This window comes from Sminthopsis crassicaudata, chromosome 3, assembly GCF_048593235.1.
Source record: "Sminthopsis crassicaudata isolate SCR6 chromosome 3, ASM4859323v1, whole genome shotgun sequence".
Lineage (NCBI taxonomy): Eukaryota > Metazoa > Chordata > Mammalia > Dasyuromorphia > Dasyuridae > Sminthopsis > Sminthopsis crassicaudata.
In genome coordinates, this window is record NC_133619.1 from 249,594,830 (window position 1) to 249,883,187 (window position 288,358).

The window sequence follows — 288,358 nt, forward strand, 5'->3', positions numbered from 1 at the left end:
ACTAGCTTTGTGATTCTCTTTGTTTATTTTTTAAATAATATTTTATTTTTTCCCAATTGTATGTAAAAAACAATTTTTAACATTTAAAAAAAATTGAATTCCAAACTCTCTCCTTTTCTCTCTTCCTCCTACTTCCTAAGATAGTAAGCAATTTGACATACATTATACAAACACAATCATGCAACACATTTCCATATTAGTCATATTGTAAAAGAAGATAAATATCAAAAGAAAATAAAACGGAAAAATAAGTATGCTTCAATCTGTATTCAGATTCTATCAGTTCTTTCTCTGGAGTTACACTTCCTTCCTTCCTTCCTTCCTTCCTTCCTTCCTTCCTTCCTTCCTTCCTTCCTTCCTTCCTTTGTTCCTTCCTTCCTTCCTTCCTTTCTTCCTTCGTTCCTTCCTTCGTTCCTTCCTTCTTTCCTCCATCCTTCCTTCTTCTTTCCTTCCTTTGTTCATTCCTTCCTTTTTTCTTTCTTTCTGTGCCCAAGTATTTTATTTTTTCCAAATACAGGTAAAAATAGCTTTAAACATTAATTTTTGTAAGACTTTGTGTTCTACATTTTTCCTCCCTCCTTCTCTTACCTCCCTTCTCCCCAAAACAGCAAGCAATCTGACACGTTATACATGTACAATCCTTTTAAACATATTTCCATTTTTGCCATATCATGGAAGAAAAAGGGGAAAAAACATGAGAAAGAAAAGGCAAACAAAACAAACAAGGTGAAAATACTATGCTTGAGTCACATTATTCTCCATAATTATCTCTCTGGATGCAGATGGCATTTTCCAGTAGACAGCATTTTTCATTATGAGTACTTTGTAATTGTCTTGGATCACTGTATTGCTGAGAATTAGCTATGTGACTGGACAAGTTTCCTTTAACATTTGGGAAGGCCATAGATTTGAAAATGGAAGGAGTTATGTAGGTTAATAATAGGATCCTAGAAGTTATCTCAGAGGGCATCTCATTCAACTCTCTCATTTTCTATGTGACAAAGCTGAGACCCAGAGAATTTAATTGGTTTGTCCGAGGATTTTTGTCCAAGTCCGTATGCTTTGCATACTTCTTCATTAGATAAATATTCGATTGCCTTCTGGTGGATGGGCTTCTGATACCACAAGTGAGATGAAGGCTTTTGATACCCAAGTAAAAGCTCAGTGGAGAGAGTTATGAATATTTGTATTTATATAGTCTTTTTCATCTTTGACATCAAGATGTCTTTACAGAAATGCTTTGAGTTTATGGGAGTTGGCAATTAAACAATCAAAAAAGTTGGCTACCAAGAAAGGAACGCTGTTGTCAGCATCATTTTCTTATATCTAGGAACTTGATGTCTCTGTTCCTCAACCATGCCCTTACTAGGCAAATATGGATGATAAATGGCCTAAGGGAGCTCCAGAGAAAATATAAACAGAGAGGGGAAGCAGCAGAAGTTGTGGAATATTAAACTGGACTTTGGACACTGGGTGTTGGCTGATTTCCTGCATGGATTAGGGCAAATAATTTAATTTCTCTCTGATTCCATTTCTCTGTAAAATAGTCAAGTCAGCAACCATTTAATAAGTGTATGTGCCTAATACTGTGTTAACTACACATTAAGGATACCAAAAAAAAAAAAAAAAAAAAAAAAAAAAAAGGCTGAAATAGTCTGTATCCCAAAGGCTCTCACAATAAAATGGGGAAACAGCATGTAAACAACTGTGCTGAGCTGGATAAATAGATCTAAAAATTATCCACATAGAAATAATAATTGAATACATGGGAGCCGATGAGATCATTAAATGAAGTAGTATCACTATACTTAAGGGAGAGTCTTGAGGACCCAGCAAAGGACACTAAAAAGAAGCAATCAGACAGTTAGGAGGAGAACCAGAAGAAAATAAGATAATGAAAACCTAGATAAAGGGGTGTATTAAGGGGAAGAGAGCCGCTGACAATGTCAAAGGCCGAAGAGGTCAAAAAGGATGAAAAAGACCATTATATTTGTCAATTGAGAGATTATTAGTAAGTTTCAAGAGGATAATTTTAGTTGAATGATGAGGTTAGAAATCAGAGTTAAGATCAGAGAGAAAGGGAAGAAGAGGAATCAGTTGTTGACAATCTTCTCAAAAATTTATTCATAAAAGGGAGAAGAGGTATAGGAGGGTCAAGGAAGGAAGGATGGGTGAATCAAGGGAGAGTTTTTTGAGGATAGGGGAAACAATAACATATTTGTAGGTGGCAGAGAAAAACCAGTAGAGAGGGAGAGATAGGAATGATAGAAACAGTAATCTACTGAGGATGTTGAAATGATATGGCATCATTTAAGCATGTAGAGAGGTTTACTTTGGCAAGGAGAATGAATCCCTCTTTAAATGAGATAAGAGTAAAGGAGGAGCAGTTGCAGAAGATATTTTAGTGATATGAAGTGAGGAGGAAGGAAGAACAGGGAGCTCTGTAAATGGCCTCAGCTAATTAAGGATGGTTAATTAAATGATTCTCAACTGATAAACGTGAGGGCATGCACATTAATAGGTGCTCAAATCAATGACATCACAAATACTTTAGTTTTTCGAATATTTTCTCACAACAATCCCCATGAAATAGATGCTATTATTATCCCTATTTTATAGATGAAGAAAATAGGAAAGAAGAAAATCCCTTATCCAGGATCACAAAGTGTCTGAGATAAGATTCGAATTCAGGTCCTCCTGGTCCCAGGTCTGGCCCTCTATCCACTGTAATATTTAGCTATCTTTTATCACTAGTTGAGATCCAAAAAGGTGGTAGGTAAGTAGGTCAAAGAAGAACTTTTTGGGTACCTTGCTAGTAAATTCCTGTATTCAACAAGAGAAATGAACTGATGTGAGCATGTAATTTAAAAAAAAAATCATTTGATTATTCTGTTAAAGTATGACTTAGATGTGAACTGATTTTTTAAAATATGGAGACTTTATGCATCTAATAATTACAGGTCTTCCTGACCATTGTACATATAAACACTTGACATATTTTTCTTTCCATTTGGAATCCAAAGTAGAAATGGTAACAAATACCTTTTGGAACTACTATTCTTGAATCCCCCAAAATTCTGCAGTTGCTCAATGGCATTATATGACATGAATGAGATTATGAAAAATGATTATGTATAAGTTTTTTCATGCAAAATCACACCAGAGTTCAATGCATTTAATGCTGATCAAGTATCATTAATTAATCAATTCAATAAGAATTACACAGTTTTGAGCACTGGGCAGATGGCCTCTTAGAAATTCATCCATATCATCTGTTCAATTTAACCTGTTTCAGTTCCTGTTATCAAGCTAGGAAAACCGTTTCTGAGGTCTTATATTGGTTAATAACTGGGAGGGAATATTTCCTTCTATCCCTACATTTATTTCCCAGGTAGTAAGTGAAAGAGATGGAAATGGAACCAAATTTGCCTTATCCCCTCTATGCCTGAGAGAGGCAAATATCCTTGTTCCAACCTCTTTTGCATATAAAAGGAAGAAGGGAGATGATGTAAACAGACACTTTAAAAAAAAATCTGTTGGTCCTGTCCTCCTAATCATGTAATTTCTAAAATTGGTTGATTAATAATTCTTACATCAGCACCCCAGGAGAATTCTGCTCCATACTCAATGTGTTCTATACACTGATGAGAGCATCTGTTGGATGATCATTCTTCACCACTTCCCTGATGACATATAACGTCTTCTAGAGCAATATTTGCCCATTTGGATATTGCTTCTAAAAGGCCCGATTTTTCATGTCTTTTTAGAGGAAAAAAAGGCATGCTTTAAAGTTTTTTCTGTCATTAGAAATACTTTTAATTGCCAGATGAATAAGGCCTCCATGTAGAATAATAGCTACAATTATATTGTACTTAAAATTTTGTGAAGTGTTTCCCATTTGGTCATAGACTTCGAACTAGTAATGAATGTTATATAGTCTAAACCTCATTTAATAGTTGAAAAAACTGATGCCCAGAGGAATTAAATGACTTGTTTAAAGTCAACAGATTATGATGTGATAGCAAAACTAGGTCCTTGATTACCTGCCATCTAGGGGAAAGAGTAAGGGGAAGGAAGGGAAAATTTGGAACACAAAGTTTTGCAAGGGTCATTGTTGAAAAATTACCCATGCATATGTTTTGTAAATAAAAAGCTTTAATAAAATAAAATGCAACTATTAAAAACAACAACAACAACAACTATGTCCTTGAACATCAAATCTAAGACTTTTTCCCATTGTCTCATGCTTTTGATTCTTTCAATAATCCTGCCTTTACTTCATCATCTTGACTCTGCCTCTTCTTACAATCATCCTAGAACATGGATGCAATTATTATCTAAATTTTTATAGATGTGGAAACTGAGGTTCAGGAGGTTTACCCAGCGCTACACAATTAGCAAGTGCTATTTGGAGATATAGGTTTTTCTTATTTCAGGTCCAGTACTTTACATGCTGGAACTGTTTCCATATATGTTTTATATGTGTTGACTTACAAATGTGTTGGACAGCTAGATGGCTCAGAATTTAGTTCCTGGAATCATTCAGGAAAACCTGAATTCAAATCTGAGTTCAGATATTTAGAAACGGTGTGTCACTTAATCCTGTTTGCCTCAGTTTCCTCACCCATAAAATGAATTGGGAAAGGAAATGGCAAGCCGATCTATTATCTTTGCCAAGAAAACCCCAAACAGGATCAAGAAGAATCGGACAGAACCCAACATTGTTATCATACAGGAGATTAAAAAAAAACGAAAGTGGTTATTGCAAGAATTAATTTTTACGGTTTTTCTTTCCATTCTCCCCTAACTACTTTCTTGTGAGTGACTAGTGAGAAGTGATTTTTCTTATGAAAAGCTCCATGGAGACTGAGTGAATAAGACAGAGTAGAGAATGTAGCTTTTTCCTGTTCTTCTCCAAGGAAAAAGTTTTCCTGGTGTCAGATTAATATTATTTATATTCTTTGATTTGGCACAGACCTAAACATTACTGAGCTGTGGAATTTCCCTGAGTAGCAAGAGAAATTATTAGTATAAACTCATATGCATGTATGTATATATCCATGTCAGCACCCAAGCGCTTCTTTTTCTATTGCTATTCATCTGAATGCTAATAAAATATATGTCGTGGGGAATTCCAACAGGCATCTCTTTTGCCTGAAAATATTGGCAGTGACTTGAGGTGCAAATGGCTCATGATAGAAATGCCTCATTTAATTCATGTTAGATTTCTTCCAGTTTCCATTTCAGAAAATGAATGCATCGATGCTTCAATTCTGGACATGAAACAGGTGCCATGTGCATTTCAAATTGGCATTTACACTATTCTTTTTTTCCAAGAAGCTCAAAATAAAATGTATTTTTTTGGTTACAAAAAAAAAAAAAAAAAAAAAGATGAGGGAGAATGTGAATGAATACAGTTGGAGTTTGACAAGCTTTAATAAAAAAAGAAGAAAAAGAACCTCTGATCTAGAAGGTGATATACTTTATCCCATTTCTCTTGTCTAATCCCTCCTTGATAACAGAAGGCTGGTTATCCAAATTGATTGTGTACTTCTTCAGTGCCATAGTTTTAATTCTTCAGAGTGTAGCCCATGACTTGCAGAATTGACAGAAGAATGTTTGTTGATGCTAAAGTGACAGGGCTTTGGGAATCATTAAAAGTCCTACACAATTTCCCAAATAGAATATAATCCACTCTACTCCATTTATTTAGTTATGGACTTATTGAGGTTATAAAGTGCAGTGTAGGCTCTTCCCATACCAAGCTGCCACAATGATGGGGTTTACCACCAAATGCTAAGGTATGTATGGGTTGACACCCCAAATATATTGTTATGAGCCAGTGTCACAAGTTGTCTCAAATTATTTGGAAGCTTCCAAATCTGGCCTACCACTTATTTATTTATTTTTTTGCAAGGCAATTGGGGTTATATGACTTGCTTAGGGTCACACAGCTAGTGTTAAATGTTTGAGGCCAGATTTCTGACTCCAACCATATACCTGACCTAACTTTTTTTTTTTTTTTTTTTTTTTTTTTTTTTTTTTTTACAGCTTGTGAGCTAATGATATGAATAAAAAGTCTGTGGGACAGAGTTTCTGGATAGTTAATAATCAATTTATTAATTAGGCTAACTAATAAATTGAGATCAGTGGTCTCTTTGGTAGTCAAAAATACCCAATAGAGATACTGAATACCTTAGATGTTTTTAGAAAAGCAAATGTCCCAAAAGGGAGAAATCAACCCTGCTTGATGAACAGTTAATATTAAAAAGGAGGTAACATAAAAGTCTTCAATTCCTCCTACTGAGAATTTGACTTGATCTGGAGATTCTCCAGCTATTTGGGCAAAAGAATCCATTTCCACCCAGACTACTTTTTTGGGCAATCTAAACAAAGGGATCCAACTCCAAGCAGACTGCATAAATTAAACAAAAAGTGGAATTCACCTAGATTAGATTCTTTACTTTACTCTGAAATAAACTCTCCCAGTTGGATGGGGTCCTATTCAAGAGAGAGGAGAATGTTCCTGGAGTTTTAGTCCAGTCTCAACAGTCATGTTCTTCAGAGACTAGTCTTTAAATGAGAAAGTAAAAAGAAAAAAAGAACAACAACAACAACAATATGGACCCTGATGTTTATAATTGATTATTAATAGAAAAATAATTTTTTCTCACTAAGATTGGTCTTTTTATTATTAAATAATTTCTTTTTTATTTTAAAATGACAGCAACAAACATCTTTGTCAAGTGTACAGCTCTTAAGTATATTTTTTATACTTAAATTAATATTAATTATCAAAGAGAACTTAAACCAAAGATGTAAATATCTCTTTCAAGGAATCTTGTAATAATATTGCCATATAAAAGGGAAAGCCTTTTTGGAGGGAGCCTTTGAGGTAAGATTTTGCTTTAATGAATCAAGTACAACAATAAGCAGAGTAGTGGTCTATATTTTTATTACCTTTCAGGATTTATGTGAGTGGTCTACTGCAGAATTCTGTTCACAAAAATTTGTTCCCTTTTTATTCTTTCATCAAGTATTGCTCCATAAGGGTGCAACGTCAGGACTTTTCAAACTATGGCCTGAGGGCCAGATGCAGTCTGCTGAGGATGTTTATGCGCCTGCGGGGTTATGGCAAATGGGCTAAGGGGCTGAGACAGAGTATGAGTTTTTGTTTTTACTATAGTCCGGCCCTCCCACAGTCTGAGGGACAGTGAAATGGCCCCGTCCGGCCCTCCCACAGTCTGAGGGAGAGTGAACTGGCCCCCTTTTTAAAAAGTTTGAGGACCACTGGACTGTAGCTTATTGAAAACTAGGCACATGGTTCTGTCCATCCTCTGTGACATTCTCTAAAAATTATTACATTTTTTTCCTGAAATACAACTACTACCCATGATCGCCCCCACTCCCCCCTTCAAAAAAGTTTGCCATAAAACTTTTTAGATTTAGAGTCCTGGAGCAGGTAGGTGGTGGAATAGATAGAATGTTGTTTTGGGGGACCTGAGTTTAAATCCTTCCTCAAACACTTACTAGCTGTGTAACTCTGGTCAAATAAATTAACCAGCCTCAGATTCCTCATCTGTCAAAAAAAAATTAGAGATAATAATAGCACGAAGATCAAATGAGCTAACATTAGATAAGTCACTTTCTAACATATATATTGGTACTAAAGAAATTCTGGGTATTTAAGTGGGCTTTGGCAGAGAAAGTCTGAAGCACTGATAGAATCCTAATATTCCTAGTGGCAAGTTAGGAAGGGCAGTGATAGGATTCCTCCCAGCTTTCAGTCACCCCTTTTGTTCTTAAGTAGCCTTTTGTTCAAGGGGATTTTTGATACCAATCTCACCACAGATCAGAGGTTTCTTGAAACTCAACCTTGTATCCAATCAGAAAGCAAGTTATGATGTCAAACCCACAGAGGCTATATTTTCCCCATAAAAGATCTGCTCATACTCTAGATCCTTGCTAACTTCTCTATAAATTTAGCCCACTATTGGCGTACTTCCACCTTATGGCGTCTACCCTTTAATGGCTCTTCCTCCTAGTTAATTGTTGAGTTACACTTGGGAACTTGTCTTTCTCCTTGTTGATTGCTAAAACCCCTTTCCTTGATAGCTTCTCTGGAATTTAGCTTGTTTTAGCAGCGAAATGAAATCTTTGCCTCTTGGTTTGGAGGTCTAGGACTACAAATTCTTTTGGAATGACTTGAGACACTGGCCCATAAACTCAAAACACTTTCCGGGTTTCAGCCATACCTAATCATTTCAGTAGCTAACCCCATCATTTTGGTGACCTGTACAGGAAGAGTCTCACTGCACATCATAACCTCAACAGTAGCGCTTGTTCAAAAACTTTTTTTGCTGAAATGGGAGCATGACCCAAAGAGTTTGGACATCACTGAGCAAGAAAAAATTTAGAAAAGTGATTTTTCTGTCAGAACTGATTGAGCAAGTCATATTTTAATTCCTCTTTTATTCTGCATGCCTGCACCTATAAGGCATCCCTGGGAAATATAGGAAGAGTAACTAGATATCAAACAGATAATTTTAAAAATCAGAATTATCACATTTAAGATACATATATATGATTTTTATTTAGACATTAACAAATTAGTTCACTTTAATTTTTGTTTTTAAACTACAAAATATCTCATTCATAGCACAAGAGTGCTAAGTGCTAATTTGGGGTGCTTTATATACTACCAACTGTTATCAATTAAGATACTGTGTTAGGTAAAAAGGATTAAGAGAGAAAACAAACTCAAGTCATTTTTTGCTGAGCTGTTTGGGGCTGTCATGTCACCTTCAGTGTTTATCCCAGTGGTTAATCAGAATATAAATGTTACGTACCTCAGGATCTTTTTTTATATTTAATTTGGGTACTAACAGCCCTTTAATTTTCCCAGTAGAAGCCTTCATTCTAATTTTCTTTCTGTCTCTCTCTGTTTCTTTCTGTTTCTCTCTCTCTCTCTCTCTCTCTCTCTCTCTCTCTCTCTCTCTCTCTCTCTCTCTCTCTCTCTCTCTCTCTCTCTCTCTCTCTCTTACCCTCACCCTCTCCCTTTTTCTCTGTTGTATATTTATCTGTCTGGTTTTCTCTCTATTTTTAGAGGTCCATTATAGTTGTAGAGAAAGACTATTATACTTTCTATCTATCTGATCACAGGAAAATAAATCTTTCAAAGCCTTGGTTTTTCTCATCTGTAAAATGGAATAATATTTATCCCCTGGAGTTGGTGTACATTAAATGAGAAAAATATACAGTGATTTATAAATCTTAAAGGACATAAGTGTCAGCTATTTTTCCCCTCTTTAAAATTTTTTTCATTCTTTTTAAATTATACAAAATGAGAAAAGAAAAAATATTTCTATGTACGTAGCAAAACATAAAAGGTTCAATATTAAACAATAAATTATCATTTCAAACTACTTTTTATTGAAAACATATAATAAATACTATACATTATTTTTCTATGCTTCCTTCTAAGTTTTCTGTTCTCTATTGTGCACTTTTTAAAAAAATTTTTCCCTCCCTCCTTTTTCCTTGAGAAGGCTACAATTAAACTTATGTGTATATACACACATATACATATGCACACATGTACATATATGTAAGACCATTGATATATATTTCTATCAGTTATTTCACTGAAAAACTATTCATAGCCTTTAACTATTAGTTGGGGAATGATTTATATTAGCGAAAAATGGATGGGCATTTATTTAGATTTCACAGCAATTGAAGAAATGAAACAAATTAGAAAACTAAAACCCACAAAGACATCAAACTATAATCTATGATGGAGGTTAGTTATCTTCCTCCAAAAGAATGTAAGCTCCTAAGGGGCAAAGACTGACTAGGGTGAAGGCCTGAGATTTAAAAAGAATCTTTTATTCTTTTCCCTTAGCTCTCTTCTGTTATCTTCCCTCTTCTAGAATATAAGCTCCTTTGGGGCAGGGACTGGCTATGTAATGAGGGTGAAGATTCATGACATGTAACTTCTGTAGCAATAAAGAATCAGGGGAGGGACTTGAGCTTCAGGATAGGATATAAAATGCTGCCTTTGGAGTTTCCAAGGTGTGTCTACTAACCTAGGCACCCATTCTTGCAAGAATGTAAAATAAATTTTTCCTGTATTCATCAGTGAGTCAGTGGAGTTCTTGATAAGATATTTGGTTTCTTACATATTCTTATAAATTTGACGTTCTTTATATATTTGAGAAATGAAATTTTTGTCTATGAAAATAGAATCCCCCCCCCAATTTTGTTTTCCTTCTGATTTTAGCTACATTGATCTTATTTATACAAGAAATTTTTGATTTAATATAATTGAAATTATCCATTTTCCCCATCATAATGCTCTCTATCTCTTGTTTATACATATATTGTTCTACTATTTATGTTCCATGTTCTTCTAATTTTCTTGTAATATCTTCCTTTATATCTGGGTCATGTATCCATTTTTACCTCATTTTGATACATGGTTTAAGATATTGGTCTATGGACAATTTTTTCTAGCCTATTTTCCATCTTTCCCAACAATTTTTAACCAAACAACAAATTCTGATGCACCAAATTTAAATCTTTACGTTTGTCTAATACAAGGTTACTATAGGCCTTTACTACTATATATTGTATGTCTATGCAGTTCTACTGCTCTTATCTTTCTATTTCTTAGCCAGTGCCAGATAATTTTGATATTTACTACATTATAATATAGTTTAAGATCTGGTATGGCTGAATCTCCTTCCTTTACATTTTTTCCCCTCTCTGCCCCCCCCCACCTTAGTTTCTTTGAAACCTTCATCTTCTATTCTTCTAAATGCATTTTGTTATTATTTTTCTGACTCAGTAAAAAAAAAATAGTAGTTTAATTGGCATGACATTGGATAAATAGATCAGTTAGGCAAAACTATCATTTTTATTATGTTGGCTTTGGCTAAACAACAAACATTTCTCCAATTATTTAAATTTGACTTTATTTGTATAAAGAGTTTTATAATTAGGTTCATGTAATTCCTGGGCTTATTTTGGGAGCTATACTATTAGGTATGTTATGCTATCTATAATTATTTTAAATGTCTAATAACAATGTTGAATAATATTGGTGACACATAGTGTAATTTTTTTGATCTAATCTTTTAATTAAATATACTTTAGCTTTAACTTTATCCAAGATTATGATTGCTATCCCAGGGTTGTTTTTTGTTTTACGTCACCTAAAATAATAAATTCTACTCCAATCATTTACTTTGACTCTGTGTGTCTCTCTCATTTTTATTGTGCATCTTAAAACTTTTAAATACCTCTCTGTATCCAGTTTTATTTTTTTAGAATCACTCCATCATATTCAGTTCCAAGTCTTTTTTTCCCCCAAACTACTTAAGCAATAATAACAGACAAAAGAGTATTGATATTATTTTCACAATAAAAAGTAAACAATTGGGACTTTCAGGGGCAGAGTCAAAATTGTGAAGTAAAGCCAGAATTCCTTGAGCTCTCCTAGTTTCCCCCAAACACATGTAACCAAGCCTCTGAAAAGAATATGTAATGATAGAGCCTGTGAAGAGAATTTTCTAGTTCAAGATTTTGCCTTCAGGAAAAATCAATCTCACTGGGCTGGTGTGCACAGCCCAGCTCAGACAGTGTCTGGGAAAACCAGTGGGAGGCTCTTAATCATGGCAGATCAACCACCAACACACTTGGGCCAAATTCACTAGAACAGTAGTAGACCAGACCAGTGGGGCAACCTCTAGTACCAATGCAGAAGACAAAATGGCAGCCTAGGAAACCAGGCAAAAACAGGTAGGAGTAGGGCAGACTATTCCCAGCACTATTAGCAAGACATCAAACACATGGACTCCCTCTGTTCAAAGCTGCCTAAGAAGCTTATGACTGTGTCCTTTCTGACCTAGGAGCAAAGTTTGACTTTAAAAATCATAAAAGAGGAAAAAAGAAAGGAAGAAAGAAAATGAGCAAGAAACAGAAAAATAGCCTTAACTAAAGAGAGCTACTATGGTGACAGGGAAAATCAAAATTCTAACACAAAAGAGGATAAAATGCCCATAGCAATGAGGGAAAAGAAAGGGAGAACCCCGTTTGTCAGCGCATAGATAGTAAAATAATCCCATAAGGCGCAGTGTCTCCTGTAAATGAATTTACAGGCCCGAAAACCTAGATTGATAAATAAAAGGTTTATTGTAGAAATTTGGAAGTAAAGTTCAGTTAGAAAGATGCCAGGGCCAAAGGTGGCTGCTGGGCGGGCAGGAGCCCTTACATGGTTGGTAGGATACCATGTGTTGGGTTGGTGGGCTTTTCAGTTAGCTCAGATCAGGTGAGGGCTAGGCGAAGCTGAGCTGATAGTGGGCCTGGGCCTGGATATTCAAAGGGTGCCTTTGACCAGGATTTGTGAATCAAGGTCAGCCATGGGTTGGGCAAATAGAAAGGAATCTTAAAGGGACCTCAACCCCCATCAATATGTAATACCTTAAAGCAGGATATAAATTGGTCTAAAGGCCAAAAAGCCTTGGGGGAAGAACTTATAAAGTATTTTATTTTTTCTGAGGCAATTGGGGTTAAGTGACTTGCCCAAGGTCACACAGCTAGGAAGTGTTAAGTGTCTGAGACCAGATCTGAACTTAGGTCCTCCTGACTTCAGAGCTGGTGCTCTAACCACTGTACCACCTAGCTGCCCCACTCATAAAGTGTTTTAGCAGTAAAATAAGAGAGACAAAAGAAAAATTTAGAAAAGAAACGAAAAGTATTTAAAAGAGAGTCAATTGAATGAAGAAAAAAGTTCCTTAAAAATATAGTTGGTCAAATGTCAATAATAATAATAATAATAATAATTCACTAAATAAATCAATTTCTTAAAAAAGTACAATTGGCTAAGTGCAAAAAAAAATCCACTAAAGAAAACAGCACCTTTAAAAATAGAATTAACCAAATGGCAAAAGTGATATAAAAGCTAACTGAAGAAAATCACATATTAAAAATTAGAACTGGGCAAATGGAAGCTAATGACTTTGAGACATTAAGAATCAAATTTAAAAAGAATGAAAAAAAAAATAAGAAAATGTGAAATACATTGGAAAAACAACTGACCTACTAGCTATGTGATCCTGGGCAGTCACTAAACCTTAGTAGCCTCAGCCAAAAAAAAAAAAAAAAAAGAAAAAGAAAAGATAAGAAAAAAGAAAAGAAAAGAAAAACAACCTACCTGGAAAATAGATGCAAGAGACAATTTAAAAATTATAAAATTATTGGACTATGTTATAGCCACAATTAACAAAAGAAAAGAGCCTGGACAGTATTCTTCAAGAATTCATCAGAAAAAAAAAAAAAAAAAAAAAAGAACCTTGATATACTAGGACCAGAGGGCAAAATAGTCATTGAAAGAATTCATCAATCACTTCCTGAAAGAGATCCAACAAGGAAAACTCCTAGAAATATTGTTGCAAAGTTTCAGAACTATAAGACCAAGACAAAAATATTGCAAATTGCTAGAAAAAAAAAAAAAACAGTCTTAGTATCAAGGAGCTACAGTCAGGATTACCCAGGATTTTACAGTTTCTGCAATAAAAAAAATCTGAGGATCTGGAATACCATTTTCCAGGAGGACCTTGGATTAGAACCAAGAATCAACAATCCAGTGAGAGCAAGCATCTTCTATTAAGAAAGAAGATGGCTTTTCAATGAAGCAGAGGACTATCAATTATATCTGCTGAAAAGAGCAGGACTAAACAGAAAATGTATCTACAAACACAAGGTAAACAGGAAAGAAAAAACAATATTATTTAATGGTTAAACTGTTTACCTCCCTACATGGGAAAACGCTACTTACAACTCTTGAGAAGGCTATCTTTTACTAGGGCAGTTAGAAGGACCAAACATAAACAGAGGATGTGTGTTAAATGAAAAGATATTAAGGGGTGGAAAAAAGATTGTACTGGGAGAAGAGAAAAAGAGAAGTAAAATGGGGTAAATTAAATCACATGAAGAGGCACAAAAGACTTATTATAGGAGAGGGAAAGAAGGGAGGGGGGAAAGAGGAGGAAGATGAGCATTGCTGAAGCCAAAGTCATCAGTTTTGGCTCAAAGAGGGAATAACATTCACTCATTTGGGTATATAAATTTATTTTCCCCATAGGGAATTAGGAGGAAAAAGGGGAAAGAAAAGAGAGAGTCTGGAAAGAAGGAAAGGTAGAAACAGTAGGAGAAATGGTAAGAGAATGAAGGAGAGGTGGTAGAAGGGAGGGCAGGTTTAGGTCAGAAACAAAATACTGGTGAGGAAGATAGGGTAGAAAGAGGGGGGGGGAAGTATATAGAGGAGAAAATAAGATGGAGGAAAATACACAGTGGTAAGCATTACTGAATGTGAAAGGGATGAACTCTCCCATAAAAAGGAAGCAGATAGAAAATTGGATTAAAAACCAGAATCTTACAATATTTTGCTTACAAAAAACATTTTTGAAACAGAGATACACACAGAGTAAGTGTAAAAGACTGGAGCAGAATATATTATGTTTTAGCTAATGCAAAAAGAGCAATTCTGATCTCAGACAAGCAAAAAGCAAAAAAAGATCTAATTAAAAAAGATAAGAAAAACTATTTCTTGTTAAAAGATACCATAGACAATGAAACAATATCAATACTAAATATATATGCACTAAATGGTACAGCATCCAAATTCTTAGAAAAGATGTCAGTTACAGCAAGAAATAGAGAGCAAAACTATACTAGTGGGGGACCTCAACCTCTCCCTCTCAGAATTAGATAAATCTAACCACAAAATAAATAAGAAAAGTGAGGGAGCTTAATAGAATTTTAGAAAACTTAGATATGATAGACCTTTGGAGAAAATTAAATGGGGATAGAAAAGCATATACTTTTTCTCAGTGGTACATGGCACCTACACAAAAACTGTATTAGGGCATAAAAATCTCACAATCAAATGCAGAAAGGCAGAAATAGTAACTGCACCTTTTCAGATCATGATGCCCCTCTGCTATTACACTCACCAGGCATGTGCTACCTCCTTCTCCCCAGAAGCCACAACCTAAGATCTAGTCTGATCAGTATAGCTGAGCCTAGTGTCTTTCAAAATGGGAGAGCCTTTCCCTAAGCAGCAGTCCCAGACCCATACTGATGAGAGTTAGGGAAGGGGAACCCCCTTTTTGGGTCGGTGCAAAGATAGTCACATGACAGTGCAGAGTTCCCTATAAATGAATTTATAGGCCCGAAAACCTAGATTGATAAAAAGGATTTATTGTAGGGATTTGGAAGTAAAGTTTAGTCAATAAAGTTGAGGGTAGAGATAAAAGGGCACCGGATTAGGTCCGGTGGGCAGAAACTCTTGGCATGACCAACATAAGGATGCCATGCTTAGGACTTCTGCAAAGCATGGATTCCAAAGTAGCCCCTTTTATAATGGGGGTTCTTGGTGATCTTGAAGGTGGGTGGAGTCCCAGGCTCCTGGTGGGTTTTTCAGCCAGGGTCAGCATTGAATAGAATTCAATGGGTTTAAACTGTGGGGGATGGGAAAGCCCAGTGACCAGGATTTGTAAATCAAAGATCAGCCATGGGGGTTGGGGAATCAGAAAGGGATCTTAAAGGGACCTCAACCCCCATCAATACTATTAATAAGGTGAAAGTTCCAGAAGCTGAGGCTACTTTTTAATGCAGCTGCCGCCAAGGCTTGTTCTTTGTTAATTCCCCAAAGTCAGCCTAGAGATATATTTTTTTTAATTTTTAAAAATTAATTTTATAATTATAACTTTTTTTTGACAGTACATATGCATGGGTAATTTTTTACAACATTATCCCTTGCACTCCCTTCTGTTCCAAAATTTCCCCTCTTTCCCTCCCCTAGATGGCAAGCATTCCCATACATGTTAAAAATGTTATAGTATATCCTAGATACAACATATGTGTGCAGAACCGAATTTCTTGTTGCACAGGAAGAATTGGATTCAGAAGGTAAAAATAACCTGGGAAGAAAAACAAAAATGCAAACAGTTTACACTCATTTCCTTCTCTGGGTGTAGCTGATTCTGTCCATCATTGATCAATTGGAATTGGATTAGCTCTTCTCTATGTTGAAGATATCGATTTCCATCAGAATACATCCACATACAGTATTGTTGTTGATCTCCTGGTTCTGCTCATTTCACTCAGCATCAGTTGATGCAAGTCTCTCCAAGCCTCTCTGTATTCATCCTGTTGGTCATTTCTTACAGAACAATAACATTATTTACTCAGTCATTCTCCAATTGATGGGCATCCATTCATTTTCCAGTTTTTAGCCACTACAAAAAGGGCTGCCACAAACATTTTGGTACATACAGGTCCCTTTCCCTTCTTTAGTATCTCTCTTTTTTTTTGTTGTTTGTTTGTTTGTTTGTTTGTTTGTTTGTTTGTTTTTTCTGAGGCTGGGGTTAAGTGACTTGCCCAGAGTCCCACAGCTAGGAAGTGTTAAGTGTCTGAGACCAGATTTGAACTCGGGTCCTCCTGAATTCAAGGCTGGTATTCTATCCACTGCGCCACCTAGGTGCCCCCCTTTAATATCTCTTTGGGATATAAGCCCAGTAGTAGCACTCCGGGGTCAAAGGGTATGAACAGTTTAATGACTTTTTGGGCATAATTCCAGATTGCTCTCCAGAATAGTTGGATTCTTTCGCAACTCCACCAACAATGCATCAGTGTCCCAGTTTCCTCACATCCCCTCCAACATTCATCATTATTTTTTCCTGTCGTCTTAGCCAATCTGACAGGTATGTAGTGGAATCTCAGAATTGTCTTAATTTGCATTTCTCTGATCAACAGTGATTTGGAACACTTTTTCATATAAATGGAAATAGTTTCAATTTCATCATCTGAAAATTGTTCATATCCTTTGACCATTTGTCAATTGGAGAATGGCTTGATTTCTTATAAATTAAAGTCAATTCTCTGTATATTTTGGAAATGAGGCCTTTATCAGAACCTTTAACTGTAAAAATGTTTTCCCAGTTTGTTACTTTTACTTCCTTTCTAATCTTGTTTGCATTAGTTGTGTTTGTACAAAAGCTTTTTAATTTGATGTAATCAAAATGTTCTATTTTGTGATCAATAATGATCTCTAGATCTTCTTTGGTCACTAATTCCTTCCTCCTCCACAAGTCTGAGAGGTAGACTATCCTCTGTCCCTCTAATTTATTTATGATCTCGTTCTTTATCATGGACCCATTTTAATCTTATCTTGGTATGTGGTGTTAAGTGTGGGTCCATGCCTAATTTCTGCCATACTAATTTTGGCTGGAGGTATTTGTACTTCGCTCAGAAAACCTCTCTCCAGGAGGTCATTGTCTTAGGAGGACAATTTTTGTCTATTTCTGATGCTCTCTATTCACTTTGATGTGATATTTGTCTTTTTTTGTGTGTGGAAGAAATGTGGAGTTTTCTGATCTATTCATTATTTTCCTGTTGTCCTTTTTTTTTAATTTAAAAATATATTAAAATTTTAATTAAATGATTAAATCTTTTTAATTAAAAAAATAAACATTTTTTGAGTTCTGGTTTATTTGCCAAATATCACATACAAAAATATAATTTATGGGACAAGCAAGAAGGAATACCTTTTGAAGCTCATGACAACCAAACAGGCAGCATCCTGCTTGAGAAGGATTTATTAGAACATGCCGTGGGCATCTCCAAGGATTTTGATGTGGGCTTTTTGAGAAAATATGAGGGGCTACATTCAAATGTTTCCTCTATCTGTATGACCACCTGTGTGATTTAGAGCATATTAGAATCTCTTTATGCTTCACTGTCTCCAAATATAAAATGAAGGATTTGGACTAGATGGTCTCTGAGGTCCTTTGTCGTTCTGAATCTCTGATCTTATGATTCTGGGAAGCATATCTATCCTATGATCGTTAGACAAACACATAAGAACATTCAGTCTCCATAGTTCTGTCTCTGGATGTGGATGGCACTTTCCATCACAAGTCTATTGGAATTGCCTTGAATCCCTACATTTTTGAAAAGAGCCAAAGGCATCACAATTGATAATCACATCTTGTTGCTGTGTACGATATTCTCCTGGTTTTGCTCACTTCCCTCAGCATCAGTTCCTATCAGTTTGCTCATCATTTCTTTTTTTTTTTTTTTTTTTAATTTTTTATTATATATATATTTTTTATAATATTATCCCTTGTATTCATTTTTCCAAATTACCCCCCCTCCCTCTATTCCCTCCCCCCGATGACAGGCAATCCCATACATTTTACATGTGTTACAATATAGTCTAGGTACAATACATGTGTGTGAATATCATTTTCTTGTTGCACAATAAACATTAGAATCCGAAGGTACATGCAACCTGGGCAGACAGATATTAGTGCTAACAATTTACATTCACTTCCCAGTGTTTCTTCTCTGGGTGTAGCTACCTCTGTCCATCATTGATCAACTGGAAGTGAGTTGGATCTTCTTTATGTTGAAGATTTCCACTTCCATCAGAATACATCCTCATACAGTATTGTTGTTGAAGTGTACAGTGATCTTCTGGTTCTGCTCATTTCACTCAGCATCAGTTGATTTAAGTCTCTCCAGGCCTCTCTGTATTCCTCCTGCTGGTCATTTCTTACAGAGCAATAATATTCCATAACCTTCATATACCACAATTTACCCAACCATTCTCCAACAGGACATCCATTCATCTTCCAGTTTCTAGCTACAACAAAAAGAGCTGCCACAAACATTTTGGCACATATATGCTCATCATTTCTTATAGAACAATATATAATTTATTCAGCCATTCCCAAATGATGAACATCCTACTCAATTTCCAGCTAATTGGGATAAATTACTAAACGGAGTTAATGGAATCAATTGAACAAATGCAGTTAGTAAATGGAGTTCTTTATGATTGGAGTGAGTTTGGGAAAGAAGAGTTTCAGAATCAAAACTTTTGAATTGTGGTTGTCAAGATATTAGGAGATATCCTGTTTTCCAAAGCTAAGGTCCAGTAAGCAGGCTGTGTCCTGAGGTTGGCAATCCTTTGCACTCACTTCCTGGATGATCTCAGACACAACAAAATACCAGCATCATGTGGTCATTTCTCTATGCATTCTACCCCATGAATGGAATTCTCTTTCACAATAAAAACCAAAACCCAAAACAGTTAAGCAAAAGTAACTGTTCTAGTGACTGTGGCAGACAACATTCTACTGTCAAAGAACCTTTTTGTTAGAATAAGAAAAATGATTTAGTATCTGTGCTCTGGGACCATCACTGGTTTTTGCAGTTATTCAAAGTATAGTTTCTTTTTGTTAAGTAACCTTTACACTGACAATGTTTTAGTAATTTTTATATTGTTTTCTGATTCTCCTTATTTCATTCTATAACAATTCATAGAAATCTCATTTCTCTGGTTCCTCATATTTGTCATTTTAAATTGATGGATACCTACTTTGTTCTTAATTCTTTGCTACTATAAAAATTATGCTTGAATATTTTAGTATATACTGGATCTTTCTTTTTGTCATTTATCTCTTGTAGTATTTGTGTAGCAGTGAAATGTCTAAATAAACATTTTTGTAATATTTTGCATAATTCCAAATCATTTTCCAAGATGGTTTCACTAATTCATAATTCTACTAGCAGTGTGCTTATCTTCCCCACAACCCTTCCAACATTAACTTTCTAATTTTTTTCAGTAATTTTTGCTAATCATCAGACTTCTAAGTGAAACTTCAAAGTTGTTTTGTTTTTCATTTTTCTTTTTATTAATGATCTGGAGCATGCTTTTGATAAGTAGTAAATGATGAGTAAATTGTGGTCTAAACAAAGATAGGTCACTTCCTTTCTCTCTCTCCTTCCTTCCCCAAAGTAACCAATGGCGGGTTCGGCAGCAAAGGAATTTGCTACTTAATGCTGTATGGAAACATAGTCTTTATTGATTAGAATGGAAACACCGGAGAGCCGGTGGGCAAAATGGCTGCATGGTACAAGGCCATTTGCAAAGAGAAGATTCCCGTACTCTCTTTTATGCAGTGATGTAGGGAGGTTCCTGAGAGTGATGTAAATTAAGATAAGGATTCTCTTGTTATCTTTTGGCACAGAAGTCTCTTCTCAAAAAGGAATTTCCTGATGCCATTTGGTCTATCTGAGCAGATTAGAATGGGGGCTGTAAAACCCTGGCCACCTCAGATAGCCCAAACTAGTTTGACCAGATCTTGTATCAAAGGTCCAAGTCCCAAAGGAAGTTGGAGATCAAACAAAGAATACCAAAGGGGCTTCCGCCCTCAATACTTTCATATGGTTTGTGATTCTTTATTTGAAAACTATATATATTGGAGCATAACTCTTGATCTTTTAGATTTATAATGGTCACGTATATATTTTGGATAACAGACATTTACAAATGACATTTTATACAAATGTTTTGTGGTTGCTCTCCTTATCCTATTTATATTGGGTTTGTTTGTGTAAATATTTTTTAAATATATAAACAAAATAATTGTTTTGTCTTAATCGCCTCTATTTCTGGTTTGATTAAGAATTCTCTCTCTAACTAAAGCTGTGAAAGGTACTTTCTTCTCTTCCCCTATGATTGTTTTATGACTTGACTTTTTATATTTTTATATATATTATATATTTTATTTATTATTATTTATTATAATATTATATATTATATATATATGACTCTATATATTTTTATATAGGTTACATATTCATTCAGTGTCATTAGGGTGTAATAGTCTAAACCTAGTTTCTGCCAAAGGGCTTTTCAGTTTCCCTAGAAATTGTTTTTTTCAAATAGAAAGTCTTTCTCCACTAATAAAAACTATCACCATTTTAAACATATTTTAATTCATGTTTATCTAGGCTGTTCTACTGATCTAGTTTCGTATTTTTAGCCTGTGCCACATAGCTTTGAATTCTACTCTATATTATAGTTTGATATGTGCCAAAGCTATGCTCCTTTCAATTCTACTTTTTTCCATTATCTTCCTTCTCGTTCTAGATTTTCCTCTTGGTTTGCTCTTTAAAGAGAAGACAAACACCTCCAATCTCTTCATTTTCCAATATATCTTTTGCACAACTGTCATAGAAATAAATCTTCTTGATCTGGCCATGACATGCCCTTGCTCAAAAACATGCATACAATTTCATTAGTGTTTCATGAGAGCCCTTTCACAATTTGATTTTAATCCACTTTTCCAATTTTATTTCCTTATTATTCTCTTTCATGCATTCTATGCTCCAGTCGACCTGCATTTTCACTCTCCATATCTGTGCTATATCTCTTTTGTCAGATTTGAACACTGCCTCTTCCATGATCTTCCAAGATGAATGTGATGTCTCTCAAACTATCTTATAACATCGAATTATTATATTTATCTTTGCATCCTATCTACATATTATAAACTTCTATTATATTGTAAGGTCCTTGAGGCCTGAAGCTATATGTGTGGTTTTTTTTTTTTCATGACCCAAATCTAGCACAGTGCTTTGATGTTAACAGGTATTTAATTAATGTTTGTTGAACAGAATCAAATATAACCTCACTATGAGTCCTAGCTGCCCATAAATCTTTCACTTGAAGTAGAAACAACTGGTCTTCTCCTCTGAACAGAAATGTAATTTGGTTTTGAAAAAGGGTTATTGTTCTGCACAAGTTGAATTGGAATAAAAATATGGGTAAAAACAGTTAAATAGGCTTCTTCAGAAGAATATAAATGTCATGGCATGGATGGAGATGTTGAACAGTCATCAAGATTTGATTATCCAAAAATACATAAATAAAACAAATTAAGGATGTACGTTGAAATGGTGCATTGAGAAATCAATAACGAAGGAACAATAAATGAGTCTGATTTCTAAGGATGAAGAGGATGGGCAGAGAGCTCGAAGGATCATAGATTTGGAGCCAGAAGATACCCTAGAGATCATCTATTCTAACATCCTTATTTTTCCATTGAGGAAATTGAGATCCTGAGAATTAATGAAGTATTCATTTAGTGTGTGTTATGTGTAAAGGATTGTGCTAAACAGTAGTTATACAATAGAAGAGAAAAATATTCCTTGCTTTTAAGGAGCTCACCTTTTTTTTTTTTTTTAAAATGCAAACAATTATAAGGTTTACTGCATGTTAAGACATTTAATTATTCTATTTGATCACAGCCAATTTTCTTTTAAAATTGTTTTAAACTCAATTTTATTTGCATTTATCAATTCTCTAACTTTCCCTTTCCCTTCTCCACTCATTGAAAAGGCAAGAAAAACAAAACCCATTGTAAATGTAAATATCTAGTTATTCAAAACACATTTTCATATTAACCATTTTCAAATAAAAACAAAAAGGAGACAAAGAAAGAAAAGAAAAGAAACTTCCATATACATTCTGAGTTAATCACTCAAAGATGAATAGCATGTCCCATCATGGTTCCTTTGGAATTATGGTTGGTCATTGTGTTGATCAAAGTTGATTCTAAATCTTTCAGAGTTGATTGTCCTTACAATATAGTTATTACTGCCCAAATTTTTTCTTTTGATTCTTCCCATTTAATTCCATATCAATTCATATAAGTCTTCCTTGGTTTCTCCAAAGCCAACCCCTTCATCTCCTGGCCCAAAGTATAACCTGAAGTATGATATAAAATCTTCAAAAGATCCTAAGGAATTGTATTCAAAGATAACCAGAGCTGACGATTTCTTTTTTCCAGCCTTACCATTCAATTCTTTCTTTGTTTGCTTTCCCCTCCTTTCCTCCTAGGCAAATTTACACTCTCCACTCTGTGATTTATTTTTTTCTTTCTCAATAGAAACATTGTACTGGGAACATCCTATTCTCAGAACTGGAAATGCTTCCAAGTTTCAGGCCAGCATTTGAGTTCTCCCTCTATACTGATATTTTTAGTAATGAGGGTATTCATTACAGTAGTAGGAAAGCTAAGACTGAGGATATTTGGTATTGTGTAAAGTGTACCTTTTATTTTATGAAACAGGGAGTGATGGCATGAGGGGCGGGGGAGGATTAAGACTTTGGCTGGCCAGATGAAAACTCTGTTGCTTATGTAGATTCCATCCTCTACAGTTCCTATGTAGGGTGTCAGCTTCCATTTGCTTTCTTTGAAGAGAAAAAAAGAGTCTGTGAAAGATGATTGCCCTTACCCACCCAAATTGTAATTATTTTAGAATTTAAACCACACAATAAATTTTCCAGATAATCAAGATTCCTCCCCTCCCCCCCCTCCCTCCCCCCCCCCCCCCCCCCGCTGGGGTTAAGTGACTTGCCCAGGGTCACAGAGCTAGGAAGTGTTAAGTGTCTGAGATCATTTTTGAACTCCTGAATTCAAGGCTGGTGCTCTATCCATTGCATCGCCTAGCTGCGCCGATTATCAAGATTTTTTAGGCTTAAAAAAAAAAAAAAAAAAAAAAAAAAGGCCAAGGAACAAAGAGAATATCTTGGAACTTTGATTCTATCCCACACATGCCTGAGAAATATATTCATCTGATTCCTTGCTGTTGATCATATAAGATAGGAATTTGATTATTATGAATCATAGAAAACTCTTTTTCATCACAATTTATTATTTTGTCTGGAGTTAGAAACTGTTTTTTCCTAGCAGACCTAATTCAAGAACTCATCAGAGACTATCTTAATAACTATTGATAAAATGAACATTTTTTAAAGTGAAATTGATTGGCAATATTGCCCTCAAATCAAAGGATTATATTCCCTAAATTTTAGTGATTCAAAACTGAAATTTTTATTGTATTTCTTTCTTATTCCACTCATTGTTTTCTACTTTGTGATTAGCTTTATTTGATATATCTGTTTTCTTCAATTACTATATTCTTTATTTCTTCTCTCTTTCAATCTTCCCTCCACCCCACAACATCAAGAAAGAATGCACTATGAAAGCTGGAAATGATTACCCAATCAACCAAATATTCTCGGCTCCACCTCCTACTGCCATTAAATGCCTATACTTTTCTTTATCCGTGCCTGGGCAATCCTGAAGTATGGATGAATAAAAGAAAACTTACGCCATCATCTTTAGTTACTTCGACATAAGACATTGGGCTCAGATGCAGAAATGGGACTAGATAAAGGAGAGTCTCTTTCTACAGACTCTCCATTCCCTTATGATTTTTTCTCCACTTTAGGACCATGCAGCTCATCCTAAACTCAACCCCAGGAAAGTAGGGACATGAGCCTCTTTATGGGGGTGAGTGAATGAATGAAAAAGCATTTATGTACAAAACACTCTCGATACAAATAGAAAGACAAGATGGTGATGAGTCTTCTTTAATATTACTTCCATTGATTAAAAATCATATTCATTTCTAATGTTGAGTCATTTGATAGTGATGTCAAACTTTGATAAAAAACTTTCTTTTCCAGATTTTCAGGACTGTATTTGACTTTGGTTTCATTACTTTTACTTCTAATTTGTTTTCTCTTTCTTTACTATATTATTTACCTCTTTCCTATTCTACTACTACATTCTAGTCCTTAGTAATACTGTGGGCTGGGAAAGCAAGGACAATATGGTCTATGTTAGAGCAAAGAGCATCATTCATTCTTTCTGGGAGGAATGTGTTCATCCCACAGGTATAGAGCTAGGGACTTGGAATGAGAGAGACTTGAATTTGAATCCTATCTCTCATACTCAGTAGCTGTGTGGTCCTGAGCAAGTCACTACACTTTAGCAAAACTTACAGTACTATATAACTATTAATTATTATCATTGGCACCTTTCTACTGAGGAAATAAGTCAGAACTACACACTTAAACATATTTACACACACTTATTTTGTTTATCCACCTTAAAAAAAAACCATGTTAAATTGCCTATTTTTTATCTTGAAAAGTTCAGTTATGAAACCATAGTTGTCACCTCGGGGAATTTGGGGGAAAGTGACCTTCCCATTTAGAAATTACTTATTAGGTAATTTTGATTATATTAAGTAAGTAAAGTTTTATACCAACAAAACAAATGCAGCCAAGGGTTCTGAATGTGGATCACAACATAGTATTTTCACCTTTTTTGTTGTTGCTTTTTTCTTATTTGATCCTTTTTGATCTGACTTTTTTTGTGCAGCATAATAAACGTGGAAATATTTTTAGAATTGCCCATGTTTAACCTTTTTTGTATTACTTGCTGTCTAGGGAAGAAGATAGGGAGGCAGGGAGAAAAATTTGGAACACTAGGCTTTGTAAGGGCATATGTTGAAAATTATATTTGATGCATTTAGAAAAATTAAAAGCTATTAAATTAAAAAAATATATATATTACATTATTGGAAAAACAAAGAACCCCAAAGCCACATCCCAGGCGCCACCCCCTCCCCCCAGTGGTTAAAGTTGAACAACCTGAATAGGCTTGAAACCTTGACCTGCTGGGTCAAGCCCAGAAATTTCAGGTTTTAATAATCTCAATTGTTTTAGACATGGAAGGGTCAGCTAATTATCCGACTTGGTTAGGATGTAGGTGAGCTGTCAAGAATGTGAGTGATCAGGTTTCATTGAGACTAGCTATGGAAAACCACATTAGCTTGGCCCGGGTGAGTGACCCAGAGGCTGACCTGTAATTCTCACACTCTTTCATCTCAGGCATTGTTACCAAGCCAGTTGGGCAGGGCCTTTACTAGGGCCTTTGTGAGCCCATCATTATGTGTTCTTTGAGTGTTTTAATAACAATCCTTTAAGACTGAAACCTTGCAGAGGGCAATGATAGTGTTGTTTTTCATCCTTGGATTCCCTGTGAATATAGCAGACACTCAGACTGTTGGTTGAATCTTCAGAAATGTGTTCTTATGCATAAGTACTTTTGGGGGGAAAAGTCACCTTGTGACGTTTGTTGTTTCATGGATGGAGTACTTACCATCAAGTATGATTATTTATAGGCTTTTGAGTACACCAGTGAACACAGCTATGAAATATTTCTTGTAAACTTTTTTGGTATATAGTGGTTGCAGAACATGAGGAAACTTCATCTTGTACAAAAGAAGTTCACTAAAAAGAAACCTTTTTTTTCCTCTATTCTCAACAGGTTGAGCTCAGACACCCTCTGGGTTAGGTTCCAGAGGGAGACCCCAGATGACATCCTCCCAAGAATAGACTTCAGTGAGAAGAGTCAATTGTCTTTAACAGGAGGGTTGAGACGTCTGTACCCTGAAGTTTTTTATCTCTGTGTAATTTTCTTAAGGACACAGACTAGATAATATAAAAATTCATGTTTTTACATTGGCTAAACTTTCTCCTTAATTCCTTCTTTTAATGTCTCTTAGAGATTTCTCTTCTGTCATAAGAGAATTTTTAGTATAGCCACCATTTTGCTTAAAATAGCAATTCATGGATTTAACTAGCTGAAGCCTTTTTAGAATTAGCTGAGGTATCAATAATTTAGCTCTGGTTGATAATAGGAAGAATTTCTGGCTCTGCTTTATTACCCTAATTTATTTTAGCTAAGACATGTAACTTAAAACCTTATGCTAAACCAGGTTAGTTCCTGTTCTATCTGCAAATTCCAATTAAAATCCAGTTAAAATAGGATTTGCTGATCCAGTTATTTTATCTGATATTTATATTTATCTAATTTAAATCTTCCCCTCCTACTATTGCTTCTTTGATGTGTAAATCAACCTTCTTCTTTATCTTCTGTAAAATTACAATTTTGTCCTTCCTGCTGATGTAACTAAAGATTTTTCAAAATACAATTTGGGGCCCATTGGTTTTATATGTCATGGAACCATGCTCAGATCATGTAATAATATTAAAATGTTTTTGCATATGAATAAGTATGATTCACAGCAGTATCTGTCAATGAATCTCTATTTTTATATCATAAAGAATTTTTTAAAAAAGAAAAAAATTCAGGAAAACCCATCAACCTATGAAAAAATGACATATGCAATGTGAACCTCAAGTTCTATAAAGGAGTAGAGGTGAGAGGTCTACTCCTATCTCTTCTTTTGGGCCAATTAAAAAATCGATCTTAATTGATATGTTTTATTTTTCCATTGCCTTATAAGCATCCCTACTCCCTCTTGGAGAATCATCCCATATGACAAATAATTTTTTAAAAAGAAAAAATTAGTAAAAGCTGATCAAAATATTGAAAAAGTATGACATTGTTTTTTATGTTCCATACCAGTGAAATTGAACTTCTACCTTTGCAAAGGAAGAGGTCTTCTCAGATCTGGTCTTTGGGAAAAATTTTGTTCTTTATGATTTTTCAACCTTCAGTATTATTACAGATTAAATACATGCAAAGCATTATTCTAAATGCCTGGAAATATTTATACAAGCAAAAAGACAGTCCTTACCCTCAATTTAAATTCTCATGAGGGAAGAAGCATTTAATAGAGAGCTAAAAGGGGATGGTGAAGTTGCCCTCTTTGGGCAAGATCAAAAGCTGTACTTCTGGAGAGTTGGGTATTAAGCCAGGTTAAAGGTGAGCATAGTTGGCATGGGAGCTTTCTCAAATAGTAGTTTTGATCTTTTTGCCATTTATTTATTCTTCTCATTTATATTGTTATGGTTTCTGTATATATTATTTTCCTGGTTTTGGTTCTTCACTTTTCATCATTTCTCTAAGTTTTTCTATACTCATTTGTTACTTCTAATATACTGTAATATTCCATTGAATTCTTGTCATTTTTAAAAATCTATTCCCAACTGATAGGGAATCTGCTTCCTTTCCTTTTCCATAAAATATTTTGGCCTATATAGGGCCAATATTTTTGGTCAATGACTTCCTTGGTAATATGCCCAGCTATGGAATCTCTGGGTCAGCCACTTTATTTGCATAATTCCAAACTGCTTCCAGAATGGTTCCAATATGCACTAAACCATTTTCTTAATTAGATTTCTTTAGCTCCCCTTCACCATTACACAAGATTGTGCTATAATTCAAGCCATCCTTTAAGAGACTAAAAAGTACCTAATTGGTTATATGTGATTTGGTTGTTTTTGGTTACATTAAAAAACCCAAACAAACACAGAACACATATTTATTTAAATATTCAAGAGTATAGGGGAGACATTCAAAGGTATAGGGGAAAGAAGGGGTAAAAATTAAGGCCCAAAGGACCAGTCCAACATCAAGGGAAAAACATGAGGCATGAGAATTCCAAGAAAGGAACTCAAGAAATTAGGCAAAAACAAAAGATAAAACTTGTGTTTACTGCCAGAGCTTTCCTTAATTCCTTCCTTCCTCAAAGTTTCTCCTCTGGGTTGGGATGTAGAGAATGGCAGGGTCTTTGGAACATAGATCCCAAGGGGAAGCCTGGGGTGCGCATGTCAGAGTCTGCAATAATCCATGTGTCTGGTAGGGAAGCATCTTTCCAAGGTGTCAAGAAAGGATATATTCCTAGATGAGAACAGAGGTGCTCCTTCTGGAGCACAAATGGAAGGAGAGGTAGGAGTTCATAAACAAATATGGGTGAAATTCACACAGTAGCTTATTAGAAATGACAAAAAAAATCTAAACAAAGAGGATTTTACTCATTTCGTACTACTGAATTGCAGGATTTCTGATGAACCACAGATTGTTTACCAAGATGGATGTTTATAATGTTTATAAAACTTAGTTTAATCTAACATACATTTATGAAATACCTGAGGTAGCTGGTGGTACGATGAATAGAGCAGCTAAGCCTGGAATCAGGAAGACCTGAGTTCAAATTTAACCTCTTATACTTATATAGCTTATATAGCTGTGTGGGACTGTAAATAAGTCATTTAACCTCTGTCTGCCCCAGTTTCCACAACTGTAAAATAGAAATAATAACAGCACCTACCTCAATGGATTGTTGTGGCTGTTGTTTATCAAATGAGATGAATTTTAAAATTTAAAAAATCACTTAGCACAGTGCTGCTTAAAGATAGGTGCTATCTAAATGCTTTTTCTCCCTCCTCCCTCTTTTATATACAAGGCATCCTGAAAGTTGTCAAAGATACAGACTCAGCTTTCTCTATCTCTAATCTATATTCTACACCTATGGCAATGATTTTTCCAGAAGTGCATGTCTCACCATTACAGTCTCTATTCAACAAACTCCAGTCATTCCCTATGGCTTGTAGAATCAAATGCCAACTCAATCCTGCTTGCCTTTTAAAGCCCTTCACAAACCTGGCCCCAAATGTTCCCTTTCCGGCATCATAAGACATCATTCCACTTTCCCTTGTGAGAGTGGAAGTTAGAAAGATCAGACTTGGAATCTCTTAAATATTTACTAGCTGCGTGATTAGCTGGGCAGCTCACTTGAATTCTTTCAATCTTATCATCCTCATCTAAAAATGGACTGGCTCTCGTCTGGGTGAAGCTTTTTCTTTTCTATTCCAATTACGTCTTTGCTGATTTTCTGCAGTTGTTTGCCCAGTATCCAAGGTGGCTGTGTCCTTCAGAGGAGGGACCCAGTTTCACACTGGGGTGGGGCACATTTACCAGAAATTATTTCCCAACTCAAATCTGGGAGGAGTTAGCACTGGCTGCCTCAATGGATAAGGCTTAATTAAGTTCCTAGTCGCTGAGCCATCAAAGCCACCTGCTACATACCACCTGTTTAAGAAGTGCCTCAAGCAAGTCACTTCTGTGGGCCTCAGATTTCTCATCTGTGCATGGCCCAGGAGGGGCGGTGGCTTCCAGGGACAGTCTAGAGGATCCTTTGGTTTCTAAGATTACTGACTGCTTCTAGGAATATAACAATTCTGTAACTTAAAAACGTGAAACCAACTCAAAAACAAGGACGTTTGAAGGATTCCTTCCTTAAATCAAGGAGGCAAGGGCCTGTCTATCCAGGGAAGTTATTTCAGGTTAGAGAGGAGTTAAAGGCAGTTAAGTAGCACCAAGGGGACAGGGTGCCAGGTCTGGAATCAGGAAGACTCTCTGGGTTCTAGCCTCAGACACTTATTAGCTACATGACTCTGGGCAAGTCATTTAACCATTTGCCTCAGTTTCCTCATCTGTAAAATGAGCTGAAGAAGAAAATGGCAAACCACTGCAGTGTCTCTATCAAGAAAGCCCCAAATGGGTCTTGAAAAGTCAGAGATGACTGAAGAATGACAAAACAATAAAAAGGGCTTTATGTTTCTAGGAAGCCTGAATTCAAGTCTTTTTGTTCTTACAAATCACATGGACTGTGGATAAAAGTACCTTATAAACCATAAAACTATTTAAATTTGAATTATTATAAAAAGTTAATTCCCCATCCCCAACACTACTTACTTGATTATTAAAACACTCAAAAAGAACATTACAGAAAAATCAGTTTTAGAGAAATAGCATCTCTCAAATGGGCACATTAACTCACAAAATACTAAGCTTTTTCTTTGAAAGTATCATATACTGTGACGTAAACCCCACCTTTGTTCAAGATTTAAGCAGAAATACATTTCTGTTCTGTCTGATACATCTGAAGAGTTCAAAAAATAAGTTTCCTTATTCATTTTGCATCAAGACAAAAATGAGGGCACTTAGCAGAGAAAAGGCAGCAAGGTGTAGTGGAAATCCACCCGTTCACCAGGTACAGGACCCAAGAAAGTAGAATTGAATTTCATTACTCAAACATTGGGTGACCAAGTCACTTAACTAACCTTTTTAAGCCTTAGTTTACTGGGCCAATATGTAAAATGGGGGTGATAATAGCCTAGAGGATAGGGATAAGAAGGGGCTATGGTTAAGCTCAAGTGGGATGTATGGGAGCAGAACTTTGCAATCCAGATTATTATAATGAAACAAAAACTGCCATATGCAGTTTACTTATCCTAACCATTGGCAGAGATGGGCTCATCATGTGCCAAGAATGAGGGATGATAGAGGAACTAAGTAGGGTTACTTTAGATATGTTGGAAGAAAGTGAGGAAATCCTTCTGCATGTTAGACAGACACATTCCTGTTTTCCTTCCTGCCCTCCCCCCAAATGTTGATAGAATATTAGTAAGACTCACAGGATGAGTAGTCATGAATGGATTGCAAGCTGCATTGATGGAGAGAGTTCCCAAAGTGATGAGATCACAGATCTTTTGAGTATGAATTCCTAGGTTTAGGTATGAGTAAAGGAAAACAAGAATTAGAAATGACTGAGATTCTTTTTCTGTTGTCATCTTTGACAACAGTAACTGAATTCCATCCGTTAAATCTACACCTTTAACAATAAATTCTCCTTGGTTGAGACTTGACTTTTCAGTGCTCTAAGCATCTCTCCAAGACCACAAAATGTAGAGGAGGTGCCAATCTGTTCAGCTATGGGTTCCCAAAACCAACAAAATCATAGACCCAGCCTCTATTCCTATCTTATCCCTTCTCAGACTTAATCCGATGAAATTTTACCAAGTTAGTACTTTTTAAATTCTTAAGTGAAAAACGATTCTAAAATTTCTAGTATATTCAGAAATAGCTCAAGTATAGAATAAAATTCTTTTACATAGGCATTATTAAGAACTGATTTTACTGTATAGATATAAAATCACAGAACTTCATAAATATTTACTTTTTGGAAATCGATTTGCTCAATCCCTTCCTTTTTTGTGTGTGTGGGGGTGTCTGTTTTTACAAATGAGGGAACTTGGTTATAATGGACTTGATCAAGGTAACAATCTTGTTAATGCTCAAGTTGGAACTGGAATTCAGAACAGGACAAGGTTGTCAAAAGTTTAAAGTTGGAAAAGATTCTAGAGATCATCTCCTCCAACCATCTCTCTTATCCCAGTGCATAATTTCCCCTATTTTTACTATACTTTTGAAAATGCCCCCAGGGAAAGACTTTCCAAACAGGTATGCACTTTTATGAGAATTCTGGTAGAAATTGTTTATGTTACCATATTGACATAAGCTGAGATCTTTATTGTGTAAAGCATTTTTTTTCTTTTGAAAAATTCTAAAAAATTCATGTAGTATTAGAAGTGGAAGGTAGAAATAACTATGAGCCATTAAAGAAAACCTTAAGAAAGTGGTTTCCTGGACCAAGAAAAATAACATCACTTTTGGGGCTCAAGATAGCCCAACATCTCCTCTGCAAATGAGTTAAGAACTAAAAGGTTATCTGAAAAGTGGTATTTTTCAACAGGACTTGAGTTTTTAAATGCTAAGTCTTAAAGAAAGCTAAAGACAAAGCACAAGATCCAGGGGATGAGGCTACTTGTCATGAAACTCTTTTAAGTTATTTAATTTAGTAACTGAGGACTGATCAAACAATAAGCATTTAATTACCTACCATTTTGTCAGGCACTATGCTAAGCACTGGGATACAAAGTCAAAAGTAAAAGTCCCTGCCCTCAAGGAGCTTACAGTCTATCAGAGGAGACAACATGTATATAACTGTATATGTAACACATAAAATAAATACATAGTAAATTTTTTTGGAGAGAGAGCACTAATAGCTGAGGGATTGGAAGCTCAGGAAACACTAAGTTGAGGGTGGTGCTTGATCAGTTTGGAAGTGCATTTCCAGCAGATAACCAGCCAGCACAAATGTGAGGCTGCAGATAACAGATGAATGGCATGTTTAGGGTAGAGCAAGACAGGAAGTCTGGCTGAACTGTAAAGTGCAGAATCTCATTTGGTCCTCAACAATAGCCCCAAGGATAAAGAAATATGAACGCCATCCAGTTAAATGCAAGCCATGGGAGCTGACTAGGTCCTTTTCTAAGTGACAGAGTGCAAGTAGAAGAGTCTGAGATAGAATGATAGGGTACCATGCACAGATAGGGGCATGATAGGAAAGATAAAGCAGGAACAGACTGAGAAGGCCTCAGTCAGGCCGGAAAATCAAGAGAAGCATGTGCTCAACAGCCAGCATTGAGTACGCGAAGAGTACATAGAAAAGAACTACCTACCTCTATATTCAGGATCAAATGCACATAATGGATAGTCATTCTTTATGCACATTAAGATCTCAAATAGCAGTCTACTTACTGTGGTACCTCTATCCTAATCTCTTTCAAATATCTGTATTTTCAGTTGTAACTCAATAGAATGACATTTGATCTTTAATCCTTCTGTATCATCTAAAAATCTCCATTTTAATTGAGGTTATCCACATCTCTCTAGTCTCCACCTAATGCTGGCAAGTACAAGTATGGCTTAAGGTACATGAAATTTATTTCTGAAGGCTCAGCTATGCATCTAACTACTCTTCCAATAACTCATATTAAAGCTATCTGGACATGCAGCATTCCAAATATATTGGAAACATAATAAAACTTCATGGGAGACAGAATGACATAAAGGCTGAGTCAGCCTTAATCACACTGTTAACACATATTAGCTATAGTCATGAAGTCTCTTCTGATGAAGACTATAAAATACAGACCTGTCACTATTATCTATCACAGAAGCAGGGAGAAGGGAAAAGCATTTATTAAGCGCCTATTATGTGCCAGGCACTGTGCTAAGTGCTTTACAGATATATCATTTCTTCAGTTAAGGGGGTTTACAGTAGGAAGAAATTAGAGGGTTAGATAAAAAATAATTATCAGCAATAAACAATTTTTAGAACGACTGACTAGAGTCATGTGCTTATTTCAACAACAGCAGTGGGGGAAAAAATGGAATATTTTGGTGGACAAGACTTCAGGTGGGAGAATGTGTAGTGACCATAATAAAAAGGGAACAGACTCCTGGACTTAAAAGAAAAAAGCAGAACTTTGGCAGTTTGGGACTGAGTGGTTTTAGGAGCTTTAAAAATTACAAAACTCCACTTGCCACCATTTTTGTGTTTGTGGATGTATATTACAGAGTATCCAAAAACATTTCTGGCAAAAAATAAAATTTTTTTTAAAGAAAAAAGGCAACTCAAATATAATGGCATAAATCACATTATAAAATCAACTTAGAGCTAATAAAATGTAGAGTAAGGCATTCCTAAATGGATTTTATCTGAAATAAAACCAAGGGCAGAACAAGATTGAGACAGCTATCATTGAATGAATTCAATGACAGAACAGTTGCATAATTCTACAGCAGAACTTGAAAAGCAACTGAATATGCATATAAGAGAAAATAATATAGTTTAAAATATTAAGGCAATAGTAGTTGGGTTTTAAGAGAAATCTGATGCAGCTGGATGTGTTAACGTTTTATATTCACTGCCCTACGTATTTCTGTATATTTTTTTTCCTTTACTTCATAAAAATAAGCTGACTTTTGGGAAATCACCAAAAGCCTTTTATCAGATATAAATAACTATATTCTTCAAGCATTTTGTCTTTTTTTTTTTTTTTTTAAGTTCAATTTATTTCCCATTAACTAGCAGAGAAAAAAAAAAATGTGAGGCTATGGAATCAGTGGGCTCCAATGAGAATCTGTCTCTCAGGATAGGGCGGGGATCTGTGGTATGATGGGGTAATCTCAGGTGTTCATTAAAAGTGTCAGGCTGAGTTCCAGGGGCAGAGTTGGACTTGTTTAGAGTTGCTTCTTGGAAACTGTCAACAACCTACTCAATCTACAATCATACAAGATGACTGTACTTGGTCTCCAAAAACAAGAAAAGCAACATATTGCTCTAAAAAGATGTTAAAAACCAAGACACTGAACACTAGCATTCAGATTATTTTATTTCTCTTGCTGAGGTCAAATAAAGTCCCAACTAATGATGTTAAGAAATGTTAAAGAACTGACCTAAAATATTTTTTGAGAGGCAGTAGGAAAGGGCATTGAATCTGAAATCAGAGGATCTAGTTTCAAATCTTACCTCTTTCCATATTATGTGACTTGTTTTTATAATTATTAAATGAGAGGGGTTGGAGCCGGAAGGCCTAGTGGCCCTTAAATTGTATAAGCCTATACTATTATTGCAGGGCTGCCCTGGGCACTGCCCTTCATTTTAGTCCAGAGACCAAAGGAGTGAAAGAGGCTCTCTGAGGGTTTCATTTCTTGAGGGGAATCCCATTCACTGCTCTTTGGATGGTAGTGTGCTCTTGCCAATTTTTTTCTTTTTACAATTTGCTGATTCCAAATAACTTATTCCTTTTTAATTTATTTGTTTAAAAAAATTACAAAAGAAAGCTGGAATTGTAAAATCTAATCTTTTGAATAAGGCAGTATTTTCATAGTCTGGAATGGCTGACTTGTTTTCAGTTAAATTCAACTTTACCACATCGTGTGCAGGGTTGGTAAACAGGCAGTTTTTAGACAGCTGATCGGGAACATCCCGGAAGTGAAAAGACCCTTTATAAATGAAGAATACAAAGTGGTGATCCTAGTCAATGCCATGAATATAGCTCTACAAAGGAAAGAATGCTGTTAAAAGCTAGTACTGGAACAGTTCCCTGTGATGTTATTTTTGAAATCAGTAAGTGAATAGTATAAACATATTTAAATGGAGATGACAGAAAACTCAATTGGAAATAAATTCTAATCCTAAAAATAGAGATAATCCAGTCACTTTCTACTATTAATTCAAAAGAGCTCAGATATTTTCTTCAACCTAAAAATGACCTCCAAACCAAAAATATTTAAGATGTTTTCCATGATTCAGTTGTATAAAACTGTATAGAAAATGAGCAGCATGTTCAAATGTATTGAAAATAATAAGCTTTAGAAAACATTCCTAAAATTGAAGTATGCAGAAACAAAAGATGATTTACAAAGATTTATGGCAGATCTTTAGTCATCATCAGAGTCAGAATCATATATTTTTCCTCGGATAGTTTTCTTTTCCAGTTTTGTGAAGTTGGTTCCAAATTTCTTTTGGCTTTGAAATGGTGGCTCCATCAAATTTCCACTAAAAATTAAAGACATATGAAAAGGAATTTTTATTTTACAATAAGAGTTAGATCTGAATTGTTTTAAAAAACTGGTACAATTCCATCTTTAACAAAATTCACAAAGTACAGTGGAATTCCTTCAATAACAAGGAGACACAGGACTAAACATCTTTGTTATAGATTCACATTTTAATAGTTTTAATATTTATGGCTTTATATTGTGTTCTGGGGAGTGAGATTGTTCTATAACAAGCTGTATTGTGAATTTTTTTTAAAGCCATTTTGTTTTGTCCTTTTTATAGTAGATGTCATTGTACTGGTAAACATCTATGTATGAAGCTATGCAATTAAATTTAGTTGCAGAGTAAATATGAAATTATAATTGTAAAAAAAAAACATTAATTTTATCCTTTTTTCCATTAGGAAACTAAATCTATGCAATTAAACTTACTTATAGAGTAAATATGAATTTAAAATTCTAATAAAGAAAACATTAATTTTATCCTTTATTCCATTAGAAAATTGAATGAACAACCATTTTTAACTTTATACAAAATGAGCAGGTAAAATGTACTTTCTGCATTTTGATACCAAATGATCCATAATGGCAAGAAAGAATTCACACTATTCTCTACATAGTTATCTTACTATAATGTACCTTTGGACAGTCTGATTAGGTCATTTCCTTTCCTTAATTTCAATATTATTCTATTTATTTACAATGTATTACTGAATTATCCAAAATCCTCTAAAAATTTTTTTTCTGAGAATTTGAAGAATTTTAGTATTGGCAGCTTTCTTAACAAGTTGAATGTAGCAGCTAGATGGTGCTGTGGATAAAGCACCATCCCTGAAGTCAGGAGGACCTGAGTTCAAATTTGGTTGATGTGACATATTATGGCTTGTATAAGTTCATTTTTCTTTGAAAAAAGGGGTGTCTCAGAGCTGGTTTTGAAATCAGTTTAGAAAGAAGCTAAAATTTAGAATAATTTAGAAATGGCATTAAGCATCAAAGTTCAAAGTTTACTAAAATTTAAATTTATCCATAAACATTACTTTATTATTTTGGCTTAATTTAATCTACCTGCACCATTCCTTAGGCATTTTTTCTGCTTATTTTGTTAAGTGTGGTCTTACAAAATATACTTTTCTTTTTAGAAAGATTTGTATTTTTACAACCTGAGTGAAGCCCTAGTTTCTTCTGCCCAAATAATACTAAAGCATAAAATGCAACCTAAAAACATAAAGCAAAAAATATAAACAAAGGCATAAATGAGCCATTTAAAAAAGTTACCTGTAATTAATAATATCAGAACAACCGAGTCTCCATTCTAAAGTTTCTGTGGTGAAGTCATCTGTATTGCCTAGATCAGTAAAACCTACTACATAATCTTGCGTTTTTCCATCTTTCACCAGAGCTAAGGTAGGAATAACTTTGATACGCAGTCTTTCACACAGGAAAGGTGCTTTTTCCACATTTAGCTTCAGGAATTTGGTCTCCAAATGTTTCTTGGACAATATGGCCAAATGTTTATCTAGTATTTTACATCTGTAAAACCAAATATAAATGAAAATTAAAAAATGAAAAACACCAAATACTTTTGATATAAAGGAGAGTTAGTAGTGGTTGGAGAATGTGGGGACTTTATTGGAGCCCATTTTATTTCCAGTAGAAAATCCAAAAATGGCATTCAAGAAATTCAAAATTCAGATTTTCCTTTAATATTTTTCAATTAATTATCAATATCCAACTCTGGCACATTAATAGGGCCAACCAAAACCAGACTGTATCCCATTAACATTTTTTCTAAATGGAGTTTCATAAGCATTGAAGAAGGAAATAAGAATTGAAGGAGGGAGGAGCAAAGAGAGAAACTTACAGGCACTAATACTCAGATCTATAGAAAAGAGATTCATAAACATTTAGGACCCTATTTAAAAATTTCCAAAGGAAAAAAATGCCAATGAAAATCTTTATGAGATACCAATTAGAATCAAGGAAAATCATATCTCTAATTAAATCAGCAAGATCATTTTAGCTCTATCGACTATCAAATGGATCTGACAGTGTTTCTCTAGTAGGATCTTGAAAGTGTTGATTGAAATGACAAGAACAACAATAAAGCAGCTAACATTTATATAGAGCTTAATATGTTCCAGACATGGTGCTGAGGCTTTACAGTTACTCTCTCATGTGTTCTGACTATTGTGGGTTGAAGGTATACCAAGATAAAAAAAGAAGCACTAAGTTATGTGACCTTGTAATTGCCAAAGTATTATTCTCAATTTAGGAAGTAACTAGAAATTCAGGTGGCTGTCAAGAAACATGTTCTTTAAAAAGAATCCAAATGTTTCAAAGTAGTCAATACACTGTTTTTCCTGAGGGAAATAGTTGTAACCCTTTGGAATAAGATAAAATGCCTATAAGCTAGTTTTGAACATAGTTAAGTACTTTGTGAATCTTTAAGTCCCAATGTTCTTGAGGCTTAGTGACATGGAGTTCATCTGTGGTCTAGAAAAAGCACTTGACGTGTAAGAATTCTGGTGAATGACAAATAATCAGATGAAAACAAAAATAAGCGTTAACCTTAATATTATTTAACTTGAATACAGATAGAGGATGTGTGTGTGCATGCGTGCAGGTATGCAATTAAAAAAAAAAAAACCAAAACCAAAACCAAAACAAAAAAAAAACCATCTCTTAAATGAAGAAACGCTATCCTGCAAGAAAGCCTGCAAACATTTAAAATGTACTAGGATTGGGATGGGGGAGGGAACTACTTAAAAGTTTTCCCTTGGAAAATATTTTGTAGTATTTACTTTATACAATTACACATTAATTTTTTTGGCCTATAGTAAGCACAAATGTTTTTTAATTTACTCATTCAATTAGTTTTCAATTAATCCTGATAAAGTATCAACTGATAATTATGTGTTACTTGAGGAAGCTTTAGTTTACATACTCTTCCTCAGAAAGTATTTGTAAATTAAAAATGGACCTTAGAGAAAAATGGTTCCAAGGATCCAGTCTAAAATACTACAGTAATTTGGGAGCCTATGTTTCATCTTCAACTCTGTGTTTTGTCTTAGCTTGGAGGTTCACAGCAGAGTGACTTTTTGAAGGTGGGAGGAAGATCCAATAAGCAGATAGCCATCAACTTTCCCCTCAAACATTGGTACTCCCCCCCCCCCACCTCCCTTGACAGACCCTTCTAAAAAGCTATCTTGTTCTTGCTTTCTAAAGAGTTCCTTGACTTACATGAACTTGACTTACATCACAAGAACATTCTGCTAAAGAACAGGCAAGTGAAGCTTAACTACTATAAAGACTCTAGGCAAGAAGATAATTATTTTTACCTTTGACAAAAGTTTTAAACTGTATAATATACCTGTAAGGATTACTGTTAGAAGTGACAATTTAAAGAATTTAACTAATTTATACATTTCCCCAATAATATTTATTACAATTTTGGATGAATGTTAATAAGTTCTAAAATTAACCTTTTAAAAATACGATCTGATTCAATTTATATAAGGCAGACAGTCCAAATTTCCCAGGTCCTTTTAAACATTCTATGTACTATATTTTTCTAAGATTATAAAACCCTTCACCAGAAATTAATTCAGTTACCTGAATGTGGAATCTCTGTAGAAATGGCAAACCACTTTTTTACTTTCCTTGACCTCCTGAAAAAACTCTCTTTCACTAGGAATTTCTCTGTATTCACCATGTCCTTTTGAAAGCCATTCCTAGGTTGGAAAGAGTAAATAACATTTGAAATTTGTTTTTCAATAAATGGGGATGTTGAGTCCTAGATAAGCATGTAAAATAATTTTGATATTAATCACTAAAATCATTTGCAGCAAATAAACAATTTCTCCTAAAATGAGTAATCTATACACATCTATACTCCTCAATCACTCCAATTCCTTGCTTTCAAGGCAATCTTCCTACTGAAACTGCTCTCTCAAAGTTGTTAATGATTTCCTAGCTGTTCCATTAGATAAGATTTTTCCTGTCTCAGTCCTTAACCTCCTTGTACTATGCTCCCAGTTTTCATCAAAAAGTGAATACTTTTTGATGTCCAACATCTACCTCATCATCTACATGTGGCTGTATATCAAAGCTTTGACCTTAGCCCTGTCCTGTTCTTCTTACTCCATGATGATGTCCATGGCAATCTCATTTATCCCTGTTTCCAATGGTCACTTTCCTCCACATGATTTTAAATTGTCAACTGCCATACCTGATTACTCTCCTACTCCTCCTACCACCTGGTCCTCCATCTTTCATGAATCTCCACATGAGCCTACTATTCAACATCTCAAACTCAACATGATCAAAACGGAATCATCAGTTTTCTCACCTAAACTCTTTTTTATTGACTCCATCACCCCAAAATTTCAAATTTTGGAGTAATTACTGATTTTTCTTATCACTATAACCACAGAGGAAGCAGATCATAGTGGAAAGTGATGGTTCAAGTCCTATTTTTGATACTTGCTACCTGTATAACTATTGTTAAGTCACTTCTTAGTCTCAACTTCTTCATTTGTAAAATGGACATCCCTGTAGTATCTACCTTTCACTATCTTTTTTGTGTATAACAATTTAGTTTATATGAAGTTGCTTTGTAAATTTTAAAACATTACACGAATGAGTTATTATCATCATCTGTTACATCCTGTTTTTATCTCTACAAATCTTTCACGTTTGTCCTCTTCATTCTACTTTATGTCTACTTTGGTTCACATCTCTTGTTTAAAACGGTTATAATCATCTTACTCAATTTTTCCTTCTTCATATATCTCCCTAAGGCAGAACTCTCCCCATGTTTCTCCCTTGCTCAATAATCTCAAGTTGCTCCACATTATAGATCACAAAATATTACTGTTTCAACATAGTATTTAAAGTTTCTCCAACTTACCTTTCTAGCTTCATTTCATATTCCTCTTCACAAACTCTATCTTCTAGCTAAGTTGGACCACTAATTTATTCCCTGAACTCAGACTGCCACTGTCTGCCCATATGATTGGCAATAGCTTTTTCTCAAAAGTTCAGATTGAGCCTCAGATATTTCCCTGCAGGGCAAGTCATTTAAACTTTTTCTGTCTCAGTTTCCTCAACTGTAAAGTGGAGATAATAATAGCATAAGGTTGATGTGAGGATCAAATGAAATATTTGTAAAGAATGCTTAACACAGTGCCTGGTACATATATAATTACTTCTTCCCTTTTCTTTGAGAATTTTATTGTTCTTCAATGGTTAGTTCATATACTAACCCCCTCCTTGTATTTTTACGTATCCCAACTATCCTGCAGTTAAAATTGTTCTCTATTCTCAAATTCTCACAAAATAACTTGTCTAGATCTTCATTCTATATTTTGTATCACATCTTTTTACAAGTTTTATTAGAATAGCACTCTTTCCTTCTTGGTATACTTTGATAGAATGTAGATACTTTGGAGTCATGGTCTGTGTTCTTATTCTTTTATGATTTACCTTGCTTAGCAGGCACTGAGAAGATATTTGTAAATTATGTTGAAAAATGAAAATTAAATTATGAACTTTTTGTTTTTAATTTTGACAAGATAATTTGTATTTTCTCTATCTTTTGCTATTTGGTGCAATTTATCTTTAATGATATTAATTGCCCATAAAAGTATCTAAGATAATCCTTTGGATTTAATAATGCTCTGAATATTTTAAAATAAGCTTTCTGAAAACTCTAGTATGTGAATTCACAGACTAATGTTTAAGCTAATCAATGACCACTGATATCTCTCTTTCTTTTGAGTTCCTGAACTCAGAAGAATTCTACCCAAAGTTCCACTAAAATATCATAAACAAAAGTTAATTTTAAAAGGCTAAATTTTATTTGTTTAATTAAATTTGTGAAAAGTATGTGGGGAGGAGGGGAACTTGTATATGTCTTGGATGAGTGCTAGGGACTCAGGTATCATTTTACTTGTACAACTTTTTGGGGAGGAGGAGAGGTGGACCAGCTATATAAATCACTTGGAAGAAATCTTAGAGGTTGAATAATTCAAACTCCCACATGTCAAAGGGGTTCCCTCCACATTATTCTTTATGTCACTTAGTTTGCAATCAAATGTTGCTAGTAGAGAGAGTTGCTAGACCCTGGAATTAATAGCCTCTGGATTCAAAACTCATCTCTGATGCTTACGATGTGACTCTTGCCAAGTTAAGTAATCTTTGGCCTCAGTCCACTCCTCCATAAGAGGAAGGAGTTAGACTAGATGGTCTTTGAAGAGCCTTCTAGTTCTAGATTTATGTTCTCTATAATTTCCAGAGATGAGACCCTCAATACTGATTAAGGCATTTCATACCATCTTTGAAGTAAACAGCTGTTAGGCAAAAATTCTTCCTTATCTTGGTTGAAATCTGCCTCTAATTTTTTATCTGTAGGTAGTGGTCCCCTTTGTTCTCAAGAGAGAACAAGTCAAATCTCTTCCATATTCTCTACCCTTCAAATCTATTTTTCACTAGGCTAAATGTTCCTGGTTTCTTCATTCTTTACAACATTTTGTCTAGATCATTTACAAATCTGGTTGTCCTTCTTAAGAATACACTCCAATTTAACAATGCTGCTACCAAAATGTGACATCCAAAACTGATCCCAGTATTACAGATGTGGTCTGAACCACATAAGAGTAAAATGCAACTATTGCTTTCCTCAATCTAGACACAATACTTTTATTAATTCAGACTAAGATTGCATATCTTTTTCTTTGCAACCCCATGATATTGTTGGCTCATATTAAATCAACTAACATTCCTTTTTTTTTTTTTTTTTTTAAATTCTGTGTAGATAGCTTATTGGCTAGGTATTGTTCATTTTGTACTTGTACAATTGGTATTCTGACCAATTTATCTCTACATTTATCTCTATTAATTTCATTTTGTCAGTTTTGTTTCATGGTAAGATTCTACTAAGGTCTTTTTGAATACTGTTATCCAGCATATGTGCTATTCTTTCCCTTCATTTGTGTCATTTGTCAATAAAATCAAATTCTATGTTGGTTCTTATAGACATCCATGTTCCCAAGGTGCTGATAAAAAAATGAATCTTGCAGTTCTTTCTTTTAATCTCACTGAACACCAAGTAATATTTAGGAATATTTTTTCCCCTGTGAAAATAGCCATGACAGATAATAAGCAGTATAAATATTTCTTATCAATTGAAAGATGAGATCTGTGAACATATTTAAGTAATTCTAAGTCCTCTTAAATTTTTATCCTTGGTAAATAAAATCCAATTGTTACCCTTACTATTTTTAAATACTCAAATTGCTTCTTCACTAAGAAAACAGAGGCTATCTAATTGGAATTCCTTCATCTCCCTTTCTATTCATCTCAAAATCTCTTCACAAGATCTTCTAAATTTTTTCCCCTGAGGCACTAGGAAGTGTTAAGTGTCTGAGATCACATATGAACTCAGGTCCTCCTGACTTCAGGACTGGTGCTCTATCCAGTGCCACATAGCTGCCCCCATCATCTTCTAATTTTTAACAATGAAGTGGCCATCCTTTCTAAGGCTAGTTTTTTGAATATATTCCTAAACCTCATTTTCTTATCTTCACCAGCAGACTGAATCCTTTATCATCCTTTCTCTTTAATTTTCAGCTTTTCTCTTTAGCAACTGGTCTTCCTTCAAACTACTCCTTCAAACACATCCAAGTTTCTACCCACCTTTAAAAAAATCTTCACTAGATTCTTTCAAACTATTGACCTATATATCTCTTCTTCCATTCTCAAATTAGCTAGAAAAAGCCATTTTTACAAACATAGCCCCCATCTTACTCCTTTCTTATTGAGTTCTTAACCCTTTGCCATTTATCTTGACCTCATTATTCTATTGAAATGTCTTTAAGTTATCTATCATCTCTAAATGAAGAACATAATTTTTATTTTTATTTTTTTCCCCCAACCTTCTTGAATTCTCCTGCTGCATTTGATACTGCTGACTACTGTCTCCCCTTGGATATTCTCTTCTCTTTGCTTTTATAAGATGTCTTCTGGTTCTTCTACCTATCTGACCACTTCTTCCTTGTATCCTTAGCTGGTGCATCATTCATATTATACTGCCCAACTATAGGTGTTTTTTAAAGGTCTGCCCTGGATTCTTATGGGTTTAATTATTATCTCTATTGTAAAAGACTAACAAATTATCATTAACCCTAGTTTCTTCCCTAAGTTTCAGTCCCATATCACCAGCTTCCTATTAGGCATTTCAAACACAATGTCTCTGGGACATCTCAAACTCAATATATCCAAGACAAAATTTGTCTTTTTATCTCTTTCAAATTTCCCTATTTCTGATGAAGGAACCATTATTTTTTCAGTCCCCTCAGGTTTATAACCTTGGCAATATCACTGACGCTTTCTTTTGTTTTACCTTCTCTTACCCTACATAACCAATAACTTGCTCAGTCTTGATATTTTTACCTTCACAATATCACATCCAATCCCTTCTCTCTATTCAGTCTTTCATCATTTCCTGCCTATCGTATTTTAAGAGGCTTCTAATTATTATTCCTGCTTCAAGTCTTTCATTCTAGTTAAATCTTTTTTAAGCACATATTTGATTATGCCAATAAATGAGCTATAATGGCTTCCTACTGCTTCTAGGAGACAATAAATATAAGCTTTTCTTGTTTAGTTTTTTAGTGGGGAGGAGAGAGAATAAGTTTTATTTGCATAATTCTTATTGGCAAGACATACTAACTAATGAGATTAAAATACCATTTGTTTTTCTGAAAAAAAGAGTAGTTAAAAACCTCTTACAAAAAACTCTTAATAAGAGTTGCTAAGCATGTTCTTTGTAAAAGATTATACTATGTTGACAATTGAAGCTTAACAGTAATCTAGTGATTCATAATTTATCAAAAATTAGTTTTTTAATATCTACTCTGTTTTCAGTGTAAGAGCACGATCTGTTTTTTTAAAAGGCTGAAAAAGGAAAACTACAGAGGATGAAAACTACTTCTCTTTCTAAGAATTAGACATAAATTACAAGGGTACTAAAAGATAGAAACAATTACGAAGTTCCATATGTCCATAGAAGGATTGGGGGGAAAAAAAGAGATTTTTGAAAGGATAACATGGAAGCTTTTAATGTCTTTCTTAACCTTGTCCTAAACTTATTTTTCAGCATCATTATATACTGTCTTCTTCCTTCACCCTACAGCAGACTAATCCTCAATGCTACTAGAAGCAGATCTTAATATAATTGGGAAACGTTTAACAATATAAATAAAAATACAATACAACAATGATAACATTAATTTGTAGATTTCTAAGTAAATATGCAGCAGCAGGAATCCATTTCTATTTGAGTTTGACATCATTACTCTGCAAAATATTATGTATTGGGAATAACTGAAAATCTTTCCTCTATAGCTCTCAAAATACTTTGCAGTCATTTTTTTCACTTGAAAACATTCATGCTAAAAAAATTTCAGTAATTAAAACACCCTCTCCCATTTTATAGTCTGGCAGGCTAAATTATAAAAGGGTTAATGAAAGCATGCATGGAATTTAGGTCTTTTGATTGCTAGTTCATTATCCTGCCAAAGTGTTCTTAATCTGAAGCCTTCATCTAAAAAAAAAAAAAAACAATCTGTATTCAGATTATTACCGATTAGGTAAAAAACACTTGCTTTATACAAATTTTAAACAATGGCAAGGATACATTAATTTATTAACCCCTAAAATGAGGCCCAACAGCAACTACTGCAGTAGTATAAGGGACCATACTGTTAAGTAATTGAGAAACCAGTGCAGCTAGGTTACTTGTTTCTGCTGCTGTGCTTTCTTTAGTGCTTCAAGTCTCTTTTCTTTGAGGCGCTCCAATTCATCCTCATCCATCTGATCCAGTTTTTGAATCTCAGCATCCAGTTGCTGTTCCACAATATTGGTTGTTTGAAGCAATTGATTCTCCAGGACTTTTGCAAACATATCAACAGATGTATGAGCTTCCATTTTTTGAATGTACTGTTCACTCCTTATAACTAGGGAAATAAAAATGCACAATTAAAATATTGCTAACATGATACCATGTTCCTTAGATTGTCCATAATGTAAGCAAGGAACATTATTTGAACAGCATGCAATTAACTGACATAATGATTTTGATTATTTGTTTACTTTCCTAAACCATGAATATGCACTCATGGAAAGTAAAATGATTAGAAAAAAATGAGTTGGCTTTGATTCATCTTCTTTTTCTGTAATAAACTAAGACTATTTACTGTCTACTTTTCATTATCTAAGATATAATAATGCTAATCTAAGGAGGCATGATTTCATCAACATGTACACAACTGCCACCAAAATAAATCACAATCCCTCTACAATTTGGTAGAAGGCTTTCAACTTAATAAAAATTGTCTTAGTTGAAAAATTCATTGCTCTTTGGCCAATCTTGTGATAAATTTCTGAAATTAGGCTAGTTCAGGTACAATAGACATATATGTTGTTGAGATCTGAAACCTTTCTAGCTTGGGAGAGCCTTCTAGAGACCATAATCTATTTGTTTCACTTCTAAGCCAATGAAAACATATTTTTATGTAATTCACTAAGATCCAATACTCCCTCCCTCAGTAGGGAGGAAGAAAAATTTGGAACACAAGGTTGTGTAAGGATGAATGTTGAAAACTATCTTTGCATATATTTTGAAAATAAAAACTATTATTAAAATTTTTAAAAATCCATAGGGGAAAAAAAGAAAGAAAATGGGCTATAGAACAGTCAAATAAATATTTCCTATGATGATAATCTGCAATATAAGCATTATTGCTGCTGTGTATTTTATAACACAATTCATTACAAAACAGAATTCAGTGTGAGATTCACTTTAGGCACTATACAAAAAGGGATTATTTGCTGAAAAGCAAAAAAGGGTATTTTTAATAATGTGATCTTAATAGTTTCAAAATTTCAGGTTATAATTTTTGGTATTATGTTTGATTTTTCCTCTCCTTCATCCATCATATCCATTCAGATGCTAATGCCTGTCAGAGGCATCTCTCCAAGCTCTCTTCTACTTTTTTTTCTATCCTCTTTGCCACCACAGGTCCTCATTATTTTTCACTTGAATTATTTTATTGTCTCCCTGACTTTATTCCCTTTCTGAATGATCCTGCAAATTGCAAAGTAATCACCTTAAATGCATGGGTCTGACCATGTAATTTTCTTGCTCCAAAACCTCAGGATCATAGCCTAAGGTCCTCACATTTGGAAGAAGAAGGAAACTTAAGAGATGATTTAGTGAATTAGTCTAAAATTTTCATTTTGCGGACAAGAAAATGGAAAACCAAAGACGCTAAATATACAGAGGAAGTTTAGTTATAGAGCCAGGATTCAAATTCAGGTTTTCTGAATCCTAGTTTAGTGTTCTTTACACAATATTGTCCTCACTACTAAGGTTAAAATAAAGACTTTTGTCTTGGGCATTCCTTGCACATTATTCCCCTTAATGCAATCTATATTTTGGCCAAACTGTTAGAATTTCTTTCATCTCATCTTGTTTTCTCTTCCTTTCATCCTTCAAGCTTCTAAGACCCTACTTTCCTCATCCCTATGGAAACATTACTTTCGAAGACCAGATCACGTGTCTTACCTCCTCTAGGAAGCTTTTCCTAAGGCCTCACCCAACCCACCCCTCCCCCTTCTCCAAATCTTTTTTTTTTTTTTTTTTAATTTTTTAAAAAATACGTTTTAATAGTTTTTATTTACCAGATATATGCATGGGTAATTTTACAACAATGACAATTGCCAAACCTTTTGTTCTAATTTTTCCCCTCCTCCCACTCCCTTCTCCAAATCTTAAGTCTTCGTATCCCCCGTGCAAGCACATAGAAAGTGCTCAATACAACAAAACTTCCCTGATCCAGCCAGGAACAGCTGTCTATACATCACTGAAAGAGAAATGCTGCCTTTTCCTCATCATCAGCATACCCTAGTTTAGATAAATATACAAGGGGGATTAGTGATTTGCCCGTTACTCGGTTCTTATTCAGTCCCTAGGACTGATAGCACAAGCACTGGTGTATACCGGTTTAAAACCCAGTCACAATATCTTTGGGGCGGGTTGTTACCCATTTCCTTTCAAGAAAAGAAAACAGTGTATAGTCCCGTTATTTCCCTATTCATCATCCATTATGATGACCTCCAATTCTGTTTTTCTTCCTTCCAGCTTTGCTAATCCCTACGGTCCACTTGTTTTTCCTTTTTTTTTTTTTTTACCTTTGGTGTAAAGGGGGGGCGAAGGACTAGGATCTCCTCAGATAACCTGAGGCTTCTTTACTTCCCTTAAGTGGGGACTAAATTTTGGGGAATGAGCAGATCTAAGTTCTTCACAAACAGCCACGAAGCCTCGGGTTCCTGTCCGAGATCTCGCTTTTATCTCCTCCATTCACAACTCTCCCAGACACCCTACCAAGACTAGAAAAGGGTAGTAGAAGAGACGGTAACTTCCACTCCCCACCTCGCGTTTTGGCTGCAAAGCCATTAAATACGCATGCGTGGCCCTGTCCGCAATTGCGCACTAGAAGGGTCGGCCCCTCCCCCCTCCAGGCCTACCCCCGGCTTGCCTTCCCTTTCCCCACCCCCTTTCCAGTTTCCAGTCTTACTCCTAGAACTCCAAGGCATGCTACAGCCGCCTTACTGGCATTGTTAACTTCGCATTCTCGCCTCAGGGCCCACCTCACCTGAAGTCGCGGGGATTGTTGCGGTCCCCTTCCCCGAGAAATGGGGAAGACTTGGTGGAAGGTCACTGCTACTTCTGAATCGACTGAAGCTAAGGCGGCGGCGGCGGGTGGGCACCAGCCAGTTGCAAACACTAAGCCCTCATTGGCTGTTTTCTACGCTCGACGCGAACTGACTGCCACCAAAGAGGAGAGAAAGTGTACGTCTCCAGCGCATGCGCCCTTCCGCTCATTTGCGTACATTTCCGCCCTCCCTTCCTTTCCCCTCTCCCCATTTCTTTAGTTTCTAGTTTCTGAGAAGATAGGTGGAACTGCCTCGGGTGGGTTTTCCTATAGCTAAAGCAAAAGCCCAAGATTCTTGACTTTCTTCCGGGCCGAAGAATTCCTATATTTTACGTTAATGTGTGAGTACGGCGGAAGAAGCAATGCATCTTGGATATTGTAGTCTTCTGGAGATGGGCATGTTGTCCGTTTACGTGATTAAATCTTTTCCCTGTGGTTTCTCGATGAATTTTCTATAGTAAAGTAGATAACAAAGATGAAATACATTTACTTGAACACATTTTCTGATCTTATTTTTCCAGATGAGAACTAGAACAGCACATGACACAGGATTTTTTTTTAAAGCACGAAACCTTTTCTCTTTTAAAAAGAGAAGATTGAAAACTTATTTTACAAACGGGGACAAACTCTTTTCGTCTTTGCTTTATTTATTGAGTAAGTCCATATGTACCTGGTGCAGAGTGTTTAACTTAGAGCTCCCCCATGTCGAACTTGGACTGATCAGAATTACAGAATTATAGACGTTAAACAGTGGAATGAAGTCCAAATGAATCATAGAAGTTCTTCTTCTGTTCCAAATGATGTAACAACCGTCCAGAAGTTTGCTTTATAGCCGCACTGGCTGGACTGCCTTGGGAGGATAACATGAACTTTATCACAGAATAGTAACACAAAAGATGGATTATGGACTGCCGCAGTAGAAGATACTACTCCAGGCACCCAAGACCCTGCACTTCTAATTCCTAAAGATAGGGGGCGATGTCCTCCTTTAGCGGCACCCGCTGGACTCTGGAGACGCTCTTCCTTAAACGTAGAACTCTATGAGACGCCTTGCGTCCCCACGCCAGGGTGGCGGGGGCAATGCGCCTGCGCCGTGCGAGTTCATACCATATGTGCCCTGTCCCCGTGTTCGGGTCTGTGGTGAGCCGGGTCCGAGGATCGGCGGCGGCGGAGGAAAGACTGAGAGCTGGGCCAGCTAGGAGGTTGTGGGTCAGTAAAGGGCTGAACGAAGGTACTGGAGTCGCGAAAGCCACTGTCACGCGATGGGGAAGAAGCAGAAGAACAAGAATGAGGACAGGTAGCGGTGGCGGCGGCTCAGTGGGGGCGCGCGGGGTCTGCGCGGACGAGTCTCGCTTTGGGGATAGGAAAGAGGTCACGAGCCCCAGTCCACCCGCCGGCTCGCGGGGGCGGGGGGACGTCCGGGGGAGAGGAAAGAGTCCCCCGGGGTCAACTGGGAAGGAGGCAGGGGGCCGCCAGTGTTAAGCCACCATGTGCTGGGGCGGACCGGCCGGCTGGGCCCGGAGGAGAGGCCCGGATCTTCTCTTTCCCGCTCCGGGATCTGTCTCCACCCCCAGCCCTTCCACTAAACCCAATTTTTTTAGTCCTTGATCTGGAGGACGAGGGGTGAGGTGGAGGGAAGTGGAGACTTGGGAGACCTGACCCTGCGCGAGGGGTCTAGGGGACTCAGTCCCGGTCGTTGAGGAATATGAGGGGGTGGGGAAGAGCTCGAGGCGATTTCTAGGAGTTGGGGGTGGGGTGGAGAGTCTGGGGCCCGCCAGTGGGATGGGCTGGGGTGAAGGAGGTCACTGTAGCCTGGAGAGACTCTTAACAAATTGTTGGGCTGAGTGACCCTGAGCGCCGGGAAAGGCATCTCCTGTTGTACAATGTAGTTCTCTTCTATAGCTTTCTGTAGTTGTAAGAAAAGGACATTAGAGCCTCTACTATACAGTTGCCTTGCTGAATTTGCATCGTGCGATCGAGTTTTTTGGTGTTTCCGTAGGTCATGCTCGCTTGTTAAGAGTTAATCACGCACATGTTCTTTCCGTCTTGCGATTTAGACATATGCAGCTTGCACTTCTTCACGGTCTAATTATCCAGCTTGTCATGGTTTTTAATTTTTCTTCTGGGACCAGCCTTTTTCTTGGTATCATTGCTTATTAGTTGCCCCTTCAAAAAGGAGTTAAGAAAACGAAGTGAAGACTTTTTTGACAACACCTCTTTTAAGAGTTTAGTTTTTCATAGAGAAAGGTTGCTATACTTAGTGTGAGGTTTTAATAATGTTTGTAGGCATATATAGTAGTACCACCTTGAGAGATCCCTGTATTCTCTGTAGGGATGATTTGCTTTCCTTTCTTATAGTGAGTTAACATTTAGTATGTATTCCACAATGCACCATTCCAGATGTTGATTAGGAAAGTGTTGTTTTTGCACCTGCTAATTTTATGAGAAAAGCATTGGAAAAATTTTCCTTGTTATGAAATTCCCTGTGAATCTGAGGCAGCACGTGGGAAACAAGCTAAATAATGAGACTACTAACTTTTACATATTGCTATGTTCAAGATATAAACTTTGCTATCTTTACAAGTTTTGTGACCAGAAATCTGATAGACAGTATTAAAATGGCATAACTAAATAATCAAGTAACTGTATTTGTCCATTATCAGAAATCTATATAAATTTTGGGCGTCTCTCCCTTAGGGTTTTGAATTCAGGGTCTAGAAATATATATATGCATAATATATATGTATATTAATTGATTAGACCATTTATAGTGTTATCAGAGTGATGGTAGTTCTGGGTTTTGATTTCCAACTCTTACCTTTAAGAGATATTTAGTTTAGACAATAGATTCCATTCTTAAGTCATGAATTACAAAAAAAAAAAAAAAGAACAATGTGCAAAATTCTACTAATTTGAAGGGTCAGTTAATAAAAAGAACTTTTAATAATATACAATGACAAGGTTTGGGATGTATGCAGTTCTACAATGAGGGGCAGTATTTCCCGATCACAAGTATCCCTTGTGCTACCTATCTATTAGTTTACAATATAGAGGTCTGAGTCTTTCAAGTTCTGTAGTTTCCAGTCGGAAGCATCATTCACGAAGGGATTAGAATATACTTTAAGATATATTAACAGTAAAAGAAACATTAGTAGTTAAGAAAAATGTCCTATTATAAAACTAGAATAAACTATAGAACATTGCTACTCTGATTTGTTTTTTTCTTTTGATTTTAAATGTGTTAAATTTTAGTATTATGCTTTATCTTTTATTTCCTTTTAAGAGAACTAACAGATAGTACTATGATTGAAAGATATTGCAAATTTTAGCAACTACTGAGCCTATTTCCATTGCTCTTTGTATTTACATACAGCTAGGATCTTTAAATGCTTCATATATGAATAGAATGGAAACTTTTTGAGAGAGCATTTGGAAGATCTTGGCCTTGCCTAAAATGAATTCACTTCTCTGCCTGCAATATGTTTCCCTTTCCCACCCACCCCCTTCATATTTTTGAAATCCACTTTGCAGATTCCCACTTCAATAATTTCTTTTAAAATATTTGAATCTTATCTGAAGTTTCTGGTAGGAGAGAATACTGTACTTCATTTGATTAGATAAAATAGGTTACCAGGGAGGTCACTGTAGATGAAGAAATGAGATTATCTAATCTCCCCCTGACTTCTTCCTTTCTCTGTTATTTAAAATTTTATTCAAAAGCCAGTCCTGAAAGGTTAAATGACTTGCCTAGCACTGTAAATAATCAACTTGCTGTTTCAAGCCCCTAGCGGAAATTGTTTTCATGTTTTAGCAGTGCCACAAATTTCTTTAGTTGATCTAGGACCCATTGATGTTGAACCTACTTAAGTATAAGGATTCTGTTTTCTTAATGATGAGCCTTACATATCAAAGTTCAGTCTTTGCTAGGTAAGTTGAGTCTGAACAGGCCATACAAGGAAACCAATCTGTTTATTTTTCTGGAATTGTTACATGTTAAGAGTGATCCCATTGCTTTTACCTTATATATGCCTTCTATTTTCTACTTTTTACATTTTGCTGGCAGAAACAAGAAAACTGACTTCTCATTTTTATGTTCCAGCTGTGCCTTCTTCCACTCTAAATTTCATTTTACTATAATAACAAAGTAAGAGTTTATTGCTTTGTTAATTATTAGTGGTTGGTTTTCTTAAGGTTAAGTATTTTTTTTTTGCTTTAGGGCATATTATTTTAAAATTGTACATCAGAGGTACTATAAAAATGAGCAAGGCAGTTACTTTCACATGGAAACTAATTTATGCACAAGTAACAGAAATGTCTCATTTAGAAGATACTTTACTTGGAAAGGTGGTACAAACACAACCTTACCTTTTGGGTTTCCCTGAATACTTCCTGATTGGTTTTGTCTGACTGTTGACAATTTAGGTGATGGCTAAGTGGAGAGAATGTAAGAAGCTCTAGTTTATTGTGTTGGATCAGTCATTTTTGTATAATCTATAGAGTTGAGGGTATATTTATATCTTTAGCCTCTGTGGAGGTAGTTTGACTCTTAAAGGTGCTCAAGCAATGTTCTGTTTGCTATTCTCTATTTTATCCTTGTGAATACAAAGGAAAATTTCTCAATGCCAAGTACTGTGCTATGCACTGAGGATACAAAGAGAAAAACAACAACAAAAATGCCTATCTTTATAGGATTTGTAGCTTATTTGTGGGGAAACAATATGCACACAAATAAATATACAAAGTAAATAAAAAGGCAAAATGGTTTATGGAGGGGAATTCACAACTGGGAGGAATAGAAAGGGCCTCATATTGGATGTGCCTGTTAAGTTTAGTTAATAAGGTGACACTCTTAAGATACCCAGGAAAGGAGACATTGCATTCTTGGAATAGTGGATAGTCTCTGCAAAAAATGGAGACTGTATAAAAACAGCATATGTAGGTTAGTTTGACTGGGAAAATTAGGGTTTTTGAAGGAGAGTAATGTGTAATAAGCCTGAAAAAGTAAGTAAGTTGTCAGATTTTTGAAAGAATTAAGTACTAAAAAGAGTATTTTATCCTCAAGAAATATGGAGTTGTTGAAGCTTTTTGAATAGAGTAGCAAAAGTGAAAACCAAAAACAATATGAATCCAATGAATATACCTAGTTATTTAGGATAATTAATGGAAATTTTTGATTTAGGTCCAGTTTTTTGATGTTACCTACTTCAAATTAGATCATTTATAAGAAGTAAGAGAAAGTTCTCTTGGAGTGGTCGTCTTTCTTTTTGAAAGCTATTGGCAAGAGCAACAGGACTGAAGATTTCAGTACTTCAAAAAGTATGGTGGGATGGTGAATTTTGTGTTGACTTCCATAGAGTATGAAATATTTCTGTCACGACCAAATAACTTAATAAAAATGTTCATAATACAGATTTGATTTCCTCTCAGAGAAGAATCTAGAAGGACCTGAGGAATGCCTGTTCACTCTGGCATAGTTTCAGCAAATGGCACATTCCTTTTTAATAGTGTTTTTCCTTTTCAAAAAGTGAAAGAAGGGCTTTGTTTATAAAAACAAAGAAAAAAGGACCTGAAGAGGCAGAAGGGGAATCCTGACTTTTATCAGTAGTTGGAGGATCATGGATGAATTATTTGGTCACAGGAAGAATGGAGGAAAACTGGTTCTCAGACCTGAGTCAAGTAACAGGGGTTGAGGCTCTTTAAAAAATTAGGCATCCAGATCATCTGAGAAGGAAAGCAACTGTTTGCAATTGGGAGAAAAGCCATCTAGTAAGGATCACAGGAAGAAGAGAGAAAAGTTGATGATTGATGACCTAATAGTTAAAGTACTGAGTCCAACAGTTGTGGACAACAATAGGGAAGGTTTGCTTTTTTCCTGGTGCATGTATCCTAGACATGACCCAGATGTTCTGTGACATACTAAATTTGATGAATACTATCCATTTCTGATGATTCTAGTGGGCACCAATGATAACTGCCAAAATCAATTCAGATTATGGTTATTACTTAAGCAATCTAGCATTGCTTAGAATTTTGAAACCCTGGACAAGAAACAGACTATGGAATACTGTAGGAGCACAGGTGGCATTTTTGGTACTGTTGTCAAATGAAGTCAAGGGCCTCAAGAGAATCAGATGTGGGAAGTGAACAGATGTTTAATGGTGTCTAAGAATAGGATTTGGTTTTCTAGACTGGCTTTAAATGTAGGAAAGCTGGGCTCTTGGCCAGAGATGACCTAGTAAATATTTATTTGCTTGAAGTCTTAAAAATCTAATTCAATTAAGTTGAAAAGGGAGAGTGAAATTATTGTCCCATTTCTTGACCAACTTTGATTCCAAAAACGTGTACAGAAGTTGGTAGTAAGTGCAAGTTAATAGAGATTAAATAAAAAAAACCATGATGTTGCCTTATAAGCTTTGTAGAATGAACTGGTTCTGATGAATGTTAAGACAGCAGAAAGGGTTAGTTGTTTTGTTTTTGAACTGTTGGGAGATAAGAGAATAGGTTTGGAATTTCTGCTGAAATAGGTGGTACTTTTTTATGAATGATAGAAAGCAGAACTATTTAACTTTTATTTTCTTTCAATTTTCTCTGCCAGGAAAGATATTCCCTGAAGTTAAAAGAATAGTAAAATTTGACTATTAAGGAGTTAAAACTCATAATAAATAGAGGATCTAGGGAAAGTGTAAGTTGATATAGTCAACTTGAAAGAAATGGTGGTTGAGCTAATAAGTCATCTTTGAAAGCTGTTGAAGAATGGGAGTGTTTATACAGGATCAGAGAAGGGTAAATGTTCTAACTTTAAAAAATGAGGGTAGAGTATGCAGACTGGGTAAGCAAGCTTGACTTTGATAGTAAAATACTGGAAAATATTGTTAAAGGCATTATTAGTAAACATCCATAAAAGGAAATATTGGATAATAAAGATGGAATGGCTTTATCCAAAACTGGTCCTTCCAGAATAATCTAATTTCCTTTTTTGAAAGTTATTAAACTGGTTGGTGGGTCAAAGGAAAGCATATACATGATCTATATTTCTATAAAGCATTTGACAAAGTGAGTCATCTTAGTAAACCTATAGATGAAATGAAGAGAGGTGGGCTAGATGGTAGTACAGTTTAAATGTTTTTGGAACTGGTTGAGTTGCCTAATTTAGATAATAGTCATTTAATAGGTTGGTGTCATTTGGATGATCTTTAGTTCTACAAGCATCTCATTTCTGATCTCTGACATATCAATGACTGGGCTAATGGCACTATTGGAATTTTTAGTAAATTTACAAGCAACAGAGCTTGTATGTTTATAGATGATTATAGGAAAAGATCTCAAGAATTTAGTCAATAAATTGGAATTAAAGTTAAATGAAAAGTTTTACAAGTTATAAATCAATTTCACAAGTACTTAGTACAAGATATGGGGGTGGCACAGTAATTGTTCTATGAAACTATTTTGGCATTGGTTTTTCTAAGTACTTCAGTCTTGTTTTCAGTGGTGGTTTTGTTAGTCTTTTATTCTCAATGAAATTATTATAAGGTGACTGGATTTAAGTGACTAAGCTGTGCAAAGTCATTAGCCCCACTTTCTTCTTGAATCATTAGGTCCAGTGGCAGGACTTAGATCTGGATGGCTTGATGATGACCTTGGATGCAATGGGAGAGACCTTAGCCTTTTTAAACTAAGGTCTTTCCTAGGTTTCTGACTGAGACAACACTCATTCAGTAGTTAAAGGCTAGTTCTAATTGTTTATTCTCCTCTTTTATATTTGTATTCCCAGAATTTATAGTGACAAAATAAACACCTAGTTATTGCTTTTATCATTCATTCACATGCTCATGTTGCTCTTGAAAAGGTTCTGGGAGGTGATGCCAAGTATATTGGATTTACGTAAAGGAGGCTGGATAAAGTCACCATCACTTTCTCCACAAGAGCCATCTGAGTCTAGGGGCAATATACAGATCTGGACATCCTGGAGATGCAGATCGTGGCCTTTAAGCTAAGCGTTTTAATAGATCTCAGTTTGACTTAAGGCAACTGCCCATTATGTGATTAAGGCTAAATAAGTATTGAGGCAAAGAATGGCTTCTTTTCTAATCAAATCCAATTTCTTGACACTTTCTAGCCATGTGATCTTAGACAAAAACTAGATAAGAATTGAGGTTAAAAAGATGGCCTATTGCCTTCACAAAAGAATCAGTGAGGGAAAGGAAGATCCTTTGAGTTTCTAGCCTGTGTTGAAAAAGTGCTATTTACACTCACTAAGTCTATCAAAACCTAAACTATGAATTAATGAGGCTTGGACTATCGATCATTATTGGTCAATCAAGTGAGGCTGGTGACCTAGCACAAGCCCTCCTTCACTGAAATCCTTCACTTACATGTCATGGCATCCCCTCCCTAATGTCATGGTCTTCTTTGAGAATGAAGGACAAACAATTTAAAGGTTTAGACATTAACTTCATTTAAATTTCAACTAGCTTTATCAAAGTCTGGTTTTTCTGAGCTGTATTTCTAGAAATCAAATGAAAACTTGATACAAAAGAGCTAATTGTTCCAGTTTTTCCAAAAAAACAAAGATGTAATAAACAAGTAGAGCAGAAAAAAATTGACTCCCCAAGCCCCAAAATACCTTTTGAACTATAAGCAATCAAAATTTATATTCCTTTGGACAGCGAACCCTTTTTCCCTCCTCCTCCCCATGAATGATCTTATCTAGGAGTGAGAGAAAAATTCACTCTTAATTGATCTGCTCAAAGTGAGAGCAAGATGTCTTAACGTTGATAAATCTTTATGATGTTAAAAGTTAACTTTTTCAGACTGGCATTTTTCAACCCAAGTTGTCTACTATCCCCCTTTAAAAATATGATTAGCAATATCCATGGGGTTGTGTAATAACAATATACAAGCTTGGCCCCAGAGAAGAATTGAGAAAAAGCACTTCCTTCCCCACCTTTGCAGAATGGGAGATTATGGGTATGAAATTTTGTATATAATTAGTTTCATTTGTTTCTCTTTCCCTCCTTCCTCTTGCTCAGAGGAACATTTAATATATGGAGGGATTATTTAGTTGATTGGAAGAGGGAAATGATAATGTAAAAACAAAAAGTAAGAAAAATATTTTTCTAGGCTTTTAAATTTTATTTTAGGTTATACGTATACATTTTAAAAATATATTTCCATAAGAGTCAGATTGGGAGAGAAAAATCAGAACAAAAGGGAAAAATCATGAGAACTTTTTAGCTTTTTATCAAAAATAACATTTTAAAAAGCTGTTATGTTCAGAGCACTCTAGAAGCAGCTATTAAGTAATATGAGTTATAATCCAACTTCTTCAAAGCTTTAAAATTTAGTTGAATTTGATAGAAATTGTTGTGAGAAATAACTCAGTTGAATTTGGGAGGATTGAAATCTTTAATTTCACAATTGCAGATGTGTGTGCCCTATAGAATAGGAACACCATAGAATAGGAATTTAGAATCAATACTTGTCCCTTTTTTATGCCAGAACCTCCCTTGATGCCTCATTGGCTGAGTACCAGAGTTGACAACCTATCAGGAGTGCCTAATCCTCACATGTGAGTTTGAGTCTCCACCCCTGATTACATCATTACTTCTTCCTTCTGTGAAAATAGTTCAGTCCTTCCCCTGATTGCTTATTGGCTGAGTACTGTCCTATCTGAAAAGTCTAATTTCTCCACTGGAATCTTAAGTCTCCTCCTTTGATCACATCATTACTTATTCTCCCCTTCCCACAACTAATAAGTGGTCTTGACCCTGATTACATTATCCTTTTTTTTTTTTTTAAATAAGTAGGAATTTCCCTCCCTCATTACATTTTCCTTTTATTTTTATTTCCTTGTTCCTCCTCCTAGCTTCCTATTTCTTAGCTTTTCAGTTTTCTAATTTCACTTTTTTGGTGTGTATTTTTCTAATTCAATTTTCATAGCTCTGTGGAAACTAATCCTCCATCCAATTCTCACAATTATGTTTCTGAGACAGAAAGAGTACATTGGATGGATATGTTTAGGGTAAGAACACAAAATGTGAACACAGTTAGCATGCACTTATTTTTAGTTCATAATCATGTCAGCATTCTGTGTGTTGAAAGAAAATTGAAAACCAAACTAAAAACATTTCTATATTGAAAATTACGTATTAAAGTTAGAGTATTTTTAAAGTGCATATATTTGAAAGGTCTAATAAGCTATGCTACTGAAGGATTTGATTTGATTTGTTTTAGCAACAATAAAGTTTTAATTTCATACTGTCATAATTGCTAATGTGTGTGGGTATGTATATGTGTACTTTTTTACATATTAAATTAATTTCATGTCTTTCTGTGGCCCAGACACTGTACAAGGTAAAGAGAATACCTAGTCAAAAACAGTCCCTGCCTTCAAGGAGTTTTCATTTTATTGTAGGTTAACAACTTGTGTTAAGTAAAACAATGTTTGTAAAATGCAAATTTTTTTCCCCCTTGGTGGCTGGGGAGAAAGCATAAAACACCAAGATAATTAGGAGGAAAACCTTTACTAGAAACCAAACAACAGGTTTTGAGAGATGGATGTGAGAGGAAAGTGAAAGTGAATTCTAGGCACAGGCAGGAGGAATAGAAATGAAATGTTGTGCATGGGAACAATTTAATTTAAACATAGAATTCATGAGTGAAGGGGATGTGAAAAGTTCAGAAAAGCATCTGTGGATGTTAGGATTACAAGGTGAGAACTCAGGTTGTCTGGACAGTTCTCTGGCTCAGAATTCACACCTTTAGTTCCAGCCTTTAGGGGGAGTTTACACCTTTAAAGGGAGTTCTGAAAAGGCGTTTATACAACCTTTATAAGGAGCAAGTTCATTGGTTGAAGTAATTTTCTCACAAGCTCCATTGAGTTCTCACTACAATCTCTGATAGGATAAAAAGAGGAGGGCAGGAGGGCAAGGGGTTGGTCTACTCTGGGACAGAGTTGGGATGGCACTCTGGAGGAAGAAGAGTCTAGTCTGGGATTGAGTTGAGACGGCAGTCCCCAAGGACAACTTAGAGACGACCAGACCTTCACAATTCCGGACCTTTACATTTTGGTGCCCAACGACATAATATAATGTAATATGCAAAATATCTTATCAAGAACTTCATTGAATCACTCAATGAATGTAGGAAAGATTTCTTTTACATTCTCGCAAGAATGGGTGCCTATGTTAGTAGACACTTCTCAAGCTGCAAAGGTAGTTATGAGGTTTGGCGCAGGGCAGAGAGTTGTGGAAAACCCTTCTGGTCGGTGCAGGTCCAACATGAAATAATTCACAAACCCGAAAAGTTAGACTGGCAAAAAAGTTTATTGGCACTGAGAAGTCAGGTTTTGTTAGGAGGCTGACTTCCTCAGTGGCAAAATCCCATCAGGCATAAACCAGGGATGTGTTAACACTGAGAAGTGGGGATCTCTTCTCAGTGGGCAGTGTCCTGGCAGGCAATTATGCCAAGGAGGAGAGGGGTTCCTTGACAAGACATGGTCCTGCTTTGAGCCTCTGCCAGGTCTTGACAGAGAAGCAGGTGAGAAATAAAGAGGGATTAACGCTGAAAAGAGAATGTCTTCTCAGCGGGCAGAGGGTCCTCATAGGCAGCTATGGTTTGGTCCTGGTTTTTAGGTCCTCTGGAAAGAAATGAGTGAGCAGAAATCTATTTTATCTTTGCTAGGGACTGGGGGCAGTTTGAGTTGAAATCAGAAGATCTTCCAATTGAATGTGAGTGTCCCTGGACAACTCACAACTCTATAGAGGGTGTAACAGAATGAAACTATTTACCTTCCTTCCCTAGGGCCGCTCTTTTTCTGGGGAGAGTTCAGGAGTTCAAGGAGAATTTCTCAAGCATTCTCCCCAAAGTCAGAAGACAGCTTCAGGGTTCTCCTCATCAGTTGTAGTATTTTATCTCCTGTCCTGAAACAAAAGCCCCTCCTCTCAATTATCCATTAATTGGGTGTTACAGAAATTATAGAATGTGAATCTTTATTTCTCATTATGTAGCCAGTCCCTGTCTTTGATATTTGTCCTTGTGAGTTTCTGTTTTCTAATTTAAGTTTTATTGCTCCAATTTAATTTTTCTTAACTTTGGAAACAAAATTCTCATCTATTCCTCTATTGAAGAACATGGATTTTTATCTGGTATATAAAGGAAGCCAAAAGACAAAAAATGAGGAAGAAAATTCCAGACCTGGTAGAGAGTGATATTTAATAGCAAGGAAACTACTGTTGAAATGATAATATAAAATACATTTGGGAGAACATATAAGATAAAAGAGTAATGGTTAAATTTTGAGCATAAAGAAATTGAAATATCTGTCACAGGGTTACAAAGATGTGCCAGTATGTAAACTAGTTCATAGGCTTAACTAAATATGACTAGATGAGTCATAATCATAAGGTGATTGAGAAATGTGGTTGGGGGAAACGACTTTTAAAGTCTGGGGTCTAAAAAGTCAGGGTATGACTGACTAGGCCCTAAAAGCCTCTGACAATACACTAATTAAAGACAACTTTAGCGTTTCAGACTTGATTGGATGAACTAACAATGGACTCTAATGACATAGTCTGGGGAAACTGGTCTGATTATGATTGAAAATTGGAATCCGATGGTCCCGTTTTAGTAATTCCCGATTTAGATTTCACATCACTATTAATAGATCTAAGGGTATGTGGAAGGGATAAGTGATCAAGGAATGAAGAACCTTAGTCTGGGATTTGCAGAAATTTCTACAATTCTGATCTCTTAATTGGGACTATGGTCTTATGCCTCCTATTCAATAGGTAGCAGTGTAAGAATCATTTTTTTTCATACCACACTAAGGTAAAGACTTTTTTCCAGGGTTGGGTCTTAGGAAGAAATCTTCTCTAACCAGCATACTTCCTTTCTGTAGCTAAAAGCTATTTGCATAAATCCAGTTATATACAAAACAAGAATTTTAAAATTCCCAAATACCCAGATTCCTTTGCAATTCTGACTGAAGAAACAGAAGACAAGAACACACACAACACACACACACACACACACACACACACTTTTTTATAAATCAATCCACTTCTGATTCACTGCCCTCATTTTGGAGTGGAGTAGTGTGAGTAACAACTCCTTTAGCCAAGAAGTTCAGTGAAAAACTCCTTTGAATTTACCGGGGGTGGGGAAGGTGGGGGGGGTGGAGGGGGAGGAAGACTGACAATTTCTCAGAGTGGGGCATCTGCCCAAACAAAATAACAGTATTTCCTAAAGGGCCATCTTCTGGGGGCATTAGATAAATTTTTATAGCCAGCTACCTTTCATTGTTCCTTTTCCAAGGTTCACAATATCTTGTCCTTTTTGATGGAGGACTCACTTGATCTTACCAAAGGAAAATGGGAAAATCCTTACAGACTGGAACCGCTTAGAGTTTTCCAATACCAAAGGGAAATTGGACACTTTTACAGACTTTAATCACTTAAATTCTTCCAATCCCAATCAGAGTCAACCAAGCAGTTTACCAATTCTTGGCAAAGGGAAAGGCCTCCAATCTCTTTTGAGCTCTCCCCCTTTCACTCCCTCCCCTCTCTCCTCACCCTCCCCCCCCCCCCAGTTGCTTGCCCTACCTGGGTTGTGTGCTATTTACCTGACTAATTTCAAACATTTCTCGCTGACATCTCCTGGATCAAATTGATCTCCTATCTTCATTTTTCCTTTTTTTTTTTTCCCCCAAGTGTCTTTCCGGGAATTAATCCAATGGGATGGAAGTTCCCAAGTTGAGTCCAAGGACCACAGAGAATTCTCAGAAGGGGGCCTGCCCAAGGGTTTGGTATGAAAGAGACCCCTCACAAACCGGAATATCCCAAAACTGTTGAGGTTGGGAAGGGACCCCAAAAGGTTTGGGGTCACAGATCTGTGTTGTGAGGTGTTTCAAAAGAATTTGTAGACTTGAACCTATATCCAAGTCAAGGGGCAAAGTTTATTGTAATTGTAATGCCAATTTAACTGGGGCCAAGTTCCAAAAAGATTTAGCAAAGAATCAGGAGCAAGAAGACAAATTTATCTAGTTCATATCATTGATATCTTGAGATAGAATTGAAGAGTCACCTCAGGAATTTGGTTATCACTAACCAGCAAACCTAGCCAGAAGATTTAAGAATCATTAACAGACAAGATTGTTAGAACAATAGCATCCTAAGGTTAGAGAGTCTCAGGGTCACTAATATATCTTTCCTTAAATTTTTTTTCCCCCTGAGGCTGGGGTTAAGTGACTTGCCCAGGGTCACACAGCTAGGAAGTGTTGTGTCTGAGACCAAATTTGAACTGGGTCCTCCTGAATTCAAGGCTGGTTCTCTATCCACTACGTCACCTAGCTGCCCCTCTTTCCTTAAATTTAAGGGAAAAATTATTAGTATTTTCCTAGGCCAAAAGATTTAGTCATTAACAGAACAATAGGATTCTTGGATCAGAGGGGCCTCAGTATCACAAATTCCAAAGCTAGGAGATGTGGACAGATTGTTTGAACAAAAGCCCCTAAGGTCAGGGAACCTTCAAATTATTGCTGTCTCTCTTAGAAGCTGTGTGTGTGTAAGTATAAGACATCAGAATGAGTCTCCAAACTTGTGTAGGACATCTACACTTATCCAAATTAAATATCAGAGACTCTTCAAGGTAAAAAGTTAAAAAAAAAAAAAAGATTTATTACAATCTCCTGAGAGAGTCCAGGCTTACACTTAAACATATGAAATTTATCCCAGAGATAAGATTACTAGTAAATAACTAAAACTCTTTACCCACCAAGGACCTAAATGCTGATTAAGAAGTGGGGAGCAACAGGAGGGGAAATGTTCATCCAAGACCCAACACTTTCAGCTTTTTATAACTCAACTTGTTCTTGCCGTCTCAAGTCACAATTAGGACTTAGGTTGAAGGCCACATCTTTATGAGAGGTCTTTACTCTGTTTATCCCATTCGTTAACCAAATCTTCATCTGTCACCTATATTTGTTCATTAATATTAATCACAAAACAGTTCTGGGATGCAGGGTTCCCTGGTTATTTCGGAATTGTTGGTTTTGTGCAGCTGAGCAGTTAGTCCTCTGTCAAAGTAGATTAGAATGCCATCAGTATGTTGGGTTCAATGTACCATGTATCTTGACACTATGACTTTGGAGCTACCACAGGTGGGCACAACTAGTCTACAGGAAAATTTGGAGTAGAGGTACTTCTAAATTTGTGTATCAAGTTTCTTTTGAGCTATTTCCATTCTACTTTGTTAATAGAATATAGCACCTTTGATGCAGGCATGCTATGGCTGTGCTGTCTTGCTAGGTTCTCTTCTATCTCACAATGGGTTCCAGCTCTTCAGAAAGACCTTCAGTGTCCTTGTAATGCCTCTCCTTGACCTTCCTGTAAAAGGAGATTTCCATGCCTGAGGTCTCTATAGGGTAGTCTGTTAGGTACTCAAACCACATGACTACCCATGAAAGTTGTTAGCATTCGAGTACAAAACTAAAGTCATTTTGCCCTGGATATATGAATTCGCTATGGATTATTCAGTGCATTTCACATAAACATCTTAGGTTTTACTTTGCCTCTTTTAATCAGCAAAATTGTCAAAGTCTAAAAGGACATCCTTAAGCTTAAATTATTTGCACTGTTTTTTCAGCATTTAGTTTTTTTTCAGAATATTTTCCTATTTTGTTTCACATTCTTCATTTTGAATTGTTTGAAAATTGAGACTTGTTGAACACAGCATAATTATGATGATAAAAATGAGAAAATATAATGAATGTGCAAAACCAAAAAAAGTATTCATTTGATTCCGGTGACAATGAGACCATCACTTAAGTTTTCTCTACAGGTGACAATCTAAAAAGTGATGAGAATAAAGTTCTCATTGGAATTTGGGTACCAGACAAAAGAGATGAGAATCACAATATCTAAAAGTCCAGGGGATTGTAACAGCTAAATATTAAAATACTCTGATCTGATTTTATTACATCAAAAAAAGTCCAATTTGATTTTTATGGGTTTTTTTTCTTTAATTTAATGAGTCAGTGCTTAGTAGATTGCAAAAAAAAGTTACATGTTTACAGTAAGGCTGTGTGCTAAGTGGTCCTTTACATTAGATGAATTAAAGTTCATTGGTCTTATTTTACCTGATAAATCTGCCCATAAAAAGTATTTAGAAGTTCCCAGGAGTTCCATAAAAATATACCATATAATTGATGCCTACATATAATGTATCTTTGATTTTATTTGAAAACTGAAAGGAAGCAAAATTTATTTCAGCTCAAGTTTTGCTACCAATTCTCACTGTGGATCTTTTATTGGAAATTGTTACAAGGCCTTTATTTGTGATATATTTGATCAGTAAGTAATTACTGTCTTGAAAGGCATGCCATTCTTTGCCCTTTTTATGTTTTTTTTTTGGGGGGGGGTAATATGGAAATTTTTTTACATGACTTCATGTATATTTAATATTGCTTGCCTTCTCAATGAGTTGAGGATGGTGTAGGAGAATTTGAAAATTGAAATTTTAAAAAAAAGACACGTTAAAAGAAAGGGGAAAGGCATGCTATATCATTTATCCGTTTGAGAACACCTGTATTTATTAGACCTTTGGTTGATGCAATGCATTTAGTATTTTAGCTTTTCTGTATTTGTGCAGTTTTAATGTACTAGTATATTGCCCCCCCCCCCCTTTTTTAAACATACTGTGTTAAAACATAACAGTGGAGAAAAATATTTCCATTTATTTTGTTTTTCTAGGGTTCTTTCATATCTAATTTTTCTCTAATTGTATTTAGCTTCATCATTTTGTTACTTTTTGGTTAGATTTATCTAGGTACAGTAAATTGAGTTTCTTTATACAGTTTTATTAGCTGTTTGTTTCTTCCTTTAAGAATTTAGATGCAATGTAAATTTGGCACATAGCTTTTTAGTACTAAAAATATTTCAGTGTTTATAATGCCTTTTCTTTAAGCTAAGGTCTTTAACCTTAAAAAGGCCAGTCTCCCACTGAATCCAGGGCTACCTTCTGTTCCGATTTATATCTTGTCACTGTGCTGGTGACTTATTCACTTAAATCTAATTCAGTTACATGTCATGGCATTATTTCCTTGATGTCATGGTCCTCTGAGAAAGGACAACCACAAGTAGCAATTATATGGTGCTTTTTAGCAAAATATAGCTTTCCTTGTTTTTTCTTCTTAAATTAGATACAATCTTACTTTTGATTTGCCCAAAATTATGATTACTTCTCTTCCCTTTTAAGCTGAAGGTAAATTCATTCTTCTCTAGTCTTTTATGAGTCTTTTGTTTCAGGGGCATTTCTTATAAACGTAATTGTTGGGTTTGAGTTTTTAATTTCTTCTCTTCACTTCCATTTTACAAATGAGTTCATCTCTCTTCTGTTATAATTTATTGTTCATGTTTACTAATTGTTTATTTCCTTCTGTCCTATTTCTTTTAATACTTTTTGGGGGAGGGGTCGTGTTTCCAAACCTCTGAGAGTTTTGGATGGTATTGTTTTGTTTTGCATGTTGACTAATCTCTCTCAATCCACTTTCCCTCTTATTGCCAATTTTTCCCTTAACCCTCTCCCCTTCAGTTTGTTTGTCAGATGAATATATGTTTTTACTCAGGTGAGTGTGTGTGTATATATATATATATATATATATATATATATATTCTTTCCTTCTTTAACTAGTCTGGATGAAAGTGAAACTAGTCTGGTTTCAACTCCTTCCCCCATTCTCTTTTCCTCATATAGACTTCTACTTTGATATTTTACTTTTTCTAATTCTCTTTGCTTTTCTCTTACTATATTCCTCTTCCCCATCTGTTCTATTCTTTAAAACATAATAGAAACATTCCTGTCTTCTTTGTTATTAGACCCCCTTCTTGACTCCTGATGATAGTTAAAAGCATAGATGTATCATCTCCCCATAGTTAATAAAATTACCTTATCTTATGGTTTCATACATTTTATTTTTTAATGATGTGATGCCTATGTTTTAAAGTTTTCATCAGATTTCATGTTCAAGTCTGATCTATAAGTTTAAGAATGCTTAAAGTCATATAATTTATGATTATTTTTTTCCTTGTGGTTGCTATTCAGTTTTGTTGGATAATTTATCCTGGGTTGGAATCTTAGGTTTTTTCCCTTCTGTAATATCGTTTCAAGTTCTATATTTTTTGTAGTGTGACTGCTAGCTCTTTTGTGATCCCAACTGTAACTCCTCATTTGACTTTTTTTCTTTTCTGGCTTCTCTTAGTTATTTTTTTGACTTAGGTTTTGTTTGTTATATTCTATTTTGTTCACTGGTTTTAAGAGATTGTGCAATTTTCTTTTATTAATTCTTGAAATATGTCTAAGCTACTTTTGGTAATAGCTTTCAGGTAGTCCAGGGCTTTAATTATCTCTGTTTTCTAAGTCACTTATTTACTTAGCGAAAGCTTCCATTTTCTTATTTTTTCCAGACCTTATGTTTTAATATTTCTTGGTGACAGAGCCATTAACTTTTATTTGACTGATCCTAATTTTTTTGGATAAAGTTTTATACTGTTTCCAAGGCACTAATTATTTTTTCACATTTTCTTCCTTTAGCTCTCATTTCTTTTTTTCATTGCTTTCTCTACCACTTTTATTTTTTTATGCCATTGTTTTTATTTTTGAAAGTGTTTTTCATGAAATGCTACAAATTAATAAAAATTTACAAAATAATCAGTTTTAATTTCCAATATGATATCAATAGCACCCACATAAACCAAAGATTTCAGGGTCTTTAATAAGGAATTTTGAGAATTACTGATCTAGATTTTTTAGAATTAGTTGAGAACAATGCTGGTTCCTGAAATACTATGCTTTTTTTAGCTTTTCTGGAATTAGATTGGCTCTTTTGATCTAGAGAAAAGGCAGTGGAAAGGAACAGGTACTTGATCCTGGTTCTGGTCCAATTCTACCCTCCTGAGCACTGTCTAGAACATTCTCCATTAATGGACATAAAAATTTTGATTTGAAGTAACATTCCCCCCCCCTTTTTTTTTTAATCTTTTTATTCTCAAAACATGCATAGATAAATTTAAACATTGACCTTGCAAAACCTTGTGTTACAAATTTTTTTCCCCTCCAACCTCCCCCCCCTTAAATAATCACATATGTTAAATATGTGCAATTCTTCTATCATTTGGGTTTTTTTGTTTTTGTTTTTTTTGATAGGGTTTTTTTTTTTATTATTATTATAGCTTTTTATTGAACATATGTATGGGTAATTTTTAAACGTTGATACTTGGAATCACTTCTGTTCCAACTTACCCTTCCTTCCCTCCAACCCCTCCCCTAGGTGGCAGGCAGTCTCATACATGTTTAACACGTTAAAGTATATCTTAAATACAATATATGTGTACATATTAATGCAGTTCTCTTGTTGCACAAAAAAAATTGGATTTAGAAAGGTAAAAATAACCAGGGAAGAAAAACAAAAATGCAAGCAGTCCACATTCATTTCCCAGTGATTTTTTTTTTTTAAGTAAATTTTTATTGACAGAACATATGCCTGGGTAATTTTTTACATTGTCCCTTGCACTCATTTCTGTTCTGAACCCTCCACCCCCTCCCCTAGATGGCAAGCAGTCTTTTATACATGTTAAATAGTATATCCTAGATGCAACATATATGTGCAGAACCGAACAGTTCTCTTGTTGCACAGGGAGAATTGGATTCAGAAGGTAAAAATAACCTGGGAAGAAAAACAAAAATGCAAACAGTTTATGCTCATTTCCCAGTGATTTGAAACACCCTTTCATATATTTTTTGGTTTTTAAAATAATTTTTTAGTTCCTTTAAAAAAACAAACAAATAGCTCTTGTAGAAATTCTAGTAGGATTTTTGTTCAGGCATCATTTTTCTTTGAAGCTTTGCTTGCAGATGTTTTTACTTCCCTATCACCATTAGGGTTCTTTATGTTGGGTTTCTTGATTTTGTTTGCTTACCAACCTGCTTCTTGCTCATTTCTGGAGGTAATAGCTGGACAGTGGTCTTTGTATCCTGCTGCTTTCACAGATTAGTCTTCAAGTACTTACAAGCTTTCATAGCCTCTCAAAATGATAGTATCCAGGGCTGTCTGCTTATTCTGCTCTGTTGGTCTGAGCTCTTTTAAGTGACCTAGCTTTGGAACTTTGGGGTTGTTTCTGGCTAGTTAAATAGTAGACTACTGTTGGACTCATTTGTTTATTAGCCCACTGGTAGGCTTTTGCAGGTTTCGAATGAGTGAAGAGAAGGCTCCTTTTGGTTCTTTGCTTGTTTTCCTAGGCTATAGACTAGAAACAAGTACCTGCTGTAGTTCTGGGATGAGAGCCACACTCCTGCTTTTTGTATCTAAATTTGTTTCATGTTTATCATATGGCTTAAGGCTTACTAGTGCCAGTTCCTTTCTGCCACCCTAACTATGTATTACCCCTTTAGTTCTTCTGGAACACAGAGTTGCCAGGTGATGAGACTCTTTAGTTAAGGAAAGATCCCCTAGATAGAATCTTCCTGCCCTGGTGCCCAATCTCAGCTTTCACTTTTTAGATGCTGAAATATGCATACAGTAGGCTTCTGCTCAGACCCCACCCTCAGTTTCAACCAACCTGTCTGCAAATTATTCTTGGGTGAAAGAATAACTCACTTTGACTCTTTGGTTTTCCTATTAAAAATTTGGTCTGGTGTTTTTTAGGACGCATTTCCTGTTCTACCTTTTCTACTCTGCCTCTGAAATAGTATTTCTTAATGTGAGTTGGAGTATATTTGTTTGACATGTATCACCCCCAGTACCCAGGCTGTGTACTAGTAAGGCTTTAATTGATGCTGGAGAAAGAGCGGGTTTTCCCTGTCCTTAGCCACTTGCTTGCTGGTGCAGTTACAATTAAGTCTGGGTCTTTGCTCCTCCTCTTTAATCAAGCCTTGGGCTTGATATATAGGTTTGTAAATCATCTGCATAGATGTGATTGTATTGTGAAGGCTGATGAGATTGCTAGGAGATAATATGTAGGAAGAGAAAGGGCTCCAGACTGAGCATTTAGGGAATACTCAAGGTTAGTGACATGATCCAAATGATGATTCAACAAAAGGAACCTGAAAAGTGATTAGACAAATAGGGAGAAAACTAAGAGAGGAATGTTAGAAAACCTGAGAGAAGAGAGAGAAAAGTCATGAGAAGAGAGAAATATCACGAGGGAAAAAAAATCCCAAAGTTGATGATGCAAAGATTAGGCAATTAAGGAAAAGATCATTAGTATCTTTGGTAAAAGCAGTTTCAGTTGAATTAGGTAAGAAGCCAGATTATAGAAGATAAATTAGAAGAGGGAAAATGAAAGCATTGGGTTATTGACATCCTTTTCAAGGAATTTAGCTAGAGATAGGGAAGAAATGCATAGAGTATTAGCTAGCAGGGCTTATAAGATTAAAGATTCCCCCTCCCTTCCCCAATTGGGGAAATCTCATGGGATTGCTTGTAAGCATTATGGAAGAAGCCAGTAGTAGATAGGGAAAAATAACATTTGTTCCAGGATAGAAATCTTGAGAAAAAAAGTTACAAATGCAATCTGTTTATTGAGCAAGTTTAGCAATTGCCCCTAAATGGGATCAGTGACTTATCTAAAAAAAAAACCCTGATAGGGATGATTAGAATCCTTTATAGTGATTAGCAAGATTATAGAGCAAACTATTGAATAACTTTGGCATGGCTTCATATTGGCTCCACATTTCATTGAGGTGGTTGGCTAAGTTTTACTTCCTTTCCATTGATAAAGGAGACCAGTTCTCAGGTTATGGGATTAGTTTGCAGTTAATGGATATAAAATTGAAAATTGATTTTTTTTAAAAGCTAAGTTTATTTTTTAAGTAATAGTACCTTTTTGTTTTTCAAAATGCAGGCAAAGATAATTTTCAACATCCACCATTGCAAAACCTTGTGTTCCAAATTTTTCTTCTTACTCCCCTCCCCCAGACAGCAAATGATCCAATATAAGTTACTCATGTGCAATTCTTAGTATTTCTACATATATTATGATTCACAAGATATCAGATCAAAAGTGTCAAAAGATAAGGGGAAAAAAACCCAAGTAAACAAATAACTTTGCCAATACAAAAAGAACTGCTACAAACATTTTTGCACATGCGGGTTCTAAAAACTAGATTTAAAAACACCTCTCTTTCACTATTCCTTACCCTTGCTACTTCACTTACCAGCTGCATTTTGAAGGAGTTTTGGAGGAAAAAAGTGAGGCTGACTTTGTTCAGCGCACTTATTTAAATCCAGTTCACATGCATATCTATGGTATCAGCCTGATATCTTTGTTTCTTATGATACAGACCTTCATGTCTGTATGTACACTTTTTGAGCTTATCTTGTCCAACAGTTTGAGATATTGGTCTGCCAGACTGCTTTTCAGTTTTCCCAGCAGTTTTGTTCACATAGATCTTGACGCAGTACTGAGATCTGAAGAATTTATGAAACACTAGGTTACTGTGCTCATTTGCTTCTATAGTACCAATTTGTTTTTACTATTGCAGTTTCATAGTATAATTTAAAATCTGGTATTATTGATCCCCTAATTTTTTGAGCTAAGCTGATCTAACTTAGTGTTAAATTTAATTTGTTTCCATGCCTTGGCTTATTCATGCTAGGCTTTATGCCTGTTATTCCTGATATAGTCTTTATAATAGAGAATATAGTGTCAAAATTTCACCCTATTCAAATCATGGTGGCTACTGTGTTTTATTCTTTAGACTATTTTTCTCTCTTCTTTTTCAGAATTCATTATTTGCCTCATCTTTCTCTTCTCACCAACTCCAGCCCTTTCTTATCCCTAACTTTAATTCATGTTGACATTCTATCAAATCTCTAACACTGAATACCTAAATTTCCTTAAAATCCCATGAATGTATACCTTCATTTTAGCTTGAAAGAGGAGTGGTCATATCTTGAATCTCCCTATTACCCATATCTTAATCTTCTGACTTTCTGTCCTGTTTCACCCTTCTACACTTGTCTTAAGCTCATCTCATCTCTAGTTACCCCTGTTTTCACTTCATTTCCTTCCCTTTCAAATCTTGATCCTGAAATTAGCCAAAAATTCCTGTTTTTATCCCCTTTTCCCTACTTCTCTATATACCACAGAATTCTTCTCTGCTTTGTTCTATTATTGATAATTCTTAGTCAGATCTCAGCCTTCCATCATTTTTCCCAGTAGCTACCTCTGTTATGTGATGGTGAATGGAGCTGGTGTGAATAAAGTAATTCAGATGACTGCACGGTATAAATTTTTTATTCATTTTTAACATTTTAACATCACATCAAGGCAGGCATTTGAGTAAAAATGGGATAAAAATCTCTTATATTCCAAATCTTCTCTTTTTCACTCAACTCTCACATATCTTTTTTTTGGCCATCTATCCCAATTCCTCAAACAAGCTAAAGGACTTTGTTTCTTAATTTACTGAGAAAAGTCAGCACGTTCAATATGAACTCCCAAGTTCTTTGATATCTTCTCCTACCCTTCTCCTGTTCTCCCTTATCTCTGGCAATGAGGTAACTTTTCTTAGCACTATTGTATATTTACTCTTAATCCCATTCCTTTTTATTTTTTCAAAACATTTCTCTAATTATGAACTTCCATATGTGTGTTCTTTCTTTAAACATGCTTTCAGATTTTTAAAAAAGCTTTTTATTTTTCAAAACATATGATAATTCACATATAGATAATTCTGCAACATTAGCCTTTGCAAAACCTTGTGTTCCACTCCCTTCCCTCTTCTCTTTCTTTCAGATTGTTTAAAAAGCCTTCGCTAAATTCTAATATTCCTCATAACTGTTGTCATGTACTTTGTCAGCCAAATTTCTTAAGCTATTTGTTCTTGTTGCTTTTGTTTCTTCTCCTTTGTTTCATTCCCCAGCCCTTTGCCCTCTGATTTCTGACCTCAGTAATCAACAGAACTGTTCTCTAGTTACCAACTTAATATTTTTTACTTTTTGAAATTACATTTTTATTGATATCTTTTGTTTCTCCATTGCCCACCGTTCTTATGTTCCCTACCATATCTCTATATTTTTGAACCTGACTATACTTACAGCTTTTGCAAAATTGGAGAACCTCCCAGAGGTTCCATTTTGTAGACTTAACATTTGAGAACCCAGGATGCTTTGCACTTGATTAGTCAGAATAGAACTTAACTACTGTAAGGAAATAGGCCTCTCTAATTTTTTTGAAAGGGGAATAGTTTTGCAGTTACTGCCTTCATTGTCTAGTTCATCTCTCCTTTTTCTTCTCTCCATTTATTTTTTTACTATTTCTTGATATGCTGTTTGTGTGGATTATTTTATCTTGACTGTTTTCAGTTCTGACTAACTTTTTATTAAATTAAAATTTTTCTCAGGTGGTAGGAAATGTTTTATTAATATTTATCTCTCTCTCTCTCTCTTTTTTTTTTTTGTTGAAGTGCCAAGGATGATATTGATCTTGAAGCCTTGGCTGCAGAAATAGAGGGAGCTGGTGCTGCCAAGGAACAAGAACCTCAGAAATCAAAGGGTAAAAAGAAAAAGGATAAGAAGAAACAAGATTTTGAGTAAGCATGTTATTTTATTATTTTAAAAATTAAAGCTTTTTATGTTCAAAATACATGCAAAGATAGTTTTCAACATTCATCTTTGCAAAAACCTTGTGTTCAAAATTTTTTTCTCTCTCCCTTCCCTCACCCTTTCCCCTAGAGAGCAAGTAATCCAATATATGTTAAACATGTACAATTCTTCTAAACATATTTCCACAATTATCATGCTGCACAAGAAAAATCAGATCAAAAAGGAAAAAATGAGAAAGAAAACAAAAAGCAAGCAAACAACAACAAAAAAGGTGAAAATACTATGTTGTGATCCGCATTCAGTCCCCAAAGCCCTCTGAGTGCAGATGACTCTCTCCATCACAAGACCATTGGAACTGGTCTGAATCTCCTCAGTGTTGAAAAGAACCACGTCCGTCAGAATTGATCATCATATAATCTTGTTGCCATGTACAATGTTCACTAGGTTTTTACTCACTTCATTTAGTATCAGTTCATATAAGTCTCTTCAGGACTTTCTGAAATCATCATGATCGTTTCCTATAGAACAATAATATTCCATAACAGTCATATGCCATAACTTGTTCAGCCATTCCCCAAATGGTGAGTATTCACACAGTTTCCAGTTCCTTGCCTCTCCAAAAAAGGATTGTTACAAACATTTTTGCACATGTGGGTCCTTTTCCCTTTTTTATGATCTCTTTGGATTACAGGCCCAGTGGAGACACTGCTGGATCAAAGGGTATAAGCATATTATTTTTAAAGAAAAAAGTAATTTCTGCTTTATTTATATTTGATTCACTTACTAATCTGTCTTAAAATTTCTTTTGGTTTCTAGTGAGGATGACATCCTGAAAGAGCTTGAAGAGTTGTCTTTAGAAGCACAGGGAGTCAAAATTGACCGAGAAACTACTACAGTAAAGGTGAAAAACTTGTCTCTTCTTGCTTAGTGAATTACTTTCATTCTTCTAAATAGCTACAAGCCACTAAATGTGGAATTGTTATTTCACAATAAATTTTACTAATTTGTGTCTAGTTTTACTAGGAGACAAAAACTACTTTAAGCTAATTTATATAAATTTCAAATGATTATTAAAATTATTGAATATTCCCTTATATTCAATAGTCTCAGATTCAGTGATTAGACTAAATAAATTTTTGCTCCAAGTTACATGTTCCCCTTCAGGTTCTTCAAATTGGGCTTTCTTTATATAATCATTTATTTATTAGATATGTTGAGTCAATGCCTTTTCATTTATTTTGAAGAAATTTGTGTTGCTTTTCATATAGTAGGAATTTATATTACCTGTCAATTGAAAGGGATACCGGGGTCTTTTACCTTAATAAGCCAATTTTACTTTGGGATATAGCTGACATATTTCTATTGTTTATCAGTTTTTTTTCCCCTAGGAAGAGAAGTTCAATCTTTCTTCTACCGTACTGCCCTTTAAGCAGTCATAATGTTTCCTAACATTACCAAGAAGTTCCTTCCCTTGATCTCTTATGGTATATCTTGCAATGTCCTACCCTTCCTTAGTTGTTTTGCATTTTGTGAAACATCTTTCCAAAAAATATCCTCAGAAATGAACAGGATACTGCTAGATTAAGCAGGTTTTCTTTGTTTATTTGTTTTGCTTTTTTGATTGGGGCAATTGGGGTTAAGTGACTTGCCCAGGATCACCCAGCTAGGAAGTGTTAAGTGTCTGAGGCCAGATTTGATCTCAGGTCTTCCTGATTTCAGGGCTGGTGCTAGGAGTTTTTAACTTTATTGATGTTATATATCTTTTTGAAATGCTAGTGAAACTTTTACACACTTTCTTAGTATTAAAATTCTAAATAAGTTGAATTGGGCTTACTTTGTTTCTCTGCAGTTGACCCACTTACAAAATTTATTGTTTTGGAGGAGTATTTTTGTTTATTAGTATTTTGGAGGCCAAAGAACTCCAACAACTTAATAATATTAAATATTAAATAATAGATTTAAAAATTGGATGCCAAGAAAAGAAATTACACTGGCTTGTTATCAAAATACAAATTTTCTTAAATCCAAACTCACAGACAATAAGAGCTTGATGTAGATAAGAAGATGCACATTTTGCATCTTGTTCAGTGAAGCTAAAACCTTGCTAAAATCTCTTTTTCTTATTAGGTTATCTCAAATTACTTTGTACTCCACTGAAATCTCAAGATCTTTTCCTACATGAACTAATAAAATCTTCCCAAGACTCAAATTGGTTCTTAGTACTTAAAATAGCACTTATATTTCACTGTTCTTACATTTTGAGATCCTAATTCCAACCAGTGGTATGTTAAAGTTTAAGAAAAAAAATTATAAGGCTGAATTTGATTTTCCTAAATAAAAAAAAAATACAAGATATTTTTCTTGAATACAAACCTTTTAAAAAGGCAACCTATTGAGGAAGTTCCTAGACATATCCATACTTAAAGAATATGTCTAGACAATTCATGAGAAGATGAAAATAAATAAGATACTAAGATAAATTTTAAGGCTTTATTAGTCAAATATAAAAAATAATATGATCACTCTTGCATTGATAAATTAACATAGGGATGGAATAGGCTTGTTCTTTTTTTTTTTTTTTAAATAAGATTTTTTTATTTAGAATTTTTTTTTCACAGTATATATGCATGAGTAATTTTTTTTTAAATAATATTATCCCTTTTATTCATTTTTCCAAATTATCCCCCCCCCCTCCATTCCCTCCCCCCGATGACAGGCAATCCCATACATTTCACATGTGTTACAATAAAACCTAGATACAATATATGTGTGTAAATACCATTTTCTTGTTGCACGTTAAGTATTAGATTCCGAAGGTATAAGTAACCTGGGTAGATAGACAGTAGTGCTAACAGTTTACATTCACTTCCCAGTGTTCCTTCTCTGGGTGTAGTTGTTTCTGTCCATCACTGATCAACTGGAAGTGAGTCGGATCTTCTTTATGTTGAAGATATCCACTTCCATCAGAATACATCTTCATACAGTATCGTTGTTGAAGTATACAACGATCTTCTGGTTCTGTTCATTTCATTCAGCATCAGTTGATGTAAGTCTCTCCAATAGGCTTGTTCTTTTAAAGGAGTAGGAATGGAGAGGCATTGTTCAGAAACCAATTTTGGCTTGATATGAAGAAAAGCTTCCCTTTTCTAAAGTTAGGATTGGCATGAATTCTCTAGTAATGGTGGTCATCATCGCAGAAGCTGGATGATCTATTTTTTGTCAACATTAGAGGGTATTTGTGCCCAGTTATGTGTTATATTATGTGACTGTCATGTAATGTGGAGTCAGATATGAATCATCTGTAAATTGATATTTATCACTTCCCTTGTCTGAATTACTGATTAAAGTGTTGAATAGCACTAAAACTTAGTAACTACTGCTTCCCCCATCTCATTTATTAAGTCATTACGTGTTCTAACTGCAGTATTCCAGCTGTTTTTTTCATCTTCTCCAGAAACAATTTTAAGTGTTTGATTAAAATCCTAGAGAACTGTATCTACATAATTCCCCTCTTCTACCAATCCAATAAATCCAAATTCCTTAAAAAGGAAAAAAATTTGATTTGGGTTTTGCATGACTTGCTCTTTATAAAGTCATTTTTGATCTCCTTGATGATTCCATTCCTTTAATAATATATTCTAGAAATATTCATGTCACAACATTAACTTATATTTTATAGGATTCATATACTTCTCTTTTTTTGAAAATGGACTATTTGCCCGTTAGTCTTTTATTTTTATTTATTTATGTTTATTTGTTACTAATCTTTTCCCTAATTATAAGTAAAGACAATTTTAAATTCATTTTAAATAATATTTTATTTTTTCCTCCAAATACATGACAACAAAATTTTAAACAGTTTTTTAAAAGTTTTATATTAATCATATTGTGATTATATATTAATCATGTTGTGAAAGACACAGACCAAAAAGAAAAATGAAAGTGAACAATAGTATGCTTCAATTTTCATTCAGATACCATCGGATTTTTCGCTGGATATAGATAGGATTTTTTTTATCTTGAGTCCTTTGAAATTGTCTTAGATTGTCTTGCTAAGAATAGCTAGCTGTGGTATAATGTTCTTCCTGGTTCCATTTAGTTTTTGCATGAGTTTGGGTCTTTCCAGATTTTTCTGAAACCATCCTGCTTATCATTTCTTAAAAGTTCAATAGTATTCAGTTACAATCCATGAGACAATTTGTTCAGCTATTCTTCAATAGTTGAGATCCCCATAATTTCCAATTACAAGTTTCTACTACAAAAAATGCTGCTATTAATATTTTTGCACAGATGCAGTTATCCCTTCCACAAGGGGGGAGGTGCAGCCTTGGAGATCTTAAAAATCCGTGTAAAATTTTTTGACCCTCCACTTGTAACTGAGATGATGATTTTCTTTTTATGAGGTGTTTAGAATATCTTATAATAAAATTTGGGTTTATACTTTATATTATACGTTTTATGTATTTCTGAGTTTCTAGAACTTTTTTGTTGTACTTTCCTTTGCACATCTGCAGCTTTCCCAAAATTCCCATTTAATTTCTTATACTGACTTATAAAACTGCGTAGAGAAAGTGGCAATGTGAAGGATAATTATAGTTTTAGTTGTATTTATTCATTTGTTTATCTCTTTGGAATATAGACCTTGTATTGGTATTATTGGTTATGCATATTTAGCCTTTGGGGCATAGTTCCAACTTGCTGCCCAAGATGATTGGATTACTTTACCAGTTTACCAATTATGTAATCTTGTTTCAATTTTCCCATGTCCCTCCAAAATTTGTCATTTTTTCTTTTCTGTCATATTTGCCAAACTAATAATTGTTTGGAGGCACCTTAGAGTTGTTTTAATTTGCATTTCTCTAATTAAAGCATTTAGAGCATTTTTTTTCCATATGTTTATTGAGACTTTGATTTATTTGATTAATTTGACAATTGCCTGCTTATATCCTTTGGCAATTATCAATGGATGAATAAATTGTATTGTAAATTTGGTTCAATTCTCTATTTATTTGAGAAATATTGCCTTTTTCTCTCTAAAAAATTTTCTCAACTTAATACTAATCTTGTATTGTGCAAAAACTTTTTAATATAATCAAAGCCATCCACTTTATATCTTATAATGCTCTGTCTCTTTGATAATATATTTTTCTTTTCATAAATAAACTTACTTGTCCTAATAATTTATAGTTATCACCCTTTATGTTCAAGTTATATGCCCACTTTGATCTTATTTGGGTATGCAGTGTAAGATCTTGGTCTGTACCTAATTTCTGCCAAATTGTTTTCACTTTCCCCATATAGTCCCAAAGATTTGGGTCTTTGGGTTTATCAAACAGTAGATTATTATGGTCATTTATTATTGTGCTTTATGTATTCTATTTCCTTCATCTATTACTCATTTTTAATACCAGATTGTTTTGATTACTATTTAAAACATAGTTTGCAAGGGTTCTGGTATGTTTAGGCCTCTTTCTTTCACATATATCTGTCAATATTTTTGATGTTCTTGACTCTTCTTCAGTCTTGATGTCCCATTAATATTTTACAAAATTTTCTAAACAGAATTGTTAATGCTTCAACATTCATCTCTGTTTAACTAGCTAGCTCTTTTATGCCCCAGAATATAGTTTTTCTGGGCAAGGTAATTAGAACTCATTATGACTAATTTGAGTTTTGAGTTTTCTCTTTGTCTTTTCTTGGATTTCATTTCTGTTTATTGCATTTTAGTTCTGTGATACCTAGCCTGAAAATTGTTGGAGCTTTTTTCCCCCCCTAAATTTCTGGATTTTTCAAGTGCAAAAAAAGAGATGAACATTTTGGTAGGAAAAGTAGACTAGAAAAAGAGTTATGTGTAAAACTATTAATTTATTATCTTCACCTTGCCTTTTAAAAAGAAGTAAATTATATTAATTATTTAGCCTTCAAGAGTTTCCTTACTTGTCTGTGACTTGGTGTGGGGTGGTTTTTTTTAACTTTTGTTTTCTTTGTGTTTAAATCTTTTAGTGACCCAATTTCTGGGGTTGGGTTGTTAGGGAGGTAGGGACTAAGGGATAACTGGGGAGGCTCGCATTGTGCAATATTATAACTACTTCCCTCCTCTCTAACAAATGAAAGTAGTTAAGTAAAACACACCTTCACATTTGCTGTGTACAAAAATGTATGTCTCATTCTTGTATTTTGAGTACAAATTTATTTTCTTTGTGGCATCATTAATTGTCTTAAGTTCTCTAATTTTATTAATTTCACTTTGTGTCAGTTAATGCATGTCTTCTTGTGTCAACTTGGCAAATAACTAAGTAAACCAAGCACTCTGCTAAGCACCACAAAGAAAGGGGGAGAGGGGAAACCAGGTGCTGCTTCAGATATCTCACACTTTGAAATTGCTTCTTTTGTCACTTCTCATAGAAGTAATTCTCTTTTTTTATGGAAAACACAGAAGTAAAATGATCTTTGTGTATACATTATCTTCCCTCCAATAGTTTATTTTTTCCAATTAAAGGTAGTTTTCAACATTCACTTTTATAAAATTGACTTGGAAATTTTTATCTTCCCCCCATCCCCATCAAGACAGGATATACAGTCATATTAAATTTATTTCCACATTGGTCATATTGTGATAGAAGAATTAGAAGGGGAAAACCATAAGGAAACAAAAGGAAAATATATATTTATTTCTCTAGAATTGGATAATATTTTCTATCATGAGTCTGTTGGAATTGTCTTAGACGAAGTTACAATTACTAGTCTGCCCTAGGCCCAACAGAGTACCTTTGACAACACTGACCTTTGCAGTGTCAACTTTACCTGGCTCACCTCCTCTGAAGCCTTCAAAGGTCTCTGGCCACAATCTCTTGAATCTATAGTTTAATAACCAGTAGCACGCTCAAGAACAGCCACGTGTAATCTTAAAAGCCTTTATTATATCTACTCAAATAATGCCCTGACTTGTCAGCTCCCTAGTGAATACCTGGTCTGAAGACCCACGTATTCTCTACCAAACTCCTTACCTCTTGGCTATCCATCAGTTTGGCTTGGCTTGGTTTGGCTTGGCTACCCCAGGTTAGGGAGTCAGGTTAAAGAGAGCGGCTGCCACACAGCCAACCAGGGAGAGAGCTGTCACCCATTATGAAGCTATCTCAATATGGGCAGGATCCCACCTACAGGGCAGCCCTATATCCACAGAGAATACTTCCTGGCCTCAATCTCCTGTTGCGCTGTGCCCGCCTATTTAAAGGGCCCTTACAATTCCCTTCTCTTGTTTTGTGGCAACCGCATCCTTACAGAGTAGAGTTCAGTTTATCAAAGTTGATCATTGCACAGCATTGCTATTATATATACCCACTTTTAAGTCTTTTCCCTTGGAACAAGAGTTCTTTTTTTGTGTGTTTGTATGTCCCTTTTTTAAATGTATAAAATACATAGCATCACAATAGAAACAAATTATGTTAAAATACATTTAAAAAGTATTTTTATAAATCGAGTTTATGAACTCCAGGTTAAGAATCCTTACTCTATATATTTTAGAAATGAAACCTTTATCAGAAACATTGGATGTAAAAATTATTTCCCAGCTTGCTATTTCCCTTTTAATTTTGACACTTTTTGTTTGTGCAAAAATCTTTTAATGTAATCATATTATCCAATTTGCATTTCATAATGTTATCTAGTTAGTCTAAATTGACTATATCTTGGTCTATGCCTAATTATTACAATATTATTTTCCTGTTTTCCCTGCAATTTTTGATAAATAGTAAATTCTTATCTCAGTAGATTTACTATAGTCATTGACTATTGTGTCTTCTGAACTTAACCTAGCCTACTAATCTAGTCTCTTTCTTTACAAATACCAACTAGTTTTGATGACTGAATCTTTATAATCCTAATTTAGGCCTTACCTTTGCTTTTTTTTCCCCCTCCATTAATTCCCTTGATAATCTTGATCTTTTGCTTTTTTTCCCCAGATGAATTTTATTTCTAGCTCTATGAAATATATTTTTTGGACAGTACATTGATAAGGCACTGAATAAGTAGATTAATTTAGGTAAAACTGTCATTAATTAGCTCAGTCCTCTCAAGAGAGCAATTGATATTTTTCCATTTGTTTAAATCTGGCTTTAATTGTGTTAAAAGTGTTTTGTAATTGTGTTCATAAAGTTCCTGGGTTGGTCTTAGCAGGAAGATTCCATATTTCATATTGTCTACAGTTATTTTAAATTGAATTTCTCTTTCTCTCTTGCTGCCAGTCTTTGTTGGTAAATATATATATATATATATAAATATTGTTGATTTATGTGGAATTATTTTATATCCTACAACTTTGCTAAAGTTTGTAATTGTTTTAAGTAGTTTTTAGTTGACTCTAGGATTCCCTAAATAACACCATCAATCACATTAATGATAATTCTTCTTTCTCCTTGCCTACTTCTAATTCCATTGTGTTTTATAGGTTTGTTTTTTTTTTTTTTATAATAAAGACCTCATTTCTAAAGTATAAAGAGAAGAGAGTCAAATTTATGTTAAATTAATGTTGACCCACATGGAAAAGGACCATACATGCTCAAAATATAGTACTTTGGGGGGGGGGGGCAAGGAATTGGAAATTAAGTGCATACCTATTAATTTGGGAATGGCTGAAGAATGAGGGTATTTGAACATAATGGAATATTTTTCTATAAGAAATCATGTTATCAAGAAATGGTGATATAAAAAATGTTGAGCAGACTGATTTCAGAAAGGCCTGGAAAGACTTAGATAAATTGCTGCTGCATGAACTGAGTAGAACCAGAATGTATACAGTAACTGCAAGATTATTTGACAACCAACTATGATAGACTTGGTTCTTCTCAGCAATCCATTGATCCAAGACAATTGTAATAGATTTAGGATGGAAAATGCCATCTCCATCCATAGAGACTGAATGTGGATTGAATTATACCTATTTTACTTTTTTTTTCCTTTTTGTGACTTTTCCATTTTGATTTCTTTCCCAATGTGAATAATATGGAAATATATTTAAAATGATTGTACATGTATAATATGTATCAAATTGCTTGATGTCTGAGGAAGGAAGTAAAGGAAGGAGAAAAAAATTTGGAACTCAAAATTTTACAAAAATAAATGTTGAAAACAATCTTACATGTATTTGAAAATTAAAATACTATTGAATTTTTTTTTTAATGTAAAAATTCAGGAAAGCCTTTTCCTTTTTTTGTAATGTGTTCAGTTTCTAGGGAGGAGAAATCAAAGAAAATCATTAAGCTACATTTTCTGTGCCTTTATATTTCTTATAGAGGAAGTGGTGAATCTGTTGTATGATGAGAACCACCACCAAGCTCTTTGGAGTGTATTGTTTGTGGGGTTGAGAAATTTTTGACCATGTGTCATTTAACTTTCTTTCAAAAAAAGAAATTTGGCATGAATTTTGAGGTGATCACTAATATGTTTAATAATTTTACATTCCTAGGCAGCAGAAAATAATGAAGAAGAATTCAGTACTTCAAAGCAAGAAAGAAAAAAGAAAGGGCAAAAGGGTAAAAAACAAAGTTTGGATGATGATAGTGAAGAAGCAGAGGAGAAAGAATCAAAATCAAAAAAGGCCTCCAAAACAAAACTTGAAACACTTTCTGGAAGTGAAGATGATAATTTTGATAAACTTTCTAAGAAGGGTAAGGGGAAAACTCAGAAGTCAAATAAAAAAGTAGAAGGTTCAGAAGAGGATGAAGAGAGCCTTAAGAAAGGTAAAGCGCGGACCAGGGCAGATTCATCAGGTGGTAGTGGTGATGACTCCGATGACTTCTCTCAATCCAGAAAAGCACAGAAAAAGATTCAGAAAAGTAAATCAGCTCTTCATGTTGAAAGTGGTAATGAAGATGATGACTCTTCTTTCAAAATTAAAACAGTGGCACAAAAGAAGGCAGAAAAAAAAGAACGAGAGCGAAAAAAGCGAGATGAAGAAAAGGCAAAATTAAGAAAATTGAAAGAAAAAGAAGAATCTGAAACTGGTAAAAAAGAGCAAACAAAGCAGAAAGAAACTCAGAAGAAACCAGAGGATGATGCATTAAAATCCAGAGTGGCTCTTGATGTTGGACCAACTCCTGTCTTGGAAGAAAAGGGAGATACTCTCACAATTGCAGAAGGTTGGTGATCTTAGAAGGAAAGAAAAATACAGGTGGCATTTTGTGTGTGTTTGTAAGACTTTGATCTTACCCGTAATTTACATACACAAATAATTCTCTTATTGGATCAGTTATTTGCAAAATAGTCTTAGTTTTTTGTTTTTGTTTTATTTTTCCAGGAAACCTTTATTCTTGGTTTTTACTATTGAGCATTTCATTATGAAATGATGGTTTTTTAAAGTGTCTGATGTTGAATTTATAGATTTTTCTAGTGGTCACTAACATTTATATGGCACTTAAATTTATTAGTGGGACCACAACCAAAAAAAAAATTGTCAAATCCTCTTTTGACAATTGCCATATTTCTCCCTCCTTCCTACTTTTTTCCCCATAATGAACAATCCCCTTATTGACTGTGTCCAAAAATTGAGTCTCATTCTGTATATGTTTCGATTTTATGATCTTTCTTCCAGGACCTCTTCCAGGAAGGTCATTAGTAATCTTCAGTATTGGTCCCTTGGAGTCTTGATTGATTGTTCAATTAATGAGAATTATTATCTTGAGATTGTTCATTTTTATAATTATTTTACTATAAATTATTTTCTGTTCATTTCAATCTATATCAGTTTGTACAGGTCTTCACTCTGAAATTGTCTCTCTCTTTTTTTTTTTTTCCAGCATAGTAATGTTTGATTTTATCCATATGCCAGGAATTTGTTAAGTGTTCTTCTGTTTCCAGTTCTTTATCACTACAAAAATGTAGGATCTTCTCTTCCCTCTTTCCCCATTTAAAAAAAAGAATTTATCATTATTAAAAGTATAATCTTGGAATTGTTTTAATTTGCATTCTCTTAATTTTTGATTTAGAATATTTTTTTATTCTCTTTCTGCTTCCCTCTCCCCCCTCACCTTCTCTATCTCCTTTCATTTTCTCTCTCTTCAAACCTTTTATTTGGCAAATGCTTTAAGTTTTATAAAACACTTTCCCCACTGCAATCTGTGAGGGGTAGAGTATTAGCATTTCTATAAGTGCTTGTTCCTCCTACTCTTCTTGTCATTCTCTCTCCCCTCCTCCCCCTTCACACACAATAACACACTCTTAAATATACTTTGATACGGGATAGTTCTTGGAAATCAGTTTTTAAGTTTTAAAAATCATGGCCATTAAATGTAAATTTTTTTACATTCTTAATGAAATTAAAACCTTGGTGTTATGTGTTCTAAGTTCTCTTTAGAAAGTTCTCTTTATAATAACATTAAAACCACAATATTGAATATCGGTGTAACCAAATTTGACTTAAGCAACACTTAAGCCAATTTCAGTGTATGACATTCACTCATTCCAAGTGATTCTTTGTATACAGGTTCTTTGGTCATTAACTCTTCCTTTTTATATGATTGTTGTTGGTGTGTACTCTGTTCTTGTATTTTTACTGTTTTTACTTTGCAATGTTTAGCAAAGATCTTTTCTAATTTCTTTATATATCAAATACTTCTTAGTCTTGATTTGATTATATACCATAATATTAATGTATCACAATTTAATCATTATGTTTTTGGGATTCCCCCCCCCCTTTTTGTTTGGTATTGAGTATTTACATAATAAACAAACAAAAAAATGAACAGAATTTATTTCCAATAATAGAATTGTTGATTTTGAACATATGATTATTTTTGTTCTTAGGACCAAATAGTTTGTTAAATGTTAAAGGCAAACAGTGAATATGTGTTTTAAATTTACATGTTTAAAAAAACTAATTTTATTTTCACCAATGAACAAGAAACCCTTGTAATTTATGTTTTAAGAGTTTCTACTGGAATTATCTGCTTTTTTTTCTCTTTTCTATTAGCTGATGATAATGAAAGTGACAAGAAGAAGAAAGATAAGAAAAAAAAGAAAGGAGAAAAGGAGGAGAAAGAAAAGAAAAAAGGTCCTAGCAAAGCTACTGTTAAAGCTATGCAAGAAGCCCTTGCTAAGCTTAAAGAAGAGGAAGAAAGACAGAAGAGAGAAGAGGAAGAACGCATCCGACGACTTGAAGAGTTAGAAGCTAAGCGTAAGGAAGAGGTATGTATTCAGGTTATATGTAGTTTCTTTAACTCTTAGTGAAGTAATTAATATTTTGCATAATTTCTCAAAAGCCATTACATTTATACTATCTTCAAAAAAATTGTGATTGAATTTCAATTCTTGGTTGACCAAATGATTTTAAAAATCTTCATGACTGATAGTCAAGATGTATGTCTTAACCCCATATCAGATCCCTACCCCTACCCCTATCTGGGGAAGCTAACATAAAAGTTGTTTATATGAAAGAATATGATTCATACTTGATACTTTTCTCACATTTTCAAATCATTACTCATGAATATTCATGCATGATATTTAAAATATTTTAGTTTAGAATCTTCACGTGTTAAGATGTACCGATCTGGTATACTGAGTAGAAAGTCAGGCTTTTCTTTAGGAAAACCCACATTTTTATTATAATCATTTTCTTCCCAGCCTTCCCTGGCTGCATCCCCCTCCACCCCTTCAACCCCTTCTGCTCCCATTTCCCTCGACACATTATATAATCTTTCTGAGTCTCTCATCACAATTTAGCATGTTGTGAGATTCAAATGAGGTGCTGTATTAAAAGCTATTTTCAGACTTTTAAAACTCTCTATGATATGCTAATCATGGAATTTGTTCTGTGCTGGGGATGCTGTCTAGTAACTTTGCCTCTTGAATTTTTAGTTCCCTCATTTTTAAAATGAGAGGTTTGAGTTAGTGCCAAGTTAAAATTATTTATGGTTTAAGCCCTTATGTTTTGATTGTATTTAAATAAGATTTAGTAATAACTGCTAATTTCTGGTTTCTTAGGACATTTAGAACTTACAAATCTAATCCAACTCCCAAAATTTTTCCAGTGAGAAAACAGGACCTCTTGAAGGGGGACCTGCCTTAACTCTCATAATCTGTGTCAGTCAGGATGCCAGCACCACGATATGGATGTTCCGCAGGGTGTGAATGGCTATTGTCTTAAAACTGATATCCGTGATTTCCTGCAGAGAATGCTTCAGGATCTCCAGCCACTCTTTATCCCCCAGGGGGTCCTCCTGGGTGCCGATCACACAGTATTCTGATCTTAAATCATGCTTTTTAATTTATTTATTTATTTTTAAATGACAAAACTTTTCTTGTACCATTTTTTGACAGGAACGATTAGAGCAGGAAAAGAGGGAAAGAAAAAAGCAAAAAGAAAAAGAAAGAAAAGAACGTTTGAAAAAGGAAGGCAAGCTGTTAACAAAATCCCAGAGAGAAGCCAGAGCGAGAGCTGAGGCTACTCTTAAACTTCTCCAAGCTCAGGGTAAGTAAAAGTACAGATACCCCGTTAAGCTCGTGGATTCTGTGAAGATATTTAGAGGTTTGGGCTTTGAAGAAAATAATTCTCCTGAAAATACTTTTAAAAATTGTAAACACTAAAAATTAGCTATGGTGATGGTATTCTATTGTCTAGCATTTCTTTTCTTGACTATTACCTAGAAAATACTTAGATGTCAAAAGTTATTATGAAGCTGAATTGATGATTGAAACTAAAACAAAGTATTGGATTTCTCCTTGAGTTCCTATTCTTTGTTTAACAAATATTTCATTTAGAACATATCTATAGTGTTTTGTGATATGGAGGAACAGAGTACAGTTGCTATCTGAAGGAGCTTTTAAAGAGATACTTTTGAAAGGTAAAACATATTAAAATGGCATTTATGAAGTATCTGTAGTGATTTATCTGAGATGGCACTTAACTTTCTGGATGGCAGATAACTATCTGGAAAGATAAAATCTTTAGTAAGGGATAAGACACATGGAAACCTGTATTGCACAGAAGTGAACATCAGCACATTATAGAATTATCAAATAGTATTTCATCTTGGAGTGAAGGGTACATTTTACTTAGTTGTTTTTGTTGTTGTTGTTTGTATGTGTGTATTCTCTTTTATTTTTTTAACTTAAATGTTTTTTTTTTTCCCAATTACATGTAAAAATAATTTTCAACATTCATTTTTGTAAGATTTTGAGTCCAAATTTTTCTTCCCTCAAAAATAGGTCAAATTTATACAAAGGTAGTAGAGATGATTCCACTTTCAGGGATTGATTCTCAAGGTCTTTATAGGGATGGTAGATATCACAGTTATTGGGGGAGGAGGGAGTCTTGGACCTTATTACCAAAAAAGATGACCGAATGATTATCAGGAACTACTGACAGATATGTATTTTCATTCATGTTAGTATCAAATTTTTTTTTAACTAGGTAATTGCTTTTTTTGAGGTTATTGAGAGTTACTAGGCTTTCACAATTGATACTTCATAGATCATCTTTTGACCGTTACACTATTGAATGAAAGTCTTGTTGGCTGACTGTTATCCCTTCTCCCCTAAAATTAAAATTAGTAACTTAATTTTGTATGACTTTTTGAAGTTTGCTTTTCTGCTAAGAACTTGATTACTGTGCCATTTGAAGTTTATATTTTTAATAGTGACTTTTTCATTCTTTGGTAAATAATCAGTTTCTCACATAGTTGCTCTTATTGTTTTATCTGTGTGATTAATTGCCTCATCATAAATCATCGTTGAAATTCTTGCTTTTCAAAATTTATCTATTATACAGTAGGCTTTATTGCAGCCTTTAAATCCATATGCTTTGACTTAAGCATTTACATGTGTTAATTATAAACAATAAATTTTGCAGTTTGTTTTCTATATCCTTTTGCAGTTCACTCTCCTTTTTTAGGTGTATTTGGCCTATTTATGTTATGATAGAATTATTTTAATGCTTGTTGTATTATTTAATAGCTCAATCTTAATCCTGCACACACATAAGCTTGAATGTATTTTTCATTTTATTAATTTGTAACCAATTTCAATTATATTTAATATTTGCCAATACCAAAGAAAAGACCAGATATTCTAATTTTACATATATAACTTTTTTCCTTTAATTTTCATTTTTGTTTATTCCTTTTTAAAAATAAGAATCAAGTTTAGAAATTACTCCTATCCTCCTTCAGATGCATGGTTATCTGATTTAAAAAAAATATTCAGTGTTCATTCCCTCAGTTGATCTTTTGCTTTTTTTTTTTCTTTTTAATCATCAAAGGAAAATTTACTTGTGTCATGTTAATATTGAGTTTTCCATTAATTATTTCAATCATGTATTTGTTTAAATTTCAATGGATTGTTCAGTTAGCATTCTAGAGGTTCCACTTAGTTTTTTCTTTTTTCACCATCTTTTCCCAAAACATTCATGTGTTTTTTCTTTGCATTTTAGAATATGTCATTATTCTCTCTTTGATTCTTAGTCTTAGATTATTTAAATTGGTACTTATAAATTTATAACCTGCATCCTCTAAACTTCCAATGGATTATCTCCTTGATTGAAACCTTGTCTATTAACATCTACATTTTTGAGGAAAGTTAAAATTGGGGTTTTTCTTCATCTGAAGCTGTGGATTGTTGATTTGTATTCTACCTCTTCTAGTTAATTTTTTGACAATGAATCAATGATTTCCTGTATTTTTTTTTTTTTTTTTTTTTTTTTTTTTTAGTTTAGTTTTGTTTTTGAGTTTTATATATCATTCTCTCATTGTCTCACTGGGCTCACCTTTTGTTTTTCTAGAGAGCTGAGATCTTTCAGTCTTTAGCAGTCTCTTCTTTTCTGCATTTGTCATTTTCCCGAAACACACTGTTTCTGGGAGTCTATTGTTTCCTTAAAATTTTCCATCATGTCACCTTCTCTGTGCTTGTCTAATTTCAGAATTGTCTTTTATTTCCAAGTTTTCCTTCATATCTCTTCATGTTATTCTAAACTGCTCTGGAAGTTCTTGTCCTTTTCTTGCAGAGACTCATTCAGTTCTTTATTTATTTTGGTTTGTTTTCTTGTGGACTTTTTCTTTTTCTAAAAGTTTCTTTCCTTATTTATTGCATCTTTCCTTTTTATTTTTAGGCATCAAATTTTAAGATAGTGTGGAAGATCTGGTCTTGGTCATAAATATCCAGTTTAGCCAAATTGTCTCAGGCCTCAGTTAAGCTTTGTTTAGGCTTTCTACTTTGTCAGTATTTGGAGTTTGCTTGTAGTGGAAATGGAGCTGGGAGGGTCTGTTATATTTTTCATAGACATTAATCGTTTGCAGTGAAGGCAATGAAAGTTTTATTCTGGGCCAAGAACTTTGTGATGGGGCTTCTGTGTGATAAGTTGATGTTTTTCTTTTTTAAAAAGTATTTTCCCATCTTTCTCTGTTTCAGAACTTACGTTTTTATGTTGCCATAAGATATAATATCTCCTTTGATGTTCTGCACCTTTTCTCTTTTCCTCCTTTCAATGTATTAGGAAATTTTAACATGTAGAATTAAATGCCAAAGGGGTGGAGAATCTGGGGAATAAATCTGTTAAAAAGCTGGTAATTTATTTATACTTTTGTGTTTTTTTTTCCTTTTAGGTGTTGAAGTGCCATCTAAAGATTCTTTGCCAAAGAAGAGACCAATATATGAAGATAAAAAGAGGAAAAAACCACAGCCACAACAAGAAAATAAAGAAGGTCAGCATTCTGACTAAATTTTGCCCTTAAAAAGTGTGGTCCATTCCATTTACTTTCAGATATGAGAAACCCTTGCTCTTTAAGAAAAAAATCAGTAATACTTTGATTCTATACTTGGGTAATTTTCTGTCATTGTCACCAATCACACATCCTCTTTTTTTGAGTCTGCACCCTTGTTTTTAGTAAGATTTAATTAACTGTGGATGTTCCAAAATAATTTGTCTTGTACATCAGTAGACTCTTGAGAGCCCAAAAAGTAAAATTTTCATCCTTTGTCCCTTTTCTAAGAACTTCAGGTTTTCTTTTGAAGAAGAAAAAGTTTGAATGTATTGAATGTTTTGTCACTAGTGTTCTGGCACTATTGATACTCACTTTGAGCAGTATTTTTCCAATTGTAAGTAAAATTGATAGAAAAGTTTTGTACATTAGTGGCTTTTTCAATATATACATATTTGCTAATTCTGGTTTCTGGTTTCAGTAGAAACAGTTGAAGTGAGTATTCCTGTAGAAGTTACAGAGCAAGCCATTCCAGAAAAAGAAGAGTCCCTGCCTCTTGTAGAACCAGGTAAGTAGCTTGAGTGAGAAACAACTAGAGGGAGCTTCCTTTTGAATGAAAAGGATAAACATTTCTTAACACTGATTCTTCCCTGTTGTTGTTGTTTATAGTGGATTTTGTATGATTGATGGCAAAGGTGCCAGTTATTTAGTTTTCTTTTTTATTTGTCTACATATACACCTTTTCACCTTCTAGTTTCACATATCGATAATGCTAGGCATTCAATTCCATTTATTGATTAATTGATTTGGAAGCCCAAATCATGGGATAACAGGAAGACATCATAGAAACGAAATTCTAATTTAAAAACCAAATTAATTAAGGATTTTAAAGCTCTAAGTTTGGAATTTTGACCTTGAAAAAAGACTTTCTTACTTGTAAGTCTTAATATTTTGAATTCAGCCCCCTGAATTCAAATGGGAATGTTATGTTTAAAATAAATAACTTTTTTTTTCCCTTAATAATATTTTATTTTTTAAAATATGGGTAAAGGTAGTTTTTCAATATTCATTTTTGCAAGACATTGTTCCAAAGTTTTTCTTTCTCTCCTTTACTTCCCTCCTTCCCAAGGCAGCAAGCAACCTGATACAAGTTAAACTTGTGTAATTTTCTAAAACATATTACTATTGTCATGTTTTATAAAAAAAAAAAAACTATGAGATAAGAAAAAGCAGATAAAAAGAAAGGTGAAAATGCTTTGCTTCAATCCACATTCAGTCTCCATAGTTTTCTCTCTGAATGTGGATGGCATAAAATGTATAACTTTACATAAAATAATTTGTTGCAAACTTAAATCTGCAAAACATTTACTTCTGATCTGAATAGGGAACAAAATGGATGCACAAACTAAAAAGATTCATAATGAAGAACACAGATCCAAAAGGTGTGCCTTAGTTTAAAAGCACCTAATTTGTCTTCATTAAATTTTGTTGAATAGGGTATTATTAATTGACCCAGTAATGTGTCACTGGGATAAAGTTCTCTGGATATGGAGTCAGAAGTTTTGGTTTTCAAACCCAGTTTTGGCCACTTGTGATTTGGGGCAGATTGGATTCTTCGCTAGGTTTCAGCTTCTTTATCAGCAAAGTGAAGGGCTTTTTGCCTCTAGTTCTAAAATTTTGATTCTAATAATAAACTTTTTTTGTATGAGTCCAGGAAATGAAAAGAAACTTAGTCTACATTAGGTTCTATAATTTCTTTAAATTGAAACTTGATGAATTTGTGCATAATATTTGATGGTCCAGAGTCCAAAATTCTAATAGTTGTTTTTTTGGTTGTTCATTTTGTAGTTTAGTCCTTTGCAAAGCTTCATGAGCTTCATCGGGTTTTCTTGGTAGAAATACTTCCTTCTCCAGTTCATTTTCCAGATGGGGGAAAGTGAGGCAAAGAAGGTTAAGTGACTTACCCGTAACACATCTCACAGGAATCTGAGGCCAGATTTGACTTTGGGCAAATGTCTTCTAACTCAGACCCATCACATTATCCACTGCACCACCTAGCTGCCCAAGTGAGATTTAACGATTGTTTCCTTTTTGATTATGGAATGCATATACAAAATATGGAGTGTCTTATTTGGGACTTTTTTTTTTTTTGACTGAAGCAAATGGGGTTAAGTGACTTGCCCAGTATTAAGTGTCTGAGGACACATTTGAATTCAGGTCCTCCTGACTTCAGAGCTTCTACTCTATCCACTGAGCCACCTAGCTGTCTTAGGGACTGTTTTTGTCCACAGTTGCTTGTATGCCACACTTTATTTTTCTTTTACATATAACAGAATTTTAATTGTTTAAAAAAAAATTTCCATATAATTGTTTTACTAACTTGATTAAATTTTTAATTTACAGAGGAGGAGGAAGAAAGTGAAGATACTGGCTTGGATGATTGGGAAGCAATGGCTAGTGATGAGGAAAGAGAGAAAGGTAGGTTTTTAAAGTGCTGTTTCTAGGCTTTAATAAAGGTAGTGATTTTTTTTTTTTAGTTTTGTATACATGACAGTTTGCACACATTTGCAAATTATGTATGATTAAAGTATCTGACAGTAAATCCTTTATTGAAAATACAATTTACAGTTTTTGGTTTTGTTTTTTTATTGAAACATCATTGCTGTATGTTGGAGCACAAGTTCAAACTGTTGTCTGCTACTGTTTTCTGAAGGTGAATGCACTTTTCCTGCAGCAAAGTGTAATGTCCAGGCTAGCTTTCTGGAGGTCCTCCAGACAGGCCTTTGTCTCAGCAGGATAGTCACCAGAAGAATGGTCAGGAATAGAGTCTAGACTCTTTATTGTCTCCTTCACAGTCTGTTCCCTCTGACTCACCTTGTCCCCAGTTCTCTGAGCCCTTAAATACCCTATTACAATTACATCATTACAGCATATTGAGTATGTGTGAACTAGAGAACTGTCATCTCATTAATCACACTCTGTTAGCACCCTACTTATAAGTATCTTTGCTTCAAGTATACTTTTCTCAGAGTTCCCCAATATCTTCAATCCTCTACAGCAAAGGGAATAACCACTAGTTGTCAGGCCTGTTAAGCCTAAAATTTGTCTGTACTACAGTAGAGTATATAATGCATCCTCTGCCAGCTTGCCAGGACCAGTCATGGATTCTTAGCTATCTCCTCACTTGCTAGGAAAGGACTTTCAGAACTCCAAGTCACTTCCCTGATGGTGGCCTGGGACAAGGATCCTGCTGAGTTGTAACTGGAGTTTCATTGTATCACAGAATTTTATAAAAGGAAACTTATTGTCCATCTGGTACAATTTCTACCAAAATAGAATTTCTCTTTCAGGCCTTTTCTTGAACATCTCCAGTGAGATTATATATGCACTACCTTCCAAGGCAATATATACTTAGATGATTAGTTCTGATTGTTGGGAAGTTTATCTTAAAACCTAAATTTTCTTCTTTACAACTTTGGTTTATTGATCCTAGTTCTGCCCTCTATAATTAAACAGAGCTCAACTAATCTTTCTAATACATAACAATCCATTAAAGAACAAATTTATTGTTTTTTTGGTAGTTGCTATGGTACTGACTAGAGGTCTTACAGATGAGAAATAGATCAGAGATGTGAAAGAATGGGTAACTTAGGAAAACAGAATTGGGCATTTAAATTCAGGAGTTTGCTTTTCTCTTTCCTATATCCTTTAAAGCTGCACTGAGATCTGGAAGGTGTGCCAGCTCTGTAGGTTGTTTCTTTGTCTTAACCGTTTCATCTCATTACTCTAGAATCCCGCATTTTCACATTGATAAGCAAGGATAGGTTTCTTAACTTGTGATTTAGCACTGCATTCTTTCTGTACCATTTAAAATTTAAGTCTAGATATATTATTTATTTCTGAGGCATTTGGGATTAAGTGACATGCCCAGGGTCACACAGCTAGGAAGTGTTATGTGTCTGAGACCAGATTTGAACTTGGGTCCTCCTGACTTCAGGGCTGGTACTCTATCCACTGCACCCTAGCTGCCCCTATTAGTTTATTTTTAGACAATGAAACTACCTTTTAATTAGGGACTGAGCTTTTCTAAATTACTTTTTTTAAGTGGTCAAAATATTTTTTTCACAGAAAGAAACACTGTGCACATTGAAGTAAAAGAAAACCCAGAGGAAGAGGAAGAGGAAGAGGAGGAGGAGGAAGAGGAGGAGGAGGAAGAGAGTGAGGATGATGAAGATGAAGGAGAAAGTGATGGAAGTGATGGTGACGATGAGGAAGAGAAGGTTTCAGATGAAAAAGATACTGGGAAATCATCAATAGAAAAAAAACAAAGTAAAGAACTTAGCTCAGAGTCTGAATATGACTCAGATGATGATCGAACTAAAGAAGAACGTGCCTATGATAAAGCAAAAAGGAGGATTGAGGTAAAATATCTTTCCTATTTACCCCTCCTTACTTTGTGTATCCCTTTTTCTGTTCAGTAAGACTTTGAGGCTTCTCAATTACTGTTAAGCATTTCAAGTCTCTTAGGGGAACGGACTGTGTTTATCCCTCTCCCCTCCCCCCCTCAAATCTGATAATAAGGTTTCCTATTTTTAAAAAATTCTTTTAAAAATTTCATTGCCTTTAATTGATAATACAGAGGCACACTGAAAGCATGGCTCATACCAATGCTTGGTTCTGTAAATATTGTTTATGGGTTTATATTTGCTATATAATATTTAAGAGAAGGTTGGATGGAAAAGGAAAAGGGCTATGGACTTGGCAAAAAGCTATGAACAAAGATACTAAGAGCACTTTAATATTATAGGAAGTCCCTGTATCCAAATTTATCTGAAAGAATACTTTTTTGTTTTACCATCAGGGAGTACAAGTTAAGTCCATTTTCCATTTAGTTACCCTTCATCTATGGGGAATACAGCTATAGTGTCACATACCTTTTCCAAGCACATTATTGTATGGTCTGACTATGATCTTGGTCATTTCATTTCCTTCCTTATCCCACACTGGCATGTGGACATTCAGTTGTTTTAGTTTTGTTTCATTTTAGTAATTTCTAAAGTCTCTAATCTTTAGACATAAGTCTACTTCAATCCCAGAATTGGTTAGAATGGATCATTCTCTTTAGTGCGGATGATATATCTAATAATTTCTGCTGATTAGTCAGTCTTCTCTTTCTTTCACTTTCTTCCTCCTTTTTTCTCTCTTGCTGTGTCTTTTTATTTGTTGTTCTTTGTCCTTTCTTTTTCTTCCTTCCTCTCTTTCCATTAGGGTTTAAGAGAAGATAATAGCTAATGCAGTAGTAGTAATTTGACTTGTTTGACACCTGTTGCTTTCTGACTTCATATTTTTTTTTAGTTCTTTTCAAGGAGTGGACCCTGGAACTTGGTTCTATATGCTATGTAATGAATACTTGCCGATGACTAATAAGTTGATTAGCATAGGGCTTCTTAAATCTTTTCTATTTGTAACCTTCTTTCCCCAGAAGAATTCTTACATGATCTGGGAGATATAGTTATATAAAATAGGGATACAAATTAAATATTTACTGATACTAAATCATAATTTCATGACCCTCACATTTAGTTAATGAAACCCTCCCTCCCCCCCAATAATGTGGTTGGGACCCACAGTTCAAAAAGTTGGGGTATAGTGGACCCTTTAATCACCTCTTTGTTGGGTTCCTGTTAAAAAATTACTATATAGACATGTCTAGAAAATATTAACCACTATAATCTTTGCTGACTCCCCAATAGTCATCAGCATTTTTCAGGTGTTCCCTGAAATTATTAATATTGTCTCACTCTGGAACATCAGGCTGGAAAACAAATTAAAAGCACTTTATAGGAATTCTAAGGAAAGCACATGGTAGGGTTTTTCCATAGAAAAATTATCTAGAAGTCGGAGCTTACTCCTTTTTTATCTCCAAGTTATGGGTTTCTTGGTTATTTTCTTGTCCTTACATTGAGGGTAGGAAGCCTTGGACTTGGTTCCTGATCCATTTTGAAGATCTTAGGGGATATGGAGGAAAACCTTGATCTGACCTTAATTACTGCTAAGCATCTTCCTCATTTTGTCTGCAGTTGTTCTCAGAATGATATATTTTCCCAAGTCATTTATGTTCTCAGGTTTTGCTGTACAGAAAGCCAAAATGGCTGAGGGCTTGTCATTTTAGAGAATAAGAAGAAAATCTTATGTCTCTTTTTACATGAGGATTTGATTAGGAAAAAAAACCCTTAGTAGAAAAAATGGAAGGTGAAGCTGTGGCTTTACAGGAAAAACCGAAGGGGCTCTAAGGCTGCCGGACAGTCCTGAGAAATATCATGGTTGTTACATGGGTGATGAGTGTATTTCAGTTCTCTGATGTTTTAGCTAAAATGTTTCCATACTGAGCAGCTAAGCATTTTCCTTTTCTGGAAAAAAACATTAAAAGTAGCTTAAGCTATCAAGCGTATCTAGAAATGAGGGCTACTAAACTACATACATAAAAGATCCTGATAGGTATATATTGACTTAGAAAACTACTTGTTTAATATTATCTAATGTGTTATTGTATTTTACTTATTTTTTTGTTCCCCATATTGTTTTGGATTACACTTGGAAGTTTTTGCAGACTGAAATGTTTGAGTTTTATGTTTTATACTTTGGCTTAAACTACCCAAAAGGCTCCAAGGGCCAGATCTAAGGTAAATTTTGAGTTGAGATGTGTAGGCTGTACACTTGTCACATAAGATTATCTTGTGTCAAATAAAATTAGGTATTTGACCTTTAACATATTAGATGGAAAGTTTTTTTAATTTTTTTTAAAGAAAAGTGTAGCTTTCACAGCTTTAGATAGAGGAAAGAATAACCAAACAAGTGATAGAGGCAATTTCTATCACTTCCCTCTTCACCCCTTCCTCCCCAATAATTTTGATTATATGATCCAAAGTATTTTGTACTAAAAAAAACAAAAAAATCTATTATTGCTCATATAAGTAGGGAAAATATCAGTTTAAGAAAAAAATCTATGCATTATAAAACTCTGAATAAAAGCTTGTTGTCTGTTCTGTAGAGGGAACTAACAAGTACATAGACAAAGAGCCGTTTACCAATGGATGAACCAAAAATCAGAATGAATAGTTCACATCAGATATTGTTGCAAATCACTAATAATAATTTATGGAATTTCTGACAGATGCAGATCAAAGTCAACTTTGAGATTTCACATTATGCTTTATAAATTGATAACAAACACAAGGATATAAATAGGGCTGAATAAATAGATTGCAAAATCATTGGCAGAGATGCAGAATTAAATCTTGGGGAGCTACTCATGTTACCAAATGAAATGTGTAGAATGAGAAGAGGCCCCAGAAAGAGCCCTGCATTGCACCTAGTTAGGGAGAGTTACCAAAATAAAGGTTTAGGAAAACAGATTGAGGAGTGATTAGACAGAACTAGAAGCAGGAGAGTGTGATATCCTCAAAACTTTAGAGAAATAGATATTAAGAAGTAGTTGAACAAGTGTTGTTGATTCAATACCCTCCAAAGATTGTAGGGAATTAAGAGTGAAAAAAGAGAAAGTAGAGATACTTATCATAGATGGAGCTTTGCACAAAGTACAGAAAAGATGTAGAGCTGCAGGTGTGGAAGGAGTAAGTAAGGTTGGTTTGTTACTTTTCTTTGGAGGAAGGAGACATGAGCATGTTTGTGAGAAGTTTGAGATTAATGAAATGGTGTGAATAACACAGTTAGAAGGGGCCACTACTCTAGGAAACAGAATGGAACAAGATTACTTCTACAGGGAGGGCGTCTTAGTCTTGGTCAAAGAGTATAGCGACCTCTTAGTAGGGACATGGATTCAGGAAAAGAACAGACAGGGATTTAGTGATGAGATGAGAAAGAGAGCTTTCAGTGAATGGCCTCTTCCCCCCACTAAAATACAAGGTTTGAAAGAGCTGCTATAGAGAGTGCATTAGTGTGTTGATAAGGGAGGTACAGTACGTTGGATTTTCTCATAGCAGTGAGAGTATAAGGATAGTTGTCAGACACAAGTCTGTGATGGGTCCTCTTATTGTGGATGCATGATTTCTCCACTTGTTTTGTAATATGTGGTAGGAATGATGTAATCCTGCATATTAATAAGTGGGCCAGGGACTCTGATTCTTTTTAAAAGTGACTGAACTGTGTATATTTCCTGACCAGAGATCACACTGCTGAGTATATGTCCCAAAGTCATCCAAGACAGAAAGGTAGGTCTTGTATACAAGATTCTTCCCCTGACATTCAGGCCATTTTCTTCTTGCATTCATCTCATTTTTATCATCTCTTTTGGGTTCTTAGTTTGACATTTTTAGACTTAAGAGTCCCTTATTTGTTTTAGTCCATTCCTCTCTTGCTTTGTTGGTTGGCCTTGCTAGAAGCCTATTCATAATTGATTAAGGGTCTTTATTGCTCTTGAGAAAAGCTTATTTTCTTCACCTACTCAGACTGAAAGCTTTATCTGTTTTCTAGGGGTAGTGTGGCTTCAGTACAGGAGATCATCACATCTGACTCCTATTTGCAGTCCCTAAAATTATAACATCTATTCCTGTTTCAAAACTAAAGCCCAGTGTTGGACTGCCTAGTGAATTCCTTCTTCCCAGCTTTAGGAATTCTTATTTCTTCCTAGTTTGGAAACCAGTTGTCTTCCTGCCTTAAACTGAATGAGTAGCCATGCCTTTGCTGCTCTAGTTTTCACTTGGGCAATCTTCACTAGAGTCTCTTAGATTCTTCTTTTGGACTGCTTTGATCATAAGGAAACTTGCAGAAATCCACTGCTGAAGGTTTTCTATCAGTAGTTAGTGAAAGGGATTTTCTGTCAAGGAGGCAGAATCTAAAAAAATGTAATTTATGATGCAAAGTGTTACTTGTATTATGTTGGGTGGAGATTTGGATGCTGGTCTCGGCATTGTCACAAAATGTATAATCTTTGGAAAGTTCCTTAATTTCCCCTGGCCAGTTTTCCTCCTTTCCTAATAAAATCCTGGATTCTCGATGTTCTCTTTAGGGTGTTTCTAAATGGCTAAAATTGGATAGTAGTGAAGGTTTTAATTTAGTGCTTTCATGTTTTTGTTTTTTTCCCCACGTCAATTCTTGCCACCTCATTGTAAAAGCAGTCTCTTCTCAGATTTTCATAGTATTTTTTCCTGGACCTCTCTTTTGCATATCTCATTTTCCTTCTTATTTTTGGAGGGTACTATCATTAAAGTAGTATTTTGTAGGATTGATTCAGGACTGATATTAGGCACAGGATATATTGCAGCATTTTAACAAGGAGGCCCAGGGACTCATGAATACAGATTTCTGATTCTTTAAGAAATTAACTGAACTGTGTATATTTTGTGATCAGAAATAACACTACTCAGTGTATATCCCAAAGTGATCCAAGGTTGAAAGGTCCTAATACAAGATTCCTCCCCGGACTTTCAGGCCATTCTGATATTGCATTCATCTCTTTCATTTGTTTTGGGTTCTTAATATGGCATTTGTAGATTTGGAAAGGGTCTGTGGATTTTTTATTTTTTATTTATTTATTTTTTTAGAGTGCATATTTGTTTTTCTCTCAAGATTGTCCTTTGAGGGCAAGCTGTGTATCAAAGTTGGCTTTGTAACCTAGTACTTAACGTGATGTCTTATATAAAATAATGTTTTGTTGAGTTAAATTGAAATATTTACTTTTATTTACTTCTGTTTTAGAAACGGAGACTTGAAAATAGCAAAAATGTAAATGCAGAAAAACTGAGAGCCCCTGTTATCTGTGTACTAGGACATGTAGATACAGGAAAAACTAAAATTTTAGATAAGGTAAGAAAATATTATGCCTTTAAGTGAATGTAAATTGTTAGCACTACTGTCTATCTACCCAGGTTACTTACACCTTCGGAATCTAATACTTAATGTGCAACAAGAAAATGGGATTTGCTCACATATATTGTATCTAGGTTATATTGTAACACATGTAAAATGTATGGGATTGCCTATCATCTGGGGGAGGGAGTAGAGGGAGGAAAGAGATAATTTGGAAAAATGAATACAAGGGATAATGTTATTTTAAAAAAATTACTCATGCATATATACTGTCAAAAATTTTTTAATTAAATAAAAAAAATTAGGAAAAAAAAATATTATGCCTTTAAATCTTTAGTAAATTGAACACTTTGATTTCCAAGCTATTGTTTATGCAGTTAAAAATGTAACAGTGATTCTTAACAGTGATTAAAAAATTGTTTTAAAATGTTCTCATGCTTCTTTATTTTCTTTATCAATCAGTTTTTGAATGTTTATTGGAATTTTACCATTTTCTTTTAGCTACGTCATACTCATGTACAAGATGGGGAAGCTGGTGGTATTACTCAACAAATTGGGGCCACTAATGTTCCCCTTGAAGCTATCAATGAACAGACAAAGATGGTAAAGAATGTAAGTATTGTGGGGATCTGTAGTTTAGGTTATTTTCAGAATGTAGACAATATTTTATGGATTTGACCTGAAATTCTGCAGTTCATTTTTTATGTATCTGTTACTACTTATACTATTTTCTGCATATAAAAAAGAATGTAGGGGTGGCTGGGTGGCTAGGTAGTGCAGTAGGTAAAGCACCAGCCCTGAATTCAGTATGACCTGAGTTCAAATCTTGATCTCAGACACTTAACACTTTTTATTTTTCCCATAATGAAAATACTTAAATTTGGAAAAAAAAATATATTTGAAATGGATTTTCCACATTTTGAAAAACTGGTCACAGCACTGAGTAATGCAGTCTTTTGATTGTGGTAAATATGCTTATTTATCAGAAAAAAACAAAAGTTGTATTGGGTAAATAACACAGACCTAGATATTTTCTTTATCAACTTTGAGGTTGATATGGGAAGGTTGATAAATATGGCTTGGAAACTTGTAGCTATAATTTTAGAATCTTTTTTAAAAAATGAACTACATAAATTTCAAACTGCTTGAATGCTCTTTTGATTTAGCTTTTTAGGCGTAATAGAACTTAGGTTTCACTCTGTCATAAATTCATTCCAGTTACAAAAAAACTGAATCTTTGATATTTTTGAGAAGAGGTTTTTCAGAGTTGAGTATTTTTGTATCACACATATTTGTGTGTATATGTATTACCTCTTTGATTCTGAATTTAAAAAATAAGTTTGCTGGATTTTGCTTAGTTATTTAATCAGCTATTTTCTTTTAGAGTAAATTAAATGGAAAAAAGTCTTTTGGATGTTGATAGTAATGTAGTTAACTTATAAATTAATGGGTGGCTTTTTAGGGATTCTAGCTTCTTGTTGTCTGTGCTGCTTGTATATTTGTTTTGTCTTATTTCTTAATGTTAGTTTGACAGAGAGAACATAAAGATTCCTGGGATGCTTATAATTGACACACCAGGCCACGAATCTTTCAGGTAAAAATAAACTTTTAAAGAATCTCTGTTTTTGATATCAAATGATGTTCCTTTCCGCTATTTTCTCTTTCAACTGTGTTAAATGATTTCCTGCTGTTAATTTGGCTTTTATTAATTTGTGATGTATTATCATATTTGCAGGTTTTTATATACATACAAATTGATGTTGGAAATACTTTTTTTCTACTTTAATTTGTTTATATTACTTGCATGGAAAGTGGACATGATTATGGCTTCAGTAGGGGAACTTCTAATGCTTGGCCTAAGAAACAACAGAATGACCATTTAATCTTTTGTTTATATTCCTTGAAGTCCTATTAGTGAAATTGGTTACTATATGAAAAAAATTTACTCTAGATCTGATTGATTCACATAGGAGTTCACAAGTTCATCTTATTTTTGATCGAATCTTACAGTTTAAGGTTACTGGAATCTGTGTAACACATTTTTCATTTAGTTCTGTTAATATTGATTATGCTGAGAAGGATAAAAGAATCCTAAAGCAGTGGATAAGAGTTGGAAGTTTGGATTTTTGTTTCATCCTTGCTTGACCATTTGACTATTTTAATTTTGGGCAAGTTGGTTAATTTCCCTGAGCCTTAGATTTCTTCTTTATAGAAGGAACCATTTAAATCACATGATAGTTAATAGTTTCCCAGCTTTAGATTTTATGATCCTGCAATCTGAATTAAATTTGAGAGTCTTTGTTTAATCTTATTTTTATACCTTTTCTCCCCTCCCATTCTTTTTTTTTTTTTTTTTTTTTTTTTATAAATAGTAATCTTAGGAACAGAGGGAGCTCACTTTGTGATATTGCCATTTTAGTTGTTGATATTATGCATGGTTTGGAGCCACAGACAATTGAGTCTATCAACCTGCTGAAATCTAAAAAGTGTCCCTTCATTGTAGCACTCAATAAGGTAAGCTGAATATGTGGGGGAGGGTAAGGGTGGGAAATTTAAAAGTGTGCCTGTGTATGTTTAAGGTTGCTTAGAAGTGACTTCATTTCTTTAAAGTTGCTTTGATCTCTGCCAGTTTTATTACTATTGCCAGCCTTTTAAAGACTCTCACTTTAAATAGCTCTCACTATTTCTTAGGTTTAGATGAGGAGAAGGAATTAAAAGAAAATAATTATATCTGAAGATTTCTATGTTTGATGCTTTTAATCTGGCTTGTTTGTTTAATCTGTGGGACTTTTTTGGCTTTTTAAGATGGCTCATTATATTAATGCATTTAATGAGGTTTTACGTTAATATACTTTATCACAAAATAGTGTCATCTATTTATAATATGCTAATCTAGAAGTTTCAGCACTGTTGAATTTTACTCTATGAAATTATAAAATCTAAGTTGGAAATGATTTGCTCTTTTGTTTGCCCAAATTTATGACAGTTATATGGTATAACAAATGGGACACCAAGCCTGGAATTAGGAAGTACTGAGTTCTGATCCAGCCTCAGACCATTAAATAATTCTATGTCCCTGGGCAGGTCACTTATCCCTGTTTATTTCAGTTTCCTCGTGTACAAAATGATCTAGAAAAGGAAAATTCCAGTAAGCCAAGAAATCTAAAGATGGGATCATAGGACAACAATTGTCCAAATGTATATAACCAGTTCCACAAGTATTTAATTTTTGGTTAGCATGATGGAGAAATATAATAACGTACTCTAATAGAAGAACTCATAATCAGTCTAATTGATGAGTTAATATTTAAACACATTAAAATTAAAAATGTATATTGACTGCATATCAGTTTTATGCTAAACACTAAGAATATAGAGGCAATAAGATTGTTCCAGCCCTCAAGGAGTTTACAGTCTAATGAGAGGAGAATAGCACAATTAAAGCTGGAAGGTGGGGATGAAGAGGGAGGAAAGGGTACAGGAACCACCTATAGCTGGGAAAGGAAATGAGGAAGCAGCTGCATTTGTTAGTCTCTTTAAATGGAATCCAAACTCCAATGAGGAAGGATGGAGGAGGATTGGTAGTTACACAGTTTATTTTAGGTAAATCGGGATGGAAAAAAGTGAAGTATGTTATTAAACAGGTGCCAGTGAATAGCATTAGACGACTGTGATACCATCTCATCTTATGCAGTCCTTGGAAGATATGATGGTCATTTTGAATATGCTGCTATGTTGCTACTGATCTTTCTAGAAATAAATTTTTAATTGATGCTATTTTTTAAAAAATCATCAATTCTTCCAGTTTCCCAACACCATAATTATTTCATTGTCCGTTTCCAGTGAGCTATCTTATATAGATATATATCATATATCATAACATATACAATACATTTTTAATGGAATTTTTTTTAAAAAGGAAAAAGAGTTAAGAACAAAGTTAGTGGACTGGAGGCATTCTCTCCTGAGTCTTTGAACCGTGCTTCTTAATCTTACTGTTATAGCATTCAATGTGTGCATGTGCTATTTCTCTTGGCATTTATGTTATTGTAGTCATTTTGTATGTTTGTTTTTTTTTTTTCTTGGCTCTGTACTTCATTTTGCATTAGTCCATGTAGATCTTGACATGTTTTTCTGTGTATCATTTCTTGCAGCATAATCATATTCTGTCTTTAATCCTATTCTTTTACATACGTGTTTAGGTAATTCCTGCTTTCATCAATCTATGCAATCTGGTAGAGGATTTGAAACACCTAATTTTGCATCATTCTTGTATCCTAATTCACAGCACAGTTCTTGCAGTATTTTTAGGATCTTTTTATCCTTACACTGACCAGTGGTGCCAGCCAGACCCTAGTCTAGACAGGATCATCTCCATAAAGAACTGTGGTTGGTGGTCATCACAGCCACCCTCCTGATGACAAGCATCATTGGCCAGGCCTGCTCAGGCAAAAGGCTGGGAGTCTACCCCAGAGCATCAGGTCCACTTTTGTGCTATAAGGAGGTCCAGACTTGGTCATGTTAGATATCAAATCACATCGAATGAGTGGAGCATATTGTATTTCTGAACATAAGCATTTGATGTCTTACAATTAATGAAATTATTCTAGATCGATCGATTGTATGATTGGAAAAAGAGCCCGGACTCAGATGTGGCGGCAACTCTAAAGAAGCAGAAGAAGAACACCAAGGATGAGTTTGAGGAGCGAGCAAAGACCATTATTGTGGAGTTTGCACAGCAGGTAAGTCAGTATAACTGTCCTATATCCAGGAAGTCTGAAAATGTCTTCAGTTTACAGATCTTGTGAGCCTATCACTTCTTCATAAAGGTGGAAGGGGTGTATCCTCATCTAAGTCTTTAAACCATGCTTCTTGATCTTACTATATTATAGCATTCAATGCATGCATGTGCTGTTTCTCTTGACATTTATGTTATTGTAGTCATTCATTGTGTATGTGCCATGAAAGCAGTTTTCTGTTTTTGTTTTATTTTTTCTTCCTCAATATATAAATGAAACAGCATTTTTGTTAATTCCTTTTTCTGATGAATTTTATGAAGGTGCATCTGGTGGCCATCATTTAACCTCTAAGATTTTTATTCTTAGAAACTTGAATTGAGATGAAAGGAGACTTAAGTGTCATATCTACAATTTAGCATTGCTTATTAAGTGAACTTTTTGAGTAAATAGTGATGGGATTACGATTCAATATTTGCAATTATTTGTCAGCTTCTAGATTCTTCCTATGTACTCTGTATGCACTCACTCACACAGAGTCTGGCATTTTCTCATTGATTTTGCTTTTGCCTTTTATTCACCAGGGCCTGAATGCTGCTTTGTTCTATGAGAATAAGGATCCTCGTACTTTTGTTTCCTTGGTACCTACCTCGGCTCATACTGGTGATGGCATGGGAAGTCTGATAGCACTTCTTGTTGAATTAACTCAGACTATGTTGAGCAAGAGACTGGCACAATGTGAAGAACTGAGAGCTCAGGTCATGGAGGTAAATAGCATTTTAGAAATGGATTTGCTTCCCAGAAGCAAATGTCCCTTTAATGAGGATTTTTTTTTAATCTTATGTTTACTTATGTAATATTTAATGTACAGGTTGAATAGTGGCATGTAGCTCATTTACTTAAATTATATTTTTGCGTGTATGTATGCATGTATATGTACTTTTTTTTTCCCCCCACCCAGGTTAAAGCACTTCCTGGCATGGGTACCACAATAGATGTAATATTGATAAATGGACGTCTAAAAGAAGGCGATACAATTATTGTTCCTGGAGTGGAAGGTCCCATTGTTACTCAGATTAGAGGTCTTCTGTTACCTCCTCCCATGAAAGAACTGCGAGTGAAGGTAAGATTGGGTAGTTCCAAAGATAATGACTTTACTCTTAATCTAGAAATGTCACTGTTGAGATTTGCCCTCATGGTTCTTTTACCAGTTAAGATTCTTGTTCTGTTTTTTAAAAAGTGGGAAGAGGTGGGATGTTGTAGTAATAAAATGTTCATGTTCATCTTACATGCTTTTTTTTTTTTTTTTTTTTTTTGTCTCTTCAGAACCAATATGAAAAGCATAAAGAAGTAGAAGCTGCCCAAGGCGTAAAGATTCTTGGAAAAGACTTGGAAAAAACATTAGCTGGTTTACCACTTCTAGTGGCTCATAAAGAGGATGAAGTCCCAGTTCTCAAAGTAAGAATTTCTTTAAAAATATTTTGCAGTGAGTATATCTAATTGTAGCAAAGAGTACTATTTTGTCTTTTTAGGAAAGAATTTAAATATTTCTAGCTACTGATAACCTTGGTCATTCAAAAATCAAATTTTTTTACACAAAATTTTTGTTGTTTTCTCAGGGAATGACTGCATTTAAGAGATTGCATTTTTATTTTATTTTTTTAAATTTTTTAATTTTTTATTTTTTTTTTTACATGGGGGAATAATATTTTGCATAACTGCATTCTCTTTTTGACTCAACTCTGCTATAACCAGATAGGGCAAATATTATCTCTTTTATAGCAAGAACTTACATATGTAGGTGATAGTGATAGGTGTTGAACACCTATCTCCTGACCTTTTAGCATACTATTTTCTGCTGTACAATGAACCTTTAAGAGCTTTATTGGTAATCTCAGATAAGGAATACTCTACCTAGTGAGATAAATTTGCCTTATTCAAGAATACAAGGCAAATTATTTTTATTTGGTTATTATTTTTATATTATTTAATTGGAGAAAATTTTATTAAGCCTTGTTTTCAATGTTTTCTTTTCAAGGATGAGTTGATTCATGAATTAAAGCAAACTCTAAATGCTATCAAATTAGAAGAAAAAGGTGTCTATGTTCAAGCATCCACATTGGGCTCTTTAGAGGCATTACTTGAATTTTTAAAAACTTCCGAAGTACCAGTAAGTAACACTACCCAATTTAATATTAAATTACTTCTTTGTGCATGAGTAATATTTTTATTCTGTCCTAGTCTTTACATCCTAGCAGTTGTGAACCTTGGGTTTTCATAGCTGATCGTAACTTAATTCCCATCCTCAACCTAACCTTTTCTACTTTTAAACTATCCAAACTTTCCAATGGGCTGGAAATGCACACTGGATGTCTGCTCCATAATTAAAAAACTAGATTGCATTTAAAATCTCCTTTTTTGCTGCTACTGCTGCTTGGTAACCTAGCTCCCTTGGAACATGGCTTTCCTGGCTATCCTCTCTAGGACTGGCTGTACTTTCAAGCGCCTCATCCTCACCCCCCAAGTCACTGGTCATGGTACAAATCAGTATATTTGAGAAACAAAGTCTAAATGAGAAATTCTGGAGGAATGCAGGTTTTTAGGACATACCCTCTGCTTCTTCACTCAGTTCAGTGCCATCTCCTGTCCTTATACTGGGAAAATTTGTCGTACACACAGATGGTCCGTTACACACCCTAGACTTCCTGCCTTTGTTCACTTCCTATGACCTACTCTACCCTACAAGGAATAATTAAACCCTTGATGGTGCAGCTGTCCACAAATGTACCATTTCTGTGCTCACAATTTCTGTTCTTTCTATCTCTCCCTGTGCCCAAAACCCATCTGTCCCCTTGTGGTCTCCACACCTTTGTGTCCTCAGTGCTTTCTCAGGTCCTCAACTTTATGTTGGTTTTATTCTCCCCTCACTGTCTTGACTGATGGACCACTTACTCTCAAAACCATGATATCTTTACTTGCCTGTCGTATCAGAGCCAAGCCCTCAGCCTTGCCTCACCTCTGCCATCTGCCTCTCTCATGTCCCACTGAGCCAAGCCCCTGTCCCAGGGCCCTGCCACTGGCTACCCTCCAGAGCTGTGCGACCTCCTCTCTCTGCTCAGGGACTCTTTCCAATCGTGATCATCTCCTCAAACCTCTGGCCTCACAGTGACCTGAAAATGTGGTGCCTCTTCTCCATCTGGCCTCTTCTTCTGGTGTCTTCTGCCACTTTTGTCCTGCCTCCCCCATCTCTCCAGAAAAGCTCACCCCACAGCTGGCCCCTCTGCCTGATGACAGCCAAAATCACCAATAAAGTAGTATATAGAGGAAGGAGAGAAGAGGACCCAGGATTAATAGGTACAGCCTGAGGAGACTTGAGAAGGTTCAGGTGGGGAGGAGAAGCAGGAGAGAGCAGTGTCACAGAGGGCACTGTGCCAAGGGCTGCAGAGGTCAAGAGCAATATGAAATGAGAAAAGGTCCCTGTCTTCTTGTTTCTTCCCTTCTTCCCAGATCCTCTCCCAGCCTCCAAACTCTTCTTTCATCTCTTCCTGATGACGACTCCCTGGTGTCCATGTCCCTTTGTGACCAGTCATAGAGCAAGTTGCCTTCCCCTTAGAATCCTGTCTGCATTCAGTCCTTCTCACTCCTTTTGTAATTTTGAAGTCCGACTACTTCTCTCTGTTCAAGTGAAAGTTAGTTACTAATCTTTAAATTTCCAGGTCTTAAGGACTTTTCTCATTTCATGTTGCTCTTGACCTCTGCAGCCCTTGGCACGGTGCCCTGTGACACTGCTCTCTCCTGTTTTCTCCTCCCCAGCTGAACCTTCTCAAGTCTCCTCAGGTCGTACCTATTAATCCTGGGCCCTCTCCTCTCCTGACATCTCTATGCAGATGATTCTTAGATTGATTTATCCAGCTCATAGCTTCAGCTTTATAGTGCATTTCTTGAACCAGATGTGCTGTTAGCATCTTAAAATTAAACATATTCAAAGTGGAACCCATTGTCTTTTCCCCTAAACCTCTTCTCTTCCTCACTTTTCCTATTACTGTAGAAGGTCCCAGTATCCTTCCTGTTACTTTAAGTGCCCACAGTCCAGCCGTCTTCCCCTGGGTTCCTTCCTGTTCTCATCTCACCATACCCAGGCCAGTCCTATTTTGGCAGCCTCTCACATATACTCCCTGCTGGCATCTGCCTCTATTGCCTCATACCTGGATGACTACAATAGCCTGCTGGTTGGTGTCCTTTCATCAGGTTTCTCTTCACTAAGCTATCACTCAGCCCCAGAAGGTCAGAGGTTCCTTATTACCTGCATGATCAAATATAAACCATTTGTTTGCCTTTTAAAACAACCTCCTTTTTATAACTTTTACCTCCTCTCTGTACTCTGTAATCTATCTTTCTTTGCATTCCACAGTCCAATTCTGGGCATTTTCTCTTCTTCCTCTCTGCTTCCAAACTTTGTTTTCTGTCTCAAGTCTCAGCAAGTATCTGATCTGCAAGAAGCCTTAACTGTTCTTGATTATCTCCTGTTTGTCCCTGTTGGTAACTTTTTTGCATTTTTCCCCTTTATATAGACTCTGAGATTCATGAAAACAGGGACTTTTAGCATAGTGCCTATAAATGTTTGTTGACTAATGTAGTCCAAAAAGTAATGTCCATTGATAGTGCTTATAATAAGAGATGAACTAATTTTTAAAATTCTTTTTCTCTCCCTCCCTTTTTTAATAGTATGCTGGAATTAACATAGGCCCTGTACATAAAAAAGATGTTATGAAGGCTTCAGTGATGTTGGAACATGATCCTCAGTAAGTAATTTCTTTGCTGCTATTAATTTTTCTAAAACATTTCTTTAGTTCAATTTATAAAACAGACTCTTGTTCTTTCTGTGATTTCACTACTTTTTAGGAAAGTTCTTAGCTTTTTTTTTTTATTGAATTGTCTTTATGATTAATTTCTTTTAATTGCAGATATGCAGTAATCTTGGCCTTTGATGTGAGGATTGAACGTGATGCTCAGGAAATGGCTGATAGTTTAGGAGTCCGAATTTTTAGTGCAGAAATTATTTACCATTTGTTTGATGCTTTTACAAAATACAGGCAAGACTATAAGAAACAGAAGCAAGAAGAATTCAAGTAAGTTACTTGGAGACTGGGTAGTAAGTAAAGTTTAATGTTTCAAGCCAGAATACTGTTCAGACAAGTTTTCACATCACCCACAGGATGTATAACATACATTCAGCATCTATGGATATTATTCCTTGTTTTTAGCTTTTTGAAATTTTTGTTTGATATGCATGAAATGCTTACTAGCCATTGAAGGGCAGGTTCTACATTGGGGCAAGATTCCTATCTGGAATGGATTTACTTTAGTTCCAAGTCACAAATAGAGGGATTATAGGTGTTATGAGAAGCATTAATTTTATGTAGCTAAAGGTCTTTAGACAAGCAGGATGTGAAGAGAAAACGATATACTTGGAAAGACCAAAGTGAGTTGTACAATTGGATCTTTGGATATGCAAATTGGTGTCACTATTCTACATGCCCTTAAATAATGGTTTCGTGTGGGGCTGTTACGGCATATCATCAGAGTGCACTATATAGCTCTGGTATGATCTGGGCTGGAACTGGAGTTGGGAGGCAAGGACAGCCTATTTTTTCTGTCTTTAAATTGTTGTATGTGTCTTTATTTGGAGTAAAAGCAAGGTGCCAGCATAAAACCTGTATATTCTTTCTCTTCATAGGCATATTGCAGTATTTCCCTGTAAAATGAAGATACTCCCCCAATTTATTTTCAATTCACGAGATCCAATAGTGATAGGTGTAATTGTTGAAGCAGGTCAAGTGAAACAAGGCACACCCATGTGTGTACCTAGTAAAAACGTAAGTATTGGTCACATTCTTTCAACTTGTTTGTTTTGACTTTTTATGAGAAGTCTCATTAAAGTAAAAAGAAAATCACTTTGGTATTTGTAAATCTTTCGTTTAATAAATGAGAACCAGCAAGCAGTATCCCTAAAATGGATGTCCCTTGAAAATGGATTTGCAGATTTAGATCAGTTTACAAGTTTATTTGCCTATAACGAGGAGCTAGTTTTCAAGCTTTTAAAATCTTACATTGCAAGTTTTCTGTAACAACTAAAAGCAATTTTGTACATATAAATCAACTTCATCCCAAAAATATATTTTAAGATGAGCTGTTAAGTACATTTGCAAAATCTGGAGATTTTCTTTTATATGTTAGCACAGGGCTTATAATCAGGAATCAAGTACAGATGAAAAGGGCCGGGGGAGGAGGGCTTGGCCTTTTTGCCAGAGATTTCTTTTTCTTCCCCCTCACCTTCCACTCCTAATACTGTACTTCAATTCAGTAAAATGAATATAGAATTTCATTTAGTAACTGGGGAGGGGGAGAAATTCCTTTCTTAAATTCCTCACCTATATCAGAAAAGCTTTGGACACAGTATCTTTAAAATCTTTATAGTACTGGTTGATTTCTCTCTTCAAGTTATAAAATAAAGACCTGGTCAATTTTGCCATCTAAAATGATTTTTTTGGGGGGAGGGGGAGTTGTATTGATAAATGACAAATGACTTAGGATCATAGATTAAATGATACATATAAAAGTATGTATACATGCGTGCACACACACATATAATGAAATAGGATAGCCAGGTGATAGTAATGATAAATATGCAATTGTTTTGTGCACCTTGTAGCAATATCTTTTTTTTTTTTTTTTTTAATAGTTTGTTGAGATTGGAATAGTTACAAGTATTGAAATAAACCATAAACAAGTTGATATTGCAAAAAAGGGTCAAGAAGTCTGTGTCAAAATCGAACCTATTCCTGGCGAATCTCCCAAAATGTATGGAAGACATTTTGAAGCTACAGACATTCTTGTCAGCAAGGTAAGTATTTACCCATAGTAATTGACACTTAGTTACATAAAGCAGCAAACTTTTCCATTTGACAAGGCTGAAGTTTAGAGAGATTCTAATTTGCCGTGTTCTAGGGAGTACAAAATTGGATGGCCCGAGATTTGTAGGCGTATTGACTCTGAAAGCCAACATTCATTTCCTTATTGTGCTTCCTTCTGTAACTGAAAATAGGAAAGGTGATTGTTCAAATCTGGTCTCAGACACTTAACACTTTCTAGCTGTGTGACCCTGGGCAAGTCACTTAACCCCAGCCTGGGGGGCGGGGGGAGTGAGAATCAGTAGTAATAGGTGAGCATGCTCTCTCATGCTTTGCAATTCTCATCTGTGGGTTTTCTACACAGTGCACAGTATCTTTTTCTTTGTTTTATGTATCCCACTTAGTGATTTTTTTTTCAATTGGTTTTGAGTATAGAAAGCCCCAAGATAATAAGCAGAATAGGGGTTAGGGGGTTGTCATTTGAAGTTTCAAACTTTTAGCCATTTTTAATAGCTGTGCATTGGTATTGGGAAAAAAACTACATTATAACAATTTCCTTTAATGTTAATGGTACTCACATGAAGTTCAGAAGTACAACCCTTAAAAAAAAAAGGATCATATATGAGTGTGTATTAAGTACACACCTTCAAGCTATGAATACTAATAAAGGATAAACTTTATTGAAATGATGAGTCTTATTTTCTGGGTTTTGTTTTTTTTTTTTTTTTTGGCAATTCTTCCCCCCTCCCCCCCAAGTGATGCCATAATTTAAGAATTAGGTGACAAAAATTCCAGACTTGTTTGATCATTGTAGTTGGGATCTTCTAATGTCCTTAAAATGTCAATCTCTTATTTGTGTATAATTTACTGTCTCAATTAAAATAATTTGTTTTTGACAACTAGGTAAGGAGGAATAGACACTTTTCAAAAATGTGCATTTTGAGTTTTAATTTTTTGTATGCTGGGTGTATTGCAGATCAGTCGACAGTCCATTGATGCACTGAAGGATTGGTTCAGAGATGAAATGCAGAAGAGTGACTGGCAACTTATTGTGGAACTGAAGAAAGTATTTGAAATCATCTAATTTTTCCACTGTGGGCAGGAAAAGTAGTATACTTGCTATTCTGTTGTAATGTCACCAAGAAAACCAAGCAAAAAAAAAAAAAATTGAAACAATGTATTGAACTTCGATGGACTTAAGTTTGGAAGGAAAAATAGGTGGATAAAATGTTTTCCATGAGAAACCAAGAAACTTACACTGGTTTGACAGTGGTCAATTTACATGTCCCCACAGTTCCAATGTGCCTGTTCACCTGTCCCACTACCTTTCCCTTCCCTTCTTTACTGGCTGCTGTTTTAAAGTTTGCCCTATCCCAAATTTGAATTTTTATTACAGAACTAAAGCTCTTTCAATTTTATACTGATTAAATCAGTACTGCAGTATTTGATTAACCAAGCTTCTGCAGACTTTGTGATTCTTGGACTTTTTTGATGTAAGAAATACTTCTTTATTTATGCATATTCTTTCCTCAGTGATTTTCCAGCATTCTGCTTTGTGCCTATAGGAATTTTTTAAAATAGAAAATTAGGTAATATGATATTTCTGTATTTGCTTTGTGTGAAACAATGATGTAAAAGCATAGCTGGCTGCCTTTTATTGCTTGTACAGTCCATGGAAGTCAACATAAACTGTAATCATTACAATACAGAGCCACAAATAAAGGGAATGGACATTGATCATCAAATTCTATTAGGCTTCAATGAAAGCACAGATTATTCTTACTTAAAATTTGGTATTAGTTGTCATCTTCTCAGTGCAATTGTCCTAAGGACAAAGGCGCGTTAGATGACACTGTGATACCTTATAAAAAACTAGCATTCACAAATTTCTTAAAACCTAGCAGCAGTCATTTTTATAGAGATTTTCTTTAACATATTTTCCCTGTGTTGTGCATTTTGTTTTTCAGAAATTAGAGTATATTGTAGACATGTTCCCCCAGCAAGACAGACAATAGGATCAGAGTGAGTTCAGACAGGAACTCTTATTTTTTCAACATGTGATTATCATTGATCCATTTTTGGATCAGCCGGCAAAAGTATCAGAGAAACGGAGTCCAAGTGCATATTGGACATTTGGACCGTGCAGATCTGACAACACTTCTGAACTACTGTTGTTATATTAAACAAGCTGTTTTAAGCTGCTGCCTTGAAAGGTAGAGTTTTTCCTAAATGAGGATTAGAAATGGGAGTAACTGGGCCAGAGCTAGTTTGTTTCTGTAGCATGCACGAGGGAGGGGCCACTGTGAAATCTGCTTTGTAATTTATGTTGAGCCAGGTTGGATGCTATGGGTGAAGGAATAAGATGGGTGATACTGTTTTTCTTATACTGTCAAGTGTGATATATGCTTAGACACAATTATGCCACAAGTAAGCTCTTTGTAGATTAGAATCAGGAACAAAATCCTATAAAGGGGAGGAAAACCCCTGATAGCATTCTTGGCAAATAGGATGTTTTTGAATTGAGTTATATGGATATTTATTTTTGCACATTGACAATCTGCTGCTTTGTAGATTTAATTTAAAAGATTGAGGGGGAGAGTCTAGAGTATATATACTGATTTCACAACATAAAACAAATATTGGCATCTGAGTTGTAAGAAAGTTTTTTAATGAGCTGGGAATTGGAGTGCAGAATATATTTTACTTCTACGGTTATCTAAGTTAGAAAGGAAGTCTAGAGTTTCAATATAAGTTAGTGAGTAATCTTGAAAATTGTAACCATATATATATAGCTCTTTCAGGGAATAGATCCAAGACTCAGAACATCACATAAAAGGCTTTAGGGGAGGGGAAGATTTTTTTTTTTTTTTTTAAATTCCTAAGGCCACTTTTGTATTATGTAATATTAAAAATAAATGAACGGCCCCGAGTTAGAGATTTGGTCTATGGGAGAAATTAAGTTTTTACCACATAAATCTAAAGTGATGCTCACAATAAGCATTCTTTTACTCTATTTGTTAACTCTCTTTTATGGCATCTGCTTCAAGAGTCTTCCAAAGTCAACTAACCTTAAAAAAAAAAAAAAGTTTCTTAGGAGGTATAGGTAAAAAGGGGATCCTATCTAAGCGTAGTAATTTTAAAAGTGTATGATATGCAAGCTTCTGGCCTAAGAGAAAAATAAAAAGGGACAGACATTTAAGGATTCACAAAATAAAAGTCAATACAAAATATACATACAGTTCTTTATTAAACAGCTGTAAACACTTCACTGTAAAAATCCATAAAACTTTATAAACAAACATTTTGTAAATAGAGTCTATGCTACAGTAAAAGAATTAACACAATTATTTACATGCAATACTGACAAATTTGGCACTTTTTGAAAAGAAATGTACAAAACACTTCTGTTTAAAAAGAAATTCAAAATTATAAAAACTCAGAGCATTACTATCATGCACTTTTGCAAATACCTCACAAGCACTTATGGCACAGCTAGCAGAGAGCTCCAGGCTCTCTCTCACCAAGCTCCTTATTACAAATTTAGGTAACTTTTAATGTGCTTCCATAAGTTTGTTGTAAAACCACCTGAACATTGTCAAGAATAAAGTCAAATGCCATATTCCAAACTGATTCCACAGACTGCTGCATTAACCTGAAGTGAAGGGGGTGGGGGCGAGTTGGAAAGAGACAAGAGGGGAAAAAAACAATTAAACCTCAAATTCATTTCTATGCCTAAATACTTTATATACCTGATGGTTTTGGGCCCTTCAGCAGCATTTTTCGCTTTATTTATTTAATATTCTGTCAATTCTCTCTACTACTGTAAAAGCTAGCAGGCAGTTGTCAGAATCTTAACCTTCCTTGTGGCATGGAGTCCTTCTCAAAATAATAATACTGCTTTTAAATGTGTAAATTGGCTAATATGCTTTAAAGCTGATTTCACCAGGAATTACAACTGAGTGATGGGTTTTAAAAAACAATTTAAGGAAATGTACAAGGTAAGGTAAAAAACCTTCAACTGATTATTATTTCTGACATACAAAGTGCCTTGCCCATAACAACAAGACCTTATCTCATCCTCCCTCTCCCTACCCCCACCCAAAATCCTAGATAAGGAACCCCCCCCATATCCTCTTTCAGATGCAATGTGCACATTATTTACCTTTTCATGTACTTTATGACCAGATCCAGTTTTTCTAGATCCTTTTCTTCTATTAGATCAGTACAGTATTTTACAACTTGTAGGATGTCTTCCTCCATTGGATCTGTTGGGGATTTTTAAGAAATCAAAAGATCTTTAAAAGGATTTTTCTAAAATATGCCATTTTTGGCAACCTGTTTAATTAAACAAGTTCAGAATATTCAGAGACCAGGGAAATGAAATTATTATATATTATAAATAAAAGCCAAATAAATAAATGTGTCCTGTTAAGTTCTACCTGATATGGTGGTAATCCATTCTTTGAGCAAAGTCTTCACGTCATTGAATTCAACAGCACCAGCTAGATTAGGAGCTGGTTGTCTAAAGGAGCTTGCCAGTTCTGATGGCAAAGAAGAAGGTTCTGACATAACTGAAGTTGATGAATTTGGCTCAACCTGTTGAAGAATTTAATGTTACCAATTATAAAGCAATCCAAGAAGAAAAATAAGCTGCAGGTTGTTGCAGTACAAATCTTACCTGTAGGTTAGCAAAAGCTGGACCTTCCTGCTTCAAAAAGCCATCTATCAGCTTCTGAGGGCTTCCAGTAGATGTTGCCAGTGTTTTAGCTGGACTACCGAGCAGTTTGTTGTTCAAGGTATTCTGGATCTTTTTCGTGGGACTGACTGTTTTTTTCCTGCTCTTCTTCTTATCTTTTACTACTGTTTGTTTTAGTTGTAATAAAGGATTCTTTGAAACTGAAAAACAAACCAAAAAAAGGCCTTATAATTTCTCAGACCATAAAAATCTCCATTCATTAACTTGTGTGGGCCCTAAGATTCTTTCAGGATATAAAAGTGCCAGCCAAGCTTGGAAAGAATCAAACCAAGAAAACTGTTTACAAAGGAGTAAAGGGTATGCTCTAACCTCCCTAAAGTTTTGATGGTCACTCTCTCTCTCTCTGTGTATATGGAGACTTTCCCAAGTTTTGTCATGTGTCATGTAGTGTCAGGAAATGGAACAAACATTGAAACTGCTCAGAGACTATCTGTACATTAAAAAACATCTTTTCCATATAAATACAAATATATTTACATAGTTTAATATTTACATTTTTATTTTTAATAATTATTTTTCAAATGGGTAGAAATTCTTGGATATAGTAAATTTCAAATGTTTTTATTCTGTCATTCGCAATCTTCCAAAGCTTACCAAATGAGCTGGCTGGTTGCTGATAGGTGGAGTTTTCTAATTGCCTTTGTTTTTGATCATATGCAGCTTTCAGCTCCTCTTGAAGTTCAGCAGGAAGTGCTGCAAACACTTCAGGATCTACCTAATAAAAATAAAATGGTCAAGATTATAACTAAATTCAATGTATAGAAACCTTGATTTCTAGGTATTTTAGCAGAGTAAAATAAACAGCATTCAATAAACAAAGCCCCCAGGACTCCCCCATTTCTTGAAAAAACTGGATGATTGTAACTTGTGCCTTAAGACAGTTTGCTCAAAATACCCCAAAAGAAATTTAAAAATAATGTAATAGTTTCAGGAAATAACAAATCGACTAAAGTAGAGCTCTGAGCACAAAAGAACATGATCTTTAATAATTTCAAAAGGCCTGATGAAAAGAGACTATCTGGAAAGAAAGCTGGAGGAAATCCTCTTCCAAGTATATTTGTGTTCCCTACCCCACCCTACAAAGAATGTTTTTAAGATTCCAAATTAAATAAAACTGAAACAGTGACAGGGACAATTCTCACTAATATAACATTGGAGACTTACTGGTTTTAAGAAGTGAAATGAACACTTCTTTTTAGTTAAAGATAGAACTTTAAAATCTCTAAAGATAAAACATTTAATTTGGTTTGCCTTACCTGTGAAAATGCTGGTAGGGCTATAACATTGATTCCAGTGTCACTATTTGATTCTTGAAGATCTGGTATTTGTAACAAAACTGTTCCAACTGGTTGTGGCAAAATTCCACTGTTACAACCATTTACTGGTTCCTTCTTTTTGTCACCATGTGTGTCTCCTTGTTGAATAGCACATATTTGCTCTACTTGTTGCCTAAGATCAGATGGCAATGCTTCTAAAACAGACTGATCTAGCTATAAAATAATAAAAACAATAATCCTAAGTGAACCTTTGTTCATCTTCCCAATCATTTAAACTAGCATTACAATTTTCCTTGTTCTAGAAGCAGCAAATGAATGAATATTAAGCAATTATATATATACTGCTTTATATAAAGATACCTCTCTTGACACTGTCTTCATTCATTGGGTTAGTGATATGGTCACATGACACTGCTATCACAAAAAATTCTTGAGTTGTGGGGTGGTCTCATACAGAGGACAGAATGTTTTTCCTAATTAATTTACAAATAAGTTTTCAGGTTATTTTTAGTAGCATTTTTGTGTAAATCACTGAGTCAAATCTGAGAAATACCAAATGAATTGTCTATAGCTTTTCACATTTGCACATGTTTAAAAAACAACAAAATTACAGATGGGAAAGAAAAAGTAGTTTATGACAGCAAGTGGCTATTACATAATGCTTACTGGAATAAAGCATCATTCTTCTGCATGATTTTGAAGATAGAGGTTTTTTTTTCCATCATGTGTGTACAATGAAAATGATTATATACAAAAGATAATGGAAACAGAAACCTACCTGAGAAGGTGAAGGTACTTCTATACTTAGGTTAAGTCTAGATTTCACACTGACAGGAGAATGGAGCCCATTCCATTTTATTGAAGGCTCAGTTTTACTAGCAAGTGGAGAAATGCTAGATGCCAGATGTGTGGTACAAGATGGTAGAAAAGTGCAAGTTCGAGAGGCAGATGAAATTTCAAGGTCCATTGCAGCCACAAAAACTAAAATTACAAAAACATTTTATAAATTACAAAAACTTTTGTTGATTAAGGAATAAACACTACATAAATGATCTAGAAATCACTCTGCTAGAAGTATATATATTCCAAATGATGTCAAGGAAAAAAAGGGAAAGGTTCCATATACATAAATAGCAGCCCCTTTCCCACTAAGAATTGGGGGGAACAAATTGTGGCACACAGATTTAAGACAAGCATGGAAAGACTGATACAAAGTAAAGTAAGCAAGCAAAAGTACAAAAACAATGACAATGTAAATGAATGTCAACCAAAACAAAACACCTAAGATCAATGCTATATAAAATTGATTATAACAAAACTTTGTTTCAAAGAAGTATTAGAATATAATTCTATATTAGAATATCCTTACTGTGCCAGGGAATGAAAATGGATATCAATAGGTTTGTTGACTTGTCCAACTAATTGAAAAACTAAAGTAGTTTTTCCCTTTGTTGTAACAGGTTCAGGGAGGGACTACAAATAGGGAAATGTATGTGAATAAAAATGTGATATTTTTAGAAAAAGAAACTTCCCAACAATTTCCATTTCACCCATTTCTATCATTATTACAGAATAATCTTCAAAATGATAATTCTACCTCCAACTTCCAAGTCACAATGCAAATTCTTCATGATAGAGAATTCTCCCTTTTATCATAAAAGTCTATTGATGAAACTAAGCGCACACTTAACAAGCTTATAAGTCAATTGCTTCAAACCTTCAATTAGGACTGATAACTTACTAGTCAGAATACTTACTAGTATTATTAGAATACTTACTAGTATTACTTATTATTATTAGTATTACTAGAATACTTACTAGTCAGAATAATTTAGGTGAATTCCCTTTATAAAGGAATTGCCATCAAGAATCTAAAAACATTTGTCAAGATCCACTCACTTTCTTTATGTTCTTCTTCAGTGGATTTCTTAGCTTTCTGTACTTGAAAAAGATCAATGACAGAATGGGATCCACCTGGCAAACGGCTAGATTGCATGGATGGATGGGTGGAGCATCCTGAAGACGTTTTATTGATAGGAACCAACTGATTCACTTGAATTCCAACCTAGAAGAATAAGTTATAGTATCAAAGCTACAGTACAAAATTTCCAAAAATAGCAGATATCAAAATCATCTTAATTAGTAATATAAATTTCTGATAAACCACAACCACATAATTAAGCAAAACCTTTAGTTGATTCTATTTTTAGAAAAGGAACATAGCACAAGAAAAAAGCTTAAAGCTTCCATGTAATATCTTGGGATTCATAAACATTTAGTCAACTATCTAGCATCTAGTATTTTGTGTTTAAAAAACAACAAAAACCCCCTGATATTCAGAATGATTTACTTGCGTTGAACAATGTTATGTTTACAATAAGAATTTTCAAAAAACATTTTTCAAACATAAAAGCTGAACCTATAGATTGTTCTTGATTACACAGAAAATTTCCTACTTCTAACACTGCAATTAGCTAAACTTCTAAACAAAAGTTACTTGATTTCAATACTAAGAAAAACAATAAAGGAACTTTTTCAATACAAACTTACATCTAGTGAAGGTGTACAAATATGAAGGCAAGTGAAGGTACCTAAGAGAACTGACATACATCTGAAAGTATCACTCCTGGGCATTTAAGTGGCACAGTGAAGAGAGTGCTAGGCCTGCAATCAGGAAGACTCATCTTCATGAGTTCAAATATGGCCTTAGATACTCTGTGACCTGGGCAAGAAACTCATGTTTCCTCATCTGTAAAATGAGCTGGAGAAGAAAACTTAAAGCCATGAAGAATTATATACCTGCCCTATTGCTAAGAAAAATGATATCATCATGGCAAGTTGTTTGGCCCATAAATTACACAGTATATGCTGGTTTGATGGCTTATTTTCCTCAAAAAATTCTTTTTTTCAATGAAAATACAGGATATTAAATGAGTTTCCAAGTAAAAAGAAAGTCAATTGATCATTCCCATATGTTAAATATAAAGCTAAATAAATGCCCCACACCTGTTTTCATATGCTTGATCATAAAGTTGATAAAGCCTTTCACAGAGTACCCTTTTTTCAGGGAAGGCCAAGCTGTGCCAGAAATTTGGAAATGCTTCTTAACTGAGTGAGGAGAGAAAGCTCACAAAACTGAGATCATTTAAAAATATGTTTGGTATGTTCTTTCTAGGATTTAAGATATAGTGGTAGAAGAGATATTTGAGATAGAAAATGATTGGACCAGGTAACCTATTTAAGGAAACTGAAACCCAGGGAAAGTAAAATCAAATTAATAAGTAGCAGAACTGGGCTTTCAACCTGGAGCCTACAAATACAGGAATTTTCCTCACTATGCCCCTTGGCTTTTATTTTGTGAATACTATCAACTTCAAAGGGTAAGATTATATACACTACACACACATACTTCTCTGACTCCAAGTTACTGTTGTTTTTAAGAAGGCTAAATCTGACACCTTTGAGAAGTAAAGGTACTTATTATCTTGAACTGAGCATATTTTTAAAATTAGTATCCTTTAGGATAGGAAAGGATTTTTAACCTCAACAATTTTAAGTGTTTTTACATAATTTTAGCATGAAGAGGGAGGGAAAACCAAAGGATGTATAATATAAATGAACACATGTATTGTCTGTCTTACTGATAACAGATCTAAAAAGAGAAAACAGTGTAGAGAGAGACATCAAGAGCCTTAAAATTTTATTTACTTACCCCTCTCATATCTGATATGTTCAATTTCATTGTATGAAACATATTTAATGTTGCTTTTCCAATTATTTTTGCACTGTCTGTTGGCTGGTCAAGTGTGACAGTCCTATAAAGAACAATTTTTTCACAAGAAAGAAAAATTAAAAGACCATCGTTACATATTTATTTGGTAGCATAAACCACTTTCTTTGTGTTCTATAGTAGTAAAAATCTTAATCTAAGTAATCTACAAAGATAACGAATTACTGAATTTCAATATACAGTTCTCATATATGATGATTTATAATAATATGAGCAATGGGTAAGATTCTGAGAATCATAATGTTATATACACCTTTTTTATATTTGCATATACAAATATATAAAAACTATCTTATAACTTTAGCCTAAAACAAACATAAGATACAGTTCTATTCCTGATTTGGCATCTATAAATGACAAAAAGCCACAAAAAAATTTGGCTTGTGTTGAAAATAGAACTTTTGCAATGTAATAGATTTGATCAGATCCAGACACATATATCATAAACACTCACATTTTATTCAATATTATGAATGGAAATGTATGCAATATGGTAGTTACTTGTCTATTTGAAGCCCACTTTCGAAGATAAGACAGAAAACCAGGAAATTTAGCTCATTATGAACATTTATGGGCACTATTATTAGAGACCAAAAAGAAAACTTCTCAATCCTTATGATTTCTAGTGAAGCTCTTTGCAAGTAGCATGCCATGGCTGCATCAGTGTCCAAAATATTTCTGCCACCTTTCATAGCATGGAATATATTTAAGTTTTCTCTAACCAAGAACATCTACAGTAATTCAGATACATAACTAATAAGTTTCATTAATTCCAAATGTAGTGCTCTTTCCATTGCATTATTCTTGAAAACTCTCCTATAATGATGAGTCTTTTTTGGGGTTGGAGGAGTAACAGTTGTTCTTATGAGGCTATAGGTCAAGGAATAGTTAAAAAAAGAAAAAACAACTCTGTATGAACTACTTGAAATACAGTAATTATACTTTCATATGCAAATTTATAAAGATCCCTTAGAGTTAATGATATAAAAGAAATGTAAAGAGAGGTAGAAAAGAATTGTAAGGAAGTTACGGTTGCAATATTCCACATTAATGTGGGATATATTCATGTACTCTAAATTTTTTCTTCTTTAGACATAACTTAATTCCTTCCTAATATGGGTTGGTCTTAAGTCATCTTACCATCTGGCTATTTTCTTTCATATACTCTGCAACTTGTCAACATCTTTCCTAAAATGTGATAGCCAGAAACAAACATAACAGTCCAGGAATTAGTATATTTGACTGCCAGTCATCACAATCCTGAGAAGGTATACTTGTAGTCTACTTTATAAAGTGCACAGGGCATTTGTAATACTATGCTTCCTTATACTTACAAGGCTGATTTTTTTAAAAACAAAAAGCAAAATTTTATATTTACATTAAATTTCATTTTATTAAACTGGGCCAAGGCCTTAACAATCTAAATTTCATTCTCTAATAAAAAAAATAAATAAAAATAAAGCATCTGGAAGACAAAGACAAATATGAAACAATGCTTCTAGCCCTGTAAGAAACTTACATACTAATGTAGGAGACATGTACATTAAAAATTTTATAAAGCAAAAGTGAGGAAGAAAAGCATTCCAGATCTGGAGAACAGGCAGTGTGGCAGTGTAAAGACACCAGGACAGCAGGGGAAGCATCACATACAAGGTACAACAAGAAGGTGGGTCAGTAAAGCTCTAGTAAAGCACATATAAAGGAAACTACTAAGGCTAAAAATAATCAAGAATGACTCTAAGGTTATGCACCTGGGTTATTGGCAAACTGTGGATGTCCTTAACTGTAATAGGAAGAAGGTACAGCATTAAGGGTGGTAGGGAGACAGGTGAGGATAATGAGTTCTGATTTGGACAGCTTTTGTTTGAGATGACTTCAGCATCATTCATTTGGAAATGGCAGTTACATGCATGGGACTGGAGCTTAAGGGAAAAAGTAAGACCCAGGAATGTAGACCCAGGAGCCATTTGTATTATGCTTCTTAATGAACCAATGAAATCACTAAGAAACAATAGAAAAGAGAAGGAAACCTAGTACAAAAAATTGGGTACATTAACAGTTGGCCTTTGTGAAATCAGTAATGAACTAGTAAAGGAGAGAAAGCAATGTCTTAAAAACTAGAGGAGGGATTATCTAAATCTATAGGGGGCTCAATAACATTAAATACTGCAAAGGGGTGAAGAACAAAGAGAACTAAAACTATTAGAGTTGACAAGAGATTGTTGCTAATTTTGGAAAGTTTGGGTTGAAATCATTCAAGCCAAATTTCTGGATTTTCAGAAAAGTGAGGAAAAGAAATCGAGGAACCATGTGCCTTCATGGGACAACTACTTCACTAACTTCAGTGGTCATTCTCTGCCCCCCACCGTCCTTCCAAGGTTGACAGAATTTCTTTCTTTCTTTTTTTTTTTTTTTTTTAAACTTGACTCCTGGATTTTATTTTTTTTAATTTTTTTTATTTTTTACAGAAAATTGTTATAATACATTTTAAATTTTTTTTATTCATTTTTCCAAATTATCCCCACCCTCCCTTCACTCCCTCCCCCCAATGACAGGTAATCCCATACATTTTACATGTGTTACAATATAACCTAGATACAATATATGTGTGTAAATACCATTTTCTTGTTGCACATTAATTATTAGCTTCCGAAGGTATAAGTAACCTAGGTAGATAGACAGTAGTGCTAACAATTTACATTCACTTCCCAGTGTTCCTTCTCTGGGTGTAGTTATTTCTTTGACAGAATTTCTTTCTTTTTTTTTTTTTTTTTATTCATTTTTCCAAATTATCCCCTCCCTCCCTCCACTCCCTCCCCCTGATGGCAGGTAATCCCATACATTTTACATGTGTTACAATATAACCTAGATACAATATATGTGTGACAGAATTTCTAATAGAGCAATCACCTTTTTTTTAACTAATCAGATTCAGAACCAGACTAGTGATTCTGTATAATTTTTATTAAAGTAAAATAAAGGATTCATTATCCATCATTCTTCAGCCAAGGAAATGAAAGTAGAGTTTTATATATTTGAAGCATCCAATTTCTACTGTAGCCTGCACCTATCTCAAATTTGCAATGTTCTTAAATTCATCATCCATTTTACTCCTCTGACCAAGTGAACAGGTAAAGGATCACCAAAACATTTGTTTCTATTTCTCCCTCTACTATTTCTTGCTGTTCCTTAATCTTCAGCTGGTATTCCTTTTCATTTCATGATTTCCTCACTTGTCGATTAGTCCAATCCTACCTATTTTCTTAATGATACTCCCTGTTATATTTATTTTTTAAATTAAAACCTCTAGTCCTGTTTATTTATATTTAGATATCTATAGTCTTGGCTCTTGTATGATGTCTCCTACAAATTACTAGTCCTTTTGCTGATACTGACAACTATTTTTTCCTTCCTCATTCATGCTGAATTTAAGTTCTGATGTAACAGATTCACAAGAATTTCAGAACTAAGTAAATATGTGCCATTATTGGACTATAACCTATTAAACCACAGTTCACAAATCCAAATGTTATTTATATCTTCTTTAGTTTTTACTTTTCTAGCCCAAGATTTCAAAATCTGACATCTTGGCATATGATCCTAGGATGCTAAAGGAGAAAAAACACCACCACAATATTGATAATGTTTGTGTTAACCAAGACTGGAAAGAAAGCAAATCCACTGATTGGGGGATGGCTAAACAAAGCCATTGTTTGAACATAATGGAATATTACTGTGTTAAAAGAAACAAAGAATATGATGAATGCAGTGAACCAAATAGAGATTTATATGAAATGATGCAGACTGAAGCAGAACCAGGAAACCCTGCTAATTTTGTCTACTAAAAGCTGTATAATTAAAGTGACCAATAATGGCCCTGGTAAAGAGAAAAGGAATTTACTTTTCTTTTATTGGAAAGGCTTATATGTAATGTTGCACATGCTTTTGATCTGTTTAGATCTGTTTAGAAATCCTTCATCTTTGTTAACAAGGGAATTTCACTGAGTAAGGGAGGTGGAGATAAGGTATTGCTGGGGAGTGAATAATATAAAAACAAAACATCCCCTATTTACATTGTTAATCATTATATTTGTTTTATTGAACTGCTTACTATATTGTTCAGAGTTTGCTTTCTTACTTTTGTTTGTTTTCTTCAAATTAATTGTTTTTTAAGGGCTCAGTAATATTTCATTGTAATTATGTAATACAATTTCTTCATTTCATAATTTCCCCTTCCATCCCTAATTCTTTAGTACCATAAAAAGTACTACTATTAGTATTTTGATATATATGAGATCTTTCATTCATTAACTCCTTGGTGTTCAATAGTGTGAATTTTGGGACAAAGAGCTTTAGCCAGTTTCTGATTACAAAACTTCTAATAGCTTCTTATAATGGAAGGACCAATTTTAAACTTCACCAATATTATGGTCTCTGTTTATATTATCTTTCTGTAAGATTTCCAACACTAGATATTCCAATCTTGTTATGCTTGCCCATTTCCTGAATGGGAGGTAAAAATATCACATGTTTTGATCAGCATTTTATTATTAATCATTTGCAACGTTTTTTCTTATGGTAATTTTTATTCATTGCTTTTCATTATTTCATACACTACAGAATGGCTCTTGATTTTATATTTTTGGGTTAGTTTTTAGACCCTTATCAGAAATACATGTACAAAGATTTCCCATCCGTCAATTGACAGTTTCCCTTATTATTCTTATGGCATCAATTTTTGCTCATGCAAGTTTTTAATTCATATAATTAATGATATATTTTGTCCTTTGGGTGTCTACCATCCCTTGTTTGATTAAGGATTTTCACCCTAACCACAATTATACAAAGTACATTGGTTATGTTCTCTTCTGCTATGGTGTCACTTTTTATTTTGGGGGGTTACATAATCACTTTGGGGTTTATAAGTAGTATAGATTATATATCACAATATCATTATATAGAATATATATGATACATACATACACATGCGCCCACTGTATATAATAAATTTGTGATTTCAAACCTAATTTCTGCCAAAGTGCTTTCCAGGGTTCCAAGCAGTCCATTGTAAATACAAATTAGTTTGTATTCTTGAGCTACAGGTTATTTAACTGGACTGTTTCTAGTCATTTGTCCTCATTACAAATCAACTTTTATTAGTCAGTACCAAAAAACTTTGATGGATTGCTGCTTTACAATTTGCAATCTAAAACACTATTTCCTATTTGTTTTTATCTTTTTCATGATTTCCCTTGAGACTGAAGACCTTGTATGCTTTCCAAATGAATTTTATTATGTCTCTTAATAAAGTATACCATAATGATTTAATGGGCATAACTCTAAATCATATTAAATTAGATAGTAAAATATTTATATTGGTATAACTTTAAGCAAGGGCAATCAGTGTTCCTCTGATGATGACGAACTATTATTTCTTCAATGAATATTTTGTGATTTCTATATGGTTGTATAAACACATACATATCAATACTGAAAAAAAAAATATGTATGTGTATTTATCTTTAGTACATAGTTTGACCCCCAGATATTTTATGTATGGTGTATTTATTTTGAATGGTATTTCTCTATTATTCTTCCTCATTTATTATTTATTCTTTTAGATTTATTTAAAATTTTATTATATTTATTTCCATTTTGTTGAAGGTATTAATAGTCTCTATCAGTTTCCTGATGATTCTCTAGGATTTTCTAAAAATTTTTTAAATATAAGGTCATCTATGAATGAGTAAAAATGTTTTCCTTTATAATCATGATTTTTAATTTACTTATTACTGTGACTAGCTATTTTGAGAATTAATAATGGTGGGTAGGAAGGCATCCGTACTTTACTTATGTATTTACCAAAAAAATATCTTTTCCCAGAGTAAATAACATATTTATGCTTTTTAAAAAAAATGAATGGTCCATATAGCTATGCTTTTTAGCATTTTATGGTATATTATGTTTTTTCCAGTTTTTTTCCTTACCTGAATTAATCATTATATAAGTTTAATTGCTTTTAATGTACTTATTATTTCTAATTCTGAAAAATTCTAATTCTGAAAAAAAAATTATTATTTCTATGGTCTTTTTTGTTTTTTATCTTATTTATCTTACTAATTATAATGACTTCCTCTCTTTTTTCTTATTCTGGACTTATTTGTGGTTTATTTAATACACTAAAAACTCTAGTTTGAATCAGGATAAGCAAGCAATATACACATTAGGGTACATAAAATCCAAATTGTCTACATGTCTACCATAAATCCTATGAGTAATCTTTAAGTATTTTTTGAATGAACATCACAAAACCTTTTTCCCCCCTTTTTACGAGGTTTTTACAGCTTTCTTCTTTATAATGTCTACAAAGATGCTCTGAAACAAACTAGAATTTCTATAATCAAATGAGTGTTATATAAAATACTTAGCACCTTGTTCAAACACAAACTCTACTGAAATGACCTAATTCACTCTCCATACACATGCACATCAACAATCATATTGGTAAATGGTAATATAGAACAGTCCCTTGAGATCTGCTGCTTTCTCCTTTACTTCTTTTTTAAAGAGCTTAAATATCTCTTAAGAGTAAATACAGGCTAACCTGTATACTGGAAGAAAAATAGGCAGAACAGATAATGAAGCAGACTGACTTCACTGAAGGGAATGATAAGTGCTAGGCAAATCAAGAACAGTAAAGTGACACATAAGCCAGTAATAACAAATATTTAATAATTTTTTTTTAATTTTGCAGACTTGTAAAAAAGCTTCATGAGCCTCTTTCCACTGTTTACTATCAGTAACATTAATTTCAAACAATTATATGAATATTTCTTTTTGAAGAAACTTACCTGGCAACATTGTCACAAATTCCATGACCACCAAATTTGGCTGTTTCTACAGGAGCTCCAGCCTTTCTGACCATGATTTTCAGAGTTAATCGTTTTCCCTTCATGCCAGCAGCTTCAAGTCTTCGCTGGATCTCTTCTGCAAGACTTAGAAGAAAAGCTTCTGCTTCCTTTGGCTAAGGGGGAAAAAAACCCACAAAATTCCTAGTTATAAGGCCAAATTTTTATTGTCTGACATTAAATTTTTTGATGCTTAAAATATAACACTTAAAATATGAGTGTGTGTATGTGCACCTTCACAACCAGCGAAAGGATATTTTTTCTTTTATTTGCTTTTTGGAGTTGCTCATTTGTGACAACCCACTTTTTTTTTCCCCCTGAGGCAATTGGGATTAAGTGACTTACCTAGGGTCACACAGTCAGTAAGTTTTAAGTATCTGACTCCAGATTTGAACTCAGGTCCTTCTGACTTCAGAGCTGATGCTCTATCCACTGTACCACCTACCTGCCCTGACAACCCACTTTTAACTATCTACAATTATACCTTGACAATTCTCATTGTCATTATGTAAAATGTGAGGTTCCAGATTAACAAATTTACTTGTTACCTATTTTACATTCCCTGGTATTGCTGAAACATCTCTCCTCCTAAAAGGAAGGAATCTCTTCTCCTTTTCCTAGAGGAAAATTTTGGGAAAATATCCTCACAAATTCACCTTTTACTAGGCTTTACAAGAGTCTAAGAGATGAGGCTCTCTCTTCCATCATAACAAGCAGAGTTCTGAGAATGGGGTATGAAGATAAGCTTTTTTAGCTCATCAAACTTCAGATTTACACAGAATTCAAAGAGCATGAGATATTTTCACATTCAAATATACATTCTACAGCTCCATCTGATTTTAAAAATTACTTATGTCACTTTGTTGTCTATTCAGTTTAGTCATATCCAATGCTTTGTGATCCCATTTTCAGTTATCTTGGCAAAGATACGGAGCAATCTGCCATTCTGTTCTCTAGCTCATTTTATAGATGAGGAAACTGAGGCAGCAAAAAGGCCAGGTAACTTGCCTATGGTCACACAGCTATGAACTTATGAAGATGAGCATTCTTGACTCCAGATTTGGCACTTTATCCACTATGCCACCTAATTGCTCTTTTCATGCCATCACTTCCTCAGAAGTGAAGATAAACAGAAAAGGTAAATATGTGAATGGCATATTGTTCAGAATAAGTGATCTTAGAATCACAACCTGTATTTAAGTTCTAGATTTACTACTTAATAGCAGAAAAAATGGGTAATAAGTTAATATTTTTGAGTTTCATGTTGCTTATTTGAAAAGGAAGAAAATACATTTATTCTACTGCCCTCTCAGACTTATGAGGAAAATGGAAATGCCTCTAAATATTAAAGCACTATACATTATAGTTATTTACAGATACACAAGTGATGGGCAAACATTTAGTTTCTAGCCACTACAAAAAGAGCTTCTATAAATAATTTTGTTTTTCCCTCACAGTCCTTTTTCACTAATTTGATAGGGGTGGGGTCATTTTAATTTCTATTTCTCTGATAATTAGTGATTCAGAACATTGCTTCATATGCTTCTTTGGTTATGAAATTTTCTCTGATCCACAGGTCTGAAAGGTAATTCCTTCTGTGCTCCACTAATTTGCTGTATTATCACTCATGTTTAAATCATTCTGAGCTTGTTTTAATATACAATTTTAGCATACAGTGTGAGGTGTTGGTCTATACCTAGGTGATAACTTTATAGTTTTTATATTTTTATAGTTGAGTAGAGAATTCTTGTCACAATATCCATTTTGATAAACCTATGCAGGTTTATCAAATAACAGGAGCAGCTAGGTGGAACAGGGAATACAGTGCCAAGCCTGGAGTTACAAAGATTAATAAAGATTCTTAAGCAAAGTATTGTTTTGGTTCTATGACCTTAATGAGTTCAAATCCAGCCTCAGACACTTCCTAGATGTGTAACCCTAGGCAAGTTAGTTGGTCCTGTCTACCTCCTTTGTCAAACGAGCTGGAGAAGGAGATGACAAACCACTGCGGTGTCTTTGCCGAGAAAACCCCAAATGGGGTCACAGAGATTCGGGCACAATTGAAATGACTGAAAAACAACAACAAAAGGTTACTATCCTCATTTGCTTCTGTATACTACATATCTAATCTGTTCTGCTTGCTGTTCAACTTTTCTATTTCTTAACCAAAACTAAATTCATTTGATAATGACAGCTTTGTAGTACAGAGTTCAAGATCGGATACTGTTTAATATCTTCTCTTCTCATTTTTTTCAACGATTCCTTTGATATTTGTGACCTTTTGTGTCTTCAGATAAATTTTACTAATTTTTTTTTTGCTCTATAAAGTAATCCATCATAGTATCTGTAAAAAGGTGATAATTTTTATATCCCTTTTGTCCTATTTATACTCTTCCTATTACTTTATTACTATAGCTGGAAATTCCACTAAATTATTATGTATGTAATAACAGTGATGTAACAAATCTAAGATAAGACAGACTATTCCCATAACAAATAATGCTAGGTCTTCATTTAGAAAGGTACTACTTATTTTAAAGAAACTTCCTTTTATTCCTATAATTTCTAGTTGTTTTTGTTTTTTTAAACAAGTCTGGGTATGGATTTTGCCTAAAGTTTTTTGCATCTGTTATTTTTGTTGGCTTGTTGTTAATATGGCCAATTATACTTGTATTTTTTTATACGACAGAATAAACACTGCAGTCTTGTCATAGTATATGATCTTTGTGGTAGATTGCTGAAACACCCTTGCTAATTTTCAAATTTTTAAAAATTTACATCAATGTTCATTAGGGAAATTGGTCTATTTTCTTTCTGTTTATTTACATACTTTCCCAGTTTATGTGGCATTGGAAGAAGTTGTTTTTTTAAACATTTGTAAAAATTCACTTTTAATTACATCTGGGCTAGAGTTGTTTTCTTTGGGAATGTTAAATTTCCTTTTCTGAGATTGACTATTCCTCAATTTCATTTCTATTATCAGTTTTATTGGAATAACCTAGAGTAAAATGCTTCTTAACAATTGCATTTGTTTCTTACTTACTGGTTTTAAATTCATCTTTTTCATATTTAATATTGTTAATTTAGCCTGTACCCTTTCTCAAAAATCAAAATATCCAATGCTTATCTATTTTACTGATTAAAAAAAAAAAGACCTAGCCTAGTTTTATTTCTTAATTCAGTGGTTTTACTTTTGTTAATTTCTTTTTTGATTTATAAGATAATTCATTTTGGTGTTTATTTGGGAAGTAATTTTCATTACAACTATGATCAGAAAAGAATGTATTTAACATTCTTCCAAGCGTATCAACATTTTCAGTTTTTGTGAAGGTGTCATTTACAGCTTATATATACTCTTTTTAATTTCCCTTTACTCTCCAGAGATCTATCACATTTAATTTTTCTAAAATTTTACTCAGCTTAACTCTTGTTTATATTTTGGTTTAAAGGGGGTAAACTGTTATCTCCCACTATTAAAGTTTATGATTAAAAAAAAATTCTTTAGAATATTCTTTAAGAATTCATATACTATGTCCTTTGGTGCACAAATATTAGAGAATTGATATTTTATCTATAGTACCATTCAGCAGTTTGTCTTTTCAAATTAGGTCTATTTTTATTTTTTTGCTTTATTTCAAGTCAAGATTGCTATCTCACTTTAAAAAAAAAATTTCAGCTGAAACAATACATTCTCTCTCCAGCTTATTTTAAATCTCTATTTTTGTTTCAAAATTATAATAAATAATATATCGTTATAATCTGGTTTCTAATAGACTCTGATATCATCTTTATTTTGTGGTCAAGTTCATCCCATTCATAGTTATCATTGTTGGTTGTTTTTTTTCCTTCCATCCTATTCACTTTTTTTGCCGTCCCTCTCTTCAAAGTATTTTGCTTCTGACTTCTGCTGTCCTTCATCTGCCTTCTGTTTTATTCACTAACACCCCTCTTTTTCTCCTTTTCCTTTAGCTTCTTTTCTTTCTATTTCCCTAGTGGGTGAGATGAATTTCTCTACCCAAATGCCTGTATATTCTTTCCTTTAATGAATTCAAATGAAGAATAAGGTTCAAGTATTGTCTGCTCCCTCCCACCACCTCCTCTGTTATATAAATTCTTTCTTTTGTACACCCTTTATATGCGATAAGTTTCCTGATTTTTCTTTTTCCTTTCTCTCCTTCCTCATCCAAGTACATTCCTTTCCTCTACATTTCTATTTTCTTTTAAGATTATCCAAACATAACAGAACCACACCTAAATCTCCTTAGCATAATCTTGGATGGAAAAAATGGGATATTCAATGAATTGCCCAGACTTCCAGGATTTTGTTAAAAAAGTCCTGAACTTAATAGAAAATTTGACATATAAGATCCAAGAGAAATATAAAGTAAACATTAAAGACTAAATACAAGGGACTCAAAATGGACAAGTTGTTTTATATGTAGAAATATAAACTATGTCTAAGATTGTCATTAGTAATTGGATAGTCTGAAAGAAAGATTGGGATAGAGCCAAAATATGATGTAATTAAAAAAAAACCAAAACTGTAAAGGAAAAGGTAAGAAGGGTAATTATATTATACAATGAGGTACAAAAAGAACTGAGAGGAAATAGGGGAGGAGAGCTGGTAGTTTTGGAACTCTAATCTCATCAGGAATGAATTAAAGAGGGAAATATATATAAACATAAAAGGGTAGAAAAGTGTTCTAAATTCAAAAAAAGATGAGGCTAAGGGAAGGGGGGAGAGAAGAGGGGGATTTTTAGAGGGAACCTTACTTTGATCCGATGATCAGAGTTAAATTAGAAAGAAACTCATACATTTAGAAGAAAATAAAAGATTTCTAAATTTGCAATAAATAAAAGTGAGGGAATAGAATGAAGGGATGGTTTAGAAGGGTAAATACAGGAATGGAATTAAGAGGGATAGGGTGGGGGGGGAGAAAAGAGGGATTTTGGAAGGGTTAACTAATAGGAGGGCAAGGTAGCAGGTAGAAATACAGTAGAACAATCAGGAGAAATAGAAAATAAGCAATACACATAAACACAAAATAAAGTTCAAAAGTACAATTTTTAGGTAAGAAAAAAAGCAGGGGTAGTAATTATGATCTCAGATGAAGTTAAAGCCATCCTTAATCCGGGTGATGATGAGGTTCTGAGATGTTCCAAGTGTTATTTTGTGGCCATAAGATTGGAAATAATAACCTTGTTTAGATCCTTATAACTTCTTGCCCATATTTATCTTTTTATATTTCTCTTGAATGTCATATTTGCTGTTTAACTTTAATCTTTTCATCAGGAATACTTTTTTTCAATATGAAAGACTTCTATTTCTTTTCCTGTCCTGTAAGATTTTACCAAGGAGGTTATCTTTGGTTTTAAGTCTAATTTCTTTGCCTTCTGGAAAGCTCCTTTGTACTTGACTTCTTTCTGGATGCTTGCAGTATTTTCTCCTTAACCTGGGAGTTCTGGATTTTATTTGTACTATTTCTGGTAGTTTTCATTTTAGAGTTTCTCTCAGAAGACAATTGGTGGATTATTTCAATTTCTGGTTTTAAGATATCTGGTGTTCTTTTAGATTTAATTAAATTTTTAGATTTCTTGATAATATGTTTTTGTTCAGGTGGGCTAGTAATTTTAAAATTTTCTCCCCTACATTTATTTTACAGGCCAGTTGTTTTTCCTATGAATGATTTCAATTTTTTTTTTTCAGTCCTTTGACATTATTTGATTATTTCTTCATTTCTCCTAGTTATCAACCTTCCATTCTACCAATTGTAGTTTTCAAGTTTTTAAAAGTAATATTTTGCATTTCTTTTATAATTATTTTTAAACTTTCATTTAAACCTACCATTTGGTTTTAAGTCATTTTAAAAATCCCTTTTAAGTATTCTAGGAATTTTTGTTGGACTTATGTCCAATGTTTACTTTTCTTAAGTCTTTGTATGTTGTTATTTTATAGTCAATGTCTTCTGTATCTGTGTCTTGAGTTTTATCATCAGAGTAGCTCTTTTTGGACCTATTCATTTTTTTGTTGGTTTGATGACAAACTCAACCTCTTTCTTGACTTTGGAATTTATGTTATTGCTGGGTTCTGTTCACTTCTCGGCAGTAGAAGAATGGATGTATGGAGTTACAGTTCTTTTATGTACTCACTGCTTTCTTAATTCAATCTAGGTACATCCAAGTTTTGAGTGCCCCTAAACTGGTATGATCCAAGAAATGTCTTTTCACCATCCTCCTGGTCTGAGCTCTACAAATTTCTGTCCCAGACTGGGGAGTGTTGGCTTATAGGTGTTTCTGTAGACTGCTGCTGAACTTCGTTAAGTAGGAGACCTTTTCTGATATGGAGCATTTAAATTACTGGCTCCCATTCCCTTTCAGTGTTATAGCTAAAGACTAGAACTGAGTGCCTGCTGCTCTATTCCTGGAATTAGAGCATTTTTATGTTTTTTAAACTTATTTCTTGTCCAGTACAAAGTTGGAGTAGACTCATGCTCAATTACTCCTTCATCCTGGATCCAGGTATTAGGAAAGAGAATTTCCACCTAGAACTCTACACCTAGTATTAGTTCCAAGACACCCTGGAGACTTTCCCCTGCTCCAATGGATGACCTCACCATAGTATTTTGTCTTGCCCCTCATATTCTTTCTCTAGGGGTTAGAATGCTCCCTGCTGTTAGCACTCCCCAGTTATGACTGGTATCCTGGTATCTGCTGACCTTTCTGTCTCCCTAAGCTGTTCTTGGCTGGAAAAATGACTTTTTCTTGGTTTTCCCCATTCAGAATTCAGTCTACTGTTTTCTATATTACTGTGGAAAAAGTTTGCTGACTGAGCTAAGCAAAAATGCTTCTCACTGCACCATCTTTACTCTGTTCCCAAGAGACTCCCTGACCTATCTTTCCCACTTTCCAATCCAACCTCAACATAAGTGCCACAAAATTTTCCAGAAGCATAAATCTAATTACTTCTTACTGCCAATTCAAAATGTTCCACGACTCTTTTTCTTCCAAAATCAAATATTAACTCTTGTTTGGTGTTTAAGACTCTTCACAATTTTACTTTTTTGTAACTTTTAAGTCCTCTTATAGCTTAGTCTGGAGTTTTATGGTCTCAATCTATTATCTTAGTATATCAAAAATTTAGGAAAGTGTCTAACACAGACACTTATTAAATGTGTATTTGTTAATTTAATCCTAAAAAAAGGCTGAAATCCATGATGTGGTATGGAAAAAAAAAAAAAGCTGTCTATGATTCAAGAAACAGCAAAATTCTACTTCTATTTGTATAACTGCAGGCAAGTTATACTTAATTCACACAAGTCTCAATTTCCCTGTCAAATAAAGGAACTTTGCTTAATAACTCTTATTATTCAAAAATCAAGTTCCAGAGAAAGACAAGACGCTCTAAGATTTTCTTGTATGAGTTTATGCAACCCTAGCTCAAAGAAAATTGAGCTAGATTGCTGGCAAAGTAATATAGATGCCTAATCATAGAGAGGATTCCAGTTTACCTAGGAATACAGGATATAAATATAAAAGATGCAATGCAATACTATAAATCAATGGCCTTGTCATACGAATGATTACCTGAGTAAACCTTATTCCATAGTTGATTTCAGCTGACACAGATTTCCTTTCCTTTTCTGTTCGAACTGGTCTATCATCCAAACCCCGGCAGAATCTATAAAGCATCTGCCCTGTCTTTGGACCAAATTCTTTTTGGAGTTTTGACATAGTTATATATTGCAGGTCCCCACAAGTTTTAATTCCCAAAGATGCTAATTTGGATTCCATTGTTCGACCAACTCCTATAGGGAGAAGAAATATAATTTCAATAAGAGTGTAAAAGTAAATTATCCAAAGAAAATCACTGTAAGTACAATTGGAATTTTTAGAATGTCAATGCAATTTTTAGAAATATAAAATCTGACAGAAAAATCTTTGTAAACAAATATTTTAAGATAGAAACTAAAGTACAGAACTATTAAGCAATGTATAGAATTATCTTTTTGATTAAAAAAGATTTTGGTGATCTGGATTCAAATATATATTTTTAAGAACTATATAAATCTGCTGAACGAGTTGATAAATCCTAGTGGGTAGTTAGAAACTTCCCAAATTCATGCTACTAATTACCTCACAAAAGCTATTTTAAAAATTTGCCTTAGCTGAATAGTAATTTCCTTCTCCCCCCCCCAAAAAAAACCATTTAAGTTGAGATCAAACATTACAACAGCTTTAGGAACAGTGATCAAATATACCAAGAACTTATCAGAAAGCCTCCATAGCATTTAAAACACAATGGAAGCTGTTCCTAATGTATCTCAAATGTAACTCATTTCCCATCTCTATACCTTGCGCTAGGTATTTTGTATGCCTCTACTTTATATCTTCTGTTCTTTTAAGACATATCAAATGCACCATTTTCTACATTAAATCTTTCTTAGGCTCCCAATTGCTAGTGTCCTTCCTTTGAAACTACCTTATATTTCTGCATGTCTGCATGTGTGTGTGTGTGTGTGTGTGTGTGTGTGTATGTATGTAAGTAGTTGATGTTTAGTCTTCATTCTTAAAGAGGATCATGACATCGGGGAGTTGATGCCATGACACACAAGTGAACTGCATTTAAGTGAGGGAGGGCTGTACAAGGTCACATGCCTCACTTTCCCCTCCAGAGCCATTTGGGTCCAGTGGACCAGTTACAGATCAGGACAACTGGATTTGGCCTGGCTGTAGTCGGAGACCTCACTTTTTATGCTAATGTCTTCATCAGGTCTCAGTTTGACTGAAGCTATGCCTATTCTAGGTGCACTTATCACTTCATTAGAATATAAGTTTCTTACAAGTAGGGACGGCTTTTTTCTTTGTACTTAAATTGTCCAATTGGCACATAATGATGCTTACAAAGATTTTTAAAGCTCTATGATATACTCACTTACATTGAAGAGTACTGATTCTATTTTGCTCTTCAGTTTATTTCCCATCTCTAGCTCCTGGGATTCTATACAGAACCCTCTTCTCAAAATACACTGCTAATTCATCCCATACCTCTTCTTAACCATGCTAATCCTTTTAGATAGATATATCCTTGAGGAGGGAAGGCCTAAATATGAATCTCACCCTACAATTTATAATTATGGCATAAAATCTATCTTTTCCATTTATGCTTTACATTCAATCCTGATAGTTAACCATATTTTGGTGCACTTATATTCACATATTTGAAGCCAGATATATCTTAAGGCTGGCTTCTTTCTTAGGTAGTGGATATTTCTACTACTATTTCTCTTCCCACTACTCTATAAACATCTAGCCATAGATGGGTGGAGTCTGCCCTCATCCCATATTTTTTACTTTCTTTAGATTTGCAAGACTTTAACAAGTACAATTTCATCAGTTCTTGTTTGTATAACCTATCCCCTAGTTTGGGGGGGGGGGGAAGACCATCATTTTCCTTTACTTTAAGTTGTGGTTAGAAATCCAAATCAGCTGAAAGCAATAAGTTCCTAAGTGAATAGTCTTCTGAGGCACAGACCTTCAAATTATAGTGGGGATGAAAATAAAAATCATCCTCCCTAAAGGTCTTCAATCTTCTACCCAAACATTAATAATTCTTAATAATGTTTTCTAGAGTCCTTAAGATAGGACACAAGTCATTCTAGATCAATTTTTTAAAACAAAAATCAGGGTCACTAAACTGTGAGGTCAGGAAAATACTACAAACACAGTTTATCTAGATTTTAGCAAGACATAAAATATTCCATATTAATTTTATGGAAAAGAAGAGATGTGCATAAAACAATTAAAAAAATTTGTAAGAGGTTGAATGGGCAGTAAACAAAAGAGTAGATATTAATGATTCAATGTCCTCCTATTTTCAAATGACAGCTTAAGATTTTTAGCTCACAGCCCTGATATCACCATTTGATGGAGATTTCAAATGACAATATAAATGATTAATATTCAAAATTACAAATATACCCCCCCAAATCAATTGATGTTCATTATAAAAATTCAAGGTAACCTTTATTAAGGTGTACATATTCAAGACAGCATGAGATGCAATCCACAAAAACCACAATTCTTGCCCTCAAAATTCAATTATTAAAATAGCATTTGCATAGGGAGAAAAAATGCAAAAAAAGTTTGAATGTACCTGGTAGACTAGTAACTAGTTGTCCTCTAATAAAATCATCCACTTCTTCTGGCTTTAAATGATATTGTCCATCTGGTTTGGCTTTCCTTGTTGCCATTCTGGCCAGCAGAATATTGGAACCTATAAAGTCAAAAATCATGAAATCAGCTTCATAAAAATCCACTCACAAAATTTGCTCTTTTCTTTTGCAGATCTCTACAGGCAAAAAAAAAAAAAAAAAAAAAAAAAAAAAATTGACTTAATACCTGATTGTTAAGAACACTAAAAATTATCAGGAATATTGAATACTTCAAATCAAAGTAAATCAGCTACATTAAATGGCAGTATAAAGAGAAATCTTTTAATACCATAAGATTAAAAGAAATCTTATTAAAGTTTAGATTTCATTAGACAAGATCCATTAAATTTTGGTCCTGCATTACATATATGATTTTTTGATTCTCATTATGATCATTACTAATTTATTTAGGTGATGTAAGGGAAAGGGGAAAACTTGGTCTCCCTATCTTGCCATGTACCAACATCCATTTATGAGTTGGATCCCATTGCTCATCAATACCTAAATTTTGATCCTGATCTATTTCCAATCTTTGTCAGTTTATTCCTTTATAACTCAGTGGACTCCCTATTCCTGGGGGTGCTGGACCTATTGCATTCATTTTATCAGCTTCAGTACCAATGCTGCTCAGAAATCCCAATCTCAAGGGATCCACTAGTATCAATTCCCTTAGTAGCAGGGATTATAGACAAGTATGTAACTTGTCTATAATAACCATATTATAGTTATTATAACTTCTACATTAAATCTTTCTTAACTTTTAATTGCTAGTATCCTTCCTTTCAAACTATCCTATATTTCTGCATATCTGTATTTATATGTGCATGTGTGTGTGTGTGGGGGGTGGGTCTAAGTAGTTGATGTTTATTCTTCATTTTCAAAGAGGACCATGACATTGGGGAGTTGATGCCAAGACACACAAGTGAACTGCATTTAAGTGAGGGAGGGCTGTACAAGGTCACCTGCCTCACTTTCTCCTCCAGAGCCTTTTGAGTTCTCTGGCCAGACATAACTAGCCAGTTTAATGCTCACTGCTAAATACTGATAGTTGAATATATTATAGAAGACCTGAGATTCCTCCCTCCGATCATGGATAAGTTATGGACATGTCTCATTTCCTTAAATCTGAACAGTGAGGATATGTGTAGAACATATCTCAGGGATTATAGTAGGATAATGTATATAAATGTCTTGCAAACTGTAAAGTGATATGGAAACATGATATGTAGATATCAATAATCATTATTATTCAAAATTATACCAAGCTGTAAGCAATTCAAGGGGGACAGCAAAACAAATCAGAAAATTCACATGTATCATGTTCTAGTTGGACCTGTTGTTCCAGTAATGTATAATTTATAAAATAACACACACAAAAAAACTCCCACTACCCAAACACAATGAAATTCAGGAATCCTGAGTGCCAGTAGCATATTTCAAAATAGGCTATTTTTTTGTTTAGAGAATCAAAAGAATTTTTAGAAAGATTATTTCTATACAATAATGCTATAATAACTTCCTTCTGTAGAATGGGATAAATCAGAGAGACATATGGATTACAATATAATTCAATTAGGTAGTTTTGAAACCAGATGAATGACCAGACCCAGAGTGGTCATTAATAATTGAGTATCAACCGTCCTTGGCCCTATGTTTTTTTATATGTTGTTTATCAATGACTTAGATAATAATGTTGTGATATAATTTTTGTCAAATTTGCAAACGATAAAAAAGGTACATAGAAAAGCCAAAACACAAGATAAAACTGAGTTTGTATTTTTTAAAAATCTTGACAGGCTAAAGTTTTAATTTACATGGAAAAATCCAACATATTGGCAATAAAAAAAAAAAAAAAATCAGATGACAAGTGGACTAAAGCAACAAGAAGTAAATGCTCCCAAACATGCAATTAAAAATAAATTACATAACATACTTACCCATCCCAACAGAAGCAGCACATTTAGTCTGGTCTTTGATTTCAGTTCGGATGGCATTTGCAAATTCATCAGGAGTAAGTCTGGTCTCTGCAAGGATTTCAGTGATATCTACTAATGCTTCATCACAACTGACAGCTTCAATGTTATGAGTATAGCTAGCAACACAAAGTAAAAGGGAATAATAGGTCATTAGGAACAGCTCACCATTTGTCAGAAAGAATATATTGCAAATAAATTCTTTTTTGGTGTAATTTTACTGATTTCTTTTGCCTTACAAGTTTAAAATATTAAGAAATGTTCTTTCTAAATATTGTTAAAGGAGAACCTATTAAATAGAATCTTTGCATACTGTTATAATTGAAGTTATTTTCAAAGTAGTGTTCTCTTACATTTTGAAAGTTTTCCTTAAATTCCAATTTATTAACAATTAAAAAGATTATGCCAAAGTTTTTGGACATGGAATGTGCATTTGAAGCCATGTGAATGAATTATGAACAACAACCCATGGTTTTTGAGTGAATTAGATATAAAATATATATATATATATATATATAATACAATATTTAATAAGATAATTTTTGCCTGGAATTATTGAAAAAAAAAATTGAAAGGAAAAAAGAGAAAGGAAGATAAATTATTTACTCCTCCTCCTCCCTGGATTACTATAAGACAACTTCCTTTTTTCATAAATTTCTTTACTCACGTTAGTATTCCTCTGAATAATGATGGTTCGCATTTTGAAAAGTCAAATTATACTTTAAAAATCTTTAAAATTTTTCAAACATAAGTACAGTAATAAATTTTCCAAAGAGCTGTGATATAAATCTCAAGTCAGGAAAAAATGATTTACTTTATATCGGGAGATAGTGGTTCAAAGTTAGACAAAGTTCTTCCTTCAAAGATGTTCAGTCTACAATCTAGCAAAATAAGCCATTTCTCTGTTCCTCAAACATATCCTCCATTTCTTGACTCTATTTCTTTGTATTGGTGGATCCCCATGCCTGAAATGCACATCTTCCAGAATTTAGCTTCCTTCAAGATTCAGCTCAAGAAAAACTTTCTACCTGAAATCCCCTCCATCTGCTTGTGCCCTCAATACTTATTCATTTATATTTATTCTATGATTTCTCTCCCATTAAAATATAAGCTCCTTAAGAAAAAAATTTTCATTTTTTTTTTAAATTAATATCCCAAGGACCTAGTATAAAACTTGGCAAATAACAATTACTAACTACTTGCTGAAAGACTGATTTCAGCGACATTTAAAAAGAATTATTAAAGTAAAGACTGGAGATTATTTACTAGGGGTACTGAAAAAAAGATTTTAATATTTATTGGTCTAATATATTAGAATAACCTTTAAGGTTTATTTGAAAATCAAAGTGTGAAAAATTAATTTCAAAATTCACTTAAATTAGTAGAAATTTACTAAACATAAATTCAAACTATTTCAAATTACTGTTGTTCATATATACCTCAAAAATTCTATTATATCTTTACATTATATTTACACTTATATACATTACATGTTATTTGTACTTTTTATTCCTTACCAAATTAAACCACCAGAAGATTCTTAATGGGATGGGATAGAAGTATTGCTGAAATGATTGGCAAATCTTTTTTTATTTTAAGCTAGGTCCTAGTCAGTATTAAAGCTGAAACACAAATATCTAAAATTAAAACTATACTTTATACATTACCTTGCTAATGTTTCATACATTGTTCGAGAAACCTCTTTGTATGCATGAAAATCATATGGAACTGCTTGAAGATTTGGACATAGTTGTTTGGCTTGACCAAAAAACATTCCATTTTTTATACCAACTTGTCTAAAGAAAAAAACAAAAGCACAACAATCTATTATGGTAAGTGTTTCTTTTCTTTTCTTTTTTTGCTGAGGCAATTGGGGTTAAGTGACTTGCCCAGGGTCACTAGGAATTGTTAAGTGTCTGAGATCACATTTGAACTCAGGTCCTCCTGACTTCAAGGCTGATGCTCTATCCACTGTGCCACCTAGCTGCTCCTATTAAGTGTTTCTTAAGTGAAAATAAAAATCCCCAAAATGCTTTACATTTTTTTCTTATATCAGGCATTTAGAATTTTAATATATCTACTGTAGGTAGTTAACAAGTATTTAAAAAAACAAACAACAAACATCTTACAATTCTAAACTATTTATTGAGTGATTTTTTTAAACATTTTTTAAAAATTCTGAACTTAATAAATAAAATGGGTATTTCTAATACACAGCAGAACAGGAAAAAGAGGACTAGATAATTTTTTCTTTACGGTTCATCTTTTTGAAAATGCTTCAATGACTTTGCCATTTAAAAAAATTTGGGGGGGGGTGTCTTATCCTTATTCTTCCCTAACTCCCATTCCCAAGCAGACTGGAAAATAAAAAAGTAAGAAAATTATAATAAATATACATTGACAAACAAATTTCCCACACTGGTAGCATTAAAAAAAAAAAAATTTGTCTTATTCTTTACATCTTTAAAACTATTTATACATACACACACACACACACACACACACACACACACACACACACACACACACACACACACACGTGCGCGCATGCGCTTTGGGGGGTGGTCAGGGAGTTGGGATTAAGTGATTTGCCCAGCTAGTAACTATCTAAGGCTGGATTTGAACTCAGGTCATCCTGAATCTAGGGCTGATGCTCTGTCCACTATCCCAAGTAGCTGACCTATACACAATATTTATATTAACATTGCAAGAAATGACATTTGGCAATTGGTTTGAGATTTAAAAAAAAAAAAAAAAAATTAGAAGGGAAAAGGCTGAATTTAATACCGCTGTCCTTTAGCTGGGTTGCTAACATGCCATACATTGTTGAAATCAAAATTAAAGAGTAGGAATTTATTGTTTTAAGAATCCTCCAAGAAAACATTCATCTCTAAAGACTTAGATTAAGAAACTACCTAAAACAAGGCTTTACAGCAGACATGTACTTAATCACTCACAATTCACAATTGACTAATTCTAGACTCTAGTAAAAATTCCACTGTGATGATATTGTATGTGATAAAAGTATCAAATTTAAATTCTACCTAAATGCTTTTCAGTATTTGGACCACTTACCAAAAAAACACAACAAAACAAAACAAAAAACAACAACCCAATAAATACGAAATTAATTGTACATAATGAGCAAAATCTTCATCATATTAATTTGTAGGGAACAAAAAAAATTATAAATAGGCACATGGTGTTTCAAAGTATTACATAGTTGCATATAAATATGATCAAAAATTAATATATGTGCATATTCAGATATAGTCACTGATCCAGTCAATAAACAGCTAAGTCTACTTCTAAATGTATACTATTTGAAGAAAAAAGATGAATTGACAACCAGAAACCTTCTAGAAACTTCTGATAATTTAGAACTCAAAGAATTCTACCTGTATGTGATTAAAATACAGTTTTATTTATTCAGACCTATCAAAAACATTTAATTTTAAGAGAGAAGATCCAGAAGGCCAAGCACAATGATTTTAGTATAAGTCCCAACAAAGAAGTTGAGGAAAAAACCTTCTTCAAGAAGATTTTAAATATTTAAATTCTGTTAACATTTTTTATAGAATACACTAGACATTCTCTTGCTTTTGCAAAGATTTTTATCAGAAATGTTTATGTAATGTTTATGTAATCAGTTATTTTAAAAATTTCAACCCATTCTTTAATGACATCACATAAAAGAGTAATATTATTGGAACAGAAAAATTATCAGGAATGAAGATTCATAATAAAATAATAAAAAGTATTTGCCACAGGATTCCTTTAATAACAAGCTGTATAGAATATTAAAATAATCAATTTATTGGATTTGTATACATATCTAATTCATATATGTATAGTTATAATCATTTGAATGTAAATTCAACAACATAATGAAGATTACAGGAGCATAAGATGACAAAATCATGTTAAAGAAACCTGAAAGGCCATAAATATGATCACTTAATAAAACAAGGATATCATTTAACCTGAAAAAAACTTTTTATTTGGATGGTGGGATGAAAATCACCAAAAGGGATAGTTACAATCTCTAAATAAATGGAGAGAGTTCCTTCTTTTGAAAAACAAACACAAATAAATTATGGGTGCTGTATCTCACAGGCTCCTCACAAAACCATGAGGTAAACACAACAGGTGTTATTCTTATTGTATAGGCAAGGAAACAGAGGCTCAGATGGGTCAAAATGATCACAAAGCTATTACTCAGACCCAGTACTCAAACCTAGGTAGATAGCTGCTAACTCAAAGCACAACACTCCCAGAATTACATCAAACATTTAAGTAGTTTATATAATCTTTGCAATTAACATATCATCCTATTAGTTATAGTTTTTTAAGAAACATGTATGTACCTGCATTGATAATTATAGACCCTAAATGAAAATAAAGGCATGAAACAAAAATATCAAAGAAAGACTAAAGACTAGAGTGGATAGTGTAAGGATTATTAAAAGAGAAACAGGAGGTGAAACTGAGGGAGAGCATTCCAAGCTCTTCACAGAGCACAGTTAGTGAAAACTCATGCAGTTGGAAAGAGTGTCATGTACAAGAAGAACAGAACCAGTGTTCCAAGAATCTGGAGGTTGTGGAAAAGAATAAAATGTGAAATTAGACCAAAAAGCTAAAAACAGGCCAGGTTTTAAAATACTATAAAAATCAAATGGAAGAATTTATATTTGATCTTTGATGTATGAGGGAGCCAGTACAGTTAATATTGAGCAGTAGACTAAAGTGCATAGACCTAAATTTTAAGAAAATCACTTTGGTTGCTGAGTGGGAGATGGTATGAGGAAAGAAAACAAAACCAAGTAGATCATTTAAAAGGCTATTTAGCTAGATAATGCAAAGGATAGAATGCCAAGAAGTCAGGAATAGTCTCCTTCCTAGGTTCAAATATAACTTCCATACACTTACTGGCTGACCTTGGGTAAGCCACTTAAGCCTATTTGCCTCAGTTTCTCTACCTGTAAAATGAGCTGGAGAAGGACATGACAAACCACTCCAATATCTCTGCTGAAAAATCCCAAAATGAGATCACAATGAGTTGGAAACAACTGAAATGACTGAACATCAAGAAGCTTCAGGCAGACACTGGATTCATTAAAAGCACCACATAATTTTCAAAAGGCAATTCAAGACTTCCTTCTGTTCCTATTCAATTTTATGTCCAGTTCATTTCAGTATCTAATCCAGATACATACATTCAAATCACCTCTGTGAATTTCATAGAATTGCATATCATAGCTTGGATAACAGATATCCTCCATCCACTTGATTTTTCCTCTGTGTACAGTTAGGCCAAACTATTTGAATGATTACAAACTTACTTAGGAGGGTCTGTAGTGTTTCAGGGCTTCATTCAATGAGCATAAAATCATTTATAACAATTTGGCAAATATTCAGCTTAGTGCTAAATGTCTCATTAGATATAAATGAGAGAATATGCAAACAAAACCATCCCTTTCAAGAATGTTGTTTAATTTTTAAACAGTCCTGGTAACCACCTTGATGAAGAGCCTTTAAAGTTTACATTACTACATCAAACGCTTTCAAAATCATGGACATTAATTGCAGTGACATTTTATATTTCCTGATCCTGTAAATTCTGTCACTGTATAGTCATCTGCTATATACAAATTGTTTTGTAAGATATCAGCTTGTTCTTTTTTTCATAAACTCCTTAATATACATATACAATAATTTCAGAGATTCTAGAAATATGTGAATTTTGTAGAGATTATCTTTTATCTGTAATAAAAGATCTATGATTCTGTTCAAGTATCTTCATATCTTCTTTCTGTTACCCTGAAAATCAACACATCAGTGCCCTCACAAATATGATTCTGACATTATCCTCTTCTGTGTACACTTTGTCTAGTTCAGCTGCTCTTTCCATCTCATGTCACTTAGTGCCTTTTTTAACTTCCTCATGAAGCACATGTGTAATTTTAACATTAAGAATTCTAATGTAATGGCTCCAAACTCACTGATTTCTTGAGAAAAAGACTTATTAGAAAAGTCTTAACAATTTTTTTCAATTACTCTATCTTTTTTTCTCAAGTTCTTCAGGATTGCCTTTCCTTTCAAATGCCCTTTGCAAAATTTGGCTTACTTGGACACTGAACAAATTACTCATCTTTAAGACAGTTTTCTCTTCTCAGTAAAAGGAGAGGGCTCTTTCCTTTGTTTCTATGATGTTCTGTAGGCTTGAATTCATCTTCAGTGGTTATGTTTTGTGAGGTCTCATTGTACTTCCATTCTCTTCCACATTATTTTATATGTGAATTTATACTATAAAAATGCTGCTCTTGCCTGTCATTTTTGTCTAACATGAATAGGCTGAGTTCATTTCTAGGATCTTTTGGACTCCTTATGGTGTTAGAGTGCTTTTTGTCAGTTAATTTTGCCTAAATAATATTGATGTTCTATGTCACAGTATGTTATTTTTATATTAGTTCACATTTATTAGTGTCCATGTTTGATTTAAAAAGTTTAGGTTGAAATTAACTATTTCACTTACTTTTCATTTTAATAATTCTAGTTTACTATTTATTTTTAACTGCTGTAAGTACTATATGCAGACAACTGGTTAATCGATGATTCAAAGTGGTAACTGGTTACTTCTAATTAGATTATAGCCAATTTATTTCTTTTTTTGGAGGGGAGAAGGTGATTTTATTAGATGCTTTTCCAGTCCAATGTCTATCATCCATAATCATTAAAAAAGTATACATGGTAAAGATGTTTTGATGTTGTTTAGTTGTTTTCAACTGTCTGTGACTCCATTTAGAGTTTCCTTGACAAAGTGCTTAAAAAGTTTGCAATTTCCTTCTCTACCTCATTTTTCATATGAAGAAATGTAGGTAAATAGGACTAAGTGACTTGCTTAGGGTCACACAGCTAGTAAGTCTGATGGCGGAGTTGAACTCAGGAAGATGTTGTCTTCCTGACTTCATGATGGGCACTCAATCCATGGTGCCACCTATCTCTGCCCAGTAAGGGTAAGACAATTATTAGGATTTTGTACATTCTATAAATTCTTGATCATTTTTCAACATATATTTCAAAGTATCAGGAATGCTCACTTTTATCTACACTGAGTCAGCAATTTTTAAAGTACAAAAGGGAACCCATGGAGTAAGTAGGCAGGCCTGCAAGGTGAAAATTACTTTCATAATAATATTAAAAAATTTTAAGTTCTACTACAGTAAATATTATAGATGCAGATTTAGGAGTAAGGGTCTTTAATAATTTTTAGGAGTGTAAAAGGATAATGAGACTAAAAAATTTTGAGAACCACTCTATTATCAAGAACCTGTAAAATCATCAAGAATTAAAGTATGTTTGTGGGTGTCTTATAAAAGTTTCTTCTACTTCCTTATTATCTGCAGTTAGAGATTGGTAAGCTAAATTATACATTTCCTCATGATATACTTCTTTCAAATATTCAGCATGGCCATTGTAATACAAAGACTAAGGACCTATTACATGATGTTTATTGTTGTCTGTTTTATATAATAAAAATAATTCTGCCAACTGCTTTACTTGACTAAGCAAAGAGAACCTGTGGACTACCTTTCCATTTAGCTTGAAATTCCTTTTGTCTTCTGATTTCAATTATAGTGAGGACTTCAAGATTGACATAATTCAGTTACTTCAGAAGTTTATCTACTTCCTTGTCAATAACACATAACTTGCATTTGTGGTACCACACACTGATTTCATATTTAAATCTAAAATCTATGGGATTTTCATTATGCGCTTCCTTTATCACTGCAGAAGTGGAAGGGTAGCTATTTACAACTGAATACCATTCTATTCTATTCTATTCTTTGCATCTATAGTTGTAGTGAACAAAGAAATTCACCACTAAATTGCCAGTCTACTGGTACCGAAACTCAATTAGGCTGAGTCACAAAAGAGACATATAGTCAGCTGCCAGAACCAGGTGCAAAGCTTTACCATTATGGGCTAACATATTAGAACCTGCCCAAAGCCAGCAAAGCTTTATTGTACATCTAGGACCATTTCATGGTTTCTGAATTGTTTTATAATTATCATCTTATTTAATAGGGTGATACAATTTCTCACTGCAAACTCAGCACTCTCTTCACAAAACAATGATGTAGCTCTGTACTGGCTTTATTATCTTCATCTTATAGATGATGAAAGTGAAGTTCAGGGAAGACATAAGAGCATGCATCTAGGTGATATATTAACCCAAGTTTTCTGATTATAGAGTGAGGTTCTGTGATTTGGCCACAGATACATAGCTAAAAAATGAGGGGTATAATTTGAATTAAGGTCTTCATTATACCATATCTAATTTTTTGTCCACAAGTGGAAAAAAACCCACTTATTTCTAAGATTCTCTGATAATGGCTAATATTTAAATAGCACTTCAAGGCTTCTAAACTGCTTTACAAATATTATCTGATATATCCTTCAAAACAACCCTCTGAGATTATATTCTCTAGTTCCATGCTTCCAACAAGTTTCAAAAGATGAGCTCAGAAAAAGGAGACAAAAGAACATGTTCCCTTTCTAGATGTATCTGTGACAATTTGCTTGAAAACAACTTTTAGAATTGATAGATTAATTGGCACAGCTGAATATTCTGGATTGTTTTTTTTCCCCCCAGTGGGTGAAAGGATGGTAGCTCTCTGACTTCAACAATGTAGAAATCCCCAGCAAAAAATGTTTATTAAGACAAAATAGATCTTTCTCTGAAATGTTCTCATCTTAGAAAGCTGCCCTAGCTATCAAGGAGTGAAGGGAGATAAGGAGTTCTCAAAGCCAGTATTTGTCAAAATGAATATACCACTGAATATATATCATTATCCTCATAAATCCATTTTTTCCATACAATTTACGTCACATTCCACTTCCACATACCTGGCTTCATAACTACAAGATGCAATTTCAGCCTTGGATAAAACAGAGTCAATTCCATTTGCTTGTGCAGAATCCTGATTCTCCAATAGAGATGAATCTGGTACATCAGGAACTCTATCTGCTTTGAAAATAATAGATTGTTATAATCAATATGTAAGAAAAGCTTGATTTTAGTTCAAAATGATGTTTTCCACTTCTTTCACTTAACCCATAAATAACAAATCAAACTGCAACTCCAACGACTGGGAGCTATATCACAATAAATAAGGAAAAATATAGTGCTCCATTATTATTTGCCTATCTTATCCTATAGTTAAATAAAAACAGATCATTATTATGAAATTAAAAGTACTCATTTACTATGCAGACTTTCATAAGCCAATGAGGTTTTTTAGAACATGCTACAAAATAAAATATTCCTTCATTAGTACAATCTCTGGAGATCAACCCATATGGCCAGAGATCAGCAAGTAGAACCAGCTGTACATAGTTCTTTAAAAAAAGGAGTTCTCCTGCAAAGGACATCAAGTTTTAATCCATGGAAACAATAAGCTTCCTACAGTATGTTTCCTAATACTATAGTAAAATAGCAACATAATTAATAAATATTATCCTTTTGATATAGTACTTGCTAAATACTTGATAAAAATTTTCATATTATTTTAATCCCTCTTTTCACCCCTAAGCACACTCCAGCTTAAATATTACAATAAAATATCAATTAAAATAACAATATAACTATATCTGTGGCAGTTAATCATTTGTATTCAATTAACATTTAGGATTAAAGGAAAACTAGACATTCAGAGTATACCCTGGTAGATTTTGGCTAATGGGCCTACAAATTCACCAATTGTCCCTTGATCTAAAAACCAAATATATATATTTTTACACACACACACACACACACACACAGAGTTTACTAAATACCAAGAGCAAAACAAAAGAAAGCATGCACATACACATACACATACACACACACACACACAACTACATAAAAGGAGAAAATCTAAAGCTTCCTGGCTGCTTGCCATTTTACTTCCTTTAAACCTTCAGCTTCACTAGTAATTCAGAAATAGACAGCAGAGAAAACAGCTTCAGTTATAGGTCTCCCAGGATGCTATTAATAGGTTTCAAGAAGTGCCTGCTGTTAAAAACAAAAACAAAAACAAAAAAAAAACAAAAAAACAACACATTGCACATTCTACAAAACACACTCTCCACCATGTCTATGCTACTATAAACAAATATAACATTAGATAGTAAAACAAGACCTAAAGACATTACATCTGCTAACTCCTCATCCTATTTTGAGATCACTACAACTTACAAATGAACTATTTTTGCTGTTTAATTCACAAATTTTGTTACACAAAAAACTAGCCAGCCTAAAAACCTGACAAAACCAAGGCTTAGTGACATTCAACAACTTCTCAGAGTACAATAACTACTCTCCCCACAACTCACTAAACCAATTTCAAGTATTTACTGAATACAAACACATACAAGGACATACATACATACAGAGAATAAACTCTAATCAAACTTTCAGTTTCCAAATCTCAATGGAACCTGGACCTGTTTAAGAAGGAACAAATACTATGAAGTTTGAGCTATGACCTCATATACACTACACTAATATATGCTATATTCTTCCAGTTTTATGCAGCCTATTACAGTGCAAAATGTTCAAAGTTCTGAAGGATCTTAAAACTAAAGAACAGTTTTAATGTTCTATGATTCTAAGCTGAAATTCTATAAGAAATACAGGACTATCAGGTCAGAGCGGGACCACTAAGCCAAAAAAGCATTGCAACATGTGAAATAGAGCCTAACCAGGTGACCAAGCTTCTTTTTAAAAGTGCTCTTACTAATTTATGTACCTAAAATTTGTTTGTTTGTTTTTTTTTAATCATTTGTTATATTTGGAAGCCTTACTAAGTACCCAAAGACACTTGAAATTTCAAATTAGAGAAAAATCATGCCCAAAGTAAAGAATGAGAAGAACAATTTCTTTGGTCCATGCATTCCCACGCCCTGGCCTGAGATGCAGTGCCATCTTGTTTATCTTCACTGGGCTCGCTGACCTTTTCCACATCGCAGCAGAGTGGATCCCTCCATGAGCTGATAGAGTTGCTTCATGTGAAATTCAGGGCAATGCAGGGACACACTGTCCTCACTGGAGGGCAAGGTAGAGAACTGCTCATCAAAACTTGACAAACTAGACGGGCACATGGTGAATGTGGAGGAACGGTTGGAGAAATCAGAGGCCAGGACCCAAGTCTGTGAAAAAGAAATCGCTGAGAATAAATCTGTGACTAATACGATGTTTAAAAACTGTTGCTCTTTAGAATGAAAACTGAAGATGCTGAGGGGGTAGGAAATATCTGCATCTTGAGAATCCTGGGAAAGGTAAAAGGCCCCAATCATGAACTTTAAACTGATTCAGAACATCAAGGCCATCAATGTGAAAGTGGTACTTCGGCATATCATTCAGGAAGCTGCTTCAAAGTGAAGGCATAGATGAAAATTGCTAGCAAAATTGTTAGACAAAGAGTTTCAATGTGACTAATAAGAAGTTGGAAGTTTTTATACAAAGAATCCAAGATGCTATCTTTCCTAATATTGTGACCAACAGGCCAAAAAGTGGAAATAGGATTAAAAAAAAAGTTTGTAGACAGTTGGAGCCATCTAATTCTAATACTGTTTCTCTACACGTACTTTTAAAAAATGATGATATTTTAAAAAAATAAGCTTCAGCCAAAAAGATCAAAAAACTGTGTGGAAAAAGGTATATGAGGCACTGGACAAATGAAGTAAGTGTTTTATGCATGGATTTATTTGTAATGGAACCTTACAATAAGATAATAAGCTATTCATTTTGTGTATAGCAACACATTAAAAAATGAATTTGTTTGGATGGCAATGCCATAAAATAAATAATATCCAGTTATAGTATACATGGAAGCTTATATTCAGGTTCTTAGTATAGGATTGTTTTATTAAATTATATCTTTTAAAAAGTAATGAATAAATACTAAATGACATTCTCTACTCCCTGTTGAGGAACAAGCTATGCTAACTTTCAGATGTTAAGTATAATATAATTTTCTTCTGACATTTGTCTCTTTGGATTCTATGGATTTAAAGGTGAGAAAAGGGAAAGTGAATTTAAAGGTTCTCTAAAGTGTGATAACAAACCTTCAGCTACCTTAATAAAGATAGCCAGAAAACCAACTGCCTTTTCAGAAAACTATGCATAGTTAAGCTGGACAGGGAATAAAGAAAGAAAAAAGAGAACTATCTCTTGGCTTCTCACTGAGAATGGATATACCAATTATAAAGTTCTAGACACAGACATCCTGAAATAAGAAAAGTGCTCTTGAACCAGAAGTGAAGATTACCCACAAGGGTAATCTTATATACAAATAATAGAAGAGATGCTATTTTAATATTCCATTTTCCTTAAACTACATTTAATTCTGTTCACTTTTCCAGATTTCTAAAATTGCTCTCTCCCCTCATACGAAATACCAAAGAGAAACAAAAAAAGCTTCCTTATCTCATACCAAATACCATAGAGAAACTATATACCATTAAAGAAAAACTCCACAATCTTACTACCAAACAATTAAGAAACAATCCAAATAGTTGACTATCACAGCACAACAAACTATTCAAAAGAAATCTAAAAGCATTCCTAGAATTATTTTGCCTGATGTTAACACTCTTACATACAGAGATCCATTTGAAACACTTAGAAAATATAGAAAATACATGCATAAATACATTGCCTAGTATTTTTATGAAACATCCAAAGATAACTACCATCAACAAAAAAGGCTACTACCAGGGTATAAGGGTGCTCAACGTTATCCAACTACTTTCCCATTTGTTTCCTCTTAAGATTAACTGCTTAGTTTTCAAAATGAATTCAAATTTTTACTTCTAAAAAGCAACAAGACCAAAACACTAAGAAAAGAGCATAACCTATTCCCTTTATAGAAATTTAAATTCATAATTAATCTAATTTCTAAACACACTATAAATATCAATCAGAAAGGAACCAAAGCCAAAACAAGAATACAAGAAGTTTTCCACATACCAAGTGAAAAGCCTATACTTACTGCTAAATGCATTCATTTATTAGCTCTTTGATAGAAATTTCATTTAGAAAGAAAAAATAAATAACAAGAATGCCTTTTAAAAATATATGGTACATTAATATCTACAACTAAAAAGTCTCAAAACACTTAATACTGCCACTTGGTTATATTACATTTCCATCCTACAATAAGAAAATATTATACACATTTGCCATAGGAAATAATTTCATAAATGACATAAATGATGGTAACCTGATCCATGATGCTAGTTCTTTTAATTGTATGGGTAAAAAAGATTCATACCTCTGGACAAGTTTAAGCCTAACTAAAAAAATATTAAAATTTCAAATTATTCTTTCATTTCCTTGAAAAATGCTTTTATTAACTTCAAATTATTTTTCTATCTTTTCTGTGATATAAATCAATTAAATTATGTTACAAACTTTAAAAAAAGTCATTTTTGCAAAATTAAATTTTTTCATGCTGAGTATAAAGCAAACTAATTCCATTTTTAAAAATACGTTTCACTTTCCAGAGAAATAAAAATTCATAAATTAATATACTATTATTTCTGACAAATATTTTGTATAGGTTACTCACTTATTTTTTCAGATACTACTTTGTTCTGAAATGTCAGACTTGATTTAAAAAAAAAAAAATCATCTGAATACAAGAGGTAAATTGTCCTTAACTGTGTTCTTACATTTCAACCAAAACATCAAAAAATATAACATAATTCTTCAGCAGCAGCACAGTAACTTCAAAGTGGGCTTATTATCTGTACCTGCTTTGCCTTTCAGTATTTTATTCTGGTAATACTGCCATTCCAGTTGGGGATTAGCTCCAGGGCGTAAGGGTGCCCTTCCTGTACCTCTGTTACTTGTAACAGCTACTGGCTTTCCTGAAGATGAAAAAAATTTAATTATTTATAAATTATGCAAATTTCCCTTTAAAATGTTCAATAGGCTAAAAGGAAAAACCTAAAAGTGTTTCAAAACAGCATATTGAGTTTTATATTTTATATGATTCAAACTGTTCAACAAATATTTGTTAAGTGACTACTCCGTGCTAGATACTGTACTCTGTTGGACAAATACAAGGAATGAAATAACTACTCCTAATAAGCTTGAATTCTACATAAGTAGAAGAAAATAACAAATCACTGACAAAACAACGATCTAACAAGAATGCTTTTAGGAATTAAAATTCCACATGTAACAGAGGAATATGATGAAAGGAATGAATAACATAAAAAAAGATCACATTTGAGATGTGTTTTTATGCTAAAGGGAATGCCACTACATGTACAGGGATCATGTTTTGATCCCCCATTTTACCAATATATCAAAATGATTAAGTTTTACTGAAGTTATAATATTTTTATGCACTATTTTGTCTTTTAAGTGGTAAAAAGAAAGTTAATCACAATATTCTTAAACAACAGCATGGAACATTCACTAACACTTTATATGACAAAGCACACTGAAACCTTCATTTATGGGCCAACTTTAGCTATTTAACATTTCAGACTTCATCGCTATGTTTGGCTCTAACAATACACATTATACAATTCTAATGAAGGGAATGATTTCAGAGAAACCTGAAAAGACCTGTATAATCTGATACAGAATAAAATGAGCAAAACTAAAAAAAAAAAAAAAAATAATAATAATAATTTATATTGCATATTTTAAAAAACTTAAGAACTCCAATCAAGTCAGATGTCAGAAACTGATAATGAAGATTATTATCTAATATGCACACTGAGACACATTTTTTGAATATGGCCAGTATGTACATTCATTTTCCTTAACTATACATGTTTGTTATAAGATTTTTGTATCCTTCAGGAGGGAGGAGACATGAGAGATAGCAGACATAAATTCTTATTAATGTTTCTGAAATATTTAAAAGTTTAAAGTATTAAAAAGTTAGTCAAATCCTGTATAACAAAGGTTGCAAAAGCCTCTTAGCTATGAAGGTTTGACTAATTATAATTATTTATAACTATTATAACAAAATCTGACTATCAGAGTCTAATTACCTATAATTCAAATATAATTTTCCAGGCTTTATTGTATTAATTCAATATAGGATATCTCTTAAATACAGGCTGCACTCCCTTCCTATGAACAAATTATCCATAACATAACAACATAACAAATCCAGAAACAGGTCTTGTTCTTGCTAAGAAATATGACAAGTAAAATTCAAATTTCCATCATTTCCTTTTCTGCCAAAAAGGAAAGATACCCATGGTATGGGAGCAACCTTCTATTCCCTGCACACATTTCTTGAAGGAAAAAAAAAAATATAAAGAAACCAAGTTGGGAACTAAAATACTGGGAGAAAGAAGTCAGAAGAAACATACAATTAAAAATTACCTCACTAGTCAAGTATTTTTAATAATAAGTCAACCAAGAATACTTACCTTTGAGATCTGGTCTATTTCGGATACCCACTGACACAAAGAAGCAATCCATATCAACATGCATTATACAGCTCTGATGTCTGGATGTATTCAATACAGACATATTGCCTATAATTAAAGAAAAAAATATTGATATCTAATTTTATAGTTTCAAAAAACTTACGTACTAAATAAAAGGGTCTAAAAATTCAAAGAGTTGTTAAATAAGACTCACAATGAAAAATTTTCCAGCCTCAAAAATTAAAGCCTTTTTATTTATCAAAAATAAAGAGTCAGCAAAGGCATAGCCCAGAAAAGGAAGAAAAGGCTAGCTTCAAAACCTCTGACACACACTGGCAATGTGACCCTGGGAAAGGCACAAACCCTCTCAGTGTTCTAAGGTAATTCTTTAAGACCATTCGAATCCAGAAAAGGTGCCAACCCGACTTTCATGGAGAGTTTACTCATCCAAGAATTCCTCATGGCTGTGAAATCATGCCAAATTCTGTCTCAGTTTAAACAATAGGTTAGATGTCAAAACTGAGAAAAAAGTTTCTTTTTAGTACAATCTCTAAATATTATTTGTATTTTCTTAATTTATATTATAAAATCTTACTAGTAATTGAGTAAAATTATTGTATCTATCTAGAGAGAAAATATTGAAATTTTACAAAACTTAATTCTTTACATTAGATTACTATTATAAGGGACATTCACAAATAGATGTTTTTTTAAAAAAGACTCAAAAGTTAAAATTTCATAATATATGTCATTCTATGAGGTTCAATAAGTCAACAAATATCTATCAAATATGTCAGTATATGAAATATAAATGTTATTAGATCCTACTCTGACACTTCATCAAGGAATGGAGGCAAACTTGAATTATCTGACAATGTGCAAAGTTGCAGGAGGTAAGAAGACAAGGCAAAATAAATTCTGTCAAGCTAAAAAGTCTTTATATATAAGAACAACCTAGAGCCAGCCAAAGGAAATTTAATGGAAGCTCATCTTCAACAGAATGGCTACTTGATGATGAATTTTTAACCCATAAAACCTATCCATTCAAAGTAAAAAAGTGCCAATTTCCTCTATTTTTTTTTCAATTACAAAACTAAATTATAATATCCCCCTTAATCTTTCAAATTTAAAATGAGTTAAAAAAAACCAAGGCAATGTGAGAATCTATCATAATTCTATTCTGAAGTATTTCCAATATAAAAAAAAAAATGTGGTTTAAGTAGTATAAGGAAGGAAAAGGCAGAGAACAGTGATTAATTAAAAGCAGCTCCATTAACTAAAACCAAATAGTGTCCTATAACAGAAGACAAGATGAATTTTTCCAAAACCCTTTATTTATAAATCTTGTTACCCTTTCTATAATTTATAGTTAATGCATGACTTTTTGTCTATGGTATATAAATACTAAGTAAAAAATAAAATGAAAATAATAAAGAATTTAGCTATTATATTTCTAACTGAAAAAAAGAAGTTAACTCTCAAAAATTCTCCATAGATATAAGTACCTTTTAAAAAGCTGCTATAATATATTGGATTTAACATATTCCTACCATGTTTAACATCTATTGGACTACTTGCCATTTGGGGGAGAGGATAAGGATGGGAAGGAATTGAAATACAAAGTTCTGCAAGGGTTAATGTTGAAGAATTATCCATGCATATGTTTTAAAAAATAAAATGCTTTAATAAAACAAAACAAAAAAGCTGCTGTATATAAAACTAGTTTTCTAAGTTCCTTTAAATAAATTCAGATTCTAATTTTCATGCCTAGCAATTTATATAATTTTTATATGGAATCAATATACCATATTTTATGTAGACCAGAATCAATGTACCATATTTTATGTAGACCAGAACCTAAAACTTGTTCAATAAATTTATATGTAAATGACTTCTCAAAATTCAACAAAATTCAAACTGTTAAAATTACCAGGCAACTCTTACATTTCTATGTTTTAATTTACATTAAATTTTAAAAGGCTATTTTAACAATTGATAAGGCTTTTCATATTCCTAATTATTTCTACCATGAATTACATGACCTGATGATCTTATACATCTTAATCAGATATGATATTGCAGCTTCCATATGAGAACAAATTATCAAATATTATCCTTTAAGAAAAAAAGGTCTTCAACAATTATCTACCTGCATCAGTTATTATAAGGGCAGACCTGCTTGCTTTCATTTTTTTTAATTTTTCCCTTCCTGGAAAGACACCACTACTTTGTCTCTGTAAGGTGTTAACAAACTCAGTCAATTCACACTTCCACATTGATATGTGATGCAGTCTTGAATGAGAATAAAAGTCTGAAATAAAATTGCAGTCTGAAGGTTTGGACAGCGCTGAGGAAGCTGCAGGTACTGAAGAAGTGCTTTTTGTGCTTGAAGGCCCCTGAACAGTGGAGTGGTGAGCACCATTTATTTTAGTATGACTGTGCAAAGGTGACGATGAGAATGAATTACTCATAGTCCTGTGTGGATTCCACAAAATGTCTATGTTTCTGTTGCTTTGATGCAACTGCTGCATAGGGCAGTCTCTAAAATCAATGTTGCCTTTTTCAGTCTTCTCCTCAGACAAAGGGCCTGGAGAAAGCCTGTCTGCAACACTGTTGCCCGAGGGCACCAAGCAATCCTTAGTCTTTAAGGCACCATTAGAGCTGAGAGTATGTCCATTGAGAACAGCGGTATTGTCTCCAGGATGTTGAATTCCATTTTGTTTCTTCCCAGGAAAAATCTGCTCCAGCTCCATAAGCGTAAAATCATCACTTGTATCTTCTTCATTCCAACTGTTCATTCCATTGATTTTGATCTCATTTTCTGTCTCATACTTCTTGATTATCTGATTTCTAAAATGGAAATAGAAAATTACTAAAAAGGATTTCATACTTTTTTCTTATTGATATTAACCACTGCATTTTCTTGTGCATTATCATGTAGTAACTGACCCTGGACAAATCACTCAGTTTCCCTACCTGTAAAATGAGGATTAAAAATGATAGCATGACCAACCTCAAACAGTTTGTATTGAGAAAAACTTTGTAAACTTTAAAGGATAATATAAATATGAAACTTTTTTTTAAACAAATGGATTATTTTGTTCCTTGTGATAAAGTGAAAATAATTTTTTCAAGGAATAAGCAGCATTCAAGGTAAATAAAGAAATTTTATATCATTAACATAGCTTTTAAGGAAATTTATTCTAATGAAATCCAATTGAAGAACAGCTGGGAGATTTTTACAGGGCAAGAGATAAGGAAGAAAAGCATTGATTCTAAACATGAAAAAGGAAATATAATGCCCTCTACACTAAATAGCAAGTAGGCTAGTTCAACTAGAAAGTAGACTGCACAAGAGGAAGGGAATAATAGGAACTCAGTCTGGAAAAACAGGTTTGGTATCAGATTATAAAGACTTTTAAATGCCAAGGAACATATTCTAGCGACAATATGAATGGAAGCCATAGAGCTTCTTGAGTGAGAGAATAAGATTATGATGTACAATGTTTTAGAAATATCTATTTAACAAGCAGGGTAAGAAAGATGGAGAAGATGCAGAAGGTGATCCATTATCAGGCTGTTCTATCAAGAGGAAAGAGGAACCTGAAGGATGATGGTGGTAGTGCTGTGAAGGGAAAAGAGAGAGAAGATAACTATTCTGGAGACAATTCCTAAACCTGAAATGCTCTCCATTCTTTCTTCCCATTGTCTTTAGGCTGACTTGTACTTATTTTCAATATTCAGACCATATGTCATTTTTTTTTCCTGTGGTTTTTCCCAAACTCTCCACTGATCACTCATTTATTTCATAACATTCTACCAGTCTTCTCATGGCTACAACTCTACTCTGTATTATCTCTTATCTTTTTCATTTCCTAAGAAAAAGCAATCTGAAGGAGGAGAGTTGGCTTTGGTAGGAGAGGCCCTGGGCCCAATGTCAACACTGCTGACCACTTGTATGGCCTTGATGGGCTCATTTCTCTTCTCAAAACTTCAATTTACTCATCTGCATATCAAATAAGGAGGTTAGATTAGATGAGATCTACAACTCTAAATCTATAATCCTGGCAAATTACTTAAAGTTTACAAAAAAATAATTATGGGCCTTGGAACAGAGCATGACATACTATATTGCATATTTAACATTAATTTCTCAGCATCTGTAATATGCACTGTAGACAACAGAAACATGCTCTCATTTGTACGCACATTCTCTTTCTCTCTTACACGCACATCTGTAAAGGAAGTGATCTTTTATGTATTTCATTTAATTGATCAATTAAGTACAATACCAAAAGGGTCCAGTGACTGGTCTAAATTCATAAAGCTAGAAATTGGCTAGGAAAATGATTGTCAAAGTAGTTTTTCAAAGTAGTTTTCCTGGAAACAATTTTTTTTTTTTTGGTAAATTGGGAAATGCTGCAAATATATTAAGAATTTATCTACCATACAATTTGGACTTTTTTCTTTTTTTGCCAAGGCAATTAGGATTAAATGACTGGCCCAGGGTTATACAGATAGAAAGTGTTAAAGTGTCTAAGGCCAGATTTAAACTCAGGTCATTCTGACTTCAGGGCTGGTGCTATTTACTACACCAACAAGCTTGCCCCAATTGGACAATTAAAAAACAAAAAACAAACAAAAAAACCAACAACACCTTCCACAATTTCCCAAAATACAGTTAAGATCTACCAGAAAATCAAAGAACAACTTGTAATAACAAAAAATATCACAGAAGATAAAGCAATGTTATTAGAATTGCTTTGTTTAATTAGATTCCTGATCTTTAGGAAAAATATATCCAATCTCCCAAAGAAAGCAATTTAAATTAATACATGTGAAAGAGGTTGATAATAATTAGCCACCTAAATACAAGCTGAAGTATTAAACCAATTAAAAGCAATAACCAATTTACCCAAGATTAGAAATTAGATCAATACCAACAACATGTATATTATTTAAAAATCAAGATTGTATTTTTTTTAAGGTAATGCTACCCAAATTTCTATATAATAGTTAAATTTTATATTTAACTTTTTCAAAACTGATTTAAGAAAAATCTTCATTATTATCTTGTTTTGCTTTCTATGAAAATATAATGTAAATTTTTAAAATCTGGCTATCCCATACTTAATATGAATCTTTCAACATAATTCTTTAAAACTGCTAACTCAAAAATATCCAGATTCTATTTTTCATTTGATTACTTTTGGACAGTTAGCACCATACCTATAGTACATATTAGGAACCAAAACCATACACTACTACTGGTAGACCCCAGCTTTGTGCACTGCTGCCAGCCTAGAAACACTTACACCCTGTTGTTGAGCTCTATCGCTATATTGCTTGGACCTGGCATGGGATCCTCAGGCTTGCATATGGGATTAAAGTTGAGACTTTTCTGAACACTGGACTGCTTGGTATAGAGTTGATATGGAATGTATGACAAGAGTCGGCCAGCTTTAATACTGAAATAAAAAAGAAGCAAAAGTTAAGTCTAATATTTGGCAAATTGATATATTTTATAAAATCTGAAAGGCATTTTATCATTATTTGCTTTTGTTATGACACACTTCTTCCTTTATTTTCTGCGTCTCAGACGTGTACAGTCTTACCATAACACATAACATAATGTGAACCTCAACTTACTTTCCTTTAAACGTATGATGATGTGAAAAGAGAAGTTACAAAGAGGACTAGAAAAAAAATTTGAATAAAAATTATGCCAGTGGTTTAAAGGATTTCAATCTTTATAGCTTCAATACTATGTTTGAAAAGAAGGATAAGTCAATACGAAAGAAAGCATTTTCTATTCCTCAAATACTACACATCATGAAATGTTCCTAGAAAAGGGAATAGGTCCTCAATTTGTTCAAATTGCAGTCTACTCCCAAGTTTTCATTGTCCATCTCTTACACAAGAAAACTAGAAGATAAAAACAGAAAACAAATAACAAATCTTAAGGAATGCACAGACATCAGTCTGTGGCTATTTTTGCCCTTTCGGTACATTTTGTGAAAGATATTTTATTCATTCTATAAATGTATTTATGAAGTATGTCCTTAAATGCAATGCATTGTAATAGATATTCTCAAAATAAAAAACATGTAAAAAAACAACTATTACTCTTTAAAGAGCAAACAATCTAATAGGATAATGCTACTTTAATATTTAAAGTCACAGGGAAAAGTTTAATATGTCACACATGTATATTCTTTAAAACTCCCCACCACATTAAAATGTTCAATAAATATTAAGGATCACTATTAAGCATTTCACTAATATCTCCAAAATGCTGAGTGACTTTCTTAACACAGAAACTGCCTAATTTTTTTTTCTCTACATTTTAGCAATTGAATCCACTCTGAGGAGATACAAGTCAACTCTGAAGTCTGGCAATAAAAGTAATACACTGAAGTTCCAATGTAGAGTTTTATTGGGTTTTTTTAAACCATTGATCCATTTCAAATTTGATGATAACCAAATATTTACAATATCAAGAATCAAAAATAGGACCCATAAGAAATATGTAATTTCAATAACTTTCTAACAAGCTAAACAGATATCCCTGGGGAAAAATTGATTTAAAATTCCAGATTACAACATGGGTGTTAGTTGCAAAACTAATTATTCATATACTACTATCACCCTAAAAATCTAGTTATTCATTTGTTTCCTGTAGTTCTCTTTGCAAACCCTTCAAACATCATCTTTTTTTTTTCCCCACACAACTATGAAGCAGACCTGAAAACTCATACAGTTTCAGATTACCCTTTTATGGTGTACAAGGGACACATGATGAACAAGATTCAAAGGATACAAGAGGCATTCTGAAACATCTTAAAATGGCAGAATTGGGCTAAATTGAAATGAAACATAAAACATTTCTTTAAACCATGTTTATCTTTTACTTAATTATTATATCCCTGAAATAAATAAATTACTGTCTGAAGGTCTCTAGTATACAATGATAAATATCTTATATTATACATATGAGTTTTCAATCTGATTTTTATAAGTCTTCATGAAATGAGACAAGCAATTTAAATTCCCTGTTGTAACACAAAGCAAATGACTTCAGAGATGACAAGTTTAAAAAAAAAAAAGTCTAAAATTATATTAGTTAAAAGAAATTATTATTAACTTGAAGTCAGAATAGTAAAGTACCACTCATACTGATGACAAATTTTAATGCTTTATCTCTGGACAAAAGCACCTGAGAAGTCATGAGAAATCATCTTTATAAATCATATTTTCCAAAAAAAAAATTCATTTAGGGATTACTTTTTTATCCTTTTCAGAGGACTTTAGAAAGGCTACTTTAAGACAATTCAGTACCTTAAAATTAAAATTTATAGAAAAGATAAGGGAACTAATTACAAAGAGATTCTTTACAAAAATAATTTACCAGAGCACAAGTTTTCCTAGAATTAAGACATCTTTTGATTTATAAAAAATTACATAAACACTATTATTCAGAAACATTTAAACTCTTATTGTCATCTATCCTGACAAGATATAACTCCTGTTTTATTTATCTAGCAGATTCTACCAAAACAAAATCTGTATTTTTGCCAATTCCAGGTAACTAAGTAAACAGTGGATAGAATGCTAGGCACAGAAATATTAAGTCCTGGATTCAAATTTGGCCACAAATGCTTATTAACTGTGTGTCCCAGAGCAAGTCACTTAACTTTTACTTTATAACTTTTAACTGTTTCCTTCATCTGTAAAACAGGAATCTGTAAAACACTTACCACCCAAGATTGTTATGAGGATCAAATGAAATGATATTTGCTTGGCAAACTTTAAAGTGCTATATAATTCTACCTTATTGTTATTATTATTTCCAATATTTATCTATCAACTCTTGATGAAACTTTATTCAAACAAATACAACCAAATTTAGGAAAACTTTACAAAAGCAAGACAAAAGTAAAAATCCCATTATGGCAATAATTACCATTCCAAAGCCTATTTCCTAATGTTAAAGAACTAACCTACAATAATAATGTTTTCTTTAGAAAAAATAATAGCATAGCAAAGAATCCTTTCACAAATTTTAACAAAAGAACCTAATTTAATACTAAAAGATTTGAACTATTCACCTATCTTATTCCATAGCAAGCCTCAATTAATTTTTCTGGCACAATATCCTTACCTCCATCCCCCCATAATTCTATTGTCAACTGAATTCTGAAACCAACTATCAAAGTACAAAGAGATTAAAAAGGGAGAAATGTATGTTGTGAATGTATGGAGCCATCTCCCCCTTTTCCTATATGGATTTAAAACAGTTCATAATTTTTTTTAAAAAGAAGCTAGCATTAGATATCTGTTTGATTTCTACCTCCCGAAGGTCATGAATAGCTTTAGAATTGTTGTTGGGAGACAAACTAAAAAGGACCAAAGGTGTAATAGTTGGTCAAATGACAAAAATGAGATACAAGTTAGAATGTCAATGACATAAGCATGTCTGTTTTTTTTTTTTTTTCAAAGACATACACCCCAATGCAATAAAAATCATCTAGGATGAGAAGACAGGAAAACTCCATCACATCACAAATTACAGTTGATGCTGAAGTATATTTTGGTTATATTAAATACCATAAAATCAAAGATACTTGCAACCACAAAGGGCTAAAAGGGCTCAAAATTCCAACTTTCAGGAGAGATCATAAATAAAAGGCGAGCAAAACAATAAAACCTCATCATCAATATGCCAGGTATACTTGTAAAATATCAAAAAGCAAAAGTAGACAGGAAGAAAAGGCACTTTCCTGTTAGCCACAGCATGCTAAAAATTAACTGTCCTATAAAGGATATATCATCTATTTATTATGAAAGAATATTTAATTTACATTTATAAATTAAAATATAGAAAAAGCAGCTTTCATACTTCAACTTTAAGTAATCTATGTACTTTAAAATAAATTCATGTACACTAACTAGTTTTCTTATTAAAACATGCAAGACAACTATGGTCTCATAATTATTTTAACTTTAGTTTAACAAAACTATTCAATTATCAGTGTTTCTAAATCTGTAACTAAGTAATACCTACATTATTGGAGATGATAAGTTGTTCTCCAAGCCACATAGTGAAAGACTCAAATTGCATAAGAGGAGTTTGGCTTACCTTTCCACAATCCATTCAGGTCTAATAACTTTTTCACCTTTTAGTTCTCTTATTTTGGCATTAGTAAGATTTGTGGCAATAATATGTGTTGTTTTGGATCTGGAATAATATACATGGTACTGGCCTCCATGTAACATCATTAACTTCCTCAATTCCTCGGCAGAAGGATCTGTAAAATTAACATAAAAAATTATATATACATTCACATATATAGATAGATAGCTATGTAATGAGTTTCAAGAAAAGCTTTCATTCAGGCTATCCTAAAAAAGGCTAACGCAAAATTGAAGGATAAAGCAGAATGCACAAGCTCAATCCAAACAAAACAAAGTAATTTCTACCATATGGTGCTTGCCATTGTAAAGATCTATTACTAATGATATAACAACTTTTCTTGAAATTTATTCTTAGTGTAGCAAGTTCAAACTGAATAAACCAAATACACTGATATAAATTATGACCGAAAAAATTAGGACCCTAACAAACTTGCCTGTGAAGAATTTCTAACTAATTCAATAGGTCAAGGCTTCAGACAATGAGAAATCCTAATAGCACAAGTTGCTCAAAACTCAGTAGTAGTTCTATAAAAGTAAATAAAACCAAACTCACAAACTAAAGTTTAAACTGTAAACTTACAACAATTACTATGAACCTGATAATACAAGTTGAAAAGATCTTCAGAGATCATCTTATCTTAATCTAACTTTCACTTGACATGTGAAATAAGAGGTTCAATTGAGGCAAAGTGACTTAGCCCAAAGTCAATTACAGGGTTAATTTTAATAAAAGAGCTAAAACCAGAGCCAATTACTATTACATATGATCTTCTAGTTGTGTTTTATACATTCTATGATCTAATTTTTGGTTATACATATATTTCCTATCAAACTATACAAATAAAAAGAAATTAATTTGGTACTTCCATCATCCTTACTGTTACCTCTATAAAATTCCTAAGACAATATTTTTATTTTATCATTTGAGGCAGTGATAGGAACTGAAAGGCTTTGTTAGACTAGGAGACAGAGTTTAAATCTGGGCTCCAATAATTATTAGCTGCATCATGCAACATCTCAGACTGAATTTCCTCATCTGTAAAATCAACATTTTAAATGACTTGTCTCTCAAGTTTATTTTAGAGAAATTACTTTGTAAGCTTTTAAGCACTATACATATATACAATACATGAATATATGAGATTATATCATCTCTTCTACTCAAAATTTCTGTTCCAAACTGTCCAATGAATCACGTTAAAAATCCCTTAGCTTTATATGCAAAAGCCTTCAAAACCTGGCAAAAACCTACTTCTGTCCATTCTTTTAAAAACAAGTATCCCCTCCCGTTTCATAAACCAATCAAGTCCTTGGAAAACTTAGTATTTCACGTGATCTGATAATTTAATGACAGTGGGTTTACTTTCATCCTGCCTTCATGCTTACATTTTATTTAAAGGATACGACAACATGTACATATAACAATTTCCTAATTTCAGATAGCAATTCCTTATTAATCATATGGGTTGTCCTCTTCCTTTACCAGTTCAATGGGAGACTACTGTCTCCCAAGTCCAAGATCAGTTCCAAGATCCCTCTCCTTTACAATGTAACAAAAAAAATAAAATAAAATAAAAATCAGAAACTCAAGTACAAAGAGACCTGAGAATGACTTGAAGTGGTTAGAAGCACAAAACAATTCATTAATATGCTTTTGGCTTAAGAATGGAGACTTCAAAGACTGGGAATAAAGCGAGAATAGTACCTCTCTTTAACAGGACCTCTCCTGCCTTTTGTTCAAGGAAAGAAAAGACACACCATAGTGGCCTTTAGAACTATTCTGTTGTCTGGAAAAAGGTCACAGAGGAGAGTCAACAGAAGAAAGGACAACTGGACTAGAATGCATTATAACAATTATTAAAATCTTTTCCTATCAAGATCCACCAACCTGACAGATTCAATTAACAGTCTCCTGTGCAGGTACAAATGCTTGCAAACAATACATAAATCCCTCTCAAAATAATGCAGAGGCAGAAAGATGCATGTGTTGCCATTAGCACAGAATAATCCCTCCCTAAGCATAGCTTGCTATATGCAATAAGCAACAATAAGAACTATTACAATTAGAACTGTCTAGTATAACTTTAACTTAATAGAGAGAACAGCTCCAAAACTGCTTCTGTGTTTGTTTCCAAAGGAGGGCTCCCATATGTAACTCAACAAATGAACTAAGTTCAATGCTTAATAAAAATATGAATGACTAAGCAAAGCACCCAAAGATGCTGATGTGGCAGCATAGGGATAAAAACCTGAATGGGTATTTCAAATCCAGCACTAATATGGTAAAATCCCTGAAATAGATGAGGGAAAGAAAGTACCAGGCTATACAAGAAGGGATAAATTGGCCCAATTAGAAGTAGAACAGGCCAAAACTTCAATGCCATGTCATAGTAAGATCTGGTCCATGTGTGGCGTCTGTACTTCCAGGTTGGACAAGGTGAGGAAATTCCGTCTCCATATGCCCGTTAAATCTTCCATTAAATGATTAAGGACTAAGTACCTAATGATTCTGGCCTTTTTTCCCTTCAATTTAAAAAAAAACATTTTTATTTAAAGTTATGAGTTGCAAATTCTTTCCTCTCTTCTTCTCTCTCCTCCCCCTTCCCTGAGATGGTAAGCAATTAGATACACACTACACATATGCAATTATGCAGAACATTTTTATATTAGTTATTATGTACAAAAAGAAATGAATAAGAGAAAATTAAATAAGTGAAAAACAGCATGCTTCACTCTGTTCAATCATTAGCAATTCTTTTCTCTGAAGAGGTATAATATGCTTCTTCATTAGTCATATGGGATTATTTTGGATCATTGTATTACTTAGAACAGCCAAGTCATTCAGTTCTTCATCAAACAATATTGCTGTTGCTGTGTACAATGTTCTCTTGGTTCTGCTCACTTCATTCTGCATCGGTTCATTTAAATCTTTCTAGATTTTTCTGAATTCATTGTGCCATTATAGCAAAATAATATTCCATTACAACCATATACATTTAATCATCCCCAATTAATGGATATCACTGATCTTCAATTCTTAACTACCACAAAAAGAGCTGCTACAAATATTTTGTACATATGGGCTGTTTCCCCCCCCCCACATACACACCCTTTTTTTTTTGGGGGGGGGGGTGGAGATATTTTTGGGAAATAGAACTACCTAGAAGTGGTACTGCTGGATCAACCAATCCACCAATAGGGCATTATATCCCAGCTTTCCCACATCCCTTCCAACATCCAACATTTTCCTTTTTTTTAAAATCATATTAGCCATTCTGCTAGGTATAAAGTAGTACTTCAGAGTTGTTTTAATTTGCATTTCTCTGACCAATAATGACTCAGAGAATTTTTTCAAATGACTATAGGTAGCTTTGATTTCTTTGTCTGAAAGTTGTCTGTTCATATGCTTTGACCACTTATGAATTGGGGAATGACTGTATTTTTATAAATTTGTCTTAGTTCTCTACATATCTGAAAAAGGTCGTCTTTATTAGAGATATTTCTTGCAAAAATTCCCTCCCTGTTTTCTGATTTCCTTATAATTTTGGATGCAGTGGTTTTTGTCTGTGCAAAAACTTCTTAATTTTATACGATTAAAATCTGATCTCCCTTTAACTAAGTTCAAAGCATTTAATTTTCATTTACTAATTCATTACACAAAAGCTAATCACCAAAACTTCTTTCTATATCATCTAATTCAACTCCTTTGTTCTAGTAAAGCAAAGTTTCTCATACTGTAGTTCATAGTTCCACATGGGGTCACATAATTGAATGTAGGGGTTGGAAAATTATGATTTATTATCAACAAATGTTTGATTTGTATACCTATTTTATAAAACTGTATGCCCAAGGTCGTTTAAAATTTCATGGGTGAAAAGAAGTCACAAGTGGAAAAAAATTCAGATGCCCTAATCTAGAATATTCCTTGTTTTATGTAACACTAGAAAACTAAAAAATGGTAAGAATGTCTCTATTCTACAAAATGAGGAAATAGACCAAGGTCCCATACATACACAAAAACCAGTGTGAAAGAATCAAAAATATAGAATTGGAAGTATATACAATTCTTTTTTGCAAATGAAAAAATGAGAAATTTCAAATAAAATAGATGATCTTTCACTTATTAAAATGAAAGTATCAGAATGAACAATATAATTTGAAAATAATTAACATTCCTGGATTAAATTAAAATCAGCAAATAATCATATTTGCTTCATTACAAATCTTAATTTTAATCAACTTTTGCCAAACAGGCAAAACAAAAAATTCTCAAGCAGCATATCTCATTTCAAATTTCAAGCAAAACCAGAGAATATGCAGAATTTTGTCTTAAATTAATGCAAACCCCCCAAAATCTGAAATTGTACATTTTTCACTAAATTAAAAAGTTAAGAGATGAAATTCTTTAAAGATGAATTTCAAAACCTTACATTTTACCCAGTGTACCCCAGCTACACTAATATAGGTTAGCTATTAAAAAAAATACACCACCTGTGTAGCCATTGACATAGATAGCAACTCCACTAAAAATCGTAGAAGGTGTTCCATCCTTCTGCAAAGCAGCATCTGATCGGAACTGCTCTTCCAGTTTCTGGACCTTTGCAGCCATGTACCCACCCTAGAATTGGAAAGAAGATATTTCAATAATTAGTTACAAATTTGCTGAATTTTATTTTCTTACTTTCTCTTTAAAAAAAAAAAAATGTAAAAAAAGGAATTTTTTTTTCTTTGTGACCCAAGCATATTAAAAACAATCCAGTTTCAAAAAAAGGAACGCAAACCACATATTAAAAAATGGTATCAATGTAACTTTTCTTTAAAAATAGATTTGCCACTGTAATGCCTGACAAAACAAACCTTCCTATTTAGTAAACTCAAAATATCCGTTTTTCAAAAATTATTTTACTTTACTTTTCAATACATTTACAAAATTCATAAAATATACCAATTATTTTTGAGAGACTACTTTGGAAAAAAAACTATTCTTGTTTGGGGAAGGAGTAAAATAAATATAAATAGTCCATCTCAGTTTGCAAAAATATGTATACGTTATAAATACATTTCACATATAGCCTATGTATGTCTACACATATATGTACATATGTGTGTATAAACACTATTTAAAAAAAAAAAAAAAAAAAACAGCATTTGATTTAGTACCAGACTTTAAACTATTTGGAAATTTAGACTTTCCTTCTACTTCACAAAAAACTGTTGAATTTTTATTATTATATGAAAGACACTATAAAAAAATATTGGAAATACAGAGACAAATGAAAAGCAGTGACTGAGTCCAATTTCAAGGAATCTATAATCTAAGAAATAAGAATGCACATTTCTTCTTCACAAATAATAATACAGGATACCTAAGGGAGAGAACACTAAATGGAAGGATAAAAAAAAAATCTTCATCAAGAAGTTATAACCTAAACTGTACCTGAAAAAAACAAAAACAAAACAAAACAACAAAAAAAAAACACGTCAAAGTCAAACATTCTGAAAGTACAGATAAATTAAATTGCAGGCATGTTAAGAATGTAGTCTGGTAAGGAAATTCAAGAATGAAGGGAAGAAAGATCTAGAAAGAAATTTCACTGTGAAAAGAAATGTTTTTCACCTGCACTAATACATATCAGCTGTACAGAATGTGGTAATAACTGATGAGACATGTGACATAAGCAGTTATGGTTGAGTTCAAATATGGAGACATCTCTTAAGAGTACTCTACTAAAAACAGAGGAAATAATTTTCATTAATGATTATTTGATCTTTAAAAGGTGCAGGAACCAAAAAAGAATTGATATTATCAAAAAATGTGTTCCTTTTGTGAAAATGATAGGAAACCTTGATAGAGAAGTGACCGACCACTTCATCTTAGAATCTGTGAAAAAGGTAAAGCTCATGGAAAATTTTTTCAGGGAAAACTAATAACAATGTAACACACACCCTAAATTTTGGATGAGTAGATTTCAAAGGTTTCAGAAAAAGGATAGGCAGGTTCTCACTGACTAAAATACAAAGATCAGTGAGAAACAATTAATAGGAAAAAAAGACTTAATTTTAGAATAAAAAGGCGTGATTAAATAGGGTCTATAGAGAGTTGATAACTAAAACAATTAAGAAGTTAATAGATCACATTGAAGAGGTCAAGTCACCTGGTCCAAAACATCAGCAATATATTATATAATTGGCAGATGCAGTCATTGAGGTACTATTACTGATTTTTAAAACAACTTAATAATAAGAGTTAATGTTAATGTAGTGTTGCAAAGTATTACAAAACTTTTACAAGAATATAGTGTATGATTTGTGATGAACTTAATTACTGGGGAAAATCTTGTTCATTATGTTCTATATTCAGAACGGCTTTATAAGAATTAATATCACTTCATCATTTCCCAATTTTTTTCTGAAAAAGCATAGCAGCAGCATTTCAAAAAGTAACAAGTCTTTAACTTTAGATCTCTCAAAGAATTCTCCTCTGTTAAGAACAAAATTCTTAGAAACTCAGAACGATTATTGAAATTGTTGAAAAAGTTACAAAATAAATTGTACTTCAACACACCCATTTCCTCCAGCCGTCATTTTCAGTTCGTTTCCTCCATCCACCTCGCCTCATAATGGAGATTCTGCATAAGAAAATAATTAATATTAATTTGGTAATATTCTACACCATTTTTACTGACATTTCATTACTGCTCACAGTCTAAAACAACTAAATTTTGATTCAGGGAAGTTAAACTATAATTAAGATGTTTCAAACCACCCCCAACTTCAAATACTATGGAAATCCCATTTGGAGAATTTTCCTCAAGTAACATAAAAGTTTGCTATCCTATACTTACTAAAAGTTACTGTGGAACTATAAATTATATGCTACCTTACACCTTACAAATTCAATCTCTTCATAACAATTGCAGGAATTGACAGCATAAAGTAATATTCTCATTTTACAAATGAGAATACTAAGGCTTAGAAATTAAAGTCTGTAACAGGCCCACAATTAAACAGTTATCAGATCTTTTAAATCTAAATCCACTACTCTTCCTATGTTTTTTCTTTGCAGTGTTCAACTATGGAGCAATTTACAAGAAACTGTGACTTAATGATATATTAAATAGAAGGAAAAATATTAAACTGGAACACAATAAAACTATGAACACATTTTTTCTGACCCTACTTCCTTTCAAATGTTTTGATTCTGATTTTTGTCACTTAAGACCTGGAGTATTCCCTCAAGATTTTGCCACTGGCCCTCTTCTTTATACTTCCTAAGAGCAAGAATCACTTCTAGGTAAATGACTACAAAAATGTTTACAATCCAGAATTAATTGCTCTCCTGTGCTCCAATCCGAATACTGGACAATGCCACCCCAACTCCTCCCTTATCCAAACTCCCTAGTTCTTGAGGACATCAGCCCTCACACTCTGCTACATCACTCAGCTCTACTACCAGTCATGCTCAACTTTCTTTACTCATCCATATTCCCATTGATGTCAGTTGTCAAGTTTTGAAGATTTTATTTCCACAAAATCTTTCATCTGTTCCTTTACTCAAGTAATAGGCTACCACTCTATTTCAGGCCCTTATCATTTCTTATCTGGATTTAATAATATGCTAGCGGTCTCTTTTCTCTAATCTATCTTCTAAGTACTTTATCCTCATTCATGATTCAAGAAATTTTAACATCTCCTGACTGCAAAATAAAACACAAACTCCTTGGCAACATAATTACTGTTGTTACACAAAACCTGAAGCCTATAGAGCTATTCTGACAAATATAGTCTTAATCAGACAATAAAAAACAAAAGTTTAACAAGTTAATTTTTCAGAAACTAAGGGTAGCAAATCTGCAGAAAAAGACTAAAATATGAAATATAAAAGTGGTAGGTGGTGGTAGGAATAACAAGGATCCTCCTAAAGAACTATTTGCTTAAGGAAGACTAGAAGCAAGGCCAGTGCTCTAGGGCACTACTGTTTCCAGGGCCCTAGGTTTTACTTGTTCATCACTGATATTTGGTCATATGGCCTTACATACATACAGGAAATAGAAGATAAATCAATAACAGAACCTAAGAAATTATAAGACAAAAAGGAAAACCAGGAGAGAACCATATCGCAAAAGAAATAGCAAATATACTATCTACAACAACTGTTCAAACCACTTCTAAAATCCTCAAAGTTATAGTTACAAGCAAACAACCTCCTACTTCACTGGGATGACAAAATATTTTTCAGATGTATTCAGATTTTTCAGTTTCATAATTCCTTTGAACAATACAGAGCACAACCCAATCATGGCGTTCAGTGCTACTCTTGTCCAATCTTTCCATAAATTCATGGAGAGATAGGGAGGGGGAGGAAGAAGTGTACATACAAAATGCCAGATCCTTTCCCATTTTATCTTGATACTGACAAGGGTTATCAATAGAATATTCTCAACCTGTCATTTCCTCAAAAAGCCCTACTCTAAATCCTCTCTCATCATGGTATGAAGATAACCCTAGAGATAATTATGGAAGGCTGTCAGTGGGACTGTAAATCCTTTGCAAATTCAACAATGCTGGAAAGACTTCAGGTATAATGTAAAGAATAAATCTACAACAGATTAATAAGTTTATATTCCAAGGACTGATCTATAAAAGTTAACTACAAAGAGACACATTACTAGTAATCTAGCCTAGTGATAAATTTCTTTGGTTAAGGTAACCAACCCAAAAAATGAAAACTGTAAATGGTTTTTAGTATTTAAGACCCTTTTCTACTTCTATGGTAATGATAACAAAAGGTTTTAAGAAATATTAAAATTTTAAACCACAATAAACTTTAAGATGACTTTTGTCCAATTCTTTCCTGACATCATTTGAAAGGGTAATTCTAGAGTGGTTTGCCATTTCCTTCTCCAGATCATCTGACATATGAGGAAACTGGGGTAAACAGGATTAAGTGATTTGGCTAAGGTCATGGAGCTACTAAGTATCTGAGGCTAGATATGAATTCAAGAAGATGAGTTTTTTTGATTCTAGGCTTGCCACTCTAATCACCATGCCACATAGCTGCTCTTTAATATGACCAGTGGAATTTTAAATATAAGATACTTATTCACAAGTTTGGATATTTGCTGGAGGAAAAGAATTGTATGCTGCAACTATAGTTTAACAGAACCCCTTGGTAAGAAAAAGCCCCGAATTTTATCATACATTCAAAAGCAATAAGAACCATTATTTCATAGGATATTTGGACACTGCATGTTGTACTACTGACCAAAAAAATTAGAACCTTAAAAAATAACTGTAGCTTTTATGCCAAAATTAGAGAAATTTTCATGAGACCCACCAAATTCAACCAATACAAACTCTACTACTTGGAAACTTCAAAACAAAAGTGAGGATGGGGAAAAACGAGAAAGTATAGTTCATAAAGGAGAATTTCTCTAGGAAAAAGTAAATATCATAAAGAATGATACAAACTACTCCATTATCTTTGCTAAGAAAACCCCAATTGGTGACATTAGACTCAAGACTTGAGTGAACAACACAACAAATTCCAAAACTACACAAATTTTGTGAAAAATAAGTAGAGGGAGTTCTACCAAATTTCTGCTGTGATATAAACATGATTTTGATACCTAAATTAAGAAGTCAAAATAGTGAAAAGAAATTATAGACCAGTTTTCCTAATCTTAATGCAAAACTTTTAAATAAATAATATAATAAATAAAAATACCAGCAAAGACATAATAGCAAAATATCACAAAGCTCATATAATATAACCAGACTAGATTTTAATCCAGGATTGAAGAGCCAGTTTAATGCCAAGAAAACTATTACAAAATGCAGTACTAATTCCCCTAAAAAGAAAAAGAAAAAATTAAAAGCAAAGAAATAATAGAATTTTCTTTTAAATAGTTAATATCTATCTAAAACTTCTAAAATGGAATGCCTTTCCAAAAAAATACAGAATGAAAAAAAAGGATATTTATTACTATTACTAATTATTATTGTACTAGAAATTCTAGCAATTGCTAGTCAAGAAAGGAAATTAAAGAAATAAGTGTAGGCAAAAAAGCTATCACTTTTTGCAGATGATACAATAATTTACTTAAAGAACCCTAGAGTCAAATAAAAAACTTATCAAAACAATTAAAAACATTGACAAAGTTGTAAGATATAAATATTGTAATATGTAAAATACCTTCAATTCTATGTAATAATAACAAAATCCAAAAGGAAGAGATAAAAATTCTATTTTAAAAAAACTATGGACTGTGTAAAATACTTGAGAGCCTACATGCCAAGACACATTCAGAACTATATGAATACAATTAAAAAATACTTTTCACACAAATAAAGACATATCTAAACAAATGGGAAAATATTAATTGTTCATGGAGAGGTCAAGTCAAAAATTAAGATGATATATCTAAATTAATTTATATATTCAGTAACATACCAATCAAACCAACAAAGGACAACTTTATAGAGCTAAAAAAATAAATTCATATAAAATAACAAAGGGTCAAGAACATCAAAAGAATCAATGAAAAAATAGGGGGGGAAAAGGCCTAGCAATACCTATTGCTATATTACAAACTATATTACATTAATATTATATTATAATTTTATATTGTTATAATAATTATATATAATTATGCATTATGTTAATACAAACTATATTACAAAGCTACAACCATTAATTTCATAAGAAATAGAAAGGTCAGGGACACAAGACACAATAGTCAATGACTAACGTAATCTAGTGTTTGATAAACCCAAAGACTCCAGCTTTTAGGATAAGAACTCACCATGTGACAAAAATTGCTGGGAAAATTGAAAAATAATATGGCAAAAAGTAGGCAATATCCAATATCCAAAAGTAGTTCAATATCCAACACCCTACACCAAGATAAGATCAAAATGGATTCATTATTTAGACATAAAAGGTGATGCTATAGCAAATTAGGAAAGCAAGGGAGTTTACCCATTAGATCTATGGAGAAGGAATTTATGATCAAAGAAAAACTAGAGAACAATATGAAATGCAAAATGGCTAATTCTGATTACATTTTGCATAAACAAAACCAATGCAACCAAGATTAAAAAAGAAAAAGTAGGAAAAAAAATTTACAACCAGTATTTCTGATAAAAGACCTCATTTCTAAAATATATAGAGAAGCGAGTCAAATTTACAAGAATACAGGTCATTGTCCAATTGATTAATGGTCGAAGGATATGAACAGACAATTTTCAGATGAAGTAATAAAACACATTTCTAGTCATAAAAAAGTGCTTTAAATCACAACTGATTAAAGGAATGCAAATTAATACAATTCTGAGGTACCACTTTACATCTCTCAGATTGGCTAATAAAGATAATGACTGACGTTGAAGGGGATGTGGGAAACTGGAACACAATTTAGAATTGTGTCCAAAGAGTTATAAAACTGCATACCCTTTGATTCAGCAATGTCACTAATGGTTCTGTATCTCAAAAAGATCATAAAAAAGGAAAAGGATCTGCATGTGCAAAAATGTTTGTAGTAACTCTTTTTGTAGTAGCAAGGAATTGGAAATTGAGTACATTCCCATTAATTGGGGAATTGCTGAATAAGTTGTAGCATTTGAATGTAATAGAATATTATTGTTGTATAAGAAATAATCAGCAAAATGATTTCAGAGAGACCTGGAAAGACTTACATGAACTGATGATAAGTGAAGTGAGTAGAACCAAGAGAACGTTGTACACAGCAACAGCAAGATTATGTGATGATCAACAGTGATAGACTTGACTTTTCTCAACAATGTGGTGATTCAAGGCAATTCCAAAAGATTGGGACAGAAAATGCCATTTGTACCCAGAGAGAACTATGGAGAATGAATATGAAGTGCAACACAGTATTTTCTTTTTTTCCCCCTTTCGGTTTGATTTTTCTTACACAACAGGACAAAATATGAGAAAAATGCACATATTTAACCTATATCAGAGTACTTCCTGTCTTGGGGAAGGGGGAGGTAAAGGAGGGCAAAAGAAAAATTTAGAGTTACACAGTGTTTTACAAATGTTGAAAACTATCTTTTCAAGTATTTGGAAAATAAAATACTATTGAAAATTTAAAAAGCAAATAGGATGATCAGAAGAACAGATTAGATGGATATATAGGAGCAAAAGTATAAAATAAACTATTGTTTGATAAACCAAAAGATCCTAGATATTGGGCAAGAACTCACTATTCAACAAAAACTATTGCAAAAACTGGAAAATAGTCTAGTAGAAAACTATCTCATGTTCTATTACCAAGACAAGCTCCAAATGATTTAGTACTTGATTTGGAAGACAATTTAGACATAAAAAGTGACATCATAAGTAAACTTGTAAAGCACAGAAATTATATGTAAAACATTTGTAAAAATCAATACAAAATCTAACAGAAGATAATGATACAGTAAGAAGCTTAAAAGGTAAGGAAGAGGGGAAACTACCTGACAAGGGGACATGGTGAAGTCAGAGAAGTGCCAAAGCAGTATAGTTACGTGGAAAATGTAGAGAATGTCTTAATTAGACATTTTTGATTTCATGGCTCTGACCAAAGGGACAGAGGTTAATGAAGAAGTATGAATGCCAACACTAATTTCATCTTCCAAGATGAAGAGTACTTTTGAATGATGAGCTTCCTGGGCTAAGGTGGGAATCCTTGCATCCAGGTAGAAAATACATATACCAAACAACATAACATTTACAATAAATTTAAATATTAAAGATCTTACCCTAAAAAATTAGAAGTAAATATAATTCTAGTTATATGACAAACAGGAAGATAAGACTTTTTCTCTGGTCCTTAAAAATCCCTAAAATGAAGAATTGGACATTATAAGTAAAGCTATTACTACTGTCTCCAAAGACTAGATTGCCAAGAAGCCTAAGAAAACAACAGTTGTATTAATTAACAGCAGAAAATGTTAATCACTAATTTGCTCATTCAGCACTCTCCCCCTCTCCAACAGTCCTTACAGTCTGGCAGGCACATACCCCTACTCTCAACTACAAAAGCCAAGTGTTCTGGAATTCAATCAAGGATTTCTTCCTCTGAGTCCCTGCTCTTGTTGTTATTCAGCCTTTTTCAATCCTATCTGACTCTTCATGATCTAATTTGAGGTTTTCTTTGCAGAGATAAAGAGTGATTTGCCATTTCCTTCTTCAATTTATTTTTATAGATGAGAAAACTGAGGCACAAAGAGTTAAGTGATTTGCTCAGGGTCACACAGGTAGGAAGTGTTTGAGGTCAGATTTGAAGTCAGGATGATTCATCTTCCTGACTCCAGGTCTGGGGCCACCTAGTTGTCCTGTTTCTACCATTCCTACCCTTGTTGCAAACCTCAATTCTATCAATCCACTTGTAGGAGAAATGGAGACAAAGAAAGGAGGAGAGTAGCAATAGCAGTCAATTGGAAAAAATAAAAACAGAAAGAACATGAGAGTAGAGCTTGAAAATGAGGCTGTATTAGGCCTGAAAGAAAAAGAACTAACATCCAGCTAAAGCCAATCTTTTTCCCTCTAGGAACTCATACCAGTGAAAAGTGAAATTTCCCAATACAGGAGGTAGCTGGTTGTGTCTTATGATCTAGTATTCAGGGAACTTGTCATTTAAGAGAAAGGAAATCAGAAAGTTGTCGAGGACAATCTGACGAAAAAGACAACTAAATTAAAGTACTTCAAGCACAATCAAAAAGTCAACAGGGAAAACCATATAAAACAGCCACAAAGCTCTCTAAGTAAAAACTTTAAAGACAAAGAGACCCCAAGAGACCAAGGGACCACACACAGCATGATATTCTGGAATGGTTTAAAAGAAAAATCTGAATTTTAAAAGTATTTAAAAGAAACAAATGACAGAATGTGTAGTATGCAAAGAAAAAATAATGAATAAAGTAGGAAAATATAAATTCAAAAAAGCAAGTCCCTCCAGAAGCAAAAAGAGAGAACAAATGAATGGCAATACAAAATACTGAGGGAAATATCATCTGGAAGAAGAGAAGAAAAATATTATCTCTATACAAGAAAAACACATCTTTAAAAATAAGTGCCCAAAGACAACTTAAAGATCAAAAGAATCTCAGAGAAAACAAACACCACAATGTAAGAAATAACACAAGAAAACTATCTAGAAATTCTGAAAAAGAAAAAAAAAAAAAATCACCATTTGGAAGAATCAATAGCTGACTGCTAGGGTTGGGAGAGGGGGAAAGCCTATGCAGCCTATGCTGCAAGCTTCAAAACATACGGTAGTTAAATTTAATTATTTAAAAAATAAACAAAAATTATGCAAGTAACCAGGAGAAGATCATCAATATAAATGAAAGAAGGAAAAAAGTCAAACCAGACTATTCTGCATTCACCAGAAGCCATAAAAGAGAAGAAAATAAATCTGAAAAGCAAAGAAGACTCAAGATGCAACTCAAAATGATATGCCTGACAAATCTGAGCTTTAACATCAATGAAATAGATTGTTCAGTAAGAGATACATGAAATGATATTATAAAAATAAGTCACGAGCAGATTATGATTTATAAGCATATCAAACAGCAGGAAAAAAAATTAAATACAACCACCAAGAAAGGCACGAACAACAAAAGAAATTACTCCATCTCTATAAAGATTATTTCAAAGAAATGGGATGAGAAAAATAACAAAATTGACCATAAAGAAAATTATTTTAAAAAGCAAACAATAGGGAGAACTAAGCAGGAAACATTATATAGTAAAAATCAGAAGCCCAACTTTTGGGTGAACCAATGTATTTTGTGGAACTAAACAAGATAATGAAAGGGTGCCCCCCCCCAACAGAAGTATTACGCATCCTAATTGTCAAGAATAAACAATACACAGAAAATATCTTTAATAGTCTCTCATTATGAAAAGGGACTACAGGAAAACGAGTGAAATGGCTCAAGAGAAAAGGGGGGGAAAGAGATAAGATGTACATGGCAATCTTTTTCTTTTTAATTATTTAGAAGCAGTAACTCAAAATGGGCCTTTTAGAAGCTTTGATTCCATAAGGAATACTAAGACTCTAAAGAATAAATAATTAAGTGTAAGCTCATGATGAGAATAGACAAAAAGAAAAACAAAATAATTAGGAGCAGTAAGAAAAAAATCCTTTTTAGAAAAAAAAAAAAGGCAAGGAAAATGGGGGGCAAAGAGGAAGAAAGTCCTAATAAACAAGAGAAGTTGAAGAGGAAAAGAGAACAGAAATTTTAATTAATTACTTAATTGGGAGTAAAAGAGAGGAAAAATTGGATAACAATAAAAAGAAGGGAAAAAAAGGAACAAGAAAAAAACAAAACAAAACAAAACAAAACTTCAAACCTAAGGAAAGGAATGCCAAACTGGAGGGAAGAAGACCTTACGGTTCAGAAGAAGAGAGCCTGCAGGATAGGGTAGCTTTAGCATAGGTTAAACAAAAATTAACTAAAAAGAGTACTACCTAAAAAAAGATGAAGAACCAAGAAAAGAAATCCTAATTCACAAAAGAAGAAATATTAGAGGCACAAATGTAGAAAAGTGTTCATGTAACTTTCATAACTTAAAATGTTAATCCACTAAAATGAAAGTGAAAGATTGGTTAAGAAAAATGAAACCCCAAAATTTTACTTATAAGAAACTAAAAAGCAAAGGCATACAAAAAATAAAATGAAAACAAGAACAAAATTTGATATGCATTGGGTGAATCCAAAAAAATTCAGTTATAATCAAACTGGTAGATGAAACAAAAACAAACCCACAATATAAGTACAAACTCACAATATAAGTACACAAGGGAATTATATTACATTGAAAGGACCAAAGACAACAAAACTCAGTATGAATAGTAAACTTACATGCCCCCAAAACCAAAACTAAATTAACCTAAAGGAAAAAAATGATTTATTTATAAGGAAAAAAGTATCAGGAAATAAAGTTATCCATTCTTTTGGAGTTGGTCAAATTATCAGAGAAAGATAAAATTAAAATGGTGTATCAACTTCAGCTAAAAACAAAAAACTTAGGATATTTTCCAGGGACTGCTAATGAAAACTATATATGTATTTTTCAATGATAAATGAAAATTTTAGGGCAAAAGGATATTGAAAATGCATAAAAATATAGAAATAATAAATACATAAGACTGTAATGCCGGAGAAACTGAGGCAAGATAGAGATTAGAAAGTATTTAATAATTTATTAAATTTACTGGGACCAAATGGATCCATGGTTTGGTCCCAGGGCTGAATGAGACTATCGTCTCCAAGAATCCAGCAAACAATGTGAGTTCTCAATGACCTATACCCATGGCTCAGGCTCAAGGGGTAGATTGAGGTAGGGGCAGAGTCAGGGTACTGAGAGTGGGGAGCGGGACTCTGATAGGGTGATCGGCCTCCTGAAATGAGATGACACAATAGGGGGAGGCACCCTGGACGTGGGGAGAGACATCCTGATAAGATAGTATTTGACATTTAGGTAGGTTGGGAAGGGGAGATGGGGATGCTCACTTAATTGGGGGAACTAATTATGGCAGTGGTGCAGTGGATAAATTACTAGGCTGCAGTCAAGAAGACCCGAATTCACATTTAGCCCTCACACTTATAGCTGTGTGGCTCTGGACAAGTCTTTCTTTGTGCCTCAGATTCCTCATCTATAAAATAAAATAACCCTACCTCCTAGGATTAACTGTCAGGATCAAGTGAAATAATATTTGAGCACAGCATATGGCACATAGTTGGGGCTTTACAAATTTTAACTATTATTATTAATGGAATAGGATAGCACTATATTGTAAGGAACAAGAAGAGACAGTTTTAGAGGAACCTGGAAAGACAACCACTGTCGTGAGCTCTTTATTACGTGGCCGAACACCTTAAAAGGGCCACCACATACAAATGAAGTGTTTACACTTTCTTTCCTCTCACACTCTTAATTCATTGAGTCTAATTTCAAACCTAATTATTCAAATTATTCAAACTCTAAACAAAGTTATCAATGGCCTCTTAATTGTCAGATATAACTCTTCTTTTCAAACCTCATCCTTCCTGAACTTTGCAGCCTTTAACACTGTCAAACTCTTTTCCCTAAATTTTCCTGACACCACTCTCTCCTGGTTCTATTCCTAACTGTGTAAAAACATTCCTGTCTCCTTCTCTGGATCATCATTCAGGCCACAAAGCTCACTAAGACAGATGTCTTCTAAAGCACTCTGTCCCTGGTTGTTTTTTCCCCTATTCCCTTCAGCCCCAGTATTTCAATGATTATCTCTATGCATATGACTCTCAGATCTACTTATCCAGCTCTACCAGTATAAGTGATGTCCTTTATTCTGGAAGAGGACCAAAATCATTTATGTTAAAGTCAAATTGGTATGTCCAATTGTGGCTGATCAGACCAATATGAGCTTGAAATGTTCTGCCACATGTCAGACAGTTCTATGAACATTTGGAGTAGATGCTCTAACTATGCACATCTTCTGTTTTTTCAAGGCTCATGCAATTCTGCTTTACTCAAACAGCACAGCACCTTCTCTGATGAGGGCACATCATGCTGGGTGTGTCAGTGCCTCCCACATCATATAATCAATTCTTACAGAGTTCTTAAGAGAGAACTTGAGAGTGCCCTTATATCCTTTTTTCTGACCACTCTGTGAGTATTTGTCCTGTGTAAGTTTTCCATAAAAGTTTTTCTTCTTTTTTTTTCCAAGCATATATTTGGCATTCAAATAATGTGGCCAGCCCGCTAGAGTTGTCCTCTCTTCAGTAGTTTGAATGCATGATACTTCAATTCCTTAGTAAAAAGGAAATTAGGAAAAAATTTTCATTGTAGTTCAGAAGCTATATTTTTAAAGTTTTGCATCAATATCAGGGAAACTGATCTATAGGTTCTCTTTCTCCATTTTAACTCCTTGGTTTAGAAATCAAAATCATGTTTATGTGCATAGCAGAAATTTTGTAGAACCCTCTCTCTTATTTTTCAAATAGTTTGCATAGTATTAGAATTTGTTGTTATTCAGTCAAGTTTTGAGTCTCCATGACACCATTTGGAGTTTTCTTGGCAAAGATTGCAGAGCAGTTTACCATTTCCTTCTTCAGCTTATTTCACAGATGAGGACCTGAGGTAAACAGTTATATGACTTGCCCAAAATCATACAGCTAGTAAGTGTCTGAGATCCAATCCATCTTAGTTCTCAGCCTAATGTTCTAATAGCTAGCTACCTCATTATTAGAATTAATTGTTCATTATCTGGAACCCAGGCAAGCATGTCTTCATGAAATTGATATACTGTATTTCTTACTTTCTGATTAACAATGGTTTTTGTATATGACATTTCAAAATAATCAATATCCAAACGGAGTCATTTAGAGGTAAATAAGCGGGCAACTATTTACTATATTTTGTATGGACAACAATTACCACTAAATTTATGTCTCTTATTATTGTAGTTCATCATTTATCTCTTTTGAATGGGAAATATTCAATAGATCAGAAAGCTGATAAAAACTGTTTAAAAAACTACAAAGATTCCCTTTGTAAATCTTTCTGGTACAAGGTTCTCAGAAGGGGTGCACCTTTAAATCTATGATCATGGAAAACACTATCCTAACTTCTGAGGAAACCTATTTTATTCTTAGCTTACCTGTAAAGCAATTTGTAATTTTGCAGAAAAACTAAAATAACAATATCCTTAAATCCATTACTACACATACACACACAAAATCCAAAAAGATTAGTGAGCACTCTTAACAATATCAGCAGCACCTTTGCCCTATACCACTTTATAAGTCTTCCTTCCTATGATTTTCTGAATTCCTTGTTTCATTTCTTGTTATGTTATGTTATGTGTCTTTTGTTTAGTCATTCCCTAATTAATGATCATCAATATCGTTTCCATTTTTGTTCTTGTTCTTTTTTGCCATATAAGGTCTTCTATGAAAGAAAGCAGTATGAGAAATGTATAATTATTAAAAAGGCATAAGTTAACAAAAAGGTAACCATGCATCATCCTAATTGCAGATAACAAAGGATAAAATGACCCCTTCCTTACCATTAAGGCAGAAAACTATAAGTTTGAAAAACTGTACAGGCTATTATACGTGACTGCTTTATGGAGATATAACATGTTTCATCATCATGAAATGATTGTACTGATAATAGTCCTTACTATTTACTTACTATTCCTTACTAAGATGCTATTGTCATTGAATAAATTCCTGAGTTTTGCTCATTCCATTCTTCACTTCATAAAAGTCCTCAAAAACTGTTCATCCTTTAATGATGTTACAATATAATCTATTTTCTGTTTACTGTATATCAATTCCTAAATCTTTCCCAAGTCTTTTTTGAAATCACATTTTTTTAAACTTCTTAGAGCACAATATCCCTCCTATCATATTCATATATCACAATTTATTCAACCATTCCTCAATTAGCTTATTTTCCTTTAGTTACAATGGAGGATTCAATAGGGGGTGTGTGTGTATGTGTGTGTGAAGTACTTAAAAATAGCTGAGATTTTTTAAAAATACATTTTTTTAAAAATAGTAAAGGACAGCAAACGCTTCCTCAAAAACCTGCTGCCAACTCTTCCAAGAGTAAATGTTTGATATATAAAACATTGCCAACTCTTGGACTAAGACATTATAGTTTGTCCTTAAACATCAAATTTCCTAAAACCAACATTTTAGATAATAGCAGCCAGATTCATAAGAATAAAAATGTCTTACTATATACTGTATTGTGTAGGGCAATGATTCTCAATTAAGACGATATGTTTAGATTACATAATTCATTACTGAGAAAGGAGCTTTCCTGACCATATCTATCCTATGTTCTTCAGTGAAAGCCAGTTTTTCCAACACTCCAAAGACAAAAAAATGTATGCAGTATGGCTCATGGCAGCAACACCTTTCCCAAGTTATCTGGCCAAACTTTTACAGCAAGTGTCTCAACATTTTTTTTTTTTTTGGTCATGGACTCTTTGGACAGTTTGGTGAAACTTAAAAGGCATTCTCAACCTCACTTCAAAAGAATGTTTTTAGATTTGTAAAATAAGGATTACAAAGGAAGTCAATTATGCTTTAACAGTTATTAAAATATATTTCAAAAAAATGTAAAAGATCTCAGTTAAAAACCCCCTGTGAAAAGGTTGTAGAGAAATGCTGCTGGATATTAATCAGTTGTAAGAAAATTTTACCATAATATATAATACATGTCAGATATGTGTATTATTCATGGGCATTAATTGAAAAGGTAATTTGGCAACCTATAGTACAAGCTGATATCCAAGATGAGAAGATGGCAAGAAATACTTAGATATGCTTAATAAATTTAAATCAAAAAAATACAAATGAACTCTTCCAGGATATTAAAAAAATAGGTAAATGTGACTGTTGAGGAAATTGTCTGACCATAATCTATCATTCCAACCTTGTTCTATTATCACTTTCTTTTCTGTATTCTGGTCCAACCAGATTGGTGATCTTAATGATGAAGTCTTCAAAGGTGTGGCTGGCAGAGGAATTGATAAAAATTAGTTATCTGAAAATGGTCAAGGGATATGAACAGACAATTCTCAGATGATGAAATTGAAACTATTTCCACTCATATGAAAGTGTTCCAAATCACTACTGATCAGAGAAATGCAAATTAAGACAACTCTGAGATACCACTACACACCTTTCAGATTGGCTAAGATGACAGGAACAAATAATGATGAATGTTGGAGGGGATGTGGGAAAACTGGGACACTGATACATTGTTGGTGGAGTTGTGAAAGAATCCAGCCATTCTGGAGAGCAATTTGGAACTATGCCCAAAAAGTTATCAAACTGTGCATACCCTTTGGTCCAGCAGTGCTACTACTGGGCTTATAATCCCAAAGAAATACTAAAGAGCGGAAAGGGACCTGTATGTGCCAAAATGTTTGTGGCAGCTCTTTTCGTAGTGGCTAGAAACTGGAAGTTGAATGGATGTCCATCAATTGGAGAATGGTTGGGTAAATTATGGTATATGAAGGTTATGGAATATTATTGCTCTGTAAGAAATGACCAGCATGATGAATACAGAGAGGTTTGGAGAGACTTACATCAACTGTTGCTGAGTGAAATGAGCAGAAACAGAAGACCACTGTACACGTCAACATCAATACTGTATGAGGATGTATTCTGATGGAAGTGGAAATCTTCAACATAAAGAAGATCCAACTCACTTCCAGTTGATCAATGATGGACAGAAATAACTACACCCAGAGAAGGAACACTGGGAAGTGAATGTAAATTGTTAGCACTACTGTCTATCTACCCAGGTTACTTATACCTTCAGAAGCTAATAATTAATGTGCAACAAGAAAATGGTATTTACACACATATATTGTATCTAGGTTATATTGTAACACATGTAAAATGTATGGGATTACCTGTCATCGGGGGGAGGGAGTGGAGGGAGGGAGGGGATAATTTGGAAAAATGAATAAAAAAAAAAAATTAGTTATCTGAGGTAGGCAGGGAAAAAGGCACTGCTGGGGACCAGTTTACCTCATGACCCTCTTGTCTGGGGAGGTCATCCAGTCTAAGATCTAAGTTATATCAAAACTCTGAGACCCACGTTCTAGAGAGATTACAAGCAATCGCACCTTGCCATCTCCTGTCAGAAATCCCAGTCATGTCCTTAAGGTTAAATTTTTCTTATCCCACCCCATAGCTACTGCCCTCCTTTGGGTCAGCCCACCATAGCACTCTGCCTCATGGTACCTTTCTCCTTCTACCCATGCCACATGGTATCTCCCCTAACTACCATGCTTCCCAACCCCACTTCTCCTTATAAATAACTAACTCTTGTAGGGTGCTCAATCTTTTTTCTGGATTTAGCCTGCCAGCTATGGGCATGCCTCAGCCTCATGAGATGCACTTTTTCCTTTGGGTAATTGTGAGTTTCACAGAGAAACTTGTCTTTTATATGCTTTCCTACTCTTTCATATTTACCATTCCCAGTATCTATTATATCCCTTCATTCTGTCTGTAACTTCTTCCCCTAAAAAAAATCTATCTTTGGCCAAGGAGAATGGCCATTGTGAATTCTTCACATGACCGTATCCCAATTTTTGGTGCTTAACATCATTTAGTGTCTACATCACCCATATCATTTTGGTGTTCGAACCCATCATCAATATTCCTCACATTCAACATTTCATTTCCTGTCTACCTTGCTGTTTCTGTTTCTTAGAATGTACACGATCTTCCTCATCTTTTTCACTTAGAAAACCTTCAAAATTCATCTTAAAGGAAACCTTTACTGATTCCCCTTATAACAAGTGTTTTCCCCCTCCAAACTACCTTTCCTTAAACCACTTTGAAATAATGCCTCTGAAAGTGGAAGAACCAAAAAAAGTCAAGAGTGAAACATTTTTCCAGCTCAGGACAACTTAAAAGGTCAGCAGGAAAGAGTAGGGAAGTGGCTAGATCTGGAACCCAGCACAGGCCATAGAAGCAGTACAAGGAAACTTTAAAGGAGGTTCATTATCAACAAACCCTTTCTGTGGTTTAAGAACTCCCAAAACTGACATTTGTTGATGATGAACCTCCTTTAAAGTTTCCTTGTAGGTATCTAGTCAGAAGATTATAGGGACTGTTTGTTCAGCCCTGAGTATAGAAGTCTATCAAACTGACCACAAATAGTTCTGAGTCACAGTCTCAGAAAAAGAGGACCATTAGCTCAGTTGTGCTTGTGGTTACAGTTCCAGGGCAAAGAAAAGTGCTTGTGGTTGCTCAGAGCAGAGGCCAGCAAAACAATGACCACACATCTAACTTAGATCATATTAAACCTACAGATCCACAGAGCTAGCTCTGAAAACAGGAACAACAAAAAAGAAGACTTGAAGCTTGGGACAGTACTTCCTCCAGCCTGTGAACAGGACCCAACTTTAACAAAAAATTAAGTCAATGAATAAGATGGAGAAAATGAGCAAAAGAATCTGACTACAGGATGTCACTGATGACAAGAAAGAGGAGAATAAAAACTCAGAAAACAATGTTGTCAAAAAAACTAAAAGCAAAGCTTCAAAGAAAAATGTGAACTGGTCACAGGCCAAAAAAATAATTCTAAAAGTCAATTTATTATCTTAGTAGAGAAAAATTTGGGAAAAGAAATGAGAGTAATTCAAGAAAATTATAAATATAAAATTAATTGTTTGGTAAAGGAGACATACACATATGCCCTGAGGAAAATGACACCTTAAAAAACAGAATTTGTCAAATGGGAAAAAAAAAAAGGCACAAAAATCCAATGATGAGAACTCCTTAAAAAGCAGAATTAACCACAAAATTAAAAAAAAAAAAAGTATACTCATTAAAGAAAAAAAATTCCTTAAAAAGATAGAAAAAGTCAATGGAAAAGAAAATACAAAAGCTCACTGAAGAAAATAGTTTCTTTTTTTTAATTAAAGCTTTTTATTTTCAAAACATATGCATAATTTTTCAACATTAACTCTTGCAAAACCCTGTGTTCTAATTTTCCCCCTTCTCCCACCTCCTCCCCTAGATGGCAAGCACGGTAGAAATATATGTTAAATCTAATATATGCATACACATTTATGCAATTAACATGCTGCACAAGAAAAATCAAATCAAATGGGGAAAAAAAATGAGAAAATAAAATAAAATGCAAGCAAAAAACAAAAACAGTGAAATTGCTATGTTGTGAACCACCCTCAGTTCCCACAGTCCTCTCTCTGGGTGCAGATGGCTCTCTCCATCACAAGATCACTGGAACTGGCCTGAATCATGTCATTGTTGAAGAGAGCCATGTCCATCAGAATTAATCATCATATAATATTGCTGGTTGCTGTGTACAATTATCTCCTGGTTCTGTTCATTTCACTTAACATTAGTTCATGTAAGTCTCTCTAGCCCTCTCTAAAATCATTCTCCTGATCATTTCTTATAGAACAATAATATTCCATAACATTCATATACCATAATTTATTCAGCCATTCTCCAATTGATGGGCACATACTCAGTTTCCAGTTTCTTGCCAGTACAAAAAGGGCTACCACAAACAATTTTGCACATATGAGTCTCTTTCTCTCCTTTTACATCTCTTTGGTTTATATACGCCCAGTAGAAACACTTCTGGATCAAAGGATATGCATAATTTTATAGCCTTTTGGGCATAGTTCCAAACTGTTCTCAAGAATGGTTGGATCCATTCACAATTCCACCAATAATGTATTAGGTGTTCCAAATGACTATTAAAATTTTTAAGAAGTTATTTTCTAAGTCACTGACTCCATGAGACATTAATAAACAATAAAACAAAATCAGAAGACTGAAAAAAGAGAAAAATATCTCATTTAAAAAACTTATCTAGAAATAGATCAAAAAGAAATAATTTAAGGATTACTAGACTACTAGAAAGCCATGATCAAAAAAAAAAAAGAGCATCATCTTTCAATAAGGTATGAAAGAAAATAGCCCTAGTACAAGAGAATAAATAGAAAATGAAAGAATCCAACAATCATCTCCTGAAGATATTAATAAATAAAATAAAAATCCCCAAGAATATAATAGCCAAATTCCAGAAGTCCCAGGGTAAGGAAAAAATAGTGAAGAGCTAGTAAGGAAGAATTCAAATATTAGAACCATAGTCAGGATTACACAAAATTTAGCAGTTTCTATATTAAAGGATCAGAAGTCTGATGAGATATTTCTGAGAACACAGGATGTCTAAGATTACAACTAAAAATAATCAACCCAGCAAAACTTCATAAGAAAAAAATGACATTCAATGAAATAGAAACTCTTGACTTTCAATTACTGAATTCAAGAGAAGCAAAATAAGATAAACAGGAAAGAGAAATTAAAGTATTTAAATTTCTACATGGAAAGATGATATTTGGAAATCCTAAGAACTTCATTATTATTAGGATAGTTAAAAGGAGTATACCTGGTATAAACTGATTAAAAAACAAAAATTAATTTAACCTATATTAGATTACTTTGCTATCTAGGGAAGAGGGGTGGGGAAGAGGTAAGAGGTGAGAGAGAAAAATTTAGAACACAAAAGTTTTGCAAGGATGGATGTTGAAAACTATCTTTGCATGTATTTTGAAAATAAAAAGCTATTACTATTTTTTAAAAAAAAGAAAAAAAGGGGGGGAGATAAATGGAAGAAAATGACATCTTGCTAAAAGATACCACAATCTATAATGGAATATTATTGTTCTGTAAGAAATGACCAGCAGCATGATTTCAGAAAGGCCTGGAGAGACTTACATGAACTGAGTGAAATTAGCAGGACCAAGAAATCATTATATACTTTAACAACAATACTATATGATAATCAATTCTGATGGACATGGCCCTCTTCAAAATGAGATGAACCAAATCAGTTACAATAGAGCAGTAATGAATTGAACCAGCTATACCCAGTGAAAGAACTCTGGGAAATGAGTATGAACCATTACATAGAATTCCCAATCCCTTTATTTTTGTCCACCTGTATTTTTGATTTCCTTCACAGGTTAATTATACACTATTTTAAAGTCCGATTCTTTTTGTACAGCAAAATAACTGTATGGACATGTATACATATATTGTATTTAACATATATAGCATATTGGTCAACTGCCATCTGGGGGAAGGGGTGGAGGGAAGGAAAGGAAAAATTGTAACAAAAGATTTTGCAATTGTCAATGCTGAAAAATTACCCATGCATATATCTTGTAAATAAAAAGCCATAATAAATAAATAAATAAATAATTTTAAAAAAGATATCACAGACAATTGAGAAGTATCAGTAACAAACTCATGCATCAAATGTTACATATAGTATCTAAAATAATTAAAGGAAAAATATAGAGTTATAGGAGGACATAGACAGAAAAACTATATTACTGAGGAACTTTTCACTTTCTCCTTTCAGAACTAGATAAATCTAACCAAAATACACATATAAGAAAGTTAAGAAAATAAATAGAATTTTAGAAACCTTAGATATAATACTGTGTAAAAACTGAATGTGAAAATAAAGGAATATTCCTTTTTTTAGCAGTACAAGGTACCTACACAAAAACTGACCACGTATCAAGGCACAAATACTGTACAACCAAATGCAGAAAAGCAAAAATATTAAATGAATAATTTTCAAATCATAATTACAATAAAAGCCTGTAGAAAGATTAAAAATTAACTGCAAACTAAATAATCTAATCCTAAAGAATAAAAGAGTCAAAATCAAGTCAAAAAAGCAATTAATAATTTCCTTAAAGAGAATGACAACGAGACAAGGTACCAAAATTTATGGGATGCAGCCAAGCAGTACTCAAGGAAAAGTATATAACACTAAATGCTTATATCAATAAAAGAGAGGAAAAGATAAACGAATTGGAAATGCAACTAAAAAATAAGTTAAATATGCCCAATTGAACGCCAAATTGAAAATGCTGAAAATTAAAGGAGATTGAATAAAACTGAAAATAAGAAACTTTTGTTCAATCATTTCACTTGTGTGATGGCTGTCTGATCCGATTTGAGGTTTTTGTTTTTTTTGAAAAGGCAAGAGTGGTTTGCCATTTCCTTCTCCTGCTCATTTTACAGAGGAGTAAATGGAAGCAAGCAGAATTAAGGTACTTGTCAGTCATATAGCTAGTATCTCAGACTGCATCTGAACATACTTTGTTTAGACTTCAGTCCCAGAATTCTCTCCACTGCAGCACCTACCTGCCATCCTTAAAAGTAACAAAAACATTGAACTAATAACATTAGGAGCTGGTTTTATAGCATTTAAAAAAGAAAGAAAGAAAGAACACTAGGAACTGGTTTTATGGAGTTAAAAAAAAAAAAAAAAAAGAACAAAATATCTGATTGAAAAAAGACAAAAAAAAACAAATTGCCACCATCATTACCACAAATGAAATTAAAAGCAACTATAAGGAACTATTTTGCCCAATTATATGCTAACAAATCTGACAATGTAAGGGAAATGGATTTTATTATTATTATTATTATTTTTTTTTTTTTTTTTTTTTTTTTTTACAAAAATTAATACTTAACCTTATCTTGGGGAAAAAAAAAACACTATCAATGAACTCTCTAAAAATTAATCCCCAGGGCCAGATGAATTCACAAGTGAACGCTACCATTTAAAGAATAATTAATTCTACTACGACACAAACTATTTGGAAAATAGGTGAAGAGTCTTACCAAATTCTTTTTATGACACAAATATGGTACTGATACCTAAATGAAAAAAGGCCAAAACAGAGGGAGGGAAAAACAATAAACCAATTTCCCTAATGAATATTGATGTAAAAATGTTAAATAAAATGGGATTTATACCAAGAATGCAGGGCAAGTTCAATAGTAAGAAAACTGTCAATGCATAATTGATCCTATCAATAATAAACCCCAAAAGAAATTAATATGATCACCTCAACAAATGCAAAAAAAAAGCTTTAAACAAAATACAACATCCATTTCTACTAAAAGAAGCAATAAACATTAGAATCAATGGAACTTTTCTTAACCTAAGTACTATCTCTATCTAAAACCAGCAACAAGTCATGGAGATAAAGCTAGAAACCCTCCCAATAAGATAAGGGATGAATCAAGGATATCAAGGATATTAACATTTTTATTTTTTATCATACTAGAATGAGACAAAAAAGAAATTGAAGGCATTACAATAGCTAATGAGGAAACAAAACTATCACTGTTTGCAGATGATAAGATGGTACAGAGAATCCTAGATCATCAATTTTAAAAATTTCTTGAAATAATTAACAACTTTAGCAAAGTTGTAGGTTACAAAAGAAACCCACACAAGTCATCAGCATTTCTATATATCACAAACAAAGCCTAGAAACTAGAGACAGATAAATTTTATTTAAAATACAAGTAGACTAAATATAAAATACATGAGAATCTACCTGCCAAGGGGCAGCTAGATGGCACAGTGGATATCTATAGCACCGGCCCTGAAGTCAGGAGAACTGGAGTTCAAATCCAAACTCAGACACTTAACACTAGCTCTGACAAGTACTTAACCCCCAACTGCTTCACATACTTAAAAAAAAGAAAAAAAAAAGAAAAAAAGAAAAAGAGAATCCACCTGCCAAGACAAATCCAAAACTATATGACCAAAATTACACAATACTTTTCATAAAAATAAGAACTCATATGTAAACATTAGAAAAATATCAATTGCTCATAGACTGAATCAATAAAAATGACAATTCTATTTAAATAAATTTACTTATTTAATATCATACCAAACTGCTAAAAATTAGAAAATCAGAAAAGGTCATTTGAAAGAACAACAAGTCTAAACAAATCAGATGTCAAATCTAGATGGGAAGTGAAGAGACCTTAATTAACTGAACAGAGAGAAAGAGACTGATTAGACAGATAATAGACAGAATCAACAAGTCTTGGATACTGAATAGATAGGAAGAAGAATAGATTCAAAAATGCTTCAAAGATAGCAAATAGCTTCTATGACTAGAATGTCCTCAAAGGAAATCTGGAATTTCTATGGGGTAGTATAGTAGGAGGACAAAAGTAATGAGTTGTTCTGGATATACTAAGTTTAAGATATTCAGTTTAAAAAGTTCAAAAAGCAATTGATGATAGGAAATTAGATCAGGAGAAAAACTCAGGGCTGGATCTGAGAGTCATATGTAATCCCATGGAATCTGATAATCACCAAAGATAGAAAAACAACAGAATGGTACAAAAAGAATAAATGGATGAAGATTAAGAAAAAGTCACCAGATATGGCAATAAAGAAACCTTGATAAATTTTAAAATTTTAGAAAAAGTAGTTTCAGCTTGGTGGCAAGGTAAGAAACCAGAATGCAAAAGGGTGAGAATTAAAAGTAAAGGAAGCAAAGAGATGAATTTGACTGCTAACTGGAGTTAAGTAGAAAGAATGATAAGATCAAATCAGGTTTTTAAGGAAAGGGGAGACTGGGTGTGTCAGCAGATAGTAAGAAAGGAACCAGGAAATGGGAACAGTTCAAGGAATAGAGAGAGAGGATGATTGCAAGACAATTTGACAGTGAAGACAGGAGAAATGACATTGAACATACTTATAAAAAGAAAAATGGAAGAGGATGTCAAAGGGCTCTGAGAGATGATGAAAGGGACAACTGAGAGCTCACACAACAAAAGGCCTTTATTTTTTCAATAAAGTTTGAGATGAGTTCTTCAGGTTCATGAGTTTAAAATTGTTTTTTTAATAACTATTTTAACATAATTGATTTCTTTTGTGATCCTAGATTTTATTTTACGTATTTAAAAACCTTATTGTGAAAAGGGATCAACTGAGTACAGCAGGCTATCAAAAGAGGATATAATACAAAAACTGGTAGAACCCAAGATCAATTGCATGAACTAATAGAAAATGAAGTGAGCAAAACCAGGAGAACACTGAACAGAGTAACAGGAATCTTGTACAATGATCAAGTGGGAATGCTGACAGACTTATTGATGAAAAAATATTATCAACATCAAGACCAAGAACTAATGGAATATGAATGCATAGACATGTAGAGGAGGGGGTGGTGGGTGTTTTTTTTTTTTTAAACTTAATTTTTCTTGTTTTCCTTATTGTCCTTTCCTTTCACAACTTGATTAATATGGAAATGTTTTGTATTACTGAACTGTATTACAACTAAGTAGAGGGAGGGTGGGAAATAATTTGGAACTCAAAAGTTGTAAAAAGTGAAGGTTAAAAAAATTTTTTAACATGCAATTAGAAAAAAATATTAAAACTAAAAAAAAAAAAAAAAAAAAAGATGTTCTAAATAGAAAAAAATATTTCCTACCCACGGACCAATTCACTAGATTTTATGGATGACATGCTACTCAATGCAGTGGACCCTAGACCAATAAAAGCCACCTCCAGTGAGATCTACAATTACTCAAAAGAGATGCCTAGCACTCAATTAGGTTTTAAAAAATTAGATAAAGAATGAATATTGCCAATATTATAAAATACAGTTGGAAAGAAGCCTTATGAGTTAGATCATCATATTTATCTTATTTGGATGCTCACTGCCACTGGACACTGACCTGAGTATAGGATTTAATAGATTACAATTGGGAAACTCCAGAATTTTCAGTGGTTTCAAAAGACTGCACAAGTTCATCCTTAAATTCCTAACCTTTAACTGTTATAATAACTGTAATGCTAGAACAATGATCTTTATGAGAATTTCAGGTGATGTAAAAGATACCAGTAAATCTAACCAGAGATGAACCAGAAATGTATTGAAGCTCAAATCAGTTCCCAAATCATAATTGTTAAATATTCAGTGTGAGCATTTACATTTCTGAAATATGTAAATGGTACAAATCAAGGCTTGATTTGTTTTGATGACTGTCTAGACCATGGGTTCTCAAACTACCGCCTGCGGGCCAGATGCAGCCGGCTGGGTTATGGCAAATGGGCTGAGGGATGGAGACTGAGTGTAGGTTTTTGTTTTTACTATAGTCCAGCCCTCCAACAGTCTGAAGGACAGTGAACTGGCCCCCTATTTAAAAAGTTTGAGGACCACTGCTCTAGACTTGAGCAAGTAAAGGAGGAAAATTTAGTAAGGCAGATTAAACTTTAAGTGTGCATGATTTACTTAAACATTTACCAGCACAGAGTTAGCTGAGTCTGTAAAAATTAGGACTTGAGTACAAGACATCAATGATAAGTATAACTAGGGGAAAAAATAGTCTGATCATTTGCCAAGAGTAAGAGATTACAGATGTACAATCTTAGCAAAGTATTTGTACTGATAAACCACAAGATATTAAAAGAACCAAATGAAGACAATGAGCATTTGAGCAGATCCTAATCTAATTATTTACAAAAATATAAGCACAATAATTGCATGGGATGAGATGGAAGAATTGTGATCTGAACCAATAAAATATAACACTGAAAGAATGATTCCATTAAAGTATTTTCCATAAAACTGATTCAGTTTGAGATAATGCAGTTGTTTTAAAGAATAATAGATAAGATGATAAAAAGCCAACATTTGTAATAATTTAAGATGTACAAGATGTTTTATATATACAATTCCATCTTATCATCTCAACAAACCTATGAAATAGGCATTGTTATCCTAGATGGTGGGCCAGAAGACCATACACAAGGATTTTGGTAGACAAATACTGAATATTAACATTATATCTTATTGTGTTTTATTTTGTTGAGTATTTCCTAATTATATTTTAATCTTTGTTCAAGTCATATTCAAGAGAATATTCTGAGTCACATTCGAGTGCTATGTGTTTTGTTATCTTGGGTGTAATGGATATAATACTGAACTTGGAATCAGTAACACAAAGGTTAAAATCCTTTCTCAGACACCTGCTGTGTAATACCCTACATAAATAATTTAACCTTTATTAGTCTATTTCCTCATTTATAAAATTAGTAGGTCCTTTCCAGATATAAATCTATAATTCTACGTCCTTATAAAGCTGAGAGAGATTAGAACTTGTTTAGGGTCATGGCTAGTACATATCAGAGGTAGAGCTTCTTTTTATATACACTGAGTTTAGCAGGAACCAGGTCTCTATGCCAATCTCTTTGTCGTCTTACTTGCTGGGAACTAGGTTTCTATGACACTTCCTATCCATCTCCACACCATACTGCAGGACACAACCTTTCTGAACCTTTTCCAGGTCCCCTTTATGTGTCTTCCCTCATTAGAATGAAAGCTCCTCGAGGACAGAGGCTATCTTGTTTGCTTATACTTGTATTCCAAGATGACCAACATATCCTTAGCAAGCCCTTCATCAACATTTTAGACTGTCCTCTAATGTCCTTAGAGCTTATAGAGATCTCACTTAACTTTCACAGCCCAGTGTAACTGTTACCTGCAAGAGAAAGAAAGAACTAACAATATGCTCAAAAGCTCTATAGATAAGAATTTTGAAAAAAATGACAGAATAGCCACATTCTTAAAAGAAAAGCTAGGCAAAATGCAAGATAACAGGGAGACTAATAATCTTTCAGAGCAACATGAATTCAATAGATATATAAATTTTTAAAATATCAGATTTGACTATCCTATTGAGACTTCTGAATGTAAACATTAAAGAATATGCAATCTTAGAATACCACTATAGCTCTTCAAAAACTGAGCTGAAAGTCAGTCATTTTCATTATTTGTTAAAGTTTTGCAAAACTGGAAGTTTTTAAGCATCGTTTTTAGCTGTCCATATAATGCGAAGAGAAGCAAGGGCAGATTAGACAAGTTCAAAAGTGATTGAGATAATTGTTCAGTTTACTTTAAATATAGATATGTCTCATTACTACTAAATTTCTCAGTGTAAGTTCTATAAATAGCAGAATATTAAGAGTCTAGAACTTAAATGAACATTCTTTCATTTGTTTTCTCTTCACATTCCTTTTGTGTACAATGTCTGTATTATGAAGTAAAGGTATACAAACAGAATGTTGTACAAGTGGTGTGTGTTGTGCTATTCTGTGAAAATACCTCAATTATGTTTTTTTTGCTAAGGCAATTGGGGTTAAGTGATTTGCCCAGGATCACACAGCTAGGAAGTATTAAGTGTCTGAGGCCAAATTTGAACTCAGGTCTTTCTGACTTCAGGGCTAATGCTCTATTCACTGCACCACCTAGCTGCCCCAAATACCTCAAATTTTAAAAATGTTAAATCACATAGAAAAACCCTCTAAATCACTATTGAAGAAATGTAAATTAAAACAACTCTGAGGTACCATTTAAGATCTAATGGCTAATTAACAGAAAGGAAAATAACAAATGCTGGCGGGGATGTGGAAAATAGGGACACAGGCATTGCTGGTATAGTTGTAAACTGGTTAAACAATTTGAAACTATAATGAAAAGTATACTCTTTGACCCTGCAATAACAATACTAGCTCTAAATCTCAAAGAGATAAAAGAAAAAGGACTTATGTGAATAAAAGCATTTATTTAAAAAAAAATTTATTTAAAAAAAAAAATCTGGGAAAAGCTAAACAAATTGATACAGAGTGAAATGAGCAGAACCAGGAGATTATTGTACATAGTAAGAATAATATTGTATCAATAATCAACTGTGAAATTATGAACTATTCTGAACAATGCAGTGAGCCAAGATAATTCAAAGAATTCTTGATATAAAATGTTACCCACCTCCAGAAAGAAAATGGAGAGCAATTGGTACAGATCAAAGCATTTTTTCCCCCACTTTATTTATTCTAAGGTTTGGGTTTGTTTGTTTGCAGCATAGCATATATATATATATATTTCTTCTTTCCACAATGGGTGAGGGAGGGACTAGACAAAGAGGTTATCAATAATTTAGAATTCAAAAAATGTTTTAAAATTATTTAAAGGTCAAAAAATATCTATAAATAATATTAGAAAGGAGAACCACTACTTTTAAAATCTTAGCACATAAAGCCACATAAGTCCATATACACTGGCCAAATTCCAGAAAAGGCAATTCCTGTGCTAGTACTATAATTTGTGTACATAAAAGGGTGTAAAATCATAAAATAGCACAGCTTTGTGCTCTGATCATCATAAAACCTGATAGCTTTTTACTTATCACACAAATTCTTGCTTTAACACACAAATAACTTATTAATTACTTAAACTACCCCTCCCTCTTAATCATCAAAATATTTGATAAGGATAAAAGATCTTATATTTTAGAATATCAAAATACCTTTCCCCATCCCAATCCATCAGAATACCAGATACCATCTTATCAAGATGTCTCTCCCCACCCAGAGTCCCATTCCCACTCTTAGCACTCTGACTCTGACCCTGCCTCTGTCTACCCCCTGTATCTGAGCCACATGTATATATGTCACTGAGAACTCAGATTGTTTGCTGGATCCTTGGAAATGACAGTCTCATTTAGCCCTGGGATTAAATCATGGATTCGTTGGATCCCAGTAAATCTTTCCCTTTCAAATAAATTATTAATACTTTCTAATCTCTATCTTGCCTCAGTTTCTCTGACATTACAATCAATTAAATCAAGTATATTTCATCTGTATTTTATATGTTCATGGCCCCAGTCAAAGTTTAAATATCAAAGAAAAGGAAGTTTGGTTTAAAAATAACTATTATGTTTTCATTTGCATTAATTCGCATGACAGGACACAAAAGCTTTGCAAACATACCATGAAACTAGCATAACTGAGTGTTTTATATATGTATATATATTCATCCTGAAAAATACATGTAGAGATACATCCTGCAAAGAAACTTCAACTCAGAAAAAATTTAAGATATTCCCCAAACTCGGAATTGTTATTCCACAAAAACCTATTCTTGACATAGTCTATAAAGTCGTTAAATAGAATTCCATACAAAAGTTCCCATAGTATTCAAGAGACAAGAGTAAACCCCTTTGCACTAGAAATGGCTGAGGTTTGTGGACTAAAATAAGAATTTCAAAATGCCTGTCAAATCATGTAACACATTCTAGAATAACTGATATTTTACTTTTGGAAGGCACCTTGCTATTTTTATTCAGCATACAATAAGATGAAACTATAGGTATCTCTCAAAAAGCCAGCTTCCTTTTTTGTTCACTATGTGAATGCTAATGCCATTCGAGAAGAATTTTTATTTTGACAGTCCCTTTTATAAATTACAAAAGCCATTAACATTTTGAAATGGACTTTTGCCTGAAAAGAAAAGCTTCAAACTCTTTAAAGAGAGCTCCTTTTTTTTTTAACCTTTTAAAAAGCCTAATATAATATTTCACAGACATAGACCCAAACCTATGCATATAAGAGGGATGAAATGCCTTTTTGTTGTGTTGTTTTTTATTATAGCTTTTTATTTACAAGATATATACATGGGCAATTTTTCAGTATTGACCCTTGCAAAACTTTCTGTTCCAACTTTTCCCCTCCTTCCTCTTCCCCCCTCCCCTAGATGGCAGGTAGACCAATACACGTTAAAGCATATGTTAAACACAATATATGTACACATATCCAAAGTTATTTTGCTGCACAAGAAAAATCAGACTTAGAAATAAGGTAACAATAACCTGAGAAGGAAATAAAAAATGCAAGCGGAGTGGAAATGCTATGTTGTGGTTCATACTCATTTCCCATAGTTCTTTCGCTGGGTGTAGCTGGTTCTCTTCATTATAGAACAAATGGAACTGATTTGGTTCATCTCATTGTTGAAGAGAGCTACATCCATCAGAATTGATCATCATATAGTATTGTTGTTGAAGTATATAATGATTCCTGGTCCTGCTCATTTCACTCAGCAACAATTCATGTAAGTCTCTCCAGGCTTTTCTGAAATCATCCTGCTGGTCATTTCTTATAGAACAATAATTCTTATTTATATTATTTTACATTATATTTATATAATATTCTTATTGTTATAACAATTATTGTTCTGTAAGAAATGACCAGCAATTGTCAGTGCTGTAAAATTACCCACCCATGCATATATCTTGTAAACAAAAAGCTATAATAAAAAAAAAAAATACAAAAAAAGGAACAATAATATTCTATAATATTCATATACTAGCCATTCTCCAATTGATGGGTATCCATTCAATTTCCACTTTCTAGCCACTACAAAAAGGGCTGCCACAAACATTTTTGCACATACGGGTCCCTTTCCCTTCTTTAAGATCTCTTTGGGATATAAGCCCAGTAATAACACTGCTGGATCAAAGGGTATGTACAGTTTGATAAATTTTTGAGTATAGTTCCAAATTGCTCTAAGAGAGCTCTTTTGATGCTTGCTCTCCCTCCCCCAGATTGGAGTTCTGAGTTTATATTTAATTCTAGAGGCAAAGCAAGCCATTAACAATTTTTTTTTCTAAGTGAAGATTATTTCACTTAAAAAAAAATTTTCAGCTCCAAATTTTCCTTTCTACCCACCCACTGGGTAAAAACATCCATTATATCTCATGTAAAACACAAGTTCACTTTAGCCATATTGGAGGGGGGAAAAAGCTGGAAGATTCAATCTTAACTCTGAGTTGATCCGTTTTCTCCCTCTACAAGTTAATTGCATTTTTCATCATGAGTCTTGAAATTGTCACAGATCATGGTATTGATCAGAATCTTTCACAGTTGGCTATCACAATACTGCTATTTTAACTTTGTTAATTGCTTAGAGTTTTTTACTGTCAAAAAATTGAGAGCAAAATGTTTCTTTTCCACACAGAAGTTTGCCAGCTTTCAAGATGACAAACTTTAAGCACCTATTCAAACTAAAAGCAAAAGTTTTTCTTTCTTTTTTTAAAGAAAACAACCCCATGATATATCAGAAAAAGGGGAAGGAGAGATAAAAGAGGGAAACTACATCCTACGAAGAGGCATAGAAAATCTACCACATCTGAGGGAATTTAGAGAGAAACATTGTGTGAATCTTACTCTCATCAGAGTTGGTTCAAAGAGTAAATAATTGACATATTTGTTTTTCAGAGAATTCTCTCTCACCTCATAAAAAGGGGGGAGAGGAAAAGGGAAAAGGAAAAGGGGAATAAGGGAAGGGTACAAGAAAGGGGAAGGGACTTAAAAGGAGGGGGGAGGGACACTAAAAAGGGAAGGTGCGAATCGCAAGTGGGGTCTATAAATTAAATACTGGGGAAGGGATTGGGGGGGGGGGGAAGCATAACCAGGGGATAATAGGATGGCAGGAAATACAGAATTAGTAATTTTTAACTGTAAATGTGAATAGGATGAACTCTCCCATTAAATGGAGGCGGATAGCAGACTGGATCAAAAGTCAGAACCCTACAATATGTTGTTTACAGGAAACACATTTATATCAGGGAGATACACATAGAGTAAAGGTAAAAGGTTGGAGAAGAATCTATTATGCTTCAGGTAAAGCCAAAAAAGCAGGGGTGGCCATCCTTATCTCAGATCAAGCAAAAGCAGAAATTGATCTAATTAAAAGAGATAAGGAAGGAAACTATGTCCTGCTAAAAGGTAGCATAGACAATGAAGCCATATCAATACTAAACATATATGCACCAAGTGGTATAGCATCTAACTTTCTAAAGGAAAAGTTGAGAGTTCCAAGAAGAAACAGACAGCAAAACTATAATAGTGGAAGATCTCAACCTTGCACTCTCAGAATTAGATAAATCAAACCACAAAACAAGTAAGAAAGAAATGAAAGAGGTAAATAGAACATTAGAAAAACTAGGTATGATAGGCCTTTGGAGAAAACTGAATGGTGATAGAAAGGAGTATACTTTCTTCTCAGCTGTTCATGGAATCTATACAAAAATTGACCATATATTAGGACGTAAAGATCTCAAAATTAAATGCAGGAAGGCAGAAATAGTAAATGCGTTCTTCTCAGATCACAATGCAATAAAAACTACATTCAATAAGAAGTTAGGGGTAAATAGACCAAAAAGTAATTGGAAACTGAATAATTTCATCTTAAAGAATGACTGGGTGAAACAGCAAATTATAGAAACAATTAATAATTTGACCCAAGATAATGACAACGATGAGACATCATACCAAATTTTTGGGGGATGCTGCTAAAGCGGTAACAAGGGGAAATTTTATATCGTTAGAGGCTTATTTGAATAAAATAGAGAAAGAGAAGATTAATGAATTGGGCCTGCAACTTAAAAAGCTAGAAAAAGACCAAATTAAAAAACCCAACCAAAAACTAAACTTGAAATACTAAAATTAAAAGGAGAAATCGATAATATTGAAAGTAAAAAAACTATTGAATTAATAAATAAAACCAAGAGTTGGTTTTATGAAAAAAGCCAATAAAATAGATAAACCTTTGGTAAATCTAATCTGATCAGAAAAAGGAAAGAAGAAAATCAAATTGTTAGTCTTAAAAATGAAAAGGGGGATCTTTCCACCAATGAAGAGGAAATTAGAGAAATGAGTTACTTTGCCCAACTTTATGCCAATAAATTTGATAACTTAAGTGAAATGGATGACTACCTCCAAAAATATAGGCTTTCTAGATTAACAGAGGTGGAGGTAAACTGCTTAAATAGTCCCATTTCAGAAAAAGAAATAGAACAAGCTATTAATCAACTTCCCAGGAAAAAATCCCCAGGACCAGATGGATTTACATATGAATTCTACCAAACATTTAAAGAACAATTAGTCCCAAAGGTATATAAACTATTTGAAAAAATAGGGGATGAAGGAGTCCTACCAAACTCCTTTTATGACACAGACATGGTACTGATATCTAAACTAGGTAGATTGAAAACTGAGAAAGAAAACTATAGACCAATCTCCTTAATGAATATTGATGCTAAAATCTTAAATAAGATATTAGCAAAAAGACTTCAGAAAATCATCCCCAAGATAATACACTATGATCAAGTAGGATTTATAACAGGAATGCAGGGCTGGTTTAATATTAGGAAAACTATTAGTATAATTGACCATATTAATAATCAAATTAATAAAAACCATATGATCATCTCAATAGATGCAGAAAAATCATTTGATAAAATCCAACATCCATTCCTATTAAAAACACTTGAGAGTATAGGAATAAATGGACTATTCCTTAAAATAGTCAGGAGCATATATTTAAGACCGTCAGTAAGCATAATATGTAATGGAAATAAACTGGAATCTTTCCCAGTAAGATCAAGAGTGAAACAAGGTTGTCCACTATCACCATCACTATTCAATATTGTATTAGAAATGCTAGCCTGGGCAATAAGAGTCAAGAAAGAGATTAAAGGAATAAGAGTAGGTAATGAGGAAATCAAACGGTCACTCTTTGCAGCTGATATGATGGTATATTTAGAGAACCCCAGAGATTCTAATAAAAAGTTATTAGAAATAATTCACAACTTTAGCAAAGTTGCTGTATACAAAATAAATCCACATAAATCCTCAGCATTTTTATACATCACCAACAAAATGCAACAGCAAGAGATACAAAGAGAAAGTCCATTCAAAACAAATGTCAAGAGTATAAAATATTTGGGAATCCATCTACCAAAGAAAAGTCAGGAATTATATGAGCAAAATTACAAAACACTTGCCACAAAAATAAAGTCAGATGTAAATAATTGGAAAGACATTCAGTGCTCGTGGATAGGCCGAGCGAATATAATAAAAATGACAATACTCCCCAAACGAATCTATTTATTTAGTGCTATACCAATCAGACTCCCAAGAAACTATTTTAATGACCTAGAAAAAATAACAACAAAATTCATCTGGAAGAATAAAAGGTCGAGAATTTTAAGGGAATTAATGAAAAAAAAGTCAGATGAAGGTGTACCTGATCTAAAGCTATATTATAAAGCAGCAGTCACCAAAACCATTTGATATTGGCTAAGAAATAGACCAGTCAATCAGTGGAACAGGTTAGGTACAAAGGACAAAATAGGGTACAACTATAGCAATCTAGTGTTTGACAAATCCAAAGATACCAACATTTGGGATAAAAATTCATTATTTGAAAAAAACTGTTGGGAAAACTGGAAATTAGTATGGCAGAAATTAGATATGGATCCACACTTAACACCATATACCAAGATAAGATCAAAATGGGTCCATGATTTAAGCATAAAGAATAAGATCATAAATAGATTAGAGGAACAGAAGATAGTCTACCTCTCAGACCTGTGGAGGAGGAAGGAATTTATGACCAGAGGAGAACTAGAGATCATTAATGATCACAAAATAGAAGATTTTGAATACATCAAAATAAAAAGTTTCTATACAAACAAAACTAATGCAAACAAGATTAGAAGGGAATTAACAAATTGGGAAAATATTTTTACAGTTAAAGGTTCTGATAAAGGTCTCATTTCCAAAATATATAGAGAACTGACCCTAATTTATAAGAAATCAAACCATTCTCCAATTGATAAATGGTCAAAGGATATGAACAGACAATTTTCAGATGATGAAATTGAAACTATATCCACTCATATGAAAGAGTGTTCCAAATCACTACTGATCAGAGAAATGCAAATTAAGACAACTCTGAGATACCACTACACACCTGTCAGATTGGCTAAAAGGAACAAATAATGATGAATGTTGGAGGGGTTGTGGGAAAACTAGGATACTAATACATTGTTGGTGGAGTTGTGAAAGAATCCAGCCATTCTGGAGAGCAATTTGGAACTATACCCAAAAAGTTATCAAACTGTGCATACCCTTTGGTCCAGCAGTGCTACTACTGGGCTTATAATCCCAAAGAAATACTAAAGAGCGGAAAGGGACCTGTATGTGCCAAAATGTTTGTGGCAGCTCTTTTCGTAGTGGCTAGAAACTGGAAAATGAATGGATCTCCATCAATTGGAGAATGGTTGGGTAAATTATGGTATATGAATATAATGGAATATTATTGTTCTGTAAGAAATGACCAGCATGATGAATACAGAGAGGTTTGGAGAGACTTACATGAACTGATGCTGAGTGAAATGAGCAGAACCAGAAGATCACTATACACTTCAACAACAATACTGTACAAAGATATATTCTGATGGAAATGGATATCTTCAACATAAAGAAAATCCAACTCACTTCCAGTTGATCAATGATGGACAGAAACAACTAAACTCAGAGAAAGAACACTGGGAATTGAATGTAAACTGTTAACACTACTGTCTTTCTACCCAGGTTACTTATACCTTCGGAAATCTAATTCTTAACATGAAACAAGAAAATTGGATTTACATACATATATTGTATTTAGGTTATAATGTAACACATGTAGTATGTATGGGATTGCCTGTCATTTAGGGGAGGGAGTTGAGGGACGGAGGGGTAAATTTGGAAAAATGAATACAAGGGATAATGTTATAAAAAAATTACTAATGATATGTACTGTGAAAATAATTTTTTTATAATTATAAAATTAATTAAAAAAAAAAAAAAGAAAAGAAAACAGAAAACAACCCCATTCTTGAAACATTTTAAAAGAAAGCATTTTATCTACTGGTTGACTGACATAGCAGATATTTTTAACTACATGAATGAGATAAACTTTTCAATCCAAAGTCAACAAAATCTATCAATTTGGAAGAAAGTAGAGCCTAACATATTTGAAAACTTCCAAACACAGGAGGAGCTCTAACCAGTTCAGGATTGATACACTATTCTGTCTCTTTCTTTGGAAAGAGAAATCTTGGGGGCAGTTAGGTGGCGCAGTGGATAGAGCACCAGACTTGAATTCAGGAGTTCAAATCTGGTCTCAGACACTTCAAACACTTCCTAGATGTGTGACCCTGGGCAAGTGACTTAACCCCAGCCTCAGAAAGGGGGAAAAAAAAAAAGAGAGAGAGAGAAATCTTTTAAATTGATATACTTCAGAAAAATTTTCAAAAATCACTTCTACCTTTTATTAAAATTGAACCAGGGAGTCACAATACTTTTCTTCCTTATGTAAAACTGTATCAAACATGTTGACTAGGTTAGAAATTGTCACCGGTTTTAGGATTTAAAAGTGACTATAATTTAAAAATTGTCTATCCTCAGCTAGTAAAAGCAGCTACAGAAGTTCTAATTCTATTTGCAACAACCTTCATAGAACAGAAATCTCTAATACCTCTAAACATCAAAACAATCAAAATTGATTGATATACACATGATAGTCAATCATACTGATAAGGTACAGCTTCTAGGGGAAATACAGCAATAATTTTAAAGTCCCCTGACTTTAGAGTGCTTCTGTTCTAACAATCTGTCAATGATTTTAAAATCTTCTAACTTTAGAATCAGTGATCCTGAAGTTTCCTCCCCTTTTTCTCCCCTGCTCCCCAAGAGTGCTATTGTCTGTTGGTCAGTGATAACCAAGTTCCTGAGATAATAGTGGATAGACCATCCCTCAAACCTATCTGGAAGCTCTGGTCTAACTATCCTATAAATCTATTTTCTTGCTTTTGGTTCTTTGCTAAATTCTTTTGTAACAACCCACTTCAATTGGCATTAAAATAAACTTTACCCCTTGAATTGTATATGGGTTCAAGACTGCAAATTCTTTTGAGAGACTTCAAGATACTGGTCTACGACCCTCAACCTTTTGGAATACCTTCTGAACTTCAACAATATTAGGCATATAATGTAATAGATCCCTCCTGGATTTACAAATTATTATACATGACAGCAATAAATTAAAAACTACTTCACATTATAACTATCACAAGTTATAACTTATGATTCACAAGGTATCCTTGTGGATAAAGTGGAATTAGATTAGGAATTCTTAAACATTTACTGCTAATAAATTGTAATTTTAGACCTCAATAATCAATTACATATGGCTTGGCAAAGTACAATTTTAAGAAGCTGAGAGCTAGACAATAATAGAGTTAAATAGATATAAACCGTTAATCTGAAGTCATTAAAATATCAGCTTAGAAGAAAATTCCTGGTAGCACCCAAAAATCTGTGCATAGCACAATGCTATTTAATACTTTCCTAGTCCCTTGGATATAAGCAAAAATGGCATTTTGACCAAATTTGCAGAAGATGACAAGTTAACAAAAGGATAATAGGATTAAGATCCAAAAAGATCCAACAGGCTATACAAGTTGAGATGAATCTAAAATGGTGTAATTTAAATACGAATACATAAAGTTATCTGGATTCAAAACAGCACTTTTAAAAAAACAAGATGAGAAAAATATGACTAAGCAATAATTTGTCTGGAAAAAGATCCAAAAGTTTTAGTAGAATGAAAGTTCATTATGTGTAATATAAGAGTCAGAACAAACAAGATATTCTCAGGCTACATTAAGAAATGCATGACTGTTCCTAACATCCTGTTCAGCTCTAGGCAGCATATTTTAAATAAAGTCAGGTAAATTGGAGAGCTTGCACAGAAAGGGGCTCAGGGTTAAAAAAAAAAAAAGACTCAAGGCCATAACAATCAAATGAACTGGATATATTTACATTAGAGGAGGTGGGAAGATGGAAAATATACTATAGTAGATGATTTCCAAGTTAAATTTGAAAGACAATTATATGGCAAAGTAGGATTAGATTTACTCCATTTGACAGAAATAGGAACGATGGATAGAAAATGAACAGACTATCTTGGAAGGCAGTTGGTTCTCATCCATTCTAAGTTTTCAAATAAAGATATTATTGGTATTCATTTAATAAATGCTATTTATTAGGTATTATTCAACTATGAATTAGACTAAGGAGGCTTCTGAGATTGCTTCTAATTCTAAATATGGCTAAAATCATTACATTATGTAACTACCACAAACTACTTTTACTCAACAAATATTTTTACTTTTCTTCAAAACTCTAACACTGATGAACATAAACAAAAATCAGATAAGATCAAAAGACTTTTTCAGGAAATTATTATCCTACTTCTCTACCTATTTTAGAAGGTACTATATTCGATTAAGAGCTTTTGTACCTTACTCCTCAACTTACATATTTTGACATTTGTATTTAGGTAGTATCTAATGATTTCCAGAAGCAATTATGTGGTCATTATCTCATCATTTGAAAAAAAAAATGATATTCATACATAAGCAATATCCAATCATTTCAAATGACATTTATATGGTCTTTAAGAGAGAACTAGAAAAGCTAGATTTTTGCTGGGGGTTTTTCCCCCTCTATAACGGACATAATGTCTCTGATACATAACTACTAGCCATTAGCCCAAATAGTTATAATTTCAATTAAAGTGCAAAAATTCACAATAACAATATTATTGACATTATGCATCCCTCCAGACTACTAGAACATGATTCTTTGTCCATGCAGTTGTACCCTAAGTGATGAGGTCCTAAATAACTGTGTGGTTGGCAGAGTATTGATGGAATTGCTTCCTATGGCAGGCAGAGGAGGATACTTGATATGAATCACTTCAGCCTCATAGTCCCCCAACAAGGAGATGGTGAGCAGCCCCACCTTGCTATGTCTAGTCAGAAATCTAAGCTATGTCAAACCGTTGTGGTTGTTTCCCCATTAAATCTGTCCATGGCTCAGGCCATTTTTGCTGAGCACCCTTTTGGGTCAGTCTATGAAGCCACTCTGCCTAATGCTGTCTTTCCCCTCCCTCATGTCACTGGGCATCTCTCTTCCCCTACTATGCTTCTATTTTCTCCTTCTTATAGCTAACTATTTTAGGGTATAAAAATACCTCTATAGATTTAGCCTGTCAGCTAAGGGCATATTCCAACATCATGGAGTGCTCCTTTTCTCCTGGTTAATTTTGAATTCCACTAGGAAATTTGTTCTTCCCATTGTTAAAACCTCTTTTCTTTCTAACTATATACTCTCCCAAATCTATTTCACATTTGACATTCCTAGTGTCTACTGTATTTCTTCTCCTAAATAAATCTAGCTTTTGCCAAAGAGAATGGCCATGGTGAATTCTTCATGTGACCAAGCCCCAACATTTAGTGTCTACAATCTCATCATTCGGTGCTAAATCCCAACACATAATTTTCTTGAAACCAGAAATCGCTCTCCTAACCCACATCACTAAAGACCAGCAAGGCTTTTCTATTAGCTCTATAGCTGAACTTCCCATATATATTACCTTCCCATTGGAATGTGAACTCCTTGAGAACTGGTACTGTTTTGCTTTTTTTTTCTAGTTGTATCCCCAACATTTTACATGGCACTTAACATAGAGAATGCTCCAAAATAGCTACAAACAATACTTCAAATTAAAATACAGTTGGGAGACAATCCAATTAGAATTCCTAAGAGACACAAAGCAAGAGGCAAAAAAAAATTTTCAAAGGTTATAATGTTTAATAAATGTAATGGGTTCAATAGTGGAAAGTATTGGAAATGAAATGAGAACTATAAAAGAACAACTGGAAGGAGAATTAACAACTTGTCACAAGAGACAAAAAACTTTCCCTAGGCAACAAATTTCTGAAAACTACAATGAACAAAACATATAATAATGACTCCATAAGACAACAATGTTTACAATAAAATCAAAAGACTGGGGGGGAAAAAAGGGAGAAAATATAAAATATCTTATTAGCAGTAACAATTGAACAGGTAACAAAAAGAGGATTAGAAAAATTGAAATTTGGTATATTATGTGAACACCACACAAAGCCCTGGCATCATATTTCAAGAAATCTTCCAAGAAAACTGCTTATATCTTTTAGAACCACAGAGCAAAGTGGAAATAGAGACAATCCACTTATTACCTGCTGAAAGAAACCCCAAAATGAAAACTTCCAGGAGCATCACAACCAAAATGTAGAGCTTCCCTATTAAAACAGTAACAACAACAACAACAACTGCAAACATCCAGAAAGAATGAACTTAAGCATCAGGGAGTCACAGTCAGGATCACAAGTGATTTGGCTGCCATCTCTACAAAGGAGCAGATAGTTTAAAATATGATATTCCAAAATGCAAAGGATATATATGTGTGTGTGTATATATATACTTATTTATAACTTATCCTGTATGGGGACAAAAAAGTGAATTTTTAGTGATAGAGATTATTTTCCAAAAATGTCTGTTGAAAAGACCTGAGCTAGTACAAATAATTAAATTCTAATTCCCAAGTGACACATGAAAAGGTTAACAAAAATGAACCCTGGAAAGGCCTAAACAAAGAAATGGTGTTAAATTATAATATAGGAAAATGATAAATGTGTCTCTTCTGACGTCTTTTATCATAGGGTTCATACAGTCCAAAAAGACACAAGGCTTGGAGTTATTCTATTTTTAATTTATCTTAAAAGAAAAGTGGAAAAGAAAATATAATTAAGGGAAATTATGAGCAACATTTAATTTCATTGCAAATACTATGCAAAAAAAAGCAAAATAAATTGGGGAAGGAGTAAAATCTAGCGTTTAATTTAAACCCCATGTTTGGTTAGCTTCAGATTGAGAGTCAAACAGTCAAATACTTCCCACAAAAAAAAGTATTTTACTAGTAACAAGAGCGCTGCAGATGGAACCTCACTCTTTAACAATAGTACAATTCAAATTCAAAATATTTTGTTGTCAATACAGAGTTATTTATGTCATTATTTGCTTCTCCCTTACTACCCATTTCAGCAATTTGTATTATTTAAGGTAATCTGAATTAATCTGAACTTGGGTTTAAAATGCAGTTCCACTAATAGTTAGCTGTGAGACTACGTATAAGTCATTAAATTTGAGTCTCCATTTTCTCATCTACAGAATGCTTGTATACTTTATAATCTTAACCACAAAATTGTCACCTGTAACACACTTTGAGTAATTTATCTAATATTCAATTTTGTGCAGGGTCATGCTGAAATAATTACAAACTGGTTGTTCCTCTATATGGAAAAACAAAAATATGAACAAATAAAGCTCAAGTATACATGAACCATGTAGCTACATCACTCCAAAGTACTAGAAGAAACATGGCATAAGTTAATTATTATTTATTTTACAATATTCTGAATATAAACAACCAGTTCCTTGAAAAGAAAAAAAAAATTGCACCATATAATTTGATTTCAAAAAAGTGTGTTGTTTTTTTTTCCCCAAAAAATTACTGACAGCTAGGTGGCACAATAGATAGGACTCAGGAAGACCTAATTTCATATCCAGCCTTACCTAAATTCAGTTGGCTGAATGACCCTGGGCAAGTCATTAATCCCATTTGCCATAATTCCTCATGTGTAAAATGGGGATAACAATATCACCTATCTTACAAAAGATAAAATGAGACAATAATTGTTAAGTGCTGAGCACAGCACCTGACCCATATTTGGTGCTTTACATTTTTCTTCCTCCCGGTTTGGGTTTTTAGTAGCAAAAACAAATTCAAAGACTTTAAAACCTTATTCCTCATGTTCAGTCAATACTTATGCCATAAGAGAGAAGGACTTATGCTGGATTTTTTTTTTTAATAATTACTATAGATGAGATAGGAAGAATAACTGAATCTGTTATTTCACTGGTATAAAGAACTACCTAATGAAGAAACTCTCCTAATATAAGTAGGCAACTTCTTTAAATAGCTAAAGATATGCCTAGGGCTTTAAGAAGTTAATTGAATTGCCTAGGATTGGGACTTAAATTCAGACCTTCTGGGTTCCTAGACCGGTTCTATACTTTGTGCAAAGCTGTCCTTTAAAACACACGACCAAGTATTAATAAGAATTACATACTGTTATATGGAAATTAAGAATTATTTTGGTTTTGTTTTTATACTCCAGTATACTTAACTGATACTTAAATACTTCTTGATTCCAAGACTAACATATGTATTCCAAAATGAGAAAAATCTATTAAATGTATAGCAACTCAAACTGAGGATCAGTGATGGTCAGTGATTAGAAAGGAAAAAGCCCTGGACTGAAGAAGAAAGTAAAGCTCAAGTGGGGTGCCCTTTGGTTATCAAACAGAATTATGTAACCAAAGGCAACTCCAAGTATCCCTGCTCCACATCCATTGATAATATCATTTTACCTGTTGCCTCAAGATCAGATACTAAAGTAAAGATTTTCTATAGGAGAGTTAATGGTAGATTATTAAAGCAACAGATATGAAACCATGTTTCAAAAGCCTTAAATGCCAAGCTAAAGGACACAGATTTTACTCTCTAGATAAGACTAAAGATTTTTTTTTATTAATGGAAAGATACTCAAAAATATAACATTTTAGAAAGATTACTATTAGCATCAATAGCCCAAATTTGCAACAATCAAAAAAAGCACTTATTAAGCACCTATCTACCCTCAAGGAGCTTACATTTCAAAGAGGTAGGCAATATAAACAACAAATCATAAACCAGTACTTTACAAATATGGAGTAGATGGAATATGGTCTTAGAGGGAAGGCACTCAAGGGAGAAGGGGGAATTAGCCATTTGTAATAGGAAGGCTCTATACTAGATGCTTTCAGAGGTCTCTTTCCAGTCCCAACCCATTAAAAAATGCCACACAGCATGAACGGATGCTATTTTAAAGATTTTTTTTCCTTTTTCAAAGCTCCTTCATTTTTTATCATTTTACTCTCACAGTTCACGAAGAGGGCAAGGCAAATATTATCAACACTAGCTGACTTCAAGAAATTAGATTAGGGAACAATGCTCTTTGAATTATTTGAAGATAACTCAGGATATCACAATGCCAAAGTTGGAAACCACAGCCCTAAAAAGTGCAATGAAGTCTCCCAGCGTACATAAGAGAGAAGGAAAAAGGTTATTGTTTGATCATAGAATTACAGCTGGAAAGGATCGAAGATTTCTTCTAGTATGTGATCAAGGAAATGAGTTTTTCTCAAAGTAGTTTACACAAATACTGTAATACTTCATTAAAAGGGTTCAGGAATGCGCCTATTTGAGTTACTATTTGCATCTGCAAGAAATTTCTCCCACAGGGAAGAAAAGATTAAAAATAGGCATTATAGAGAGACACAACAGGAAAAGCACTGAAGAGGAAGAAGGCTCTGGTCAGTAGAGAAAATATCAATATTTATTTGAAGAATTGTGATGACGTTAAATGTATGGGCTCAATTCAATCAAACAACAGATCCTTATGAAGTACTTACTACGGGTCAGGAAGGAATTCACATTCTAATGGAGAAGCAAGCACAGGTATAAGTATATACAGGACAACTATTAAAAAATTTAGTTTAAAAACTAATGAGGAACTGAGCTACGGTGATATCTATGCTAGCAAAGAATCGGATGTATGACTTGTGGGATACAATAGGCACAGTCTTGCAACTGATTGGTTATGTAAAGGCATTTGAGAATAAGGAGTTGAGAATAACAAGGACACATTTCTTTCCTAGCACCATCTGTGGTAGGATGAGGTATTAAAAGAAAAGATTCTCCATTTCTAGGCATACAGGGTCTGCAAGAATTGAATGGTCTATGTAAGGGCATGAAAAGGGTTTGCATTTTCGTAAGCAACGAGAGAAAAAAATCATTTGAATGAGCCACCTAACATATAAAGGGGGCAGATGGAAGAAATTTCTAGTAGGAGTTTTCAGAAAACCAATCTCGTGGTTCTTGGGGCAAGGAGGTATAAGATATCCAGCCGAGGTTAATGAAGGGGAGTAGAATTTGCAGTGACATGCATACATACAAGTAAGGCAGCCGAGAACGCCAGGTTTATAATTCTGAATGCAGGCTCCGTTATAGGAAAGAGATGGCAGTTTTGTCAAGGGGGAAGGTTAAACGCGGTGAGCCTATGCAAGGGGTGGGGGGGTTGCTTTGGGAGAGGATGGTTAACAAGACAGTGAAAAGGAGAGAGTGGGGAAAGGAGCGGGAGCCGTCCTGTTGTCAGTGGTGTGGGAGAAAACAGGCCACACAGGGTCTCCAGTGATGGGTTTGGAGGATGGGACAGCCCCTAACCCCGAACTGGTCTATTTCAGGGCAAAGCAGGTGAGGATAGGCAAAGGAATGGAGTGCAAAGGGAGCCCGCGTCCACCCCGCCCCGGCGGGGATGAGGAAGAACCGAGGCGGTGGGGGAAGGGGGAGGTCACACGTTACATAACCCGGCAGCTGCCTGCGTGTGCGGGCCGGGGGGAGGGGGAGGTGCAGAAAAGCCACCGCCTCCTCGGCTCCCCCCCTCCCTCCAGGACCGGAGGAGGAGCTGAGACCGGGGGAGAACCCCGGGCCCCTCCCCCACCCACCCAAGCTCTAGATCGGCGGCTCCGGGAATAGCCCGACTCCCTCCCCTCCCCCACGGCATGGCCCCGGCCGACATCACTGATTAGGTCCCTCGAGGGTCGGTAGGGAGGGGGAGGCTAATCGGCGCCACGGCCCCGGGGAATCTAACCCAACCCAACCCCGGTCCTCAGCCCCTCCTCCCGGCCGATGGCTCCGGTGAGGGGAAGGGGGGGGGGTGTCTCTCACCTTTCGTTTTGCCCCAGACCACCATGCCCGGTCACAGCGGCCGCCTCCTCCCTCACTGGCTCCGTCTCCTCGGCTGCCGCCACCTCTGCTAGGTCCCCTCGGCCCGGGCCGGGATGGGAAGGGGAGGGGAGGGAAGGGAGGAGGAAAAGGAGGAGAAGGGGAGGGAGGTTGGGGGGCGGGGTGGGAAGAGTCACATCGCTCGCGCCGCGTTTTCCATCCCAGGCGGGCCTCGGCTGGCTCGCGCGCTCCCTGCCTGTCTTGATCTCCGGGCTCCTCCTCTGGCGGCGCGCGGCTCCAAGCGTGACCCACTCCCACAGCTACACTATTGCCTACACATATACACACGCACACCCACGCGCACACGTCTCGCACCCCTTCCCAGGGCGACCCCTAACGACGGGAGCCGCGCGCGGAACGAAGAAACACCCCTGCCCCTTCTGTTGTGTCCCTCCTCCTGCTCCCCTCCCTGTCTCCCACACACACACTCTCTCTCTCTCCCTAGTAGCTGCAGCCGCCGCCGACCGGAGGTGGCTTTTCCCTCCGTGGGCACGTGACCGTCTAGCTCGCAGAGAAGGCGGAGGGAGAGACGGGGGGGAGGGGGGAATGAAAGAAGGAGTGGGGAGAGAAGGGAGGGGAACGCTGCGTCCCCGCCTTCGCCGCCGAAACGGCAGTTCCGGCAACCAATGGCTGGGACGCGGCTGCGCATAGGCCCCACCCACTGGCGCGAACCCCCGCCGCAACTCCTAGCTACTATCCTGGGCTGCGGGGCTCCTGTTGCAGGGCCTTAACCCGCCTTGCTCTCTGCGCTAGCAAAAAAAAAAAAAATCTGTTTGCGTCGGGCCCGCAGAGGGGCTTGCTGGGGGAAGAGGCGGGGAAGGAAGGTCTCTGCAGTGCAGTCAAGGCCCGAGCTATTCGTGCCTCCCAATACCTCCCCACCTCCAACTCGGGCTGCGACTATTCTGCATTGCATCCTACGTATGCGTGCCCCCAGGGAAGAATCGCTACCCCCGCCCTGCCTCCTCCTCCCCTTCCACACCCCACCTCCATCCCCTTCCTGGGACTTCCAGGGCAAAACCGACCTACGTCTTTGTGAGCCGCCCCAGCAGCTGCTGCTGGAGGAGACAAGCATTATAGGGAGAGAGTCCAGAGCACTGCACTCACGTGAAATCAGTCTGGTCACATCTCCTTCAGTGCTGCATTGCGGGGATCGCCCACGCGACCCACGGCTTCCCTGCACTACCGAGCCGGCCCTCGGCGAGGCTCCCCAGCCGCGGTGCTGCCCCGCCACTAATGCAAAGCGCGGCCGGCTCCTACTTCTTGGGGAGCTAGAAGCCCGGGGACAGCCCGCGTTAAAACTGTAACCGTCTAAAACAATACGTGTGTGAGCCCAAAGGTAGAACCGGGCAAGGGACCGGAAAATATCTTCCCACCAATAACATCAACGCCCAGATTGTTGTCCCACAACTCTTGGAATGGTAACCTTCCTAAACTTATAGAGGGTGTTCCTAAATCCTTTTCCACACACATGTGTATATCCCTACATACTTGTGTATGCGCCATACATACAGATATAGACGTGCATATACATTACGCATCCCATTTCTTAGAGCTAGATGTTTATACACACGTGCATATCTGTAGATAGCTTTATTCGCTACTACATATCATTATGTTTCATGTGTGCAGCGTACTGCCCAATAGATAGCATATGGAATGCATTATGTGTATAACATGTATAGCATGTGTATGTATAGCATGTTTGACATCCCCCAAATGCAACTGATTTACAGTGACATCTAGTGGAGAAAGGGACTCACGTTAACTCAAATATCTCCAATACCATGGTAACGATGGAGCTGGGGAAGCAGCATCCGTACCGAGTAAAAGCAGATGAAGCTTTGCCACTAGATCCGAGTGAAAACCCTATCACGAGAGCTACTCCTGGCTCCAGTCAGTGCCTACGGCCCTTGAAATGCTAGCTCTGTTATTACCTCTGAGGCCTAATATTTCTACACTCGCTCCTAAGCCATCCTGCTCAAGGGCAGTGATGAGGAAAAATCTTTTCCCGGAAATTTTGTTTAAAAAAAGAAACATTAAACCACTAATATGACATATGGAGAAGAAGGCTTAAGCAAATCCTTTCTCTTTCTCACAAATAGCCTGGAAGTCTTTTGAGGACATTTAGATTTCTTGTTTGTTGCTTTGTAAATTAAGAATTGGATCAAGACAACTTTCTTAAAGGAAATAGGCATGAAAGGCAAAATAATTAAAATCTCTGACAGTGTCCCTTTTTGTAGCACTTTGTTTTACCATGTTTTACATCATAAATGCACTTCAGTGTCAGCATTCTTTTTTGCAAAAATGGCAAATTCAGGTCACATGTTTTTTGGAGATGTCATAAATTAAAACAAATGGTTTAATTGTGACAGGCTAGCAACTAGATAGAGGGCAACTCAAGGAAATCGTCTGCTACGAGATTCCTTGGAGAAAAAGCAGCAGTTCTCATGGTTATTCTGGGTTTTTTCCTGTGTATCCCTAAATGACAATAATTTCCATAAACAGGGAATAGCAAAAACACTTAAAATTGTATAATAATTTTATACAACTATATAAGAAATGTATTGTGTTTCAAATATCTTTTTTCTCTCTCCTATGTTCTAGTCAAAGATTTTCCCTGTTTTTTTTTTTCAAGGAGGAAAAACTAAAGTATTATGCTAACAAATCTTAACAAATCTATAAATCTTATAGATATATAATATGCTTTTTATCTTTATAGCAAACTTATACAAACTTTATAACTACTTGCCCTTGGCTAGTAAGAAAAATAATTTTATGCCAATTTACTATTTGACTGCTCTCTATGGCTAAAGAGGAAAACAATGAGAGACAGAAGGACTGATAAAGAAGGTGAAATATAATGAGAAAAAGCAGACATTCAGAGAGAATATTATATCTAAGTTCCTAGAGTGTCTAGCCTAAACAAAAAGCTTTTTGTTTATTCTTCCAATTTTGAATTTTATGGGTTTTTTTAAAAGATGATCTTCACACTCCTAACAACTTTTTATTTCATCTTTACCAAGTTATCCACTTTCCTTTTTTCATAACTCTTTTTACTACCCCAGGGTTCCAGAGACTTTTACTTTCCTCAGATTTTTAATCTGTGTGGGTTTTCCTTTTTAATAATCCACATCAAATAGTATAAGAAAAATAAAAACATGAAGTATGAAATATGTCTGATATCAGTGTTAAAACCATGTGTAAAAAGTTCATATGAACACATGCAATATTTTATCAGAAACTGGGACCACATTCAAATCTAAAGTGGTAAATAAGGAAGATAAACTATAATGAATTAAGGCACAAAGGTTAAGTGCCTGGTCAGTGTCACTGGATTGAGTATAATTCTAATCTGGTCATTGATGAACACAGGATCAGGCACCATGGATTGTTGAATTTTTAATCTAGAATTTATATTCCCTTTTAATGTTCTTGGATAGAAATAACTTCTCAAATTTCTAGTCAATGAAATTGTTGTTTAGTTATTTCTGACTCTTTATGTCCCCATTTTGCTGTTTCTTGGCAAAATTACTGGAATGGTTTCCCATTTCCTTCTTGAGCTCATTTTACAGATGAGGAAGTAGAAGTAAATAGGATTAAATGACTTGTACAGGGCCACTCAGCTAGTAAATGGCTGAGGCCAGATTTGAGTTCCAGCCTTCCTAACTCTATAATCAGTGTGCCATCTAGCTGCCTCAGCTAACTACCCAATAAAATCAAGATAGTGAAATTCCACTTTAGATGGCACTTCCAAGACTTTATATTTCAAAGGACTTTGAGGAAAAAAGGAAAGAATTACCTCTGTAAAGATGTGTTATTTCTTATTAAATAGTATTAACACATAAAATTATACAAATAATATCTCAGTGATATCATAGGGAAAATAAGAGTTGATTATTATCCTATAACATGAGTTCATTTATACAACATGGTTTATGTTTTAAGATTACCATGTCCAAACCATAGATTTTAATATGTATATAGTATGTTCATATGTGTATATTTACATATATACACACATTTCTGCATATAAAATAGGATTTATCTACTTAGTCCCTGGATTTAAAAATGTAAAAAGGAAAGAAGAAAAAAATTTCCATTAGGAGCAAATTAATTACCTGAAGATTGAGATGAGAGGAGAATCATAAATTTAGAGCTAGCAAGGAGGTAGAAGTCATCAATCCAACTCTTTCATTTTATTATAGAGGAAATCCAGGCTAAGAGACTCAGTGACTTGTCCAAGGTGACCCAGGAAATAAGCAGTGCTTCTGAGATTTGAATCTGAGTATACATATATTCTTTCTAAACATTATAGCATTTTATATATATTCAATTTATTGTTTTGAGGATAACAACTGAAAAATTGGCTGAAAACTTCAATTAAAATACTAGCTCAGTCCTATATCAACACTTTGGATGAAACATCATTTCCTCAATAGTCAATTTTCTGTAGTTAGTTAAATCCTCCTTTTGCAATATTCATGAACTCAAACCATGCTGACCATACAAGAATTCGGGGGACAGGCTAAGCAAGTCAGTCTTTTGGCTCTATAAATTTTTTTTGAAAGAGTTGAACATGGTTAAATTCCTCAAGGCCAGACAAATTTCCATGACATTGAACTATGGTGGGGCTTCATAAAAAAGATGATTTCTGATGATAGAGCTTCTGGGAATTTGGGGTTTTCCTGAAGACAGTTTGAGGAAGTATTTACATAGGAATAGCTCAATGAAACAGCCATTATTTCTTATCAAATAATTTCTGTGAAATCATGTGAAAGAAGGATTAGACTTGTTCTGTTTGGTAGAACTAAAACTAATAGGCTGTAAGAAGGAAGATTTCAGTATAATATGAAGAAAAAAATCCTAATAATTAAGGTTTTCCAGAAAGCTAAAGGAGGTCTCCCATAATTAGAAGTTTTCAGGAAATAGCAACAATAACAACAATAAAATACAATTTCAACAATAAAAACAAACAAAACAAAACAAAAAACACTTGATAGGAATGTTAGGAAGGAGATTCATGTCTGAGATCTAAGTTGGACAAGATAACTTGTGAAGTTCCTTCCAACCCTGAGATTCTATGATTTCATGAACTTCTGTAAACCAATAGTAAAGTACTAGATGGCTTTGTTATTTCTCAAAGAAAGGCATAGAAAATGAGATATTGGCTGGCATGAGAAGAAAGAAAATCTAGAATCCTTAAAACAAAGGTAAACCAAAAAACAAATATGTTCCTCTTAGTTCAAATAATTTATATATATATATATGTGTGTGTGTGTGTGTGTGTGTGTGTGTGTGTGTGTGTATTAATATGATATTGTGGTATTTAGAATACTATTTGGTATGCCATGGGGACGTGAGTATTGGCTTGAAGTCAGGACAACTTCTGTTAAAATTCAGTCCCTGACATTTACTATCAGTGTGACCAAGATCATTTACTTTATCTATAAAATGAGGGGTTTTTGATACCTGTGTTGCCCATCACACAAGGTTAAGTATCAAGTGAAATTATATATTCATATATGTATATATATAATTGTGTAAATACCATGTAAATATTGATAATTATTATTGCCATCATTATTATAATGTTCATAAGTAGCTGCTAAAGTATAGTTTCAGATGGTATAAGGTGTCTATTAGCAGGGAATATTTTTTTGAAGATTTAAAAATATATTCTTATTATTATTATTACCTTGTTGAAATTAACATACATTTTAATATAAACTACAAATAATAAAGTGAATGAATTCATATTAAATTTTTATTTTTGTTTTCTTTGTTCATGAATATAGAAAATAAATGAATGTACATAGACATACACACACACACACACACACACACACACACACACACACACACACACACACACATATATATACAATATCGATAAATGTAAAAACTGAGGCCAAAAGGAGGCCTTTTTCATTGCTCAGAAAGTGCTATTTTATTAGTTTACACTGTGAAGAATTTATTTTTTTTAATTATAGCTTTTTATTTACAAGATATGTGTGTGGGCAATTTTTCAGCATTGACAGCTGCAAAACCTTTTGTTCCAATTTTTCCTCTCCTTCTCCCCACCCGCTCTCCAAGATGTCAGGTTGACCAATACATGCTAAATATGTTAAAGTATAAGTTAAATACAATATATGTATATATGTCCAAACAGTTGTTTTGCTGTACAAAAAGAATCGGACTTTGAAATAGTGTACAATTAGCCTGTGAAGGAAATAAAAAATGCAGGTGGACAAAAATAGAGGGATTGGGAATTCTATGTAGTGGTTCATAATCAACTCTCAGAGTTCTTTCGCTGGGTGTAGCTGGTTCAGTTCATTACTGCTCTATTGGAACTGATTTGATTCATCTCATTGTTGAAGATGTCCACGTCCAGCAGAATTGATCATCATATAGTATTGTTGTTGAAATATACAACGATTTCCTGGTCCTACTCATTTCACTCAGCATCAGTTCATATAAGTCTCTCCAGGCCTTTCTGAAATTATCTTGCTGATCATGTCTTACAGAACAATAATATACCATAACATTCATATACCATAATTTACTCAGCCATTCTCCAATTGATGGGCATCCACATAGTTTCCAGTTTCTGGCCACCACAAAGAGGGCTGCCACAAACATTCTTGCACATACAGGTCCCTTTCCCTTAGCAGGGAATATTTTCAAAGTGAAATATCAGATCAATGATAGAGATAAAAATAAAACCTGGAAATCGTCTCTCCTCACTATAACATTAGCAACTTTAAAGATATGGAATTAGAAATAAAGCTGGAATAACAAATATGGAAATATGTTCAGAAGAATTGCACATGTTTAACCTATATTTGAATTGTTAGCTGTTTAGGGGAGTCGGGAAGGGGAGACAAAGGAGAAAAAAGGTTTTGCTAAGGTGAGTATTGAAAACTATCTCTGCATGTATTTTTTTTTAAAGAAATAAAACTGGAATATAGTTTAGGAAATTATTGGATGACCTTTTGGAGGGAGTTTCAATACAAATGAAGGGGGAGAAATATTAAAATATAAATTCCAACAATAATGAATTATAATGATGGTAGTCAAAAATACAAAATGCACCTAAAATACTGAGAGAGCTACTATATAATGTCATAGGGAGAGCCATGAAGTCTGGGAGACCCGGAGACTTAGTTTTGATTCTTGTGACTAAGGTCACAAGAATCTTAGTCAATTCAAGTTAACTGAATTCAGATTAGTCATGGAATATCTCAGTTTCTGAAGAATCAATTTAAGTCCCTTGAGGGGCAATGAAGAGGAGCATGATGAACTTGGATTTAATTCAGTTTAATTGATAAATATGTATAAAGATCTGCTATGTATCTGCTAGGAACTGGGAAATGAGGAATAAATTAAAACAGCAAAATAAAACAAGGACATCTCTGCTTTTAAGGAGTTTACACTTTCCTGGGAGGACTCTATGTGGACACAATTGAGTAAACACTAAGAAATATAAGAGACAGAGTGCTGAGAACTTGAGGGCATCAGATCTCATGTAGGAGGTAGGACTGGAGCTATGTTTGGAAGGAAGATCAGGAAGGGGTGGATAGCAGAAATACGTACCCAAACCAGCCACACCAAAAACAGATATCATCAAATGGAAAGGGAAGTAGTCTGATCATGTAGTAAGGTGGAGAAATAAAGGACAGATCATTCTTATGCTCCACTGCTCCCTGCATATTATCAAGAAAGCTAGAAGAAAGCTCCTAGAACCTTGGATGATCTCCAGTAGAAACTTAAGGGAAGACGTGGACAAGCCAGAGTGAGAAAGCATAGATGAGTTCAAGCTTCACTATGGGAGGAAATATTCATATGAAAACTACAAATCCAATAAAATAGTGAAAAATAAAAATCAGTTAGAATGGGGAGCAGGATAGTAGAGTAGAACAAATGATAGATTGGAAATGACAAAACATAAGTTTAAATCCTGCTTCTGATACATACATATATGATTTTTCACAAGTCTCTTAATATTTTGGGCTCCAGCTTCCTCATAGGTGAATTACTGTTCTTTTAAGGTTCTGCTCTTTGACATGGAACAGTTTTCTTAAAAGTTCTAACAGAGATGGTTCCTCCAAGAGAGATCTGAATCACATTTGGCTTCTTTAAAAAAAATTTTTTCATTTGAATGTAATGAGATATAGTACACTGGAAAGATATGGACATCAGAATTGTCGTCCTATTATTCCTATTCCAGTTTAAAATATATTAATTTATCTGCTATAGAAAGCAGGTGAGAATTTTGTAACTAATAATAAGCTAAGGGAGGATTGTTTTCTAAAAGGATCTAGAGTAGGAACCCTGAGAGATAAGAAGAGAAAGTTAAATGAGAGATTTCAGAATTATATCATCTAAGTTTGAAGCTAGAAGAGATAGATACAAAAATTGTTGTTGAAGAATAACTCCAGGGGGACCAAAAAATAGCTTAGAAACAGAATCAGAGAAGTCACCAACAGAACGGCTAGTTTAGCTGAGACATTATGTCTAGTGAAACAAAGGATAGATGAACTAAGCTTAGCTATGGAAGTATTTATCACAGAAGAGATATTTCTCAGGGAATTTTAATGGATAGTTTCTGAGAAAGACAGATAACAACATTTGTAATTCTAGAGCTGTAAAAATGTATTTTCCTCATTCATATTACCTCCTTGGCAGGTTTCTGTAAGAGTGTGACTATTTGTCCCCAAGGATACTGAGTTCTGGTGAGATACTGGCAGGAAAATATAATACAAGTTTATGAGTGGATTATAATAGATCATTATTACTGCATTTGCCTTAATATATGAGGGCTTATGATATTATTTATTTTGCCTTATTGCTAAATAGCTATGTTTAAGATCGAAGAGTGTCATCATTGAGTGGCTGGTTTATGAAAATGAAAATGAATCAATGGGGGCTACAAAGTGGAAAGTAGAAAAAATGTACCCCACAATAGGACCATGAGAGAATCTTCTGAGAATCTAGACCTGCTGGTCTGAAGGCAAGCTGCATTGAATAAGCCAGCTCAGAGAACAAACATCTACACTTTCTATGAGAAATATCAAATATTGTGTCGTGGTGGCCATCCCACATTCTAGTTGCATATAAAATGAAGGTTTGAACTAATCTCTTTCCAGCTGTAAATCTATGATCCTATAATCTACTAGAAGCAATGGCTGGTTGTTTCAAATACATTCATGTAAAGTAAGAATGAAATTAATTTAGTAAAAATTCAGAGAGCCAAATGAGACATAGAGAGGTATACATGAGGGAAGAAAGACAAAGAGCAAAGAGACATTGTTTTGATTTTTAAAGGTATGTGAAGAGTGGAATGGGAATAAGGGAATTATGAAAGACAAGCAGAATTAATCACTGCATAAATTTAATCAGCAAAAGATTTTTTTTAAATCAAAAGGCTCAATACTATAAGCAGCTTCCATAATCACAGACTACAAACATACATTACAAGAGATAAAATATTTAGTCCCTTAAGAAAAAAAGATATGGAGAATACAGTCTATATGAGAAATGACCAGGTTTTAAAATGGCAGTTTCATCACTCATAAAGGAAAAAAGAAAAGACTTACCTGATGGATACTTTTGATCACTAGGGAAAACAGAGGATGTTCAAGAGACTGAATTAAAATGAAAGAGTAGTAGAAATGATTATAAATGCATAAATGCACCTTAGTTGCCTGCAGCACCAGAAAGCCTCAGAGATAATATTCTGGGATGAGTGTTTAGCAAATAACCAATGCTATAAATGAACCTTATATAAAATTATCCTTTGTGTAAAACAGTGACAATGTGAATAAAAATTCCAATAAGTAAAAAAGTGCATCTGCATAAAAGAGGGAAAAGGATCCACATGTGCAAAAATGTTTGTAGCCATTCTTTTTGTGGTGGCAAAGAATTGGAAAATGAGTGAATGCTCATCAATTGAAGAATGGCCAAATAAATTATGGCATATGAAAATAATGGAATATTATTTTTCTACAAGAAATGATAAAAGGCAGTTTTTGAAAAAGTCTGAAAAGATTTACATGAATTGATGCTGATTGAAGCAAGCAAAACCTGTAAAACATTGTGCACAGCAACAGCAAGATTGTGTGGCTCTTCTCAGCAATTCAATGATCTAAGGCAATTCCAATAAATTTTGGCTGGAAAATGCCATCTGCATTGAAAGAGAAAGAACTGTTTTTACCTTTTTTTTTCCCTTCTGTTTTTTTTCTTTTTTATGGTTCTTCCTTTTTATTTTGAGTTTTCTCTCCCAGCATACTCATTTGGAAACATGTAAAAAATGAATGTACATTTTAAAATAAAATTTTAAAAAAGTATATCTGGAAAAAATAATACTGAAATATCAACTAATATACTCTAAGCTCAGGAAAATCTGTTGTGAGATAACACCCACCTCTTCTTCATTCCTATTGCTACTAGCTTGTACGAATGCTACTAACATTCATCACTCTCTTGGCTATATACTACAATATAGTATATTGTATATAGTATGTTTATATATATATATATATATTCATGTATATATACATACATATATGCATTTATATAGAATAGATTTATACTGTAATAGCTTTCTAATTGATGGAACCTATATCTCCCAGAGTCTCTCCACTCCAATTCTACCAACACAATGATTTCAAAAAAACTCCCTAAAAATTTGTTTTTATTAAGAACCTTCTCATGATGACCAAATCAATTCCACACTCTAAAGGCTAGCATTAAACATTCTACAAATATACTTTATCCTTGACTTTAACTTCCTGACTTTATTTAACACAAGTCCTCTCCTTCAGTCAGATTAGCTTTCTTAGTTCTTGACAACTGACTAACCAACATTCATTCATTAAATGCCTGCTATGTGCCAGACACTCTTTAAATGCTAGGAATACAAACATGAAAAAGAAACAGTTGCTACCTTCAATGGGCTTCTACATCCTATTGAGGGAGACAATTGGTATACAAATAAGCATGTACAAAATAAATGAAAAAGAATATAAAGGGATTTGAATAAGGGGAAGCACTGGCAGTGGAAGTAGAGAAAGAGTTCCTGTGATTACTGTTCAGTTGTACCCAATTCTTTGTGATTCCATGTGATATTTTCTTGGCAAAGATGTTGGAGTGGTTTTGTTTCCCCGAGATATTTTAGGATTCAGGATACACCTGAGAAGCTTACAACTTCCCTAGGGTCATTCTTCTTCAAGTTATACTGAGGACCCTCCCATTTGGGGAAGTCTATAGATGGAGAGATGAGCTGATTCTGGGAGCCCATAATTGAGCACTTCAAACTAGTAGACACCTGTTAAAAGTTTCCTTAAGGGTATCAATTGTCCAGACCCCTAAAGATAGAGAGTCAAGGTGATCAATGCCGTGTAGCAGATCACTACTCTAAGTGTAGAACAGTTTAGGAGGGCTTGTTTCCTTGTATATCTGGACTAAAAACAATCCAAATAAAAAAGGGTAAGGAGGAGAAGAAGACTATATTTTTGTCCTAATTTCTTTTTGTTCTAATGTCTAGTTTTCTGGTTTTTCTTATACTCTCTGCCTGATTTATTTTTATTTTTTTGCTCACTGTGTTGCATTTTAAGGGCTAGATATAATCCAGCTCTTATTTTCATGGTTGTTTCATGGCCTCCAGTGTCACAGAATAAATGAACATAAGAAACTCCTGTGGGTTATCTAAATACACGTTTTCTGTCTCAGAAATATTCCAATTCCAGCTATTTATATGTGAGCTCTGCCTCTGCAGCTCTGATGGGAGGACTTGGCCAGGCAGAGCAAATGAGGAGGAACAATGCAGCCACATTCAAAAGGATTTAGATCACTTAATTGATTGAACTAGCAGATGGCAAATGCAGCTTGGTGCAGAGAGAGAATAAATGAATTAGTCTGAGAGCAAAGAGCAAATCAAGGGATGTGTGTTAAATGGAAGGGCACTGATCAGAGTCAAGCTTTGAAGGTTCCTTTAAAAGAAAACAAATAAACTCATTGAATCATCAACTTTAGTACAATCCCAACAACTGATTCAGGTATTGATAGAATCCCATTTATTCATTTATTCATTCAGTAAACATTAAGTGCCTACAGTCAGAAGAGTATGATATTAGGTGCTGAGAAGATACAGTTTAGATAAACGCTGATCTTTATTCTCATGGAGATTAAAGTCTGGCAAGGAAATAAGATATAAAATATATATATATAATTATAATACACAATATTATATAGAAAATGCATTGGAAAGCCTTCATTGAGCCCTACACTGATTATGGTGTGAGTCTGGTTTCTCAAAGATAATGTGAGGAGAGCTAAAGCTCTAGGAATTTCTTCTAGCAGTCTGTCAAGGTCTCAGCAAGTCAGGTCAAATGGATAAACTTTTATTAAGCACTTACTATGTACCATGTACTGTGACAAGCACTAAGAATTCAAATATAAATAGAAAGATATATCTTCAAGGAGGTTCTAATAGAGGAAGACTTCAGTCTATCTAAGCACTTAGAAGCTTATCACTGAATAATGATGTTCAGTGCCACTCAGGAAACAAAAATAATTACAAAATTGTTATCAAATATCTACCTGAGTTGTAGAAAAGGGGGTGAGGATGCTATGAATAAAATGCTTTCTTAGTGACATAGAGATATTAGCTTAGCTACTGATGCTCTAAATATAAGATCCTTATCCACTGAAGGGATGCCCATAATTTAGAGATGACTGAACAAGTTGTTGTACATGATTTTGATTGAATTCTATTGTGCCATAAGAAATGATAAGCAGAAGAAAAAAAGGAGTTGATCATTGGAAACAGGTTAGGTTCATAAGACAATAGTCAATGATTACAGTAATCTAGTATTTGATAAACTCAAAGACTCCAGGTTCTGGGATAAAAGACTCATTATTTGATAAAAAATTGCTGGGAAAATTAGAAAACAGCATGATAGAAACTAGGTATTGACCAACATCTAACACCCTATACCAAGATAAAGTCGAAATGGATTCATGATTTAGACATAAAAAGTGATACTATAAGCAAATTAGGAGAATGAGGCATAATCTACCTCTCTGATTTGTAGGCAAGGAAGGAATTTATGGCCATAGAAGAACTAGAGAACATTATGAAGTGCAAAATGGATAATTTTGATGATATTAAATTTTAAAAATTTTGTACAAACAAAACCAATACAGCCAAGATTAGAAGGGCAGCAGAAAGCTGGGAAAAAATTTTTACATCCAAGTTGTTCTGATAAAAGGTTTATTTCTAAAATACATAGAGAATTTTAAGAATACAAGCCATTCTCCAATTGATAGTCAAAGGATATGAGCAGACAACTTTCAGATGAAAAAATTAAAGCCTTTAGTCATATGAAAAAATGCTCTAAATCATTATTGATTAGAGAAATGTAAACTAAGACAACTCTGAGGTACAATTTCACATTTCTCAAATTGGTTAAAATTGGAAAAATGTGGGAGGGAACATAGGAAAACTGAGACACTAATACATTGTTGGTGGAATTGTAAACTGTTCTAAACATTCTAAAGAGCAATTTGGAACTATTCTCAAAGGGCTATCAAACTGTGCATACCCTTTGATCCAGCACTGTCATTATTGGTTTTGTATGCCAAAGAGATCATTAAAAAGGGAAAAAGGATCCATCCACATGTGCAAAAAATGTTTGTACCAGCCCTTTTTGTGATAGCAAGGAACTGGAAATTGAGTGGATGCCCCTTGACTGGGGAATTGCTAAATAAGTTGTGATATTTGAATGTAATGGAATATCATTGTTCTATAAGGAATGATCTGTAGAATGATTTCAGAAAAGCCTGGAAAGACTTACATAAACTGATGGTAAATGAAACCAGCAGAACCAGGAGATCTTTGTAACAGCAACAAGGTGATTGTGTGATGATCAATTGCAATAGATGTGGCTCTTTTCAATAATGAGGTGATTCAGGCCCATTTCAATAGACTTGTGATGGAGAGAGCCATCTGCTCCCAGAGAGTGGGAACCGAATGTGGTTCATAACACAGTATTTTCACTCTTTTTTGTAGTTGTTTATTTGCTTTTTTTTTCTTTCTCATTTTTTTTCCTTTTTGATCTGATTTTTCTTGTGCAGCATGATAAATGTGGAAATATGTTTAGAACTCCATGTTTAACCTACATTGGGTTTCTTACTGTCTGGAAAAGGAGAATGAGAGGAAGGGAGAGAGAAAAATTTAGAATATAAGGTTGTGCAAAGGTGAATGTTGAAAACTATCTTTGCATGTATTTTGAAAATAAAAAGCTATTATCATTAAAAGACCAAAAAAATGAAATAACAAGCAAGATAGTTTCAGAAAAATTAGGAAAGACATACATGAACTGATACAAAGTGAAATGAGCAGAGCTAGCATAATGTTGTACAGCACTATTATATGTTGTTCAACTATGAATGACAACTATTCTCAGCAATATAATGATCCAAGACAATTCTGAAGAATATATTATGGGGAAAAAAAAACATTTCCAGAGAAAGAACTTGACAAAATCTAAATGTTGATTGAAGAATCTCTTTTTAACTTTTTAAAAATTTTTCTTGGGTTTTTAGTCTGTTTTCTTTTACAACATTACTAATATAGAAATATGTTCTGAATGACTGAACATATATAATTTACATCAAATTGCTTGACTTCTTAATGAGGAAAAAGAGGAGGGACAAAAGAAGAGATTTGCCAGGCAAAATTTTAAAAAATTAATGTTAAAATTATTTTATATGTAATTGGGGAAAAATAAAATATTGAATAAAAATATCCTTGTCTAGTGACCAATGAATGGATATACTACAAGAAGAACCAAATCATATACATTTTGATATTCTTGATGCCAGTGAAACTAGAAGGCAAAAATAATTTGCAGCTAGATGAAAGAATGTCTTAAAAGTTTTCCCTGGAAAGGAAAATAAAGGAGATTGCAGGATATATTTTAATGTGCAGCCAAAGGCAATAAGAAACATGATTTCATGAATACTTGAACATCTTTAACAGTACTCATGACAAGCTTTTCTAAATGAAACCCTCGTGAAGAGAGTTGCAACCCATATCTGAACATCTGTTGTACAAAAATGAGAAAGGAAAGAGATTCTATGAAGAAACTAATAGGATCTTCCAAATGAAATCAATATGTTCTTTAATATTCAATGACTTTTTGCAAAACTGGACATGGAGAGGAGAGTGAAAAATATGGTTCAGGAGTAATAAGCAAAAGTGACCAAAGGTCTATAGGTTACACATAAGCCTCAAGCTTACATATCACTAATGCCTTCTTCAAGAATAGAATCTGGAGGCACTAGACATAGCACTAATATGATGACAAAAATGAAATTGCTTATATTTTAACAGATGGTAGTTTAATAGAAAGGAAAGGGTTGGTTATTCATGTGGAGGCAATTTCTGAATCAGCTGTCTGTATAATCAGGCCACAGATTAATTAGTTCAGAGATAAAAAACACCATCAAATTACAAAAAAGCATAAGATAAGATGACCATATATGCAATTAAACACTGTCAATATGGTCACATTGAAACATTGGAAATGGATAAAAAAACAGACATTAACACTGATAATCACTATAATGTAATAAAATTTAGTGTAAATAACAACAATAAGAAAGCTAAAATTGTTTACAAATGACAAGTTTTAACTCTTGATTTTATTGAATGGAGAGAAACCACTTTCAAAAGATAAACTTGTTTATAAAATCTTACAAAGGAAAATCATAGAAGATCATGAACAATATCACCTTATAAAACAATGAGAAGCAGTAGAGGGAAAAATAGTTATATTTTTGACAAGAGAACCAAAGAAGCCATATCCTCTTATGGACATTCAAGGACAACAATTTACATTGAAAAAAAATTAGAGTTAGGAATTAGAACAACAAGGTCCAAAATCTTACCTAAAAAATCTCTCCCAGAAAAGGGCAAGTTGACAGCTCTTGTCAAAAGCTATGAGCTTTTACACCCAATTAACAAAACCCAAGCAGAAGGATAGCTAGACAGCACAATGTTTAAGGCACTGGCCCTAGAGCTCAAATCTGGCCTCAGACATTTAACTTCCTAGCTGTATGACCTTGGCAAATCACAACCCCATTGCCTTCAAAAACAAAGCACAAAAAATGTTTGTGGTAGGCCTTTTCATAGTGGCTAAAAACTGGAAAATGAATCAATGCCCATCAATTGGAGAATGGTGGAATAAATTGTGGAATAGGAATATTATGGAATATCATTGTTCTGTAAGAAACGATCAACAGGACGACTTCAGAGAGGCCTGGAGAGACTTACATGAACTGATGCTGAATGAAATGAGCAGAACCAGGAGATCATTATCCAGAGCAACAAGATTATACGATGATCAATTCTGATAGATGTGACCTTCTTCAACAATGAATTGATTCAGACCAATTTCAATTGTTCAGTAATGAAGAGAGCCATCTATATCCAGAGAGAGGCCTGTGGGAACTGAGTATGGACCACAATATAGCATTTACATTCTTTCTATTGTTGTTTGCTTGCCTTTTTGTTTTCTTTCTCAGGTTTAGAATGTAAGCTTTATGTGAACAGGAATTATTTCATTTTCTACTACTGACTTCTGTGTTACTCATTTGTATACTTAGAATCCAGAACAGTGCCAGACATGTAATAAACAGAGTCTCTCCATTCTGATTTTACCTATACATTGATTCCAAAATAATCTCCCTAAAATTTTGTTTTTATTAAGAATTTTCTCATGATGGCCAGAATACCTCCTTATGGCCTCCCAAATCAATTCCATACTCTCTAGGCTAGCATTAAACATTCCACCAATACACTTTATCCTTGATTTTAATCTCCACTGCCTTTAACACAAGCCCTCTCCTTCAGGCAGGTTAGCCTTGTTATTTCTTAATAACGCATGTTGATTGGCTGATGGATTTGTATATGCTTATATATTTCTATATACTTAGTTGTCATTCCATCAATTCAATATAATATAAAGTCTTAAGGACGGGAACTTTCATTTTTGACTCTATATTTTCTGCTTTTAGTCTTATATATAGTAGGCATTTAATAAGTGTTTATTGAATTGGATTGAAATTACATGGCTCAGATTAAAGGTGCAATTTTTCATGACAAAAGAAAGATCTTTACAAGAGAAATTACAAGGCTCACAAATAAAAACATCTGCTTACAAATATTTATATTTTTCTTAATGGCATCATTTTAGGAAGTGTGTGAGCACTGAAGGGAAAAATTTGGACTTCTTCTTGTTGAATGCTTCTTGAAAAGAGCCATGGGCAATTGCACATATAATTGCATATTTAATAGCATGTGAAAAATACAATCAAATTTTCAAAGAGTTTGAGGGAGAGGTCTTTTACCTAAACAAGACAAACTGAACAATGTTCCCTTTGTTCATTAATGTACAAGTGCTCACTTATTTGTGTTCTGATTTGTTCTATACAAATGCTGTCCCAAACACAGTGCTCCACAGTATTAGCTAACAGTACATTGGCAGCTGAGTTAAAAATTAATTTTTCCCCTGAGAATAATGAATTTGAATCAGTAAAGTTTATGAAAATTCTCAGATCTTCCCAAACCTAAAGAAATCTTCTCTGACCCTTTTTATCCCACCCAGCAGCTGTTCTCTCATTCACTTATTTCTCCTTCTCACTGCCTAGCTTCTTAATTTTTTTTACATAGTAGATATCACTACTCCTCATTAATCGCTTTCTTCTTTCTCCACCCTTTGCAATCAGGCTTTTGTCCTTTAGTATTCTAGTAACATTTCTCTAAGATCATCCGTGATGTTCTAATTCCTAAATTGAACGGCCTTTCTCAGTCCTCAAACTATTTTCCCTCTCCTGCTACTCCCATAGCTTCTGGCACTGTGTACCACCATCTCCAACTATCTTGTTTCTTCTCCCTTGATTTTAGTCACCACAATCCCTTGATGCTCCCCCTACCTCTCCAGCTTTTCCTTTCTTTGCTGGATTCTCAATCTTTTCCCAATGTTTTAATGTGTAACATCTTCAAAGGCCAGTTCTTAACTACCTCTCTTCTCTTTTCTCACTATATTCTCTCCCATGGCAATCTCATTCATTTCTGAGGCTTCAGCCATTACTGAACAAAATTCAAGTTTTTCTCTTTTAGTATGAAGTTGGAATTAATGAAAAAATAGAAATCATTACTAGTACTAATCCACTATGCTGCTGACTTCCACATCTATATGTCACAACTTGATCTATCCTTCGATCTCCAGATCTGTGACTCCAAATGCCAATAGGACAATGTTACCCAGATGGTCTCAGAGGACTAGACTAAATTATCGGATCCCTCTGTAGAAGAAGGATTAGCCTTGGAAAGTTCTGTCTCAGAGGATACAGCTAAGATTGGGCAGAAGTTGGAGGAGGCTAGTTTTAGGCTTGGGGAAAGAGAAAAAAAAACAAACCCTAATAGCTATATCTGTCCCAAAGTGAAATTTATGGAAAAGGTAGGGAAGAAGGAAGAGAAGGGATTGGGTTTCCTTCCTTAATAGTAGATCCTAAAGTAAGAGCTGAATGACTAATTGTAAGGATGCTATAGAAGTAATTCTTATTTAGGTATGCTTTGGACTAGATGCCTTCATCTGATTTCCTTTTAATTTTGAATTTCACCCCATTGTTACTACCTTAGTTCAAGCCCTCATTACTAACATATCTTTACTGAAATTTACCTCCTTTGTACCTCTACTCTTTCCTCTTTATCCCACACAATTTATTTTACATATTCCTGTTAGAATAATCTGTTTTATGCACAGATCAAGGGATTGTACTTCTCTGCTCAAAAGATTTCTGGGGACTTCAGTGCTTATTAAATAAACCTTCAAATTCTGCTGAGCATTCAAGGCCTTCTATATAATCTGATGCCAGTTTATTTTTCTCAGACCTTCTATCCACTCTAGGCATTAGCTAAACTTGATGATTTTGACCCTGAACAAGCACTGTACTTTCTTGCCTTTGGAACTTTGTTTAAACGTTTCTGATGTCTATATTGCATTTTTCCTATTTAATTTCTACCTTTTCTTTAAAGTGTAATTCAAATGTCACTATCCCCAGGAAGATTTCCTTTATATAATTCCATACATAACTTATCCTCAGACTGTAACTAGTAACTTTGAAATTTACTATAAAATAATAAAAAATAAACTGTATTTTATACTTAAAACAGGGGTCTTTATTCTGGAATATTCTGAGACCTAGGTCAGTGTGGACTGTTTTTAGTTAATCATAATTATATAAAAATGGCCTAAGCACCTATTCAGTACATTCTTTACCAAGAGACCAAACAAGAGTCATAAATCAAAGATCAAGGTTTTAAATTGGGAAAAATAACAGTGACAAAGAAAATCAAGCAACATCATAATTCTTAGCCTTCCAACCACATGCAAAAGGATACAATCTTAGAATAGAAACCAAGACTTTCATCTCTAATTCTAGTGTATTTTTCTCTATACCAAAACTCTTTGCCTTATAGAATCGTCTATAACTTTTTATTCTCTGTGTTTTCTCCCTGCCTCCATGTCCCCTAATGTCACTCTGACCTAGTGACATTGACCTACTTACTCTCCCAATCACAAAATCCTCCTTCACCCATCTCCAAAAGTTTTCACTGGCTGTCCCCTACCTCCTAATTTTTCTGACTCTCTAAAACCCCATCTTCTGCAAGCAGCTTTTCCTAATTCCCTTTAATGCTTTCCCTCTGTTGATTATCTCTTAGCTTGTATATATCTTGTTTGTTTGGAACTGTTTGCAGCTTGCCTCCTGCATTCAATTTTATACTTCTCGAAAGAAGGATCTATTGTTTGTCTTTTTTTTTTTTTTGTATCCCCAATGCTTTGATATTGCTTGGTACATAGCAGATGCTTAATAATTAAGCAGATGTTTTTTTAAAAAATGTTATTTTTATGTTATGTTATTATGTATATATCACATGTAATGATAATAAATTAAAAATAAATAAATAAATAAATTGAATCTATCATAACAAAATAAAACTTTTTACTGGTGGGATGATGATGAGTTATAGAATGATTTAGAGACCTTGGGTTGAAATCTCTGCTCCCCAGCCACTTCTGTTGAATCATCTTTTTAGAATGTTTCTTTTTAATATATGAAAATAATAGGGAAACTGATTTTCTTGCCCCTCATCACTAAGCATGTCTGTTTGGTTTTTTTTTTTTTTTTTGAGAAGTATTACTAATTGACAGCTCTTAAACACTAGGAATGGAATTTTCAGTCTATAATCAACTATTTAGAAGTGACTATGAATCTTTAAAACCATTCTTTTTGAAGAAGATAGATTTGAAATGTCAATAAAAATTAAAAGATTGAGGTGCATAGACTCTTTTTGGGGAAGGTGACAAATTTTGGGGGGCCCACCAGACCACGTAAAGCTAAGATTAAGTGGGAAAGTTTACCTTCAAAATAGGATATTGTTTTAATGACTTCATAGGTTCTGTCAGACATTAAAATGAGCTTTAGACCACATGTTACAGCATTAAGGAAATTCCCATGGATCTAAAATAAATGAGACAGCATACCTAAAGGAAATTTCATGAACTGGGCCTTTCCTTATTAAGTTTTCTAAGTCTCTCCTGGGAATCTCTCTCAGGGGAAGCTGGGAATGTGTGTGCCTGCAAGCAGACTTTTGTTTTTCTTGAGACAAAGTCAGAACAGTCAGGAAAAAGGGATATGTCCAGGACTACACACAGGAAGAATTACCTCTGTTCAGTGTAAATGAAAAAAAAAGTAGAGAAAGTATTTTAGGGTCTAAAGATTTTTTTTTTTAACTCTAACAATTTAGAATATGTGATCACATAGGAAAATCAAAACCTGAGTAGATCCAATAACTGATCTATTTAGTTCAGAATGTGGGGAAGGGCTATGCTACATTGACAGTCTGGGGATCTCCTAGCACCAATGTAGTTTTAGTTGGAAGTAATTGAAAGGATCACTTAATCACACATATCCCATTTTATAGATGAAGAAACTGAATCTTAAAGAAATTAATTAATTCACCCAAAGTCACATAGCTTGTTAGTGACAAAGGTAGGACTGGCTGGTAGAGAATTCTCTTCATGGCACCGTGCCATCTCTCATACACTATAATACAAACAATAAATTGTAAACATTTCACCAATAACCCATTTTCTGTTTTCTGCATTTATTCTGGAATATATGCTGGCCATTGGTGATGGTAGCTTTTAAAAATAATTAATTTCATGGCAAAGTGGGAAAAAGACATGAAATTCCATTCAAAATGATTTATAAATTGAAGGTTCTACTAATAATAGATTGCTTTTATAAAGAACCTTTCATATCCAAAGTACTTCACAAATAATAGTTAATGAATTCTCCAAATCCCTATAGGAATAAACATACATTCATGTGTTCACTAGGAATATAATTTATGCCAAATGAAGTGCAAGACCTTTAGAATACAAAGCAGTACTCTAATAAATTATAACTTCAGATCCAAAATAAGCACCTTTAATTTTTAAAGTGGTTAAATTAGCTCAATGAGAAGTTTTCATTTGTCTTCCAGAAATATAAATAAGGATGTCCTAGCAATGCCTAGGCGTTTCAGCGTTATACAGAGAAAAGAGTATCTATTTTCAGGGTTGGATCTTAGGGGCAAACACATTCCATAAAATTATGTACTTATATCACCAGAACAGTAAAACTGTGCCTTGGATATAACTTGGTTTGGGTGCCTAATCCTTCTCTTTCTCTGCTGTCCTCCCTCTTTCAGTCCTCTCATTCTTTATTCCCAAAGATCTCAAGATCTGGATGAATATTGATCCCTTTTGAAATGGAGAAAACCATCTGAAGATCACTTTCATACTAAGGCTTTAGAGGATTTATTTGTTATCTCTTTCTTGGAATATTTATGTTTTAAATAAATATTCTGGGTGAGATCAGAGTTTTAACTGTCTCTTCCTGGTAACTGCACTGTTTCTCCATCCTCACCTCTGCCTCTTAGAATATCTGGCTTTTTTCAGATTTCAGCTATTTTCTTCAGAGGTCTTACTAAATTTTTTTAGTCCCCTTACAGGGGAATGAGAGGAGGCAAACCTAAACATCTCTTAACATCTCAGTGTGAGCTAGTTTATCTGTTCCTTTCCCCAAGGGCAACAATAAAATTCTAGATACCTGGGGGATGCTGAGAAGAGAGAGAAGGTTACTCACAGGGGAGGTGAACCAAAGGAAAAAAAAATTCACCTGATGCTTCAATTTGCCTAGGTCTTATTCTGATCCTAGTTAAGGGGAGGTAAGAACCAAAGAAAGGGGGAAGGGCAGAGCATGAGGGAATCCTCTTTTCCTTATTTATCTTTATCTGCTGCATTAATCATCCTGGATTTGTGACAGGATTGAAAATCTATTCCTCCTCCCCCTTCATCTGCCAAATGTTCTCTGACCTTAAAGGTCCAATCTCTAGATCTAAGAATTCAGACCAAGGGAAGTTTATATTTAACACTGGTATTTTCTTTTTTCTTTTTTTTCTTTTTCTTTTTTTTATGTAAGCAGATAGGCATCTAGTGAACTATTTGAAGATTCATTCCAATCTCATGCTGCAGATTTTTAAGGTCATCATTTTCAGATTATTAAGAGAGCTGGTTTGTTAGGTTAGAACCAACATCTTAAAGATTTAATAAAAGTGTTTGTAAGTAATGCCAAATGACCTTTGCATTGTTTAACTCTTTCAATAAAAACTAAAGAACTTGTATCATTATCATGATCATCATTAATAAGCCAGTTCTTTTGAAATAAGTGCTTATTATATGTCAGGTAACAAGCATTGGGGGAGTACAATGAAAGGTACATGATGTCTTCCCTCAAGAAGCTTCTATTCTAACATGGAGCAAAAATGCAAGCAACTATGTACACATCAGAGAGACAGAGACTAGATGAAAAATAGTTTCTGACAGAAGGCATCAGCATTGGGAAACTGGAAAGGGCTTCTTTCAAAAGTCTTTTTGTAGAAGGAGGGATTCAGCATGAATCTTGAAGGAAACTCTTAAAGGGAGCCAGAATGGGAAGGTGAAGAACAAAAACATTCCAGTGAGGTGACAAGGGCTTGCACAAGTATGGTAAATGGGGAGGAGAGAGAAAAGAACATTTTTTCTACTTAATAGTATTTTATTTTTTTCCTAATTACATGTAGTTTTCAATATTCACTTTTTTAAAAAAAATAGTCTTTTATTTTCAAAATATATGAAGATAGTTTTTAACATTCACTCTTGCAATGCCTCGTGATCCAAAGTTTTCTCCCTCCCTTCTCCTACCCCTCCCCTAGACAGCAAATAATCCAATATATGTTAAGTATGTAAATTCTTCTATACATATTTCCATGTTTATCATGCTGCACAAGAAAAATCAGATCAAAAAGGAAAAAAATGAGAAAGAAAACAAAAATCAAGCAAACAATAATAAAAAATAACTATATTGTGGTCTGTATTCAATCCCAACAGTTCTATTTCTGGATGCAGATGGCTCTCTCCATCACAAATCTATTATCCTGAATCACCTCATTTCAACATTCACTTTTGTAAGGTTTTGAGTTCTAAATTTTTTCTTCTCCTTTCCTTTCCCTTCCCCCAGCCCCAAGACAGCAAGCAGTCTGATGTAGGTTATACATATACAATTATTTTAAACATATTTCCATTTTAGTTATGTTGTGAAAGAAAGATTAAAACAAAAGGGAAAAAACATGAAAAAAAAACCAAAAAAAGGTGAAAATACTATGCTCTGATCCACACTCAGTTCCCATAGTTCTTTCTCTGGATGTAAATAGCATTTTCCATCTCAAGTAGGTTGGAATTTTTTTGGATAAGTGTAAGCTAAGAAGATCTAAATCGATCATCACATAATCTTGCTTTTACTATGTACAATGTTCTCTTGGTTCTGCTTGCTTCATTAAGCATCAGCTCATGTAAGTCTTTCCAGGCTTTTCTAAAATCAGCCTGCTCATCATTTCTTATGAAGCAGTGGTATTCCATTACATTGTTATTTAGCTGTTCCCCAGTTGATGGGCATCCACTCCATTTCTATCTTTGCTATCACAAAAAGGGCTGCTACAAATATTTTTGCACATGTGGGTCCTTTTACCTTTTTAATGATCTCTTTGGGATACAGACTCAATAGTGACACTGCTGGATCAAAGAGTATACACAATTTTCTAGCCCTTTGAGAATAGTTCCATATTGCTCTCCAGAATGGTTGGATCAATTCACAACTCCACCAAAAATGCATTAGTACTCCAGTTTTCCCACATCCCCTCCAAGATTTATCATTATTTTTTCTTGTCATCTTAGCCAACCTGAGAGGTATGAAGTGGTATCTCAAAGTTATCCTAATTTGCAGGAGAAAGGAACATTTAAAAAAGATATTATGGAGGTAGAAACTTCAAGACTTGGTGATGGATTGGATGTATAGGATGAGGATAAATAGGAAGGTGAAACCAAGGTTGCCAGTCTGGGTGACTGGGGGGAGAGTAGTGTTCTGAACAATAATGGGAAAGACTACAAAAGGAAAGATAATGAATTTTACTTTGAATATTATGAGTTTGAGATGTCTATGTGACAGTAGGTAGTTGGAGATATGAGAAAGAAGGTCAAGAAAGAGGTTAGGATTGGATAAATAAATCTAGAATCATCTGCATAAAGATGATAGTTGAAATCATGAAAGTGGTAAAAGTAATAAGAGGATTGTAGAGAGAAAAGAGAAGGCCAAAGACAGAATTTTGAATGACATCCACAGTTAATGGGAATGAATTGAATGAATTTATATACTTCTGAGCTGTCCATGGTATCTTAAAAAAGGTGACCATTTGTTAGAGCATAAAGACCTTATCCCCCCCCCCAAATATGAAAATCAGTACTACCATCATTTATGTGATTTAGATATTGTAAAGCAATAAAATTATATTTAGTATCTTTGAAGAAGGTATTCAAATTGATTGGAGACTAAGTAATTTAATACTAAATAATTGGTGGGTTAAAGAGCAAATTATTGAAACAATAGAAAATCTTATTAAAGGAAATGACAATAATGAGATCAAAACTTAACAGGTTGTGGTTAAAGCAGTTCTTATCTTTAAACACTTTTATCAACCAAAAAGAAAAAAGGATAAATAAATGAATATGGTATGCAGCCAAAAAACAAAACAAAACAAAAAAAAACAAAAAAAAACCTAGAGCAACTAAACAATAATATAAAAATATTGCAAAACAAAGAAGAGATTAATACAATCAAAAAGGGGAAAATCCATTGAAAGGAAGGAGAAGAAGAGAAAGTAAGGAAAGGTAATAAGCTTTTACATATTACTTACTACGTGCTAGACACTATGCTAAACACTTTTACAAATATCTCATTTGATTCTCACAATAATGCTGTGAGGTTAGTGCTGTTGCTGTCTTCATTTTATAGTTGGGAGAAACTGAGACAACAGAGAATAAATGTCTTTCCCATCATCACACAGTTCATTACAATTTGTTCTGAATTTGAACTCAGTTCTTCCTGACTTCAGCCTCTATTGGTAAGTAAAATAGAGAGTTTTTTCCTCAATAAAAAATACATAAATTTGATGAAGTCTTATTTAATACATAATGAGAGATAAAAATAAAATTGCATCAAAAGTGAAAAAAATTCACAACAGTTGAAGAGGAAATAAAGGGAATTATCAGAAACAAATTTGCCTAATAATATAAATAAGTCAAATAACTTATAGAATAAATAATTATACCAAAACCCTATATTAACAAAAGAATTTTTTCTTCAAAATATATGCATAGTTTTCAATATTCACCCTTGTAAAACCTTGTGTACCAAATTGTTTTCTCTCTCTCTTCCTGCCACCTTCTCCCTTAGACACCAAATAATCAAATATGTATTAAACATGTGCAATTCTTTTATACATTTTCTCACAATTATCATACTGCACAAAAAAATCAGATCAAAAAGGAAAAAAATGAGAAAGAAAACAAAAAGCAAGTCAACAACAAGAAAAAGTGAAAAAATTATGTTGTTATCCACATTCAGTTCCCATAGTCCTCTCTCTGGGTGCAGATGTCTTTCTCCATCACAAGTCTGTTAGAATTACCTTGAATCACCTCGTTGTTGAAAAGAGCCACATCTATCAGAATTGATCATCATATAATCTTCTTGTTGCTGTGTGCAATGTTCTCTTGGTTCTAATCATGTAAGTTCATGTAAGTCTCTGAAATCATCCTGCTGATCATTTTTTTAAATGAGAAGTTATTTATTTTACTAAGAATTTATTTCACGTATTTACCATAGCATTCTTTCAATAGTGAATTCTTCATTTAAAATATAATTCAGCCATCAAATATTATTCAATGTTACCTTTCCAGGAATTATAATAACATATATAATAACATATTGCATATTTTTATAACACTTTACATTTTATAAATTATTTTTCTTGCTTGAGAGATAGTAAAAACAGTTTTATAGATAATGAAACTCAGGCTTGGAGAGGTCCAGTGATTTGTGCAAGATACCTCAGTTTGAAAAATAGTGAACCCCTGCTGATTATTTCTTATAGAATAATAATAATATTCCATAACTTTCATATACCATAACTTGTTCAGCCATTCTTCAATTGATGGGTGTTTGTATTCAGTTTCCAGTTCCTTGCCACTACAAAAAGGACTGCTACAAACATTTTGCACATGTGGGTCCTTTCTCTTCTTTATGATCTCTTTGGGATATAGGTCCAGTAGAAATACTACTGGATCAAAGGGTGTATAGTTTGATAGCCATTTGGGCATAATTCCATATTTGCTCTTGAAAAATACATATTAGATCAGTTCACAACTCCACCAACTCCTCTCCAACATCATTATCATTATCTTTTTTGTCATGTTAGCCAATCTGAGAGGTGTGTAGTGGTTCCTCAGAGTTGTCTTAATTTGTATTTCTCTGATTATTAGTGATTTAGAGAATTTTTTCATATGACTAGAAATAATTTTAATTTCTTCATCTGAAAATTGTCTTTATATTCTTTGGCTATTTATCAATTGAAAATGGTTTTTTTCTCATATATTTAGTCAATTTTCTATAAATTTTATGAATGAAGCCTTTATTAGAACTCCTGGATATAAAAAAAAATTATTTCCCCTAGTTTTCTGCTTCTAATCTTGTCTGCATTGGTTTTGTTTGTATAAAACCTTTTTAACTTAATGTAATAAAAATTAGCCATTTTACATTTCATAATATATTCTAATTCTTCTTTGGCTACAAATCCCTTCCCTCTCTACAGATCTGAGAGGTAGACTATCCTTTGTTCTTCTAATTTGCTTATAGCATCACTCTTTATGTCTAAATAATTAACCCATTTCATCTGTGTTTTCATATATGGCGTCAGGTGTTGGTCAATGCCTACTTTCTGCCATAATATTTTCTAATTTTCCCAATAATTTTTGTCAAATAGTGAGTTCTTATTCCTGAAGCTGGAGTCTTTGGGTTTATCAAACACTAGATTGCTATAGTCATTGACTATTGTGTTTTATGAACCTAACCTATTCCACTGATCAACTATTTCTTAGTAAATATCAAATGATTTTGATGACAGCTGTTTTATAATATAGTCTGGTATGACCACCTTCATTTGCATTTTTTAAAAATAAATTATCTAAATAACTCAATATCAGAAGAAATTGAACAGACTTTAAGAAAACTCTCAAAGAAAAAATTCTAGAACCAGATGGGTTTAGAAGCAAATTCTATAAAGCATTTAATGAAAAAAATTAATTTTATTATTACACAAACTGTTCACAAAAGAGACCCTTCTAATCTAATCTAATCTAATTTGGTATGATACAAATACATTTTTAATTCAATTTTATTTTATTCTCAGGTACACATTTTCTCCTTTTTAATTCTCCCAAATTCCCTTGGCTGCACTAAGAAAACAAAACAAAATCTCCATTACAAACATACAGATGCCTTTCTTTGATTTTGGCAGGGAAAAAAGAATTGGACTGGTTCACCAAAAAATTGTAATAGGTAATGAAGAAGTGATGCAGTAGTCTAGGGAAGAACTGAGGGGTAGTCACACTGAAGATGATGAATAAAGGTAAGGATTGTAAAGCAGAGGGAAAGATGGAATGACAAAAGACTAATCAAATTTCTGTGAACATGGAAATAGAATACTTGTTTTGTTTTTGTTTTTAATCTTTTAAATTTATTTCTTCTTTTTCTTTTTTAATTAAAATGTTATTTTCAAAACATAGGCATAGATAATTTTCAACATTCACCCTTGCAAAATCTTGTGTTCCAAATTTTTTTTTCCTTCCCTTCCCCCATTCCCTCCCCTGGATGGCAAATAATAACATGTGCAATTCTTCTATACATAGAAAAATTTGATCAAAAAGGGAAAAAAAAGGAGAAAGAAAACAAAATTCAAACAAATAACAAAAAAATGAAAATTCTATGTTGTGATCCACACTCGGTTCCCACAGTCCTCTCTCTGGGTGTAGATGGCTCTCTTCATCACAAGACCATTGGAACTGGCCTGAATCACCTCATTGTTGAAAAGAGTCACATCCATCCGAATTGATCACTGTATAATCTTGCTGTTGCTGTGTACAATGATCCCCTGGTTGGAAGGAGAGTACTTGTGAGTGATATAGATGAGATAGTGTGAGGGGGGGATCATGGGAATTGAGTAGATTGAGGAAGTAAAAGGTTAGGGTGTTTGAGGCAGCATTAATATGTATATGAAAGTTCCCTAGAATGAGGTCAAAAGAAAGTCAATAGTGTGGTAATATTGTGGGGCAGGCACTGAATTCACTGAAGAAATAAGGAAAGTATCCTGGGAATTGTTAGTTAACAGCTACCAGTATTTGATTGGATGATAAACTTATGTTGAAAGAACCTCAGAGGAGGAGGTTACTTAGTAATGAAGGGAACAGGGGAATCTGGCAATGGAGTCAATGGAGAATAGGAAATGGCAATGGAAAACAAGGAGAACTCTCACGTTCTGACCACCACTGGTGAGTCAGGGTTGTTGAGTTTTTTAAAATGCAAGTAGTACTAGACCATCACAATTGTTTGATTTTTCCTAATAAAAACTAGGAAGAATTCTTAATTTAATAATTTAATTCTTCCTAATTAAACAAACAAACAAATCAACAACAAAACAACTGTCCGGCAACTAGATGGAATAGTGGACGGAGCACCAGGCCTGGCCAAGAAGACTCAACTTCCTAAGTTCAAATGTGGTCTCAGACATTTACTGTGATCCTAGTGTGATCCTGGGCAAGTCACTTAATTCTGTCTGCCTCTATTTCCTCATATGTCAAATGAGCTGGAGAAGTGTTAGGATTACCAGGTGAGAACTGAGGTTGTCTGGACAATTACAAGGTGAGAACTCAGGTTGTCTGGACAATTACAAGGTGAGAACTCAGGTTGTCTGGACAGTGACAAGGTGAGAACTCAGGTTGTCTGGACAATTACAAGGTGAGAACTCAGGTTGTCTGGACAATTACAAGGTGAGAACTCAGGTTGTCTGGACAATTACAAGGTGAGAACTCAGGTTGTCTGGACAGTGACAAGGTGAGAATTCAGGTTGACTGACAGTTCTCTGGCTCAGACCTTTAGTTTGGGCCTTTAAAGGGAGTTTACACCTTAGGAATTCTAGGAGGAGCAAGCTCATTGGTTGAAGTACTTCTTCCCAGAAGCCCTTGCATTATCCCACGCCCATTCTCTGGGAGGATAAAAAGAGGCAACATTGAGCCTGGAGAGCAGTCTGGATTGGGGAAGGACAAGAGCTGGAGGAGATTCAGAGCCAGGATTCAGGAAGAAGAAGAGGCTGGCTGGAGGCTCCAGAAGCCTCCCAAGAAACCTGCTCATAGAGGAAAAGATTATACAGAAAAGAAACCTCCCACAGAAGGATCACAACTGAGAGATGACCAGACCCTCACAATTTAAGAACATTACAGAGAAGGAAATGGCAAATCACTCCAGTATCTTTACTAAGAAAGCCCCAGTGGGGTCACACCTCAAATAACTAAACAACAACAAAATAAAAACAACAGAATCTCAGAAGCTTGCATTTTCAAATTAGTTTTGAGTTTTCCAATTTAAAAAAAATCACTAAGAAAGGTTATGTATATGTTGTCTACAAAAATAATTTGTCATTTTTCTTAGGATTAAAGAAAATCAACTCAGCCTGGGAATAACAGACAAACAAAATGTCTTTTTCATAACAGAACCTCCATTAGTTTCCGGTTTCATAGTTGGTTTAGTTAGGGATATAGCCCAACACTAGAACAGAGCTTCATTAAGCCTTTCAAAACAGTATCTCTCTATCCATAAATGTTTAAATAGATAGGTTTGTTTAATTTTTTCAATAATATACAACTATTCATGACCTCATTTGGACTTTTCTTAGCAAAGATAGTAGAGTGGTTTGTACTTTCATTCTCTGACTCATTTTACAGATGAGGAAACTGAGGCAAACAGAGTTAAGTGACTTTTCCGGGGTGACACAGCTAATAAATGAATGAGGCTAGATTTGAATTCAGTTCTTCCTAACTCCTAGCCTGGTTCTCTATCCACTGTACCACCTCCTTGCCTCATAGATACATGTATGTATATATGTATATACATTGCTATTTATCATTTGTTTCAGAAGAAGACTGATTATATCACAGGTACTTGTTTCCCACTCAGCAATGGGGAATCTGAGTTTGTGGCCATATCTATATTTATATTTTCCTGATCATAAGTGAGTAATTTCGTTAATTAACTAAGTACCTATTGCATGCTGCTAGATTAACAGTTCTAAATTTGTATTATGTCAAGGATTTAGTGTTTCCTTTGGATTGGAACTATAGCAATAGGAAAGTAATCTGAGACTTGAGAAGTAAAATGACTTTGTGGATAGTAAATGTGAGGGAATAGTTTTGAATCTAGATCTGTTTGACATCTTGCCCAGCATTCTGTCTTCTGCAATATATTGTGCCTTTAAGTTAAGTTAGAAAACTGTCAAGGGAAAATTCAAAAATAAACTTGAAAATAATATTAAAATATTATCAAGCCAGTTTTCATAACCATCATCCCAAATTAATTACCTGTGTAGGCAACCTTCCTTCACACACACCACTGTGGTCCCCTTAACTACCACAGGTTCTATGTATTTTGTTGGTCAATTTTCCCCAAATTATAGTTTCTGAATCTCTTCTGATGTGTTTTTGCTCATATAGTCAATCATATATCTCATTAAATGAATAATAAAGATATTCCATTAAACAACAATTTAAATAAAATAACAAATAGAACATTTCCCCTATAAACTTTTATCTCATTAAATACAAACACAGTGAGTGTAAAGAATAGATTTTTAAAAATTCTATGGATCATCCACATATTGGGAATACATATAGCTAGGCCACTTCCATTAAGGAATGTATATGGAGGGAAAAAGTTTGACCAGGACCTATGTTCATGTATTTGACACTATAAACTTATTGATATTTTCTTCTAATGTCACTGTGCTGCTTTTTGATGAACTTGTTCCCTGCTAGGCATCTCTTTCTCCTTCTCCTTCTTTTCTTTCTCTCTTTTTCTTCTTCCTCTTTCTCCTCCTCCTTCTTCTTTTCTTCTTCTTCCTCTTCCTCCTTCTCCTTCTTCGTTCTCCTCCTCCTTCTCCTTCTTTTCTCTCTTCTTCCTCTTCCTGCTCCTCCTCCTCCTTTCTTTTCTACTTAAGATTGCAGATAGCTACAATTTAGTCCCTTTGCCTTTCTCTGAGGAGAGCTGAGTGATGCTATCCAGCTTCAATTTCCTGTTTCCCTCCTTTCCAGACATTAAAGTCTCCCTTGAGAAGGATGAAGAGAGAAGCAGCTAGAGATGTCTATTCTGGAATCACACAGTGACAATCTTCTCCTTACATGGGGGACTCTCTACACTTGGGGCCCTTCCCTGTATTTGTGGCCCTCTCTTTCATAACACAGGATTTACCCCAGCTTACTCGAATGGAAAAAGGATTAATGACACTGTTTAGGAAATTTTTAACCTTCCCTAATCTATGCAAACAGCAACATCTGGACTGCCCAGAGAATTCTGAAATTCCATTGACCTTTGTCCCATTTTGCTCAAGCTATACGGCACAGCTAGTGCTCTCTACCCATCAAAATCCATATTCATCACTTGTGAACCACAAATTATTTTTGAGGGGGTGGGGCTATAGTAGAGCAAGCTTTGGACTTGAGTCAGTAGAATCAGTTCTGAACAAGTGAGTTCGAATTTGATTTCCAATATTTATTGCTTAGGTAACCATAGCAAATCACTTAACCTCTCTTTGAACTTCTGTTTACTCATTTTTAGATGGAAATAATAATACTTCCACAATCTATCTCCTGTCTCACTGTAAGATGATGGTATAATGGATAGAGTTCTGTCCCTGAAGTTAGGAAAACAAAGGAAATCACCCCACAGATACTAGTTCTGTGACAGTGGACAATTTGCTTCACATTTGTGAATCTCAGACTTAACCTCAAAGATTATGTTCCAGAAGGCTGCGATTTATCTCACGGACCAATGAAGAAAGCAAAAAGCATTATATAAGTGTTGATTATTATTACTCAATATGAGAAGGTTGCCATTTTCAAAGATACTCTGAAATCTTTTTCACATTATATTTTTTTATATTTCCATACTTCTGTTTTAGATGGAAAATGTTTATACCTAGTGTAGAAGGAATTAAGATTGCTTTTGCTATCCCTGTATATCTATACACATGTTCAAGGAGGTATAAGAAGCATTCACAAAGACTGTCTTTTCTTCTTTTCTTCTTCTCTTTTTTTTCTTCTTCTTCCTCCTTCTCCTCCTCCTTTCTTTTGTGTGTGAAGTTTTGCTGAGCCCTTTCAGAGCTGCTCATCCACCTTTGGGGTCCGCCCGATTCATCCAACTATCACCTGTGGCTCCCAGAAGTTGGAGCAGGAGCAGCAGCCGCACCTGACAAACCAGACTGAGGGTAACTGACAGTCTCAAACCTGTCTGTGAGTTAGGGGGATCTCTACCCCATGCATGGGAAGACAATGGGCTGGTGAGAACAGCTTGCTCCAATGGCCATGAAAGTGGCTGAAACATATGGTGAGAGCCATCTATGCCCAGAGAGAAGACTGTGGGAACTGAGTGTGGTCCCAACATAGCATTCTCACTCTATTATTGTTTGCTTGCATTTTGTTTTCTTTCTCATTTTTTCTTCCTTCTGTATCTGATTTTTTCTTGTGCAGCAGATAACTGTATAAATACATATACATATATTGGATTTAACATATATTTTTTTAAAATTAATTTTATAATTATAACATTTTTTGACAGCACATATGCATAGGTAATTTTTTACACCATTATCCCTTGTACTCCCTTCTGTTCCGAATTTTTCTCCTCCTTCCCTCCACCCCCTCCCCTGGATGGCAAGCATTCCCATACATATTAAACATGTTATAGTATATCCTAGGTACAATATATGTGTGCAGAACTGAATTTTGTTGTTGTTGCAAAGGAAGAATTGGATTCAGAAGGTAAAACTAATCTGGGGAGAAAAACAAAAAATGCTCACAGTTTACACTCATTTCCCAGTGTTCCTTTTCTGAGTGTAGCTGATTCTGTCCATCATTGATCAACTGGAATTGGATTAGCTCTTCTCTATGTTGAAGATATCCACTTCCATCAGAATACATCCTCATAAAGTATCATTGTTGAAATGTATAATGATCCCCTAGTTCTGCTCATTTCACTCAGCATCAGTTGATGTAAGTCTCTCCAAGCCTCTCTGTATTCCTCCTGTTGGTCATTTCTTACAGAACAATAATATTCCATAACATTCATATACCATAATTTACCCAACCATTCTCCAACTGATGGACATCCATTCATCTTCCAGTTTCTAGCCACTACAAAAAGGGCTGCCACAAACATTTTGTCACATACGGGTCCCTTTCCCTTCTTTAGTATTTCCTTGGGATATAAGCCCAGTAGTAGCACTGCTGGGTCAAAGGGTATGCACATTTTGATAACTTTTTGGGCATAATTCCAGATTGCTCTCCAGAATGGTTGGATTCTTTCACAACTCCACCAACAATGTATCAGTGTCTCAGTTTTCCCACAGCCCCTCCACCATTCATCATTATTTGTTCCTGTCATCTTAGCCAATCTGACAGGTGTGTAGTGGTATCTCAGAGTGGTCTTAATTTGCATTTCTCTGATCAGTAGAGATTTGGAACACTCTTTCATATGAGTGGAAATAGTTTTAATTTCATCATCTGAGAATTGTCTGTTCATATCCTTTGACCATTTATCAATTGGAGAATGGCTTGATTTCTTATAAATTAGAGTCAATTCTCTGTATATTTTGGAGATGAGGCCTTTATCAGAACCTTTAACTGTAAAAATGTTTTCCCAATTTGTTACTTCCCTTCTAATCTTGTTTGCATTAGTTTTGTTTGTACAAAAGGTTTTTAATTTGATGTAATCAAAATGTTCTATTTTGTGATCAATAATGGTCTCTAGTTCTCCCTTGGACACAAACTCCTTCCTCCTCCACAAGTCTGAGAGGTAAACTATCCTATGTTCCTGTAATTTATTTATGATCTCATTCTTTATGCCTAAATCATGGACCCATTTTGAGCTTATCTTAGTATGTGGTGTTAAATGTGGGTCCATGCCTAGTTTCTGCCATACTGATTTCCAGTTTTCCCAGCAGTTTTTGTCAAATAATGAATTCTTATCCCAAAAGTTGGGATCTTTGGATTTGTCAAACACTAGATTGCTATTTTTATTCACTATCTTGCCCTGTGAACCTAACTTATTCCACTGATCAACTAGTCTATTTCTTAGCCAATAGCAAATGGTTTTGGTGACTGCTGCTTTATAATATAGTTCTAGATCAGGTACAGCTAGACCACCTTCATTTGATTTTTTTTCATTACTTCCTTTGAAATTCTCAACCTTTTGTTCTTCCATGTGAATTTTGTTGTTTAACATATATTTTTAACATATTTACTGCCTGCCATCTGGGGGAGGGAATAGGGGGAAGGAAGGAAAAATTTGGAACAGAAAGTTTTGCAAGGATCAATGTTGAAAAATTATCCATGCATATGTTTTGTAAATAAAAAGTTTTAATTTAAAAAAAAAAAAAGGAAAGTGGCTAAAGCAGGTGCTGGGGAGTGCTTAGACACTGGTCAGACTTGGAAGACATCAAGGTCATCCACCTGTACTCTGCCATTATACTTCACTTTAGGAGAGACAGTGAGTATGATGACTGTGCATTTCTCTCTTAAATCCTATTCATAAAGCACACATCAAGATTTCCCCTGTGATTGGGAGGATTCTGGGATGATGGCAGAGTAGGTTGGTAAATTTCAATTCAGAGGAGAGCACTAAAATAAAAAGAACTTCTTTCATCACAAAGAGTAAGGTGAAATGGTTCTCTGCCTAGAGAGAATTTATAGAATTCAAAAAAGAATTTAAAAATCAAATGAGAGACATTGAAGAAAAATTAACTAACTACATGAATGAATAAATAAATAAAAATCATACAAGAAGATTATGAAAAAAGTTAACCAATTAGCAAAGGAGATTGGGTCTCAAAGATGAAAAGAGTTCTTTGAAAATTAAAATTGGGCAAGGGGAAATCAGTAAAACTATGAGAGACCAAGAAATAAAACAGATTCTAAAGAATGAAAAAATAGAACAGAAAATAAAACACCTTATGAGAAAAATGACAGATCTAAAGAACAGATCAGAAGAGAAAATATAAGAATATTTGGACTGCCTGAAAAAAAAAAGAATCTTGACACAATAATGCAAGAAATAAATCCAAGAAATCCAGGAAAAATCTAAAAAAATTCAAATATATTGCAGCTACAATTAGAATTGTACAGAGCTTATCAGCAGCCACAATAAAAAAACCACAGGTCCTGGAATCATATCTACTGACAATCAAAGGAATTAGGGCTACAGCCAAAAATATGTCCAGCAAAATTATATTATTGAATGAGGAAAAAATGAACATTCAATGAATTTGCAGATTTTTAGAATTTTTATCAACCAAACCTGAACCTGTAGTTCTGAAAATCTCACATCAGGAATGGATTAAAGAGGCAACACTATATATATACCTTGAAGGATACCAAAATTATTAAAATATAAAGAGAGAAGAGATGGATGAATAGGGAAGCAAAGGTGGAGAGTGGATCAGGGAGGGATTCATGGGTAGGGAGAGGTTAAGTAACAGCAAGGAAAACTAAGGGGCAGAATTAAAGCAAAGAGTCAACAGGCATAGGAAAGATATGTGTATGTGTATAAGTGCATGTATATATCTACATATATATATACATAAATATATCCTTTCTTAACTATAGCCTACTTAGCAGTGATGGGGAATGAAAGGAGGGAAAAAAAAGAATAAAGTAAAAAAGGTGAGTAGCAGAGAACAAAACATCATTTTACAAGGAAGTAAAGAAAAGATGAACACGAATATAATTTCTTCTACTAATATAAACAATTTCTTAAACTTGAATCCTCTCAGATAGTCTGGTGAGCACATGACTATGCTCTGTTTTGTTTTATTTTGTTTTGTATTGCTTCCCTTTTTTATTCTGTTTTTTAAAAACCAAATAAATTAAAAATAGGAAAAAAGGATATCACCTGTGATATAACCCCTCCTCCACCTGTGACTTTTGGGAGCAACTTAAAGCAGTCCAGCCTCTTCACAACCACAAAGGAAAAAGAACCACATAAGGTTAGGGTGTGCCCCTTTTGTGTTCCCAGTCAGCAGCCCCAGCAAAAATAAATTTTTCTGGTTCCTCAACCAGTTGGCAGACTTTTACCATCACAAAGTACAGACCTTGGGTCATCCATATGGTTGACTAGACTATTACCAGGAAGGAGATATTTGCACATGCCTTAAAGACTTGTTTTTACAGGCCAGCCCACCTGTTGTTTGACAATATTAAGGGAATAAAATGACAAGATCAGTGAAAAGAATCATTTGCTCTATTTCTCATTTTCTAAGGATATGCTTGAGAGAACCTCAAAGGGGAGACAGGTTCAGCCAAAAAAAAAAAAAAAGATAATGGAAAGATTATTTATACAGTATTGCTTCATCTAGTCTCCACTTTTACCCTTATCAAGCTTTCCCTGGTACATTATCACATTTATTAGTTTTCCGTTTTGTGTTCTCCTCACCTCACTACGCCTAGCCCAACTAATTCATAAGGGAGGGGGAAGGGAGGAGAGAAGAGAGAAAGAAGGGGAGGAGAGACAAGAGAGAGAGAGACAGACAGAGACAGAGAGACAGAGAGAGAGAGAGAGAGAGAGAGAGAGAGAGAGAGAGAGAGAGAGAGAGAGAGAGAGAGAGAGAGGGAGAGGAGAGGAAAAAAGAAGAGAAAGAGGGAGGGAGAGAGGGGGAGAGACAGACAGACAGAGACAGATGGGGAGAGAGACAGACACAGAAACAAAGTGAAATGGGCAAAAGACTGGCCCCCTCATCCCTCGGTCGAGGGGCCTCAGGCTTATAGGAAAATGTTGCTTAAACTAAATTAAGGGAAGTGTTATGTTCAGACTGGGCCCCATCCCCAGGTTCATGAGACCCTAGACTTTAGGAGAAGTATCTGTCTAATAGAGTCAAGACATCATTGCAAAACATGCTGACAGGTTCCGTTGTGTGTTCATTCTTGTCCAGACACTTCCCCATTGTAAACGAGAAACTGTGTCAGTGATTCCCAAAATGTGTAACCACAAGGCTATACCCAGATGTGGCAAATGGGCTTAAAGGTTCGGGGCTGATCTCTACTAGCCTGTTTAGTGGGGGTCAGTCACCGGCCAGCTAATAAATGATGCTTTAAATTGAATATTCTGGTCAGAGCTGTCTATCTCATGTCAATCCATTTCAAAAGAAAAAAAGAAGAGAAGAGGATAAAAGAGGAAAGAAAGAAAAAGAGAGAAAGAGAGAAGGGGAGGGGAAAAGGGAGATAGAGAAAGACAAAGACAGAAACAGAGAAAGAGAGACAGAGAGACAGACACAGACACAGACACACACGGAGAGAGATTTAACTGTTGAATTGGGTGATGATCAATGTGGTGCATTGGGAAGGAGAGACTGTGTACTTACCTTCCTCATTATGTTTTGTTCAGGCTAATAAAAGCATTAGTTTAATCTTCCTGAGAATGCACCAACTGAGAGGCCTTGGGGAGAGGGGTAAGGGGTTGGGAGCACAGCAGCTGGACTGAAAGTCTGAGGGGGAGGAGGAAACATTTGGAGTAGTAACTTGTCCATATGTAGAATTGAGATCTGAAACCCATTCAGAGTCTCCTATCACACCTTTTTGCTTGTCTAATAGTGTCGGGGAACAATAGCCGGAGTCTTAATTAGGCAAATTAGGCTAGTTTTTTTTTTTTTTTTTTTTTTTTGTTTGTTTGTTTTGTTTTTGTTTATATTTTTTCATTTTTTTCATAGGCCTTGAGGATTTCTTTGGGACTTGATTGGTTTAGGTTAGGGGACTAAAGCTGACCTCCTGAGTGAATAAGATTAATATGTAATTAGAAATATTTAATAGTAAATAGAAATACAAGGGAGCATAGAAAATGCTAATATGTGGTTTTCTAAGTCAATATTTGGTCTTCAGATTTCTATTTGACTCAGAATATTGAAATCACTCTCTCATCACCTTCCTACAAAGCAGTCACAAGGATAAAGGGGAGGGAGTGGGAATGGAGTAGGTGATGGAGAGTGGGGGTGAGAAGGAGCTCTAGCTAGTCATGGGGAATTGGTTAGGATGGGGAAATTTTTGCTCAGCTATATTAACTTTGTGTCCTTAATGTCTATCCTTGTTGAATACCTTCTTCTGCTATAGCTGTTTAAAAACAAACAAACAAACAAACAAAAAAAAAAAAAAGAAAAGAAAAGAAAAAAAATCTCTTTCTACTTGTTGAATGACCCATGAGTATCTATCTCATCTTTTAAATAATATTTGTCCTAAACTCCTACACTTGTCAAGTCCTGATCAACTGACATTGTAATATTGCAACGTCATGAATTCACTGAAAGGGGAATGGGCAGTACTGAGGAAGGTGAGCCTGTATTTGGCCTTCCTGCTTATGGTGGTGCTTTTTTAATGGTGGTTACTATTTTAAACCATTCTCCAATTGATAAGTAATCAATGAAAAAACTATTTTTTTTAATTTTATAATTATAATTTTTTTGACAGTACATATGCATGAGTAATTTTTTTTATAACATTATCCCTTGTATTCATTTTTCCAAATTTTCCCCTCCCTCCCTTAACTTCCTCCCCTAGATGACAGGCAATCCCATACTTTTTACATGTGTTACAGTATAACCTAGATACAATATATGTGTGTAAATCCAATTTAAAAAACTATTTTTAGTCATTTTTAAAAAATGCTCTAAATCACTATTGGTCAAAGAAACGCAAATTAAGACAATTCTGAGATATCACAATCACCTCTCAGATTGGCTAAGATGAGAAGAAAAGTTGACATGTTAGAGGGGATGTGGGAAAACTGGGACACTAATACATTGTTGGTGGAGTTGTGAACTGATCCAACCATTCTGGAGAGTAAAGTAGAACTGTAAAAAATGCTGAAAAATTGGATTTCCACAGTGTTGCAAGCTTTGAGGTAGTGTGGGACTGAGATAGTGGGTCTGTGAGGACCCACAGGTTAGGATTCACAGAACAATTAAGTGATCAATAGAAGCCTTGAGTAAATAAAGAATTGAGGGGCTAGGAAGGTACAGATGGATTCAGCCAATCAGAAACAGTCTTATTTCAAATGTTCATACATCCATGTTCAAAAATGGTCGAAAATGCCTCCTCTGGGGTGTGTTGTTTAATATTCAATTAGCCTATTAAGCAGGGCAGTAGTGATTTGGTCAAATCCTCTCATTGACCCCAAATAGTATGGGCTGGATGGGCTATCATCTTAAGTTGATGTATGATGGAGGGGGAACATGTTTTATACATATTAAGGGGAAACATGTAGTGGGTGTATCAGAAAGACTGTAAACTGGAAGAAATGGACCTATCCGTTCTCTGAAGGAAGGGGATGCCCCACACTAGCAAGTATAAAGGTTCCCCCCATTTCTATACCCAGGGCTCCCTGTTCCCCAAGAGGAGTGGGGCCTGCTCCTGGTCAGAAATGTTTCTCACAGCTCTCCCTTTTTAGGCTCCCATCCCCCACCTTAAAGTTCCTCCCCCTATCTTACCCTTTTTCCTCACAATTTCTGTATTCCCTTCCATCTTTTCAATGAGGTGGAAGAAGTTTCACCATAAATCAAATATGTCTAATATTTTCTCTTTGAGCCAATTCTGATGGCAGTAACATACACATTATGTGTATCCCCCTCCATTCTTTCTCTCAGATATAATAGGTTTCCTTTGCTTCTTTGTGAGATGTAATACCCCCACTTTACCCTTTTCTGGGTACAATTTCCTTTCCACTTCTAGTTTCTAGAACAATGCATACATGTGTTTTTATATAGCTTTATAGCAGAAATATAGTTCCCAAGATTTCTTTTTACCTTTTGTAGATCAAACTTTTTGTTTAGATCCAGTTTTTTCATCAAGAATAGATGAAATTCACTTATTTCATTGAATGTCCATCTTCTTCCCTGGAAAAAGATGCTCATTTTGCTGTGTAAGTTATTTTTGGCTGCATACCAAGTTCCTTAGTCTGGCCAGAAATGTTAAGACAATTCCTTATGATTCTTCTTTGATAAATTTTCCTTGATATATGATTTTCTGTGTCAAGAGTGTTATTTTTAACAGAACTATGCCCAAAGGACTTGCCAAACTGTGCATACCCTTTGATCTAGCAGTGTTAATCTGGGCTTGTATGCTAAAGAGATCTTAAAGAAGGGAAAGGGACCTGTATGTGCAAGAATGTTTGTGGCAGCCCTCTTTGTGGTGGCCAGAAACTGGAAACTGAGTGGATGTCCATCAATTGGAGAATGGCTGAATAAATTGTGGTATATGGATGATATGGAATATTATTGTTCTGTAAGAAATGACCAGCAGGATAATTTCAGAGAGGCCTGGAGAGACTTACATGAACTGATGCTGAGTGAAATGAGCAGGACCAGGAGATTGTTGTATACTTCAACAACAATATTATATGATGATCAATTCTGATGGATGTGGCTCTTCAACAATGAGGTGATTCAAGTCAATTCCAATGATCTTGTGATAAAGAGAGCCATCTACACTGAGAGAAAGGACCCTGGGGACTGAACATAGATTGCAACTAACATTCTCACTCTTTTTGTTGTTTGCTTGCTTTTTATTTTCTTTCTAATTTTTTTGCCTTTTTGATTTGATTTCTTGGGTTGCATGCTAATTGTAGAAATATGTATAAGAATAATTGCACATGTTTGACACGTGTTGTATTAGTTGCTGTCTAGGGGAGGGGATGGGAGAAGAGAAGAGGAAAACTTTGGAACAAGGTTTTGCGAGGGTGAATGCTGAAAACTATCTGCATATATTTTGAAAATAAAAAGTTATTTTTAAGAGAGATATTTGAACACAATAGTGATAAACTGCATTTTAGCCTTTATAGCTTTGTTAATCTTCCCATGCTTGTAATTGCAGTCTTCTCCAAGTTATAGCAAGGGATTTCTTCAGAACTAATTTTACTTCCAAAGGAACCAGGAAAGATTAAATTTTGGAGAGAGAAATACTACCTAAAAGGAACAAATTTGGAAGAATTTTGCTTAGTCCTTATTGGGACAAGATAATTGTATGACTAGTGATCATTATCACCTAATTTGTAGGATTTAAGGAGGGAGCCTCCTAAAAGATAGCTTACTAGCTTTCAGAGAGTCTTATTTGTGTAATGAATGACTTTTTGGGAAATAAAGTAGCTAAACAAGTGGTCTTGGATCTTATAATTGTATATGGACAGTCAAACCACTGAAGGGTAGCATGAAGGCAGCTTATTGTAAGAGTATGTAAACTAAGGTAGAGTTTTGGAATTTCAGGATTGTCTTAAAGTACAAAAACAACAAAAAAATTAAAATCACCAAGAAACTTGCTTGAAGCTCATTTGTTTTTTAATTTGTTATTTGAGAATCAAAATACAATTTTGTCACATAGATTTTTGTGTACACCTTTGGGATAAGGCACTTGAAAGGACAATACCAAATCCAGAAATGTTTCTGGGCCTTGGCATTTAGGCAAATGTGCCATTTATGCTCCATTTTACCAGGAGAAGACAACCAGGGATACTATGTTAGTTTATAAAATTTTTACTCTCATCCCTGAACCCTTGCATTATAAAAGGTCTCTGAAGACATAAAACTCAGACTCCTGGAGGATTTCTTCAAGACCAGAAAGAATGTTATGGTTGTGGTTGAGTTGTTTCAGTTGTGTACAACTTTTTGTGACCCCATTTTGGGATTTTCTTGGCAAAGAAAAAGTGGTTTTGCCTTTTCCTTCTCTAACTTATTTTATAGATGAGAAACTGAGGAAAATAGGATAAAGTTTAGGGTCACATTGCTGGTGTCTGAGACTGGATTTGAATTTAAAAATGTCCATCTTCCAGGTTGCAAGCCCAATGCTCTACTCACCACCACCTAGCTACTCCCAGAAGGAATGGGAAATAAAACACGTGCTAGCTTAGCAAAGCTCTGGCTTTGGTGTTTTTTTGGATTTTGTTTGCATTTTCCCCAGCAGAGAAGGGAAGATTGGTCCCAACTGTTGTAACAGAGTTCCTGCCAAATCCATCAGGGTTTGCACGAAGCTTAGAGGGCAGAGTCAGGTCCATGAATCTCAGGCCTAAGCTCAGGACCCAGTAGTGGCAGTTGCCATACTCTGGCCAAGGAGCTAGCAGTTGACACTGGCAAAGTGGACAGCACACAGAGAAACACTGGTATGTTTGGTGGCAAAATATAGGAAGATTATAGCCCGTTTTTTCTCTAATGTAATGCTTACTGGCCCCTCCACATTGTTGCTGATATAAACTGATGGTCGTTGCATGAGTCTTCCTCAGGACAGGCTTGGGGACTATCAGATGACATTGTTTGGTTCATGGCAGTAAGGGGTGGGGAAAGTGGCTAATTAGTCCTATTAAAGGAAGGGGCACAATCCCTCAGTGGATGCTTGTGGGGTAAAGATTTTCAATTCCTACTTCTTCCTTGGAACACGTAGAGAGGGGAGTTCATCCGACTGATGGACCAAGAAACCCTTAGTGATGAAGGTGTGGGACAACTCTCCTTGGTCTGTGATGAAGAATGGTGAGCTCCCTTTTTTTTTTTTTTTTTTTTTTTTTTTTTTTTTTTTTGTGGTAGTCTTGATGTTCTGGTGGGGCTTCTGTTATGGTCACTTTTTTCTTTTTTTTTCTTTCTTTTTTTAAATTTTATTTATAATTTTTTGACAGTATATATGCATGAGTAATTTTTTAAATAACATTGTCCCTTGTATTCATTTTTCCAAATTATCCCCTCCCTCCCCTAGATGACAGGCAATCCCATATATTTTACATGTGTTACAGTATAACCTAGATACAATATATGTGTGTAAATATGGTCACTTTTTTCACATTGAATTACTATAAACTGCAAAGATTTAGTATCCCTCCCCATGTGGACTTTTTTATTTGGACCTTGGACTTGGGTCTTCTAAGAACTCTTTCAGATTCAGTCACTATTTCTAGGAATTGTTATATTATTTTATTTTTTGTCATGTTTTCCTTTTAGTTTTGTCTCCATGTTTTAGTACTGTTTGAATAGGAGAACTTGAGGTTCACCAGTAAATTAAGTGGTGGAAGATTCTCTAGAAGACTTTAAGAACTTCTAGAGGAAGTTACGTTAGAAGTAATATCTTAATCTTCCTTCATGGAAAAGAGACTACTTTTCCTTAAAAGATATTGAGACTTCCATGAGACCTGGTTGATCAGGAGATAGACCTGATACCATTCTACCAGGGTACAAAGGTTTCAGAGCTCAGAAGGGCTCTGATGGTTGCTTAATAGATCTCAATGCGTAACTTGGACAAGGGAGTTTTGCTGAGTTGAATCAAACACAAAATCTTCTTAATGCTTTTCCTGCTATAACTAAGTAAATTTCCTGTTGTTAAATGATCTATTATTGTTTCATTTTGTTCCAATATTGAATCTGAACTACCAGGGGATTAGGCCTGAATCTGGCCCAACCTGAGAGGATTATAGTTTGGACTGGAACATAATGAGGGAATTAATTTTGAATTGACCTGAATTTTATTATCTATAAAATGGGGATAGCAAAGTACCTACTTCATAGCTTTATTGTAGAAATCAAATGAGATAATACATGTATAGATAGCCTTTTGTAATCTTAAAGCCCATGCAAATGCCAGCTAATATTACTATAACACACAAGAATTAGTCAGTCTAGCCAGTGATACTAAAGACAAAGTCCTTTATTTGGTACATTTTCATGAAAAGGAAGGAAGCCTCAAAGCTTAAGTGAGAACCCAGGTATGGAAACACAGAAGGGAAGATAGGGGAAAGAAGAGAAGAATACAACAAGAAATGTAGTTGAACCCCTAAACCAGATCATCTGCCAACACTTCGAAAGCAGGATGGGAAAAATCATGATGATGATGATGAACAAGAAAAACAAGCTCTTTAGGCCTTGATGAGAAAAAGAAGGGAATGTAAAATGGTGCTGTGGGAGTCAGCTAACGTCACCTGGTGGGTATCTCATGCCATGCTCTTGTAGTTATTCCTAGTTAGATAGTTAGATAGGTTGCCTGCATAGGGCAGGGGAATGACAGGGGAAAAGTCAGAAGTTTTATGGGGACAGTGGGTCTGGCTCACATCTTTCAGATTTGAATTTCTGCCTCAAATGTCACAAGCATCAGGAATTGGTCAGTGACATAATTCCTATGCCATGGAGAAAAGAAGAAGAGGAGCAGGGCAGGAGAGAGGGATATATCTAAAGCAAAGAGAACCCATTACAAGAAAGACTAGCTGACCCCCTTCCATGCAACTGGAGACTTTTTGGACCAATTCAAAGTCAGTTTCTCTATAATTCTATACCCATTCTGAATCAATTGCATAAATTCTTCTACATAATACATAAGCATTGTAACGTGCTCTCCTGGCAGTTACAATTACTAGTCTGTCCTAGACCCACCAGAGTACCTTTGACCACTGTCCTTTGCAGTGTGAGCTCTACCCGGCTCGCCTCCTCTGAGGCCTTCTAAGGTCTCTGGCCACAATCTCTTGAATCTATAGCTTAATAACCAGTAGCACGCTCAAGAACAGCCACGTGTAATCTTAAAAGCCTTTATTATACCTACTCACATAATGCCCTGATTGATGCCCTGACTTGTTGGTTCCCGAGTGAACACCTGGTCAGAAGACCCATGTGTTCACTACCAAAACCCTTACCTCTTTTGGCTACCCATCTTGGCTTGGCCACCCAGGCTAGGAAGCCAAGGTGAAGAGCGCCAGGTTAAAGAGAGGGTGATTGCTGCCTGCAGTGGGCTTACATAGGGCCTGTGAGGTCACACACACAGCCAATCAGCGAGAGAGTCACCCATTTGAAGCTATCTCAATATGGCCAGGATCCCGCCCAAGGGCAGTCCTAATATCCACAGAAATTACTTCCGGGCCTCATCTCCCGATGCGCTGTGGCGCCCATTTAAAGGCCCCTTACAAAGCATGACAATTTTTTTTTATCCTTTCTGAATTAAAAATATGGTAGAATGAAGGAGTAATTCTATTTTAATCAAATCTAGAGATATAATTCATAACAGCTTCTTAACCAAGAGGAAGCAGCCAAATTGTAAGTCAGCAAGTATTTATTAAGCAATTACTATGTGCTTAGTGCTGGGGATAGAAAAAAAGGCAAGAAATAATTCCTATTCTTGAAGAGCTCATAGGAGACAGCATGCAAAGGATTATGTACAAAACAATAGATATACTGGCTAAATTGGAGATAATCAATAGAAGAAAGGAAACGAACATTAAAGAAATCAGAAAAAGACTTCTTGTAGAAGTTGAGTTTTGCTGGGGCTTGATTGAAGCCAGGAAAATTATGAGACAAAGAGAGGGGGAAGGAGTTCTTGACATGGGAGATATGGAATGTCTTATTTGAGGAACAGCAAGGAGGATAGTACCATGGGATCACAGAGTATGTGGAAGGGGAGGAAGGGATAAGAAGATGGGAAAGATAGGAGCAGGGTAGCTTTTGCAGGGCTTCCAAAATCAGGTTATTTTATATTTGAACCTGATGAAATCCTGAGTGAGTAGATGGGGTGGACAGAGAAAGCCTGAAGGACTGATAAGATAATAATACTCTCTGAGGCAATCAGGGAAGCAGCTCAGCCTTACAGTCCCATCCCTGTGGAGGTCTTGGGAAACCATCCATTACTATATCCAATCAGAAACCAAGTTAGGATGTCAAATTTCCACTCTATATCTGCCCTTATGGCCTATGCCATCTTTGCGGAATCCCTTTTGGGGTTAGCCCTCCACAGCATTCTGTTTCGTAGTGTCTTTTTCCTTGTATAGCTAATTATTTTAGGGTGCTAAATTCCTCTATGGATTTAGCATACACCCACCTCATAACATATTCTCTTTCTCCTGATTAATTGTGAGTTCCATTAGGGAACTTATTTCCTTATTAATTGTTAAAACTTCTTTCCTTGCTAAATCGATGCTCTCCTGAATCTATTTCATATTTATCACTCTAGGTGTTAATTTTTACCTCTTCATTTTGTGTAACCTCTTCTTGTAAATAAAGGTACCTTTTTTTTGGCAAAAAGAAAGGTCATTGTGAATTCTTCTCATATGTGTTGGCCCTTTGCCTGGTATTTTGAACTAGGAATTGCTACTCTAGCCTCAACATTTGGTGTCAAACCCCATCAAACCTGGAGGGGACAGGAGTCATTTGAGATTACTGAGTAAGGGCCAGATCTGCTCTTTAGGGAGATCATTTTGACAGCTGAGTGATTATCAAACTGGAACTTCAATAGTCCAAGTAGTGTCAGTGTCAGAAGAAAGGACATGTACATGAGGGGCAGAATTGACAGGATGTGGAAACAGATTGGTTGTGGAGGGGAGGGTGAGACTGAGGAGCTGAGGAGGGTATTTAGGTAGTGAGTCTAGTGACTGGGAGCATGTGATGTCTAATGGCAAAAATAGGAAAGTTAGGGGCAGCTAGGTGGTGCAGGGGGTAAAGCACCAGCCCTGGAGTCAGGAGGACCTGAGTTCATAGCTATCCTCAGACACTTAACACTTCCTAGCTGTGTGACCCTGGGCAAGTCACTTAACCCCAATTGCCTCAGCAAAAAAATTTTAAAATAGGAAAGTTAGGGAGAGAGATTTGCTCTGTTAACAATCATTTACAATTTGCCAGAGATGGTGATGAAAAGCAAATGCAGCTTCTGTCTTCAAGGAACATTGAAAATTTACTTATGGGAAAGAAAATAGTAAATACCTAGGTCTAGATAGGAGATGGAAAGCAGCCTCCAAGGGGAAAGCACTAATAGCTAAGGGCTCTATTACATAAGATAGTATTTGAACTATGGCTTGAAGGAAGCAGGAAAACTTAAGAGGCAGAGATGAGGAAGGAAAGCAAATGGATAACCAGTGCAAATGCACAAAGTTGAAGGATAAATAGTAAGTTTACCAGTGTAGTTGGATATATGGAGGGAAGTAGATATTATGACGGCTAGAAAGGTAGGAAGAACTTTATAAATACCAGAATTTCTATATGTTCCTAGGGAGCCACTGAAATATATTGAGTAGGGAGCTAACATGGGCCAACCTGCACTTTGGAAAAATCCCTTTTATTAGCTAAATGGAGGATGAGAGTGAGGAGATCTTGGAGCAATGAGACCAATTGTTAGGCTACGATGAACAGGAAAGATGATGACTTATACTAGGGTACTGGCCATGTGAGTTGAAAAAAGAGAATACATGAAATGTAGTGAAGGTAGGAAGGATAAAATTTGACAAATGACTGAAGAAGAAGGTGATTACCAGTGGCCAAGGTTGTGGAGTAGCTGAGAAAGATAATTGAAATACAGTCTTTAAATTTGGCAAATAAGAGAGCATTTGTAACTTTGGAGAGAGGAGTTTTGGTTGAATGTTGGAAGTCAGACTATTTGAAGAGAAGAGGTGGAGAGAAGGTGGAGGCTTTTGTAATGTAGATGGCTTCTGGAAAGAGTTTATGGCTAGTGGGGGTAACAGATATCCTAGTTTTACCCCTGATCTTATTGGGAGTGCATCCAGCTTCTCTCCATTACAAATAATGCTCGTGGTTGGTTTTAGACAGATACTGCTTATTATTGCTCAGTTTATGGCTAATGGGGACAGCAGGATTAAGTGAAAGATTTTCAGGGCTTGGAGGAGCACAGGCAGGGAATGTACACAGAAAGGAAGGAAGGATGGGTGAGACTGAAGACAAGAAAGATATTGGAGGCAATTGTTAAAGGCGATGGGAGGGGATAAGATCAAGGTTGCAAGTACAAGAGTTAACTTTAGGAAGGATCTTCATCTGGGATAGTACAGGAGGAGGAGATGTGGGGGGAATGTGATGTGAGGAGAGAAGGGGAAGCTTTTGGTAAATGGGTTCCATCTTTTTTTTTTTTTTTTTTTTTTTTTTTTTTTTGCTGGAGTCAGGAAAACCTGAATTCAAATTTGGCCTCAGACACAAGCTATGTGACCTTAGAGACAAGACATTTTGCCTCAATTTCTTTATTTGTAAAAGGAACTAGAGAAAGACAACTATTCCAGTATCTTTGCTAAGAAAATCCCACAGGGGGCAGAATGAAAACAGGACATAACTAAAATAACTGAGTAACAATAAAAGATCGGTGATAGAACCAAGGGAAGGCAGGAATATTGAATTGTAAGATCCCCACTGCCACATGTGTATCTTAGCCAGTCTCGTGACTGTAAGCCATATTTGAGGCCCTTCTTCCTACAGATGCCGCGTTTTGGGGAGTTTATCGAGGGAATGATTTGTACCACCTGTACTTATTATACCTGGTGGCTGCTAGGGGGGGCATAGTGCCCAGTGCTGGGCCTGGAATTGGGAAGACTCATGTTCCAAAACTCAAATCTGACCTCAGACAGTTAGTAGCTGTGTGACCCTGGGCAAATGCCATATCACAAAGGGCTGAGGAGAGAATTCTAACAGAAATGGAAGAATACAGACTGCTTTTTCTTGGAGCAGGGCAAACAGGAGGGCTAAAGGATCATTGAGGGCACAGTATGATTTGGTGCAAATGTTTTAAGGATAGGGGACACTTGGCTCTAATTGCAGATAGTAAAGAAACCAACTAGTAGATCAAGAAATTAAAGATGAGAGGAAAAAGTGAGAAGATGTAAATGAGGGGACAGGACCAAGGACAGCCATAGAGAGGTTGGCCTTGGCAAGAAAAGGATCACTTCATTATCAGAGATTGGGGAAAAAAGTGGCAGATGATGTCATGGAACTTTCAGATAAAAAAGGATAGAAGGCTGATTGCCACGTTAGATAAATCTGAGTCAGACCAAATTAACTGAATTCTGTCCAGAGTTCATGGTGAATGGTTTCAAATAATTTAATCTCTGAGCCCTAATGTCTTCTTCTGAAAGGATTTGCATCAACTAGCCTCTACTTAAGATCTCTTCAAGCTTGAAATCTATGGTGCTGTAATCTCAGAATTTCCTTAAAATACCCAATTTGCAAATAACTTAGTTAAGCTCTACAAAAGGACATATGCTGAAGATGTTGTTCAAATTATAATTTTTTCTAAGCAGAATTAATCATTTCTGCTTTTCCAGTTAGAAAAGGCAATGGAGGTTAAATATATCAGAATAAGGGAGATGACTTATAACACATAGCCATCCATTAGGATATAGTTCTCTGCCCCCAAAAACTTCCTGAATGGCAGAGACCTACCCTAAAAAGATAGGTCCTCTTCATTGAAGATGTTTATTCTGCTAACTTAAGGATGTCTTTTAGAAATATTTTCTTAGGGGCTATTTGACTTAAAAGTAATGCAAAAAGAGAAGACAAAATATCTGTGAAGTCAGGGAGAAACTAGACTACAGAGTAAACAATGATAAATAAGCCTATTTCAGGTACAACATACAACAAATGGCTACTGCAGTAATTCAGGTCTGGGTTCTAGTCCCAACTTTGCCATTAAATAGTAATGTGATCTTAGACATATTATTTCACTTTTCCTAATCTTAATTTCCCAATCTATAAAGTGGTTGGATTAGTTGATTTCTAGGGTTTCTTTCACCTTTTAAATTTCTATCACTTCAAAACTTTTCTAATCCCAGGTAAGTAACCTAGGTAAGTAATGGGACCTTTATGGGACCTTTTCTGTTTTTGTTTTATTTTAAAATGTTTTATAGATGACTTTTTCTGTTACACAACTGTTAGTTGCCAAAATTTACTCCTCCTTCCCCCAACATTGATTTGTCTCTCGTTAGCAAATAAATTAAACCAAGCAAAACAATCAACACATAGTCATTTCTGAAAATGTATGCCTCATTTCACCCCTATGATCCTACTTCTTTGCTGAGAGATGACAGCTTTACCATCAGTCTCCTAAAGAATTAACTGGACAATGAAATCTTTAAATATTGTCCTTTACATTATTCTGGTTCTGCTTTAAATTCTATTTATGTCCTTTCATGTAAGTCTTTGAATGGAATTTTTAAAGGAAGGGCCAAATTGTTACAATTTTCGGTTTGGACAGTTTGGACAATCTAAGTCATCTTTAAACTGAATCCTTTATAATTCTGAATCATCAACACATGATGAAATATGCTAGAAATAAGAGATTGTGTCTGAATACAGATTGAACCCATACTCTTAAGAATTTTTATTTGAGATTTTTTGGGGGGGTGGAGGAGAATGTGTTTCCTTTCACAATATGACTTCTATGGAAATGTTTTGTATAACTTCACATGTGCCATCTCAATGGAGAGGGGAAGGAGAAAGGGAAAGAATCTTTAAATCAATGCTTTAAAAACAAAGGTTAAAAAATGCTTTATATGAGGCCTCATCTCCAAAATATACAGAGAATTGACTCTAATTTATAAGAAATCAAAACATTCTCCAATTGATAAATGGTCAAAGGATATGAACAATTGTCAGATGATGAAATTGAAACTACTTCTAGTCATATGAAAGTGTTCCAAATCACTATTGATTAGAGAAATGCAAATTAAGACAACTCTGAGACTTCACTACACACCTGTCAGATTGGCTAAGATGACAGGAACAAATAACGATGAATGTTGGAGGGGCTGTGGGAAAACTGGGACACTGATGCATTGTTGGTGGAGTTGTGAATGGATCCAACCATTCTGGAGAGCAATCTGGAATTATGCCCCAAAAGTTATCAAAATGTGCATACCCTTTGGTCCAGCAGTGCTACTACCGGGCTCATATCCTAAAGAGATATTAAATAAGGGAAAGGGGCCTGTATGTGCCAAAATGTTGTAGCTAGAAACTGGAAGTTGAATGGATGCCCATCAATTGGAGAATGGTTGGGTAAATTATGGCATATGAATGTTATGGAATATTATTGTTCTGTAAGAAATGACCAGCAGGATGAATACAGAGAGGCTTGGAGAGACTTATATCAACTGATGCTGAGTGAAACGAGTAGAACTAGGGGATCATTATACACTTCAACAATAAAAGGATGTATTCTGATTGAAGTGGATATCTTCGACAAAGAGAAAATCCAATTCAGTTCCAATTGATCAATGATGGACAGAATCAGCTACAACCAGAGAAGGAACACTGGGAAATGAGTATAAACTGTTAGCATTTTTTGTTTTTCTTCCCAGGTTATTTTTACCTTCTGAATCCAATTCTTCCTTTGCAACAACAACAACAACAACAAAATTCGGTTCTGCATACATATTGTATCTAGGATATACTAGAACATATTTAATATGTATGCTTGCCATCTAGGGGAGGAGGAGGGGGGAAGGAGGGGAAAATTCGGAACAGAAGTGAGTGCAAGGGATAACGTTGTAAAAAATTACCCATGCATATGTACTGTCAAAAAATGTTATAATTATAAAATTAATTTAAAAAAAAATTAAAATGCTTTATATGTAACAAGGGAAAAAACAAAATTAAATAATCAAAAATTAAGTCCTTTAAAAATGCTTTGTATATAGGGATTTCCATCTTGGGGATTTTGTTGCACAAAAGTTATAACAAATTTTAGAGAAATGTTTACCAAAATTTCTGAAAAAAAAAAAAAAGGCTAAATTTTAAGACTGGAATGCAAATTATAGAAATAAAAATACACAAGCAAAATGAAAAATTTACTGAGGCCAAAAATATAAGATTGTAAAGTATGGGGAAAATATATAGATTGTACTAATGTATATAAAACATCTTCACTTTCTTTGTTACTCTCATGCATATTAACTTTTGGATTATATTACAATTAAATAACTATCTAAAAACCAACCTGAACATGCTAAAAGTGGCAGAGGTCAAAACTAAATGATCTGGAAGACTTAAATATCTATTTGGAGTGCTGCTGAGCAGCACATTACATGTTGCTATTTGCTTAAAAAAATAATGCCCGAAGAAATTGCATTAATATTAAATGATCAAATCCAAGGAGCACAAATAGTTGACATTTTAAAATCTTTTAGCAAAATTATTTCAGATTCTGTCATTATCGCATTAATTTTTTTCCCAAAAGGAAGAGATTTGAAGACTTAGCAGGGGTCTCAGGGATTATTCATACCATCTCCTCTTTTGATATATAAGAACACTGAGTTTGTAACAGTTAAATGGTAGATCACAGACCAGAAGGCAGGTGCTTTTTGAAGTACATCATCCTATCTCTAGTCTAGCAGTATACTCCCACAAAGTGAAATGATGAAAGAGAGTGGAACCCCAGAGAAATGACTTCTGGCCTGGCTGCCAGAGGTGATTCTCTTGCACTGTTATGGTAGAGTGACCAAAGAACCTCTAGTGACAAATCTCTAAATATCAAATGACATTTTCTTTATCAGAATCAGTTACAGTTTATATTTAGATAGGCTTTAAGATTTGTGAAGCATTTTACATACAATATCTCATTTGATCTTGTATCTACTCATTTTTAGTTCCTTATATCAAAAGGCATCTAAAAGGTGTCTAGGTGTTTTTAAACTTTGGTAGAAAGTAAGGGGTAGACAGAAAAAAACTGGTTACCTTAGTTTGAGGATTAACAAGAGACATTTGCAAACCACAAAAGTCTGAGAAACAACAGCATTCCAAATTCAGGTTTTTTTTTTTTTTTTTTTTTTTTTTTTTTAACAAAAGAAACAGATGAGACATACTTGAGACAGAAAGATGTTGATTTTATGGTTTATTGTCACATTAAAAAAGTAATCTTACTGATGAATTAATATTTACTTTTTAATATAAAAGTGCTTATTCTTACAAATCCTTAAGGCTCATTCTGTTACATTACAGTAAGATGTTTTACCATTCCAGAAACTGTGCTACATGGGTTTCGTATGAATTATAGAAACAGCAAAATCTCCAAACAGTAAAACAAGTTGTCCATGGTTCCATTATCTTTGTACATGTGAACTTTTAAAAATTAGACAAAATACACAAAAACCAGAAACAAATCATTAATAGTAGATAGGCTTCCCACCCCTTCTAAACCTTCTGCCATTGGAACATATGCACTTTGCTTTGGGGGTTTTGTTTGTTTGCAACAGGACAAATATAGCTGTGAACAGACATCAAATTTATTTTCTGCCCTTTTATAGAAAGAAGAAAGGAACAAGAAAAAAAAAGGGGGGATTTCATATGCTTAATTAGGCAGATATGAACAACCACCAAATTCAAGACCTATAGGGCCTTGTATTCCAAACTTCTAGGAAGTAGTCCAGGGGGCAAGAACAAGTCCCAAAATGGTTGGACTTGTTTACTGTGTATCCACTTTCATTTCCTTTAGAATGAAGAGTTCGTGAGTTCTAGAAGGAAACAAAAACGTGAACCTCACCAAAGTCACTGGTCTGCATTCATGGCATTAAGTAATCATTTTGCTCATATTACTAAAATACATAGATAAAAGCATATGATTTTGACCATCGTTAGTAATATAACTTCCCATTTTTGATGCATAGTGAAACCATCACACTTATTTCAATTAAAATAGCCATTGTGTAGCAACATAAATTCTGGGCTTTCTCTGTTAGAGGGGCATTAACAAATATCCCCTAAATGAATCTCATGTAACAAAAATAAAATTAAGTTATCAATATAGAATGAACAGACAAAAATGAAAATGGTAACTGACCTAATAAATACAGCACTTCAAATCATTCATCAGTGCTACAATATGTACATTTTTACAGCATAAATTACTGTACAGAATAGTCCCATTAAAAAAAAAATTGTTCAATTCTACAATCACTATAACCAATTCCTGTAAGCAAGGGGCAGGTGAAGGGTCTATAATTTGGTATTGTAGAGACTTAAGTCTGTGTCACTGGAAAAATCTAGTTGAAAATAAGTTGGGCTCCTGAGTTGCCAGAGGCTTCCAGAAAGCCAAGAACGTGAAATGATATATAATGGTCAAGACTTAAATGGAATTTGATGAAACTCACAAGGCCAGAACAAGATCCTTGACATCCTTGTGTTATATTACTACTGCCTTTTCTATGAATAATTACCAGTTATTGGCATAAATACAACTATGGAATTTTAGGTTCCTGCATGAGGTGAGGCAAATTAAAAACAGAATTTCAACAACTTGATCCTATAGATTAACAAATTCAACACCTACCCCTGAAAGTTTCCTGCAACTACTGAGAGTTTCTATAGGAGAAATATTTAACAACACTCTGGTAGAGGAAAAAAGATGCTGCTAGAAATTACTAACAGTTACACTTTATTATGATGGGTTTTAATGCAGCTAGTCCAATTATATTGGAGCCTTTTATTCAAATAGCCACCATTCACACTCCACAGAATTGTGGACAAACCCCAGAAAAGCTTCATTTTGTCTCTGGATTTACTTAAAATTGGGCAGGGTTTTTTGAGGATGACATTCTTTGGCCATTTTGGTAGCCTCAGTGGAGAGAGCTGACAAAGTTACCCCTAGTGGCCCAATGACAGGAAGTACTGATAGCCACAGTTACTGTTTTCTATAGCCAGGGTCTCGAGGGACAAATGGCAACCTAACTGATATGCAGTACCTAAATGACACTCAATATTAGATGAAAATTTCATTTTGTCATTTACATAATCAATTTCCATGATCCAAAATCCTCAATGATAAGCTGCACGTTCCAATTTTCATCCAGATGTTTGGTACTGTGTAAATATACTAAGCATCTGATGGCCTGAACAAATCTAGTATAATGCATTTTCCCCCTTCATCTTGCATTGACGAATGATGGGTCCATAATTAACCTGACCATCTGAAAGGCCCTCTCTTAGTCTACTGGAAATTCTTTTCATCTTGCACCAAGAAGATTTTTCTTCTCCTAAGTTTAGGAGGCCCTGTGTTGGAAGATCTAACTCTACCACAAATCCCTGCAGCAGACTTTGACACATTTTACCCTCAGAAGGAAAAAAAGGTATGAGAGTCCCATAATATTAAAGGCTATATAGGGAGATAGTTCAGAAAAGGTTTACATTACTAAACTAGTGTGAAAATAGCTCCCATTTTTAGACTAGGCTCAGCAGCAACTACTTAAACCCTATTGCAAATATCTGAAGCAAGATTCAGTGATTTATTTTCCTATTCGTAGGGAGGTGGTGGGAAGTAGTAACTTGAGTAAGATTCTTCCTCTTTCCAACAAGATGATCTCAAATTTCACAAGGCCAAACAATGAAAGGTATAGGTCACAGGAGAGTGGAGACTAATTCACCAATCATAAATTACTAGCAACCCTGTTACACCTGGCCAAGAGAGTACATACACTTTTGTTTAATTAGGACTTTGCATATGGCTAGAAACAGGGTAGCAACAAAGTTAACATCTATCTCCTTTACATACTGGCCAGAGGGAAAATGTCCCAGTCTAGGATCTTTATTTTCCTCTCTCCGATATCAAAGGTAGAGATTTTTCTAGATACCCTCCAGTTTCTAGCTTTCTGAATTGAAATTGAGGCTAGGAATCTTTCTTTAAAAAGGTTATCAGTAGGGAATTTTTTTTTTTCAATCTCATGATTCCCACAGGTGTGAATATAGGAGCTTGCAGATGTACTGAGTATTCTTTATGAGTGCTGCTGCCATAGTAACTGCATTAATACCTCTTGAGCACTTGGGATCTCAAAATACACGAACAAATCTTTGATTCTCATGCTGTCTCGGTGAGGTAGGTGAATCTCATTTACCAAGAAAGAAACCGAGGCATGGAGAAGCAGCTTTGCTCAAGGTCATCAACAAGACAGGAGCAGGGATGGGATTAGGGGTCACATTCCCTCTCCTTATGTATTGCAGTTTTGCTTCCTCAAATGCACAATCATGATTTGACTCTGTCCTACTGAAAAGCAAAAATGCTAAATCTTTGACTTTTACAGTATTGCATGGGGGAAAAAGACAAGGAACAATGCAGGTCACATATAAGGACATTTTGGTCTGAATTGACTACTCTAGAAATCTTAAGAGGTTATTAAATATTATGCAAATTGCTGAAGAGTTAATATTTATATTTTACTACACAAATATGTTTGTGTATTTGTGAAGACTTTGGTGATGCTACAGCAGTTTCTCTGACAAAAATGGGGTGTTTATGCATAGGATTATTGCCATCACAACTTATAAGCCATGCCCTGGCTTTGAAGTGATTTGTATATTGCAGGGACAATATGACAGAAGGAATATGGAGAGAATTACTATAAAAGCTAAGTTATCTTTAGCCACAGTGAAGAAAACACAATCCAGGAAGATATTCTCCAGAGGCACATCTCTGGATATAAATATATTTTCCCTTTTCTTTTTAGTTTGCTTAGTTTTGAGTATTCAGGACTACCCACACAATTCCTGGAGAAAACATAAATTCTGCTTTTTGAAAAATTTGGGGAAGAAAATCTAATGGTCAATCATATAAAAATGGAAAGGACCTTAGAGAACATTGTGTCTGACATCCTAATTTTACAAATGAGGAAACCGAGGCACAGAGAAGTTGTGTGTAACTTTTCCAGGGTCACATAGTTGGTAAGGAATAATAAACTAAAAAAGTTTTACATTTTATACCAAGGTCTATAAAATTTCCCAAGTTAAGAACCATTTCTAGAAATAAAAACAATTTTTGCCATATAAAATAAAAAGGCTATTATTTAGTTTTTCAGATCTCATCAATACTTACTGACACTTAAACATTTCAGCTGGGCCCACTGCTCACTAATAATTACTGTCTTGCATTCACTCCTCAGATCAATGCATTTTAAAATTGGCTGTAAGAGGTAAATTGTCAACTTAATACACAGGGATTTAATCCCTTGATTCCCATTAATATGAGTGAGAGCTGTGATGCTAAATCCCTCTGCATCCCATCAATAGTATACACCCCTCCCCCAGTGGACTTAAGGTACCAATTAATTATAAAAAATGAACCATGGTCATATGCAATTAGTTCAAGAGGGTAGTTTTTGTAATTTCCCTTATGTCAAATAAACAAGTGTAGTCTGTCTGAAAGTAGAGTATTTCAGTTTGGATAAAGAGAAAACGAATCAGAAACCTGACTTGATTTCTTTTTCATTAGTCAGAATAATTTGTTAAAATTTATAAAAACTGTCACTTTTTAGAAATGGGCACATGAGAAAATAGGAGAACTGACCCCAAATTTGAAACTCAGTTTTTATTTGTTATTGATTTTCACTTTTCTTTTTATGTTTTGAAAATATCTACTGGTTCCAAGTTGCAGTTAAAATAGAAGTGCTACAAAACAAAAAGTGATTCTTTTGGAAGTTCAGCCCTCACTCAAATTTAACCCAATCTGGGAAAGACCACTGTTCAAAGGATACACTAACTCCAAAGGATGCTTCCTCATTGGAAGATCTCTACTGCAGGGAATGCAAAATATTCTCTCCCTTCTCTTTTAGAGAATGACCCAATCCTTCATGGTCAGTGCACCAAGGGCTCTGCTGCAGAGATTAACTGAACCAATGTGATTAGTTGAATGTAACCTCTGAAAGTTACCCATTGATACTTTTTGGCCAAATATTTGTGAATAGCTCAAAGAAGTATGGCAGGATGAAAATCAAAAGGGCTTGAAATAACTTCATCAAAATGGACAAAGGTACAAAGAGAGGTTTCTGAAGAAAGACTTAGAGTGTAATTTTTTTTAAAGGGGATTCTTTTTCCTACCCAGGAAGACATAGCATGCTAAGCCACCATTCTAATACCTACATTTCTTGAATTAAAATTCATATTGAGGATTTTTTTATTTTTAAAGGCTAGCAAATGTTATATAATGGTGCCAGGAATTGGACAATAGCACCCTATTAATTAAGTCATTTGCTCCTTCGGCTAACGATGAACCCAGACACCTCATTTCAGCACTAACACAAGATAATTAGCTAAAAGTACTTCGGGGATAAATCTATGTCAGACTCAAAAATACATGTGTTTTCGAGGCATTTTGTTTCTTTTGGACAGTTCCCTGGTGATTTAGGCATGTATGTGTGTATATACATGTGTGCATATGTCTAGATGGACTGTAAGAGGCTTGGAGGGGCAGCATAAAGAAGGAACAGTAGAATTCATGAAGAGAATATATATCTTTGCATCAAGAATTAGGCTTACAATGTTAATTATCTAGTGGATATTCAATAAAAATATGCATAAAAAGGATGCTTCATGAATGAAAGATATTAATTTGAAAAACATTTCAATTTTGAATTTTTCTTATAAAAAATTTTTGGAGTTCAGTTGATATTTTTTACTTACAATTCAACTTCTCCCATTTTACAGCATAAATCACTTAATGTAACATCTGCAACCTCAGAAAGGTAGACATGTTTATAAATTCCAATTTCATGAGAATTAAAAAAAACAGATAAATCACAAGAATATTCTGTACATGCATTAAGGCTGGTGACTGCTAAAGTCTCTTGGGTATCTAGAAACAGATAAACCACAATGTTAACTGGGTGTGCAGAGTGTCTACTTCCTTAGGAAAAAAAAATTCTGCTTCTTTTGTGTAATATAGATTTTTTTTTTTAACAGTAGCTCTTGGAAAAACTGTGAAAACTGTGGAAAAATGTTATTTAAAAATATACATTATACATGTGTATATATACTTCATATATATTATACATAAATACTACTGCACAGTTTCAAAGATGTGATTTGAGTAATGATTAGCTGCACTAATTAGTTTTGTAACAATTACTGCACTTCCAAGGTGAAATGAACATCCAGTGACATGTACTCAATATTTAGGCACTAGTAATATCCTTCAGGGTGACTATATTTTCATGGTTTAACTGTATTGTATACATATATTTAAATGTATTCATTTATACAAACTGTAATTATGTATGGAGTGCCAGAGATGTACATATCATGATGCAATGCATATATAATTGTTATAAATATAATTGATTTTTAGTGCAGAAAGTTTCCTTGTATTGCATTTCATGTGCTTAAATGTGGTAAACAATTTGAAAGCACTTCAACTTATTTCTATTCCATCTCTTTTATTTTGTGGGATTGAATTCCTATCTATAATATTAAGAAGTATGTCTTTTAACCAAATCTCTCTCTCTCTTTGCATAATTCTTTATAAGTCTGACTTGTGAAGTCATATCTAATCAAAATATTTCACAAGGAATGTATAACAAATGCCAGATTTTGGCTTGAGATATATTTGGATTACTTCCATTTGAAGATAATTCTGTCATTGTGATTAAGGACAAACTCCTATTAAAGTCACAGAAGGCTTGACCCTCAATCAAGCCCATATTTGGTTCCTGAGAACAGAATTTGTCTCCAAAATTAAAAAGAGGTCAAATGCAAAGATATATAGAAAATTAAAAGAAAGAAAAAAGTTAGAATAGGAATGACTTTCACAAATAGCAATCAAGAGAAGTCCAGTCACTAAAAATTGTCTTTTGTCACAGTTCTGCTTCCAAATGAAACAGATGCTATTGCCTCACCATTCAGGGCAGAAGAAAACAAACACCTGTGATATAATCAGCTACTCTAATCATCAACAAAATGACCCACTGCTAAAAACCTTGTTTGAAATACTGATGGCTGCCAGGTTGCCAACCAAAATGCTGTCAACATAATCAGTCTAAATATATTCCCTCATTTAAGTCAGTTTCATGATTAGACCAGAGGGCTTACAGAAACAAAACAAAAAACAAAAACAAAGTGTACATAACTTAAAAAGACTTAGCAGAGATATTTGTAATGCAAGCTATGCTACAGCATCATAGGAGAGTATTCATTCATCCTGAATTGGAAAGCATCTCTATGGAACACAATCTAAGTGAGAGGTCTAACCTTTCTTCGGAGATTGTAAGGATTTAAATAATGTGTGATTTTAAATTCTATATATGCACCTAAAATTTCCAAAAGAGGATAGAACTGTAAAAATGTGCCAATTACTGCTCAGAGGTACCTATAAAGAATATCTACGTGGCACACAAGGTGAAATGAATATTGAAAAAAATAATACTGTCAACATAACCAAAACATCCTAGGACAAAAGCCCAAGAAAAGTTTGGTAAGGTCTTCACTTACTGAGGCATAAAATTAACTTCAAAATTATCACCAAGATAGCTCTAGTATTCACACAACTTGAAACTAAGGAATTCTGGAGGACTTGTTTTCCAGCTAAATATCAGGCTGAAAAATAAGAAACATGCTACAACCAAAGGAATGAGAACATCAGGACTTAGAGGTCAGCATCTTTTCTAAATTCTTTCTAACTCTACTGCCTTTAAATAGTTTAAGCAACCTAACTATATCACATTCCTTTTTTACAATGGCTTGATGTTATGCATGCGATGGTGACATTGATATAAGTAGGATGCATTATACCTATATAAAACACATACACATGTATAAACACACATATGCATGTACATATGTGTATGTGCATGTGTGTACACACAGAGTTTGGGAATGTTAGGCTTTGGAAAGATATGGCTATTTTTTTATGACCCAGAGGGTTTTTTCCTGGAACATACTTTCTCAACTCCAAAACTCAAATTTAGAAGTGACAAAAATCCGATTAAAGCTATATTTCCAATGAAACTGAAAATAAGAGATGTCAAAAGAGTGAACATAAAAGTTAATAATAAACAGAAATGCACTGATGGCAAAGGGAAATATGCATATGACTTACTACAGAGGATACAAATAGGTATTGATCTGTTGACCCAAACAAAACTGTAGTTTTTGTTGCAGAATTAGTACCATTCCTCAAGCCCTCTCTTCAGTAAAAGGCAGCTTTGTCAACAGTGACTGGAAATGTTTACCAAATCAAGAACTATTAAAGCCTTGCACTAGTACATTATGCAAGAAGAGTGAGAAGATTATATGGAAATATTACATTAAGTGGTTCTTAGCATGATAAGCAGCAAATCCAGATTTTTGGTAAGGAGACAATCTAGGTTTTATCTTGATTTGGCCTACATATGCAAGAAAGCTATCATGGAAAGACTTTTAAAATTTCTGGTAGTTAGATAAAAGACATTGTTTCATATAGATATTATAAAAGAGACAGAGAATTGAAAATATATGTACATGTGTATCAATGTCACATGTGTAAGTGAATTCTGCTTTTCAGTTGCAAAGCCTTGCCACATTTTAAAAATTATCTATTCAGTTCCAAGCCATTGGACTTTTTCTTTTGTTCATTTCAATGCCATTACTATCACTAATTGGGAGAAAAGGAGCAGGAAAAGAAAGGTAATTAGGAAAAAAAAATCTCTTTTGCTTAACTGTTTTTTAAAGGTGATAATAAGGTTGAGTGATAGGTGAAGTGATAATAGAAAAGAATAATAATTAAGGTAACATGAAATCCACTGAAACTTACTGCACAAAAAATAACATACTTAATTCCATTTTTCAATTACTCATCAGCTCACACCAATCTGCAAGTAGGGAGAAGATAGTATATTAAGACTGAAAAAAGAGATCATTAATGTATGTTCTAGGAGTATCTAAATTGGCAGTCAAGCTTTCAATGTGCTTTATTGCACTTGATTAACCCATGAAATTTTGGTTGAATTTTTTAAGAATCCAAGGTATAGTATCGAAATAGAAAGAAATGTGTGTGTGTGTGTGTTTTTATGTGTGCATTTTCTCTAATCAGACACGTCTGGTCACTTCTGCCTATCCTAAGGTTATAGAGACTACAGGAGGAGGAGAAGAATTCTGAAGAGCTGCATATATTTTACAAATATATACAGACAACCTCAAACACACTCACACTTACAAATACACACACACACACTCACACACACCCCCTAGAAAAATATTGTTGTTTGATGCTGAAGAAATATTCACCTTCATTTGGATAAATGCTGTGACTGAGAATTTCGGTAGCACAGTGTCCAGAATAATCGAAAAGTCCATGGGAGATTATTACACAGTCCGGCTAAATGGCACGCAATCACTATGATGAGTGAACACTATTTCGCAGCCAATGTAGTCCTTGCTGGGAGTACTGAACTAGGTGTTCCATACTGCTATGCAGGGTGACAGGCCCCATCAGCAAATCCAGGTCATTAAAGAACTCTAGGGAATAGAAACAATCATTATTAAAAAGGAATCTTGTCACATTTGTGAAGGAAACCACAATAAACAATTTTTTGGGAAAAAAATAATTCTGTCCTATTTATGTTACTAGCACAAATATCAGGAAAAGGAAAAAAGGATGGAAAAATGGAAGAAAATTATATTAACATATCATTAATTATTTAAAATTATAAAATTATTTAAAAGGCATACAAATTATGATACAGGGATCAAACTAAATGATATTTTTCAGCATTCTAATCTCTCAATCTGTGCCTTAATTAGCATTTGACTGTTTTGTGGTTCTTTTGAATATATGGTTTAAGGAAGCAGTAATATTTCTTTGATACTTTTGTGTGACTGGCATTGGTACATATTTCTCAAGGGTACCCATTAAGTTTCTGAGATTGAGGAAAAGGACCTTGGAGGCAGTAGAGTAACCACAGTTGAGCCAGTGGTGGGAGACAGAGAAGAAAGAGAGGGGATTGCCATCACCTTCGTCCCCATGGTTGGGGGGAGATAGCTGGGAGAACTGCCCTGCTTCCCAAACATGGTAGAAATGAGGATGCCAGGCTACTGGGATAGTACTGGAGGGAAGCTGTGAAATTATCCCTATTTTCTTTCATTCTCTTTGCCTCGATGTGCCACTGATGCCACCTTCTGGTATTGGGTATTTCTTTGTGTTTCCTAGTGGATATTTATAGTCTCATTTTTTCAGTTTCTCTTCCCTAACCCAACAAGCCATCTTTGAGATAAGAATAATCATTGAAAATAACAACAGAAACTACTAGGCCCTTATTTTTGGGGAAAAAAGTTCTACTCTTAGAATTAAATGGGATCTGCTTCATCATTTGGTCCAATCCATATCCTTGACAGGTAGTCATTTCCCAACTACTTGACTTCCATTTTTAAGCAATTATTAATTTCTGAGGTATCTCATTTGACTTTTGAACAATTCTAAATTGTCAAGAAGTTTTCCTATTAAGCCAAAATCTGTATATGTATAATATTTATATAGATAGTAATTTGGGAATAAGCAAAATAAGGCTCATAATCTCTCTTCCACAGGCATCTTCAAAAATACAAGTTATATTTTAGCCCCCAGGCTTTGTTTCTCCAGCTTCTTTAATTAATCTTCATATAATGTGGTTTCCACTTTCCAAACTTTCTACTTTGAACTTACTCTAGTTTCTAAATGACTTTCCTAAAATATAGAACTTAACAGCTGACAAATATCAGAAAGTAATGACCTATAATCTTCCTTCTTCTATTCACCTCTAGCTTTTTTTTTTTTAGCTAGCAAAGTCAAACTTGATGCTGTAACATTTAAATAAAAATACAAATATGAGTAAGGCAAAGATAGACATAAAGGCAAATAGGGTAAATAAGCAGGAAAAAAACAGTGATGTCATGATTTTTGACTCCGATAGACCAGTTTTCACCCATCATTTCCTTATGTCCCTTAAGCAGGGTACCTAGGTTTGGTCTGAAGTTCAGAAGCCCTGAAGGTTAACTCCTTAAATAAATACTTAATAGCTGTGTTACCTTAGACAAATTACTTTAGCCTCCTCTACACCTCAGTTTCCTCATCTGTAAAATGAAGATAATAGCACCTTTCAGCAGAAGGATGAACTAAGGATTAAATAAGATGACAGGGACAGTCCTTTGAAAACCTTAAAGTGACACACAAATGTTACATACTGTTGTTCCAAGACATGATTCTTGTTGATTATTGTTGGATCTTCCACAAAGTACCCAATGCAAGTAAGAGATTAGAGCTCCCTCATAGGGGGGAAAAAAAGGATGAAGTCTAAAGTACAAGTCAAAGATCAGGATGAGTCAAATCTAAAAGATGACTTGGAATGGGAAAGCCAGGAATTGGAGTGGGGATCTAAAGCAAGGTAGTCTCCAGAGATGCAGCAGCGTATCAGCGAAAGTGTAAAGGCTACCTTTTGCTTTTTAATATCTCTGAACTTCCTTAATTGGGATGATATTTCCTGCCTTTTCCTTTTTATTAAGCTAGGCCAGATGTTGGCATTCCTCTTCCATTTCCTAATACCCCTACATCTGTGAAGCAGTAGGAAAGACATCAGTGTTACTCTGTCAACATCTCCCCGGCCTGGGAGACCATGGAATGGTGGGATAGTGTTGATGGAAGCCCCTTTGTTTATAAGTCATTATTATTATGAAGTCTATTATGCCCAGCATCTGACTTCCTCTGGTAATTATTAAAGACAGGAACTGTAATGTGTGTGTTGAAGTTCCAGAGAAACTTGAAGATGTAAATCAAAAAGTTGCAAAAATGGGTGTTTGTGAATGAAAAAAGGAACGAATGGACCAAATTATTGTTCCAAAAAAAAGTCAGTGGTGAGAAATAGAGCTATGTAGTTATTCTAATGAAAAGGGACATTACCATCCAAGATGCTGTTCACAGCTTTTATCCATGTCAGATTAAGGGATGGTGTTACGGACAGGTCAATCTTTAACTGGGGGGTACACAAGAGTGCGACCTAGAATTGACATGGAGAGGTGAGAGGAAAGGTTGTGGAACCAGACAATTTCAGGAACAAGTTGGCTGCCCCAGCCGTAATGGGATGTTCACTATGAGGGAGATTTCAGGCTTTGTTGGCCAAAGAGTCTACTACTAACAAAATGGGACTGTATTCCTTTGGGGGCGCAAATCTAAAATAAAATCCAGTGTTACTGTCATGCAGATATAGAAGAGAGTTAACAGGGTTCACACAAAACCTACCAATCCTGCCTTCTTCCCTGCTAATTCCTTCCATTAAAGTCATTGGTTGGAGTACATATTTCACAAGACTAGATATGCCTGAAGATGTTTCATCAGAATCAAATGGATCATTTGGTGACTGTGTATAAAATATAGAACAAGGCCTTGCAGTGTAGTGATGAGCCACTGTGGCAAAAGTGGAATTCTGATTATTGAAAAGGATACAAGTATGACCAGAAATATAATACACCTGAGACTGGCCTTTCTTCAATTGTAGGTGTTAAGCTGGCTTGGAAAATGAACATTTAGGACAGAATATAAGCATCTAGCCCCCTGATATTAATGCTTTCCAATAGAATTAAAAGACTATTTGATATACTTGTACCCAAATTCTGTTTTCTGTAAAAGCATGTTGGCCTGCATTTTCCAATGGTCAAAAACAGAAGTGATGGTGAAAATGAATTAGCTGAAAAGTGTTCAATGGATTCAATATTGACTGAACTGACTAATAAGCATTCAAAAGATGTTTTATATCCTCATGGTGGCATTGGGATAATGGGATAATAAAATGTCCTCAAGGTGATGCTTCACTATTAACCGTGAAGTGCTCCTTCCACACTTAAAACAGTTAGTCTTTACCCGTGAAACTGGCAGGGATCACAGAATTGGGGTGCAGAAGGCAAAGAGGTCAATGAATGAGTAATTCTCCCAGTGATATTAGGACATAAGATCATATGGCTCAGATGCCTCAAACTTTTCAAGACTTTGTTACATATCCACTAACCTAGTCCACTAGTCATGGGGTACACTTCAGCCAGCTTTGGAGAGGTACAAGGGTATTATTGGTGCCAGTTTTGAACCCTAGCCAGTTGTTAAATTTTCAGTGTTCATATTTATAACTCAGAAACCAACAAATAGTTAGAAATCCTGGGTTGATTTGTAAACTGTCAAGATTTAAGAAAATGATTGATAAAATCACTTGGTCTGGGGTGAAACCTCTTCCCTCCCTCCCCCCACCCAATCTAATAAATAAAATACAGGGTCCAAAGCATCAGTATAAATTCAAGACAAGGACAAGCTATAACAAGTTCCTGGAAATGCCAATTCTAGAAGGTGAGATGGAAGCAGGAAGGCAGGGCCAGGAACTGGATTTTCAAGTTAAGATAGTTAATATGAAGATCAGGAAACAGTTCCACAAGTAGCAGTGAAATGATTATCTGATATAAAACACTTCCTCTGAATTTTGTCATTGAAGTGGTGAGGATTCCCTGTTCTTATGCCTTGCATATGCTGGGTATATACAATAGCTCAGGCATCAGGACCTCTCCTTTCTCTGCTGCAACCATAAAGCTATGGGAATAATCACCTCCCTGGATAATGATAGAATGCCATTTAGGGGCTGACTTTTCTCCTTTGCTGCAGAATAACCTTGTCATTTCTGAATTGATTTTCTTTACTCAGTGCTTGAGCAAGTGAGATTCTTGGCCACATTTATTTTATTTTTACATTTTAGCAGGCTCTTAGTGGGGCTGTGCAGTAAAATGGGGGAAATGGAGGCTGGAATTAGGTTACAGCCAGAATAGAATGTCCCTTTAATCTGAAGTCAAAGAATTTTGCCCAATGATACTGAGCAACCTTGGGATTAAAAAAAAAAAAAAAAAAAAAGCATGCGTGTATGTGAGCACACACAGACTATATAATCTTTGAGTCTAACTATAGATCTGACATTCATTATGTCAAATATCATAAATATTCTATTTTCTCTGTAAGGACGTGAAAGCAATTTACTGACATTTCTTGAATTTTCCATCACATCTCTGTGAGACAGGTATGCAGAAAATATCAGATTATATTATCTGTCATAGTGAGTCAGTGTGTAGTAGAATTCTCTGAGTACAGGCCCTATTGACAATATAACAACAACATTAATGGCAACAACAATAACTCACAAAAATAGCACTTACATTGCTTTAGGATTTTTTGCAATGCACTTCACAAAAACAAACATTACCTCACTTTATTTTATTATCACATGTTGTCCATGTGATTATTTGTTCAGAGATTAGATATAGCTTCACTACCCTGGGAGAAAGATGCTATCATTAAACAATGGAGTTATAGACCTATTAAGTGACTAGGTCTGGATTTCAAGTCAGCTCTTCCTTAATCCAGGTCCAGAGCTCTCTCCATTATACCCACCTGGCCACCAACATCATCAGAGTACTCTGCTGTTTCTTCTTAGTCCTACCATAGAAAGCACTATTTATTGGTGGCATACTGGTCATCTATGTACAATTTTGGCTTGTTTTAAGAGGGACACAAATAAACTAGAGTGTTTGCAGTCAAGGGACTAGGTTACCCAAAGGCTCTAGAACCCACAACATTTGAGGTGTCATTGAAGGAGCAGGAGATACTAAACCTAGAGAAAAGAAGATACAGAGGAGGCTATGATTGTTTTCAAATATTTAAAGAGGTGCTGTCCATGTGATTATTTGTTCAGAGATTACATATAGCTTCACCAAAGCACAGCTCCAGAGGGCATAACTAGAAACAATGGAAGATTTTTTTGGTCCAGTATATAGGACTAACAATTAGAACTATACAAGCATAGAATGGACTTACTGCAGAAGCTACTGATCTTCCCACCATTGGAAATGCTTAAATGGAGACTGTGTCCATTTTGGGGGAACTGCTTTAGGTAAGAAAATCTCTCGATTCTTTTCAATGCTAAAATTCTACGATTTCCTCAAATCTAGCTTCAATTTTATTTTCTATTGTTACCTTACATGAATCCCTTCTCTAGGCAGGGACAACGGTGACTCACTATTTTTCAAGACTTTTAAAAAGGATTTTCAATTCCTTATCTTATGCCACACAGTTTTCCTCATTTGTAAGGACTTACCAGGCTCTTATTTACTGATTCTTTAAGGCCTAGCTCAAATTCCAACTCCTTTAATGAAGTCAAAGCTACATATTAACTGGCAGTTCTCTTCTGAATTCACATAGAACTTATGGTCTGGGATATTATTCAACTGTTATATGTTTGCTTATATTGTCTTCCCTTTAAGTCTGTCAGCACTGGTGTCAGAGATGTATACTTCTTTGTATGGCCCACCAAAAACTATGTACAGTATACAGTATCATACTAGATATACAATAAATCTGATTGAGAAAAACAATGCTAATCAAGAGGTGAAATCTTCTAACAGGAACTTTCCACTGGTAATATGGTATGATAGATAGCATTCTGAAGACCTGCATTTGAGTCCTGGCTCTAATATTTACGATCTATTGTCAAGTCACTTAGAATTTCTGAACCTAAGCTTTTTCATTTGTAAAATGGGGATAATACTTATTGCTTACTTAAGGATTACTGTAAGCAAATCCCTTGGAAAATATGCCATACAGACACATGAGTTATTATGTCCAGGAACTTATGACAGTGAGTGTATTAATGCTTAGGTGCATAATAATAATAGGTGGTACTGCCATAGAGTTATAGTGTGACACTTAAATAGCACTTTAAGATCTCCAAAGTACTTCTCTTATATAACATTTTGGGCATTATTAGGCTCACTTTATAGATGAGAAAACTGAAGCAGCACAGGGACAAAGAGATTTTTACCAAGGGCACATGATAGTCTGAGACTATAGCTGGGTCTTGGCTTCCATTGCTGCTTCTAATGCTAGGAAATGGGGGTGGGGTGGGGGAAGAGTGAGGTGTGGAGGTACTGGGACTCAAACCCTTATCTTGTGACCACCATGCTTGCATTCTTCATGATAACACTGTGAAAACGGGACCTTCTATCACACCAAGGGATCACTCGGCTCCTCTGGATTCTTGCTGGCGGACCAGGTATTGTGTTTCTGTTTTTACAGTGCATACCTCTGTTCTCCTTGGCAAGGTTGTCAGCCATCTCCCAGTAGTCATAGCTGTGCAGAATGCTGTTGGTGATGCTGACGTGGTTGGCTGCCATCTGATGGATCCGATGTGGAATGCTAATTATGGATGATGGTGAAGGGGTGCTAGTGCTAGAGAGACTCCCCTGAGATCCCACTGAGCTGACTGGAGAAGGGCTGGGAGACATGGGGGATGGAGTTCCCGTGCTCCTGTACAGGAAAAGATTGAAAAGTAAAACATTAAAGAGAGGTAAGTGTGGGGTAGGATATATAAGACAATACTTGAATGCACTTGCATGTTAACAAGCAGTTTCATAAGGTCATGAACAATTAATTTCAGTAATGTCAACTTACTTTCCACTGGCACCCCATGGAGATGGGGCCTGGGCAGCTTTAGATGAATTCTGTGGAGGGAAGTAGACTTATTGAGGGTTCAATTTTCTTGAGAGAGAAACAGCAAACATATTCATTGCAAACTTAGAAAGTAACATATAAATCAAAATTAAAGATAGAATTTAAAAAATTATAAAAATAAAGAATATGTTTTATATTCACTCTGGAAGCACATAATTCAACATGCTTCCTTAAAAGGGCAATTACTTTTTTTTTTTTTAAATATGGTAAGATCATATTACACAAGCCAAACACTTATATTCAGAAACTGAAAAGGAGTTTTGTGTTTACTAGTAAAAGATAGACAAAATAATACATGGTGCTGTTTATTAAGAAAATAAAACCATTTTCATAAGGGGAAAAGAGCTCCTAATACTTGAGCCACTATTATTTTTCTTTTCTAGAATCAAAAATGACACTTTTCTTAAACACTGATGGATATATCAGCGTTGTTTTCCTCTCCTAGTTGTTAAAATTTAGTCATTTAATGAGTATTTAAAAGAATACTTTGGTTGCAATAAACATGAGCAGAAGAATTTATGTACCTGAACTAGAAGAAGGGAGGATGGTAAGCAGGAAAAAAATTTTTAATTCTTCCTAGCTACCATGGACAGAAAGATCATCTTTCAGAGTTGGCTTTGCATTGGGAAATTGAATTGATTTTCACCATACCTTCATTTTTTACCCAAAGGTTTTATAATTATCGAATTACAGTCAATGTTTCAATAATTTCTGATTGTAAATATCTTCTCTGCATTATAAATTTCCAAAGGAGAAGAATCATGTCCTAAGGTCAACATGGTACCTGTTTTATACTTATTCTTAGAGAGAGTGGAGACAATGCACAAATAAAGAGGCAACCTATCATCATTACATCACGGAAATTTCCCAATCCATTCTTCATTCATTATACCCAATGCTTACATTTAACTATAAAAAGCCAACATCTTCTCTTTATATGATTACTCTTCAGAATTTCCTCTTAGGTATCAAAGTTCAAAACATTTGCCACATTTCTGACTTTGACCCTATCTTCCTAAAGTCAAAAATAAGGCCACAACAATACTGTGTGTAAGTTCTAGTACCCTTCTCATTTGAGACATCATTTAGTTGACTATGGCTCAGAACACGAAATCTATTTTGGACAGACTGACAACAGTCAGAATGAATATTCCTCCTCTCCCTCCCCACTAGTGGTTCATGTGGGCTCTAACATATGCATGACAAAATTACCCACTGAGGCTAGAAAACAGATTTAGGTGGCCACTGACTCCAACTTCCAGAGAGGTGCGTGCTGATTGATGAGTCCCTGGCTGGGCCTGTCACATATATCTTGGGGAGCACCTCCACACCAGCTACCTTCCTTCCCCAAGGTTGACACTGTCCTAAAGGGTCCTCATTGACTGGAGGGTCTTCTCTGAGAAAGATTAGGAGGGAGAATACTTCATTTTCTTCTTCTCATAGGAGATTTAAAAGAGTTAATGAGTTAATAGGGGTCTCTGATAGGAATGATACCAGATGAAGGAACTGCTGCTATGAAAGGTCATCGCCTCATAGCTTTGGGGCCTTATAGCTCATTTAGACCAAATTTCTCATTTGAAAGGGAATTGCAGCAAAGGACTAAAACGACTTGCACAAGCTCACATAGGTAAAAAACAGCAAAGCATTATAAAAGGTGAAAGAGGTCCCTGGATTAGCTATAAGGAATGATGTTTTGCAGGATGGTTAAATATTGGAACAGGTTGTTGAGTGATTAGGTGTATAATCTTTCTCTTGTGGGTTTAAGGAATACTACTGGTTATCAGGGGAAGGAAAGGAGAGGCATAGACCATTCTAAAATAAGGATACACATTAAATGACTTCTCTAAGGTCTCTTCCATCCTAAAACTTTGGGATTGGATCATAAGCTGGTTTCATATATACACTCAGGAAATACACTGTCATCTGCCTGAAAGCAATGGATTCTTTCTGTCTAATCACATTTACTTTCACCAGGATCTTTAAATGATATACAGTATATTCTATTATCATGTCAAATTACAAGCAATCTACAAAGCAAGATAATACCTTGAAATAGTCAATAAGTGCTTTTGAATACTTTACAGCATGGTCTCTTTTGAGTCGAAACATTCGCCAATACAGGAGAGCCAAACAGCGATAACTGTATTACAAAAAAAGAGAAAATCAGTCTTAAGAGTAGCTATAAATCCCAGACAAAACTAGAAAAATATCTTCAAACATTTCAGTTGTTTCATGGCATTTACTAGTTATAGATTGAGGTTTTGAAGTACGAAGTCAAATCTACCAAAAAAACAAACAAACAAACAAACAAACAAAACCTAAGTTCAAAAAGACCTACACTTACTAAGTGATTGCTCAATAGAATAAAATAATCTACTGAAATCAAATAAATTAATCAGTTTCACAATCTTTTTTTAGAGAGTGTGAATAACGGGGCTTTCTATTACCTGTTTCTCCTTTACACCACTAGAGGGTAGTATCTCCCTGTAAAAAGTGAGTTGAAGAACAGGGCAAGAGAAGCAAATTCCTGGATACTAAGCAGTGTAAGGAAATTGCTATGTCCCCATTTCTCACTCTAACAGGCTCAGGTGCTTAGCTGACTTTGAATCTGCTCTGCTGAAAACAAAAATCGTTCTTCCATTTTTTCTTTCCTCATTTTATAATTAATCTAGTATTTTTAGGAGTAGTTTACATAAACTTAGAAAAGAATATAGTCTTTTTCTAAAACTATCTCCCACTATCTAGTTTACTATTTTTATATTTTTTATAAATCAAGTGGCTCTAGCATTAACTGGGCCACAAAATATGGCACAATCACCTATTGTACAGTTTTATGGGTAAATCTGCATGATCAGATTCACAATTCAGAAATATCTTCTTGAAGGATCATAGTAGAGATCTCCCAGTCCATAAGGAGTTGCTGATCTTTTTATTTTATCTTTTTATTTTTATCACAAATTGTATGTACATAGAAGCTATCTGCCAATGGAATTACTTTGAAGTTTATAAAAAGTATGGAATAATTTTTCCTAAAAGATTTAGGAATGTGAGGTGCCCTGTGAAGTCTGGATGGAGTAGAATTACTGTTACCTCATTATCACTGTTATTAATAGAAGTCATATTTGTGCATATGTAGATAAGTCCCTACACAGGATTGTATGATTTTATTACTATTGCTAATAGCAGGCATTTGAGTGGGATGTGATAGGATCACAGGATTTATCATTATCATCATTATTAGTTATTGTATTAATGCAATGATTATACACTACATAAAAACACAGGACTTTATAGAGCTGGAAATAAACCTTAGAGATCAATCAATTCAACTCCTTTAACTTACAAATGAGGAAAGTAAGGCTCCAAGGGATGAATATTAGTAAATGTTTTTAAAATAAATTATTTTACTATCAAAATGTGATAAACCTAAACAGAAGAAATCATTGAAGACAAGACAAATATATTTTATTATACAACAATAAAAAAGATTTCAAACAAAAAATGTTATTAAAATTAATTTAAAATATGTAAGTTGGGAAAATATGTGCAGTAAATATTGCAGAAAAAGATCTAGAAAAAGAATTTGTAAAAAATGGACCCATAGCGAAGCGAATGTAAATTGTTAGCACTACTGTCTATCTACCCAGGTTACTTATACTTTCAGAAGCTAATAATTAATGTGCAACAAGAAAATGGTATTTATACACATATATTGTATCTAGGTTATATTGTAACACATGTAAAATGTATGGGATTACCTGCCATCGTGGGGAGGGAGTGGAGGGAGGGAGGGGATAATTTGGAAAAATGAATAAAAAAAAAAAA

At 34.4% G+C, this 288,358-nt stretch overlaps 4 protein-coding genes across 8 annotated transcripts in view; 1 reads left to right on the forward strand and 3 right to left on the reverse strand.

The window, feature by feature from the left end:
• Nucleotides 1-27,992: 27,992 nt before the first annotated feature.
• TXNDC9 (thioredoxin domain containing 9) lies at nucleotides 27,993-49,509 on the reverse strand. Of its 2 annotated transcripts, XM_074300397.1 has the most exons (6): nucleotides 48,440-49,509; nucleotides 45,522-45,739; nucleotides 39,336-39,454; nucleotides 36,999-37,253; nucleotides 35,585-35,721; nucleotides 27,993-28,392 (listed from the first exon to the last, which is right to left on the reverse strand). In XM_074300397.1, exons 2-5 carry the CDS (start codon nucleotides 45,708-45,710, stop codon nucleotides 35,604-35,606), a joined length of 681 nt encoding a protein of 226 aa, XP_074156498.1. In that variant the 5' UTR covers nucleotides 45,711-45,739; nucleotides 48,440-49,509; the 3' UTR covers nucleotides 27,993-28,392; nucleotides 35,585-35,603. The 2 variants fall into 2 exon arrangements, with proteins under 2 accessions (XP_074156498.1, XP_074156497.1); XM_074300396.1 differs by lacking the exon at nucleotides 27,993-28,392 and having other exon boundaries at nucleotides 34,535-35,721.
• EIF5B (eukaryotic translation initiation factor 5B) lies at nucleotides 49,351-113,008 on the forward strand. Its single transcript, XM_074300395.1, has 24 exons — nucleotides 49,351-49,796; nucleotides 72,962-73,087; nucleotides 73,917-74,001; nucleotides 82,564-83,236; nucleotides 85,066-85,280; nucleotides 86,415-86,565; nucleotides 89,693-89,791; nucleotides 90,270-90,356; nucleotides 92,192-92,266; nucleotides 93,917-94,209; nucleotides 99,506-99,613; nucleotides 100,118-100,228; nucleotides 101,143-101,210; nucleotides 101,989-102,130; nucleotides 104,227-104,358; nucleotides 104,937-105,119; nucleotides 105,314-105,475; nucleotides 105,679-105,810; nucleotides 106,391-106,522; nucleotides 109,078-109,154; nucleotides 109,317-109,481; nucleotides 110,090-110,228; nucleotides 111,095-111,256; nucleotides 112,240-113,008. The coding sequence occupies exons 1-24, from the start codon at nucleotides 49,762-49,764 to the stop codon at nucleotides 112,345-112,347; spliced, it is 3,660 nt and encodes a 1,219-aa protein (XP_074156496.1). The 5' UTR covers nucleotides 49,351-49,761; the 3' UTR covers nucleotides 112,348-113,008.
• Nucleotides 113,009-114,491: 1,483 nt separating this feature from the next.
• Nucleotides 114,492-215,201, reverse strand: REV1 (REV1 DNA directed polymerase). 4 transcript variants are annotated; one of them, XM_074300392.1, is made up of 23 exons: nucleotides 214,626-215,201; nucleotides 171,386-171,449; nucleotides 169,312-169,438; nucleotides 164,765-164,933; nucleotides 160,941-161,093; nucleotides 157,775-158,475; nucleotides 155,626-155,733; nucleotides 153,979-154,095; nucleotides 149,089-149,206; nucleotides 141,846-141,974; nucleotides 140,143-140,297; nucleotides 138,148-138,267; nucleotides 135,579-135,799; nucleotides 127,938-128,110; nucleotides 121,009-121,111; nucleotides 119,196-119,361; nucleotides 118,075-118,277; nucleotides 117,276-117,509; nucleotides 116,614-116,734; nucleotides 115,942-116,159; nucleotides 115,703-115,859; nucleotides 115,426-115,528; nucleotides 114,492-114,915 (listed from the first exon to the last, which is right to left on the reverse strand). In XM_074300392.1, the coding sequence occupies exons 2-23, from the start codon at nucleotides 171,437-171,439 to the stop codon at nucleotides 114,804-114,806; spliced, it is 3,762 nt and encodes a 1,253-aa protein (XP_074156493.1). In that variant the 5' UTR covers nucleotides 171,440-171,449; nucleotides 214,626-215,201; the 3' UTR covers nucleotides 114,492-114,803. The 4 variants fall into 4 exon arrangements, with proteins under 4 accessions (XP_074156493.1, XP_074156492.1, XP_074156495.1 ...); XM_074300391.1 differs by having other exon boundaries at nucleotides 149,089-149,209; XM_074300394.1 differs by lacking the exons at nucleotides 155,626-155,733; nucleotides 157,775-158,475; nucleotides 160,941-161,093; ... (2 more) ...; nucleotides 171,386-171,449; nucleotides 214,626-215,201 and adding an exon at nucleotides 151,176-151,371 and having other exon boundaries at nucleotides 153,979-154,093.
• A 52,902-nt stretch (nucleotides 215,202-268,103) lies between these two features.
• Nucleotides 268,104-288,358, reverse strand: part of AFF3 (ALF transcription elongation factor 3) — a 660,643-nt gene continuing 640,388 nt past the window's right edge. The window contains 4 exon segments of the mRNA XM_074300399.1: nucleotides 268,104-277,488; nucleotides 284,106-284,329; nucleotides 284,474-284,523; nucleotides 286,580-286,673. Of these exon segments, the coding sequence (XP_074156500.1) occupies nucleotides 277,367-277,488; nucleotides 284,106-284,329; nucleotides 284,474-284,523; nucleotides 286,580-286,673 (490 nt within the window). The 3' untranslated portion in view covers nucleotides 268,104-277,366.

Excerpts from the sequence above, each read along its gene's own strand:
- EIF5B (XM_074300395.1), top strand. The coding sequence starts at position 49,762 with ATGGGGAAGAAGCAGAAGAACAAGAATGAGGACAG. Across the intron at positions 100,229-101,142 it reads AGACAAAGATGGTAAAGAAT|TTTGACAGAGAGAACATAAA; the intron begins GTAAGTATTGTG and ends TCTTAATGTTAG. Across the intron at positions 105,811-106,390 it reads ATGAAGTCCCAGTTCTCAAA|GATGAGTTGATTCATGAATT; the intron begins GTAAGAATTTCT and ends TTTCTTTTCAAG.
- TXNDC9 (XM_074300397.1), bottom strand. The coding sequence starts at position 45,710 with ATGGAAGCTCATACATCTGTTGATATGTTTGCAAAAGTCCTGGAGAAT. Across the intron at positions 39,455-45,521 it reads AAGCACAGCAGCAGAAACAA|GAATGGCTTTCAAAAGGACA; the intron begins GTAACCTAGCTG and ends TTTCCAACCTAG. Across the intron at positions 35,722-36,998 it reads TCTGATATTATTAATTACAG|TGGAAATTTGATGGAGCCAC; the intron begins GTAACTTTTTTA and ends TTTAATTTTTAG.
- REV1 (XM_074300391.1), bottom strand. The coding sequence starts at position 171,439 with ATGAGGCGAGGTGGATGGAGGAAACGAACTGAAAATGACGGCTGGAGG. Across the intron at positions 140,298-141,845 it reads ATGTATGAAACATTAGCAAG|CTATACTCATAACATTGAAG; the intron begins GTAATGTATAAA and ends TTGTGTTGCTAG. Across the intron at positions 138,268-140,142 it reads TGCTGCTTCTGTTGGGATGG|GTTCCAATATTCTGCTGGCC; the intron begins GTAAGTATGTTA and ends TTGACTTTATAG.